Below are 288358 nucleotides of genomic sequence, written 5' to 3' on the forward strand. Positions count from 1 at the left end.
TTGGTTTTGCAATTTTTTTTTCCAAATAGAAATGGAGGGAATTTAATGGTTAAGAATATGTATGTTTTTTTATAAGAAGTTACAAGTTTAAATTTAGAAGGGTTTTTGATGTATAAATAATATAGAAAATATTAACAAATATAGGTTCACACCTCTCAACAATATGAAGGAACAAATTTACAATTTTTTTTTTCTAACCACATGAACACAAAATTATGCGGATGTGATGCATAACTCATGATCACACATGTCAACAACTCCATGGAACAAATTCATGTGGATTTCATTCATAGCTCTCATGCTCATACCTCAATTATTCCATGGAACAAACCCACAAAAACTAAAAATATGAACACAGAGTTATGCGGATTTAATTCATAGTTCTCATTCCTAACCATAATAAGAAAATAGAGTTTTATAGACACCCATAGAGCTATTAAAACATTCTTTTCAAGAATGTCTACACACAACCTTACTTTCTCTAATATATTATCCTTATATTAGTTTACATTGTCAAAGCTCTAATATATAGGCTTTCTCTTAAGAAAAAATAAAAAAAATCTCAAAAAACCCGTAAGTAAAACAGTAATTCTAAAGAAAAAGGAACAGAAACCATATCTTCTCCTCAAAGCTAGCCAAGAATTGTAATAATTGAATTCATTCAGTGATATAATTTGTTCATAATGTCATGTTTTTTTAGTTTTATAGTTGAAAAAATTTCAATTTCTTTTGTATCTAGCATGTTGTGGTTGAAAACATGTTAAATTTATACTTAGGAAAGAAAAATGATATTCTACCAGAAACATTAATGTGTTTTTTCCTTAAAATTTAACTTTGTTTGAGACATAAAAAATTGGTTTTATTAGCATTTTTTAAAAAGTATGAAAATTGACCCTAAAAAAATAAATCATTATTCCAGTATCAACACTTTTGTTCTGAAGCTATATTTTGCAAGAAAATTTCGTAGAAAATTTCGTAGTCACTGCCATTTTTAAAACAGCCGCAAAATTGACACCTAAAAAAAAAAACATCGTTCCGGTATACACACTTTTCGTTTTGAGCACTGTTTTTGTGGTTTTTTTGGGGTTTTTGGGCCAGAGTTCCCGTTTTGAGTTTATAGTTCCCGTTTCAAAGTTTACATTGTTATTGAGAGGAGTCTGTAAAGCTGGTACCTGTGGACCCTCTGTCTGCAGTGGAGGGGCTTGCCCTTGACTCTGTTCCTTTGAAGTAGTTGGTTGTTCTGTCATTGTTTCTTGCTCTGCATCAACTACCTCCTTGCCTTTAGCTGTAGCTGCTGCTGGTGTAGACCTTTCTTGGGCAGCTTGTGGAGCAGCAACAGTTGATGTGCCTTCTCCAACTTGCTGCGGCAGTTTGAATGACACCTGCTCAAAAGAATCCAAGTCAAGAGTCTTTTTCAAATCTTTCACATTTTGCTCCATTATTTCTTCTTGGGTGAATTCTTCAACTAGTGTCCCTTCCACCCACTCATCTTGGTTGGAAAATTGTTCTATCTGTGGGATTTTGCAATGTTCATAGGATGACAGCCTATATTTTATTTTTCTGGCATTGATAAAACCATTTGGGTCATAAGGTACCCACCAAAAACTTCTTTTTAACCTGAGTTTCTCCCCCAATATTTGATTAGCATCTTGCCATCCTTCTTTTTTGTTCATGACAAAGGGGCCTAGTTGGTCTTTGAATTTCAACTGAGCCTTTTTTTTGGTGCTATGAAAATGAGTTAAATCTGAGTTGATGAATTGCTTGTAATATTCCAAGGCAAACAATCTCATTGGCACATATCTTGGCACATATCTTGGCATCCTGTAGGGACAGAGCTCACAGCCATATATCCCGATGACAGTGTGATTCTGGTAAAAGTACCAGTCACCTATTTTGTAGTTTTCCGAGAGCTGCAATATTTTTTGCATGTCATAGGATAGCCTAGTAGGAGGAGTTCTCATTAGGAGAGAAGAGACTGGATAGACAAACAGGTCAATGAACTCACAGTAAGAGTAGGGAGAGCTGTGGACTTCATGAAAGACTGAGGTCCAAAAAATCACAGACCTCTTTTCTCCTTTGGAGTCCAATCTTTTGATGGGGCATTGGAAACAGTCTGGCTGATAATACAGGAATAGATGATAGATGTAAGATGAGTATTTGAATACTCCCTCCCTATCCAGTTTCAGTAGTTGGTCATGTACCTTATTAGCAATGAATTTGGCATAATTGTATTTGACAACAGGGGGTTGTCCTGGGCTGAATGCAGACAGCAAGACCAATATAGTTTGATCAATATGTTCACTTGTCTTGAAACCCAGAACATAAGATATCATATCTACTAGTAATTTACCCACTTCATTGAAATGTACATAGAGAAAAGGGGGTGGCCCTGTAGGCTGGCGATCTGCTCTCATGAATACTTGGGCAATTCGGGCTATCTCTGAGCTGGAGAGTTTGGGACCTTCATCAAGCAGGAATTTCATAGAAAGAGGGACCAGAAGCTGAGTTTGCTTGAAGTTTAGCATTTGATTGATGGAGTCAGGAGTTATATGAAAGAGGATGCTCCCAGATGGAGACTTGACTGCCCTTTGAGTTGGCTCATAGTTTTCACAGCAGAGGCGAATTATTTCAGGGAAGATATTGACAGAAGGGAGGAAGTATATGGGAAAATTTGATTCCCATATGCCATAAATGTCACTGTTGTTCAAATAACTGTTCCTCAGCTCACAGAATGTCTGCAGGTGGTTTCTGTCACCAACCAAGTCTTGGATTAAGTAGTCCCTATCAGCCAAAGGTAATGCTTCCAGTTCCTTGTGGGGTGCATTGAGAGGAGTAATGTTCAAGGCTGCTGGAGTCTCCATGGCTCAATTCTATGAGTATGAATTTTGAAACTGGGGTCTGTGTGGATGAAATGAGTGGAACAGCAGTTTTGGGCCTGTTTCTGTGGACTTTTACAGATTAAATTGGGCTGAATGAACTGATGAGGTGAAAATGACAGTGAGAAAGATAGTCAGCAGAGTTTTCTTTAGTGGAAACCGGATATGGGCAGCTCTGGGCTTTTTTCTTCAGCATTCACAGAATGGAGTGAACTCGAGTTCGAGTCCACGGGGAAACTTTGCAAAGGGAGACTGTTTTAACAGGGTTTCTTGGTGAAAGGTTGGAGAAAATTGCGGTTATGGTGCACTTTCTGCGGGCATTTTGATTGGTTTTAACTTATATTTTGGAGTTGATAAGCAATTTTAGCAGAGGAAAGTGAAAAACACAGGGTTTGGGCAAGACTGTGAGTAAATACCTGTTTTGATGGTGCGGCGAGCGATTAGCAGGGGCAACTCGAGCTGCAGGGTCGAGCTACGGAGCGAATTTGCAGGGTGATGGAATGTGCACCTTAGGTGGCGGATTGGTCGTAAAATCGCATGTAGATGCCTCCACTAGCGCACAAATAGAAATAAACAAAAAACCGTCGTTTTCACGATTTTTAACAAAATTTGTGCCTTTTTGGGCTTTTCGCGCTTTTTTATGATGACATCATCATGACGCATTTTTGTCGTGTAGCGGGTACAAAGGATGACGTGGCAGCTGATGTGTCGAATGATGTGGCGGATGACACGGTGGCGGGGTGGTGATGTCAACAGATGACATGGCATTGGTGCAGAGCAGTGGCGAGCGACGTGGACGCGACGTCATCATGTGACGTGGGGATGACGTCAGGGGGTAGGCGGCCGGGCGGTAAGCAGTATTCCCCGCACCACCTTTGGCCCATGGTGGTTTTGCAGGAGGGGGCTCCGATCACGCCGGGAAGCCGATGCGTGGCAGGGGTACGGCAGCAATACCACCCATCCCCCAGACGCTAACTCTCGGCAGATGAGGGGCTCCGATATTGCCGCCAACCGTTGGATCTACGGCGCGGGATCAGACGGTCGACGGGCGGTGATAGATGACGAAGAGTTTATGGTACGGGACCCGCCGTAATATTTTAATGTTTTAATATTTGCGGGGTATAAAACTTTGGGTTATGGGTTTTATGCGGGCGGCCACGATTATTCGTTTAACCAACTGTCAAAACAAATTCCAATATACATGCGCGCCAGGTTAATGCATGGTTCATGTGAGGGGTTCAACACGGTTGTTCATTTAACCAGATGTCAAATCAACCCCTAATGTGTTTTGAACGCGAAAGGGTTTATTATTAAAGTCGCAAATGGACTAATAATTCCCGAACTTGTATTATATGGCTATAGTTGCCAAGGGTAAGGATACTTAGGTATTTTTTGGGTTTTTTATATAGTTTTTTGTAAAATAGGGGAGGGAAAAATGATAAAGGAGCTATGCAATAGGGTTAAGGTTAATATGACTTTATGGATAGGTAACGCTAAGTTTATGAGGTAATAACTTAGGTTGTTTAGGGAAATGAAGTAAAATGGTAAGATATTTTACACAAGAAATGTGGCTTCTTTTAACTAAGTAAACTCAGAGTTCAACTTAGCATTTCTCATAAAATGAAGTGAAATTGGACTACTGGGCAGATCCCAAGGTCCTTGAGGGGATGTTAGTAAATGATTTCTAGGGGAATGAAAGGGGAAGTTAGTCATGCTTCCACTGTTCTACACCCAAACAACTGCCATGGTACTTGTGTTGTTGATGAGATGAGTCTTTCTTGACAAGACAAAAAAGTGATCACAAACTTGCTTCTGCAACCTCAAACTGCCTACCCAGCCTAATACACCTAACATTTTTTCTTCCTTTTGATTGGGTGCATTTGGACTAGCAAACCCTGATGTTCCTCTTTTCTTTTGAATGCCCTTCTATCTAAATCTACCCTTATCTCTTTCAAGGGCCCAGATTAAGCAGTTGGGCTCCTTATTTCTCTACCTATTTACTCATCTACCAAGCTTGAACTGTTTGGACAGACTTTATTCTCTATTCTAAAGACAAGTAAATTCAAAGATGATCTGACCAGGATTTGAACTGTCTGGCCATTCATCAACTATATCGAGAATCAAACACCTCAACACAATGAAATTCTGCAACAATGGAACAGTAGTGGCATTTAAACTAGCACACTTTCTTGGTCTTTTGGTTTGGGGTTCATTTTCATCATTTTTTCTGACCAATTTACTCTTTTTGCCCTTCGATTTCTCTTTTAGGGCATACCCTCTTTTCATGTTTTAATTTTCTTGATTTGTTTACAACATATGGAACCTTTGCAGCATGCAAGGATGAACATATTTGGCTCTTCTACAGTCAATCATGAAAAATGAAACCTATTGGTATAGGAACCTAACAGTGGCTCCACTTGGGGATGGCTTTTCCTGGTGAAAAGCCAAGAACAGCAGGTCAGATGGCCTTATTTTCACCTCTTGATGTAATCTGAAATTCCTCCTTTGTTGTACACTAAATGGTGCTTCTGCAAAATTTGAGTGTTTCTCATGAATTCATTCACTTAGTTGCAGCTCTGTTTGGCTTACTTTGTCTGAACATTAGCCATCATTTTTACAGTTCCCAAGTCTCCTTGTGACTTCTTGTGATATACTCAAAGTTCCATACCATTAGGTGTCACAATTCCTCACCTTTCCTCAAAATTTTCTGCATGTCATTCCCTATCATATTGTTGTAATAAATTTGCAGAAAGAAAACACTATTATGTACAAACTACAGTGCTGATTTTTTCAACAAACAGGGTCAAAATAATGTTTCAGCATTCGACCATTTACTGGTCCATCATCTGCCTCTATACCATCCAAGCTTTTCAGAAAATAGGTGTTGTTTCCTTGTACAGTCTGAATAACAAATGGTCCTTTCCAAAGAAAATCAAATTTCCCATGTTTCCCTTTATCCTCTCTTCTAGAATCCCACTTTAAAACTTTATCCCCAATGAAGAAATCCTCTGCTTTGGTTCTTTTATCAAACATCTTTTTCAGTTTTTCTTGTAGAACCTGACTTCTTTGATATACTTCCTCTCTAGTCTGTTGCAAGTGAATAGTTTGATTGATCCTTCTCTGAATATCATTAAATTCTGCTTGTATTTCTTGCAGAAACTTTATCACTGGGATTCCCAAAGATGAAGGGAATCTTGCCTCCATGCCATAAACCAATTCATATGGGCTTGTTCCAATAGATCTTTTGGTGGTCAATCTGTCTGCCCATAGTGCATTTACCAGTTTTTATGCCAATTTTTCTTGTTTTCCTCCAAAACTTTCTTAATAATGTTGATTAAGCTTTTGTTGGATGACTCAGCTAGACCATTACCTTGAGGGTAATAGGTTGTGGAGTGGCCCAAGGTAATGTGGTACTTGTGGCAAAAATTGATCATTCTTTTGGATTTAAAGGCAGCTGCATTGTCTGTAATAATCTTTTCCGGACAGCCAAATCTAGACAAGATGTTGGTTTCTAAGAATTGCATGATGATTGAGTCATTGGCTTGCCTACAAGGGGCAACTTCTATCCACTTGGTAAAATAGTATGTGGCAGTCAAAATCCACTTGTGTTGGCCAGAGGAGGAAGGGTGGATTTCTCCAATGAAGTCTAAACCCCATTGTTGAAATGGCCTTTCAGTTGAAATGGGTTTGAGGGGCAAAGGCAGCAGCTTTTTCTTGCCTTCAAAGATCTGGCATTTATGACAAGAAACTACAAATTTTTTCACATCAGCAAACAGGGAGGGCCAATAAAAACCAGCTCTTAGAATTTTATCATCTGTTGACTTCCAATACAAGTGTCCTCCGCGGTCTCCTGCATGAAATTCCTTGAGTATTTTGTTAGTTTCATCCCGTATTAGGCAATTTAGCAAAATACCTTCATGATTTTTCCAAAATAAAGCATTGTCTAGAATACAAAACTTTGATGCCTTCATTTTCAAGAATCTCTTTTTAGTCTTAGATAACCCTAGAGGAGCTTGCAGGTTTAACAATACAAAACATATGTCAGCGTACGAAGGTGATTGTAAAAAGGCTTGATTGATCTATGGAGTCGCCATCTCCTGTTCGTTATCCAGTTCATTGATGTCAAGGGCTTGGAAATTGGTTTCAGTCATTAATTTAGCTAACCCTTGTCCTTTTATGAGTTTTGTAGGCTTGATCTCAATGTCATACTCTAAAATGTTGGCTATCCATTTGCCCCTTTTACCCTCAATTCCTTCTTGAGTCAGAATGTCTTTGACCACAACATTTGGAACATAGGCTATTACATGAGAGTACAAGATATAAACTCTGAAATCCTTGATGGCTTTTACAAGGGCATATGCTTGTTTTTCCATGATCTGATATTTTAAAGGTGCATCTCTAAGTGCTTTGCTAAAAAAAGCAATGGGCTTCTCACACCCTTGGTCATCTTTTTGCAATAGGACAGCAGCAATAGTATGCTCAGATGCAAAGGAAAAGATCATGAAATCTCTATCAAACTTGGGGTTGGTGAGGACTGGTGTTTTTGTTAAAGCTGTTTTGATGTCCTCAAAGGCTTGTTTAGCTTCCATTGTCCATTTGACTTTATAATCTTTCTTCAGCATATTATTCAACAGCCTTATTAGCTCGGCCAAATTGGGAATGAATCTTCTTAGGAAATTTATCTTCCCTAGAAAGGCTTGTAGTTCCTTGATGTTCCTTGGGTGGGGCACTTGGAGAATAGCTTGAATTTTGTCGGGGTCAATTCTAATGCCATCTTTTGAAATTATATGACCTAGGAGTTTGCCTTCTTCTAGGCCAAACAATGATTTCTTTGGGTTCAATGATATGCCATATTTTCTGCAAATTAGGAACACTTGTCTTAAATGCTCTAAATGTTCTTGGTCTGATTTTGAGAAAGCAGTGAGATCATCAAGGTATATAACTAAGAAATCATGGATCTCTTTGGCAAAGGCTATGTCCATTGCTCTTTGAAATGTGGCCCCTGCATTTTTTAGTCCAAAAGGCATTTTCACATATTTGAAGGTTCCCCAAGGCGTTGTAAAGGCAGTTTTAACTTGATCATCCAGGTGGACTAAAATCTAATTGAATCCTGAGAATCCATATAGCAATGAGATCATAGAAGCCCCCACTACCCTTTGTAGGATATGATCCATTTTTGGTAAGGGTAGTGGTCTTTGAGAGAGACTTTGTTCAAATTTCTTAAGTCAACACACAGTTTTATCTCTCCCGTTTTCTTCCTAGTAGGCACTAGATTTGAAATCCACTCTGAGAACCTGATAGGTGCAATGATTCCAGCTTCATACATTCGTTTAACTTCCTTTTCAATCAGAGGAAGGAGGACAGGATTCACCCTTATAAGCTTTTGTTTAAAAGGTTTTTGATTCTCTTTCAAAGGTATAGTATGTTGGATGACAGAAGTATCATAGGATTTGAGGTCCTCATAGCTCCAGGCAAAGACATCTTGGAACTCCTTAAACAACTCAATGTATTTCAGCTTTTGATCAGCAGGTAATGCTTTGGAGAGTTTTACCATTTTGGGATTTTTTGTGGTTCCAATGTTGCAGTCCTCAATTTCTGCATTCAGTGGTTGCATTTTTGGCTTTCTTGGAATATCATTTGAATCAAATATATCCTCCAAAGGAGTTAAGCCCGCGGGCAGCAAATTATCCTTTAGTTCAATTATTTCAGATTCTCCCTCAGCCATTTCATCAAGGTCTATTTGCTTCAGCTCTTGTAAATTCTTGTCATCAAAAGTTCTTGGATGCAAAATCAGATTTGTTGTTTCAGCTGATATACTTTGCTCACTTTTGTCTATTTGTTATTGATCATCCATGGTGCTTGTGTCAATGTTTATACTTGAGAATTCCTCTTTCAAAGTCAGGAAATTATTTATTTGTGTATCATTTTCAAAGACCTGCCAATTTTTTATATTATCTGGGACAGCAGGTCTGTGTTTGAAGTGGTGGTTGGGCTCAAATGGTAGCTTGCAAGTGCTGGCAAAGGTTGCCAAGCTATGTGCATGTAAATTGTGCTTTCTTGGAATTTTGGTGAGCTGAGATTCTGAGAAGGTGTTAAGTATTTTGATGACTGCCCCTCTGTAAGCTCTCAACCTAAGATCATTTGTAACAAAATTTCCCTTCATCTGTTGGATAATCAAATCTCAGTCCCCTAGAATTGAAATCCCAGCTGCCCCAAGACTTTTAATGAGTTTGAGACCCAGTAAAAGGGCTTCATACTCGGGCATATTTTTTGTACATTTGAAATTTAGCCTATATGCATGACCTTGAGCATGGTCATTTTTCATGTTGTGTATCCAAACCCCTGCCCCTGCTCCTAATTTGTTCATTGAGCCATCAAATTCTAAGTACCATAAGGTTTCTTGGTTATGACTAGCCTTAGGAGTTTTGAAACCTTGTTCAGTGGGCAAATTTGGATTTTGCAACTCATATGATATGTCATGTTCATTTGTTGCATCAATCACATCAAGATTTTTTTGATCTTGGGCACTAGATTGTTCATTTATGCTTTTTGTTTGTGCTGTTTCTAGGAGTTTGGCATCAGTTTTGGGACACATCTCAGCATTATATAAAATTAATGAATCCATGTCAGAATGCATCCAATATATGGGGAAGTTTTGGGGTTTCTCTTGACTGCTAACCACATATTTCATTAATGTTTCCCGGTATAATCTCTTTGGCTGGCCAAAGACTGAAATAATGGCATAGGACATGTCTAATTGCAAAGACCCTTGGAGTTTTGCACCCCAAGATCTGGATAAAAGCATACCATACTTAGGTGGAATATCAGCTACCACCACATCCATCAAAATTGTTTTGGCTGGATATTGGACCAAAGATACACAAAGGTCTTTAATTAGGCCTAGGCACCTGACCTAGCTAGAATCAAATGAGAACAAGTCTTTGTATGGCCTTGTAATATCTAGGTCTAGTCTTTCCATCACTGACTTAGGCATTAGGTTATGGGAAGCTCCCGAATCAAACATTGCATTATGCAGCACTTTGTCATGAATATTTAAGATTACATAGAATGGAGGAACCCCTCCATCTACTATTTTACCATTGACTTCAAGACCAAAAATCAGTTCTGGTTGGTCATCTAAAACATTGACTGCATCCCTATTCCCTGATATTTGAAGTGACCTGTTGATCTGTTCCCTATAAACTTCATGTCTAGCCAATTAAGATAAAGGAATGGCTATTTTCAGTTTTCCTATTTCTGTCTCTAGACTAAAAGGTTTTTCCACTTGAATTCTTGTGTTATGGACAACAAACTTTTCCTTTTTTGCTATTTTTTCAGTGACCATCTCTTCATTATGAGTGTTGTTTTGAACTAAATCTGTTTTAAAATTATTTTCAGGAGGGGAGTTTAGATTTTATTTTGAGGAATGGGATGTGGATGGCTGATTCTTTGAGGGCTGTACATCTGATATGTCCTCAACAGTGGCTTCCTTTGGGTTTGGGTCTGTTTTAGCAGGGAGTTCTGTCAGGACAGCTTTGTCTTTTGTTTTCTTTGGCTGCTTAGTATCTTTCAGCTTGGCAGGTTCAAGCACATCTATAGTTCTGCTTCTTAACTTATACTGTTTATGAACCTCATAGACTACTGCATCATAGCCTTCTCTGAAATCAAATGACTCTCCGGATTTGGTTTGAAATTGATTAAAATTATGAGCTTCTTGGTCATCTTGGGTTAGAAAGATTTGTTGCTCATTGTTTAACCCCATTAGATTGATTTGGGTGTCCTCTATTGGTTCACTAGATGTTGAGGCTTCGGCATAGTTCTCTTGAAATGGAGGTCTAATGTTCTGGTCAGGGCCAGCCCTTCCAACATTTGGATTTTGATTTTTTCTAAAGTTTGGGTTTCTTGCGGTGTTACTTGGTTGACCTTCCCAAGATGATTTCCTTTCAATAGTTTCCACCCTATCTCCAAGTCTGTCCATACCTTTGATGATTGCATCCAGTTTTTGTTCAAATGCTGAAGGCTCTTCTTTGAAAGTTGTTCTTCTTTCAGCTCTTGCACGATTTCGTTTAGCAATCAGGTTTGCCTCTACACTAACAGCTATATTCTACATGTCTGCTAAGCTTGGAGGGGCTCTTTCCCTCAGTTGATATGCCATGTCAGAATCAAATCCATCAGGGAATTTGATCAAGGCCAAATTAGGTGGAGGTCTAAGGTTCTGAGGAATAGCATTATAGACATTGTTGAACCTAGCACAATAGTCTTGGACGGTTTCTTGTGGGCCTCTTTTCAAATTGTCATATTCTGTTAAAATGTGTAAAGGGTCTTTCTTCTTTTCCCATCTGTTTAAAAAAGATTGATAAAGAGCTTCTGAATTGGCTATAGAATTTACAGCAAGTTCTCTAAACCAAATCCTTACATCACCAGTTAGACTTTGGACAAAGATCTTCATTCTCACATCATCATCATCAATTTCATAATTCTCAAAATAATCTTGCATTTTCTTAGTGTGTTGCTGGGTTGTATAGGAGCCAATACCATCAAAATATGTGATTTTGCTCTGATAATCCTGAGGCATAGCCCCTGGATTTCCAGGTAACTGCAGAGGAGCATAACGGTTTGCCATATTTACAGGGATAAATGGGACAACAGGAAGAAATAAGACAACTGGAACAGCAGGGACAGCAGTGGAAATATGTGCAGTGGATGGGGGAGTGGAGAGGATACTTTGAGGTGTGGATGAGGAACTAGGAGAGGATGTTGAAAGGATTGCTGCTCTCCCCGGGGTGAACTTAGATTTAGTAGGGTTTTGCTGAAGTATATCAAGGTCTAAATCAACAGATTTTCCTAGTTTTTCTTGTTTTCTAAGGGTCTTAGGGATCAAGTTGGGATTTTCAAAAATAGATGGAGGGTCTGGATTAGGATTTGACCTGGTGTAACGAGTTTTCTTCTTTGGAGCCAGCTTCTAAATTTGTTTTGGTATTTCCTGGAAATGTTTAAAGATCACAGTTTTTAAGAATTTACTGAAGGAAATTCTTTGAAATATAGGAGGCCTTGGGCTTTCCTTTGAATATGTTGGAACAGGGAAACTGATCAAATCTTTGGAACAATTGTTTAAAGCCTAAAACTAGACTGGAGATTGACTGAAGCAGTGTTTATTTACTCCTGTAAATGCACAGCAAGAACAGTTTCAAAGGCTACCTGGCTAAATTCAGGCTCCATCTGTAGCTTTACAAAATAAACAGCAGTAACAAATAGTCATTCAGGTCCCCAGCGGAGTCGCCAATGATGTTATCACTCAAGTTGTTCCCCAGGAAAGCTCTATTGGGGGAATACAGCCGAGGTAACCACTAACCAGTCTTTTAGCTACAGATTCTAGCCAATCTGCAACCAGAGAGGGCTCTCTCTATGTAATTTAACTTTGTTTTGAAGTATTTTAGGCTAGTTATGATGCACAGAGTTTGGGTTTTAGTTTGTTGGATAGTGATCTTAAATAGAGTTGGGATACAAGTCTAAAACAGTTTATAGCATTGGGCAAATGGGGTTAATGATGATGTATTGCTGAAAGTGTTTTCTTTGGTAAAGGGTAATGCTACAGAGCAAGATAATCAGTCTTGGAACAATTTTGAGATCTGGAAGTTAATGGAATGTAAGCCAGTGGATGAAGGGCAGTGAAGAATCCTTCATCATGCTGGCAGAGGGAAGGTGCATGAATATGATCAAGGAGCAGTAAAGAATTCCTAGGCAATATTCAAAGTGAAAGGACCAGTGGAAACAGGAGCAGCTAAGAATTCCTATTTATGACTAATCCTGAAGAAAACATAATTAATACCAGAGATTGAACACATAGTGTATTTAAACAAATTCTGGGCTATTATTTTTCTCTGTTACTAAGACTATGAAACATATATGAAATATACAAACATAGAAAACATAAACGCAGATTATAGAAACTTATTGATCCATAGAAAGACACAGGAATTCTATAGCAGTTCCCAGAACATCAAATTCACATTCAGACGGTCCAGCAACAGTGATCTTCAAACAGCCTTTGTATTAGAGAGTCTCAGAATTACAGCGCAGTCCAGAGAGAAAATCACCAACCCCAAATACATCTTATGGGGAGGTATATATACAAAAAGGAGATCCAAAATATCATGTAGATAAGCTATTTGAGCAATAACTTCCTTCATCAACTCTTCAGAAGAAGTAAATGAGAGAAATGAATGCCGCAGTAAATGTTGGTGTGCTGGTTATTTAATTTGTCAGAGATATTTGACTTTTGGACTGAGTGAGTCAGCTGGTAGCTGCATCTTTACTCTGCGTTACTGCGTTTGTTGCCTTGCTATTTTGCTGTGTTGTTGTCCTGGCCTTGTCATCGGTGCTTGGTCTTGCATTAATGAGCTGCAGTCACAATTTGACTTCTTCTTTCTGCTGTTTTCACTCTTTGACAGGTGGCCCGTGTATTTGAATTTGCTGACCTGTAGCTAACCAAAAAAGGAAACAGAAACAAAATTACCTCGGTAAAACCTCCAGCATTCCTTGCCACCAGTCTTCTGTAGGTGATTGATGTCTTTTTATTTTTATGAGTGTTTCATCAGCTTCAGTATATCTATAGAAGTTGGGTTGAACCTCAAAAAGGTGATTTATCTCATGTTCAATGTAGAACAAATTTTCTAATTTATCATAAAGACTTTGTCTAGAGGGAGGCCCTATTTCTTCTGAGTTGCTTGAGGATGTTGTAATTTGATTGGAAACATAATTATTTACCCTGTTGGCATATTGTTCATGTGTTGGCAGTCTTCCACTGTTGGTTAACAAGTTGGGTAAGCCTTTGCTCTGTAATGTTGCAAACTTTAGTTTGAAGGCATTTATTTCTGCCTGCATTTCTTGGCACTTTCTTTCTAAAGTTTGTACAAAATTCCTCAGGGTCAGCACCTTTTTTACTATCAAAATGGTGTCTGTCTTGTTCCTGATATCTAGAGCTGCCAGCTTCTCTTTGGTATGAGTGTTCAAAAATTGAATCATTCTATTGGTTTCCTCAGGCATATTTCCCAATGATGCTCTAGCCTTTTGAGTCTCAAATTGAGCTAAGCCTATCAATTCTATTTGCTCGTGTATAGTCTGAATTGATTGCCATTGGTCAGTGATAGATTGGCCAATTTTGGCCCACAAAATTTTCTTGATTTCAGCTATAGTTTTATCTAGAGTAAGCTCTTTTTCTAAGGCCTTTATTTCCCTTGTTTTCTCAACCACTGTTATCTTGGAATTGTCATAGCTTACTTCTAGCTTGGCCAACTTCTCTTTGGCCTCTTTCAGCTCTGTCATTTGAACTTCTAGCTCTTTGACTGCTTTCATCATTTCTTCCATACTCATGCTAGATCCTGGTGATGTTGTTGCTACTACTACTGAAGCATCTGTAGTTGATGTACCTGTTGTTGATGCTAGAATGATAGGAGGAATTGCTGCTGCTACTGTGGGAAGGGCAGTGGGGACTATTGGAGCTGTACAGGTGGCTGGGAGGTCGACTCTCCCTGCTTGCCTTGCAATGCTTTCTCTAGTTCTTGCTCCATTTGAATTATTCTTTGGTTCATCCTCATCAGTAAATCCATTGTATCTCCTTCTGCCTTCTCTTCCGCAAGTTCTGTAGTTTGTGGGTGCATGGTTGCAAGAAGCCTTAGCTGCTTTCTAAGTGCAGCAATATCTTCTTCCTTTTTTCTTAGTACATATAATCACATTCGTTGTCCTCTACTAGAGATATTTTCCTTTTTGAAGTCACTATGTGGATAACTTATCTATCCTCTATAGTGAACCTTGTGAACATTGCATGGTGTGATGGACTGCAATTGTGTGTTTCTCCTTTCATTGAGAATGTGAAGGAGAGATTATTGTCAACCTTTCATGGCTATCATTACTTCCTTTTAGTACATATATATTGTTTGGAGTCTTGATTCCTTTTTCCACTATGTTTCCTGAGTCTTCCTTCCTTATTCTACATCCTTTAGAGTTGAATGTGACTTTATGTCCTCTATCAACCATTTGACTTACACTCAAGATATTGTGCATTAAGCCTTTAACAAGTAGGACATTGTTAGCATTAGTCCTTTTATTATCAATGCTAACTTTTCCTTTTTCCATTACTTTGATTGATGTACCATTTCCAAGAGTAACATTGCCATCCTTGATCTCCTTTAGAGAGACAAATACGTTTTTATCTCATGTCATATGATGAGAGCATCCTCTATCTATATGCCATTGATCATCTGCATCTTGAGCACATAAAACTAAGTTGTATTTCTTTTATTATTCTCACTTTCTTTTCCATATCTTTGTATTCTAATTTTTGTTAATAACATTTGTTTCTAATTTCTTCTCCGTGACCTAAGTAAGTTATTTCTGTTTGGTTTGGTTTAAAGGCTCTAACCACTTACTTCTACAATCTTTTTCCTTGTGTCCAAAGTAGTTACATATGTAGCATTCAACATGATCTAAGAAGGGAGCAAAAAAATGTAATCTATAATGGTATTCTTATCATAACCTCTTGATTTTTTGCTTTCATATTCATTCTTTGAGACGTTACATGATCTCTTGTTGTTATTATCCATCATATTCTGATTTCTTGCATAATAACTACATTTTATTACCTTATGTCCAAAAATATCATAAGAAAAAAACATCCATGGAAAAGCCTTTGATTCCTAGGAGCATTTTCCTTTTGAGAATAAAATATTTTGATTCTTAGATGCCTTTGTCTTTGAGGACGATAAGGACTCTACTAGTTTTTCACTTGATCTTTTGGTTGTTTGAATTATTGTTATGAAATTCCTAGCTTTCCTACTACTGAGTTGTATTGTTGTCATTTTCCTTTCTTTGTTGCTATTAATTTTTATCATTTCCTTTAAGTCATGTTGTTGTTAGGTCCTTTGACTACTTCAACATAGTTGATTGACTCCTTGTCTTCAACTTTCTTGGTGCTTGATTCTCCTTCATAGCCAGATCAATCTTTATGAGAGGAGATGTTTGAGTATCAAGAATATCATCTAATATTTCGGTACTCTTATCAAACTTTAGATAATGTTTCAATTGGTCATTGGCTTTCTCTAGATTATTACTCAAGGAAACAACCTTGGCTTCTAGTTTCTCACAATGATATTCTCTCTCTTTTTGTTAGCTTTTTGTCACTTCTTCCACTCTTTTGGATTCTCCCAGTTAGGTCTTCAAAATAGCAAATATTTTTCTTAATTCATCAATATAAAATTTCTTGTTTTCATATTCTTGCAACAATTCCTTCTATTTTCGGTTTGTCATTGTAAACCTATTAATCTCTTCTAAGCCAAAGATAAGGTTTATTCTGGAATGTATCTTGTCATTAATACCTTCTTCTTTTGAATCTAATCTTTCTAATTTAGCGTATTGAGCCTCCATTGTGATGAGTGGAGATTCCTTTACAATGTTATCATATGCATAGCTACTATTATCTTCTATTAAGATATTTCTTTATTTTTCATTCTCATAAGTTTTTCTCTCAACTTCATGTTCTTCTCTATCACTACCATTTTTTGAACTTCGATATGAACATTTAAGAGCAAGATCACATATTCTTCCAATACAATTGAATAGTAGCTTATCTGTGGGTTGTACTTCTTCTGCATCTTCTTCACCTTTAGATTCATCCTCTAAATATGAATTTTTCTCTTGACGATTAACAACTTGAACATTCATAACTAGGGGATATTCTTAATCATTTGGTTCTTTACTTGAGCAATCATGGTATTGAATATTTTTTTATTCTTTGTGTTTTTCTTCCTCATAGATACATTACAACTTATCCAACATTTCTTTTATATTCTCACAACAAATTACCCTTTTAGAATATGATTTAGACAACCCACTCAAGATTTCTTTCATGGCTTTTGTATTATACTTGTTGTTCTTATGTTCATCCACTACATATCGCCATACGTCCCAACCAAGATCCATTATATAAACCTTCATTCTTACCTTCTGGACTTTATACTCTAATACATTCATAACAATGCTTCTTGTGGGAAATTTCCATCCTCGCTAACCATGGTCCCTTAAGATCTACCTTCCAATGGTTAAATTATTCCTGAAGGAACTAGCTCTGATAGGAATTTTTAGGAAAAAGGACAATCCTGAGGGGGGTTGTGGATTAGTATTAAACAATTGTTAACAATATTTAAGATTATTTACGTTATTGTTGATCAATCACACAACAACAACATAAATAAAGCATCACACATAGAGCAGGAGACACAAATATTTGTGTCGAAACCCATGCGGGAGAAAACCACAAAACTTATGTATGAATATTGTTGTAGGCTCCAACCTACTGTTACATCAAATTTACTTACACCAACTAGAATGAGACACCCATCCCATGATTTGCAAGCACCAACTTGCAAGAGGCACCAACCCTCATTCTCTTCTTAAGCACCCACTTTCTAAAAGTACCAACTCCCAATGTTTGTAGGCACCAAATTGTTAGAGGAACCAACCCCCTGATATTTCATTCCCCTAATCTAAACACCCACTTTCTCCAGCCAGTTGGATCCCTCTTTCATCTCATTTTCAAATTCAAATCCACATGGTCTTTGATTAAATTTTTACATAGGTAACAATATTTAGTCTCCAATCTATTTTCTCTCTTCCTCTAACTCAAATTTGATCTCAGCCATTCAGATCTTCTCTTATCTTTCTACATCTATTCAGATCAACCATTTCTCTTTTCACAACAACTCTAGATTTTATCCACATTGCACACTTAGCTTCTACTTAACAATCCTCTATAACTCTGTATCATATCTCCTCTTCCTTTCAGTGTGGCAGCTTCATACCTCAATAGATATGAATTACTCATATTTTCCCATGATCTCTTATTCTCGGGATAACTACATCTCAAGTATATATTCGGATATGATCTATGATCTCTTTACTAGCACAGATTGCACATATGTTATTTTCTCATTACTCTTTCATGATTTTGGAGGTTATGGACTCACTACTCTTCTATTGTGCCACTCTGATAATATTTTAAATATTTTGTTGCTTAAGCACATCCTCATCTACACAAACCACTAACTTTTGAGTGCATTGTTAATTAACTTTATAATGTTGGTTCTTCCTTTACCGTGGGTGCAGATCCATGGTAATGACCCATAGTATTTCAGTATGACTAGATGTCTTCTTAACCTATTCAAGAAAACCATGCTCCCTTCTATCCAACCATGCTCTTATTATAATTTTAAATCACTTCAACCATTAGCTAAATTTGGCGCCTGAAACACCAAATTTCCAATCTCAACACTCAAAGTCTAAGCCCCTTGATTCATGTGATTGAGGGGCATGATGGTTCGAATATTGGATTCCCATATACAACATTATTGGTATTCATTTATCATTTAATTGTCAACCTAGGGTCTACTGACTTGTGAGGTTCCTAGTGTTGTATGCACAAGCATCAGGGTTCCTACCCTTTCTATATGCATGAAGTTGGATCAATGAAACCTATGGGTGATACGTATCCTAAGTCTTATCAAGGCCTAACTCTATACTTTGGTTTAGCTACATGGCACCTCACATATCGAGATCACAGCTAAGTGTCACTATTCCTATTGAGGTTAAGTAGTTCTACAGGGCTACGGTTTCGTTGCAACTACAACTAATTTCATAGCAACTAGATTTTGCATCACAACTATGAAATCTTCACCTTACACACTCAAAATCATAACATGGCCCAAATAAATGCATAAAGGAAATTAAACAAGATGTTTGATGAGTTATGAAATTGTGCTTTATGCTGCGAAATTCCTACGCTTTTTATTACTAATCCACTTCTTTTTGCCTCAAAATTATCATTAACCTTGTACATATACCATGGGCAACTTAAGAAATGAAATACATGTTTATTAGTTTTCTTATCATGTTTCTGGATTAGAAGTGAAGAAGGTTAAAAGAGTAGTTTATATATATATATATATATATATATATATATATATATATATATATATATATATATATATATTAAGTGTGTGTGAGGCGCTAACTCAAGTAAGTGAAGGTGTGCAACCGATATCATATGATTAGCAGGAATATTGGTAGCCACAAAAGAGGAACAAACCGCATCCACGAGTTTAACCACATGTCATATAAAGGAAAACGACTTCAATTTTGACATATACGAAGAATTCAAAGTATACAAGTGTAGTCACTTGTATATCATTACGTGGATGTTGTGCATAGGACCAATCACAAGATGGTATTTTTTAAGGATTCCATCGAAGTCAAGAAAGGTGTTTTGTTGTCCAATAATTTGTTCCACTAATAATTGAAGATTTTCCGAGATGCTTGAGTGTGTAGCAGTCATTACAATGTCGAGGATCAAATCAGTTTTTACTTGAAGAATTTCTTTGTTGTCTCTAATCCTTATTTATAGAGTTAATGTATCATGTGATAAATTGTTTTGGTTAAAGTGACCTCTAATTGCATACGATCTGTTGGGAGTTAGATGTTCTTCATCGTATAAATATATGTACTCTTAAATAGATGAGAAAGGAGTGTGTGAACTATACTATAATTTTGATTGCTTTTAATACAAAATCATGAATGTGGATATGTTAGCTTGTTTATTGAACTTACGTTAGTAAATTCATGAGTTCTTAGGCACAGGTCAAACCTCGAGTTGGTGATCCAGGTGTGGGGAGGAGAGAGCTAAAAACATCAAGAGAGGAGAAAAAAACACAGAAAGAACACAAAGAAACATTTAAAGAAAATTGTCTCAACTAGATTGTGTGGACGAATGTGTCCTTTTACTAAATGAGGCTTGCTACCTATATCCTTTTTTTAGTTACAATACCATGGGTGGATGCCACTTTCCATTCGGGTCATTCATTTTTTTTAGTTACAATATCATGGGTAAATTCCATGGGTGGATAAATACCATGGGTGGATGAATACCATGGGTGTATATTCGGGTCATTCCTCTCCTATTAAGAAGCAGTGGTCCCCATTCTGTGAAGTTCCCTCCTGAGAAGCCTTTGTTGTATATGAAGAGCCACTAAAGAGAAGAGCTTTGTGTGGTTGATCAATAACCGTGATGGACAAAGTTTCGAGGATAGAGATATCATGTAATTCTTGTGACCAACTGTGATACTGAGAGTGTGTGCCTAGAAAATGGACCTCAATGAACCATGGGTTTATGAATGACCCAAAATTATAAGGAAAGAAGATCCGAGGATAGAGATGCCATGTAATGCTCATCACCAACTATGATCCTTATAGTGTGTAGCCTAGAAAATGGACTCCGTTGACAAGGGTTTTGTGCATTTGACCCATAACCATGATGAACGAGGATATGAGGATAAAGATATCATGTAATGCTTATATGCCCACTATGAGGGTGATAGTGCATGGCCTAGCAAATGGACCTCGACATTGTTTTCTTACTGGTTTGCCTGGTAGAAATCTGACAACTTATCTGGTGGCTTATATTTGTAAATTCTCACCATCCAATGAGATGTTGTAAAGGCTTGAAAATTCCTTGATGGTGAAATGCTTGTAAAAAACATTTCTCTAAAAATAGGTATTACTCCTTTGTTGTAAGTATTTTCTCTTGTATCATGTTGATATCTGAAATTTTAAATTGTATTGATCAAATAAAGATGAATTGTTGAAAGTCCACCAATAAACTAAACTGAAAATAATGTGTACAATAAGAGCACAATTGATGCAGGCCTTTTTGACATAGCTTTCCAGACTATAACACCATCTGCTACCATAAACATAAAGCAAAAATAGTAGTTGCACAGTTCAATCAATTTCCCTACCCATGGGAAATGATGATTCAAATGCTTCATACAATTATCACATAAAGAGTAGTGGGAACACCGTGCTAGATGATACCGCATATATGTATTAAAAATATATATATATGAAACATATTGACCATTCCAAAGTCTCCCAAGCTTGAAGATACCCGATCAGTTTAAGTGAATCCGATAATATTTTATAGTGAATATGTCTGCAGAACTTTTGTTTAACCAGTTTACCTAAAACACAAGCCTTCGATTGTATGCTAAATACAAGATCCAATGGAATGTCCCCATTTTCATTAGAACTGCTCAAGTTCCCACCTGCCCCATATAGAGGAACAATATTCAACAGCTTGTTTTACATGAGATTCACACGAGTGGAAACCACATGAATTCCCAAAAACTTAGCAAGATTGTAGATGTTGAGCTTTAGAGTGGAATTCACTGAAATCGTCATCGTGGGAAAATCAGTCTTATCAGCTCCCTCGTCAACATGGAAGTCACTGAAGAAAATACTCTTCAAGGTAATTTGGTGCATGTAGGGGTAGCTAGTGCCACATAGTGCCAAACAAAATATGGCAAAAAGTAGATCAAAACATGATACAAAGAGGAGGACATGACAACAAGGCGACCAAACCTTTCTCCCACCAAAAGAATACTCAAGAAACACTTTTTATGGGATGGCATCGGTATGATTCCATTTATTTCTACTGTGTTTTGCATCGGGGATGGCCTTGCCCCAACAATGGGTTCCCGAGGAATTCTTGGAGTGGTGCCCCAACAACGATGCAGACATTGACTAGTGTGAGCTAGCGGAGTGAAAGGAGAAGGGCATCTTGTCATCATCGAGCAACGAGTCCCTCGAAGTTGGGCTCTGCATAAAGTAGAGATGCCCCTATAGCGTTGATGATGACGATGCCCCCATGCTTGTCACCATTGAATCTGATTTCATCTCTTGATCTTTTGCATTGCTTGTTGTAACTGACAGGTCATCGAATCGATCCATGTCTCGGGAAGAATTGGACGATGTTTTTGCCTTCGTAGTCATGCTTGACAGATTGGGTGTCACCACGAAACTACTATTGTGGTGTTCCATGGAGTCCACGAAGAATAACCCATGCTCACGCCCACCATGAATAAGTGGTAGAAGTTCCAAAGAATCCACTCATCATGCAATAGTGGGACTGTCTTAGGTTGATTCCTTTGCAAATATCTCTTCTTCGAAAGTTCTTATAGGAAGACAGAGAGCTTGGCAGTTGAACCTCTAGAAGTTGTAGAGCTCCATGACCTTATTGTAGTTTTATGTACACCAACATTATGCTTGCCAATTGTTGAACATTTCCCGACTAAAACAAATGTGTTTGAGGCCTTTTTCGCCTTGTGGCAAGGATAGGAAAGTGATCAAAAACCCCAAATCCACCTACGTAAACCACTCCTTGGATTCATCTTCTTCCTCTACAAAGACGACGTCGTGACTGCTACCTAGAACTTGGATTCTTCTTCTTCTTTTGTGAATGCATCCCTTAAGATGCCTTGTCTAGCTCCAGTGAACTTTGTGGTTTGCCTTTCCGATACACACTCGACGTCGCGAATGGCCTACAATGATTGTACGAATTTTCAATTCCATATATTTAATTTGAGTAGTGAGATGCTTGATAGCCTCTTTTGAGGCCAGAGACCTAGCCATAGTTGCACCAACAATCTCACTTCCACAAAGAGACTCATCTAGTCATTTTTTACATAATTCAGGTCAACATTACTACTAAATCTTCCTTAAACTAATCAATGATGACCAAATCTATAAATCTATAGAATGTTTTCTTCCCCTTCTAGTACTACCCTACTCTCCTAACTTTTGTCGATTTCATGCACATAAACTGCTACATAAATTGGTGACATTCAATGATGCAACCAAATAAAGAACTTCTCACCTCCAAAGGCATGGATTTGTCACCCACTCTGATACCACCGATCTAGATGTGGGGAGAAAATAGTTGAAAACATCAAGAGAGGAGATAAAAACACAGAAAGGACACAAAGGAACATTTAAAGAAAATTGTCCCAACTACATTGTGTGGATGAATGTATTCTTTCACAAAACGAGGCTTGTTACTTATAGCCTTTTTTGATTTACAATACCATGGGTAAATTCCATCGGTCGGTTAATACCATGGGTGATGCCACTTTCCATTCAGCTCATTAGTTTTCTTTTAGTTACAATACCATGGGTAAATTTCATGGGTGGATAAATACCATGGGTGGATATTTGAATCAGTTGGACCCACTTGAGGTAAGGTCTTATGCTATGTCTATTTCTTGTAAGTTGTGTTTTTAATTTAATTGCAGAATAGATAGAATCGATCGAGTTAATTTATGCGACGTGTGTGTGTCTGTGTGTATGTGTGTTGATTTCATTTTTTGCATTCTGTTGAATTTCAATGAATTTACTTTCCAGTATTTCTTTGAGCCATGTTTTAATTTTAAGTGTGAAGGGTGATGATCAAATTATTGTGAAACCAACAATAGTTGTTTTGTAACCTACAACAGTGTTGTGAAATCATTAGTGGTTTCTATGAAAGCATAGCCTTGTAGATTCACTTAACCCTAATTGGAATGATGAGACTGAGATAGGTGTCAAAATAATATTTTGATACCTAAGGAACCATGCAGTTGGACTAAAGGACATTCCTAAGAAAAATGTTTTTTCCCACAAATGTTACATGTCTCGACATTGTTTAAAGAGAATTCCCTAGGAGTGTGCTTTTTTTGACATTTGGAGCAAAATATCCCTAAGGCTAAATCAACCCCCTCCTTCTTCTTTTTAGCTTGTAAGGTATCTAATTGAGAGCTAAGGGTGTTGAGAATATTAGTTTTAAAGTTTTCTAACAGGTTCCCTAAATCATCTTTAGTTACCCCTGTCCCACTAGACCTATTAATCCTAGAGAGCACATCCCAAGAACCTTTACCATTTTTTGAAATCCCTCTGGAATATCATTTGAACAAATCACAAATATTTTAATATGATAATAAAGAAACATCCCCCACACCCATGAGGTTTAATGTTTCAAGATAGTCTTCTTTTCTCCCCTCAAGAAAAAGGATTCGCAAGGTTTCTAGGCCCAAAGTATTTTTTTTGTTCTTTGTAAATTATATTGAAATATTTCCAAATAATCTTCTAAACTCTAGTCATAGGCTTGGGACATCTTGAATATTTATTCTTTAATATACCAAACCTTACAATAGTCCTAGTATTTTTTCAAAAACATTTTCTTCATATCATCCTAAGTCTGGATAGAATTTCCACCAAGTCCCGTGAACCAACACAGAGTGGAATCTTTCAATGTTGCAGGATATAGCTTTAGTTTTTTAGCATTTGTAGAATAATCATAACTTCAACAAGCCAAAATCAAATAGAACTGTGTTCGGATCTTCCTTATACAGGCCATGAAAATTCACAAGGGTAGATAGAGGGATGTTCGTCATTTGCATTGTTGTATTAGGGTCTTGGATGGGAAATTCAAAGGTAACAGGTCTCTTTCCCCTAGGCCCCTTTCCTCTTTTGGAGTTCCGGGGTTTTGAATTTTATTAGAACCTGGAGAACTTTCCAATTCCTCATCCAAGATAGTTTCTTCCCTTCTCAATATCTCTCCTTTTGGTGTTTGTCATACCATACTATTTTGAACAAACATGGCCTTTAAAGAATTCCCCTTTTCATTTTCCAAAATGTTTGTATGTGTGGCTCCTATTGCACCATGTGTTGGGGTATTAGTAGACATTTTCTTTTTCTTACCTATAGTGTTCTAATTGCAACTAACTTGCTCTAAATGTAGGAAATTTAGGATGTAGGTTACTGAAATGGATTAATAGGCAATCTCCCTCTGGTCGCTTCTACTCCCAGTGTCATTCCTATTTGGACCTAAGGCATGAATATTAATACTTTTAAGCACCTACTTGATAACGATGCGAAAAATTGTGGCATGAATACTTTAATCTCTAATCAAAGTGATGTTTTGCATTCAATTATCATTTGATTTATCAATCAAAGGTCTATTTGAATTACAAGGGTCTCAATACTATATACACAAGCATCAAAGTTCCTATCGAGGTCTATCACCAACCCCCATTGTCCTTTAACTAGTTGATAGGTCTACTGCAAAACCATAAGGAATGATGGAGGATATCATCATTTCCATAGATTCATGGGAATATCCAGTTGAATTCGTGATTCTTAAGCCTAAAGCTAATCTTGGAGGCTACCTGTTAATTCTAGGTAGACCTTGGTTGGCCAAAACAAATGTGTATATTAGTTGTAAGTATGGGGATATGACTATTTCCCATGGAAATTCCATGAAGAAGCTTACACTTTATCCTCCCTCTACGCTTTCCCTAGACCTTGAAAATTATCTTTGGTTTGAAGATAGTGATGAAGAATCTACTAAACCTCTCTTGACCCTTGATGGAGCCTCAACTTTTAAATAAAATATTGAGGATGATCTAATTTGTACCTTTATAAAACATCCACACATCACTTGAAATTCACCACTCAATCAAGTTTTAAGGAAACAATCTTAGGAAACATGTTCACCCACTAAACTATCACAAAAACTAGATGCAATAGCCCCACCTATTGTGCACCTATTATTGTTATTGAGAATCAAACTCAGGTTTTTGAAATTCATCCTTGAAAATATTTGAATATTAATGCCCATATGGAACCCTCGCAACAAAAGCAACTTATAGAAATGCTTAAGAAAAATAATAGTGCTTTTGCCTGGGATATTATTGACATGAAGAGAAATCCTCCCAATCTATGTACTTGTCATATTTATATAAAGAAAGATGCTTGACCTATTAGGAAACCCGAGAGGAGGATGAATCCAACATTGAAGGACATCATCAAGGAGGAGTTACAAAAATTGTTGAATGCAAACTTTATTTGCCCAATCTTTGATAGCACGTGGCTCTTTCCCCTAGTTATAGTCCCTAAAAAGAATGTCAAATGGAGAGTGTGTGTAGATTATCGGTAACTATATAAGGCTACTTTAGAACATTATTTCCCCTTTCCTTTCATTGATCAAGTCTTAGATACCTGAGTAGGAAATAAATTATTTTATTTTCTTTATGGGTATAACAGTTATAACCAGATATAAGTAGCCCCTAAAGATCCAGAAAAAACAACCTTTACCTTTCCATGGGGAACTTATGCATGCAAAGTACTCCCACTTGGGTTATGTAATGCTTCAACAATTGTCCAACAAGTTGTTCTCGAGATATTTTTTGACTTGGCCAATGATTGCATTGAAATATATATGGATGACTTTACCGTACACTGAGAAACTTTTGAAGAAGCTTTGAATAACCTTGAAAAGGTATTGATCTGATGTCAAGACACAAACCTTACTCTTAGTGACATGAAATGTCAAATACTTCCCACTGAGGTAATTGATCTACGACACCATATTTTTCTTAAAGGGATTAGCGAGGATCCTACTAAAATATAATTAATTATCAAGATAGCAACCCCAGCTACACAAAAATATGTTCACAAATTTCTATGATATGCGGGATACTATCATAGATTTACAAACAAAAAAAATACTAAGATATCCTCCCCACTCTTCCATCGCTTAACGAAAGTTGTAGACTTTTGTTGGACTAGTCAATATTAGCTAGTGTGTGATACCCTTAAAGAGAAGTTATCCATTGCTCCTATTTTGTGAGGTCCTAATTGATCCTAGCCTTTTCACATTCATACTAATGCTTCAGATATATCCATTGGGGTTGTATTAGGATAGAAGGAGGAACAAAAACCATATGCCATTTATTATGTCAGTAAGAACTTAACCCTGACCGAACTAAACTACATTGTCACTAAAAAGAATTGCTTGTCATGCTTCACACTATAAAATCAATTTTGTAATTATATTACTAGGTATCCTATGTTTGTACACACTGATCACTCTTCCATTTGATATCTTATGAACAAACCCATTACTCATGGTAGAGTGACTAGGTGGTTTCTTCTTAAGCAAGAATTTGACATTATTATTATTGATAAGTCATGAGAATAAAATGTTATCGCTAATTTCTTATTGCAATTCAATAACAAGGATGAATCTAATTTTATAAAATATGCCTTTCCACATGAACATTTGTTTTCTTTATCTATTCATGCAACTTGGTTTGCAGATATTGCTACTTATTTGGTTGCACGGAAACTCCCACAACATTTGTTGCCTAGAGAGGGGGGGAAAGGTTGTTGGACATATTGTTATATACTCTGGGAATCATGGGTACTTATTCCAAACTAGGCCTAATCATTGGATTAGGTGATGTATTTGGGAAGATGAAATTTATGATATTTGAAGGCTTGTAATGACGAGCCTTATGGGGGACACTTTACTGACAAAAGAACTGCAAACAAAGTTTTGCGACAAGGATATTATTGACCAAGTATCTTTAGTGATGCTAAGAAATACGTCAAAAGTTGTGACAAATGTCAAAGAATGGGAAGAACAACAAAATCTGATGAAATGCCACTACAGACGTAAATTATGCAAGAGCCTTTTGAAAAGTGCGCTCTCAACTATGTAGGGTAGATTAACCCTCCATAAAAATATAAAGCATACATTTTGGTATGTACCAACTACGTAACTAAGTGAGTTGAGGCCAAGTCTCTACCTAAGGTGATAAAACAAGCAACAATTGATTTTCTGTATGAAGAAATCTTTGTTTGTTTTGGCATCCCATGGGAAATTTTTACAGATCAAGGGACTCAGTTTACTTCCAATCTCATCCAATCTATTATCGATAAGTTCAAAATTAAGCACCAAATGTCCACTCTTTATCACCCTTAGGAAAATAGAAGAGTAAACGTTACTAATAAGGTGTTGGAGACTATCTTGACCAAGATGATACAACAACATGATAAGGATTGTACTGAGAATCATTCATAGGCCTTCTGGGATTATAGAGTCACTTGGAAAAATGGCATTGGTTTCACTTCTTACGAACTCATGTATGGGAAGTAGGTTGTCATCCCTATCAAGTTCAAAATAAAAAAACTAAGGACAACTTTGCAAGTGGGAATGGACCTCTCTAAGGCTCAACAATATCAATTGGATCAACTCAATGAACTTGATGAAATTCATCAGGATTCCATACAAAAGACAAGTGTTATCCAACAACAACAAGCAAATTAGCATGACAAATTCATCTAGAAAAAAGAAAATTAAAGAGGGAGATTGAGATCTCTTATTCAATTTGAGATACAAGGACTTCAAAGGGAAATTGTATACTTGATGGTCAAAGCCATATAAAATTGAAATAATATTCAATAATGGGTCTGTATGGCTTCACACTATTGATGAAGCTCAGACACCATTAATGGCTAATGGGAACCGACTAAGGTTATATAAAAAACTTAAGTCCAGTTTATCAAGGAGCTAGTAAAGTAGTCAGAGTTAGAAGTCATAGAAAGGGTGGATGATTCGCCCCCTCGCTAAGAAAAAAAAATCCAGCTATGGAAACCTTTCGAGGAACAAATGGATGAGCTTATGTTGGAAAAATGGGGATCTGACTTGAAGAGTTTGGAACGAAAAGAAAAGAAAAAAATATATATTTTTTTCTTCGCTTTCTCAGCATGACATTTATAATTCCATGTGATTTAGACACATTACTAGTCTCTTAGGTTATGATTTTGCAGGGAAGTTGAAGATAAATGTCATGTGATTTAGACACATTACTAGTCTCTTAGATTATGATTTTGCAGGGATCTTGAAGATAATGATAACACCTTTAGGCGAGAAACGGGGGAAAAATGGCGCTATTATGCATTAGGGTTTCATCGAGTGGAAATGCGGGAAGAGGTTTGGAAACCAGGAACTGCCTCTCGGTGGATGAGAAGGGAAAACATGGGACCGAGACTACATGCCTTTGGTGGATGCTCAAATTTGGGTGGGAGCTTGCAGCTTCTCCAAAGAGGTGAGGTCATCTTGGTTGGTGGAGTGTAGGGGATCGAGAACATTCAGATGGAGGAAAACATGGCCAAGCGGTGAGTCTCACACTCGGGGCTACAATGGCGATTTTGCTCCGGTGAAAAGCGTTTCGCAACCCTACTCTATATTGTTGGAGTTGAAACATCCTTATTGGTTGGCTGAACAGGGTTACTTGGACGGAGGTGACAACAAAATATATTGTGGCCTTTGTCTTTGAGTATCTCTGATTCCACTCTCCAGGACTCCACTGTGGTCTCATCTTATTTATTGTCATTTACCTATTTGGACAAACTACATTTTTCCCAGATAAGATGAAACTCCTACATATCGATATTGTTGTGGTGACCGGGCACTCAAAACTACCATACCTGCACACTTCCTCTGCGCTGGAGGGGAGAATAATTGCTTTGGGCGCCCAAGGTTCTGCGATAAACGAGGACAAATACCCACGGATACAGGATGGCCACACTATTTCACGCTCTACTTAGACAGAACCTGATCAACATTTGTGATTTGGCTCAGAAGGGGAGTCCCCTATTTCATCATCAAAGGCAAGAGATATTATCCTACATGAAGGACCATGGTTCTGGGGATTGTCGGGCCTCTTCATCACACCTTGGTTTCCAAATTTGGATGCAAATACCATGGTCGTTTCTAGGATGTCGGTTTGGGTTCGGCTGCACAATCTCCCCCTTCATTTTTAGGACAACCAGGTCCTAGCAGGCATAGGGAACAACATTGGGACGTACATCAAGACAGACACCCAAAGAATGAAGGAAAGGGTCTTCACATTCACATGAATATGTGTGGAAGTAGATATCTACAAAGGATTAACGGATTGCATTCAACTAACCCACAAATAGTGGAAGTGGACACAGACTATAGATTATGAGAACACAACTTTCAAGTTTAGAAATTGTAGGCAGACATGGCATGTTCATAATATGTGTCCTAAAGCCAAGAAAGATACCCGAAGAAATAAGAAGATTGGGAAACACTCCAAAGGTTGGCAATTTCCCCCGCCTGAGTTGGAAGAGGAGGAGGATGAAGCTGAGGATGAACCCTCACCCAATGGGAACAACCAGACACCAAATGAACTAGAAACACAGGGGGAAACCCCACAAGACCCAATTGAACCTCAGAACCAGCCGATGCAATCAGACATGATACCAGAAGCAAGAGATAACAATGGGAACAAGTGTATACACTCATCAGGCAATTAAGACAAGGGCAATGCAAGACTTGAAGTTGGGAATTAGCTCGCACTTATCTCTTCAGTGCCGTCTCAAGGGGAATGGCGCAAGGTCGAGAAAAAGAAAGGGAGAAAATCCTATCTTTTCTCTTCATATGTATATTAGTTTTCTTTTTGTAGGTTTCTGATTATCATCAGTCATGGACTTGATGATGCTATGTTTCTTAGTAAGATGAAACATGTAATTTTGTTTTCATTAATAAAGTTACGCTTTTTTCCTGGGATCACCTTTAAGGCTATCTCTCAAACAAGACCACAAGAGGTGAACAAATGAATGTTGCAACTATGTATTACATGTTGCTTAACAAAGATTAGGTAATCTTTAAAGATTTCTTTAGTTTATTTTCTAAAAAAAAATTAGGAAACAAGTGATATGTCAAAAATATCATGAGCTTAATTATCTCACTTAACCTCTATATCTCACTTAAACCTCTATGTCTCACTTAACCTCTTTAGTCCCTCTTCAAAAACATATCCTCCTTACCCTTTATGATCGAACCAAAGACCATTGGATGGTTTATAATGTTATACCTTATATCGTGGCCATTATGTGTTGATTATTTTATGCCTTGTTACAATAACAATAACCACATAATGAAATAATGACCCATTACTTGTTTCATAGCAAATATATTGTTTTTTAGCTCGTGCCACATTTTGCAGCACAATATGACATTTTGTAGCACCTCTCCACGTGAATGGGACGACAATTGGTTAAGGAATAATGATGGCATGAACAACAACAGGCATCAACTCACAATCGTTTTGTAGCCAACTGTCTAGGCCATAATTTCATAGAATTTATGGAAATGACTTAACATGGCTTCCATACTGGTTGGATCAAGGAGCAGTGTGGTCATAAAGAACCACTATTGGAATGAGTAGCACAAAGTATAGGGAGGAGAACAAAGGAAACTATCTAAGCTAAAGCAGCAATTAATTTTCAATAGAGGGTGGATAGACTCACATATATCCATAGGAGGAATATGGTTTGGGTCGAACCATCTAATGTAGAGGTTATTCATGAAAATCCGCTAGTTTAGGATGTCTTTGTGAGAGGAGAGTGGATTGTATTTCTCTAGAAGTTCCAGGGATAAGACACCCAGATAGCTTTGGAATTTGTCAACACCTTTAACAGAGCCAGGGCCTTGGTACACCAACTCATAATCGTCGTAAATGAAGAAACCCTTATGATGAAAATCGAGCTTCCACGGGATCGTGAAATGTGGTATAAAAAGCACAAGATCTCTAGTAAAAGTTGGTGCTCTTTACTTGAAGAGCACTCGCCACTTCCTGACTTGAAGCAAGGGATTGAGTGAGATGCATTACAACCACTATGGAGGGATGCCATCTATTTCATTCAAAATTTGATCACATGTGAGGGTCACTTTAGCAAATTATATCACTACCACATACAAATCCTCATGCACCTGGGTGGGATAAAGGCTATGAATATTCCCCACTATCTCCTGGAGAGTCTGACAAAAATGGACATGGAAGTTTGTAAGCGGAGGAACCCCGAGACTACACTATTTCATTAGGGCCTTATCAAGATTATTGTTCTGTATGAGTTAAAGTGAAGTGGCATTCCTTGGGGTCCATTTTCATAGAGGATAAGGACTAAGCCACATGCAACAATCTTGTTGGTAACTAAGAAATTTTATAATAATCTTGCAAATCCATCACATAATAAAGATTAAGTGTCGACACATTTCGAGCCACCTAATGTGGTTCATCATCAGGACAAAAGATGAAGAGATTCTGATCTGAGAAGGGTTTAGAAAGAGCTAGGCTTAGGAGACAAACAAAAAATGAGATAATAATGGCTAGAAAAAATAAAAATAAAATAAAATAAATAAATAAGAGTAATAGTAATAATAAAATATTATCAAAAGTCAAATAATAGAAAGCCAAATTAATAAGAATAAAGAAAATTAGCTACTAAGGGAGGAGAGGGGTCTACCACACTAGACAAGCCCTTACGCCAATACCCTGTAAGAGCTTTGTCGTAGGACAAAGGGAAGAAAATTGTCGAGGAATGTGTAGATATTACCGGTGATGACGGGCTTGAACCAATGGAAGAAGATCATGTTGATACCCTAGAAGTTGACCCTCCATTTTCATATGAAGATACAAAATTCCATATCGAAAAGTTGGATGGAAAGCCTGGAAAGAGAAAGATTTGAGGTAAGCCTTTTATGCCTCAACCTTTTTGTTTATGTAGCTCGCCATATCAAACCTTGTTAAAAAACAAATGACTTTTGTTGCAAAACCAAAAGTTGAAGTCCTAGTTGTGAATGACCAAACCTTGGCTTCATAATTTAAATGCCCTTATCGATGCCACAAACCAGGTTGAAGGCCAAGGGCTCAAACAATACTCTTAAGAGTGCATTGTAGAAGCACAACATATTATCAATAAAATTTGAATGACATTATTTTAAATACATGTGCTTTTCTTCAACTCAAGTCAGACCTTCCCCAATGGAAAATAAAATATGAATTGTTTGATTTTGTAATTATTGAGAAAGAGACACATCACAAGGTAATTGGGAAAATGAGGAAGCGATGGTTCACAAAGTACTTAGCTTAGGAGGAAAACTAGGGAGCAAAGATTAGAAAATGGAAAGAAAAGTCTACATAGGAGGAAAATCTTAAGAAGGCTGCATGTGAACTAGGTTTGCAAGTTGTTACCTGCAAGGTACCCTCTAGAGTATACCCAATATTTCTATGTGAGCCGTGGTTGATTTTTCAACTCAAGCAAATTTTGGAAAGTCAACCTTATTTAGTAAATTCGCTGCATGAATTTATGGATCTTTACTTTACCTATGAGAATGCAAATCAAAATCTTTTATGTGAACTCTATATTTTTAATTTGCTCTTGAAATAAAACTCACGGTGGAACCCTAACCCTTATGTGCAGCTTTGAACCCTAACATCCTACATAACCAACCTGATACAGTGGAATAAATGTACAAACTTCTATGAGAAAATAGAAATTGCGACGAAATTGGTAGTGAGGGAGGAATACCCATTGACTGGGTCCATCCAAGAAGATATACATAGGCTTAGGACAAACCCAGGATATGCCTTCACTATTCAACACAACCAAAGATATGTAATCACGGAATTTCAATAAATAGTGAGGACCGAGTCGTTTAAGGCCCTCATAGTTGCACATGATATCTGGAAAGGATTGGGTAAATTTCTCTAGCAAAGGCACCCACTTGGGTACCCCTACTTTATCTTGGCTCTTAATCAAGCCTCCTTCTACACTAGACCTCTATTGAGGTATGGGGCAAGATGGATCGATCAATGAATCAATTTTCTCCTAATTGAGTGTCCCACCATATTTTACCAGGAACCGACTCAGTGGGATGAACAGGAGGAGACAATGTGCTGACAAGAGTTGCAACGATGCCTAGGTTATTATTATGTAGGAGAGTTGGTCATCCATCATATGTTTGGAGCAATGTACATGTTGGTCTTCCTAAGCAGGAAGATGATGTGGCATGAGGAGATGCAATAGGCTTAGCAGGGGGGAGATGATGGGCTACAAAATTGTGTTTTTTTCAATGAAATTACCTTGCTTTATTTTTTATCAAACTATCCTTTTCCCAACTTAAATTACCATAAAACCTTGTACATGACTTCTGAGCAACTCAAGGTATGAATTGCTTATTAAATATTTATCTTACTATCATTTTAGAATATAATTAAAGATGTTTTAAAGAGTCATTTTAATAAACTATATATGTATGAAATAAGATGGGCACTAACTCGAATGATTATAGACGTACAACCATTTATCACTAGATATCATGTGATCAACAATATGTTGGAAACTTAAGGAAGGAATGGGTTGCATCTAAAAAATTCACATGCATGCCACAAAAGGGGGAAATAGTCCCGAATTTAGCATTTGCAAGGAACATGGTACATATGGTCACTCCCACTTGCATGTTGTTATATGAATGTTGTGCACAAAGATATTTCCAGTTGGTTGGTTATGGTAGATTCAGTCCAATTATGAGGAAGGTGTTCCATTGTTCGATGATTTATTGCGCTATGGACTGAAGTCTATCTGAGATACGTTGACGTGCAACAATCATTATGGCACCAAGGGAAGAATAATTATTTCCATTGGAATCAATTTGTTATGCCTCCTCTTTATTTAGGCATTTGATGTTTCGCATGCCAAAGTGTTTTAGTTAGTGTCCTCAGATTGTGAACAGTCTCTCGAACCATTATTGAGACTCAAATTCCCTTTTGCTTCTATGAATATGTACTCTAAAATATGATATGGATAGTACATATTGTGTGAACTTGTGTTGTAATTTTTATTTCTCTTAATATAAATCTCCCTCCTATGGATGTTTTGGGTTTCTCGTTAAAGTCGTGTTGGTGAATTTATAAGTCTTCAGGTGCGGGTCGAACCCCGATTTGGGTTTTCTTAAGGTAAAGCCTTGCGTTGTGTTCATTTTTTGTTCTTTTAATATATTATAATTTGTATTTCATTTAATTGCAAAACAGATAGAAATGGTCATATTCAATTTACGCAGTTGTGTGTGTATGTTAATGTCATTTCTTATGGTGTGTCAAATTTTATTCTGAATAGTGACAACGTGAATACTTGTTCTCTAATTAAAGTGATGTTAATCATTCACTGGTCATTTAATTTATTAACCTAGGGTCTACTTAAATTACAAGGCTCTCAATGTTGTATACACAAGCATCAGAGTTCCTACAAATTTTATATGTAGAAAACTTGATTCAAAAGGAAACCTACCAGCGATGCAGAACCTAAGTCCAATTAGAGCGTAACTTTTCTACCTTGGTCTATCTATGTGGCACCTTGTGTATCGAAATATTAGTTCAAAAACTAGCTCAGAGTCACTATTCAATTTAGGATTAAGGGAATCTGCAGGGCTACGGTTTTGTAGCAACCATTGCTAATTTGATAGCATTGTTGCTAGTTTCACAACAACTATTGTTGGTTTCACAATAGTTGGATTATTTCCCCTCACACTTAAAATTAAAGCATGGCCCAAATAAATATATGAAAGGAAATTTAATAAATTTCAACACACTACAAAAACTAAAATTAACACACACATACACACACACCTCACATAAATTTACTAAGTCGATTCTATATATTCTGCAATTAAATAAAACACACAACTTACAAGAAATAAACACAGTGCAAGACCTTACCTCAAGTGAGACCAACTTGGGGTTTGGCATGTGACTAAGAACTCATGAATTTACCTACGCAACTTTAATAAACAAGCCAACACATCCATGGGAAAGATTTTATCTTAAAATAAATCAAAAATACAGTATAGTTCACGCACTCCTCTCTCATTTGTTTAAGAGTACATATATTTATATAGTGGAGGGGAATCTAAGTCCCAACATACCGTCTACAATTAGAGGTTGATTTAACCAAAATAGTTTATCACATGACACATTGACTATCTAAATAAGGAGTAGACATAACAAACAGATCACACAAGTAATAACCCATTTGGTCCTCCACTTTGTAATGACTATTACATGGCAATGCATCTCATACAGTGTTCAATTATTAGTGCAGCAAATTGTTGGACAAAAAATTGCATCTCCCGTACTTGGATGGAATCATCATAATAGACCAGCTTATGATTGGTCCTATGCACAACATCCACGTAACAATATACAAGTGACTACACACATATACTTTGAATTGCTCATAGATGTCGAATCTGAAGTCGTTTTCCTTTTTATGACATGTAGTTAAACTTGTAGATTCCATCTATTCCTCTTTTGCAGTTGCTAATATGCATGTTAAGCATATGATATCAATTACACACCTTCACTTAGTTGAGTTAGTGCCTTGTCATTTATTCCATGCACACACACACAATATATATATATATAATATTAAATTGCTCTTTTAACATTCTTCAATTCTAAACTAGAAACATGATAAGGAAACTAGTAAGCATGTATTTCATACCTTAAGCTGCCCATGGTATATGTACAAGGTTTTAATGATAATTTTGAGGAAAGAAGAGGTTGATTAGTAAAAAACAAAGTAGCCAATTTCGTAGCAAAAAGAACAATTTCATAGCTCGTCATCTCCCGCTTTCTAGTCCTGTCCATGACCTCTCGCATCATCATCTTCTTGTTTTGGAAGGCTTGCATGTATATCACTCCATGAATATGAAGGATGGACAAACTCTCTAGTATAATAATATCCCAAGCAATGTTCCAATTCGTGCCATCGTGTCCTTTCCTCTTGCTCATGTCAATGAATGGGTGCCTAATAAAACCTAGTGGGACCCTGGATGATTGGGAAATGGAATCGTAATGCAATCCATTTAGCCCCAAATATCAATATAGAACTAGTATATAAAGAGGCTCGATTGAGAGCTAGGATAAAATAGGGATAACCCAAAGGGTTCCTATACTAGAGGCATTTGGGAAGCCCATCCCAGATATCCTGAGCAACAATAAGAGCTTTGAGGAATTCGATTCTAACCAATTCCCTATACTTTGCGATTTTGAATCTTTGATTGTGTTATATTGTAACAACATCTGCAAGGTACATTCTAAGCCTATTTAGATCGTCCCTAATGGGTCCTGTCAAAGTGTATTCTTCTCTGACGACTAACCTTGCTATAGTTTGTGTATCCCTGTAAAAAAATTGGGACTTCTTCTATTGAATGAGATTAGTTATATAGGACATCAAGGCCCTAAGTTTTACGTCTCCAACAATCTGATCTAAGTTCCACCTTTAGTTATCTTCCATTATAAAATTGAAAATATATAATTCACACAAGAGATTTTGATCAATGTTCTCAACATTAATATATAAATCTATGAATTCATGTGGTTGTGTTATCACATGAGGTTGGCCCGTCGAGATCTATCAAAGTTGAAAATTTACCCAATGTTCATGTAGAAATATTAGGTATACCCTTGAAGGTATTCAATAGATAATGACCTATAACCCTAGATCACTTGCAATGTTTTTACGTTTTTCTTCTTGTCTAGCCTTGTCCCTCCATTTCCTAATCTCTACCCCCAACTTTGCCTCTTGAGCCAAGTACATGGTAAATCAGTGTTTTCTCATATTTTCAACAACTTGTCGATGTGTTTCCTTGTCTAGAATCCCAAGGTTGAATAATGTGTCCTTCGTCTGCCATTGGGGAAGGTCATGCTTAAGTTGGTGAAGAGAATACATATATGTAACAAAATCATTTAGAATGTTGTTAATAAGGTGTTGGGATTTTGTGGTACATTCATGGGAATAATGTTTAGCTCTCACCTCTGGGATTTTGGCATGGTTGATGGCCTCAAGAAGAGTGTCCAAATTATGAAACCTCATCCAAGTTTTCCGCAGTCGAGCTCTTAACTTGTGATTTTACAACAAGAGCCTCTTATTTGTTTTCAAAAGGGTCTGATACATTGGACTACAAAACTAGAAGGAGTGGTGCATTATAGCCTTACCTTTTGTCCCATGCTTATTGGATTGTAATTTTTTGTCCCAACACTAAATTGTATTGCTTCATCCAGAGATGGAAAGTCACCTTTATTCTAAAACAGAAAATTTCTTTCATTCTAAAACTGGAGTAAACCTTGAGGGTATCATCCATGTCAGTTTCCATTGGTTTAGAATTATAATCACAGATAATATCCACATGTTCTTTTGTAATTTCCTTACTCTTCTCCTATTGTGAGGCTCTTATAGGGTATTGACGTCGGGCTTTGTCTATCATGATCGACTCCCTTCTATCCCTAGCTGCTAATTTGTTGGTGATTGGAAGGACTGTTTCCCATCATTTGGTCTTCACCCTTTGTGAAAATGGTCCCCATGGGATACCAATTTGTTTAAGCTCATCTTTGACAATAATATTAACAATATTTTATTGGAAAAGCATAGTTTCGGGGTTCTTTTGCTTCTGAACTACCACAACCATGCTCCTCAATCTCTGGATAAGGTAGTTTTGTACTGTTCAACAACCCCCCCATTTATTATATTAATAGTTAGCATTGTTTTAATAAATGGGGCCCCTAAAAAAAAATTCAAAAAACTCAGCAAAAAAGAGCTTGCCTTTTGAAACCATTCGGAATAAAACTTTGGATAAACTTAAGATATCAAACCAAGTCACTTTGTGATTAGGCATTCCTGCTTTATTTCAAATCGTAGGATCAGAAGTAAGAAAGGTTAGTTATGAGTCGGAATCCGCAAAATGCGATAAAAGAAACCCCCTAAAAAATCCAAAGAAAACATTAAAATTTATGTAAAGCTTAAGGCTTAAGATATTCTTTAAATTATTTATCGCAATTGCATCGTGGCTTTTATAAGGGCGCAAAATATACAAACCACAAGAAAATGTGAAATGCGATCTGGTTCGGACCCGACAGAGTATTAAAACTATTATAAAACTTCAATTGGGTCCAACATATCGTAAATATCTATTTTAATGAAATAAGCCTCTGCATAAAAGGAAACGCGCTCTAAAAGGTAAAAGATATGCCACTCATCGCAAATCGTAAAACACTAAAGCAACTTTGAATTGCTATATTCATAATCTTCGATATTGTGATTTGTGATCTTTCCAATATTGCGATTTGCGATCTTTCCGATATTGCAATTTTCGATCTTACCGATATTCACGATTTGCGATATTGCGATTCATCGCAATCACAAGATCGGTATCGCACATAACACAAACCAATTTGAAACATCATTTTCAAACTTGCGATGCGATATTTTGACAAGACATAAATAAAATCTTATATAAATCCTTAATGCATAGTTAATGAGGTTTAAATGCATTTATTCGTTTAACGGCTCGAGATGATAGATGTTTTTTTCCCGTGTTTGAAATAAAAGCTCCATCCTTATGTTCTATCAGAATTTACTATGCTAATTGTGTTTCCACTTGCATTTACCACTCTGTGTTTTTATCCTGTTTTCTCCATTTGCCCGAATTTCAGGAAGTTTTCGAAGAAGACAGCGCTCACAAAAATGGTTAAGAAAGGAAAAAAGACCGCAGAGGCTACTGTGTCTAAGGAGTCAGACATGCAACCACTCTTCTTTGATACCACCTGTAACAAGGATGACAGGACTACATCTTGGGAGGCAATGTATAATTTACTAGAGGAAGAAAACCCAAGGCCCCTGGAAACTAAAGCAACAATAGATGCCATGGATTCATCTGACGCTTCTTACTTCGAAGCAGCATGTTCTTTCCTACATAAGATAGCTACAAGACCGAAAATATTACCATACACAGATATGGTAAGATGGATTATTGATAATGTGGATATTTTGGATAGAACGTTCAGAAACTCCAGGCAAGAAGTCATGGGGTCATTCAAACCAGACAATTTGAGCCAAATGTACCACCTACCATAGCCACAGAAGATCTATGATAAAGCCTTTATTGAGCATTTTGCCAAAGAAAATGAAGACCCGATGGACATTATGCAGAATTGGAGGTCTGGCTCAAACAAGTTTAGGCAGGAGAAAATCGGTATATACCCTATTGCACCTCTGTCAGCCCCACACAATTTTGCAACTGCAATGTTGTGTAGGTTATTCGAAAAAGTTGATACCACCAAGTTTTATATTGAATGGGTTCCCTTGATTGATGCAATTGTAAATGCTATGATTATGAACTGGAGTACTATTTTGTTGGACAATTTAGCCATGGCCATTAGAGAATACAGGCGCAATAGAATTGTCTCCACTTGGGTTATCCCTCCCTTTTACATGAGTGCTTATGTCATGGATGCTATATGTTTTTGCTCACATTTTCCAAACATGGGCTGGAAATGGACTTTAAAGGATCTTGCACCCATCCATGTTTATCATAAAATTTTGTGGGAATCACAGTTTGGCTCCCATTTTTATAAAATTTGTCATGGCATCATGTTGCCAATTTATCAGACCATTTTTAATAAGAAAGCCCCTAGGCTTTCAGAGGAAGCAAAGATAGACATCTTACCGGTGGCAAGATGGTTTTGTGAGGAATCATTTACTTATATAAGATTTTTCGGGAGTATCACAACTCCCCATGTCCTTCCATATTTTGTTCCAGATAAATTACTGGCAAGAGAGACTACTTATCACACAATGGGTGATGGTATAACCAAAACCCTCAAAGAGCAGAAGCTCTCCCAGACATTAAACAGTTAGAAGAACAATGGAAAGAAACTTCCCAAACAAATGCAGAGGCAATCAAGCAACTGTCTAAGCTTAACTGGGAAACCTACTGGCAGTTTCTCGTAAAACCACACAGTCATTGGATGAATCTACATTGTTTAACCAATTCTGCTCAAAAGATGGTGCCACTTCTCACTGATGTTGTATTCATGGGACAATTGAGATCTAGAATTGGCCAACCTCCCCAGGTTAAGCCAATGATAGACATCTACGAGCTTAAGGACCAAATTGTTGAATATGACCATTCAATTTGAAGAAGATTGTCATCATTTTATTTTTAGTTTTAGTTTTTATTTCACTTATTATGAGGAAGATTGTTTGAAACCTCCACATATTTTTATGTAATAATATATTTCTAATACATATGTGTATTATTTAAACCCCTCTCATGCATTTTGGGAGAGGTCCATAATTTTATCAAAAACACTTTGCAAGAGCTTGCACTTTTGTACTTTTGTGATTGTTTTGATGAGATAATTGGAACAACATCTAATTTTCTTAGAGATTGAAGCATACTCTACTGAATTTTCATTTATGTACTCTTAGAGTATATTTGATTGAAGAGAAGCATATCAATATTGTTTACCTCATGAGTAGGACCTTTCATATCTGGTACTTCTATCTTATGATTGTGTTTTGTTTATGAATTAGCAGTAAACTTTCTTATATTGTGTTGCGTATGAAATCCGAGTTATAGTTTGGCATCAAAGCACTTTTGTATAAATGTTTCAGCTGTAATTCCTTATTGAATACATGATCAAGTGATATATGCGATATATATTCCACAATTATTTTGCCTAACTATTTAGTCAAAATAATTATCATTAACAATTTGTTATCTTATAGTAATTGAATGATCTTTATTATCTTTTGCTTTAAGATATCTTTCTAGATTGCATGATTTGAGTTATTCCCGTGTATATAGTAAGATAATGTTTATAATGTGTATATTTTAGTTAAATCATTACCCATCATATCTTATATCAAACCAACACCATCATCATATAAATTCTTGCTGGGAAACTGGTCCCATTATCCCCAATAGGAGCCACCACACCAAACGGAAAAGGAGTTACTTTCAAGGTCCAAACCGGGTGATTATCCCCCATGTTGTTGCAACGAAATTCCGAGGCTTCAACAAGTAGAAAGGCATATTCATGGCCTTAATTCTAGCTAAATGCATCAAAATGTGTATATGGTAATGGTAGACCTTATTGAAATGAACTTCACAAGCAATAATTTTTTGGATGAAATAGACAACGTCCTGCAACATTGGCTATAATAGTTCTATTTTGGTAGCAGTGAGGGTTCCTCTAGGAATGGGCACCAATTCTCTCTAGAAATTTTAAGATTTTTGTATCATTTTTCACTGGTTTGTGGAATCTCCATGGTTATTGCAAGGGTTTCCTCATTCACCATGATAATGAGTTGGTGGACTAAATCCATAGCTCCATTGAAAGTGCTGGAAAATTCCAAGGCAAACTGAGTATCGTGCCCTTGAAACTTTTCGAGAAACACAATCCATTTGGCACAAAAAAAAGGTATCCAAAACTATTGGATTTGCTCGGACGACTTCCATATCTATTAAATCATTGTGAATCATTATTCCTCCCATAATGCTTTGTATGCCTATACCTTCCCCTTGTTAAAATTCCCACTGCATGAACTTGTATGCTAACCATGTTCTTCCAATTTTGCACTATTTGTGATGAGGGTAATTCCTTTCACCGATGGCTTTTCAAACCAATCGATGTGATGATTATGCTAGTTATTTCCATTGATTATATGAGTTTATTACCTGACTGGCTAGTTGAGGTTTGATGCTCGCTCTGCTCGTTCCATTATAGTTTTTTCAGCTCAAAAGTACACCCAAACCATGTGAAGGGAGGTGTTGCAAAACAACACCTTGTGCTATGAAACATGGCATGGGCTACAAAATGGATAATATGTTGCAAAATGGTTGTGGGGCATCATTGCGCTAGGTGGATCTTGCTCATTTATTAATTGAGAACAAGGTGTAGAGTAATGGTTATAACATAACAAGGTTGATACATAGTAATAGGGTTATAAGATATGTGAAATATGATGATCATGTGATTAATTGGTCTGTATTGTAAGTGGAGCTAGAAGGAGAATTCCAATCGAAACCTCAGTGCATTTTGCAACAGAAACAACTCATGCTCTAGAATTGAGCAAGTTAAAGTGCAGTGGAAGCACTTTGGGTCCGATGAAGCTACAAGGGAGATGGTTGATCCAATGCAGGTTGTGTATCCATCATTGTTTGCCGGTTGAGGCAAAGGAGTTTTGTTATTGGTATATGTATTTATGTATGTTTGTCATTGTAAATACCACAATGAGTTGTGTTATAAAGTTCCAATAAGCGGTATGGTTGTCATGTTGGCATGTTGGTTTGTTTTTCAACAGGTTGTTCATTGTAAATATTGCATCGAGCTAAGTTATAAAGCTCCATAAGCAATATGTTTTGGTTTTCAACGGTTTTTTCTAGTTGTAGGTGTCAAAGAACACCGAAGACGGTGTTCCTGTAAGGGGGAGGGATCTATAACAACCCCATGTTAAAAGTTCTTGTAATAATGTTAATAAAGGCAAAATAAGACCAAGGTCATGGGACATGTATTCCAAGCTGAATGTTGGGAAAACCATCCTAGTGGGTATTCATTTTGTTTATTATATGGTTAAGGAATTTGGCAAAGGCAATCACAAAGGCATTGAAAAGGAAAAGAGGCATTAATTGGCATTTTATTTATGAAAATGATGGAAAATGGGAGAAAAGGAAGGTGAAAGGTCACAGGTTGCATGTGAGGATGAAATTAAAGGAAAATTAGTGGAAATTGAAGAAAATAGAGGCCTCATTGATAAAAAGTATTTTGAGGATCAGTTCACAACTTTTTATCGGTACAACCTTTTGTCAGTTCAGTTTTGGAGCTATCTCTATTCTCTCATACTCTTGCACACTTAGAGCATTCTTGGAGCACTCTAGCACTGGAGAAAGGAAGGAAAAGGAAGGACAAGAAAGAAAAGGGAAGCAAAGATCAAGAAAGGGAGAGTTAGATCAAGCGGCTACAACATGATTACTTATAGGTATCAAGTTGCATCTATGATTTTCTTACTAGTTTTGGCATGCATGGTACATGCATGTGTGTATTTGGTTCTGTTGCTATCATTGGCATGAGTTTTGCCAGGTGTGACAATGGTTTCAACTTTTCCTTTCCATTTTAGGATAGCCATGGTGTGATGGGGTTCTTTCACTTGGTTGAGCTTTGGATTGCTTGATGGTTTTGGAACTGGTTGAGGTGGTCTCAAGAAAATTCTTAGGCGCCTAGGAATCCCTTAACCGGTAATAGCGTGATACACAGTAAAGCCTGAGGGTGGAGACGGGAAAATTCCTCAAGGTATTGGTGAAGAAATCCAGAGGCATACATGCTTATTTAGGGCTTAGTGACATGTTGATCGATTTTGGCGAGATTGAAGTAAAGCCTGGTAATGTATGTTTCTTTGTTTGGGCCTAGGAATCCCTTGACTGGTAATGACGAGATTGTGGTAAAGCCTGGTTGTATAGATGAGGGTTTCGGGCCTAGAAATCCCTTGACCGGTAATGGTGGGATATGTGGTAAAGCCTGAGGAAGCCCTAGTTGTTTTGTTGTGAGTCCCACATTCATGCTTGGAATATGGCACAGGGGTGATTGGCTAAAAGAAAGATTTGGTTCAGCCCAATCTATGGTCGAGTGGTCCGTGGAAGTCCTAACTTGGTTGGAATTTTCATATGTTAATAAGAGATCTTTTCCCCTTGTATTTCATGAGTATTTATACTTGTTATTAGGTGGATTTAATGGATGTTCTATCATTATTATTATTCTAGTTATATGTTGGTTATAAGCATGGTTTTATGATAGACTTTAGTTATGACTCTCATCATATTTTGATTGGTAAATGAATGGTTATTGAATGCATGACCTAATATATGTTAATGCAACTATTGATAGAAGGCATCAAACTTTCTTGACGATTCTCATATAAGTATGAGACCCCTATGTTCAGATTTGCATTTATAACCTATAGATTACATGTTCTCAATGTGTTTGACGAAATCAATGGCATGGTTGGGCCTGGTTAGGTCAATTGCTTGACTAATTTTTCTATATCTATCTTTGTCTTGATGCATTTTATCATTCTGGAAAGTTCTTTCAAGTTTTGGGCAGTGGTATGGGGACTAACCCTGAAAAACTGGCTTAGATGTCGTGGTCCCGGGCACAAAACTCATAGAAATAATTCATGTATGTTTGATTTAAGCTCACATTAATGATTATGGGAATTCTTAGTTTAGTGCATGATAATATAGCTTTTACAAATTTCACCGCCTACCTTTTGTCTTGCCCTCCTTTTTTCTCTTAGGAAATCATTAGATAATATAAATTTATATTCATACATGTGCTTAATTCATGGTGATTTTAATTTCATACTTTTTTGTAAAAAATGCCAAAATCTTTAAATGAAAATATTCTCTAGCAGGACCTTCACCTTGGGCTCCCACTAGGAACCTTTAGAATTATATGTACAAATTTATATCTCATGTATTTTTGTACATAGCCCATATGGCTTGTCTACATACATTTAGACATAATTTCCAACTATGCACAACATATGGGTAGAAAAACGGGCATTATGAATTAATACTTTCTTCTCTACTTTTCTAAAAATAAAATGTTTTAAAGCAACAAATAAGCTTCCAATTGATATTAATATCCCATTTATATAAACAATATCAAGAATAAAATCACAATGCTAGATAGAACAACATTAATATCAAAAGGGAAAAAAATAAAAATAAAAAATATCACTAATGTTTGTACAAATAAAATAAGCTTCCAATTGATACTAATATCTCATTTATAGAAACAATATCAAGAATAAAATCACAATGCTAGATAGAACAACTTTAATATCAAAATATATATATATATATATATATATATATATATATATCACTAATGTTTGTACAAATAGGCATGACAAAAATTTTATTTGAATAAATATATTTTATCATCATAATATTTCTATATATATTTTTTCACATTGTGATAGTGAAAATTAAATTAAGGGGAAATATTACAATATTATTCACTTTATAATTACAAAATTAATTCACATAAAGATAACATTACAACCAACTCACAATCCATGGTCAAAAGAGTCAAACTATCAACTTAACACTAGCTAACACTTTTAAGCAAATTAACAAATCAATCCCTCTCTCTCTATGATATCTTCATAACAAAATGATATTTATCAATGTAGGCATTACTATAATATTTATAACTACTCACAAATATACTATTAAAATTATTTGTAATTATATATTTAGATTAGTAATACTAACCATGATTTTTTTTGTAAGCTTGGTAGTACCTTCCTTTTCATTACTTTAAAAGAAAATTATAGCAACATAACAGTTAGTTAAGTGGTCGGAACTTGCCCATAGGGAAACCAAGTTAACCGACCACCTAACAGCATTATAGGCCAACCAATAGCAAAAAATAAGGAGTCTGTCACACCAGGCTAGATATGCCTGCAAGTCTAGACTGTATCTAAAAACTACAATGCCTTCAACGATAATTACAACATATTGAAATGTAAAAGCTATCCATATACTGCTATTCAAAAAACTAGAGAGAGATCAACAAGAAAACTAGTCAGCACCCTCAGCTGAAACTGACTCGACTGGAGCCGAATCCTTCACATTTGAGTCAAGGAGTTCTGTCAGAGTACGGATGCACGGGATATGGTCTTCAATTCTTCTGAGATGACCATCCTGTTGGAAATAATACTGAGAGGGGGGGTGAATCAGTATTATCAAATTCTTTTCAATATATCTTCCAGAATTATACTTTAATTTATTCTTCAGATATTGATCATTAGTTTGTATGTCAGTACCATATAATAATGAGTAAGAACAGGAAAAACAGATAATCACACCAAAGAACACCAGATATAAGGTGGAAACCCAATGTGGGTGAAAACTACCTGCTGCAATATGTCTCTATCTTCTTTCAATTAGAAACTTCTTTTACAATGATTTTGTACTGGTGCAGTCCTTTACCAGTACGCAGGTTGCAACCTGCTGAGAGCTACAACCCTCTCTCGTTTTCCAGTCTCTCCTGGAAGGGAGCTACAACCCCCCTAGCTCTTGTACTAGCTGATCTACTAGTACGTAGGTGCTGACCTACTTCTTTTCTTCCAAGGACCTCATTTCATTAATTTTCAGACTGGATCCATGAACATCAAATAATCATCAAGTACATGTGAATCAACCAATCTCCTTTTAAAATCACACAATGAATCAACCAATAACTTCTCAGAATGCAATAACCAGAACAGCAATACCAGTAATCTAAACCCAGAACTCTTCAGCAATAGATAAAAGGTAGCCAACAAATATTTCAAGAAAAGTCCGCAACTTCACCAATAGAAACCTGCGAATATCCGCAGCTCTTCTGTGTCTAAACTACGCAGATCCACACCTGGTCCTTCTTCTGCTCTGCGTACCTCCGCATTGTGCCTTCTGCTGCGCTGCGTACCTCCACACCAGCGCCTTCTACTTCGCTGCGGACCCCCACACCTGCGCCTTCTGCTGCGCTGCGGACCCCCGCACCTGCGCTGTGGATCGCCTGCAAACCTCTAAATAGAGCCAAATTAACAGTCCTCCAATGTGCCACAAACAGTCAGATCCACAAATATAATCATGCACCCGAGAGATCACGACCTATCAATAGATTCACCTTAAATTTCACCTTGCTTTAGATCTAGCTTTTCAAACCGATCACCCAAAATTTTTAGATCTTAAGATATTCAAATTTCACAAGTGACTAGCCAAGTGATCTCCTTTCCTTTTTATAGGCAAGCCCTTATTCAAACCATGGGACAAAACCATCGAAAACCAATACAAGGGATCCAAACCGGGGTTCAATAATTTAGATCCTATACCACGGATCAAAACCATGGGATCATGAACGTCGGGCTAAATACCATGGACCAAACATAAGAATTCCCACGTGTGCGCGCTTCTCTGCATTGGAGTGAGTGAACTCGGGTCCGCACCTTCTGTTTGAATAACCTGCAGACATGACCGCACTTTGTGAACGGCGTGCCTGCGGGCCCGCACCTTTTGAACGGTGTACCTGGGAACCCCTTATTTTCCATCATTTTGAGAGCCTGAACAGAGATTTGCCACTTGAGTGAGTTGCCATCAAGTACAACACCTGTGCCATAGTGCCAAACCTGAATCATAATGCCAACAATCTCCCCCTTTGGACTTGATGGCAACCCCAAGATCCTCAAAGTAAACCTGAATCATAATGCCAACAATCTCCCCCTTTGGACTTGATGGCAACCCCAAGATCCTCAAAGCCATTCTCCCCCTTTGACATCAAGGGCAAAGGGTTATGCTCCCCCTGAGAACATGTTGAAGTCTCTGCTCTGTTAATCACGCTCCCCCTGACTATAGGCCAGATCTACAAAAGAAAAATTCTTCAAAAAGAACCATAATCTACCATACACCATACATGACCTTGACAAAAGACATAGAGACATATTAGCAACAATATTCAGATCAGCATCCATGTTCTCCTTCTGTACTTTCTCCTCCAAGATCTTCTACCATAATGCCAACAATGCATTATTAGAAGAATATATGCTCCCCCTGAACCTGTGCCATTCGATCTTCGACCAATCCATAACCCAGCAAATGTACGCGTATACCCCATATGAAACTTGCGTACAACCAACAATCTATGAAATAGATGAGATTCAACAACAAGATGATGCATCAACTACCCCCAGCTTTTGCCTGAGGTATTCAAAGGTCTCCCTGGACAGTGGTTTGGTGAGTATATCAACAACTTGTTCCTTAGAAGGAACATACTCTAACTTGACCTTTTGTTCAAGCACTTGTTCCCGAACAAAATGATATTTGATAGGTATATGCTTGGTCTTTGAATGCATGACTGGGTTCTTTGACATGCTGATAGCACTTGTATTACCACATAAGATGGAGATAGGTGGTGTACAAGTGATTTGAAAATACTGCAAGGTCTGCATCATCCAAAGGAGTTGAGTGCAGCAAGATGCAGCAGCCACATATTCCGCTTCAGCTGTAGAAGCAATCGAACTCTGTTTCTTGCTGAACCAAGATACTAATCTGGAACCCATAAAGAATGCACCACCACTTGTGCTCTTCCTGTCATCCACGCTTCTGGACCAATCTGCATCTGTATAAGCATGAAGTTTGAGATCTGTATCTCTAGGATACCATTAGCCATAGTTTTGAGTTCCTTGAAGGTACTTGAAGATTCTCTTAACTGCCTGAAGATGAGTTTCCTTGGGATTTGCTTGAAATCTTCCAACTATTCCCACTGCATGCATGATGTCTGGTTGGGTACCTGTCAAATAAAGTAGACTTCCAATCATGGATCTATAGGTGGGTTGATGCACTACTGCTGATTCATCATTTGCACTGAGGCTGCATCCTGTAACCATAGCGGTACATACTGGTTTTGAATCTTCCATGCCATACTTCTTCAAAATCTGCTTGAGGTACTTGGTTTGAGACAAAAAGATACCGCCTTCATTTTGTTGGATTTGTAGACCAAGAAAATATGTCAGCTCTCCAAGTAATGACATTTCGAATTCTTTCTGCATCACCAAGGCAAAGCTTTGACTCATAGTTTCTTCATTGCTGCCAAAGATAATATCATCTACATACACAACAAGTATTAGCAATTTGTCATTTTCAATTTTTATATAGATATTTCTATCTGCTGATCCCTTTGAAAAGCCTTGTTGATGAAGGTATTTGTCCAAACGATAGTACCAAGCCCTTGGAGCTTGTTTAAGACCATAAAGAGCCTTTTTTAGTTTGCATACAAGATTTGGATCATTCCCAAGAACGAAACCATCTGGTTGCTCAATGTACACCTCTTCTTCTAAGTCTCCATTCAGAAAGGCTAATTTCACGTCCATTTGAAATACTTTGAATTTCTGAAAGCTTGAGAGAGCAAGGAACATTCGGATGGCCTCAAGTCTAGCAATGGGAGCAAAAGTTTCTTCAAAGTCTATTCCTTCTTGTTGAGCATACCCTTTACAAACAAGTCTGGCCTTGTTTCTAATTACTTCCCCATTTTCATTCAACTTATTTTTGAAGATCCATTTTGTCCCTATGACATTCTTATCTTTTGGTCTAGGAACCAACTCCCAAGTGTTGTTCTTTTTGATCTGCTCAAGTTCTTCATCCATTGCCTTGACCCAGCATTCATCTTTGCATGCCTCTCTTACATTTTGTGGTTCAGTGGAGGAGAGTAATGCCAAATAGCTTGAAGCTTCTGCAATTGTTCTTCTTGTTTGTACGCCTGCCTCCTTTTGCCCCAAGATTTGAGATTCTGGATGATTCTTTTGAACATACCTGGATGGAGTCTTCTCTTTTATCCTTATCTGTTCCTCTGGTGCCTCTTGAGGTTCTTCTTCATCATCAGTCGGATTTGAAGGATGATCTTCATCCTCTTCGATATTTTCATAATTTACTTGCCTAGGAATGTTTCTTTCTTCATCAACCACTACATCAATGTTGTCAACTATTCTTCCAAGTCTTTTGTTGTAACACTTATATGCTTTGCTGTGAGGAGAATAACCAAGGAGAATCCCTTCATCTGCTCTAGGTTCAAACTTGCTAAGATGTTCATCATTATTCTTAATATAACATTTGCTTCCAAAGATTTTGAAATGTTTTACCGAAGGAGTCTCACCATACCAGAGCTCATGAGGAGTTTGAGTGCTGTTCACCTGGACATTTGTTTTGTTGAGAATAATGACCGCAGCAAATGCAGCTTCACCCCAGAAGGTTGCGGGAGTTTGAGATTCATCAAGCATTGCACGAGCCATTTGTTGAACCGTTCTGTTCATCCTTTCCACTACTCCATTTTGCTGAGGAGTCCTAGCTGTAGAGAATTCCCTTCTTATTCCATGTTCTTCACAAAAATCGAAAAATTCATTTGAGGTAAACTCCCCACCTCTATCAGACCTGAGGCACTTAATTTTGTGATCTGATTCGTTTTCAACCAAGGCTTTGAAAGATTTGAATTTTTCGAAGGCTTTGTCTTTGTGCTTCATAAGTCCTATCCAAACCATCCTGGAGAAGTCGTCAATGAATAATATAAAGTATTCTTCTCCTCGAGGTGACCTTTTCCTAGATGGTCCACATACATCTGTATGGACTAGTTCAAGGGACCTGCTAGCTGATCCTTCCTTCTCAGGGAAGTTAGTTCTGGTTTGCTTACCAAACTGACATGATTTGAATATTGTATTGTCTGGAATTCTGATGTCTGGAAGACCACGAACTGCCTGGTATTTGCATGCTTTCCTTATCTGTGAAAAGCTTAGATGCCCCAACCTCCGGTGCCATAACCAGTGTTCATCATTCTTGCTCAAATAGCATTGTTGTTGTCCTTCTTCAAATATGTATAAATTATTTGGAGTTCTTATGCCTTTGATCACTATTTTTCCTGTATCAAGATCACGAACACTACATCCATTTGATTGAAATATTACCTCAGTTTCTTGATCGCACATCTGACTGACACTCAGTAGATTATGCTTCAAGCCATCAACATACAGAACATTTCTAGCCTTGACTTTCTCTTTCAACTGAACAGTGCCTTTTCCTTTTATGACTGCAGGGGTATCATTTCCAAAAGAAACTTTCTTTCCTTTTTCTAAAGCACTATATGATTGAAGTTTTTCTTTATCACCTGTCATATGCTTCAAACATCCACTGTCGATGTACCATTGATTTTCCTGTCCTTCTGCATATAAGGCTATCCCACAACTTTCTGGTTGCGGTTCCTTCATTCTCCATGTTCTGGCATTTGAGGTTTGTTCCTTCTGAGTTGTCTTCCGAAACCTGCTCTTGCATTCAGACTCTTCATGACCGAAGTTATTACAAATAGAACATTCAATTTCATTTTCAAGGGCGGAAAAGTTGTTATAGGTCCTTTTCGTGATTCTAGTCATACTTCTTTGTTTTTGAGCTTCTCTAGTCATGATTGTCTTATAGGCAACACATTGAGCTGCTTTGTGACCAAAGTTATGGCAAGAGAAACATTGGCGATTGAAGAAACTCCTACGATTATCAAATCTATCATCCAACCGATTGTAGTTTCTACTGACATCCATTCTTGAGGCAAATTGGGAAGATTTTACCCGTGGCTGGTTGTAGCTTCTGTTTGTCCTTAAGGTAGCTTGCCCCTGATTTTCTTGATAGCCTTTGTTCGTTCTTGAGGTAAACTGTCCCTGATTTACCTGATGATTTCTATTAGGCCTTTGCTCGCTCCTCCTTGCTGCATCAAGATAACTTTTGGAGGTGGATGCTTGAGATGCTTCTCCATTATATGCCAGACCTGTCTTGATTAGTGGAGAACGCTGCACATTGATGATCTCATCCAGAGTTTCAGACCCTTTAACAAATTTAAGATTAAGAGCTTTTGTTTTCTCAATCTCTTTTCTAAGACTAACAATTTCACATTCCAATTTTTCGTGATGTTTTTCCCTTTCAGCCAATTGACATTGCAGAGAATCAATAATCACATTTTTCTCTTCTAAACAAATTTTGAGATTAGAAATCTCTTCATAAAGACCTTCTTCATCTACAACATCCATATAATCATCATCTTCAAAAGCCATTAAAAGTTTATAATTATTACCTCGTTCATCTTCGTCACTATTTGAAAGTCCATCACTATCTTCATGAGTGTAATAGCTTTTCTTATTTGCATTCTGTTTCTTGTTCCATCTAACAGGTTCCTTCCCCTTGTCAATCTTATCCTTATGAGGAAATTTGGCAGCATAGTGACCGACTCTTCCACAAGCAAAGCATTTGAAAGGTAACTTACCTCGGAATCGTCCAGCACCCCATTGAAGGTTTTTGACAAAATTTGATTCTTCTTCTTCTTCTGACACGTGTCCTGACTCATAGTAATCTCCTTTGCTAGAAGCCTTGAAGGCAGCTTCTCTCCTGTCTGATGGTCCTCCTTTCCTCATTTCATAAGCAGTCAAAATTCGTGCAGCTGTGACATGGTAAGGTTTCGTAGATTCTCCTTTTCTTCTATTGCAGAAACTTTAGATTCAAACCTAGGGGACAAAGATCTTAGAACCTTTTCAACCACAACAGCCTCTTTTATTTCTTGACCCAAATTTTTCATACAATTAACAATCTCATCTACACGAAGGAAATAGTTAGCCACACTTTCATCGTTGTGCATTCTGAGATTTTCATACTGAATTCTGAGGGTTTCAAGTTTTGCTCGTTTTACCTGATCATCTCCTTCATAGCTCAGAACAATCTTGTCCCATATTTCTTTTGCGGATTTATACTGCATAACCTTCATGAATTCTGATTGAGATAGACATCCTAGTAGAGTATTGACAGCCTTTGCATTTGTTTCATATTTCTTCTTCTCATCTGGATTTGTAGGAGTTGCTGATGGAAAAGTGTACCCTGTATCTATGATATCCCAGACTTTTGTACCAAGAGATTGAAGATAGGCAGTAACTCTTACCTTCCAATATACGAAGTTTGTCCCGTCAAAAATTGGTGGCGTGATAGATGCTTCTCTCTCGTAGTTGCTCATGATGATGGATCTTCCTTCAAGTGATCAAGCTTCTTCAGAAGGACCTGCTCTGATACCAATTGTTGGAAATAATATTGAGAGGGGGGGTGAATCAGTATTATCAAATTATTTTCAATATATCTTCCAGAATTATACTTTAATTTATTCTTCAGATATTGATCATTAGTTTGTATGTCAGTACCATATAGTAATGAGCAAGAACAGGAAAAACAGATAATCACACCAAAGAACACCAGATATAAGGTGGAAACCCAATGTGGGTGAAAACCACCTGCTGCAATATGTCTCTATCTTCTTTCAATTAGAAACTTCTTTTACAATGATTTTGTACTGGTGCAGTCCTTTACCAGTACGCAGGCTGCAACCCTTTCTCGTTTTCCAGTCTCTCCTGGAAGAGAGCTACAACCCCCCTAGCTCTTGTACTAGCTGATCTACTAGTACGTAGGTGCTAACCTACTTCTTTTCTTCCAAGGACCTCGTTTCATTAATTTTCAGACTAGATCCATGAACATCAAATAATCATCAAGTACATGTGAATCAACCAATCTCCTTTTACAATCACACAATGAATCAACCAATAACTTCTCAGAATGCAGTAACCAGAACAACAATACCAGTAATCTAAACCTAGAACTGTTTAGCAATAGATAAAAGGCAGCCAACAAATATTTCAAGAAAAGTCCGCAACTTCACCAATAGAAACCTGCGAATATCCGCAGCACTTCTGTATCTGAACTGCACAGATCCGCACCTGGTCCTTCTTCTGCTCTGCGTACCTCCGCACTGTGCCTTTTGCTGCACTGTGTACCTCCGCACCAGCGCCTTCTGCTTCGCTGCGGACCCCCGCACCTGCGCCTTCTGCTGCGCTGCGGACCCCCGCACCTGCGTTGTGGATCGCCTGCGGACCTCTGAATAGAGCCAAATTAACAGTCCTCCAATGTGCCACAGACAGTCAGATCCACAGATCTGATCATGCGCCCGAGAGATCACGACCTATCAATAGATTCGCCTTAAATTTCACCTTGATTTAGATCTATCTTTTCAAACCAATCACCCAAAATTTCATATCTTAAGATATTCAAATTTCACAAGTGACTAGCCAAGTGATCTCCTTTCCTTTTTATATGCAAGCCCTTATTCAAACCATGGGACAAAACCATCGAAAACCAATACAAGGGATCCAAACTGGGGTTCAATAATTTAGATCCTATACCACGGACCAAAACCATAGGATCATGAATGTCGGGCTAAATACCATGGGCCAAACATAAGAATTCCCACGTATGCGCACTTCTCTGCATTGGAGTGAGTGCGCTGGGGTCCGCACCTTCTGTTCGGATAACCTGCGGACATGACCACACTTTGTGAATAGCGTGCCTGCGGGCCCGCACCTTTTGAACGGTGTACCTGCGAACCCCTTATTTTCCATCATTTTGAGAGCCTGAACAGAGATTTGCCACTTGAGTGAGTTGCCATCAAGTACAACACCTGTGCCATAGCGCCAAACCTGAATCATAATGCCAACACATCCTACTTCTGTAATTGGAAGTGTAGTTTCTAAAACGCCTTGTGGTAGTCCGGGAAGCTTTGGACTGTCGTTGCCATGTTTATCACAACCTGCTCCAGTGCCTTGCCCAAAAGGCTCTTCATCGACCAGTATAAAAACAAAGTTTGTTTGTACTGAGTCACTCTGTCGCGAATGTGCCTGGGATCTGGCACCATTGCTTGTGCTTCTTCGACATCAATTTCCATGTTTCCAGCTTGTTTATTTAATTATGCTTCCCATTCTTCAATGAGATTGTGAATTTCCTCCGCAGTACCCTCATGATACGCAAAGGTTGCGTCATTGATAATACTATTGACGGGCTTTCGTCCTCTTGTCCTCCCCCCCGAGGTGCTGGGTTGGTTTGACTGAGTATCCCCTCTGTTTCATTTTCCTCACCCTCGAGAGGTAGAGCCATGACCAAACATTGTCAACGAGCGAGCGATTCCCTTACAGAACCAATGAACCTGATAAACAAAGGGCCATGTAACTGTAATCTTAAAAGAGGGATCATTCTAGGAGGTGAACCACTTCCAGGTGGTCTTATTATCCAGAACCCCCAAAGAAATGAGATAAGAGGAGTTGAGCTCGCCTCCGTGCCGAGAGCTTTTCGGTAGTGCACCCTTCCTCCTTTAACTTCCCATGGAGTAGACTTCGAGCATGATCATAATTGTTTATCAAGACGGTTAACCACAAGCTGCGTTGAAGGCCTCTACCACCTTCGATATATGTCTTAAACGCCTACATGTGCTCACCCTCCTCACCACTTGCCTCAAGCATATGAGGTGGGGGGGTGTGCTTCCCAATGTCATCACCATAACGAGCACGTTGGTAATATGTACTGCAAGTCGCACCCCAATTTGGGATATTGGTTGGTAGAGTGGGATTGCCGATGATTCTCATCCCAGTCCTGCTAAAGAATCTCTGACAACTAGTTGAACCTTTGGTCCTGAGTGTGAGGGGGCCAAGTCAACTCCACATGATCATTTGGATGCGCACTACCCCAATTTGCTAAAAAAATCAGCTACTCTATTCCCTTCTCTCAGGACATGAGTAGTGACTATGTAGTCAATGTGGCAAAGCATATTCCCCACCTCTTGAACCAGCCTCACTGTTCTCCAACTGTGGCTAAGCTTATCCCAGCTAGCTCCCTGACTGAGCTTTTTAACAATATTTATCAATACAAGTTTTTTTTATCCTAGTTTGGATGCCATGAGGAGCCTATGTCTAATTACTGTAAATTCTCCTTCGTTGTTACTTGCATACCCACAGTGTTCCGCATAAATGAATCGGGTTTTAGCTTGTGAGTCTCGAAAGATACCTCCAAAGCCAGTTGAGCCTAGGTTTCCCTTCGAAGCTCCGTCAAAACTTAACTTAATGAAGCCCTCAGGAGGCACTAAGAAATGTTTTAGGGAAAGCACCTGGCTGGGAGGAGGTTTCCATGAACCCGGAGCTATCATTGATGGAGAAAGATTCAGTTGACTAAGAATTATGGCTTCTTGGGGAGCGACTTACCAATCCTCTGGATTCCATTTCTCTGCCAAGATGGTCTCCCTAATGTTTCAAATAATTCCTTCCCATACAATAGCCTAGGGATGCGATTTGTCCTTGAAAAGCTTGTTATTCCTTTCCTTCCAGATGGCCTAGAGCATGAAACCAAGGGTCAAACCCCATGCCCTATTCAACACAGGGCTCAAGAATAGGTTTTTGCGCCAAAGTAAAATGGTTTCTTTAATGTTATTCTGGTCTCTATCCATTCTTCCAAAGAGGTCTTCCACTTGGCTCCATTTCTGGTCTGCAAAGGGGCATGAGTTGAGGAGATGTTCCAAATCTTCTTTATTATTTCTACATAAGATAGAGTAGGATGGCCCCTCAATGCCTTTCTTTTGTATTTGATCCCATGTTAGAATCCAACCTCTGCCCACCAGCCAAAGGAAACTGGCAATTTTCGGCCACCATCCCCCCTTCCAAATATTTTTCCAGATTAAGCTTGGTTTTCCTTGTCCCCATTCAGCCTTGAGGGTATATGCCTCCTTGATGGTAAAAGTGCCCTTTGGTGTGTACCCCCATCGTAGAATGTTAGCTCCTTCCTAAGGAAAAATCCTCCTGGATGATAACTCCCTTTCCATCTGTTGCCACTGGTTCGAGTCTGGAGCTTGAGCCCAATCCTTGTGGTCCTTCCATTTCCTCCATCCTTCCATCTGTGGTGTCTCTTTCCAATATCAATCCATAGTGAGGAAGTTCCTATTAGTCCCTATAATACTAGTGTATTCCCCAGTTATTATTGTCATTGTATCCCCTTATTTTTATTCTTGTGCCAATTTTGTCCCCATATTGTTATTATTGTGCCGCATAGAAGCCCACTATTGTTATTGTTGTGCCCTTATATTATTATTGTTATGTCGGCTCTGACTATATTGTAACCCCTTAGGCTCTTATATATAGAAAAGAGGTTTTGTCATTTTTATCATTGAAGAATTATTCATTTGTGTAATGTAAAGGAAGTTTCCCCCTTGAAGAGGCTTATTTTGAAGTCATTTATCTATCTCTTCTTCTATTTTGTGAGTTGGTTGCATAACATTTGGAATCAGAGCTTTGGATTCTAGGGTTTCGCTGCTTCAAACAGGCCATTGTGGCATTTTCACTTTTTTTTTTTTTTCTACGAAGCTTCACAAGCTGAAAAACCCATTTGCGATGAAATTGTGATGAATGTTGTGTCCAAATTTCAGACTGTTTCCTGCTATGTTTTTGGAGATATGAACCGAGGAAGTTAGGCTTTTTGTAGGCTCCCAAATTCCATATCAAACAGGTGACCTTGGGAAAATCGTCATAAATTTCTCTCTGAGCATCGGATTCTAATTTTGTAAAAAGTGGCAGAAAGAGGACGGATTGTAGTTTTTTTGCTATCATTTTTAGGGCATAAGGTTGAAACAGTGACACGTGGCACTTCGTACAAGTTCGCTCTACTGAACTAGTATGTAATCAGGACATTGTGGGAGATTAGGCATAACTCTGCCTTGGAAAATCCACTCTTGATCATACTTGTGGGGCTGGAAAGAGGACTCAGAGGGCTACCACAGGACGAAATTTTAGACCTTGGAGATATGAAAGTACAGATATACAACAGATTCAATATTGAGCTCCTACAAAGTAAAAAAAATATGTGTAGTATTTTTAAAAAATTTCATAAGTTTTGTTTGAAAAATTAGTTTGAAGTGATTAAAAGGGCATAGTGAATAAAATTATCATTAGTTGATGCCCCGAAGAAAAAAATGGCAACACCTAGTAAGCAAACCGAAAGCTCTATTATGACACATGAAGAAGAGGAAGAAATGCAACATGATATATCAAAATTACGAGACCAAGTGCAACAAATTCCGGTCTCACAAAAAGCAACTAAAGCTAAGATGTATGGTTTAAAGAATGGAATGGAAGTTAAGATGGATGGTATAGAAGAAAAACTTAAAGGTAACATGGAAAATTTGCATATAGATTTGACAAAGTTGCTACAAGAAATGCTTACTAATGGCGAAAGGGTAGTAAAGGAAACTCATGATGAGAACAAAATAAATGTTAATCATGATTTCATAAACTCTAACGTTGGATCGAAGAGCCACCATGCTCCAACGATCAATATGAGGAAGTTTGATGGCAAGGATCCTGTAACTTGGATACTATAGATGGAGCAATATTTCAATCTCCATAATGTGTAAGACACACAAAAGGTATAGATTGCAACTTTATATTTGGAACCCAATCAGTTTGTATGGTATCGATGGCTTTGCTCTCATAAGCAAATTGTCACGTGGTCAATTTTTACGGGGGCAATGATAGCACAATATGAGGATACACAGAACAACACCTTGTTTAGCCAATTGATAAATCTCGAACAAAAGGGTTCAATGGTGGAGCACATTTAGGACTTCCAAAAATTGAATATAAGCGTAAAAGATATTCCAGAGGAGCATTGGATTGATGTGTTCATATGGAATTTAAAGGAAAACATCCAACCTAGGGTTCTCCTTTGGGAACTTGATTCATTGGAGGAAGCATTCAGGTTGGCAAGAAAAATTGAAAGCAAAATTATGGAAATAAGGAAGCCTACCACTCACAACTATAAAGATGGAAGTGTTGTTGCCCCTAGCCTTCCACAACCTACAAGGTTGACACCACAACAATTGGAAGAAAAAAGATAAAAAGGGCTTTATTACAGTTGCGATAGCAAATACACTAAAGGTCGTAAGTGTGCTGAGAAGAAATTATTTTACATAGATTGTGAAGAGGAGGAAGAAAAGGAACAAGAAATGTCAAAAGAAGAGGATATACACCTAGAACAAACCCTATAGAAAGAAGAAATGAATCCGACCATATCTTGTAATGCATTGGCAATAATTACCACTCCTCAAACTCTCAAGATAGAAGGACAAATCAAGAAGAAAAAGGTAATAATGTTGATTGATTCGGGTAGTACCCATAATTTTATTCATTGTAAGATAACTAATGAATTGAATTGCTTCTTATATGTAGCACTAGAGTGTCAAGTGATGGTTGCAAATGGAGGAACCATAAATTGATTTGTGCCATAATATCAAGCTTTCCATGGGAGAATATGTATTCAATAGTCCAATGCTTTCCATTCCAATGGGTGGTGTTGATGTTGTACTAGGAGTCCAATGGCTACAATCTTTGGGTATGATAGCTTTTAATTTTCAAGAACTTTTCTTGCAATTTTTTTTGGAAGGAAAGGAAGTTGAATTAAGGGGTATCATAGGGAAATTAGAAAAGATAATCAGTTGTAGCGACATGACAAAGCTTCTAAAGAAAGAACAATGAGGCGTAATTGCACAATTATGTTCACTGGAGGTTCCCACATCGAAACAATCTATTTCTCCGGATCTTAAAAAAGTCTTGGACAATCATTTCAAAGGTATTTGAGACTCCCAAAGGCCTCCCACCTATTCGTGATCATGATCATGCTATTCATTTGATTCCAAGAAGTGTTCCTCCAAACATAAGGCCTTACAGATATCCCTATGCCCAAAAGAGTGAAATTGAACGTATGGTTACAGAAATGCTAGAGGCTGGTATAATTCAACCTAGTTAAAGTTCTTTCTTTGCTCCAGTAATATTGGTGCACAAGAAGGATGGATCATGGCACATGTGTCCAGATTGTAGGGAACTCAATAAGCTCACTATTAAAAATAAATTTCCCATTCTTGTCATTGATGAATTATTGGATGAATTACATGGAGCAATTTACTTCACCAAGTTGATCTTCATTAAGGATATCATCAAATCGGAATGAAGACTGAAGACATTCAAAAAACAACCTTTAGAACTCATGAGGGTCATTATGAATTTTTGGTCATGCCTTTTGGCCTGACCAATGCACTTTCTACATTTCAAGGCTTGATGAATTCCATTTTCAAACCCTTCCTTAGAAAATTTGTTTTAGTATTTTTTGATGATATACTAATCTACAACAAGTCTTGAAAGGATCATGTTCAACACGATGACAAGGTGCTCAAACTATTGGAGGAGAAAACATTATATGCAAAAACCTCCAAATGTTTCTTTGGAGTATAGGAGGTGGAATATCTAGGTCATATTTTATCTCATTAAGGTGTTAAGGTAGACCCTAGAAAAATTAAAGCCATTAAGGGATGGAAAATTCCCACATCCTTAAAGAATTGAGGATTTCTTAGGTTGACATAGTATTATCGCAAGTTTGTTAAGAATTATGGGAGAATAGCAGCACCTCTAACAACATTACTGAAGAAAGATACATTTTGTTGGACTCCAGAAGCAACAAAGGCCTTCGAACATCTTAAAGAGGCAATGTGCCAAGCACCGGTCTTAGCTACGCCAGATTTCAAAAAACCTTTATTGCAGGATGTGATGCCTTAGGAAATGGAAATGGTGCGATTTTAATGCAAGAAGGAAGACCCATTGATTTTGAAAGTCGTCCAATCAAAGGAAAGTATTAACACAAAGCTATTTATGAGAAGGACATGTTGGAAATACTACATGCACTTAAGAAATGGAGACCTTACCTAATGGGAAGACACTTCAAGGTAAAAACAGATCATGATAGTATTAAATACTTTTTAGAACAAAGATTATATTTAGAAGAGCAACAAAAATGGGTCACAAAGATGTCAGGTTATGACTTTGAAATCATCTACAAAAAAAGGAAGAAAAATGTTGTTGCAAATGCACTCTCAAGAAAGGATAGGATGTGGAAGCATTGCTTTGTGCCATTTCTATTATCCAACCAGATCGGATAAATGAAGCAAGGGATGAATGGAATAATGACGAAGAAGTGTGGGAACTCATTCAAAAGTTGCAGCAATATCCCAATACATCTGATACATTTAGCTGGAAAAATGATTCGTTATGGTACAAAGATCGCTTATACCTTTGTAAGAATTCCCAACTCAAACAAAAGATTCTTCTAGAATTGCACACCTCTCCCTTGGGAGGGCACTTAGGATTTTTAAAAGCTTACCACAGGGTTAGGAAGGATTTTTTTTGGGATGGCCTTAAATCTAATATTCAAAAGTTTGTGGTGGAATGTTTTGTTTGCCAACAAAATAAAGTTGAGACAATTAATACCTCAGGTTTGTTACAACCTTTATCCATTCCAAATCAATGTTGGGAGGAGGTTTCAATGGATTTTATCATAGGTTTACCCAAGTCCGAAGGAAAGAGTGTCATCACGGTGGTAGTTGATAGACTTGCCAAGTATGCACACTTTTGTACATTATCTCATCCATTTAAAGCCAGTACAGTTGCTACTGCATTTATGGAAACAATTCAAAAGCTACATGGAAACCCAAAGATTATTGTAAGCGACAGAGATCCCATTTTCACTGGAAATTTTTGGATGGAATTATTTTCTTGTCTGGGCACTTAGTTAGCTCATGGCTCATCTTATCGTCCTCAATCTGATGGGCAAACTATGATAGTGAACAAATGTTTGGAAGGATATCTTCATTGCTTTGTATCTGATAAACAAACAAAATGGGTTAAGTGGTTGCGTCTGGCTGAATGGTGGTATAACATCGAGCATCAACAACGATTTCTCCAACTCTTAAAGGATAACCTCACTTTGGCACAAAATATAATGAAACAATAGGGAGATCAACATCATAGTGAAAGAAGTTTTGATGTAGGTGACTGGGTATTTCTACGGCTACAACCATACAAAAAATATCCCTCGAGCAAGCTAAGAAGGACAATAAATTATCACCAAAATATTATGGTCCATACAAGGTGTTGCAAAATATTGGTACTATGGCATGCAAATTGGAGCTTCCTGCATCTTCTTGAGTGCACCTAGTTTTCCATGTTTCATGATTAAAGAAGGTTACAGGTGGCAATCTCCCAGTTCAAACAATATTACTAGAACTTGACGAGGAAGGAAAAAGCATATTGGAACCTGAAGCAGTCATAAAAACAAGAACTTGACAGCTACGAAATTGATCAATTTCAGAGTATCTCATCAAGTGGAAGAACTCACCCGCTAAAGATTTCACATAGGAGGATGATAATTTTATACATAAGCATCCAAAACTACTGAAGTGTTGAGGACAACACTTTTTTGAAGGAGAGGGGCATGTTAGGTCCCTATAATATTAGTGTATTCCCCCGTTATTATTGTCATTGTAGCCCCTTATTGTTATTGTTGTGCCAATGTTGTCCCCATATTGTTATTATTGTGCCCCATAGAAGACCACTATTGTTACAGTTGTGCACTTAAATTGTTATTGTTATGTCGATTCTGACTATATTGTGACCCCTTAGACTCCTATTTATAGAAAGGAGCTTTTGTCATTTGTATCATCGAAGAATTATTCATTTGTGTAATGTAAAGGAGGTTTCCCCCTCAAAGAGGCTTATTTTGAAGTCGTTGATCTATCTCTTCTTCTATTTTGCGAACTGGTTGCATAACAGTTCATGTTAGTGGTGTAGAGTAATATTTCATGCAAGTCCTATCTCCCTAATAGTTTACTTTGTTGTTGCCAGGAGTCATGCCAGAACAGGGAAGATTTCCCATTCCTAATTTCCCAAAAGAAATGGTTGTTGATAAGATCCATGTTTTGGGCAGCTAGGTTCCATATTGCTGATCCTTTTGGAGGATCATGATATCAGAGGATATCTTTAGTTTGGGTAGGCATATCATATTTTTGGGTCCATATCTACTTCCATAGGTCTGCTCCACCTCTCATCCATCACCACCATAGTTTAGCTCCCATGACCTGGTTCAGAATGAATGGGTTTGAAGGCCCAACCCCCCTTCCTTCCTGGACTTCGTGAGGTTGGGCCAGGACACCAAGGCCCATTTCCTCAGTTGATGCGCTCCACCCCATAAGAATTTTTTAAAGATCTCAACCATCTTGACACAAGAGGATTTGGGGGCAGCGAGGCCTAAGAGATGGTAAATCGGGATGGACTAGAGAACAACTTTCAAGAGAACAGTCCTACTAGAGAGATTAAGAGCTCTAAAGGTCTAGTTGTTAAGCTTGGCTTGAATTTTTTGAAGCAATGATTGCCAGCAGGACGTCCTCAAGGAATTGATAGATAAAGGCATGCCCAAATATTTGGTGGGGAGAGGTTTGATGTTGAAACCCAAAACCTGAGCCAAGTAGGATTGGACATTAACCAGAGTATTGAAGAAAAAAATACAGGATTTGTCATTGTTTATCAGGGTGTTTGAAGCCTCCATAAAGGATTGAAGGATGGCTTCTATACGTCGGGCTTCTCACAGAGAGACATGGTAGAAGAGCATGATATCATCGACAAACTGTTGGTGGGTGATGGGTAGATCATTGCCCCAAAGTCTCAGACCCCAGATGTGGGAGGCCCTTGCTTCCTCCTTCAAGTATCTTCCTAGGCCCTCAACCGCTAGAATAAACAAAAAGGGGGAGATAGGGTCGCCTTGGTGTAATCTGCGTGAGACATTGAAAGTTTTGGTGGGGGAGCCGTTGAGCAGAATAGAGAGCACATGAGAAGAAACCATTGCAGAGATCCAATTAATCCAACGTTGATCAAAACCATAGGCTTCAAGAATGCTAGAGAGATACTTCCAACTGAGCTGATCATAGGCTTTAGAGAGGTCCAATTTGATCATCATGCCAGGGGTTTTGTGAATCTTCAGAGAGTGGAAAATTTCCTGAGAGGTAACAAATCCATCGAGGATCTGTCAACCTTCAACAAACCCCGTTTTCTCAGGGGAGATAAGACCAGGTAATAAAGGTTTGAGACGTTTGACTATAACAGTCACAATAATTTTGTATATGACATTGTAAAGAGCGATAGGACGAAATCCTTGTGGGTCATCCAATTTGGCTGTTTTAGGGATTAAAGCTATGAAAGTGGCATTAAGATCAGGGCATACCTTTTGATTGCGTCATGATTCCTCCACCACTTCCCGAATGTTTGGGCCTATAAAATGCCAAGCCGCTTGGAAGAACTCCACCGTGAATCCATCTGGGCCTGGAGCCTTGTTCTTGGCCATTCCTTTTACCACTTCCTCAACTTCCTCCATAGACATTGCTCTCATAAGGGCCAGGTTCTGTTCCCTCGAAATAAGACGTGGAATTTGCTGGGTAATTCTCTGGATTGCTTCATATCTGTCCTACAAGGGTTCCGAGAGGAGGGATTGGAAGTGATCCACCACCAGATCCTCTAGATCCTCGTGCTGCACCTGTATGTTCCCTATTGCATCTTTCAAGGAGAAAATCCTATTATGTTGTCGGTGTTGATTCATTTCCTTGTGGAAGAATCGAGTATTCCTTTCCCCTTCCTGCAACCACGTAACCTGAGACTTTTGTTTCGAAAGGATTTCTTCTTGCTTCCTTATTTCTTCCAACTAGTTGATAATCCGACCTTCTGCTTCCGCCATTTCATCCGATCTTCCGTAGTTAATGATTCTTTGCTAGATTTCCTGCATTTTGTTGTTGAGTTGGATCTGGTCTTTCATGATGTGGCCAAACTCCTCTTTGTTCCATTGTCTGATTTTTTGTTTGAGCTCTCTCAGCTTTAGTTGGAATGTATGCATCCTATTTCACCCCTGCACTTCACTGCCCCTCCACCAACCTTCAATTTTTTCCATGAGTTTGGGGTCTCTCAACTAGAAGGACTCAAACCGGAAGGGTCAGTTATTAGGCCTTGTTTTAAGGTCGATCTCTAGCCGAATCGGCCAATGGTCCAATCCTGAGCATGGGATAATAGAGGCTTCTATGTAGATGTATTTGTTGATCACCACTTCTGAGACTAGAAATCGATCCAGGTGGGAGGCAATATGATGAGTACGCCCCCTCTGGCTGTTCTAGGTGAAAATCCCATTAGTGGTTGGCACATCTACGAGATGTAAGTCAGTTATTTGGTCCCAAAATTTTTCCATATCCAAATCTGGTCTACGGAGCCCACCTTTTTTCTCGTCTAAGGAGGTGATCATGTTGAAATCCCCTGCTACTATCCAATGTTCCTCAGGGTAGACACTTCTCAGGTTGGCTAGGTTTTGAAGAAAAACCCCTCTTTCTCCTAGAAGGTGTGGCCCATAGACCCCTGACAGTAGAACCCACTCCCAAGATCCAATGTGGAGAAATTTTCTAAATAAGATTCAGGGAAGGCTAAGTTAGTCTTCAAACCATACCTCTACTAGATTCCATAAGATATCCAGCCCACCCATACTTCTCCGGCATCCTAGGCAATTACCTTGTACTAGCGTTTAAAGCTCTTCATTAACTCCTGAAGTTTGGCCTCTAAAATCTTTGTTTCTTAAATCAGCATAATACTTGGTCTATCCTTCAAAACCCTCTGCTTACCTCTACTGTTGAGGCCTCGTATATTATAGGATGTAATAATCATTTAGAATATTTATTGAGTTGATTGAATATAGTTGACAACGATATTACCCTTCTTGAGTTTACCAACATTTCACCTACCATCTGTAGTGACTCATTCAGATTCTTTCGTCCCCTCTTCTTGCCTCCTTTGCCCATTAGGCCTTGCTCTGGCCCTTGGGTTGATTGGGAACCCAGTTGATCTAGTTGTTTAGAGGCATGCGAGCCTTGTTTGGCTTTATACTGTTGGAAGGTTTCTTTGTAGAGTTTCTTTTAATCTTCTGGGATGAACCTTTCATCCAGGTGCTTCCACTCATTCAATAATCATTGCATGATATGTTCCTCAGTGCTTATATCCTCCTTGTGCCCATCGATTTCCATATTGGTCTGATTTGGCTCTTGGGTAGGGGATTCCTTAACCAGATCCATGTCATGGGTCGATGCGTCTTCTGCCTTTATTTTGGAATGAGAGCCTCCTTTCTGAAGGATTGGCTGGGGATCGGGATTGGGGGTTGCAATCTTAATCCCTTCCTCTTCCTCTTCCTGCAATATCTCGTATCTATTACTGTTCTGCATGCTTTTTCCTGGTGTTGACTGGGAATGATTGGGTTGGTTCTTTTGGTTCCTCTTTCTTCTTTGGACCTCCTGGAAGCCCTCTGAATCTTCTTGTTGCTTGGATTGGTTGTTAGAGGGGGCATGTTATTCGCTCTCGTTCTGATTCAGTGGGCAATTGCGAAACAAGTGCCCATATTCATGGCAACGACAACAATGGAAAGGGATATGCTCGTAATCAAGGGGTTGCAACCATACCTCATCATGGTATTCAAGCTCAATGGATTCAGGTAGGGGTTATGTGATATTCATATATACACAGATTCGGGCAAATGAAGTATACCTTCCCCGTCGAGTGGTATCTGCTACCTTGACGAAGCTGCCAATCGAGTTTCTGATGCCTTCCAAAATCTCTGGATCCCAAAAATCAATGGGCAAACTGAATAGCTGGACCCATACAGGAGTTGCAAGAAATTTCTCCCGATCAGGGTTGTAGCACTCCTCCCAATGCTGAATGAAGAGGCCACCATTGTTGTAGAAATAAGGGCCATTATCAAAAACCCATTCCTTGTCTTCGAGGTTAGCGAAAATGAATGTAAAGAAACCTCGGGCTCCTAGTTTTAATTCAATGTGGCCCTTTGGCTGCCATTTATTCTGTATCCACCTCACCAGATCTTTCTCTAGAGTTCGATAAATTTGCATATAAGGGCATGATCTTTCATATATTTCCTGTAAGTCTCCAGCTTGTTGTTTGGGATCACAAATCTGGGTTTCTTTTTTGCTCTCGGCAGGCATTGCCCTCGCATGTGAGCCTGCCATTGAGTGCCCAAAACTAGAGGTCCTTTCCCATTTCCTCCTAGGTTATCACTCGTTACAGCTTGGCTACTCGACTCTCCAGCTGCAATGTTTCGATAGGAGGGGATCTCTCCCCTCCCCTCTAGCGTACTCATGCCTTTTGTCAATGCCACAGTTTGTATTTGGTCTGAACTCGACAAGGTAGCATTTACGTCACGGTTTGATTACTGTGGAATCAGGGTTTAAGTCAGAAACCCTAGTAGAGTGATTCAGTACTCCCAACTGAGCATACTATGGGAAATTTGTTTTAATACTAACCATGAATTTTAACATTAAAGATATTTTTGACTTTCTATATAGAAAACTAAAATATCTTACCAACTTGAATATTTATTTTATATATATAAACATTAACAAATGCTTTAAGATTTTCATAACACTTATCTCAAAATGCTTCCCCTTGCTTTACATGGTAAAAGATAAACTACTTTTAGTAAGAATCTTAACTATTTAAACCACAAACACTGTAATAATTTTTAACATATTTACTCACTGCCATTTAATGATTTAAATTACATTGACCATATCTATTGGTATACTTTTTAATAGATTTACTCATTTATATATATACTAGCACAACCATATTAATAAATGTGGTTTATACACACTGTAGGCATATAGGTAAATATTTCATCAACAAATATAAACTCAAATCCTAAAAATGTTATGCAACCAAAACCCTAACCATAGAAGCTAATTATTAAAGCCAATATCTCTTATATATTAACTGATAAACTACCTCCAAAGAATGTTGTAGTTTCTATATAATTTAACCTTAATCTCATAAATGAGAAACGATACAACAATTACAATGTAACCTCTTCCCATTTATAAAGCATTATACATCATTATAAATTTAATATAATTTTACATTTTAGTCAATTCAAAGAATTACTAAATTGGAAGAGCTTTAGACTTCCTTTATTCATTAATAACATTTAGAGTTAGCAGCGAGAAAACCCCGCAAATTTAGATGTACATGTCCACCATATCATATATTCTATTAGAATCTAATGAACTAGAGATGCGCTTGAATATAGCCAACATAAGGATTCCATCAACATAGTTAATATTAGAAATGATGATGATAAAGAGCGATGTGTATAGAGGAACAAGAGGTTTGATGCGCAGAGAGAAGACACTGCCCTCATACATCTACAAGTAATTCTCCAATTGAATAAATGAAGAAGAGAGATGGGATATATAAAGACAGTGTCATCTCCCCTGCGCACCAAACACATAATGCCCACATCTCCGCCATGATCAGATCTGGTTTTTCCCTCTGATTTACTCTCACTTATTTGTATGTACAAATTCATGGAATGAAATTGGAATCTCTATCTATGTGGATACCACAAACACACAAATAGATACATACACATGGGATGCACAAACACCTCCCTATATTTTTAAAACCTAGATGCGAAGAGTTCATCTGTCGAGCTAAGAATTCCTGGCCAAGGACGATTACTCAATAAACGGGAGAATAATTCAAAATGAATTCATTTCATTTTGTATAGACTAATCCACACTTTTCTTCTCTTATCTTCGGATTCAAAATGAATTGGTAGTCAAGCGTTGGTGCAGAGAAAGTCGAATTGAATTCCATTCAAACCAAGTTCACTAGTGGAGGAGGTACTACTGATGTAATTGATTATTTCACTATCATATAAATATGAAAGGGTGGATAAATAAAATCAAACGATCATGGTCACATTGAAACAAAATCAAACGATCTGATTCCAATCATGTTAATGGTTTCTTAACAGGTGGATATTTAAATTTAATACGTTATTCTTGGGTTTGAAACTAAAAACTTGTTCAAATACTTTTCATATCATTCGTTGGATGATGTATTAAACGAATATTATTCTCTTTAAATCAAATCTTGTCCTTTCATTCATCTAAAAATCAAAATTCCTCAAGCCCAATTCTAATATAGGCCATGCCCACAACATAATAAATATAAATATTTTTGTGCTATTAAAAAAATTAATATTTTTTAATCATTAAGAATTTGAGTGAATTTAATGAATAAGAATATATGCTTTCTCTTAAGAGATTACATATTTAAATTTATAGGAAGTAGAGTATGCATGCCTTCAAAGTCTCAAGTAGTCAAATTATAAGTTGAGACTCTTGTTTCACAAATAAGGAGGTCCCATACACTAATTTAGTGTGTAGTTTGGTTGTGACCTTAAAATTAGATGATTATTAGTAAGAAAACTTGTTTTTTATCATGTTTTTCGAATTTTCTTTTATTACTACAATTTTTGTTTAATCAATAAAAAATGGATGAGTCTAAATATCTTATTTTTGTGACCTTTTTTGGTAATTGTATTCAGATATCTATATATATATATATATATATATATATACAAAGTGACCAAAGTCATTACACTGCTCTGATAGGAGGCAGAATTTCCAGGACAAAATAGGTAAGAAAAACCAGAACATAACCCATGCAGGGGATCTTCATAGTGAACAAAACTACAAAAAAACATAGGAAATCCACAGTAGAGTTAACATGGTAAACTTGCCCAATGATAACCATGGCATAACCCAAAAAGCAGTCGCCAGCAACAACGTGCTAATCATCTTGTGGTTCTTCCACAACTCAGCACCATTCGAATTCTGGCTCACCCATAATTGGAGCAACGATCTGTTCAGAGGGTCCAGGATCGACAGGCAACATCTCCGCATCCTGAGAGCTGCAACCTGGAGCGTTCTGAACATGCTGCGACGCCATACCAATTCCAAGCTGAATCGAAGGAGTAGGAACAGAGACTGCCCCAAATCCCCCCGAATGAGAGTCTGAGTCCTCCATTTGAGTGGTCTCATAGAAAACCACAGTTATGTGAGCCATTATCCGAGGCCGATGCAGGGAACTGTTGAAGGAGAAAATTGCAGAGCCGGTCGAGGAAGGAGGCCCACGGTAGTGACTGGAGGCATGACGCCACCCTCTCCCGCTTCAAGTGCCTAGGTAACGACCAGTAAACAATTCACTGGAGGGGGCAGGCGAATCCGAAGACGAGCCTGTCGGAGCGTGCTAGGGTTGGCCTCTACGGCACCCCATACGTTGACGAAGTCGAGCCATCTTTGAGGGAGAAATAGAACAGATGCAGACAAGCTAAGCAATTGACCCGAGACAAATTGTATTCAAATATTACGAATTAATTGTTAACGAAATTGTTATTTTCCGTTGCTCATCTCATAATGTTTTTCCAATTTTCTCTTATTATTACAATTCTCGACTGGTGAATAAAAAATGGATGAGTCTAAATATTCTACTTTTTTTACTCTGACCAATAATCATATCTGACATTGTAATTGTTGACAAAATTGTTATTTTACATTGCTCAAACCACGTTTTTTAATACATAAATTGATCTAGTATCCTCAAATACCTCTAGGGCACTCAAATTATGTAGTCTCAACATTGGCGAAACTGGTTGCACACCATAAACTTACACTACATTAGATTAATCACAACTATAAATACATCAAACATTGGTTGAAGATAGTAATTATATCTTAACCATACAATCACTTAGTTGAGAAAATCTCTCAACCAAACACTAATCTAGGAACTATTTTAGTTGGACTAAATATCTGAGATCCAACTAATTAACAATTACATTTATGATGAGGAATCTCATTCAATGTGCACAAGACAAGTAGGAGTTAAATCTCCAAGTCCCTCCCTTAACGAGTACTTGTCTTTGATCTTCTTGTCTGCAAATTCTTCATTAGCTTCTTTAAACATCTTCGAAATCACATAGAGCTAACTCCATCAAGTTATCTCATAACCCTCATAAAGGTGTAGTCGACGAACTGGATTCCTGAGTTCCACTCTCGAACTCCCGAATCATAGATCTCTCAAAGTCATTTACTGAACAACACCCCAAGTTGTCGCATAACCTCACCAAAAGACCACTCTCACTTCAAATGATGGATCCTTCCCTAGATCCACAACTTCCAAACTAACTCGACAACCATCCATATTGAGTTTTACATGACTCAATCTCTTAAATGGTAGCTTCAGACACAACCAATTTCCTCTTTGCAATCAAAATTGAACTACTAGTCATTCTATGGACGAGCTCCCATCTACCAAAATACATGGATGCCAACCGTTGTACTCGCTAGTTGTATAGAAGAGTTGTCTAGATACATAATGTATATAGAGCTAGTCTTACAAAATGACCTCCTTATCTGATTTGAAATTCATTATAACTTAATTTTTACAAACAAACTTCTAAACTTCTAATGGTTTATAGAAAATATATTACTAATTAATATCACTCCTCCCTTTCAAAACATAATAACAACGACATCATGTAGAATATAACATCTATGTTATCCGACAAGTGTTGTTATGAGCTCATGCTCTTCTCATTCGGCCTACCATCCACCTTTGTAGCAAAACCACTCTTTAATGGCAGTCATCCAACAATAATTTCCCACTTGAATCCTTTTGAGTGGGTCATCCCAATAGCGATCCTAATTTGCATAAGTTTGGTTGAATATTAGATTGGGAAGAATAAGAAATTCCACTTGGAGAACCTTTCAAGTAATGGTGATAACATATTCATAAGACAAAGTGTTTCGTTTTAGCTGGTCTTATTGAAACTTTTGTTATAAACTCACCACTTCCTTGTTGGTCATCCCAAATTGCAAATTCTGCACCACTGGTTCCATTGTTTATAATTATGGATCACCTTCAAGGAGATCTTTGTGTCCAACAACCTGGGGTAGGAAATTTGTAACAATAACATACAAGTATTTGACATTAGGCCAGAGGCAAGTGATGATTCCTTGCCATGTATCTTTAGAGATCTCGGTGTGGATAAAGTCTGTCGATTGAGTATTCAGGCATAATATCTTCATAACACTTTCTATGAGGCAAGAATCCATCACTATCATTGTTTATTGAGCCATTGTGAATATCTTGGCACAACGACTTCTCTAAAAAGCCTCGACACGAACATGACTCCCGTTATATGCAAGACCGTTGAAAAACAAGCATTACATGCTTTGATCAGCTTCCTCCGCCACAAGAAATACCTCATGCAATGTTCACAACTCTTACTAGTCAGTTGGCTCACTCCTTTACGTTGCCCTAGAATATTTCAGACCGTGCACTCTAACAAAAATGTTTAAACAACACGGTGCCACACTAGTCAGATATTTCGTTGGACAACGCACACCATAATATGCTCTCTCTAAACACATAAGAGACACCAATTTACTTTACATCTACATCATATTATATCCCGGGCCCTCCCTTAAGGGAATTACCCACAAAACCATTGGCTCTAATACCAATTTGTGAAACTAATTGCACACCATAAACTTACACTACATTAGATTAATCACAGATATAAATACATTAAACATTGGTTGAAGATAGTAATTCTATCTTAACCATACAACCACTTAGTTGAGTAAATCTCTCAACTAAACACTAATCTAGGAACTATTTTAGTTGGACTAAATATTTGAGATCCAACTAATTAACAATTACATTTGTGATGAGGAATTTCATTCAATGTGCATAAGACAAGTAGAAGTTAAATCTCCAAGTCCCTCCCTTAATGAATACTTGTATTTGGTCTTCTTGTCTGCAAAATATTCATTAATTTCTTTAAACATCTTCGAAATCACATAGAGCTAACTCCATCAAGTTGTCTCATAACCCTTGTAAAGGTGTAATTGACAAACTGGATTCCCGAGTTCCACTCTTGAACTACCAAATCACATATCTCCTGAAGTCAATTACTAAACAACACCCAACTTGTCACATAACCTCACCAGAAGACCACTCTCACGTCTTCAACAAATGAGGGATCCTTCCCTAGATCCACAACTGCCAAACTAACTCGACAACCATCCATATTGAGTTTTACACCACTCGATCTCTTAAATAGTAGCTTCAGACACAACCAATTTACTCTTTGCAATAAAAACTGAACTACTAGTCATTCTATGGACGAGCTTCCATCTACTGAGATGCATGGGTGCCAACCGCTGTACTCGCTAGTTGTATAGAAGAACTGTCTAAATACAAAATGTATCTAGAGTCAGTCTTACAAAATGACCTACTTATTTGATTTGAAATTCATCGTCACTTAATTTTTACAAACAAACTTCTAAACTTCTAATAGTTTATAGAAAATCTATTACTAATTAATATCATTGCTCCCTTTCAAAACACACTAACAATGAAATCATGTAGAATAGAACATCTATGTTATCCGACTAGTGTTTTTATGAGCTCATGCTCTTCTCATTCGACCTACCATCCACCTTTGTAGCAAAACCACTCTTTAATGGTAGCTATCCAACAATAATTTCCCACTCGAATTCTTTTAAGTGGGTCATCCCAACAACGATCCTTATTTGCATAAGTTTGGTTGAATATTAGATTGGGAAGAATAAGAAATTACACTTGGAGAACCTTTCAAGTAATGACGATAACAGATTCAGAAGACAAAGCGATTCATTTCAGTTGGTCTTATTCAAACTTCTGTTGTAAACTCATTGCTTCCTTGCTGGTCATCCCAAATTGCAAATTTTACACCACTAGTTCCATTGTTTATAATTATGGATCACCTTCAAGGAGTTCTTTATGTCCAACAACCTGGAGTAGCAAATTTGTAACAATAACGTACAAGTATATGACATTGGGCCAGAGGTGAGTGATGAATCCTTGCCACAAATCTTTGGAGATCTCGATGTGGATCAAGTCTGTCAGTTGAGTATTCATGCAAAGTATCTTCATAACACTTTCTATGAGTCAAGGATCTGTCACCATCATTGTTTATTGAGCCAGTGTGAATATCTTGGCACAACAACTTCTCTAAAGAGCCCTGACACAAACACGGTTCCCGTTTTGTGCAAGACCACTGAAAATTAGAAGTGCATACTTTGATCAACTTCCTCTGCCATAAGCAATACCTCATGCAATGTTCACAAATCTTATGAGTCAACTAGCCCACTCATTTATGCTGCCACAAAATATTTCAGACCATGCGCTCTAACAAAAATGCTGAAAAACACGGTGCCACCCCAATCAGATCTTTCGCTGGACAACGCAAACCACAATACGCTCTCTCTAAACAGACAAGAGACACCAATTTACTCTATATCTACAACAAATTATATCCTGGGCCCTCCCTTAAGGGATTTACCCACAAAGCTACTGGCTCTGATACCAATTTGTGGAACTAATTGCACACCATAAACTTACACTACATTGGATTAATCACAGATATAAATACATCAAACATTGGTTGAATATAGTAATTCTATCTTACTCATACAATCACTTAGTTGAGAAAATCTCTCAACCAAACACTAATCTAGGAACTCTTTTAGTTGGACTAAATACCTGAGATCCAACTAATTAACGATTACATTTATGACGAGGAATCTCATTCAATGTGCACAAGACAAGTAGGAGTTGAATCTCGAAGTTCAACAACTAAATTATGCAATTTCAAAATTTTCAATTGGATTTGAAGTGAAACTCATATGAAAACCATACTCGAAAAAGATGAAAAATGTAGAACATTTAAAGTACATTATAAAAATTCAAGATTTCCTTTTGTTGTTGTTGTTGGAAATTTAGAAGTTCTATTGCATATCAAAGAGAGATTACATCAATTATTTTTGACATATTCAGGCCACAATTCACCATTGGGGAAACCAATCCAACAGTGAAATAGTAGACTTTTAGTCCAAAATTTTACAAAAGCATTATAAAAACTGTCTCAGTGTTAAAACTCAACATGATATATTGGATTTTTAGATAAGTCCAGGTGTACCATGAATTAATTGTAATGGTGGGGTCGTGGTGGGGGTGTCAACACCACCACCACCACTCACTTCCCTCGTGTGCACCTCAAATGAGGTAATTTTTAGGATTTCTAAATATAAATTAAAAAATGAATTTAATTATATAAATAAATACCTATTTTAACTACTATATTTAACTATTATTGAGTAAGTCAATTATTAAGCTAAAATTCCTCAATCTTACTGGGCTAGAAAGGCAACATCTCTCGCCTCTCGCCAACGTCTAAGAAATATAACATAACAAATAAGATAAAAAAGTCACAAGCCTTGTGCAATTAGGGATCGAGCCGAAAACACATCCATGTGATGAAGAAATTATGATAGTTCATCTCAAGATAATACTACAACACGTGTTTCCTCTATTTACCATCAAACTAAATACAAATAATTTGCTAAGGTATGAGCCATGGCACAACTGTGAAAGAATTAAATCCCACAATATTATAAAGAGGATAAATGTTGTTTAAGATTAAAGTATCATCATACAAATAAGCAACCTGCAACATGTCATAACCGTGCAAAATAACATTAAGGATTTATACGATTAAAATCTATGCGTGACGTCAAAAGATGACAAGGGGTACTTGTGAAACAATGCTATATATCCATGTACAACATTAGGAAACCCACTTCAATATGTATAGCTTTGAGGTTACCTTGAATGATTGTTCTCCTCATAATGGTGAATAACCTTAAATTTCTCATATCTTTTACATTCAAAGGCTTTTGATAATTTTTCACCATTGTGCATGTCCCTCTTATTGCACTTCAATGTGCAATCTCTATTCGGAAATGTGTAATTTTTCTTCCTTTTTTGCTTTGTAGAACGTGTTGTGTGGGTGAACTAATTATAAGAAATTTTGTATTATGACATCTTGAAATAATATATACAAGAGAGATGTAATCTTATAGCAGATAAAGTGACATTTTAATTACAAATATAATAAAAATGTGATAAAAACTATATGGCTAAATTTCCACCATAATAAAAAGTTCATACATGCAAGAATGTTGTTTCTAGAAATCTTCCAATTTTAGTAAAAAGTTCATACATGCAAGAATGTTGTTTCTAGAAATCTTCCAATTTTAATTGACAAATATTATGAAAAACTAAACTAGCATAGCCACATAAATAAATAGTTGAAAAACATTAATAGTCATCAAAACACTTATGTTCCATTTAATTTATTAACCACTTAATTTATGTAATACTTAAAATGAATGGAAATGACCAACACAGGACATCAGTTTTAAAATGAAAAAATAATTTAAAAACCTTAATTTCATCCATCAAATTATGTATACCACAAAAAAAAATATTCTCATATTCTTAAATCGAGACCATTTATACATTCTTATTTTTAAATAATAAAAATTATAAAATCACGATTCCCAAATAAATGAATCTAAACCGCCCTGAAAATGTAATAAAAGGTTTCTTTAATAAAAGGTAAGAACTCTCATTCACTCACTTGCAAAATTTCACAACTAAAGAAATAATTTGCATCACTTTAAAACCTGCCTCTTTAACGAAAAATGGTTTTAGGGATAGCGAAGGCAAAATCAAAAGCTCAAGAGATGCCCGTGGGGGAGGTAGCGACCGAATGTAATCCATAGCGTCACGGGAACGCAAGTATAGCAAATATATTCACATCACTTTTCGCTGGAGTGCAAACCACTTCTATATAGGTGTTTATAACAATACCTCTTGAAGCTCTATGTAGCCCTGCCCTGTTCTCGGCGAGCTGTACGAGTTTAGCCGTGGTCTCCAAGCAATCCAGTCTGTCCGTTCCTCCCTTCATTCCGCCAGAGGAGGAGGGGAATCAAGAAAGAGCCGGGGTTTGATCTTTGCATATCTCTCTCCCCTCTTGCACTCACCAGCGATGGCCAACGCCAATCTACCTCGCAGAATCATCAAGGTTTACCGTCTCCTCTAACTTCTGCCTTTACTTGGATTTTGCGTCGGAAAATATCAGCTTTTTGTGTTCTTAGGGTTCCTTGTTTGATGCATTAAAGCCCTCGCCTTGTAAGAAGTTTGATCTGCTCCCTCGGGTGGCGTATCGCCTCGCCGGCGGTCATGGTTCAAACCCCGCCCCGCCCTGTGAACCCTTAAATTTCTTTTTCTTTCAATGCATTTTCAAACAAACTGAGGTCTGTGCCCTTTTTTGTGCCTAACAGGAAACTCAGCGCTTACTCAGCGAGCCGGGTATGCATTCTACTTCTCTTATTTTATAATAAAAAACCTTTCATTTTCATGTAATTCACGCCACCTGTTGAGATTCCGAAATTTGTAGACAGCGTTGAGAAAACATTTAAATTATGATTTCACAGCCAGGAAAAGTTTGAATTTTGGATCTGTGGAAGCTGGAAGATATCGGGAGGGTTTGGGTCACGATAACATGCATGATTATGCTGACCGGGAATCTATTTACAGCAAATTTGTTAAAATTGAACTCATGTAATGATCTGGAAGAGTCGAATTATTTGAATAGTCTTAGATAAATCAGTGTTTTCTGTCAAAATAAATTAAAATAAAGGTTTGGAACGGTTGAGAGAAGAGGTAGGGCTTGATCGGGTTGTGCATGCTTCTTGTGCCCCATTACTGCCTGTTCTGCCAGCCTAATTTGCGTCTGTCTGTTTGCCCTCACTGGTTTGGCTTCCCTCGCCATGAGTCGTGGGGAGCCTTACAATGGCTTCCATTGGTTCTCGGGATGGCTCATTTGACCTGTCGTTGGCTGTAGCCTGTGATTGTTTGCCACTGTACTGTTGTTGATAATTGCAAGCGTGATATTAGTATCACTGCCAAAGGCTCCTTGGAAGTTCGTTCCGAAGGTTTATCACAAGGTTACGATAATTTGCCTAAGGAAACTCTCGTTGACAATTTTTTTTTGTTGGAGTATAAAGAAGTTCATAACACTTAAAAAGCATACACTACCTGTGTACTGTGTTGGCTGAGTACTCCTGGATGTTGTGATTTAAGACTCCGGTTAAGGAGCCACATGGTTGGCAGTCCTTGACACATGGATATTGACTAAAGGCATTTTTCTGTTTTGCTTATATCTTTTTTTCTGTAAGCTTGGTGGGACTATGTCTTCGTCATGTCCAATATATCACTCCGATCGGGGTGGGAAATTGAACCGGTGACTTCACATCAAGGAGTGCCTTAATTGAGCATGCGATCACCGTCTATCCAAAACCTTGTGGACTTCTGTTTTGCTTATATCATTGTTTGTAGACCAATGTTTTAAAAATACTTTGGTTGCAGTTTTGTACATGGTTGAGGGTCTTTTAATAGACCAAAATACCCAACTTGGATGTTTGGTGTCAGTTGAATTCTTAGACTACTTGTGCATTTTTCGTCTTTTCTTGAGCAAGTTTCAATGTCAATTATAGGGTTTTTTTGTTCATGATCTCCCCTTTATTCTTTAGCCCCTTACATGTGAGAAAAGTGTTTTTCTAAGAGTTAACCTCTTTAAAGATATTAAAGAGTTTACCTACTTATGGGTCAACCCTGTTCCCTCTCTTATTTACCCAATAAAATGAACATTTTGGAGAAACCCACTCGGCACTTTCCTCCATTTCAAAGAGCTACCAAGGGTAAACTGGTTGATGTTAGTTTCGGCAGCATAACTTGGGAGGGACATCAAGTGAGGTCCATAATATTCACATAGGTAGCCATCTTGAAGCCTTCTCCCCACCACCCCTTGCACGCGATTCAAAACACTCAACCACTCAACCTAACCCACCAGGCTTAGGCAATCCCTATCCTCCAGCTATTTATGCTAGGTTAGCCACTTAATCTCTTGTTTAAGTTGCCGCTCAGGCTACTATTGACATCGAGGGAGGTCATGCTTAAGTAATTTGCAATAATTATAGGAATAACAAAATGGGAACACAGCCTAAAAGGTGTAATGTCCCAAGTTGACAACCTTTAGTCTGTTGATGCTCAATAATCTCATTGCCTCGACTATTGGGAGGGAGGTGGTGTGCCACTCCGAAGCTTCCCCTTGGGAGTCATGAGGGTGTGTTCTTGTATCCTCGGCAATCCTTGATGCCAAGATATCTTAGAAAAATCCGGAAGTTCATACATTGGAGGATTGGATCCATGTCTCAATCTTCATGGGCCTAATGACATTGAATTCTCACTGCTTTAAAACTATGGTCCATAGAATAAGGACTTTGAATCCAAGCCTTTAATGAATTTCTTTTGTTTTGTTATAATAATAATTATTTATTCATTTTATTTTTATTTTTATTTTTTATTTGCATTAAAGCGTTAAGTTCTTTTAAGGGTCGAGCCCTTTTCGAAGACGAATAGTCAATAAGCTTTGAGAAGTCCATTAGTTGGTAATTGAGGATTTCAATATTGGAAATACTTAGGAGGAAAAGGAAGGCATGCTCACAATTAGAGTTTTTCTTGGGGAAAGAAATATTAGAATGATCTTAGAGATAAGTTAGGTCTCTATGATTCTAGCAAGTTTAGGGAAACAAATCATTTGATTTATGGGTTATTTTATCCTGCTTCTAGATGGGTAATCAAACAAATTTGAAAAGGTTGGAACGAGGCATGCTTTTTAATTAAAGTACTTTTTATTTTCATTGTAAGGGGGCGAGACTGTTGAAATTTGGTACCGGAGGACAGGTGGTTCCCTAAGGCTTTGATCTTTGGCCTAGGGAAAAGTGTCCAAAAAGAATTTAATTTTTCTCCTAAAGTGACTTTATAATTTTTATAAAGTTAAATCTAATTTAAAAGTGACTTTAAGTGATAAAGTTATTAAAGTCTAATTTTAAAGTGACTTTATTAAAGTCAATGTAAAGTTAGAAAGGAAAAGTGACTTTGGAAATAAATGACTAAGTGGGTCTTTATTAAAGTGGGGTGAATTAAAAAATAGAAAGTGAGATTTAAATGAGCATTTAATCTCAGCCATAGATCTAAATCTATTTCAGCCATTGGATTTAGGGATCACCCAAAAGTCACTTAGGGTTAGATTAAAAGAGGAAAATGAGGAAAAGGTCATTCATTCTTTCATGAGCAGATTGAGAGAGAGAGAGCAAGAGAGCAAGAGAGATTTCTGAGCAGGGAGGAGAAGGAGACAGCAGCTTGGCACACATTCCAAGGCAACAGTTGAGCAGATTTGTACAGTTGATTCAGCACACAGTGAAAGGCAGATTTTGGCACGATTTTCTAGAAATCCGTACAGTTGGTTTGCACAGAAATCGAGGAGCAGTTTGCTGTTTTTTTGCACGCAAATCGAGGTCCGTACAGTGCATTTATTGCAGTTTGTACAACGCATTTAATGCAAGCCGTACAACAACATTTAATGCTGAAAGTGGGCACGAAATTCGAGGAGGACGTACAACATTTATTGTTGTCCTGTTTGCTGTAATTTCCAGTTTGCTGTGAGGCACGGGAAAAGAGATAAGTTGTAAATTTGCTTGTTGATTTTTTGTTGAATATTTCTCACTGTAAAAAATGCATTTTCAGAAATAAAGAAGAGCTCTCGAACTGGTTTTCCCCAAGAGTTGTAGGGGGTTTTTCCAGGGTCACATTGACAAAAAATCACTGTGTTCAAATGTGTTAAATGACTGTTTGTACCTGCTGATTTTTTATTTTCTGCATTTTCCAGCATTCTGTAAAATTTCCAGAATTTGTGTTTTTAGCAAAATTTATTTTTTTCAGTGTTGAATGTATGGATATGGGAATGGGCATTTAACTATATGGGAGAAATAAGGTGAAACTGAAAATCTGGGGTGGGAAAATAGAAATTTTTACATGGTATCAGAGCTTGAGTGCTGAAGTGCAGTTTGGGACAACAAGGAGGAAAATTACAGCCTGTTGATTTTTCACTCAGAAAATTCCAGCAAGTTGATTTTTCACAAACAACAGTTTTATCTTTACTACAACAGTGCTATTTTTCAGTTTTAGGACAGCAAGATGTCATTGGGATTGAGGGTGGAGGATAGGTTGGATGGGCATACAAATTACAGCGTTTGGAAGGAGAGAATGCATAGTATCTTTGAGGAGGTAGAAGTCTGGGACATCATGGTGCATACCACATAGAACCCTGTTGTTGTGCCTACTGATGCTACTCAGTTGGCTGAGTATAATAAAAAGAACAACAAGGGTAAGAGACTGATTCTAGACGGAGTCAAAGACCATTGTATTCCTCATGTGAGAGGAAAGAGAAATGCCCATGAGATGTGGACAGCATTGTCCAATCTCTACCAGAGTACCAATGAGAACCGGAAAATGGTCCTGAAGGAGAAGCTAAAGACTATTAAGATGGGTAATGATTGTGCAACTGGATATCTCACAAAGATTACTAATGTGAGAGATGAGTTGGCAGCAATTGGAGAGGCCATTCAACCCACTGAGTTGGTGCGGATTGCAGTGAATGGCCTCCCCCGTTCATGATGAACTTTGCTGATGGGGTTTGTGCACGTGAGACCCTTCCCACATGGGAGAGGTTTTGGGATGATTGCATTCAGATAGAGATTAGGAAAGGTCAGCTTGGGGCAGCCAAGCCAGTTGAGTAGGATGAGGATGTAGCACTATCGACAGGAGGCAAGAAAGGCAAAGGGAAGAAGCAGGCTTCCACAAGCAATGGTGGGGGCAAAGGCAAAGGTAAAGGTAAACAGGGTGATACACAGAAGGACTATTTCAAGGTGAAGTGTTGGAATTGTCAAAAGATGGGACACTATGCAGTTGTGTGTCCGGAGAAGAAGAAGAAGAAGGGGAAGAACCAGAACGTGGTAGCTTCAGCAGAGGTTGAGGACTTTGCAGTTCGTTTTGACCGGGAGTTTGGGTTCATTGCGTATGAGTCTTCTAGTGCAGGATCACCTGCCACACAGGTTCAGAGGGAGCATGCTTTTCCCTCGATTAGCGGAGCATCTTCGGGTATCTGGTATGTGGACAGTGCGGCTTCACGTCACATGACAGGAGTCCGTGAGTACTTCTCAGAGCTCTCACAGAGTGGCACTGATATAGAGGTAGTACTCGGTGATGACAGAGTTGTTAGAGAAGTTGGGGTGGGGACACTGACATTTCGAGGGAGTCCAAACCTCCCTTGAAGGTGACAGATGTTCTTTATGTGCTACGGATGAGGAAGAACCTCATATCCATATCAGCTTTGGAGGACAGAGGATATGAGGATACTGTTCAGGGGAGGACAGGTGTTGATGTATCCCAGGGGCACTCCAGCTGATTCAGCTAGAGTGATAGGTGTATGCCATGCAAAGGTGTACAAGTTTGCATTTCAGTCCCTTGTGGCATTGAGCAGTAGTACCGACAGCAGAGCTAGCAGTTCTGAGTTGTGTGAGATTTGGCATCGCAGGATGGGACATATGTATCATGGAGCCTTGAGGACATTGCGGGAGATCACTACAGGTGTGCCAGATTTCAGCACTGATCACTTTGATACTTGCAGAGGATGTGCGATGAGCAAGTTTGCCAAATCCCCTTTTCCCAGCAGTGACAGCAAAGCGACTGGGATACTTGATTTGATTCATTCCGATGTGAGCGGTCGGATGTCTCATGTTTCCTTGAGTGGATATGAGTACTATGTTTTATTCATTGATGATCACTCCAGGAGGACCTGGATTTATTTCTTGAAGACCAAGAGTGAGGTCTTCAAGCGGTTTCAGGAGTTCAGAGCGCTCTTGTGGAGACACAGACAGGTCGGAAGATCAAGTCCCTGAGGTCGGACAATGGGGGAGAGTACACCCTTGGAGAGTTTGTTGACTATTGTGCGGAGGCAGGCATTAGGAGGGAGTTCACTGTTCCTTACAACCCCCAGCAGAACGGGGTTGCGGAGAGGAAGAACAGATCCATCGTAAGGGCTGCCAAAGCCATGTTACATGATCAGGGGTTGCCATTGTTCTTGTGGGCAAAGGCCTGCAACACAGCTGTTTATTTGCAGAACAGGAGTCCGCATCATGCCTTGGGGCACATGACTCCAGAGGAGGCTTTTTCTAGGAAGAAGCCTGATATTGGTCATCTTCGTATCTTTGGATGCATTACATACTCCTACATACCCAAGGAGAAGAGGACCAAACTAGAGCCCACCGCAGAGAAGGGTATCTTTGTGGGCTACAGTGAGACCTCAAAGGCCTTTCGGATTTACATTCCTGCACAGAGGAAAGTTGTTGTCAGACGGGATGTGAAGTTCGAGGAGGACAGGGCCTTTAGGAGATCACGGGAGTTACAGTATCTGGATCAGCCAGATCCTCAGCAGCAGTTGAGTCAGTCGCAGGGATCAGTGGGCAGGGATCAGGAGCATTCGGAGGTACATCTATGAGGATGTCAGGTCCGTCAGTGAGCAGTGGCTCACCGAGCCAGAGGGGTGGTGCTCCAGGCAGCATGCAGAGCAGTTCACAGAGCAATTCACTAGGGAGTCCACTGATGGACAGTTCACACGGTACCTCAGCTTCTACAGGTTCAGGTGCAAGCAAGAGGACAACAGACAGACAGTCAGGAGTTCAGGCTCCTGATGATGATGATGAGGAGGAGTTTCATTCTCCTATGGGAGAAGTACGCTCAGGGAAGAGGAAGCCCAAGTGGCTTCAGGACACCTTGAGAGTTGCCACATCTGTTGCTGAGCCTAAGAGGTCGGTCAGAGAGAGTAGACCACCTGAGAGGTTTTGTAGCTATATGGTAATGGTTACCAGCATTCTTGACTCTGAGCCTTCTAGCTATGAGGAGGCAGCTAGCTAGCAGGTCTGGAGAGAGGCCATGCAGGAGGAGTATTCTTCTATCATGAAGAATGATGTTTGGGAGGTGGTACCGAGGCTTGAGGGCAAATCCGTGGTTACTTCCAGATAGCTTTACAAGGTAAAGCATGCTGCAGATGGCAGCATTGAGAAATTCAAAGCGAGGTTTGTGGCTAGAGGGTTCTCCCAGGTAGAGGGAGTTGATTATGAGGAGACCTTCGCTCTCGTGGCTCGATATACTTCGATCCGCTCCATTATATCGATAGCAACAGAGATGGGTTAGAAGATCCACCAGATGGATGTGAACACTGCATTTCTCAATGGCTTTATACAGGAGGAGGTGTACATTGAGCAACCACAGGGCTTTGAGGTGCATGGGAAGGAGTCCCATGTGTGCAGACTGAAGTAGGCCCTTTATGGCTTGAAGCAAGCTTCCAGAGCTTGGTACTCCAAGATAGATATATACTTGCAGGGGATGGGTTTCACAAAGAGTGAGGCAGATCCGAACCTTTACTTTATTGTGATAGGTGAGGAGCCTCTCATTTTGGTGCTGTATGTGGATGACTTGGTCATTACAGGTGCAGAGAGACTCATAGAGCACTGCAAGAGAGATTTTGCGACGGAGTTTGAGATGAAGGACATCGACTTGATGCATTACTTTTTGGGTTTGGAGGTGTGGCAGGAGGAGGGGCATTTCTTCCTACGGCAGGGGAAGTATATTGTGGATATCCTTAGCAGATTCCACATGGAGGATTGTAGACCCATGTCGACACTGATGATAACCAACTGGAAGAAGCTTCATGCTTCGGATTCCGAGTTGGTGGATTCCACATTGTACAGGCAGCTGATTGGTTCCTTGATGTATTTGGTCAACACTGGACCAGATATTTGTTTTGCAGTCAACACGATGAGTCAGTTTATGTGTGAGCTTAGGAAGGTTCACTGGGTGGCTGCAAAACACATTTTGCGGTACTTGCAGGGGACAATGGATTATGGTCTGGACTCTGGACTACAGGCAGGGGGATGGAGTGAGATTGGCAGGATACACTGATTCTGATTGGGCAGGTTGTGCTTCTGATAGGAAGAGCACTTCAGGGTGCTGTTTTGGGTTGGGTTCAGCAGTAGTGTCATGGTTCAGCCGGAAGCAGCAGTCAGTAGCATTGAGTTCAGCGGAAGCAGAGTATATGGCAGCCAGTCTAGCTAGTTGTGAGGCCATCTGGCTTCGCAAGATGTTGTTTGGCTTATTTGGTCAGTGTTGAGACCTTCAGTGATTTACTGTGATAATCAGAGTTGCATTAAACTCATGGAGAATCCAGTATTTCATGACAGGTCAAAGCATATCGGGATCAAATATCATTTCATCAGAGACTATGTTCAGAAGGGAGCTGTGAAGCTTGAGTATATTCCCACTGATGAGCAGGTTGTAGATATTCTTACCAAAGCCTTACCACGGGGCAAGCATGACTACTTCAGAGACAAGATGGGTGTTGTGAGGAACGCCTTCCTCGGTAAGAGGGAGTGTTGAAATTTGGTACCGGAGGACAGGTGGTTCCCTAAGGCTTTGATCTTTGGCTTAGGGAAAAGTGTCTAAAAAGAATTTAATTTTTTTCCTAAAGTGACTTTATAATTTTTATAAAGTTAAATCTAATTTAAAAGTGACTTTAAGTGATAAAGTTACTAAAGTTACTAAAGTCTAATTTTAAAGTGACTTTATTAAAGTCAATGTAAAATTAGAAAAGAAAAGTGACTTTGGAAATAAATGACTAAGTGGGTCTTTATTAAAGTGGGGTGAATTAAAAAATAGAAAGTGAGATTTAAATGAGCATTTAATCTCAGCCATAGATCTAAATCTATTTCAGCCATTGGATTTAGGGATCACCCAAAAGTCACTTAGGGTTAGATTAAAGGAGGAAAAGGAGGAAAATGTCATTCATTCTTTCATGAGCAGATTGAGAGAGAGAAAGAGAGCAAGAGAGCAAGAGAGATTTCTGAGCAGGGAGGAGAAGGAGACAGCAGCTTGACACACATTCCAAGGCAGCAGTTGAGCAGATTTGTATAGCTGATTCAGCACACAGTGAAAGGCAGATTTTGGCACGATTTTCTAGAAATCCGTACAGCTGGTTTGCATAGAAATCGAGGAGCAGTTTGCTGTTTTTTTGCACGCAAATCGAGGTCCGTACATCGCATTTATTGCAGTCCTTACATTGCATTTAATGCAGGCTGTACATTAGCATTTAATGCTGAAAGTGGGCACAAAAATCGAGGAGGCCGTACAACATTTATTGCTGTCCTGTTTGTTGTAATTTCTCAGTTTGCTGTGAGGCACGGGAAAAGAGATAAGTTGTAAATTTGCTTGCTGATTTTTTGTTGAATATTTCTCATTGTAAAAAGGCATTTTCAGAAATAAAGAAGAGCTTTCGAACTGGTTTTCCCCAAGAGTTGTAGGGGGTTTTTCCAGGGTCACATTGACCAAAAATCACTGTGTTCAAATGTGTTAAATGACTGTTTGTACCTGCTGATTTTTTATTTTTTGCATTTTCCAGCATTCTGTAAAATTTCCAGAATTTGTGTTTTCAGCAAAATTTATTTTTTCAGTGTTGAATGTATGGATATGGGAATGAACATTTAACTATATGGGAGAAATAAGGTGAAACTGAAAACTGGGGTGGGAAAACAGAAATTTTTACAGAGACTTGTGGAAGTTTTGGACGAGGCCACTCTTTTTGATCACCAACTTATCTACTTCTCTATCTAATGGGAGATGAATAGATGCAAATGCATAAAAGTTTTCTTATCGATTTGTCTTGCTTGAAAAGCTAGAGTAATATTAGTTGTATTAAAAGTACTTGGGATTTTTAATGGGCCAAAAAGTGATGAAGGTTGCATCATCTCATGGGAAAATGCCATTGCATGAACCACTTCCTTTTTAAGGGGTATGGGTGACAAATTTCTTTGATATGTAGGAAGTGAGGCAAAGTTGTAAAGTGAGTCAAAATAAGTCAATCAAAAGTTGCAGTCTAATCCATTTGATGAAGGAACACAAGTCGGGGTTTCCAACATTTGTTTCTTTCTCAAAGTGGATGAAGTGCGTAGGACGAGGCTAATTCCTTTTCCATTGGCACAAATTAGGTGATAGGTCCACCAAAGTTTTCTTCGAGCACTTAGCTACAAAGGAAGCCCCATAACAAATTTCAGGGCTTAGATTGATTGTTGACTAGCTCGCCAAGAATATATTGAAAGGAAGTTTGTCAACCATTATAAGTTGGTTTTCTAATTACAGGGCTTCAAAAGATAAAAGAGAGGACCATGCTATATTGTCTTCTCAATGTGGTTCCTTATCCCCTCTTTCAGCAGCAAGTGAGAACATGTGAACAATCACAAACGTTAGTTGAGTTGATGGTTGCTTTGATGGAGATGGATGATGATATCATTGAGATTGGATGGTTTTGCAAGTTTTACAAGGCCATGTGGGAATTTCTTGATCAAGATCTAACCCAGGCTATGTTGCATAAGCTTTCAAAATGCCAAAAATGGGGGAACACGTGTTTAGGATGGCTAGAATCTCCCCTCAAATTTCCAAGGTATGATGAGCTAGGAGAAAAGAATATATATATATATATATATATATATATATATATATATATAACAAATGTTTATTTTTAGAAGTGTCCAAAAATATTGGAAAATAGGAAATGATTAAGAAATACATAGAAAGTTTATTCGAACATGATATATACATCAAAATATTACACAGTCCATAATAATACCATTCATGCTTCTATAAATGTTTCACATGATAACTTGGTTATACTCAAATGTTAACATCCTTTATCTATTTTATTATGAAGTTCAGTTGATGCATAAATCAAAAAGCTAAAATGGCCCAAACAATATTGAAATAGGGACATATAGTTTGCAATGGAAAAAGGGCCAAAATTAAGCCATTAGTTATGCTTTGTTTGAATGTGAATTTGCCACATTTTGTGTTGTTTGTTGGAACATTAACATGCCTTAAATACAAGGTCTTTCCATCCTTAATAGATGGGCAACCACCCTATTGTAGTTTGCATATATTGTATGAGTAACTTGACATGGAATTGTTGTCCATTTTAGTGGTAGATTGCAACAATTATTTGTTGCTTCTCTCCCTTGATCCATTTGATCTAAGGCCAACAAAGGAATTAGAGAACAAAAAAATGATAAATGAATGCCAAATTTTGACACAATGTACAAGAACATACATGATAAAATTAATGATTCAATGTATCATGTATTAATTTGTAGTAAATCATTGAACATTGAGCAATGTTAAAAATCCATATGGAACATATGTCAATTTGGAATGAATCATTAAGTAAGAAACATAAACTAATACATGCTATATATGTAATATCCCCTATGAATCAATTGCCCAAGGAAGGACATAATAGCCTATCCAACCTTGTAGGCTATACTCTTTGATAAAGGGGCGAACACAATTATCCAATGTTTTGGGGCAACATTCGATAAATTTTGGCGTAGCAGGGACAAAAAACAAATTGGGGGTTGCTCATGAACCCCTCACGTTTGATTAAGGAGGAGAAGGCCCCATGAAGAAATCTATAAATAAAGGGGGATTAGCAATCATTTATCATCATCAAATTGAATTGAATTGTCTTTGTTTATTTGAGCTTGAGGTTTTGAGGGTTTTAAGACCCCTTCTTCTTGAATAGTTTCGTTGGAGGTGATCCCATCCTAGCTAATCCCTGTCTAGTTTCGGTGGAGCTGATCCCACCCTACCTCGACACCTTTTTTCTTTGTTCTGGCACAACATCTTTCCTTGGAAACCTCTAAAATCTATTTGGCTAGCAGGATCAAAGTTCTTTGTGGACATTTATAGGTCTATTAGTTCTGTCCAAATTAGTGGAAGTTTTCTTCCTAAGAGGACCTTTTTGCAGTTCTCCTTGGAGTGGATCGAACAGATTTTGAAGCTAAATCAATGAAGACAATGGAAGATAGCATGGCACACATGCAGCCAGTTCTTTGTCTAAGGTCGATATAGGGTTTGCGACATAGTCAGTTGGGGTATTGCCTATGGTCAACATACCCTCATTAAGATTGTTTGAATTTGAATGACTAATAACTTAATGAACTTACCAGAAGTTGCTCCAAGCGGCGATATGAGCTGAAGTCTCTAATATAGCCAGGAAGGTTGACTGAAGGATAGGCACGCCTAATTATCCTTTGTGTGATCTTGTAAAGCCCTTGTCTTAGACAACGAGGCAAATTAGAGGGAAGCCAAAATCATTGACAATCTCTGTTCAGAACAACGAATTTCATTATAGACATTGTTCTAGCCTAGTGAGGCTTGTTCAGGGCTTTGCCTGGTTCAATTTTAGTAGCAGAGAGACACTTTTAGTCTTTTGGGATTTGTTGGGTCGCAAAAGGGGGACTTAAGGTTTGTAGTATAGCCAGGGGGGATAATATGGGGTACAGAGGGAGGTACCCAAGGGAATAATGTGAGGATGATAAGTAAATGGGCCATAATTAATAAATAAAGTGGTTAACTTGCATAATTCAAGGGACCACAAGTACTTAGGAAATAATGTGATAAACTCATAGTATTTGATGCATGGTATTGAGAGACCCATGGTAATTCCCCATGGCATTGTATGTATGAAGCCTATATAGAGGCTAGAGACTCTTTATTGAGGGATGTCAAGTATTGTTATATTAACAAACATATGGTTTGTGGAGTGATCTCCTTCCTTAAGAAGTAGTTGTATGGTGTTGCCCTTCCTCAAGGGTTTTGATATTAATAAAGATTGGAAAATTTTATATTTTGTTCTTGTATTTCTCTTGAGATTATTTGCAATTATTAGGCATATTTGAAATTTTAATATATTTGCAGGTCAAATCTATTACAAGTGGTATCAGAGCACTGCCTTGGGCAAAGTGGAGAGGTTTTTTTGTTTTTTGTTTTTTCTTTTTTTTGTAGGAATCTTTTGGACGACGAGTTTCCAGATTAGATCTGAAAATTTTGGTGCAAAATTTGCAAAAACAAATATCAGATATGAATTTCTTGCAAAAAATACCGAATTCAAAAAAATTGGTCAAATTAGAGTCTAGATGAGGGAGATATCGCTGATTTAAAATCCGTTGTTTTGCAGAAATTTTTTCCGAACGATGATTCGTGGATGACGACTCAGTAATAATTTTTTGCAGTTTTTTGTATGGAATTTCAGAAAACTAATTGTAGATTTGAGATCCTTTTGAAAAATCACCCAAATTCAGCAAAAAATCGGTTGAATCAGAGTCCAAATGAGGGAGATATCACTGATTTAAAATCAACTATTTTCTTAGAAATTTTTCTGACGACCAAACAATTGCAGTGCATATTTGAGTTATAAAGTGCCCAAATTGTGATTTCAATCATATGGAAAGATGCAGAAGGGCCGTTCCATTTATGAAAACAGACTATAATAAGGATTATGAGCCATATTAACCGAGTTTTGGCTATTTTAAAATTTCTGCACAAAGTAGGTAAATTTTTACAAAACCCTCATTCTATTTTAAGGGTTATAGCAAGATGTTTTTTACAGGAAAAGATGATGGTCCTACTATTGAAGAATTTATATAATATCATAAGTCTCAATGTCCACTACTTTGGAGCATCTACATAGGGAATCATTTGGAAGATGAGGCGGCTATATGGTGGAAGTCACTTGACAATGATTTTCTGAAGATACTTCCTCCTAAAGAAATTGAAAAACTCTTTTTGGACAAATAGTCTCATACTAGAAAGAAGGAAAATAAGAAACATAAAGGGTTATTTTCTACTGATATCCCCATATTACAAGTTCATGGAAGTATTCAAAAAGAGAAGATCATTGTTGCTATTTGCCCTAGTTGCAAGCATAATCTAATCAATCTCAAATTGGCCAAACACTTGCAAGTTCCAGCACAACATATTGCAAGCACAGAGGTTGATGGGGCGCCTATTCAAATATTTAAGGACTTGAAGGTGACCATGGATAAATATGTATTACATGCTGACTTTTATGCTTTAGACATGGATAAGGCAGATGTTGTTTTGGGTTATCCTTGGATGGACTCAGTGGGCACCATCAATATTAATGTACAAAAGAAATTCCTAAAGCTATGGTATAAAAGGAAGAAAATTACCTTGCAGGATATTTCCATTAGGAACTAGGCAGATACTGTGGAGGCAAAAGCAAAAAGCTCTAATGACACTGACACATCAGATGATGAACCTTTGATGGTAGACAACTAAACACAAACATCAAACCAGGTACCAGAAAAAGAACCAAACACCACTCAGGCACCAATAGTGGAGGAATTAACGAAATATATACCATCAGTTAAAGCTTTAGCATATCACCACCTGCATCGCCTAGCAAGATAACAACCAATAAGGTGGCAACGAATTAGCGACAAGGACAACAACCCCTGGACGACACACAAAGAGGTGTGACGATCCACCCACAACACATCAACATAGAGGAACAACCAGAACTAGTTTCCATCTCAAGCGAGTGAGGCATCTACTAGATCGGATGTTCACTTTTCTCTGGAATGGCTAGATGCACGTGCATGGTACCAATGGACTACTCTTTTGATTAGATCTTATTATTTGTGTTCTTCTCATGTTTTGGGGACGAAACATGTTTAATGGGGGTGGAATGTAGTATACCTAGGGGGGATAATATGGGGTACAGAGAGAGGTATCCAATGGAATAATGTAATGTAATAATATGAGGATGACAAGTAAATGGGCCATAATTAATAAATAAAGTGGTTAACCTGCATAATGTGAGGGACCACAAGTAGCTAGGGAATTATGTGATAAGCCCATAGTATTTGATGTTTGGTATTGAGAGACCCATGGTATTGTATGTATGAAGCCTATATAGAGGCTAGAGACTCTCCATTGAGGGATGTCAAGTATTGTTGTATTGATAATCATATGGCTTGTGGAGTGATCTCCTTCCTTAAGGAGTGATTGTATGGTGTTACCCTACCTCAAGGATTTGATATTGATAAAAAATTGAAGCTTTTATTATCTATTATATTATTTCTTGGGCATATTTTGCATTGTTATATGTTTTCAGGTCAGATCTATTACAAGGTTATAGAACACGGGTTAGGGCAGCAAGAGGTCTCAAGTACTAACATGAAAGGTGAAGGAACCACAATGGAAAGAATTGTATTAGAATATGGATTTTGATTACTTCTGAGAACAATTGGTGAGTGGATATTAGAGATAGTGGTACTAAATAGGGTTAATAATTGTTGCAATTACATTCTAGTATCTTAATTGAAGGAAACTGATACTGTCAGGGGGTAATAGCCCTAGCAAACTATTGTGGAATCTACTGTTGAATTTTAAGTTCTTCCCCAACTGATAATTGTTTCTTAGATGATCTTACCTTACATTCATTATTCATCATAAAACAATTACACAAAGAACTTCAACAAAAAAAAAATATGCCAGTAAGATCATAAAGAGATAGTCACACAAGAACACATTATTTTACCCTAGGAAATCCATCAGTGGGTAAGGCCCAACAACCTTTTCAATAGAGAAATCTTTAATTCAACAGAGATACATCTTAGTGATTAACTAGATCAAACTTCGTCCATCCTCTTAGTCAAGTCATTTGGCCCAAGAAACATGTTTCGTTCTGCCCAAGGACATAATTTTGTCCTTCAACTTCAATCCTTAGGTCATCCCTGCACCTCAAAAATTTCTACGCCTTAGATGCCTTAGAATTTCGTTGCCTCAGAATGTGCCCTTTGCAGGGCTCAAAAAGTGCTTTCCTTGCTGCTTTAGAATAGGACAAATCACAGAAGAAGAGATTTTAATTTTCTCTTTTGAATAGAAGCTACACGAATTGCCCTTTGGGGAGGTTGAGTCATTCTTTATTTATAATGATCCAATAGGTCGAATAGGTATCTCTTGGAGGCTGGGCGGACTTGATTAGGAGGAGGTTGACTTCAACTTTTGGAGCCAAAAAATTTACCTCTAAAAAATTTGAATTTTTCTCTTTTAAATGCCTAAATGGACATGACTCAAATATTTCTTTTGTTTCTAACTTGAAGAACATGCTTACAAATATGTTAATGACTCAAATATACATTATGAAGATCAACCATAATTAAAAAAATCAACACTCCCTCTTAACTAGGGAGGTATTCATAATGACTATCTGGATGTTCCCATGTTGACATATTTTCTCTATGAAAAGGTTATAAAAAATGATCATCAACCTTGTCAGCATCTTTGACATAAGGTATGCCAACATCTCTGACATTATCTCGTCAGCATCTCTGACATGAATCATCAACATCATCTAGTTAGCATCTACTTAGTTGGAATCTCTGACACACTGTTAGCATCTAGTAGGCATTTCTTCAATCATATACATCAATATCAACATCGACTAGTTGGACAACCAATACAACCACTATGAATATGCACAAAAATTAAATCCGAAAGGGAAGAACTCATTATTCATGCTGCAAGTTAAGTAGATGTTTAGTAAGTACATTAAAGCCTAGTAATGGAACATGGGTTGCTCTTACCACCCTCTAAAGCAAAACCGTAGCTTCACCACAACTCAACCTACTAGCTGCCAAGAGCTGAGTGTCTCCAACTCCTTAAGCGCAAAACAACTATTTAAAGCTAGCCTAGCTCAAGTGCTAAAGTCCCCCACAAATGAGGCATGGGGATATATTTATAGAAATGAGGTGACTGTTCACCTACCCTCATGACTCTTGAACTTTCTCACAACTCTCTCATGTCTAATGACTATTACATGCCTTTAAAATTTTACCTTTTATAATTATGATAAGATATTTACAACAAGATAAAAACAAAAGAGGTGCTGTTAGAAATCTTGAATTAATTGTTGTTGGTGATGTTGAAAAACTTTTCAGAGTGCTTGAAATAGAAGGCATACAATGTGATTCTTCCGCTGAGGCAATCATGCATACATGCTGAATATCTAACCATCTCATGGTTGTAGAGTGTGAAATTTTTAGTGGTACTCTGGTTTCTATCATGGCATATAATACTTGAATCTCATGTGAAAAGCTACCCTCAATCTTCTCTTCAGTTCTTGGATTTAAATTCATTGGTTGGAAAGTTCAAGTTTCTCTCATCCACAATAGTCAAGTTCACCATACAACTTGTGAGGGCTTCCATAAGAGATATTTGTCATATATTTACCAGCTTCATTGTGACACCATAAAATCCACCTGCGAGGTATTAAATAGAAAGAGTTAAGGCACATTATGCTGCACTACGAAAGGTTGCAACACACCTATGGAGGAAATGTCCATAATTCACGTCCTTCCTTAATTAGGATCTGTTCACTTTGAGCTTCATAGAGTGTTTAAAAATATAGAAAGTCAATATCGGAAATCAAGGAGACAAAAAGATGCATGCATTCTCAAGATGAAGATGAGTTGGTTATTGTTGATTTGAGATTGCCTATGACCCTTTTATTTGAAGTAGTCCACTCTAGATTTGGTCGTAAGGCATTTAGCTTCTTCATATGACTATTATGCTGGAATCTCTGTCTATATTCTCCAATAGGTGAACCGTATTGATGAATAGGTTTCATTGAATTTTATGATCCAATACTTGTCTACTTCCTTCACTACATCCTCGGCTTGCCTCCACACCTCCCTTGAATCATTATTTATGATATTTAATGCTTGAGAAAACTTTAATTACATTGCTTAGAATGATGTGCAATCATCTTGAATCTTTTTCAATAGTGAGGCACCACAACGGAAATGGCATTGGGGAAATTCGCAAATGAGAATGCGACTAGTGGACAAGAGGTAGTAGGAAATGCGATTTAAGGAAGGGAAATTGCAAATGAGGATGCAATTGGTGCATAGGTCGCAATTTTAGAAAACAAAGCAGGGCACAGGTTCAAGAAGTTGGGCAGGTTGCATTTCATATTTGCAGTACAATTGAAGGTTGTCAATGCGACTTACGAGTGACGGAGGAGAGGGATGATCTAATCACAATTTTGGTTCATAGAGCAAGCCGTAGCCTTGGATGAATACGAAAATTGCGAATTGTGACGAAAAGTTTGCTGAGATGTAATGCAAGTCACAATTTGAAGCGGTAGTTTCACTGAGGATTAGGTATGCGACTAGCGACCTATTCGTACACTTGATATTCTACCTGAAAGCTGGTCGCGGACCCAAATCCTAGCAATATTTCATCAATCGAAATATACAAGGGAACCTTGTAACCTCTGACTAGAAATGCGATGAAGGAAACATGGTTTTCGTACCACAAGATAACAAGTAAAGCATAGGGTTTATGTGGTCATTTTGTGGGTGCATTGAGTGGTGTATGCCATAAAACACATAAGGGGAATTAACACAGTTCACAACATGAACCCAAGGTGGCATCTATTGACACAAAACAAGTTTTACTCCCAAAACAATCGCTATCCCTTTAATGTTGAGCCATAATTCAAACACTCTCGTTGTTGATGCATTTACACAAATAAGTTGGGGTTTAAATTAATGGTTTGATTTGGGTGATTTGATATGGTAACCATGGGTAAATTAACGAGATTCAGAGCATATTTGGAGTAAAGGTCGAAGGCAACAACATGGTGATTGAACGCATGGGTAACAAGAAAGGATGCATGTAGGGTTGGGGAACATTCAACGTTGGAGGAAGAGTGAAATGGACTGAGGAACGAGTTCAAATATATAAGGAGTGGCGTGTGCATGGGAGGTCGCAACTTGGAGATTCACACTAGCTTTATCACATGCACTAGAGTTCGCAGGTCACATCTTTAAAGAGTAGTGCCAAATCACGCGAATTAAAATTGCAACTTGCGACCAAAATGAATCCCAAAAGTTCTAAATCATGCTTGTTGTCGTTTGAGTTTCTTCCGGGCCGGAGTTCCTGGTGGATGTTTGAATCCCTTACTTCGTGGCCATGTTATTGCTGGATGTCTATGTCTTGAGGGCGTCACAACACTTGGTCTTCATGGTTTGCTCTCAATGTTTATTTCATGCTTTGAAGCACCATGGAGCTTCTCCTTCATATCCTGAAAACACAATTGCTGATCATCGAGATTGATATTTGGCATTGCACTTCAAATAATGGCTTCTCACATATCTCAAATGCTACCAACATTTTGATCTGCACATATGAGCAACGTTTCTCAATAACAAAAAATATACACTAATCTAGTGATCAGAATCCTTGTAAGGTCAAATTGTGCTCGAATGTCATCTATCTCATTCTTATCCATTTTAGGATCTTGCATGCATATCTCCCCAAATTCTATACTTCTCTTGAACAAATAAATGTTGAGATAATTGAAACGAGCTTTAGTGACTCAACATCATTTCCTTCTGCTCAAATTTTTCGAAGCTATACGATGAGAGGAACCAACATTTTTTTTCATAATTGAAGGCATAGAGGAACACTCTGTAAAATGAAACTTGCAACCATAGTTTAGTTGACTATGGTTATAAATGGCTTTTGTGTCTCATGAATTTAAACAATCTAAAAATGATCCAGCATAACTTAATCATTTTCGTAGAAACAAATCTACTTCTGTATGTTCAAGCTTTTATGTTTTTTGCTTGCAAGTGTCTCATGTACTTGAGTCTTCACACCATATGTCTTCAGCTGAAAGTTCTCAAAGGCTTCAAAATCAACACTAACCAGTGCTGGTTTCTCTGGGTACACTCGCACAAATCTGTCTTGACAAGATGCGGGTAGTAACTGACTAATTCGATCTTTAGCAATGGAAAATTTTGATGTACTATCATAGTCTTGGAAGAAGTGTAACTGTACACTCTTTACAGAGTTTTCTTCACCCCGAGTAAGATCAATTTTAATATTACTGTCTACAATATCTTCTTCCTTTTGGATCATTCCAATTTTTTTGTGGGCCAGCATGAGTTCCAAAGCCTTCACTTTTGGATGAGTGTAGATCATCTTGTAAAGATCTACACGAGTAACGAATAATTTGTGGACAACCCAATATTCCTTAGCCCTATAACATATTTCATGTTATATTTGAATTCAGGGTTCTATGATCCATGCTATGAATGTTGGAAAATCTTTTGGTAATAATCACATCAAGACCATTTCGTCGACGCATTTCGAACCGTCTAGTGTGGTCCATCATTAGGACAAGATGGAGAATCAGATCGTGGAATCAGATTAAATAGGGATAGCGACGTGGAGAATATAACAGTTAGTTTTGACTAAATATTAATAAATAATATTTTAATGTAATGAATTTAATTGTTAGAAAATAATTCTTAATTTGAATCAAGAATTGATATTTAATCAAGAAAAATTCTAATAAATTATAGATCCATAATAAAATAAAAATGTCTAAAAATAAATAAATAAATATTTTTTTATTCTAATTAATCTAAAACATTAAGGTCCAAAAATGAATAGACCAAGGTCAAATTAACAAAAATGAATAAATTAGTAAATTAATAAGTAAATAACTAGTTTTTGAGTAAATAAATAAATATTTTTACTTATTTAATTATTTAAGTTTTGACTAAATAAATAAATAAATATGTTTGGACTAAATAAATAATTAAATATTAAAATTGATTGACTAAATAAATAAATAAATATTTAGATTTGACTAAATAAATACAAAAATATTTTATTTAGCTTGGACAAAATAAACATTTTATTTAATCTTGGACTAAATAAAAATAAATATTAAGAGATTAAAAAAAAGGCAGATAAGGTTTTTTAAGGAAGATAAGGCAGGGACCCAACAACTGCTAATTTTCCAACCATCATCTCTATTTAGATTGCTTGGCCTCCTTTCAATTTCTATAGCCTCCCTAAATTTACGGTGACGGAAATGATTAACCTTTGCAATGACCCGAGCCTCTTCAATGCAGATGTGATGTTTTGCCAAAGCTGAGGAGTGGGTCCTCCCATGTTTTATGTCGGCCGTGTGCTCATGAATCCTCTGATCTATTGAGTGACCAGTTTCTCAAGGAAGCAAAGTGCACAGAACACCCAGTTGATTAAAGGAGATATCTACTACAATATTTTTCATCTCCTTTTCTAAATGTGCCCACTTAATTCCAACAACGTCCATTGCAATTAGTTCTATAACATTCGTGGTGATGGGCTGGAATTCTAAACCGACTTGTTTCCTTGCATTCAGAAGGATATCTTGTAGAGTATCATTAACTTCACCAGCGTAACTTTATAAGTTTAGCTAGAGTCATTCTCATCAAAATGTCAATAATTTTACTAGGTGAAGTCCACACGATCTTCTTTGGCTTTGGTAGAACATATGGAGCCTCAAATGCTGCTTGGTATGCTTTTCCTTTTCTTTGCTTTGTTGTTTTTTAGAGTCTTCATATAATGTGATCTTTGGACATTTCACTTTGCTCACATTGCAGAGTTAATGTGAAAGCATTCCTTGAGAGTTGCTTCTAACAGTGCTTGTAACCTCGCCTTGGACCTCGACATACAAAGGCATACATGAGCATACAAAGAAAAGTACTCTTTGCCTATGGAATCATGATTAGAGAAGCAGTGCTAAGAGACCTTTTGCGAAATTAATTAGATGCAAATGATGCAAACCCTAATGATGAGGATGAAGTGGGACCGATAAGTTTAGGCCTCATATGTTAAGAGTCAAGACCTTGAAAAGCGTAGGGGGACCCGAAATTTAGATATATAAGTTAAAATTTTTGGGTGTCCTTGTAGCAGCCAACAAAGCAATACTGCTTCCGTACCATGTCGTGTTACTAGATTTCAAGGTGCCTTGACTTGTCATCAAGTTGTCACTTGCACCTGATCAACCAATCCTGCGAGCTAGAGCCATACTGCTTCGCAACTCGCCTTTCAAGCTGCAACATACTTTGCCTCTTAGTTCAACAAATGTGTGCTTCCTGCTCATCCACGAGATTGCAGTCCAAACTAAGGCGATAACAGTGAATTCCTATAACTGTACTTCTCTATCTAAGACATCTCTCAAACCATTACTGACTGTGTCATGACCAACTGTACCATGATGGTACTTCGACACATATTGAGCTACATGCCTTGGCTCAACGATACACTGATCTTGATCCATCATCTTGGTTACATCGATTACCATCATCTTGGTTACGTCGATTACCCTAACTGGGTATTCTTTCTTAAACAGATCCTGCCACGACAATCCTGATTTGCTCCCTTTGCCACTGATGCTATCAACTATCTAGTCAAGGTCTTTCATCTTGATTTTTGTGGTCAACTCCCTTTGAAGCCAAAAAATGGGTTCTTGGAGAAAACATGAGCTCTTCTACTTTTGTCAGAAAACAAATCATATATAGGATCAACCTTGATCCATTAATCTAAGATTCTGTACAAAGCCTTCCTAAGCATAAGACTTCTTCATGTATCTCACCAGCCTGGGGTAGCTCATATGCACACTTCTTTCATCGAGAAAGATGATCTCTATATCCATCTGATTTAGTTTTCAACCAAAAATCATAAATAAATTTTAATAAAGTGTACCTAACAAGATGTCTCTTCATAGTCTTCTTTCCTCTTACTGAGGTAATCCTTTACCTTGTACTTCTGAGTCCATATCTCATCTCTCATCACAAATCCCTATTTTTGGGAGAGTCCTCTTGTCATATCTTTGCTTTGTTCTTCCACCTACTACTAAATCTTTCATTATTGTTAAATTTTGGTATGTTCTATGCTGTAGAGCAATTCACTTCAATTTTCTTGTTAGCTCAATATTAATGTCCAGTTTAGCAATCATATTAGCATGATAGGAAAATGCAGATAGAACATAAACATAAACAGTAAAAGACAAGCCAAGACAAGAGGACACAAGATGTGGCACTAGCCAGGGACAAACCCCAATGTGGGGAAACCCTTAGAACATAAACATAAACAGTAGAAGACAAGCCAAGACAAGAGGACACAAGATGTGGCACTAGCTAGGGACAAACCCTAATGTGGGGAAACCCTTGATCAATTCTTCTTATATTCTTCAATAGTTCAGCAGAGAGATAGAGATAGTACAAAGATTTAAAGTCAACATTGACTTGCCAAATAGGAGATTTGACATCAAAGATCTACACGATGAAAATGACACAATGAGGTTGCAATTCTGACATCAAGGACTGCAGTTTTGAATAATGGTTAGGGCATATTTATCAACCCTCAAAATCTGCCCACATTGCCTTCAATTAATGCAGTTTGTCTTCCAAGGGAAAGTTGCCCCTTTGCTGTAATGCAGAGCAACCTACTAGCCCTTAACAATAGCTCTGCCTTCCTCTCATTACAGTGGCATCCTACAACCCTTAGAACAGGCCTGGGACAGTCTTTCAAGAGGACTGTTCCATCCTCTATGAGCCCTTAGACAACTCCCTTTCTCCTCGTCCTTCAAGCAAGATACTCGGCCTCCTTTCAAGCCTTTAGTCTTCCTGGAATGGCTACAAAACAACCCTATTTCACCCACGTTGAATGCCTCTTCTTGCTGTGATCTTAAGCTTCAAACTTCGACCTTTCTCCCTACAAGAGCACCCAAGAACAACACTCAAAACAACCTCTCTTTCACACGTTGTACCTACAGTAAAACATAAGACTTTCATGTTGCTTCTAGGGCTTCTTTCTTGTTGTCTTATGGCTCCTTGTAGTGGCTAGGGCCTCCCTTTGACTGCGGCTAGGGCCTCTCTCACTGCAGCTTTAGACCTATCTTGATTGCAACTATAGGCTTCTTGATGGAAAATAAGAGCTTCCTTTGCTGTGGATAGGAGCCTTCCTTTTGCTGCGTATTAGGCCTCTCTTGACTGCGTCTTTAGGCCTCTCTTGACTATGTCTTAGGCCTCTCTCTAGACTACGTTTTAGGCCTCTCTCTTGCTGTGGCTAAGCCTCCTTTTGACTGCGGTTAGGGATGCTTTTTACTGTGGCTAGGGCTTCCTTTTCGACTGTGGCTAGAGCTCCTTCAAGACTGCGGCTAGGTCTCCCTTCATGACTGCAGCTAGGGCTCCTTTGTGACTGCGGCTATGTCTCCTTCAAGACCTCTCTTTCCACCAAACCCAAACGAGTGGAGAGAGATCATGTGATATGTGTGTAACAAATGACTTGAGGCCTCCTCTATTTAAATGCAACGTTGAGGTTGAGTTAGGGGTAATTTGGTAATTGTCAAATAATATAAATAAATTCATATCTCCATAAATACATGTCAGAATCGGATGATCTTTAGATCAATCCTACACTTGTCGAAGAGAGGAATCCAAGAAAAATATCAGCTGCCATAAATAAGATGACCCACATGGAGTTTGGCCCTAGTTGCCAATTTTAACAATTATGTACATATAGTCCTCACTAGGAGGCCAAGGAAGAAAAATCACAATCAAGCAAACAATTTAAAGACGAGATTTTCAATAATAATAATCAAATAGGAGAGATATAAAATACTTATCTTTTTGAGAAGAATATTAGCTCCCTCGTGACCTTGAGTCTTCTTGCATTCATCTTTCACTTTCATCAGCTACATCCTTATCATCATCATGATGTCATCCTTTGCAAATGCTAGAGTTTCTACTTTCAGTGGAAACGTTTAATCCTAGGGTTTTGTCCCTAAACCCTAGGGTTTTTCTTATCCAAGGCTTGTTGCTTGCTAGGGTTTACAAACCCTAGATATTTAATTGGTCAAAGACCCTAGATTCGGTATGTCATTCTTGTCATTAATCAATCAATGATCATTCTAAGCCAAGAAGTTTGGTTTCTTCAAAATATCAATGTGCAAGGAGTAAGCTTCATCATTTAGAGCTGAACATTATCTTCAGTCTTCTAATGCCCACTGTCCCATCATACTTGATTAGTTCTTCAATATTGCCAATTAAAATATTAAACTTGAGCCTTTCAACCCAGGAGGCCAAAGCACATACATCTCCCTTGAGATAACTTCAGACTTTAATTTCAAAGAGGAGCTCGGCCTCTTTTCTACTGTAAACAGGCTTTCTACAAAGGCATCCTCTTCCCTTGATGTGCAACAGAGTCCATGGCAACAAATGTTGATGCCTTTTAATCTTTGTAGCCTCAACATCCAAACTTTGCATTTTCAGAACTTTATACACAACTCATATCATATCAATAATCAATAGATGTATGCATGACTGTCCTATATAGTGCATCTCATAATTCAGAGGTTCTAGAAGGCATTAATGTTCACACTTAGTCTCTCGAACTAAAAATTTCTTTTCTGAGATTAAAAAGTCTGGTGCCTTTTCTAATGTGAAAACAAACGTCAGAAAAATTTAATCGCAAAAAATACATTTCAGACTCCTTGTCTGATGTTAAAGTTTTCTTATTAATACAATGAGTTCCTTCAATATTCAAGAGATAAGAATCCTACACGAGTCATGACAGTACATACCTCAAGATTGTATTGCAACCTAGGTCTCCGGCCAAATCAATCCTTTCTTTAGTACAAAGGTCTCTTTAATTTTCTTTCGGGTTGCTTACTTCAAAGAGATATCAGGTTATCTCCTTGCAATGCATTTCGTCTAGGTCACATGACCTTTTATGTATATAAGAAAGATCTCTTCAAGCTAACATGAGATTGACTTCTAAATGAATTTTAGGATTCGACTTCTATAGAGAAGACTAGCTTTCTGAGACTTAGTCGATGACCAATTCTGAGAGTAGTATTGAAAATAGCAGCACTAGAAGTCATTCTCCATTGAGATGTCTTAAATGGCCACCCTGAGGCTAGCCAGGGAAGATTTGGAGAATCAATAAATCCTGTGAGTCACTGCAAAAGTCAAGGCGAAGGTAGAAGCCTTGTGAGCTTTGACAAGAGCTAGTATGAAGGCGCTGCTAGTGGGGATGCCTGGTGAGCCATGTGCAAAATCCAAGGCCATGTCTTGTGAGCTCTTTAAGCAACAGTCAAGACTCAGTCTAGCAAGAGTCAGGGCAAATGAATAAGTCTTGTGAGCTAGTACTGGCATGTGTGATGGACTCCTTGGCTTGTTGTGATGTGACTACCTAGGACCTGGCCCTTCATAGGCTACTCCAACAAGTGTCCAAGTTGTAGTACTAAATGATCACATGGAAAAGACCACCTTCTTATTGTCGTCTTGAATATAATTACTTAAATGTAATTGCAAGTGAATGGACCATGCTGGTTGAAAGAGTGATAAAATGTCTATGTAAAAGCCTTGAGTCATGTAAAAGTATTTGTCATGTAAACTCCTAGTTCTAGTGACTAGTTGAGATGTGATAATGTAATGTTATGATGTAAAGGCTAAAAGCCCAAGTTTGCCTAAGTTTATAAAGGCATTATTATATTAAAGATGTCAATGTAAAATTAGAAGGTGGGGGGGGCGCACTTGTCTAGGGAGAACAACTTAAGTTGTTAACCCCTCTCTCATGGAGTCTTCTAGAAGGATCATGAAGCTTATCCAATGCCAATCCAAGATTAGTTATGGGCGCTCCATTCTAGCTATAAGAGAAATGATAAAAAGGACCAAGAGAAAGCAATTCACTACAAAAGTTCATTTTCTGCAGCTTTTCATCAGCACAGGTTTTCTGGGGTGAGTTGCAAAAGTGAGCATAACTTGAACTACAAAGGTTTAATCAAGGTGATTCCAGTTGGATCTGGAAGCTAAGACAGGGGTGTTCCTAGATCCATAGAATGCTCAGTCAAATTCAGGCTTTAAGGCAGGCATCTACACTGCTAAAGTGACATGACCTTATTCTGTCAAATTTTTGCAGAATTTTTGAAACAGGATGTGTGGAAAAGGGTTTGATTTACAGGGTTTCTGCTCTAGATCTTGGTGAGCGCTAAGTGGATCTTGGATCTACTCTCCAAGGCGCACCTAACCCTCTTGAGCGCCTAGGGTTTCAAGTTCTCAACTGTTAGATATTATCATTCAAAGTTTAGCAATCATTTTGCCCAAATCTGCTCTATTTTTCTGGGGTGTGCCCAAGTAATCTTCAGATCTACTTCATACAAGCTCAGATCTGGTCGTGGTTGCTACAGATCTGACATCTTTGGCTCAAGGCGAAGTTGATCTAAGTCATTTGCACCTGCATGCAAGAAGTTTCACGTCAGTTAAGGCTTCATTTGTCTCTAGTTGTCCTCTCTCCTAGCGAACTGTACTGTAGCACCCTCAAGAAGGGTTTTGTACCTGCAAATTTCTTCAAGAGCAATAAAGTAAGGTGGTCTTTGCTGGGGTTTTCTCCCTTATTGAGTTTCCCCAGGGTAAATCTTGTGTACTGGTGTGTTTGAGTACTTTTACAGTTTATTTCAGTTACTTATGCATGTTGATATTCAGATCTAAATGTTGAATTTTTTTTTAAAGTACTCACAGTCATATCTGCATTAAAAAATTAACAATTAGGACTTTAAAAAACAAGGTATTTGAGAACATTTCAGACTCCTATGAAGTTAATCGACTTCTTGAGACTTATTTGTAATTCTCTGAGATAACTTATGACCTTTGACTGCAATATTTCAATTTTTTTATCAAATTCTGATAATGGTAGTCTTTAGACTCTCGATTTCGAAATAGAGGCATTTCTCAGTTTGGAGATTTTGATGGACTACGAATTGCAGCCTTGTAAACAACATAAACTGATCCTTCTAAAAACATAACTTGGATAGTCTGAGGTTTTTCGGATAGAGACTTTGGCTCATTGAGGATATTTCGACTTCTGTGACTTTGCCCTACTGTAGAAAACACACACACACACACACACACATATATATGAGGAGATCAGAGACTAGGGCAATATACTCCTTTTAGACCTACAGAGATTCAGATCTGATGAACCTTTAATCTTTCATAGGTAGGGCATAGACTTTGGAAGTCCAATAACTAGGATTTTTGGCCTTCTTCAATACTTTTGAGGTCAATTTTGGACCTTTCTGAGGATTTGCAGCCTATGTAACAGACCCTATACTGAGCCTTGGTCCGAGATTAGATTTAGATCTCTTATCAAATTGTGACAATAATAATCCTTTGGCCTACTGAGTCTCTTTCTGAGAGACTTAACCTATCTTTGACCCACTGAAATGCTATCAGATAGTAAGCTAACTTGTCTTCATATCAATTAGGGCTGGATTGAAACAAAAGATGACTTCATTCCAGGGTTGCTCTTCCATCATGGCTTTGATACCATGTTGAATGTTAAGGATTTCTCCAACCCATAATTGTTTCTTATGATTATTTCTTAGATGATTTTATCTTACATTCATTGTTCGTCATAAAACAATTACACAAAGAACTTCAACAAGAAAAACTTTATCTTAGTAAGATCATAAAGAGACACCCACACAAGAACATATTATTTTACCCTGCGAAAACCCTCACGGGGAAAAACTCAACAACCTTTTCAATAAAGAAATCTTCGATTCAACAGAGATACATCTTAGTCAATAACGAGGTCAAACTTGGTCCATCCTCCTAGTCAAGTCATTTGGCCCAAGAAACATACTTTGTTCTGCCCAAGGACAACATTTTGTCCTTCTTCCTCATTCATTAGGTCATCCCTGCACCTTAGGAATTTCGCTGCCTTAGAACTGCAGAGTTTAGCTGCCTCAGAATGTGCCCTTCGCTAGCCTTAGGAAGTGCTTTACGTGCTGCCTTTGAATAGGACAAATCACAAAAGAAAAGATCCAAATTTGCTCTAAGCTACACGAGTTGCCCTTGATTAGGTCGAGTCATTCTTCAATTATAGTGATCCAGTAGGCCAAATGGGCGCTTCTTGGAGGTTGGGTTAACATGACTAGGAGGATGCCGACTTCAACTTTTGGAGAAAAAATTTTGCCTTTTAAAAATTCAAAATTTTCTCTTTTAAATGTCCAAATAGACATGACTCGAACATTTTGTTTCGAGCATGAAGAATATGCTTACAAATACATTAATGACTCAAATATACATTATGAAAATCGACTGTAGATACAAAAATCGACATCTACATCAGTCAGGTACTGTTTATCTTAGCTTGGTTCAACTGATGTTTTATGATGATGTTGTTTATTTATGCACTACTATAGTTTAATGATCATTGTGGGAAAGTTGTGAAGACTACTATAATATTAATGCAATATATCCCATGTTTTGAAACACTAAAAGCAAAGAAAGTTACCTTGGATAGTACAGTGGTATCAGAGTTGTGCATCTTGCTAGCTTTTGAGCGTATGAGCCTTGAAGATACAAGTTACGTTGCAATCAGAATAAAAGGATTGTCCATAATACAACCATGGTGGATAGGGGAGGTCAAAGAGAACAAGATCCTAGTGAGTTGTGGAAAGTACTAATCTATGGACAATAAGAAATGACCAATTCACTATTGCAAAGGCAGCAACATATAGCCCAAGGAAAATAATGAATGATGCAGCTCATCCAAGCCATAAACAATCTAGGTAACAATGTTGTTGGTAACAGGAATGAGGCTGAAGGGAGCAACATCCTCAATCCTGGCTCTGCACAATCTAATGCTAGGGCAAGGCCTCAAATATCTATTGGTTTAAGAGGGGAGTTGTCGCCTTCTCTCCAATATGGAGTATCTAGTTTGGTTGTTAATAAAAGACCTGCACAAGTAAGGGAAACAAGTGGAGAATGATATTTTAAAAGGCCAAATAGGCTGTGCATGCAATTATAAAAAAAGCAGAACCTGACATGGCTGAGGAAATTGTTGATATTGCAATCAGTTTTGAAGGCAATAATATGTTCACTAATTTGGAAATAGAAATGGCTTCAATCAATTTTGAGGAAATAGATGAATATGAAGCGACCTTGGGACAATATGTTCTTTCTAGCAAAGAAGTCAACATTGGTACGAAACAACCATCTATGGATTTTAAAGCTTTCTAACGATGAAGTATCAATTGTTCAAAAGAGTCCCTAGTACAAAATTCAATGATGGCAACGCTACTATCAAAATTGAGAGTCCTAGTGAAGTAGAGCCACTCAAGCAGATGAATGAGAAGTGTATTAAGGATAAATCTGATGATGATGCAATCAAAGAGAGCAACACAAAAATTTAAAGGGACAGTTTTGCTAACCCCGCAAATTTGACGCTTTATAAAGAATTTGAAGGACAATGTGACAACAATTTTGAGAATTATTTAACACCAATTGTGTATTTAGAAGTAAAAATTGAGAGACGCCCTCCTCTCATAGTTGAGGCACAAGACAATTGGGACAATGAGAGCAACAACCATGGCACACAATGCAATTTTAATTTGTTTCTTGGACAAAAATATGAACTAATTGAACAGTTTGCCAAGAGTGAAGCTCAAGATGTTGTATCACCAAGAACCACAATGATAAAGCTCAAGAGGGGATAAAGCTCATGAAGTTACATTCAACTCTTCGGACATTAGCAGAGAATGTTTTGGCCTCGATGACTTGAATGGCCTTCAAATAGAGGAAGATGGCAACCAACATAGTCATGAGAATGAAGATAAGGAAGGTGGAGAATCCAGAGTCTTGGAAAAGAGTTTGAGCTCGTTGGTTGTGGATAATAACGTTGACATTTATTTCCTAACAAATGATCAAGCCCTTAGTTCTTCCTGCCCTGAGGAGTTTGAGAAGTCATCATCATACAACTTAATGACAACTTCTCTTTAGGGCTCCAGTGTCCTAGTGGGATCTAGTCTATTCATTCTACCCCTTATATTCGTGCATCATCTGTCAATTCAACATGTTGTACTGAGTGGCCACTTCCAACATTTGTATTGGCAACACCTATGCTTTACACAAAATCCTCATCAATTTTCATTGAATATGGGAGTTGGTCATTTGGACATAGGATTTTCAGAAGGCAATGGTCAAGAAATTGATGTCTAATAGATTTGGATTTGTTGGGTCAACCACCAATATCGATGACCACAAATGTTAGTCTGAAATACATGATCCAATTGCAGGCCAATCTAATATGGCACATGAGAAAAAGAGTGGAGTCTCCAAGGGTAGTGGACGTATAACACAGTTGAAATCACATAGGCCTGGTTCAATTGTGCTTGGTAAAAATGAATGCTCTCAAATACCGAAGTTGAGGTCATTTCATCCAAGTAATTCTGTCAAAGGGATTAAAAGGGTTGCACCAAGAGGTAACATTGACTTGAGTCCATATGGAAATATGGGAGAAAGGTTTCCATTGGAACGTATGTCAGCCATAGTTTCAACTATAGGAAGTTCAGTTCTCTGGCCAACAAAAAGTGGAACTGCAAGGTTGAAGTATACGATTCCACAACCATTTGCTCTGGCCATTGACAAAAGGGCTTTTGCAAGGGTGCACCCTGTTGAGGTAGTAGCTAGTGGCATAAACCAATGTATTGGTGCAAGAGGTATCCCACCCTTTTTAGTTCCTAAAAGGGACAATATGTTAGTAAAAATGGATACACAAGGTGTTTGCGATCCCTTGCTTTCTGAAAATCTACATCTACATGACCAGAAGGTGCATCCACCCAAGCATACAAAGCTAGGAGAAGATGCCCATTACACTTTTTCGTCAACTGCAAGTGCGAAATCATTTAGAGATTCTAAGAGCAAGTTTGGTAGTGCTCCTTCTGAGGTTGTTTTCAGTTCTAGATACAATGAGATCGCTGAGAAGTGTAAAGAGCTTTATTCAAAATTAGACGCAAAATTGAATGCAAGGGAAGCAGAGCAAAACCAATTGCAAGTAAAAAACAAAGGAGCTGCAAGAAGCTGAGATAAAAATGCTTAGGGGAAGTTTGGCATTCAAAGTGTTTCCCATTCCCTCATTCTATCATGAAGCAACACCACCAAAGGTTGAGTTGAAGAAGATACCTCTTTCCCGCCCAAAATCCCCCAAGTTAGGGTGGAGAAGGAGCTATGCTGGTGTAGAAATTGAAAATGACCAAAAGGAAGGATGCAAGGCAAGTGAGCAATCTTCATTCTTGAACCTAAGGGGACAAATTTTGTAGCAACTAGACACGCAATTGCTTGAGGACAAGCAATGTGAGGAAGGGGGGACTGTAATATCCACAATGAATTAATTGCCCAAGGAAGGATGGAAGAGTCTATCCAAACCTGTAGGCTATAGTCTTTGATAAAGGGGGAAACCCAATTATCCACCAATGTTTTGGGGTTGCACATGAACCCCTCACATTTGATTAAGGAGGGGAGAACCCCATGAGGAAATCTATAAATAAAGGGGAGTTGGAATCATTTTACTATCATCGAATTGAATTGAATTGTATCTGTTTCTTTGAGCCTGAGGCTTTGAAGGTTTTAAGACCCCTTCTTGATTAATTTCAGTGGAGGTGGTGCCACCCTGGCTAATCCCCATCTAGTTTGGTGGCACTGATCCCACCCTACCTAGACACACCTCTTTTCTTGTTTTGGCACATCATCTTTCCTTGGAAACCTCTCGAATCTAGTTTGGATAGCAGGATCAAAGTTCTCAACAGACATTTTTAGGTCAATCAACTTTGTCTAGATCAACGTAAGTTTTCTTCTCGAGAGGACCTTTCCACATTTCTCCCTAAAGTGGATCGAAAATATTGTGAAGCTAAATCAATAAAGACAACGGAAGATAACAATGTACACTTATGGCCAGTTCTCTGTCTAAGGTCAATTGCTCTTATTTTCTTCCCATAAACTAATTTGGATTTTGCACATGATGTTCGCTCAACACTGACAACACTAATGGTTGCATGCACCTCAAGATAGGATAATTTTATTAATTTCCAATGAATGATCACAAAAGTAGGTCAACGAGACTAAATGACTATAATGTGGGAGTGCAAAAGCAACTCCTAGTCAATGTTGACAGCAAGAATGAAATTTATGACACTTATAAATTGGTAAAGAGACATGATGGGTGCTAATGCACATTTTTTCCCCTTGCATGTTTGTCGTCTAAGGTATTTTTGTAATGTCTTTGAAGACATTCTAAAAGGCATGCACATAACAAAGAAGTTAAAAGATATGATTAGTTTTTCTTTTTGAACCATCAAGCCTACTACGCAAATTGGTGCTACATCCATGAGCTTGGGGGCCGAGGGGAGGATTTAGGAGAACACTATTTAGTATTCTCCCAATTTCGCTCCCCATACTATGTAATAAGAAGGGCCGCCCCCTTCGATTGCATCCATACCTCAAATTGGAAAGTTGTATCTATTTAGTATTATCCCAATTTCACTTCCTTGTATCGTATTAGAAGGACCACCTTCTTTGATTGCAATCACACCTTAATGTGGAATGTTGCATTCTTCATTCTTCCTAGTTTTTACAAATATCATTAGCATCACAATTCTCTCAGCTTAAAGTAAAGGTTAGGGTCTGCTTCACTCCTAGTGAATCCCAACTTCATCAGGTAGCTATCGATCCTCTCATACCACGCTTGGGGTGCTTGCTTCAGTCGATAGAGGGCTTGCTTCAAACTGCACACATGAGATTCCCGATCATGAATCTCAAATCCTTTGTGTTGTTCCACATAGATTGCCTCTTTGATCGAACCATGCAAGAATGCGGTCTTGACATCCATCTGATGTAGGTTCCATCCTTACGAAGCAGCAAGGGCTATGATCGAGCGGATGGTGGTATATCGGGCAACAGGTGCAAATATCTCGTCATAGTCTATACCTTCGTTTTGAGAGAAGCCACGAGCGGCAAAACGAGCCTTATACTTTTCAACACTTCCATCAGCTCCATGCTTTATCTTGTAAATCCATTTCGAAGTGACAACTACTTTGTCCTGGGGTCTGGGGACCACATCCCAGACATCATTCTTCATGATGGACTCATATTTCTCAGTCATAGCATCTTTCCATACTTGATGCTTGACAGCTTCTGCGAACGACGAAGGCTCATTTTGTTTGATCGTGCTCATGATGGTCAAGTATCCCTGATACCTGGTGGGCTTTTTACTTTCACGGAAAGTCCCTCTGGGTGTAATGTGTCCTTCGGCATCATCAAGTGTCCCCCCTGAGCCATGAAGGCCTCTTCCTAGAAGAGGAAGGCTCTTGCGGAGGGGGATCAATAGGATCCATAGGTTCTTCCACATCGGGCATTGTCTCATCTTCCTTTTCCTTCAGTTTCTTGGTGTCAGCTTCTTTAGGTTCCCTTAGAGTAGGAAGATTGTCAACTTTGCTAAGAGCCATATCTTCGTCAAAGGTGAAATCATGGTTAATCTCGACTCCCTTTGACCGGCCACATAGATTCTATAGCCCTTAGTATTTTCGCTATAGCCCACGAAGATTCCTTTCTTTCCAGATGCACCTAGTTTATTCCAAATATACGGGACTTCCAAAAATTCTAAAATGAGATATGCCATGTTTCTTACCAGTGAACATTTCTTCGGGAGTCTTAGAACCCAATGCTTGATGAGGGCATCGGTTTTGCACACATACGACGATATTCGCAGCTTCGGCCCATAGAAACTGCAGAAGCCTTTGATCATGGAGCATAGCACGGACAACTTCCACAATGGTACGATTCTTCCTTTCTGCCACACCATTTTGCTCAGGAGTATATGGTGTTGTAGTCTCCCTCTTAATGCTAGCTTCCTTACAAAAGTCGTGGAACTCATTGGATTCATACTCGGTCCCATTATCATTCCTTAAGATCTTGATCTTCTTCTCAGTTTGATTCTCGATCATGGCTTTGAAGTGACGGAACCAGGAGAACACTTCATCCTTCTTTTTCAAGAAGTATATCCAAGTCTTGTGAGAAAATCATCTGTAAAAGTGAGGTAATATAAATATCCTCCCAAGGAGTTCACATGCATCATACCAGATATGTCATAGTGAACCAACTGTGATATACCAGAGGTCTTGCTATGGCTCGAGGCGAATGGTCCCCTTTTGATCTTTCCTTCGGCACATCTCAGACATACACCTTCTTGCTCTACTTTGAACTCAGGCATCCCTGTCACCATTTGTCTCACATTGGGTAGAGCTTTATAATGAAGGTGAGCAAACCATCGATGCCATAGTTCTGACTGAAGTGATGTGTCACAAGACATGACACCCAACGGACTTCCTCCATCCTGATATAATGAATCAACTCAAAACCCAAGAGTGAAAGCATCTTTAAAACTCTTTTTCCATACACGTACCTTGCCATCGATGAAGGCCACCTTGTAGCCTTTGTCTTCCATTGCCGAAATGGACACCAGGTTCTTTTTGAGATCAGGTACATATAGGACTTCTTGGAAATGAATTGTATTACCCTGATTCAATTGAAGAGCGACATTCCCTACGCCTTTCACGGGGATATTTTGAGTTGTCCCCAAGAACAATTCCCGGTTGGTCTCCTTCTCTATCAAATTAGAGAGAGCTTCTATGTAACTAGTGAAGTGCCTTGAGCCACCACTATCAATAAGCCAATTTCCTAGCAAGTCCGGGGGAGCAGTAGTAGAGAGGGCCGCTGGTAGATAATATTCATCTTGCTTATTGTTAACAACGTTAGATTCATACCCGGAGTTTCTTGCCTTCTTGGAGGGTTGACCACTTCCTTGGTTTCCGACATTCCTCTTTCCTTTGCCATTGAACCTGCCATTCCTTTGATTGCCTCGAGAGTGATTTTGATCATCGTGATGATGTGAGTCCTTTTTATCAGGGCACTCCCTTGCATAGTGGCCCATTTTGTTGCAATTGTAACATCTTCCTTTTCTTCCACCCTTTGGTCTGACCTTTCCTTTAGATTTAGCCCTGGAATTGTTTCTTCTTTTAGCATGAGAGGAGAATGCAGCGGGATTGCCTCTAAGTGTAGGCATTTCCTGCTCTTCCATCCTTGTTTCTTCTTGAATGCATCTTGCCATCAATTCCTCAAATCCAAGAATTACATTATTGTTGAGAAGAGTGGTTCTGAATATATACCATTCAGATGGGAGCCCTCCAAGAGTTGTGATGGTCAGTTCGCTGTCAGGAATGACTTCCCCAATTGATAGGAGATCATTCTTGATCTCGGTGATCCTCAAGAAGTGGACTTGCATATTCTCATCTTTGCCCTTCTTAATTTCCTTCGGCTTATTCTTAAGGAACAAAACTTGATTTGCATCATTAACTTTAAATAAACTGACCAGTCTATCGTAGATTTCCTTGGAGGTGGTCAACTCGGAAACATAGGCCACCAAGCGCTTGTCGATAGAGTCCCGGATGATCTTCTTTGCTTTGACTTCTCGCCTGGTCCACTCGTTCCTAGCAACAGCGGATGAATTTGATGGAGGCTCAATGATTCTGCCTCTCACATGGTCCAACACTTCCTGCTCTTCTAATATCAAATCGAGAGACATCTTCCATCTGTGATAGTTAGACTTCTCACGGAGCTTGTCTTCAATGGGAAAGTGTGATGAGGACCTCATGAAGTCTTTGAGATTGCTTCAACAGCCTTCAGTGATTGCTCTTGCTCTTGCTTGTGCTTTGTCTTCACCTCAGCTTTGAAACCATGTTAATTTATGGTATGTTTTATGCTTAGAGCGGTTTACTTCAATTTCTTCTTATTAGCCACTGTTTAGCAATCACATTAACATTAAGTAAAATGCTGATAGAACATTAATAGATCGACAGAAAACAAGCCAAGACAAGAGACACCAGATGTGGCAGCTAGCCAGGGACAAACCCCAATGTGGGGAAATCCTTTGATCAATTCTTCTATAATCTTCAATAGTTCAGCAGAGAGAGAAATAGTACAAATTTAGAAATCTGTAATTTTATGACAGCAACAACAAACCCTAAATCAGCAAAGTCAAATTTAGTCAAACAACGCCGGATTGACTTCTAGTCAACCTTGAAGAACTCGGTCTTCAACAGAAAACTTTGTCAGCCCAAAACAGCCTTTGGGCAACAGTCAAAACAACAGTCAAAGATCAGTAGTCCACGGTCAACCCTAACTAGTCAACGCTGGTCAATGTAGCACCCAAACACCATGCGCAGATGAGCTCTGGGTCAACGCTTCACAAAATAGCCCAGCACTTGGTCAACGCAGCCCTAGAAAAGTCAATGTTGCCCTAAACAGAAAATGCATCCTCCTTCTTGCACGTGTGAGAGAAGCTGCTCCTTTGCTGGCCCAATGAGATGAGGAGAGAGAAGATGAGTGAATAATGACTCAACCTCACTTGTACTCATATGATGTGCTGGGCATGTGTACCACACATTTAGTTGTTGGCTGACCTTGACAATTTGTCAAGTAAATACAAATAAATTCATATCTCTATAAATACTTGTCGGAATCAGATGATCGTTAGATCAATCCTACACCTCTCACCCTAAGTTACCAGGATACGGATCCGGATCCGGATACGGATACGAATCCGTTGGATTTTTGAAAAGCTAGGATCCGGATACGGCGAGGATACGACAAGTACAAAAATATATAATAATATTTTTTAAAATTTTAAAAAATACATTTGATGTTTAAAATCAAAACCATTCATGAATCACAACATTAGAACTAAAATAATTAGACAATTTATGAATCTGAACACTAAAATGATGCATCTTGCCTCATACAAAGATGATAGTAGTAAAAACAAAATGAATGTTTCATCAATGATCACTTTATTAATATGATAATATAGAGTAGGTGTGTCTACATATCATGAAATGGGTCTACATCATCATCATCTACATATTGCAACTCTACATCATGAATAGACGATCGTGCGCCAGGAATGTTAGAAGTTGTTGCAGAAGTAGGAAGTGGTTGTGTAGCATCCTCAAGTAGATTAAGGTGAGTCATGGCATTCAATGTCATGTTCAAGTCAGATATTTCAGGTTCCACATCCCACATCCTATTTGGACCTTTCTTATGCTCTGAAGTAGAATGTGATAGAAGACGAAGGTTGGAATGGACATATACAAGATCCTCAGCCTTCGCTGCTCCCAATCTGTTTCTCTTTACCGAATGGATGAAGCCATATGTACTCCAGTTCCTCGCAGCTGATGAGGAACTAACAATCTGCGATAACAACCTCGTGGCTAGAGTTGAGTGATAAGTGCTATCTCCACCATGAAAGCCCCACCAAGGAATAGGATCCATATGCCCCGATCATCCATGGCTATTGGATCTGAAAAGATCCCAGTGGATTGTACAAATGCTCCAAATTCCTCACGTACATCCTTTGCAATTCCAACTTCCCTATAGATTTTCCTCAAAGCTGTCTTATATCCCTGTACCACTTCAGAATCTCTGTTTGGTGCTGCTCTACCAGGTAAAGACAATATTTTGGAATGGTAATATTTGGGGTGTAGAGCATACGCCAAAAGGTGTAATGGTGTGGTCATTTTGTTCCACCTTTTTGTAACTATGTCTTTCACTTCATTGTAATATACTTCAAAGGGCTCATGCTCACTTGCCTTGATAATTTCCCGTATATTCTCCAACATACTATCTATATTTTCATAGACTTCCCCCAAGCAAGGCATATCTGTGTCAAATGCCCTAATCATGGTTAGAATTGGTTTTGTGAACTGCAAAAGGTATTGGACCTTGTCCCACCATGCATCATCAAGAATGGTATACTTTATTCTTTGTCCTCTATCAGAAGTTGAAGTCCTCCATGATTCCCAAAGAGGGTCAATGACCATTGCCTGTAATGCTTGTTTGACCTCCAAAAGCCTTTTTATGACTAAAGTGTGGGAAGCAAAACGAGTTTCAACAACCTACATAAACATATTGAAAAGTAAAATCTTAAATCAGACATAAAATAAATTGAACATTAAAATTGAGAACTCATAATGCATAACATTGATTAAAATTGGAGTACCTTTAGTAGCTCCAACTTTGCAAAACTCCGATATATGGCTTGGGACATTGAATGATTGGTGATAAACATTTGGATCTCCTTTGATACTACATATATTTCATTGATCCACTCAATTTCACCAATCTTGGCTAGCATAAGGTTCAATGAATGCACTGCACATGGAGTCCAAAATATGTGATTGTATTGACCCTCCACAATCAGGCCTGTTGCGCTACAAACCTTTGCATTGTCTGTGATAACTTGGACAACATTTTGTGACCCCACACTTTCTATTGCATCAATAAGAATTGTCGAGATGAACGTTGCATCTTTTTCCACTCCACTGTAATCAATGGCCTTCAAAAACATTGCTCCTTGGGGACAAATTGCAATAACATTAATTAAAGGGCGATTTCTTTGGTCTCTCCATCCATCAGAAACGATTGACACCCCTGTTTCTGCCCATGTATCACGGATTGATTGTAATTGTCTATCCACAAATTTTCTTTCTGATGTTAACAAAGTGGTGTGTACCTTTTCATACCCGGGGCTCTTGTATCCTTTTGGTGGTTCATTAACTGCTTTAATCATTTGTTGCCAATAAGGAGAGCGCACCAAATTGAATGCTAGTCCATTTGCATAGATGCAGCAAGCAACATGCTCATCTGCAACTTCTCTACCCTAGTTATTGAATGCTGCTTCAAGAGGTCCTAGAGTAGGCCTTTTATTACTTGTGAGAGCTGGTGTAGATGGCAATGAAGACTTGGTTGTAGAGGCTTGCACAGGGAGTTTTCCCTTGCTGAATTTCCTATCAGCAACATCTTGCAAAGATACATAAAACTTAACTTTTGCAGCACTCAAACCTATCCCAGGTTGGCCATTTGGACTATTGCATACTAACACACCTGTGTTAGTTTTCCCAGTGAGATGGGCCTTCACCCTAGTGTATGAGCCATTTCGAATGCTATTGCATTCACTACATCTCCATTTGTACGAACCACCACCAGAGTTTTTGCCAAGAATTTCCACATACTGCCATAAAGGAGATCTTGGATCTTTATTGACATTTATTCCTTCACTAGATTCATGCTGTAATGGTTCCATGTTTATCACACCTGCGTTGATAACCAAATATAAATTAATAAAATTGTCATTCTCAAAACAAAATTCTAAATTGGAATACCTAATATATTATTATATATATGCATGTGTAGGGCGAAATAAAATTACAAAAAAATATAAAATTCTAAATTATTATTTTATAATAAATAATTTAAAATTTGAATAAATAACTAATTATACATATACATAATTTAAAATTTTCAAAACTTATAAACATATAAAATTTAAATATTAATAAAAAAAACAAATACACATATTGAATAATTGCTATAAATTATAATTATTAAAATAAAATTATAAACATAAACATAAAATATTTTTTAATTTTTATTTATAACTTACAACTACAAGTTACATCTTTTAATTTTTATTTATAACTTACACACTATATTAAATTCTTAATATAGCTTACGGCCCACGGGCCTACTACTTTTAATTAATTTTTAACCATATTTAATTTTTATTTATAAAAAAATATTTTAAATTTTAACCATATTTAATTTTTATTTAATTTTTTTTTTAACCATATCATATTGTCAATTTATATAGGTTATAACGTATATCATATATGTTATAAAAATAAAAAAAATAAAAATAAAACACAAAAATTAAAATCGAACCTACCGCGCAGCGCTCGACTCACGATGCCCACGCCTGGTCCTCTGCCCGACCCACAACGCCCACGCCTGGTCCTCTGCCCGACCCACAACGCCCACGGGAACTGAGACACACGACTCACGATGCCCACGCATGCAACCCGCACCTGGTCCTCTGCCCGACCCATGACGCCCACAGAACTGAGGCACACGATGCCCACGCCTGGTCCTCTGCCCAACCCACGACGCCCACGCCTGCTCCTCTGCCCGAATCACGGAGAACTGGAGGACGGCTCGCCTGCTGTGGGCAAAGAATGCCGCACAGCTCGACCCATGACGCCGCACAGATGCCTGCTCTCCCACGACGCTGCCAACCAAACTCGCCCATGCTAAAATCGATTTCACTATCGCCCTTTTATAGAATTCCTTGCAGCTAAACTAGGAGTTAAACTAGAAGTTAAACGAGAATAAAATTTCAATTAACTGAGTTGGATCAACTGTTAACTGAGGATCCAAACCCACCTGAACTGCGACATCAACATTTTGTTAACTGATCGTACGGATCCCACCGTATCCGTATCCGTACCCGTTTCGGATTCGGGGATCCGAGGTTTCACCGCTTGACCCCCGCGGATCCGGTAACGTAGCTCTCAACGAGAGGAATCAAGGAAAAATATCAGCTGCCATAAATAAGATGACCCACATAGAGTTTGGCCCTAGTTGCCAATTTAACAATAATGTACTGTATGTTCATTACACAATGACTGTGCATACAAGACAGTTGAGCTGGATGTCTCACACCTGTGCACTCTGGGAGTACTGGGGGTGCTCTGTGGTGGGGTGGCTGTCATCTAGTTCTCCAACTTATTTGGCCTGTTACATAAATTCCAAGTGTTCTGAGGGAGGGCCTTGGCACATGGTTGGTTGGGTAGTTGAAGAAATGAATGAATGCTGCCACAATTTCCCTCCACTCACACACCTAATGATAATTTTCTAATGCTTTCCCATGCAATATCCAAGACTGAGAAGCGTTCAAAACATGGCGTGGGCAATGATGGATGGGGTCCTTCCATTCTAGACCCAGAGCCAACTAATGATGTGTAGGGGCCCACCCCTAATGATCATGATGACCTTCCACCTAATTTCGGGACTCGGGGCTATTCAAGAAACAGCTTGGGCCACTAATGATGTGTAGGGGCCCACCTCTAATGATCATGATGACCTTCCACCTAATGTTGGGACTCGGGGCTATTCAAGAAACAGCTTGATTTATGGATCTTGATGTGTGGGGCTCTTTTTTTTTCAAAGTAAAAACCTCGTGGGATCCCTCTCTCTTCCTCTAAATATCTTGATGGAGGGAAACTTAACTGCTAGCCACAATAGCAGCTGGTAACACCAAGGGACAACTGGATTTGAATTTGTGGTCTATTGCCTCCCTGTAGGGAACATGGCTTGGGCAGATGGTTAAACTGATTGAGCTATTTCTTGGGGTCTTCTGCGTCTCTTTTCCTGTGCCTGAATGACAGGCATTATGTTTATTTTTATTATAGGCTGGGTGGACTTCTAAAGTTCTATGAGCTCTTTTGTATTCCTAAGTGGCAACTTTTTTTTAAATATTTTGGCAATTTTGTTAGTGTGGCCCCCCAGTTTTGGACTAGCTAGTGTGTCTACTTAGCAGCTGGCTTTTTTTATTATTATATAAAACTGCCTACCATGCACTATTTATTTCATAATATACATCAATAGTTAAAGGATTTCACAGAAACTCAATTAAATTAAATTCCAGAATTTTGTTAAGAGGTCTTAATCTGTTGTGCTATTCTTGTAGTCATTGGAAATCATTTGCAGATTGCAGAGCAGATGGTTATTCTCCTAAGTTTACTTAAGTTTTAATCACAGTGCTGCAAAGGAACACTGATAATAGCATTGGAATTAATACCATTAATTTTTATTTTTTCTAACATGACATTTATGTGACCCCAGCCCCTGGAATCAGTGCATCTCCCTCAGAGGACAACATGCGATACTTCAATGTTATGATTCTTGGACCTACTCAGTCTCCATATGAAGGTAACTCGATTTTCTCTCTTTATTCAATTATGTGAAAGAGATTCATGTCAAAGTATGTTCTAGACATGGTTTTGATGAGATGTAATGATGCTTATGCTTTTTAATCTCTAGTATGGCTCAGGGTATAAACAGTGTTTGCCTCAAAGCTCTTTTTGAGGCATAATAGAAAGTTTGGAGGGTTTCAGTTGTGATATATAATTGTTTCAATAATTTTACTTTCATTTGTTATTATACAGAAATAACTTTAACATCTTCTTTCCCCTTGTAAATTCAAATTTCATTAGTTATAACAAAACCCTTTGATATTTTTTTCCCCTGTAAAATTGGTCGTGAAGTTGAGTCATTGAGAAAATACTAGAATCTTCTAGCTATAAAAATAATTCTTTCCTTCAAGCCAAGTCAAAGAAAAATTTAGTGACCAAAATCTGCTGTTTGAATGGTTTCCAAAGTGTGTTCAAAAGATTTTGCCAGTATATTCTCTTAGGCTCCATTAGAATCATATTATTCCAAAAACCAAAATAGTCTGTAAAATACATGAAAAATATAAGAAATCTGGACACCTGTAATAGTTTTTTTCATGAAATTTCAAATTTCTATAATTCATATTTTGTATGAACTACACTTCCCAAAAAATATGGTTCCTTAAAATTATCCATAGGTGGATAGATATCGGCAATTTCAAAGACTTATGCATGGCAGAAATGTTGCTTATTGACAATAATGATATTAATATCTGTTTTCCAATTAAACAAGTATGATCAAATCTGCTATTGGTTGAAAATGAATCTCATTTCAAATAGCTTGTTGGATTTTTCTGACCTTGTCTAATTTTGAAAAACGATAATTTCATTCTTTTGTCAGGTTTTAGTAATATTAGTTATATTGATAGAATGGAGAACTAACCAGGGTTGCGTGGGAGCAGTGCCCCCCCCCCCCCCCCCCCACAAGCGACCCTGGGAGCACACTCCCAAATTTCGTGAATTTCATGGTATTGATAAGCAATTCATGGTAATTTTAAATTCATAATCTTTAACATTAAGAATTTTACTTAAATTTTTAACATTACCATGAAATGACTCTAGATGTTTGAGATTGGTTCTGACCTCTTTGGATTTCATATGGAGAAAGTAGAATTTTAGATCTCTCTCAAAATCCAGCATACTTATCAGTTTTTCAGAATTTCAGGATTGGGGGGATTGCAATGTTTCCATTGGATTTTGTCATGTACTAGGGTATGAAATTCGTATTTAATCAAGAGCACCAATCCCTCTATGTACCTTGATGTTATTGACATTAGTTGTTGAACTCCTCTATCAGAACCCTACTAAAAATGTACCCATCACTCAAACAAAATCTTGTCTTGACATGCTACGTTTATTCTATCTTATGTTAATGCTTAAAGGTTGATATTAATGATAAAGATCCCAAGATATGATTTTGATGATATGTAGGTATTTGTTGTAGCATGATTTTTTTGGATGCTAGAGGCGATCTAGAGTCTATTTGTTGATGTATTTTCGGTTCAGAGATGGATTGCACTTGAGGCTATTTTGGTTCTGTGCACCCTTACATGTTATATAAATCGAAACCTGTAACTTGTGGACCTGTGGTTGACAAAGATTGTAATTACTAGATGATTGATGTTATATGGTTTAATCCATGTTTTTATGCTTTTTATAACTAATTCATCATTCTACATGCTTTCTCCGAAATTAGACATTTCTCGTGGCGGCAAGAGGCCCAAGCATTAGCAATAGATAATAGATCTACTTGTCTTTTCTAGTTTCTAGTAGTTTTTATAACTGTCGAGTCTTTCATATTTATTATGATATTTTTTGTAAACGATATATGACAATTTAAGTTCGGAGTTTGAAGTTGACAATTATAACTCATTGGTAATGAATTATGAATATGATGCTTTGTGAAAGTTGAAAGTTGAAACATTTCATTTCATGTTAGATATTCTTTGTTATTGTTTGGTTACTTGGTAATGGTAATGGTCACAAGTACAAGTTACAACTTTAGTGACCAATGATGATAAATGTTTTATATCGAATTTTGAAAGTTTGAAACTTTAAGATTGATGAATCATGAGACTTGATATGTTGTATGTTACTAACTTGTGGACGTGGTTCAATCCATGTTTTTATGCTTTTTATATCTAATTCATCATTCTACATGCTTTTGTTGACAGATATGCATCAAAATATATAAAAATACATATTATATAAAAATTGTCCCCCCATTCGCTCCCAAACTGGGAGCTTTTGAAAATGTCGCTCCCCACTCCTGCTTCCACTCCCACTCCCAAGCCACCTTGGAATTAACAGATGTTGGGAAAATCTCACTTGTAGTTCATTAATGATTATGATAACATCTCTATTCCAACGGATACAAAAAAGACATCTGTATTCCAAGTTCCAACAACCTATGTAAATTAATTCTTAATGATTTCCTTTGTGAAAAAGTAATTTGGATCGAATTCTTCAGCTTATAGAATAAATACACTTGTTGGAAATTTAACTAGAAATAAAAAATCAGCGGAAGATTTTGGAAACCAGTTTCCAAAATATACACAGAAATTTCAGCCTTTCAAATATTAGCTTTTCATTAAAATTACTCCAAGCTTGCATAGGCTCCCAATTTGGGAAAATAACCAATTGAGAAAACAAGAAGAAATTAGAGCAAAACCTGGTTGCTCTGTGTTGAAAATTGGGAGCTATGGTCCGAATTTCATCATTAAAATTGACGGAGAAAATTTAATTTTGACCCTTGACCAAATCAGCTCAAAGAAGTCAAGTCAGCCTTAACCACATATAAATAGACATTCGTTGACCATCATTTGGAGCATCATCATCATACATCACATCAACAAGTTCGGTCTGAAATTACAGGGCTATTCCACACGTGCGAAGGAGCAAGGAGTTATCTTTTCTGTTCTGCATTCTCTCTCTCTTTTGACCAGTGTTGACTTGCGTTGACTGAGCTATTTCTTTGCTGCTTTGATTGAGTTCTTGGAAGGAGACTTTCGCTGAATTCGTGACTTCCTTTGAAGGTCAAATTGTAGGAGACTTTGACTGAATTTCTGGGGACACTTTCTGAGGTTGACTGCACTGTTTGACTAGGGTTTGATCATAGGTTGGCTGAGGCATTTGACCTAGAACTTGCGGACTGTTTTGACCAAATTTTGACTGTTGAAGGAGGCTGAAATTGCAGATTGACTTTGACTTGGGTTGACTGAAGTTCTGTCATCATTTTTGATTGCGTTGACTGCAGGGTTTGACTGTAACAGTTTACCGAGAGTTGCAGGAGGTTGCCCAAACTCACACAAGCCGAAAATTGCAGACTGTTAGCTTTGATCAGATTTCACTTTCTCTCTCATTATTGACTGGTTTCGGATTGGTTGACTTGGGAAAGTCAAAGTTTGACTTTGCCTGTTTTATGGATGTACAATTAGAGTACGTATCTCATGCTGAACATTGATTGACTAATAAAAGAAAAAGAATTGATTCTGGGTTTTCCCCCTTGTGGGGTTTTTCCCTGGTCTTTGACCAAAATCTGTGTGTCACATTGTGCTTGGCTATCTTCTATTGTGTATTTACCATTTACTGTTCTATTTATAATTGCTTAACTATTACTGGGGTGATTGAAATGGGGAAAAATTGTTTTGAGTTATTATAACAGCATAAAACACTGGAAAATTAACACTCTGGTGCACTATACAACTTGTACAACCCTGCCAAAACCTGCTGTAAAATCCCTTCTGCTGTTGAAACCTGAAATTTGTCCCAAAAATTTGTATGGCTGCCCTTTTCCTTTGCTGGGTTGTATGGCCTCCTGAAGTTGCCTCTGCACCTGATTTGTATGACCCCTTCAATTTTTGAGAGATGGGTTAATCTCCTTTTGCTGTTCCCGTTGTTTCCTTTTTTCTCCTTTAGACTTGCACACTGAGTGAAAATCTTTTATCATTCTCTTACTTTCATTTTTATAACAGTGTGTATCACACTCTTTTTCTTTCACTTTGTCTTTCCTTTATAGCTTTGAGTTGATGACCAAGTTTCCATAACCCTAATCTCTCAATGAGATTGACGGTTGAGATTTACTCCCAATCAATGGTGGAGATTACATCTAAATCACTAATGTAAATATGTTGTTACATTTTATTAGACATTAATCAAATCACTAATAAAAGACATTTTAAATTAGTAATTATCTTTAGTTAAAGTGAATTACAAAATAGAAAGGACTTTTTTGGACAACTTCCACATGTCCTACACTAGACTTGTGCGGAAATCTCTATTTAATGCTGTATATGGGCTATATATCATAGGAAAAGAAGTTACGTTTGTCCCTTTCAATATGTTATGGTGCTTAATGAAGCTCGTAATTGGATAAGGTCCTAAATACAGTGTAAAGTTTGAGTTCTATTGTTGGAATTTTGGGTTCTCGTCAGTTGTTCTTTGGTTGTATTCTTTGATTAAGACAAGAAAATAAAAATTTATATTATGTTGGATGAGAGTTTGTACCCTCACATCTCAAAGTATAGATATATTAGAATGCCACATTCACAAATCCCTTGTCTATAAAACCCACTATATATAGTAATTACCACAAAAAAGTCTTCATTTAGAAGTACCTTGAAGAGATGTATAGTTCTCGTTGTCCCCTTGTTGTGTGTTTGATTGTCTTCATCTTGTTCCATCTACTTGGATGCCTTGAAGTAATTATTTCTTGACTATGTAGGGACAATAGAAACTCAAATCTTGTAATGATGTCCTGATGAATAAATTTGGTAGTAGTGTATGTTGTGTAATTCATAGTAGCTCTATCCTTCAACCTTTCTTGCAATGAACTTTGTTGCAATGTTTTCATATTTGTTCGTTGTTCCTTAACTTCTCTTTAGAAGTAGAGCCTTTGAGGGACCCGTTACCCACCAAAAGTGGGTGATCCCATAGGAGATATTTTCTCCTAGTCATCTCTTTAGCTGGTAGCAACAACCCTTGACAACCACTACTGTAGTTGATACATTTTGCCACCTGATCTCCGCTCCCTGCATTAGTCATATATCCCCTTGCCCCTCTGTTGAGAGCATATGTTAGAAGGTGGGAAATCCAACCTAAAAGGTATGCTTTTCATGGTGCAGTCAGGTGCTTATGCTTGTTTTTAGCGGGCATCTTGGGCATAGATTATTTGGTGACTTGGAAGAAGGAAGGGCTTTGACCATGGTTTTGTTCCCTCACCTTAAATGGGGGATTTACCTGTATCCTAGTCCTGTGGGATCTCCTCTATTGACCCGTGGTTCTAGGAAGGGCATTACTTGGGAAACCCCATTTTTGGTAGTGTGGTCCTGTTTTCCTATTCCACATTTTCACTGCCCTCCACAAATTACAAGCCCTATTTTATCATTTTCCCTCTCTGGGTCCACAAGGCACTGACGCATCTCCTCCCCTAGGCCACATGTCTGGGTCGGGCCTCGAAATGTTGCCTCGGAGGTTGATGCAGCTAAAAGGAATTTAAAAGCATATCATGGCATGAGCAAGAAACAAAATATTATAAAATTCAAAAAATGGTCAGCACATTTAATATAGCATTTAATGGTGGGGAAAAACCAAACATGAGCTCTACCCTTTGTCATGGCCATCACCCTGGTTCCTAGGGCCCCATGAGTGCCCCCACATCATTAAAGAACCCATGCACGTCCCAACCCCTGGTGGGCGATGAACTGCTCCACCTTGAGGGGGTAATAACTTCACATATACACAACATGCTCTAATTTCTCGGATCCCCGAGCAGTAATACAAAGAAAAATCAAGAAAAGACAAAAGGCGAATAAAGATGGGTGGGCCGAGGTATCTAATGTATCCATGATTGCTCCTTGCTACATCTATACAACCAATGTGTCCCTCATTATTGCTATCCTTGTGCCTATGACATTTGGCCTTGAGATCTCGTGACCCCATCCATCCCATCATCATTCATATGCCACCTATTGATTGAAGGATGCACTAAGGACCTGTCTATCCCCTTAAGGGTCTGGGAACACCTAATAGGGTTGTTTATTAACCACTCCTACCAAGGGAGGTAACACTATTACGAGATTAATGATCCAAATTTGGAATGGAAGGCCAATATGAAGTCTCAATGTGCCCTGGATTAACAAGCTTGGTTCACTTAGATGCATTAATGAATTATTGTACTTGATGGTGATGATGCAACATTGGACATAAATGTAATTGGCAGGTGGTTTAATCATGAGTTGGGCAACTTAATTGGATCCAATGTCCTCCAGAGGATCATATTGACACCCACAGGGGAAGCGTTGAGAGCCATGGGACTTCCATCATGTGTAGAGAATCATTTCATGCCATGGGCACCTTTAGCACCTTCAACAATCTGCTCATTGTCCCATTATATTCACGAGATGATGCACTTGGACTAGTGTGCCCTAGTCGGCTCAACAATGATCGCATGGTTTGACAGCTGATCCGAGGCCCAAAGGAGGTTTGTCTCACCCCTTGAGACATGGGAGGGTAAGCATGGTCATTAAAACCCTCAGAATTGGAGCATTATAGGCTATTCTATCATCGGGAGACACATGAGACCAGTTTCTGTGCTGTAAATTCACTTTGGGTCCCCACATGATGACTTGCATGGAGAATTAGGGGCCATCCCCTGGTTCATGTTTTATGCGGCCCTCTCGTACATTTGGGAACCAAGAGGACTCAATGTGGTCCTCCAATGTCCCTACATTAGCATGATGTCATCAATTCGTCTAGCATTTGGATGGTTAATTCATAATTTGTAAAAGCTACTTGGTTGGCTTGTGACCAATGGGTGTATCATGCCCATTTTTATAATGTTTGGGCCTTGGGGGCTTATAGACTAAATTCGGCCTAGTAGGACTCATATAAATAAAACTCAACTTCATTTGTATTGGATCATCATCACACTTGGGAATTTCGGCCTTCTTGGCAAATTCACACTTTTTCTTTGATTGGCTATTGGATGTTCTTTGATGCATTTTGATATTTGGAGCTGAAATTCAATCTTCTTTGGAGCTATCTCTTGATTTGTGGATGGATATATCATATTGTCATTTTGTAAGTGCTTTTTGTTGAAGTTCTACTCTTGGAATATGTCTAATGTATATAATTTCTGCAACTAGGTTGTTATGTGCCCTAATTTATTGAAGATAATTTTGAAAGCTATTTGGTTGACAATTGCATAAGTTATTCATTGTATGGCAAATGATGAATGTTGCTAATGGATGAAATAATTTTTTCCTCCATAAAACTTCATAATTCTTGAGTAGGTAAATGTTGAGGGTTGATACCTAGGGCATCAATTCTTGACCTCCTTAAGGACAAATTTGGCCGATCTTAAGCATCTAAGACTCCGTATGCCTAAAGGATAAGGCACTGGTCCAGGCCTTTGGAAATCAAACTCCTCTCTCCTCCATATTTTTTTCTTCTAAATTTTCGATCCCCTCTTCTTAGACGGCTAGGCTAGGGCATAGAGCGAAATTATTTAGTGTGGATTGGTGGATTCTGGGAGCATAGGCTTCAAACCTGGGGTCTTATCTACAAGACCTCAAGGTTTGACAAGCATCCCATTGGTTTTCATCCATAAAATCTCTTGCCCTAGGTGTGCCCTAGAAGGGAAACCCTAGCTTGCATTTCCTTGACTTGGGGACTTCTTTGAGGGTTGTATGAGCTCAGTACTTGGTGGCGTAAATTATAAGAAGCCCTTTCTCCTCCTTGCCTTGGTCTTGGGGGTGCCTTTTCCACGAGAATTCATGAAACCTTAGATCTTGTGCAAGTTTTCTGTAGATCTCTTAGAGGGAACGAAGTACCTTTGAATTACATATAGTTTCCCTTGAGAGGTCTTGCCTCATCACCTAGCACCATAAACCCTAGAATATATTTCAAAGGTGATTATCGGTCTTACCGAGACTCCTCCCATCGGTGAAAATCCGTAAAGAGTAGGGGACATTGACTATGGTGGCAGTGGGGCATTGGCCCGTTGTTATCCCTTGGTCTAGCTTCTTGTCCTATAGGCTTTTCCTCCTTAGGACCTGTTAGATTGTGTGGTAACAAGACCTATAATTCTCTCCTTTGCTAAGTGTGCCTTTGATTGTCCTAATGGTTAATTGTGGTTCCTTTTCCCTCTTGGTACTTCATTAGTTACTTTTCATTTCTTCTTCCTCGTTCTTGGATTATTGTAGTCATTCCTTCTTCACTGTTTACGGACAATGGGATCTTAACCCTTGTTTAGAAGAAGTTCGTTGGATGGACTTATAGATCTCTCCTTCATGAATTGTGTCTTTGATTGGCCTCATTGTTAATTATGCTTTCTTTTCCCTTTTCTTGGTCTGTTAGTTCCTTTTGCTTAGATTCCTTAATGTGGTTCTTTCTTCACTCTTGAGAGACAACGGGAACTCAAAATTTGCAATGATGTTCTTATACTTGAATTTGGTAATAGTTTAAACCATATAATTTATAAGTAATTTTCCTTCAATCAATTTGGTGATGAGCTTTATTTCAATGATTATTGTTAGGATATTCCGACACATAGGAAATAGTTAAGTTCAACTTGGTCTAGTATAGAGTTAGGTAAAGTGTGTTTCTTTACCATTGTACATTTTGTAACTTACAATCCGACGGTCACGATATGTAGTGATCCGACGGTTCACTCTCTCCTCGGTATTACCGACACTTGATCTGTGGCTTGACACCCGATTGGTCCATGAGTTCTATTTAAAGCGCATGGAGGGTCATTGTTCGGGTAATCCGTCTATGAGAGAAAGCTTATGTAAATTTTCATTCTTTGATTAATAAATTGCCTGAAGTGGCCACGTTGGCTCAGGCCGTGGACTGTTTCCCTCTTTGAGGGTTTTAACCACGTCAAAAATACTGGTGTATTGATTTGAGATCTGGTTGTGAGCGGTGTCCTTTTGGTGTTCTTTCTGAGGAACTTACCCTGTATATTCCTACATGGTATCAGAGCTATTTGAGGGCCGCGTCCGTTGGTGATCCAAATCTGAAGCCAGTAGAACTGCATCCGACTACTGTTTCCTAGATCTGCTGTTTCTGACTGCTTTCGGGCCGAGAGGACTGCTCTGTTGTGTTCGGAGCATCTGTTCCAGTGAGGAACCCCTTTCGTTTCACGCGAAAAGGTTTCCGGTAGCCCTAGCTGCGTCATTTTTTAGATCTGGAGGTATACAGTGTTTATTTGCAGTTTACTGTTATTTTCTCTCTGCTTATTTCGGTTTCGGTTTATTTAGCTTTTTTTTAACCGGATCTATACCTTTCATTTCTGCGTATGCTCTTTGCCCTGCGACTCTGTGCGATCTGGGCAAATCAGAAACAGAAAGGAAGGATTTTTCTCATGCGTATGCTCTTTTCCTTGCACCTTAGTGTGATCTCGGAAAATCAGAAACATTGAGAAAAATATTTAGTTTTTCGGCTAAAGCTAACTTTGAGCCGCAAGGTTCAATTTTTTGAAAATATTTAGTTTTTTGGGTAAAGCTAACTTCGAGCCGTAAGGTTCGTTTTTCTTTGCATATTCGTGTTGGGTTTTGTGTTTTTGTTTTGTAGGAAAAAAAGAGCTTTCTCAAGGCAAGCACGCAGCCCAAGGCCCCCCCCCCCCCCTCTCTCTCTCTCAAATTTTTTGTATAGCTCAATTGGTTCAAAGCTATTTTAAGAGAGTAGAGGTCTTGGGTTCAAATCTCCATTTTGTGGGGGCGTTTTTTTTCATTCCCACACATTCACGCACTTTGCCGGCAACTTCAACAATTTTTTTTCAAAAAGCCATAACTTCTTCATCCGGAAGCCTTTTTCAGAGCCGTTTTTTTTAAAACAGCCTAATTTTTCGAGATCTATCCATTGGAACACTTACTTTCAGCATCTTCAACTTCAGTTTTTAAAAAAAATGGAAAGTCCATGCCAAGTCATTCTTGACAGCACTAACTACTTCCAATGGATATCCTACATGGAAGATTTACTTAGAAGTAAAGGTCTCTACAGAATAGCCACAGGCCAAGAGAAGAAACCAAAAGATGAAGACAAGGCTGCAAAATGGGAAAATAGACAAGATCAAGCACGTGGTTTGATAGGGGTGTCTATTTCTCGTGATCTTAGATTCCATATTGCAGAACTTGATACTCCTCATGAAGCATTGGAACAAATCACTAAAGTTTTTGGGATTAAAAATGAAATTAGAGCCCATCAACTTGAAAATGAGTTAATTACATTGGATCCTAATAATTTTTCTTGCATTGAAGATTTCTTGTCCAAATTCAAGACCCTTAGATATCTCTTGGAAGGTGTTAAGGTTAAGAAAGAAGATAGTAACCTTATTTATTCCATCCTTACTAAGTTGGGACCAACCTACTCTGTATTTGTTTCCACCTTCCATTCTACAAGGGAAGCTTTCATTTGTCAAGGAAAAGACTACAAGGCCCCTTCCTTTGACTCTTTTTGTGATTCTTTAATAAGAGAACAAGAAAACCTCTTACACCTTGGTCTTCTTAATCTTGGAAACTCTTCCAAGAAAGCGTTAGCCGCCCAGCAGCAACCAAATTCAAAGAATCCTAAGAAGTCATATCCTAAAAAGAATGGTCCTAAACCAAACAAGGGTCCTAAGCAAACTCACCCTCAAAATGAAAGATCATTTCAGCAAAATGATAAGACCAATAAAAACAAATGGAAGAAGACTGATAGACATTGTAACTTTTGTAATCGAGATGGCCACTTAGAATCTAAATGCTTTAAGAAGATGGAAGCCTTGGAAGCCGCAATGAAGAAACATAACATCCATGTGGAGCATTCTTCAACTTCAACTTCAACTTCATCTTCAGGAATGGCACTTTCTGCATGTCGTTGTCAATCATCTCAGTCTGGTTATGCATTAAATGTATCTTCTTCTTCTCATTCTCATGACTGGCTCATTGATTCTGGAGCCTCTTATCACATGGCCAAAAACAAAGCCATGTTTTCTTCTTTAAATGATTGTAACACCAAAAATATATATGTTGGTGATGATAGATCTCTTAATGTTGTAGGGACTGGAACTGTTCATCTAGACAATGGTCAGTTTAATGATGTCTTATGTGTTCCAACCTTATCCTGCAACCTTCTATCTGTATATCAGATAACTCATTCAGGTGAAGGTAAAATTGTTGAATTTTCACCTCATGATGTTGTAATCAAGGATCTAAGAGATCCTAAACAGATTCTAGCTACTGGTATTGCTGATGATTCCACAAGGTTGTATAAGTTTCACAACTTTGGGTCAACAAATCTTCCCTCAGTATTTGTTGCTCATAATGATGAAGTGAGCAAACTTTGGCATGAGCGATTTGGTCACTTAAACTATCGCTCCCTTCAACATCTATGTAAAGAAAATATGGTGACAGGCCTTCCTATGGTATCTTGCAGAGATGGTGTTTGTTCCGGATGTGTACTCGGAAAACATCATCGGGATAGTTTTGAAAAACGTGCCTCTTGGCAAGCCTCAGCCCCTTTACAGCTTGTGCACAGTGATTTATGTGGTCCACTTCCTGTTGCTTCATTCTCTGGCTGCAAGTATTTCTTAACTTTCATTGATGATTTCTCCAGACGCACTTGGGTATACTTCTTAAAACTCAAGAGCGAAGTATTTAACACTTTTTTGGCCTTCAAAGCCTTCGTTGAAAAACAATCTGGACATCAAATTCTTAAGCTAAGAACTGATAATGGTGGAGAATATGTTAAAAACATATTCATCAACTTTTGCACCGAAAATGGAATTCAAATGCAACATACTGTTCCATACACTCCACAACAAAATGGTGTAGCTGAAAGGAAAAATCGCACCTTAAAGGAAATGGCTAATTGTATGCTGCAATCTAAAGGACTCAGTCTTAGTTTTTGGGCCGGAGCAATTAATTGTGCAAATTATATAATAAATTGCACTCCTACTAAGGTTCTAAAGAATATCACTCCAGAAGAAGCTTGGAGTTCCATTAAACCAGATGTAAGTCACTTTCGTGTTTTTGGAAGTGAAGCATGGGCCCATATTCCAGATGAAAAGCATAAAGCTTTAGAACCTAAGAGTGAGAAATGTACTTTTGTTGGATATTCTGAAGATGTAAAAGGTTATAGACTTATTCCATTTAAGTCCAAAAATGTTATCATTAGAAGAGATGTAAAATTTGATGAAAATAAATCGGCCTGCGAGCCTAGTCCGGTGGATGTGCCACCTCTTCCTATCTCTTCTACTTTTGAAAACATTTCTTCTTCAGATGATGAAAGTGAGGATGACAATCCTCTCCCACCTTCTCAGGATCCTCAACTTCCAAAATGGGTCCGTGCTACTCGGGATGCAGCAGGTGATCTTGCCGGTGATCCTACAGATCAGCGACGTACACGTTCTCAGTTTGAAAGAGCCTCTTCTTTACTGGCTCAAGCTCCAGTAAATCATGATCCTGACACTTTTGCAGAAGCTTCAGGCCATCCACATTGGGAAGCAGCTATGAATGAAGAATATCATTAATTGTTGGCAAATGATACATGGGATCTTGTTCCTCTACCAAAGGGACGCAAACTTGTTAGATGTAAATGGGTTTACAGAACCAAGTATGGACCAGATGGGAAAGTTGATAAACATAAAGCTCGTCTTGTTGCTAAGGGCTTTTCACAGGTTGAAGGCATTGACTACACTGAAACCTTCTCCCCTGTTGCCAAAATGAACTCTATCCGCCTTGTTCTTTCCCTTGCTGCCTCTTTAAAATGGGAAGTCCATCAGATGGATGTTAAATCTGCCTTCTTGCATGGGGACTTGCATGAAGAAATCTATATGGAACAACCCATTGGCTTCATCCAAACAGACTCCAGCCTTGTATGTCGACTTAAGTAATCTCTTTATGGTTTCAAGCAAGCTCCTCGGGCTTGGTATGCTAAAATGGATAGCTTTCTTTTAGAATCTGGCTTTCCTAGGTGTTATTCTGACAATACTGTCTACACCAAGAAAGTGGGCAACTCTCTTATCATCCTTGTTCTTTATGTTGATGATCTTATTTTTACTGGTAGTGATCCCAACCTTATAAACCATGTGAAGTCCAGCCTTAAAAAGAAATTTGAAATGACAGACTTAGGACACTTACACTATTTTCTCGGTCTTCAAGTCTTGCAGTCCAAGGAGGGTATTTCCCTTTCCCAATCCAAGTATGCTTGTGATATTCTTCGTCATTTTCACATGGAAGACTGTAAGCCAGCCCCTTCTCCCTTTCAGTCTGGAGTCAAACTTTCAGTCTCTTGTACTTCTCCTGAAGTTGATGCTACATTATACCGTCAACTTGTAGGAAAACTCTTGTATTTAACCCATACTCGTCCTGACCTTTCCTTTGCTGTTGGCCTTGTTGCTCGTTTTATGCAAAACCCCCGTGAAAGTCATTGGAAAGCAGCTAAAAGAATACTTCGTTATGTTCGAGGTACAGTACAGTTTGGGATTCATTACAGTGCCAAAGCAGCTCCTCTATTAGTTGGTTTCACTGATTCTGATTGGGCTGGTGACCCTGATGATCGGAAGTCTACTGCCGGTTATGTCTTCACTCTTGGTTCAGGACCTATTACATGGGCTTGTAAGAAACAGGCTGCCATTTCTCTTTCGTCAGCAGAAGCAGAGTATCGTGGTGCCGTGGAAGCTAGTAAGGAAGCCTTGTGGCTTCGTCAGATCCTATCAGAGTTTGGCTTTGAGCAGCAGCATCCAACCACACTTTGGTGTGATAATCAAAGTGCCATTCAGCTATGCAAAGATCCAGTCCAGCATCAGCGCAACAAACACATTGAACTACACATGCACTTCATCAGAAAGCTCATTCATGACCATGTTCTTGAAGTGCAATATTGTTCAACAGATGATCAGGTTGCAGACATCTTCACAAAGGCTCTCACAGAGGCGAAGTTCACTAAACTTCGATATATGCTTGGAGTTCAGGAAGTTGTCACTAAGGGGGGATAGGCTCTAGTGCCTCCTTCCTTCTCCTATTGTGTCATATTTGTAAATCCTTCAATCCTATCCCAAGTTGTTCTTAAGGGGGGATGTTAGGATATTCCGACACATAGGAAATAGTTAAGTTCAACTTGGTCTAGTATAGAGTTAGGTAAAGTGTGTTTCTTTACCATTGTACATTTTGTAACTTACAATCCGACGGTCACGATATGTAGTGATCCGACGGTTCACTCTCTCCTCGGTATTACCGACACTTGATCCGTGGCTTGACACCCGATTGGTCCATGAGTTCTATTTAAAGCGCATGGAGGGTCATTGTTCGGGTAATCCGTCTATGAGAGAAAGCTTATGTAAATTTTCATTCTTTGATTAATAAATTGCCTGAAGTGGCCACGTTGGCTCGGGCCGTGGACTGTTTCCCTCTTTGAGGGTTTTAACCACGTCAAAAATACTGGTGTATTGATTTGAGATTTGGTTGTGAGCGGTGTCCTTTTGGTGTTCTTTCTGAGGAACTTACCCTGTATATTCCTACAATTATATATTTGGCCTTGGTTTTTTAGCACCTTGTTTAGAAGAAGTTCTATAGAGGGATTCATAAATCTCTCCTTCATGTCTTGTGTCTTTGATTGGCCTCATTGTTAATCACACTTTCTTTTCCTTTTCATAGTTTGTTAGTCCCTTTGTATCTCTTGTTCCTCTTGCTTGAACTCCTTTGAAGTGGTTCTTTCTTCACTTTTTAGAGATACAAAGGGCACTCAAACTTTGAATGATGATTTGATACCTAAATTTAGTAGTAGTCTAAGTTGTGTAATTTATGACCATTTCTTTGTTAACCTATTTTGTACTAGACTTTGTCATAATGATTATATATATGGTCATGGTTCTTTTAGTTTGTTTAGAAAAGTGCTTTGGAGGGACTTACAAAATTCGTTAAATCTTCACCAATTATGTCTTTGACTGCCCTCAATAACTTTGACAAGTTGTGTTAGGGCATTACAGTACATTGCAACAACTCCACAACTCCATAAGCATCTTCTGGTCATCAATACAAAATACTTGACCACATGCAACCAATCTCTACTAAGCAAACAAAGTAGATTACAGATGGGTTGGAGCTATTGGAGATGTTGGTGTGTAGCAAGAAGGAAGAGCACTAGTGAAAAGTGCCCCTATTTCAATGCTGTGGAGTGAGTAGTTGGTGGAAGAAAGCAAGGATAGAAAACATAACAATATATAACAAAAAATGTGATATCAAACATTTAATAGCACACAATCAATTTACTTATATTTTTGGGAGAATATTCCTCCTATGCATTTAGCAAGTCCACAACTCCATAGGCACCCTCTGGTTGTCAATACAAAATAATCAAGCACATGCACCCAATCTCTACTAAGAAAATGGAGTGGATTATAGATGATTTTGAGGTGTTAGAGTTAATGGTGTGTATCAAGGAGAAGTGTTGGTGGAAGGTGCCCCTAGCTCGATGTCATGGAGTGAGTAGTTGGTGGATGAAAGTAAGGATAGGAGAAAATAACAATATAGAACAAATGACTTAATATCAAGCATTTAGTAGCACACAAATAATTTACTTATCTTTTTGGGAGAATATGACTTCTATTGGCTATAATGAAGGATGTTCCACCCAACCTTATGCTCATTGTCACACTTAATATTTCCATGATAAGGCCACCCCTTGAGTTGAGTCTATGAGTTCACAAGGGTGATGTCTTAAGGTGCTTCTCAATTGTAAATGTACACTTGGCCATAACACTGACTCTACTTTCCACTTGGTGGTCTCTCTAGTTGCAATATATCATTTCTGCTTGTCCTTGTTGCCTTGCATGTTATGGAATATTTAGCACTTGCCTTGCAATATAAAGTGAGGTTATGAAAGAAACAACATAGAACATTGATCCTTGAATGACGTCCAACAATGATTGTGAACTGACACTCTCAAAAGATATGCTTGATGGTTTCCAGTCACTGAAACACTAGGTAGAGACCATTTCAAAGGCCACCCTTAACCACTCTAGCTCTATGTAGAATCCTTTGCAAAATTTGATCTTTTAAACTTGTCCATAGGTATTGAAGCTTTCACGAACTTTGGTATTTTTAATAGGCTCGAAAGCCATTGTGGCCTTCACATTTCTTTTTTTCAGCAAACTGTTTAATAGATAAATATTTTAGCATGAAGCTTTGATCAAGGGACTCGAAAAAGCTTATGTGATTGTAACCCCTCCTTATGCTGTCTCTTTGTTGGAAATTGTTAGGTTGTACAACCTCCTCCTCAATCCCCACATAATTTTATTTTCGCATGCCTTTAGCTTAAAGTTGCACCCCCTATATATATAATTTGGGAATTTATCCAATGTTGACTTCATAAAGTCAAGTTTTTAATATAAATTAAACTTTAGATATACCATGTATAAAGCAAAATTATAGTAAATAAAGAATTTTGCTAAAAAACCTAATGCCAAAATGGGTAATAATATGAGATCATGATTAGATGATCATTATTCTTAAGATATATTTTAAATTTTTAGCAACATGACGCTTATGGATAAGATAAGGAAATCTGGAAAATTAGGCGACATCATTATTGGATCAATAGAGGACTATGAAAGACATTGGATTGAACTAATAATAAAGAAGGGAAACATTTGTTGTAGATGTGGTCTGAAATGGATTTGTGGCATCCATGCGATTCAAAATCTAACAAGGACAAAGCATCAAGGATATTTAATGAGCATAGCAGTGTTACTTGGGAGTGGGAGCGGGAGCGAAAATGGGTGTGGGAGCGACATTTTCAAAAGCTCCTGGTTTGGGAGCGAATCCCGAAGCGTTTTTTATATAATATATATATTTTTATATTTTGATACATATATGTCAACAAATACATGTAGAATGATGAATTAGATATAAAAAACATAAAAAAAACATAGATTGAACCATATAACAACAATCATCTAGAAGTTATAATCTTCATCAACCACGTCCGTAAGTTAGTAACATAGTAATATACAACATATTGAGTCTCGTGATTCATCAATCTTAAAGTTTCAAGTTTTCAAAATTCAATATATAACATCTATGATCATTGATCACCAAAGTTGTACTTGTAAGTTAAGTGTAACCATTACAACAAATAATATCTAACATGAAATGAAATGTTATAAAATGAAATGAAACAACTTTCAACTTTCATGAAGCATCATATTCATAATTCATTACTAATGAGTTATAATTGCCAACTTCAAACTTAAATTGTGATATATTGTTTAAAAAAATATCATAATAAATATGAAAGAGTCAATAGTTATAAAAACTACTAGAAACTAGAAAAGACAAGTAAATCTATTATCTATTGCTTATGCTTGAGCTTCTTGCCACCACGAGAAATGTCTAATTTTTAGTCTTGTTGGAAAATTAGGGTCTTTGTCATTGATATCACCCTCTAAGCATTAATATCTGTAGGTATCTTTGTCATTACCTCTGTATCCGTATAGGGATCTTTGTCATTAATATCACCCTCTAAGCATTAACATAAGATAGAAACATCATATCATGTCAACTTGAGTGATGCGTACATTTTAGGAGGGTCATGATAGAGGAGTTCGACAACCAATGTCACTAACATCAAGGTACATAGAGGGATTGGTGCTCTTGATTAAATACGAGTTCCATACCCTATTACATGACAAAATTCAATGGAAACATTGCAATCCTGAAATCTTGAAAAATTGATAAGTCTGTTGGATTTTGAATGGAATCTAAAATTCTACTTTCTCGATATGGAATCCAATGAGGTCGGAACCACTCTCAAACATCTTGAGTCATTTCATGGTAATGTTAAAAATTTAAGTAAAATGATGAAAATGAAGATTAAAAAGAATGCCACTTTTACTTTAAGAATTTAACATTACCATGAATCACATATCAATACTAGGGCCATAGGCTTGATCATTAAGCTGCCCCACTCAAAACTTATTTGTTTCTTCGAAAAAAATTGCATTTGGAACATTATTGCAACAAAAAAAATTGCAAAAAAGGCTAAACGCTCCCGAAAAGGCAAGGAGCGTTTTTTTTAGGGAGCGTGCTCCCGACCCGCTCTCGAGTCGCTCCTGCTGGGAGCGTGGATTGGGAGCGGGATTGGGGGGGGGGGTGCTCCCCCGCACCACTGGAGCATAGAGAACATATTTTGATCAACCAATTGGAAGACAATATGAGTTAACAAGAGTAATTGTAACTTGTGAAAATATTTCGTGCCAACCACTTAATTTATGAAAAAGTTAGGGTAGAACAAGTTAGCCTAACAAGGTCAAAATTGGATATCGATGTTTTATAACAAAGCAATGCCAAAAGTGTCACTAGCATTTATTGTACATAGTGTTGTCATTGATGTCAAACTGAATGCCTAAGGAAGCAACAATAACATCTCTGAGATAGTATGACAACCTGATTTCTTGTATGTTCTCATCAAGTGAAGTCAAAGAGGTTTGAAGTTATTGAGTTTTTGATGAAGTTATGATGTCCTAATGAGCCTATGGATAGTATGGTTGGATAGTCCTCGTCGAGACCTTTCCAGTGGTATATCATAATATCACACTCTGAAAAACTCCTTTCGGATGAGACGCTGTGACCATTTGAAAAACAATAGTTGTAGAGGACACAAACTATGGAGGAAAAAATCCAAATTACCAAATTCATTAAAAAATGTGCATCTTAAGGGTAGATTTATGGGTCAATGATTTGATCAATGGTGAATAGTGGTAAAAGGTGCACAAACTTTAACAACATTAAATTTCTAGCATGTCTGCTCAAATCAGACGAATTTGACAGTCGGATGAGAAATTGAACAACTTGTTTGAAGGTTATCTAGGGGTACTAGCTTGCCCCATAGTGACACGTGGATCCTCTCATGGGCAACCACGCGTGATGATGACATGATGTTGACATCAGCATGCTAAGGACCACTGAGCCCTTGGGATCATGGTCACATGGACTCTTAATGTTAGGCCCAAAAATATAGGGTGGAAGTTAGGGGCAAGGTCACGGTTTCGATGGTCATATGGTTGGCTTATGGTTGAAACTCCAGATTTTATTGCACGTCCACCAACACATTGTTGGCTCCCATGAGTTTTGGTCCACCATATACAAATATAAATACACATGCCATAGAAGAGAATGTCATGAACTTGTGCATGAGTAATGGTTAGCATTCCAAGTTCTATGATCGCTGGTTCTGAGTTTTCTATTAGTTTGAGTCCATTGATGTGAAGTTTGGTTGTGGATAGCAGGGAGGTCGCGCTTTAATTATTGTGTGTTTGGAAAGTTAACGAAGACTGACGACCGAACTTCACCGTTTTGTTTGTTCCTAGATAAAGGTTTGTGGTTGAGTCTCAGTGTTGTCCTCAAATCCGTATGTCTGTAAAAAATTTGTATGACGGTATGGAATCATACGAACAAATGTTCGACCTGCCCTGTTGGGTTGTACGATCACTCTTTTCATTGTTATTGATTGGCTGCCTATCCTAGCTAAACATTGGTTGCCTTCTCCTTGCTGAAGCTACTAAAATCCTCGCCAATGGCTAAAAATCAAATCTTTGATTTTCTCCTTCACTCATGTGACTTGTGAAATGAATGCTTTATGTGTCATTGTCCTTTTCCCTCTCTTTCTTTTATAACTTTGACATGAGCCAGAAACCCAATTTTCAATGGTTGAGATCTAATTGTGAGATCAATGGCTCACTTTTAATTAGGTTATTAAGTGACCCACTTTAGTCACTTTATTAATTAAAAATTACTTTAATAAAAGAATGTTCACTTTATTAATTAATTAACAAAGTGAACTTCTGAAAAAGCATATGATACTTTTAATGACAATTCCCATAAGCAAACACCCTCATGGGAATCCCTGTTTGAGTTACAAACACCAACGAAAACATAGATAAACATACAACAATTGAAAAATGAAAGTATGTTACCCACAAGCATTATGGTTTTACATTAAACAACGAAGTCTAAAGACATTAAGGTATGATGCACCCAATACAAAGGAACTTATTAGCACTCAAAGCATGACCCAAGTCAAATGCCTACAACCCAAGAACGATTATGCCACCATGGAAACATGCTCAACTATAGAGAATGTCATAATAATAATGATAAAATAAATACTAAGTTGGTTGATGAAAGGTCAAATGGCATGCACCATTTTGCCTCGTGGCTAATCAATCCATATAAGTATATTATCATGAGGCTCATTGTTAATTTTATCTTTTCAATCATTTATTACTCCACATATCATATATACTTGCCTAAATACTCTTGCAATATTGTGATAAACATGATGGTTATCCCAAGGGGGTTACTTTGTTGCTCAAGGGGAATGACCTTTGGGGGATTGTAGAGAAGGAGATCTGATCACCAACAGATCTAGCATAGTTTGTGGTCTATGAAAGGGAGGACATTAGAGCTCAACGCGTCGAGGATGCTGTGAAGGATCAAATGATTGTTGACTTGGTAGAAAATAAGATAGCTAGGGATATATTATGATGAAAATTTGGGTAGTTCGGAAGGTCTTTCCGAATGAAGAAAACCCGCTAAAAGGGAGTTGGTTGCGCTGGTTACCCAAGTGGTTGGGCTTTTGACCCAAAGTTGTGGGCTTGAGGCCCATGTTAATTAATTGTTTATTCTAATTATTGTGTAGGACACTTTTAATGGATCAAAAGGGGTCCTAGGACAACTAATTAGAGAGTATAAATAAAAGGCTAATGGAATGGCCTAGATGCACTTGAGAAGGACTTCAAGTGTGGAGAATGAGAGTTCTAGAGGAGGTTGAGTTAGTCTAAGAAGGCTATAGTCAGAGAGGATACCCACAACAAGGATATGTCTTGGAAAATGAGGCATAGTAGAGTTTTGTAATGGAAGGTTGAGGATGATTGAAGTCTATTCAGGTCAGGATCTAAAGGGGATTGAGCCCTAATCAAGGGTTGGTATAACATATCTACTTATCTGTGCAAGAGATTTGGGGAACAGAAGAAGGCCGAGGTCTAGCGGAGGGCCATGGAGGCTTGATTTGAGCTGAACAAAGATTTCTAGCAAGGCCGTGGGTTGTAGGGGCTTCAAGAAGAGATTGAACAAAGGCTTGTGAGAGCTGGCCATGAGGTTGGAGACCTCTTGAAGTGATCCAGAGTCATAACAGTGGAAGTTGAGGTCTATTAGGGCTTCCAGAACTTGTTAAGAAGGCTACCCAGACGAAAATACAAGAAGTCCAAGGGCCTATGAAGCTATTAAGAGGTTGGGCGTGGGGTTGCAAGAGTTCTTGAAGGAAAGCTCCAATGAGATCTAAAGTGTTGTAGTTGTATCCTGTAGAAAGGTAGGCAATCAAGTGGTTTCGCTGTAGGCTGGATCAACCCAAGGCACTGGGCTTAGACCCTAAGGGTTAGGATTAAGACCAGCCAAGGGTAGGACAAAAGTAGTTGTGGCCTGGTCAAGGGCTGGATAGTGAGTTAAGGGCTACTACTAGGTTGGCTGTGTGTTTAGGATCCTACAACAGAGGATAGATCGAGGGCTTCAGGGTTGCTGGAGAAGCCAATAAGATATGCACTGGTGAAGTGAGGCAGGCCAATTTGGATAGGAAGGGTAGTTAAGTTGTGGAGACTGGCTGAAGCAGTTAAGTGTGAACTTTGTTAGGTGGAGGAAGACCTAACAACAAGATATCTAGTGCTAATAGTGTATAGAAGGCTGAAGGATAAGTCCTTATGTGAGCAGATCTGATAGTGATCTATGGGCACTGATCACTATGTAATATTGGAGGCAAAGTATAACCAAGAGCAGTGGACAAGAGGACTGAAAGCGCTGACTACAAAGGATTGCGTTCAAGTGAGCCAAGATTTGTCTCTGTATTTAATGGGCAGATTGAGGGTTTGAAGGATTATACCCCATGCACTAGTTGTACTTTATTATATACTAGTTTGTATCAGGGTTTATGAAGGGCCATGATCCTTGGTATGGGAGCCCTACTGTTTTCTTATTGATGGGCTAATGAGAAACGAGATTTTGGGCCAATATTCTTGTGTTGTTGATTTCACTATTGTTATATTTGCGCTGTGTAAAGTGCTTTTGTGTTTAGCTTCTCTAGTGTGTTGTGTTACTACCTAGGGCACATACCAGACCTAAAGGGCATGGAAATTTCAACATGGTACTTGAGCTACTTTGAAGTGCACGTGGATTATAGTGTGCACATGAAGCGACTGAAGGAGGAGTTGTGAAATTGATAGACATGGAGTAGAAGGTTCAACAGACAAGGCTCTTTGGCATGGACAAGATAACTTTGTGTGGATGGTAGGTTGATTGTGAGTTAGTATCTTCATTGGGTTGTGGAGTTGCCCATATCGCTGTTGGACCATGTGCACATGATGTATTTCACCCAGGATGATGAGCACATTTACAAAGTTGAGTTGCGGTGGCCTAGAGTGAATTAGACCCAATGTTCAACCACAACTCGAGACTGACTTTGGAAGGACACAAGTTCGGTAGCGAAACTTTCTGAAAGGGAGAGCAAAATAAGACAATGGTGGTTGTTGTTAGAAAATTATATATTACAGAGCAATGGAACACATAAAATATTGTAGAAATATAAACACAGAAGACACATAAAACAAGAGAGACACAGATATATGTGGTTCACCCAATTTAGGTTACGTCCATGGAGAAACAACCAGTGCTTCCTTTTATATTATCCAGCAAACTGAAGAGATACAACCAACCGCAGATCCATTGTAATTCCATCTTCGCTCTCACAATATCTTCTCTCTTTCTCACTTAGAATACAGATCTACATAAACGCAATACAATTCCCTCGTATATAGCGAGGGGTTGCCTTCTAGGGAAAAAAACCCTAAATTAAACATAACTTCTACCGTCAAATCTCCGCATAATGAACGGCCCAGATTGACTACGAAATTACAACATTTTACAAGGTAATTTTACATCTATTTTTAGCTTCGGGGGCGCTGCCCTCGATCCCCGGCCAGGGGGGGCTCAACCCCCCTGACGGCGGGCATAAATGGGTGGTGTTGCCGCCACATTACGAAATGGGGTCCAATGTGGCGATACCTCTGAATAAAGAAGATAATCAGGCTCCACACCCAACAATATTCCACTTGGAGACTGATTATATCAACTCCACCGTTGCTTCATTTGTTGGACAATGGCTCCACTTTGGACCTGGTTGTTTCTCATCTTCATCATCATACTTGAAGACCAATTGAAACCGAGTAGAATCTCAGTTTCTCCCTAGTTACAACTTTTGTTAACATATCTGCAGGATTCTGGCTAGTGTGTATCTTTTCTAGCTTCAACTGTCCATCTTCCAACATTGACCGTATGAAATGGTACTTGAGATGTATATGTTTAGTCTTGGAATGAAATGCAGAGTTCTTTGCAAGATGTATGGCACTCTGGCTGTCACTGTATAACCTGCCCAACCCTTGCTTCTTACCCAATTCATCCAGAAACCTTTGTAACCAAATCATTTCTTTACTAGCCTACAGTAGCAGCAACATACTCTACTGGCCTATGTAGCTGCCCCCGTGGACCCCCCTTGTAGCATACATTTTACGGGCGGCGTTGCCACCACATTACGAACTGGGGTCCAATGTGGTGATACCTCTAGATAAAGAAGATAATTAGACACCACACCCAACAATATCCCACTTGGAGATTGATTATAGCAACTCCATCGCTGCTTCATTTGCTGGACAATGACTCCACTTTGGACCGCGCTGTTTCTCATCTTCTTCATCATACTTGAAGACCAATTGAAACTGAGCAGACTCTTAGTTTCTCCCTGGTTACAAATTTTGTTAACATATCTACAAGATTCTGGCTAGTGTGTATCTTTTCTAGCTTCAACTGTCCATCTTCCAAAACTGACCGTATGAAATGGTACTTGAGCTATATATGTTTAGTCTTGGAATGAAATGCAGAGTGTTTTGCAAGATGTATGACACTCTGGTTGTCATTGTATAACTTGCCCAACTCTTGCTTCTTACCTAATTCATTTAGAAACCTTTGTAACCAAATCATTTCTTTACTAGCCTCTGTAGCAACATCATACTAATGCTTCTGTTGTTGAGAGTGCAACAACACTTTGCAGTTTTGAGACCCAACTGACAGTTGTTCCACCTACAGTGAACACATACCCTGTGGTGCTCCTCCTGTTATCTCTATCACTCGCCATATCTGCATCAACATATCCCTGTAGAGCAATGTTTGAACCACCAAAGCATAATGTTTGATTTGTGGTACCTCTCAAATACCCGAGAATCCACTTCATCGCCATCCAATGTTCTTTTCCTGGATTGTTCATGTACTTGCTTACAACTCCAATTGCATGTGCAATATCAGGCCTTGTGCAGACCATTGCATACATTAAGCTTCCAACTGCTGATGCATATGGAACTTTAGACATACAAACCAGAGTCTTGGGACACACCTCCTTACTTAGTTTGAAATGGCTAGCCAAAGGTATACTAATTGGTTTTGCATTCTGCATATTAAAGCTTTTCAACACCATTTCTATGTATTCACTCTGAGACAATGTTAATTTTCGATTCTTCCTGTCTCTAGTTATTCTCATACCAAGGATTTGTTTTGCAACACCCAAATCTTTCATTGCAAATGAGTTCGCCAATTTTCTTTTGAGCACATTTATTTCTTGCATGTTAGAACCTGCAACAAGCATGTCATCTACATATAATAACAATATAATATAGCTGCCATCATTTTGCCTTTTGAGATAAACACAATGATCAGAGTGACATCTAGTATAACCTTGTTTAGACATAAACCTGTCAAATTTTAGATACAACTGCTTTGGAGCATGTTTTAAGCTATACAAGCTCTTCTTCAACCTGCACACTAGTTTCTCCTTCCCTTTTACCTCACATCCTTGTGGCTGATGCAGATATATCTCTTTCTCCAAATCCCCATGGAGAAAGGTTGTCTTTACATCTAACTGCTCAAGATGCAAATCTTCAGCTGTTACTAAACTTAAAATAGTTCTGATTGAAGTTATTTTAACAACAGGAGAAAATATCTTATCAAAGTCTATACCCTTTTTCTGTGTAAACCCCTTCACCACAAGTCTAGCTTTATACCTTTTTCTACCTCCATCTTCTTCTTTCAACCTGCAAACCCATTTATTCTGTAGTGCTGTTTTACCTGCAGACAACCTGACTAAGTCCCAAGTTTGGTTATGTGCTAAGGAGTCCATCTCTTCTTTCATGGCTTGCTCCCACTTTTTCCTAGTTTCTACCTGCACTGCTTCTTCATGACATTCTGGTTCACTAGAATTAGTCAACAATACATAATATAATGAAGGAGAATATCGTTCAAGGGGTCTACTTATATTGGTAGATCTTCTAACACCACGTTCAGGGGTTTGAGGTGCTTGTTGCTATTGTGGTTGTTGTTGTTGTTTTGGCTGTTGATCATTATGATTTTCAAGCACCTTCACTTTTTGTGATCTCATCAAGCACTGTGTATTCTCTGTTTTCTTTTTCCTATTTCTTTCCCTGCCGCTGATCCTTATACAAAACCTTTTCATTGAATATGACATCTCTACACCTAATGATTTTGTGTTTTCATAATCATAAAAGCGATAACCAAAATCATTAACACCATATCCAATAAAGGTACATTTATTTGATTTTGCCTCAAGCTTTGTTTCATTTTCTTTATTAATGTGGACAAAAGCTTCACAACCAAAAGTTTTTAAAAATGAGTAGTTTACCTTTTTACCTGTCCATGCCTCCTCTGAAATACCACCATCCAAGGAATTTGAAGGCCCTCTGTTTATTAGATAAACAACAATTTCTACAACATCTGCCCAAAATTGTAAAGGCAATCCTGCATGCAATCATGCAATCTCATGCACCTTGCATGCTCCATGATTGTCTTGTTCATCCTTTCTGACACATTATTTTCTTGTGGTGTTCCTGGAACTGTCTTCTCTCTGCGAATTCCATTCTCTGAACAGTACCTATCAAACTCTTTTCTGCAATATTCACCTCCATTGTCTGATCTGAGACACTTCAACCTTTTTTCTATTTCATTTTCAACTAAAGCTCTCCATTTCTTGAAAGTATCAAATACATCAGATTTATTTCGAATACAATAAATCCAGTTTTTTCTGGTTGCATTATCAATAAAAGTAACATAATAACGAGAACCATCGAGAGATGATACTTGAGCAGACCCCCATACATCTGTATCCACTAGCTCTAATTTTTTGCTCTTCTTTTCTTTCCCAACTCTGAGGAATCTGACTCTCTTTTGTTTTCCATAAACACAATTCTCACAGAATTTTAAATCAACATGCTTCAAACCCGACAACAAATTTCCCGAGTCAAGAATCTGCATCCCCTTCTCACTCCTGTGCCCGAGCCTATGATGTCACAGTGTCGTATCTTCTCCTGTAGAAGTTAAAGCATTAACATAATTAAAAATACCATTGCATAAATACAATGTACCAATCTTTTCTCCTTTTTCTATTACCAAGGCTCCTTTAGTGACCTTCCAAGTTTTATCTGTAAAAGTAGTTACACAGCCTTCACCTCCCAACTGCCTTGTTGAAATCAGATTTTTCTTCGGATCTGGAACATGCCTTACCTCTTTTAATAGCCATTGATTTCCATTCTGTTGTTTTATGAACACTGTACCCATTCCAATGATTTTACATGCTATATTATCACCTAATCGACCCTGTTCAAAATCTCCTTGAACATAATCAAGAAAATGTTTCCTATCAGGTGTGGCATGGAATGAGGCCCCTGAATCTACCACCAAGGCATCAATAATATTTTCTTAAGAAAGAATCAAAGCATCTTGCAACACATGACCTGTAACATTCGCTTCATGATTGTTTTCTTGTTGCGTGTCTCCATCTTTTCCCTTCCGATACTTGTAGTCTTTCTTCAGGTGTCCTTTCTTCCCGCATTTCGAGCACACTATCCCCGATCTGGACTTGGATATGCCTTTTCTTGATTTACTGCGATACCCTGGGCTCTTTCCTCTTTCCATTTTTCTTCCCCTAGTCTCTGCAGTCAAAGCATTATCTGATGTCTCACTGGAGCTTTTTCGTGTTAAGGATTGCACCGACAACATCATCAAACTTTAAAGTACCAGATCCAGAGACAGAGTTATTAATGGCCATAACTAAACCATTCCAATTTTCTGGCAATGAGCATATAAATAACAAAGCCCTAACTTCATCATTAAAAGTTACCCCTACAAAACTTAACCGACTGGTAACTGTATTAAATTCATTTAAATGATCAGCAACAGATCCACTTTTTGACATCTTAATATTAAATAAATGCTTCATAAGAAATAACTTATTTGAGGCTGAGGGTTTTTCATATAGTTTGGCCAATGCCTTCTTCATTAAACGCTCTGTTGTTGTTTCCTTTGAAATATTAAAGGCTACCGACGCCGCTAGGCACAACGTATTATTCCAAGTGACTTTCTGTCGAGAATATCCCTTTCCGTGTTTGTCATACTCATCGATTTCATTGTCTTTCCGCTCAATGGTAGCTACAAATCTCTTTGGTACAAATAATCTTCCATTTGCATCTTCCACATCTGGTAGTTTGGCCGTTAAATTTTTCGACCCTAAACTGACTTTCTTTCGCCATTGCTCCCAATCGAACCAGGAACCCTCCTCTCCTGTGAGTTTATCAGCCAAGTAGACCTTCGGCTCTGATACCAGTTGTTAGAAAATTATATATTACAGAGCAATGGAACACATAAAATATTGCAGAAATATAAACACAGATTACACATAAAACAAGAGAGACATAGATATAAGTGGTTCACCCAATTTGGGCTATGTCCATGTAGAAATAGTCAGTCCTTCCTTTTATATTATCCATCAAACTGAAGAGTTACAACCTACAACAGATCCGCTGTAATTCCCTCTTCGCTCTCACACAATCTCCTTTCTCTTTCTCCCTCATAATACAGATCTACATAGATGCAATACAATTCCCTCATATATAGCAATGGGTTGCCTTTTAGGGCAAAAAACCCTAAATTAAACATAACTTCTACCGTCAAATCTCTGCCTAATGAACGATCTTGTAGTGTACATTTTACGAGTGGCATTGCCGCCACATTACAAACTGGGGTCCAATGTGGCGATACATCTAAATAAAGAAGATAAGCAAGCTCCACACCCAACAGTTGTTTAGACTTATAGAGGAAGTATATCTTTAGAGGGAGACTACGAAGGAATGTTAGCCACCTAGTGGAATTTAAACCTTCAGGCTCAAGGGAGAGAGTGGAGTTTTCAGCCCATGCAAGGACAATCCTGTACCATGTGAGAACACTCATGGTGTTGCAAGGAAAGTCATAGCCCATGTGAGGACAGTTATGGAGCACACAAGGAAAAGTCATGTTGCATGCGAGGATAGTCATGCACCATGCAAGATAAAGCTAGGCCTAGTACAAAAGAAGGTGTGGTACATGCAAGGACAAATATGGCCATGCAAGGAAAGTCACGACTCATGCAAGAACAATCATGGGTATGTAAGGAAAGTCATGGAGTTGGAGGTTTCAAGGTGTGATGGAAATACCTTCCGCACTAAGAGGGAGTGTTGAAAACTTGGGTAGTTCCGAAGGTCTTTCTGAGTGCAGAAAACCTACCAAAAGGGAGTTGGTTGGACAAGTTACCCAAGTGGTTGGGTTTTGACCCAAAGTTGTGGGCTTGAGACCCAAGTTAATTAATTGCCTATTCTAATAATTGTTGTGGACACTTTTAATGGATCAAAAGGGGTTCTAAGGCAACTTATTAGAGTATAAATAAGAGGCCAATGGAGTGGCCTAGATGTTGGAAATAATACTGAGGGGGGTGAATCAGTGTTATCAGATCAATAATTTTTCATCTCCCAAAAGGATTTATATACGCAACTTTTGTGAAGTGAACTAGCGTGTACACGCTACTGTAAGTAGTGAAACCAGCGTATACCCAAAGAACTTGTGATTTAGTTAATTTATTATGTGTTGATCTATTACCAGTGCATCAGTAACATATTAAACACTGCAGTAAAAACGTAATAAACCATCACACATAAGCAACACACATGAACACCAAGATTTAAGGTGGAAACCCAATGTGGGTGAAAACCACCTGCTGCTGTCGTCTCTGCCTTCTTTTTAATAATAAGAAAATCTGTTTACAATCTTGTACTGGTGTAGAATCATACCAGTATGCAGGCACCCACCTGCAGAAGGCTACAACCTTCTCTTTTTTCCAGCTTCTACTAGAAGGGAGCTGCAACCCCCTAGCTCTTGTACTGGCCAATGTGTTTACTAGTACGTAGGCGCCGACCCACAAAAGGCTACAACCTTCTGTAGACTGGATGCTCTTGACACACAACGATATATATGAAGGCTTCGTTTCATCAAATTTTCATACTGGACCCATCAGAAACTTTGAAACTCAAACCGCATCAACCAACAATCAATTAATCTGAACAATCAGATCACTGTCACCAGAACACTGTGCTGAACCCAGAAACCTGCATCATCATTCAGAACCAGTTGCAACCTAAAAAATCATGCATCAGAATGTATATGCTACTTTACTGAACCCAACCTGCGTGTATACACTACTTTCTTTAATCAAACCTGCGTATACCTTCAAAATTACTAAAACATAAAACTTCTGAATCAAGTTTGTACCAACCTGTAATATGCTAAACATCTACTGTCAATTATAGAGCTTTACACAGGCAGTAGCAGAGATCACCCTTCTCACTTATACAATCAATCAATCAGATATCAAACTCCTTATGTATTTAGTTTTATATTCAGATCTAATAAGACTTCATTGACAGACAATAGTAAAACATCAGAACTGATCAGATAGATTGGTCAAATATGAAGAATAGACTTTTCTTCTGTATACGCTACTTGGAAGAGTAGACCCTGCGTGTACACGCGCTTTTACTGAGACGAACCAGCGTATAGATCTGTAAATATTAACTCATAACTTCACTGCTATTCCAGACTTTATACAAATTGAGATCATGACATTTAGAGAATAAAACAGGTGTACACAATCAGATCTGGCCCAACCAATATCAGATCATTCAATGATAAGTCATTTCAAGTCTCATGATCATGATTCAACATTGAATTCAAGGTGCACACAATATTTCAGATCAAATCACAAAGATAGCCCCTGCAACATAAAATATACTTCAGATAGAAGTATTCCTTAGAAACCCTTTTCACTTGCACGCTCTGGCCTAATGATCTTCTCCTCCTTATATAGTTTTTGGCCTTTCTTAATACCTCGGACTAAAACCACTTAGGACCCATGGTATTCTTGGGCGGGTTCAAATAGTCATTACTGCGCTCAATATTGTGGGCTAATACCATTGTATTGACCCCTGGTATTCTCTACTCTAGAAATTCCTTGTTTTTCCAACCTGTACGCGCTTTTCCTCTTGTGGGAGTGCGTTTATACATATACACGCTTTTTGTTCTGTGGACTTGCGTGTATGCGTTGTTTTGACTTGCGTGTATGCGTTGTTTTGACTTGCGTGTATGCGTTGTTTTGACTAAGTGGACCTTCGTATACATCTTAAATTGCTTTTCACCATCCTTCACTTTCAGCTTTTTCATTCTGATTAGTAGACTTTAGTTCCATCTTCCTGTTCTTCTGTACCAATGCCCTGTTACATTTGAATGGATTTGTTACACTGTGGGTTGCCTTTAATCAAAACTGAATTAACCTGTGAGTGAGTTGCCATCAAGGACAACACTTGTATCATAATGCCAACACTAGATGTACTTGAGAAGGAATTCAAGTGTTGAGAATGAGAGTTCTAGAGGAGGTTGAGTTTTTTCTAAGAACAATGCAGTCTTAGAGAGGATACTCGTAGCAAGGATATGTCTTGGCAAAAGAAGCATAACATAGTTCTATAACGGAACGCTGAAGCGTAGTCTAGAGGCCAAGGCTGATTGAAGTCTGTTTAGGTTAGGATCTAAAGGGGACCGAGCCTTAGTTAAGGGTTGGTATAATCGATTTGCCTATTTGTGCATTAGATCTGAGGAACAAAAGAAGGTTGATGCCTTGTTGAGGGCCAGGAAGGCCTGATTTGAGCTAAATAGAGACTTTTAGCAAGGCAGAGGCTGTAGGGGCATCAAAAGAGATTGAATGAAGGCTTTGGGAGTGGCCATGAGGTTGGAGACCTCCTAAAGTGATGCATAATCATAATAGTGGACGCCGAGGTCTGTTAGGGCTTTTAGAACTTGTTAAGAAGGCTGTCCAAATAAAAACAAAAGAAGGCTGAGGGCTTATGAAGCTACTAGGAGTCTGGATGTGGGGTTGCAAGAACTCTCGAGGGAGAGCCACAGTGAGATCTGAAGTGTTGTAGTTGTCTGCCTGTGGAAAGGTAGGTAGCTGAGTGGTTTGGATCTAGGCTAGAACAACCTAAGGAGATGGACCTAGACCCTAAGGGATATGGTTAAGACTAGCCAAGGGTAGGACAAAAGTAGTCTTGGCCTGGTCAAGGGCTACACAATAAGTTACAAACTACTACTTGGATGGATATGTGCTTAGGAGCCTAGAAAAGAGGACAAATCAGCGGTTTAAGGGTTGCTGGAGTAGCCATCAAGGCAACAAGATATCCACTAGTGAAGAAAGGTACACCGAGTTGGATAGGAAGGCTAGTTTAGTTGTGAACGCTGGCTAAAGCATCTAAGTGTGAACTCTGTTAGGTGAATGAAGACCTAACAACAAGATATCTATTGCTAATAATTTATCAAAGGCTAAAGTAAGTCCTTCTACGAGCAGATATGAGGGTGATCTAAAGGGGGTTGATCACTATGTATTATTGGAGGCAAAGGACAACCAAGAGCGGTGGACACGAGGATTGAAAGGGCTAACTGCAAAAGATTGCCATCAATAAGTAGGTCAAGATTTGTCTCTGTATCTAATCGGAAGGTTGAGGGTCTGAAGGATTAGACCCCAAGTCCTAGTTGTACTTTATTGTATATCGGTTTGTATTAGGGTTTATGAAGGGCCATGAAGAGAGATGTGACTTCACTTGTGCAAGGGGTGCCCTAGTGGAGGGTTCAGTTTTGCTCGTGGAGGCCAAGATATGCCCTTGAAAGAAGACCGTAGCTAGGTTATCTTCATTTCTACGAGTCTGAGTAAAAGATTAGATGAGTAGCAAGAGGGCCGAAGTCATGGAGGGCTGGAGATCATACCAATTTTTGTTTAGGGCCTAGTCTAAGGTCAATGTGGAATATTCGTGCCATGTTGCTATAGCCTTTGAAGGAGGCTGAGTGCCTCATCCATTGTGAACTGGAGTGTTGTGGAAGGGTCGAGGGAAAGTTAGAGGGTTTTGATGAATGAGGACAAAGCTAAATCATGGCAATCAATCTTGGTGTGAACAATCAAGCCAAGAACGGAGAGTAGCAAACCTTTAAAGAGGGACAAGTTACATCTGGTTTGAGATTTCTGAATTAGAGAAAGAAGCCAAGTTGCTTGTCTACGTGCTGGGGATAAAAGGAAGGTTGTCGAGTTAATGTTGTTTGTTGGTTGATTAAAGGGAGGACTACCATGAGGATTTTTCCTAGAAAAAAATTGTTAAGAAGGCCAAGTTTTGTTCATTGGCCAAGATAGGTCGAAGTCCTAGCATAGTGCCGAAAAGTTACAAGAGTCAAGGAGCAGGGACGAAGGGCTTAGGTCTCTGGTAGGGTAGGGCGAGGCCTGTATAAGGAGGTTGCAGACAAAGGAAGGGGGCCCGAAAGAATTAGGTGGCTTGCAAGAGTAGACCGTGTTGCAACAGGGCCTATGTAGAGGCCAACAAGGCATAATGGCACTGCTTTTCCAAGAAGGAAGAGGAGGTTGACTCTGTTTTTTGAAGTCTATTCATCAAGGAGGATTGAACAACGGAGTTTAAGGGCTAATATGCAGTGAGTTTGAAGGGAAAAATTTACTATGTGTAGTTGAAGTATTTGGAGTTGATATATGCAATGACTTTGAAGGACAAAATCCATTGTGAGTAGTTGATTGGACAAAGATTAGAAAGGATCCTAATCACTGTGTAATGGAGGCAAAGGATAACTAAGTACATCAAGGACAAGTGGACAAAATGGGCTGGAAGCAAAGGAGGGCTACAACAAGTAAGTCATGTATTTTTTTTCTTGTTGTGTTGGGAAGATTGCAAATTTGATGGATTACATCACAAGCCCTGATTGTATACTATGTATACTAGCTGTACTAGTAATTTGAAGGACCATGATCCCTAGTACAAGAGCCATAATGTTTTTTCTTATTGAAGGACTAATAGAAAATGAGACTGTTGGATCAAACAAATTTGTGTACTTAATTGATTTCACTGCATTATATTTTCGTCGTTCAAAGCACTGTGTTTTGGGGTTCCTAGTGTGTCTATGTTCTTGGTTAGCCATAGACTTGATCTAGGGCCTAAAGAAAATCCAACAAAAGCCTCTCAGCGAGGGAAGAAGAATGACTAGAGCAAGCTCAAGTGCTTCATCTGCCACAAGAGTGAAGGTTGCAATAGACAAAAACATCAATAGAGGTTCAACTTGATGAGTTTATAATGAAGTTTGAGAAGGACTTCTCATTTGTCTCCTATCTATCTACTAGCACCATCACAAGGAGTGCTTGGTACGTAGATGGTGGTGCATTACGTCATATGATATAGAGTCATGGAAACTATTTAACAGTTTGACAAAGAGTTACTAAGATTTGTTTGTGGAGCTTGATAATGATGGCAGGTATGCAGTGAAGGGGGTTGGAACCATTAATTTCTAGCTAAAGTCAGGAGGGATATTGGAAGCCAAGGATGTGTTATTTATACCGAGATTGAAGAATAATTTGGTCTTAGTATCAATCGTGGAGGACAAAGGATATGGAGCCATGTTTAGGACTGGGGAGATGCTCATTCGTCTTGAGGAGTATAACACAAACACAATAGTTTCCATTGGGGTTAGAGAGAGAAACTTATATAGGTTGATGGGCAAACCTGCTTGGACATTGAGGGATGCTCAAGAGCATGTGGAGGCGCCTAGGAGCACATTCAGGGAGAGCAGGCCTTCGAAGAAAGATATTGTGCCAGGTTCAGAGGAACAACCAGTTCTAGGTGGCTCTTTAAGAACTCTATGTCTTGCTAAGAGGGAGTGTTGATGTTTGTTAGCTCAGGTAGGTACTTTAACACAGGGCCAAGTGTCTAGGTGTGTGGAAGTCGCCTAACAGACAGTTAACCTTAGCAATTGCTTTAGTGATTAAAGTAATTTATTTTTATAAGATAAAGTGAGTTAATTTAATGAAATGCAAAGGTTTTTGCATTAGTGAATTAGATGAATCTCAACAATTGATCTCAAGCGCTGTTGATATCTAATCTCAATCGTCAATCACTTTGGAGATTGGGCTTGAGGCAAGGTGAGAGCTAGGTGTTGCATGTGGCAATTTCTTGAAAATTGAAATATATGGTGTAGGTGCTCCAAAACACATTATAATTTATTATAATATGGATATACATTACTGCATATAAATTAGAGAAATAATTTGGCAAAAAAGTGACACAATTATATCATAAAATTTTCAAGAATCGTTTGCCAGATGTGGGGTGGACAATTGGTGGGTATTTTAGTATGGTAGAATTGGAGGTTGATTGGGTTGTTGGCATGGGACTAATTATTAGTGGTTCGAAACGACATGCTTGGGCAAGATGTAAGGTTGTTCCTCAACACTTTGATTTTAAATGGGGGGAAGAAAGGGCTTGACCATGGAGGTTGGTTTACCTTACCCAATTTTAGGGAGGGGATGGATACTGTTGGGTGTATGATTCTTGGATGCCCTTTGATGTGTTGGTTGAGGCTTTTGGGTTAGAACATTTGCCAATCCAAACTTCCCTTTTTGTTCGAAATGTGGTGGACTCAAAGGCCTCACTTTTACTTGCGTGTTTCTCTTTCAGAGTCCCCCAACGTTTTTGCACTTTGTTCACAAGGTTTGGAACCCTGTGCTTGGATATGTTGGTTGTTGTGGTGGGAGGCCATTATTTAGAGATCTGCCAAGTTCATGGGAGGTTGGGGCACATGATAGTATGCAAGTGTAGATGAGGGCTTCGAGAGCCAAACAAAAGTTGGAAGAGTTTTTTACCTTCATGTAGGAGGATTTATATAAGACTATTCTTAAGGATGATGCAACTTTGTTGGAGTTGATGTAATTAGAACCGGGCCAGTTTTGGCAAGACTGGTTCGTTCAATTGGTTCTGGGGTGGTATTGGTCATGTTAAAGGATTCAAATTGGAAATGGCCAGTTTTGTACTGAATTGATCGGTTCCATATTAGACTTGGCCATAAATGCCAAAACAAGTCAATTCCATACGTAACTATACAATCAACGATAGGGACCACTTAAAACTCAAATAAAAAAGAAAATCAATTAAATTAATCCCTTGCCAAAGTGGATTGTGGAGACACAGCTAATAGTATTTGACAATGAAGACCCATCTTGGATGGAATTAGACCTACTTCATAGTTAGAGGATCTAAACGTTGTTGTTGGATGGCATACCGTCAAGGCCATGGGAATCAAGTTGGAATTTTGTTTATGAGTTTAGTCATGTTGAGGATATATATAATGAGAATTGAGATGATTCTCTCATGTGATTAGATTTTAGAGCCTAGATTCTAGACTATAGTTATTAATTAGTAATGTGCTTATTTTTGGACTCCAGAGCTCATTTAAAGGCCTTTTTGTGATGTATTTTGGTTCAGATATGGATTACACTTGACACATATTTTGGTTATATGCACTTGCACCCTTGCTATTTACATGAGAAACTTTGCAAATTTGTTTATAATTTTTTGGATTCATATATGTGTGTTGTGTGTGTGTGTAGACATATTCTATGTATTTTTTGGTTGATTGGTTTTTTGGTCCTCTTTTGTGTGATTTCAATATGTGGTTGACAATGAAATGTTCAATTTTGCTAACATTAGTTGAATTTGGTGGTGCATAGAGAGGAGTACATATCTAGAGGAGCATGAGTGCATGCTTTGCTTGTAGTAGTGGATTCATGAGGGGTAGGGGGTTTCAAATTCTTTGCTGACTTTCTAAAGAAGAAAGTGGTAGTTGAATGGGTTCTTGGTCTTCACAGAGTTGATGGCTCACTTGAGGAGGATGTTGATTTTTCAAGTGCAATAGATATAAGCACAATATTTCTGAAAACGAATAATTACTTCTAATGATGTTCTTTTAATTTTTCTAGTATATCATTAAGAAATTATATTTCAGAAATTCAACCATATGATTACAGTAGGACAATAGAGATCACAATGGACAAAGAGAACACAAGATTTACCCTAGGAAAACCCACTTGGGGGAAATCTAACAACCTTTTAAGTAGAGAAATTCTTCTTTTCAACAAGAGACACACCTAGACTTTGTTGAAAAATGCAGCGAGAAAGTCTCAATTTGATTTTGCCTTGGTCAAATTGAGAAAATTCGAATTTCCACATCAACAAACAACTTGGATGTAGTTAACTTGTGTGACATGGCTTGTGTCACTCAGTTTACTCAGTGAATTCGAGTTAGAGGGCTTGGAGTAAAGTTAAGCATGTGTGATTGCTAATTTGTAGCAATAAGGTCAGTTAAACTTGTTCTAACTGTTGGAGGAACTAGTGGAAGGTCAATTGTGTAGTGGGACTTCAGTCTAACTCAATGATCATCCAGTAACTGATCAATCAACCCAAAATATCTAGTGCATGCAGAGAATTTGAGTTCCGCAACTGTGGTGGAGATTCCAAGGCAATGGAACATCAATTATAGACTAGTCTTGGGTGTATAGGTGTTGCATGCAGTCAGATGGTCATCCTTTGGAATTGCACAATCATTTTGGAGGAAATTCCTAAATAATAGGGGCCTAATTTCCTTAGGAATTGTGCAAAGAAATAGGGGCTCAAGCAGAGGCAAAAATTGACTAAGTCTGGGTCAGAGCTTCTTAGTGAGTAGAGAGATAGGTTATTCACTTGCAGGTTGAGCTTAGATTGAGCTAACAATTGTAATACATCTCTATTCATCAGATTAATGCAAGCAGGCAAAGGGGTTTTTAACAGATTGCTTTCCCCTAGAAAAAATATTATGTGCACGTGTGTTATTTCTCATTGCATGATTGTGATTGATGTTATAAATTGTGAATTGAATTCTGTAGAGAAGTAGAGTAGGTTTTTGTCTTGTGATTTTGATTAAACTTTCATGAGCAATTGCAAATTTGCACCATATTTTCTACATGGTATTAGAGCATGATTCACATTAGAACACGAATGTCAAAGCTGTTTCTTGGAAGGCTTGAATTTGCAGTTCTGTGTAGTAGGATCTCTACAGAGTTGGGGGTATTTGTAGGTTACACAGAAACTCCTCACAACTATTGTGTGTGCTTACCTTCCCTCAAAATCACAGTTGTGCGCAGGGATGTAAATTTTGATGAGGAGAAAGCGATGCAGTGCTCTCTTGAGAGGGAGCTTCAGATTCCACTAGAAGAGGAGCTTTTAGCTCGAAAGGAGTTGCCTCAGGAAGTTGTGGAGCAACCACAAGTAGAGGAGAAGAGAGTGGAGACATCCACTCAAGCAGAAACATTCAGAGAAGGCAATAAAAGAACCAGGGAAGCTGATAGAATAGTGCAGGATACGAGGGAGAATGTGGGAGCTCCTTCAAATTTCCACAGGCAAAGGAAGTCACCTGATTGCTACACTGACTACGTGGCTCTAATCATTGAGCTAGTAGAGACTGAGCCATCCTCTTTTGAGGAAGCAGTAGAGCAACCTGTATGGGTTGATGCAATGGTGGAGGAATACAAATCCATTGTAAAGAACAATGTTTGGGAAGTGGTCCCAAGACCGATAGATAAATCAGTTGTGGGTTTGAGATGGAAGCATAGAGAAGTATAAGGCCAAATTTGTGGCCAAGGGGTGCTCTCAAGTTGAGGGAATTGACTATGAGCAGACCTTTGCTCTCATAGCAAGGTACTCGCATCCATTAGATCAATTCTTGGATTGGTTGTGTAGATGGGGTGAAAGATCCACCAGATGGATGTAAAAACATTTCTCAATGAAGGTATTGACAAGGAGGTGTACATCGAGCAACCAAAAGGTTTTGAGACATTTGATCGAGAGTCTCATGTGTGCAGACTCAAGCGAGCATTGTACGGTCTCAAACAAGCACCCCATGCTTGGTACAACAGGATTGACAACTATCTCACTGGTTTGGGCCACACAAAAGTGAAGTGAATGCAAACCTTTATCATATCTTGGTAGAAGGTAAATTGCTTATTATTGTTTTATATGTTGATGATTTGATTTTAACTGGTGATGAACAATTGATCAAATCCTGAAAGGAGGACCTTGCAAGGGAATTTGAAATGAGGACGTGGGTCTCATGCACTACTTCCTTGGGTTGGAAGTATGGCAAGGCGATGGGGAACTATTTGTGTCTCAAGGAAAGTATGCAAATGAGATACTACAGAGATTCCACATGGAGAGTTGTAAACCCATGGAGACACCTCTAGCGACCAACTGGAGGAAGGAGGATGCCACTTTAGGTGAGGAAGTTGATGCTACCATTTATCGGCAGCTAGTGGGTTCACTTATGTATTTTGTAAACACATGACTAGATATGTGCTACGTAGTCAACTAGTTGAGCCAAGTTATGGTTAGGTCGACCAAATTGTTTTGGAAGGCAACGAAGCATGTTTTACTGTACCTCAGAGGCACCACCCAGTTTGGACTATGGTACAAACGGACAAAGGGAGTGAAGCTGTGTGGCTTCATAGATGTAGATTGGGTAAGGAGTCCATCCGACCGAATTAGTACATCAAGTGGAATTTTTAGTGTTGGGTCCGCAACGGTTTCTTAGTATAGTAGGAAGCAAAGATCTGTGGCGCTCAGCTCGACAGAAGCAAAATACATGGCTGCAAGTCAAGCAACATGTGAGGCGATCTAGATGAGAAAGATACTTGTGGGACTGTTTGGTCAAATGATGGATCCAACTGTGATCTATTGTGATAATAAAAGTTGCATTAAGATCTCTGAGAATCTTGTATTTTACGATCGATCCAAGCATATAGATATCCGGTATCATCATTTACGAGACTGTGTGTAGAGGCAGATAATGTTGCTACAATACATTCTGACAGAGGAACAAGATGTTGACATTTTGACGAAGGCTTTGTCAAGAGGGAAATTCGAGTTCCACAGGTGGAGGATAGCGGTGGTTGATAATCCCCTTCTTGCTGAGAGGGAGTGTTGAAAAATGCAGCAAGAAACTCTCAATTTGATTTTGCCTTGGTCAAATTGAGAAAATTCGAATTTCCACGTCAACAGACAATTTGGATGCAGTTAACTTGTGAGACATGGCTTGTGTCACTCAGTTTACTTAGTAAATTCGAGTTAGAGGGTTTGGAGTTCAGTTATGCATTGGTGGTTGCTAATTTGTAGCAATCAAGGTCAATTATTTCAAGTTGTTTTCAGTTAAACTAGTTCTAATTGTTGGAGGAACTAGTGGAAGGTCAGTGGTGCAATGGGACTTCACTTTGACTCTGTGATCATCTAGTTAACTGATCAATCAGACCAAAATAGCTATTGCATGCAGAGAATTCGAGTTCCCCAGCTGTGGTGGAGATTCCAAGGTAGTGTAACATTAGTTGTAGACTAGTCTTGAGTGTACAGGTGTTGCATGCAGTCAAATGATCAACCTTGGGAATTGTGCAATCATTTTGGAGGAAATTCCTAAATAATAGGGGCCTAATTTCCTCAGGAATTGCGCAAGGAAATAGGGGCTCAAGCAAAGGCAAAAATTGACTAAGTTTGGGTCAGAGCTTCTCAGTGAGCAGAGAGATACGTTATTCACTTGCATGTTGAGCTCAAATTGAGCTGGCAATTGTAATACATTACTATTCATCAGATTAATGCAAGCAGGCAAAGGGGTTTTTGGCAGATTGCTTTCCCCTGGAAAAAGAACTGTGCACATGTGTGTTATTTCTCATTGCATGTTTGTGATTGATGTTCTAAATTGTGAATTGAATTCTATAGAGCAGTAGAGTAATTTTGTGTCATGTGATTTTGATTAAAATTTCATGAGCAGTTGCAAATCTACACCATAATTTTCACAGACTTCTAGTCAACAACTAGGTCAAACTGACCTTCAACAAATCTATGTTCAAACTTGGTCAACACCCTCCAAGTCAAGCCTCCAATTTGATACAGCAACTCGACCCTCTTGATCTTCCCTAGGCCGTTTTGACCTCCCAAAAACTGTCCAGGATTCAGAATTTCGGCCGTGCAATATGCCCAAAATTTTTTGGCCATGCAACTACAACTTCCGTGAAAAGGATGCTAACTGGAGAGAGAGAACTTCCACATGTGCGAGCTAGATAGAGAGAGAAAGAGATGAATTCATCCTTCTTTTTCATCCTCCTTGTCCTTCTTGTCCTTTGCTTGGATGCCTAGAATATTTTTGCTTTAGAGAGATCGAATTACTACCTTGTGAAGGAGGTCGAACTGTCTTTATATAGTGATTTGTTGGGTCAACTTGACTTGGAAGGAGGCCGACTTTACTCGTTTTGGAGCCAAAAGTTCAATTTAAAAAATTCAATTTTTTTCTTTCTTTTAAAGGTCCATAAAGACATGACTAAAAAACAAGTTTTTCTTTTGACTCTAGATTGAGTTTTCTTTTATATTGGAGGGTTTTTGGGTTGCTAGTTCTCGCTTGTGGAAAGAATTGTACCATAGCTTGTGAGTATGCCCTGATCAACATGCCTTCTTCTAATTGACCTTTTGTGATGGAGATTGTTGTTCTTGTCCCACAGAATTGGGTGACAAAAAGAAACTCATTTCTAATTCTCTTCATAGAGGATATGTTAGGATGGTAGCTGGACATGGATTTTTCTTGTATCAATGGATTTAGTGATTATGATAACTTGGCAAGTTTTAAATGAATGGTGAGTTGAAGACAATGCTCTGACATAATGGGGCAAGCATGTTGATAGAATTGGGTTGGAATCGGCGGCTTGCCCTGAACGGGACCTTTGAGTTTGAATCAAAGGCTTGCCTGCACCCATGATTGTATCTCCTTGTCTTCTATATGACTTGAAACTTTGTTGAGCTGGTGAGATTCTTCTCATCAGTACACAATCAAGCACCCAAAAACTTGCATTTTTTTGAACTTTACATCTACATATGAGTTTAATATTATGAAACAAACTGAGTAATCAGTCTGCATGTACCCATTTTTCAGTGCATACATTAAACGTAATTATGCTTATGCTTATGTTTTATGCTCTGTGGATATAAAATACTTTATCTTCTAGCCACTCTTAATAATTTTTAATTGTATCATGGTAGGGAAATATCCTTTTGCTCCATTTAGAGAAGATTTGATGTCTTGGATTTTATTGTATGTGTAGGTGGTGTTTTCAAGTTGGAGTTATTCTTACCTGAAGAATATCCAATGGCTGCTCCAAAGGTGCGTTACCTTTTTCTTAATGTATTATTTTATTGTGTTGTAACTTGTAATGTTAGATTTCCACAGTATAAGAGATTTGTTCTAATATTTTTTATGGTCTTTTAACCTTGCACATTGTATATGGTTCATGTTTATGGCATTTGCATTTCTATCCCTTTATGAAGTCATCCGAGGAAGAGTAAACTGCTTTAATTCTATACCATTCTGTCGGCAAGAGATTCTATGCTTTAATTGTAAAATTCCTATGAGTAATGCTATTGTTTAATTTTAAATGTTTTGAGAGTATAGGTTTCTGCAGTTGATCATATTGTTACAAGGGTTTTGGGTGAGGTTGTGTATTAGATTCTGATGTTTTGGGTGTAGCTTATCAGCATCATCAGAGAAACCTAATATTAGAGCCATGCATTTGCCATGCCTTTTTTTGGTTTCTTGATGCCACAGGCTTAAAGAAATAAATTTGTGTAGACATTTTAATACTTTATTAAGTATTTTGGAATTTTATGTCAACAATAAGCCTATTGCATTGGTTTAAAATATATTGACATACGGTTAAATTGATTGATGAGAATTTATCCTATCCTTGAAGGTATCACTCTGCATTTCGGGATGCATGATCTTAGATTTTGATTCATCAAATAGGGAGTGGTCTTGCATGTAAATTGTTGGGAGTTATCCACGCAGCTGGAATCATGAGTTATACTTGCCAAATAACTGTTCTATGTTGGATCAGCATCAACATAATTTTTTCCAGGTTCGGGTGAGTCAAACTCGGGTCAACCAATTATATTCGCTATTAATTACAAGTATAACTTGGATTGACAGAGTTTGACTCAGTTTGTACCAGGTCAAAGTTGCCAAGGTGTCCCGTATAAGCCCCAGATTGCGCTATTTTGCCCTTTTTTTATACCTGCCAAGGTTTTGCTGAATTTTCCTCTAGTTTTTGCTAATCTGAATTAAACTCTAGACTCTACTGCCTCACCAAGTTTTTCACTGAGCCAAGTAAGGTAACTATGGAGTTGTATGAATTTTTTTCTAAATCATATAACATGGGGAGATGTAGACATGAGCGGCAGACACATGAATTGTAGCTCCCTGAAATGTGACACAGTGGAACATTCCTCTCTCTATATATAACATTAAGAAATTTCAATTATGGAAATAGACATAAAGATGCAAATTTTTAGATCAGTAGAAAACATTGATACAACTTTTACGACATCAAAGTTTCAAACAGACATGGAATTGGAATACATATGGAAGCTTAGAATTAGAAGTAGAATAAAAAACTGCAGTTGTCTCATTGAGTTATTTGATGTGATCAAAATCAAAATCTATTACATGGAGTATATATATAATTGCAATTTGTAGATGACCACAATACTAAATACAAAAAGGGGTAAAACTGTAGTTGGAAGAATCTCATAGGCTGTCAGTTGCCTAGGTCCTCCATGCCATAATCATCAAGATCATCACCACTGCTACTACCTTGTCCTCTCTCATATTTCTCTATATCCAATCCATTATGCATCTACTGCTGAGGATGACTTAAGAGTATCACAATCATCAAAATTGACCAGAACTAGTACTGGTTCATTAAGATCCAAGTTGGTCTTCTAGTTACATTTTTCCACACGGTATTTTTCTTCTTGTGTGTGCTTTCTTTCTGTTGCAGTTTTATGTGCAGAAATGACGTCGACACATCCAGCAGATACAGCACTAACAGTGGCCAATGAAGTTTGAGGGGAGCAACCAACATGAACATTATTCCCTTTCCTTTGACTGTCAGCAGAATCCCTTGATGATTGAGCCATGATTTCTTTGGTATGAATGAAGAATGCTGCCATTGTAGAATGGTGCACTCTAGGAAAAATTTGCGCACTTTAGATGCACCAATATCATACTAATCTAACCAAAAGACTGTTCTCCTTACCTGCAGTCTCTCGGAGGGAAAATGGCAATGAAATAATAAAGGGACCGAAAACATTTTTAGAGTTTTTTAAACATCAGAATCCACTTTTCCTTTTTTTTTGCACCATGTTTGATGTGTTGGGACATGAAATGGCCACATGTTGGACATGCTTTGACACATGCCATCACAGTGTAACCTACATGTGTCACAGTGCATCTGACACCTGGGAACCGGGTGTCTCTTGTCTACATGTTCTTCGGCCCTAGGTGGATGTGTCCAGTACCTCTAAAGACTGCATGAGAGAGTATGTTCATTGTTGGCTGCATGCTTCAGATAATCTTTGATGAACACTTCCAGTTATATATTTTTTTGATAGCTCACAAAGAAGTGGTTTAGTTATTGATAGCTGCTTCACCAGATTTTTAGAGTTTTTTAAACATCAGAATCCACATTTTCCTTTTTTTTCCACCATGTTTGATGTGTTGGGACATGAAATGGCCACATGTTGGACATGCTTTGACACATGCCATCACAGTGTAACCTACGCGTGTCACAGTGCATCTGACACATGGGAACAGGGTGTCTCTTGTCTACATGTTCTTCGGCCCTAGGTGGATGTGTCCAGTACCTTTAAAGACTGCATGAGAGAGAATGTTCATTGTTGGCTGCATGCTTCAGATAATCTTTGATGAACACTTCCAGTTAATATTTTTTTGATAGCTCACAAAGAAGTGGTTTAGTTATTGATAGCTGCTTCACCAGATTTTTAGAGTTTTTTAAACATCAGAATCCCCTTTTTCCTTTTTCTTGCCCCATGTTTGATGTGTTGGGAGCTCCTCCAAAGAGCACGGTGTAAATCTGGAAACGCAGCAGAGGGATGAAAATGCCCAAAAAGACATAGCCATGGGTACACAAAACCCCATAGAAACCTACATTCTGGGGCAAAATAGCAAAGAAGTAGCACACAAGGAGCAGGGAGGGCGAGCAACTCTCCGTATACCCCATACTCAATGATGAAGGTCCTATCCTGGAATAGCAGGGGACTAGGGCACCCCTCTAAAATTGCTGCCCTGAAAGACCTGATAGCTCATGAGAAACCAGGAATCTTAATGCTTCAAGAAACAAAACAAGGACATCAAGAAATGAAAGGAATCATTGATCAGCTCAAGCAGTATGAAGGTTACATTTGTGAATCAAGGGGCGCCTCTGGCGGAATCACCACCATCTGGAACCAAAGTACTTGGACATGCATATCCAATACAATCAGTCAGTATTGGATTAAAGTCACTCTAGAGAATCAATCAGATAACAAACAGATAGTCATCTACAATATCTATGCACCAAATCACTTCAGAGATAAAGAGCAATGTTGGGCTTCTCTCAAAACAGACATAGATGATGAAGATAATAGTAATATTATTCTTGGTGGAGATCTCAATCTCATACTTCACTCCAATGAGAAGAGAGGAGGTATTTTTACCCATGATCCCCACAGAACAAAGCTGGAAATTATCATGCAGGAACACGATTTAGTTGACGTTGTTCCAAAAAACCACAGATTCACTTGGAACAACTGCAGATTGGGCAAAGATAACATTATGGAGCGGCTAGACAGGATTATGATAAATGTCTCTCTTCTTTCCGCTTACCCCACTGCTTACGCTGCTGTCATTCCCTATTCGGCATCTGATCATTATCCTACAGTCCTAGTCCTTGAGGCCCACTACCCCTTGGGGCCCATTCCGTTTAAATTCAGCTCACTTTGGAGCAACATTCCCACCGCAGATCAGATTGTCAAACTCACATGGAGTCAGCACATAGAAGGATCGCCGGGATTCATTTGGGAAAGCAAGTTGAAGAGGACCAAATGTGCCTTAAAGGATTGGGCAGATAATTATTACAAAGAACCGGAGAAGGCCAAAAATGAAATAAAATCCGAATTAGAAAGGGTCCACAACAAGATAGAGGAACAAGGACTCTCCCAAGAATACAGAGCATTAGAAGGTGATCTCTATTTCCAGCTTTATCGTGCCAATAGAGATGAAGAACAAAAATGGAGAATAAAATCGAGACAACTTTGGTTGCAAGGAGGGGATAAAAATTCTGCCTTCTTCCACAAGCAGGCCACAGTCAGGAAAATTAGGAATAATGTCACCTCCATCACTGACGAGGAAGGCCATCTCCAAACTGCTCAAGACGCTATTAAGAAGACTGCCTCAGACTATTACAATGTCCTCCTAACTGAGACAAAAGCAGCAGAAGAATACTCATATCTTCTTCAGCACTTGCCCACGGGAATCAGTGAGGAAATCAATTCAAGCTTAATCAATGAAATTGAAGAGGATGAAATTCAAAATGCCATCTGGACGCTCCAACCAGACAAAGCCCCTGGGCCAGGTGGTATCCCCATTTGTTTTTACAAAACTTATTGGGGAACTATCAAAAAAGACCTTGTCAAAATGATAAGATGGGCTCAACGCAAGTGCAAAATCGGAGGATACACTAATGCCACTCATCTTGCCCTTATTCCCAAAGAGAATAGACCCTCATCCTTCTCTCGTTTCTGGTCCATTTCTTTGTGCAACTCTTCTTATAAAATCTTGACCAAAATCCTTGCTTCGCGCCTCAAACCTCTCCTTCCCTCTCTCATTTCTGAAAACCAAGGAGGTTTCTTGGCCAACAGACAAATATTGGACTCCATCCTTCTAGTCCAAGAGGCCATTCATTCCAGCCAAACTAGAAATGAAAAAGGCTTCATCCTAAAACTTGACTTATCCAATGCCTTTGATCGAGTTAGGCACTCCTTTTTATTTGCTGTTTTGGACAAATTGGGATTTGCCACGCCCTTCATTGACCTTGTCAAAGCATGCATTACTGGCCCTTGGATCGCCCCTCTCATTAATGGTAGACCAGGGCCTTCCTTCCAATCTTCGCGAGGTCTAAGACAAGGTTGCCCCCTCTCTCCTTACCTTTTCATCTTGATGGCTGAATCCTTCAGCAAGGCCTTGGACTACAATCGTCGCATGGGACTTATTACTGGGATCAAATTTGGAAATGGAGTCAAGAACATAAACCATTCCCAATTTGCTGACGATACACTGTCAATGGGAGGAGCCTCCAACATCATAGCTCGTCGATTCAAATCCCTCCTAGATAAATATATGAGCTACTCCGGAGGTTTGGTCAACTACCTCAAGAGCTGCATCTATGGCTGGAACACTTTTGCTCAAACTTTGCACAGCATTGCCAACACTTTTGGAGTCCCTTGCAAGTTGGATTGGGGGCACTTTTCCTACCTGGGCATGCCACTGAGTGCTGGCAATCTGAAAGCTACAGTCTGGGACACTATTATTGACAAAATGAAAAGGAAAGTGCAACAATGGGGCACCTCTTGGCTTAACCCAGCAGGGTGCCTAATTCTTCTAAAATTAAGTCTCTCTTCCTTACCCTTATATCAATTCTCGCTCCTGCAAGTCCTAGCTAGTTTTCATCACAAAGTGGAGGCCATCCTCCGTCACTTACTTTGGCAAGGGGGGAAAAATGAAAGAAAGAAATATAACCTTATAAACTGGAAACAGGTTATTCAATCGCAGGAGCAAGGAGGGCTTATAATTAGATCACCAAAACTCCTAAATCTGGCCTTTGGTGGCAAGATTGTGTGGAGGCTCATTAATGGCAAGCCTGCTTGGTGGAAGAAAGTGTTAGAAACCAAATATCTCAATTCCCCAAGGCAACAACTCTTGGATCATGAGATCCCTAGCAGATCTTGCTCTAAAATCTGGGGGCTGTGTAAGAAAGAAATCCCCCTCCTTGCACAAAACATTTCCAAGGTTCCTAAGGGTGGCAGTGATATTAGAATTGGAGTAGACAATATAATGGGCCAGCAAACCATTAGCAGCAGACCTGCTACTCAACAGATCTTATCCTTTCTTAATAGTATGGGGATTCATAATTTGGATCAAATCTTAGTGGGACGCCCAGTCTCAGATTTGGAAAGGATGGACCTTCCCAAATATACCCATTGAAATGGAAGCAAGCCTCACCAATCTTCAAACCCATCTTCATGGCATTGCCCCCACCAAATGCAACAATGATGATGGCTTTCGTTGGGACCCCTCAGGCTCCAACTACACAGTCAAAGCCGCTTACCAACAAATCTGTAGCAATGAGCACCCCATGCCAATTTGGATGCAGTGGAAAATAGCTTGGAAAACGGAGACCCTCCCAAAAATAAAATTCTTTATTTGGGTCCTCCTAAAAGGGAAAGTCCTCACCTCTGAGAATCTAAAAAAACGTGGGGTGATTGGCCCATCCCATTGTCCAAATTGTCAAGTAGCTGAAGAAACCATTCAACCTCTGTTCATAGATTGCCCCTTTGCCATAGCCTGTTGGAGAGAAGCTTTCCAGAACATCAACCTACCTTGGGGTACCAACAACTCTGTTGCTGAAGCCCTGCAACTATGGAAAAGAAACTACCCTTGGCAACATAAGAAAAACAATGTTGCACATAGAGTATGGAATCCTTTACCATGCTCTCTCTTGTGGAACATATGGCTAGCTCGAAATCGCATGGTCTTCAAGGACAAAGAAACCAGCGTCATGAAGTTAGACAATAAGGCATGGAGTCTCACATTGGAAGCAATGTCTGCTAAAAGTCAAGGGAAACTTGACACATTCGATCTCTATGTGGAATAATGGAACTTCATAGGGTATTTGCTGGACAAAAACAACGCCCACAGCAGGAGTAACACCAACAACGTCAACAACTCTAGCTACAGTTGGAAAATTAGAATGAAAGATGAGGAGTTTTCTTTATGGCTCAGAAACTGCAACACCCATTATCTTTTCTTTGATGGTGCCTCTAAATCTAACCCAGGAATGGCCGGGGCTGGAGGAATCATCTGTAATGCCAATGGAGACATCATAACTGCCTATGAATGGGGACTAGGCAATCTATCCAATAACAGGGCCGAAGTTCTTGCCCTCTACCAAGGTCTCCTCCAGCTTCAAAAACTTGGCATACACACAGCAACGATCATTGGAGACTCGACTATTATCATTAGCCTGATGGTACACAATCGAAGCGCCTCCAATGTGATCCTACAACAATCAATCAATAGATGCCAAGCACTTGCCCATCAGATGAAAGAAGCCCGATTCTATCATGTACTCTACACTCTCAACAAGGACGCAGATACGCGTGCAAACAGAGCCTGTTTCCACCCCATTGGCATTCTTCGTTGTAACGCCTCTGAGTCACAATGTTTTCTGCCATAATCAGAAATAAATCACCTCATAGATTATCTGCAGAGGTGTCCAGTTCCATCGGATCCCTCCTCGGTGACATTTGTATTATTCTCATGATTAATTTAGCTCACGGGTCACCTAAAATCTCCTCCGAATCTATTGCAGATGATATCAATGTCATAAAATCTTTGAATTCAACCCAAATACTCAGCCTCCGTCTTTTCTCACAAGCGCTCCTGCTGTCTTCATACCATTCCTGTGAACTATCTCTCAATTTTCATGTGAATCCATTTCCATACCTCCTCGATTCTCTGGCCAAGCACTTGTATTTAATCATGGTCCCCCTCGATCTGAATCACTCCTCCCTCTTCCCTCTTTCGCTCTTGCATTCCCCTTCTATGCGTTCGCATCTCCCTCATCATTCTTCATCCCGATCTTCCGTCCCTTTGCTTTTCAAAACCCTCTGCTACATTTCTATCCCAAATCTCTGCCCATTGGAGCTGCGCTTTTACAGGCTTGTGCTACACTCAAGTTCAACAAATTGCTCTCAAAGCATGGCAAAAAGCTAAGATTGCTTCCACTGTGCTGATCTCTAGGCAAAGCTGGAGCAAATCCGCGCACAACAGAAGATCTTCGATACCAAAATTGACACTCAGGTTCAAATTAATAAGGAGAAACATGAGGCCGACCTCAATTTCTTCCATCATAGAGTGTCTTCACTCCAGGGACAGTTCAATGACCTCTCAAACAGGTGCAACCATGTCAAAGAATCCGTGGATATTCTAAAGTATATTTTGGAAAAAAATAATGCTCCAAGTACCAGCTCAGCAAATGCAACCTTGAAGAATCCACAACATGTCAAATCCACCACATAAGCATTGATTAAGCATGAATTGCAAATACTGTCTTTTGTTATTTCAGTTTGTTTGAGTCTATACTAGCTCAGTTTTTCATATAGTTAAGAATGACGGAAGCAAAAGGGATTTTGTTCTCAATGTTGTCCTCCCCTGCTCTGCTTCTCATCTACACTGCCCTGTAACAATGGAGCTTAGTCTCCCCTATCTTTTTTGTATATAAACAACAACCGACTTTGTAAAAAAACATTACGAAACACACTAGCCCCCAGGGGATGTCTAAAAGATGTTACATTATAAAGTTAAATCACCTAGGATAATCACACAAAGGCAACATGAATCATCCCACCATAGCAACATTAGAGAAAGGGTCATAACAAAATTACATTGCAAGGGAGCCAACCTGATTGATTTGGAATATATTCTTTTTGTTATAAGTTATTGCGCTTATGAGAAGAATAGAAGTTGTATTAGAACGAAGTTTGTCTAAAGTGATGGATGGAAAGTTGCAAGTCTGTAAATGATGTCAGAACATTGCCTTGGAATCTCAAGTATTGAACAAGACCTAGAAGCTTTTACTAAGATGTCTCTTCAAGCCTGAAAGACCAAAGGGATAAGAACTTACATGAATATTTGTAACACTGGAATGATATTTTGAGAAAAAATACTGCTCATTGCAAGCGTATAGCTTTGGTCATTTGAAGTATATGCAAAGTTGTTGAGACATAGTAAGAGGTCGAATCTCGTCGTCAAATCCTGGAGGCTGATCAAATGATGAGCATAATACATCTTCTGATATCTTGTTGAAAGTTTGAGACTTAATAGGATTGCAAAAACTAGGATTTGGGAGAATGGATGTCTTGACCAGATTCTTGGAATGTTTTGGGTTTGTAAACCCCAGTAAGGGTTTGAATAGGAATGTCGAAGGGTTTATGGACAAAACCTTAGGTCTGATCACTCATAAAGCTGATACTGAAATCAAGAATGATGAAGTTGGAAAAGAATGCAAAGATGAGTGGGTTTGCAAACCCTAGACTAAATTTGAAGAATGATTAGGGTTTGTAGTCAAAACCCTAGCTAAACAATTGATAGCCCTATCTAGTGTTGGAGATGAAAGCCTAGGGCTTATGGGTTAATTGCTTCCACTCAATGTTACACGAAGTGGGGATGTTTTTTGGAAGCAGGGACGCGGAAGCGTCATTTTCCAAAAATTTAGGAAGCGAAGCGTTTGCTATATATATATATATTTATATTTATTTGCATTTATACTCAAAACAAACATCCCAAATACCCATCCCTAGTTCCTAGAAGAAATGACATCTTTGATGACGAGGTTGATTTGCAAGTTGGAGACAAGAAGGCTAAGATTAAGAGGGAGTTGAAAAATACTTATCTATCTTTCTTTATTATTACTATTGTTGTTATTCTTCTTGTCCTTTATCTTGCTTGGTCTTTTTTGTTTTGCCTGGCCTCTTACTGAGGATTGCAGGTACATATTGAAGCTTGCCAAGGCTGTTGCAATAAAAGAAAAGATTGGAAGAACAAAGCTTGTGACAAGAAGACTCATATTGAATGAAGCTCTGGACCTAGAGGGAGCAAACAAGATCAACCCGATTAAGGCATGTTTTAATCTATGACGAAAATAAGTCAATTGTGACTTCCAAGATGAAGATGGCTCGAAGTTTTGAAGAGAAATGCTGATTTGAATTTGTTGAAGATAAGCTTGTGATTTTTGTTTTGCTATGTGTTGATGATATGTTTCTGACAAGCGCTGAGGACTTTTATGTCTAGTGTAAGAGGGAGCTATTTTCATAAAGGCATGAGTTTGGTGAAATCTTTGTTGTGATTTGGCATAATGGACTACGAGTCCATGGACATCTCCATCATGAAAAAATTGAAGAAGCTGGAACACTCTGTTGCTGACATGGTTGATTCTCTGATTAGCTCATCGAAACTATCTGCTGCACATTCTGATGTTCGCTTCTATTAGAAGCTGTGACTGAAGCTGAATAAATCTAATTGTTCAACGACCAACTTATTGTTGTCTGCTAGACTCAATCGTGGTATACTTTTTTGTTGTGGAGCAGGGTGTTGATGTTTGTTTCTGTGAGAAGCCTGGAATGGTTGAGAATCTCTCTTAGAGAGGGAGCATTGATTCTATAGCATCATGAATCTTCCTTGGGTTGTAGATGAGATGCCATAGAATGTTCGGGAAGATCGTCACTCCCTTAGGTCAGTTGACCGAGAGGCCAATGAGTTTGGTCGGCGAGCTTGGTTCTGAGGCATGAAGTGATCCCTTAGGTCAGTTGACTGAGAGACCGACGAGTTTGGTCGGGGACTCTGATTTTGTGATCTCTCTCTTAGGCAGTTGCTGAGAGACCTATGGATTGGTTAAGGAGATTCATCTTGAGTTCCCTTCCTTGGGTTGTTGATTGAGAGGCTAATGAGTTTGGTCGGGAAGGATGAGTTCTCTCCCTTGGGTTGTGGACCGAGAGACTATATAGTCAGGGATTCTTCCCATAGGTTGTGGACCAAGAGATCTTGTTTATGGTCGGGGAGATGGACCTTGTGTAACCATTGCATATGGTTGGAAATTTTGGCCTTATGAACAATATTGATTGGTGGTATGTAGTTGATGCTATGTATCTTTCCTTATAGTGAGACTTGTGATCTCTCCCTTGGGTAGTTGTTGAGAGACCTATGAATTGGTTAGGGAGATTGAACTTGAGAAAGAATGAAAAGTACCTCCCTGGCTAAGAGGGAGTGTTGGAAATTGAGTAGCGATGGTTGATATTTTCATTATTAAAAGAAAAGGAAAATTTAAATTTACATTATGACCCCACAAGTGTCAAGTCGGCCTTCTCCTTGATCAAGTCAGCTTGACCCTTGGAGGCACCCTTTTGACCCCCCTTCATTTGGACATCACATGATCTCTTGTATGTATTTGTTCTAGCGAAGATAAAAGGAAGAAGAGGAGGTCTGAATTGCGAAAGAGGTGATGACTTGATGACTTGGGACTTGTGGGAGGTCTTGTATTGGTTAACTATTATTTTTGATGTTTTGTTTCTAGATGAATTGATGAAAATTGACTCTCTCTCATAAGGAATGATTTTTGGGTTTTCCACTTGTGGGTTTTGCCATGGCCTCGGGCCTAATTTTTTGTCTCTTGTCTCATTGTTATTTTCTACTGCTCTATTGTGATTATTGGTTGAAATTTTCTTATGAATAACTGCTTGATGATATTGAATATTATATGTAATTGATGCTAATAAATCATTGGAAGCAGTTATCGTTGAAGAAAATTGTTCCAGTCTGTTACTACTAGAGATATCAACACTAGATGAAGATTCTTCCAAAATTTGTGAAATAACAATGTTTTTTTCTATTCAATTAGAAATGAATAAGATTCAAGTATTATTGTTGGACGCATTCAAATGTTATGTATTTTTTAACATTCTTGTAGTAGTTATCAATTGCAAAGAATTTTGTGAAATTAGTCAATGCCATGGAAAGTTAGTTCAAATATTTTGAAATCTGTAAGTATCTGTACCCAAACCCATCTCCATATAATGTTATCATGCTAATTCATAAGGTACAAGGGAGAGTGTTACCTATATTCAAGGTAAAATACATATTATATTCTCATTGTAACACTTACCTTCATTTCAAACAATATTGATAGAATATCTTGGTTATTGATTAGATGAAGATATTTTGAATTGAAATTGTTTGTCTAGGATACAAAAGAAGATAAAACATGAAAAGACATGCAAATTTTAAAAAGATTCCCAAATCAGGGTTCCATAATAATTCATCGCAAGGATGGAAATTACACAGAAATGTGTTGTGAAATTTACAATGTGTAGCTTATAAAATATGTGTAAAGGGGTTCTACAATGATTGACTACACTGATGGAAATTACATAAAGTTTTGTGAAATCTAGAAGATGAAGAGGCACAATAAGTCAATGCTATCCATGAAGCTTGCCAATAGTGGATGACATTTAGGTAGATATTATTGTAGCTCCACATACCTTGGCATTGATAGGTATTCTCACACATGCCATTGGTGTTAGGCATGTGAGAATAAATTTGAGACACTCAGCTAGTGTTTTTTCCTTGAAAATCCATTGTGGACATTGTGTTATGATAACCCATGGTATTTTGATTTATGATGACCCATGGTATTCTCTTTGGAAAAATGCAAATACAAGGCAATGAGAGAGGTTCATTACAAGATTGAGTGGTTCATTCTTGTGGCAAGAGAGCAAGATAGGATGCCTTGTGGAGGAAAGAAGGTCGAGTGGGCCTCATATCTATTTGTGAAGGCCAAGTAGGCCTCAACCTTAGGTTGACCTATGAGGAGGTAGTTTTGTGTGAGGGCTGAGTAGGGAAAGGAGAGGGATGAGTCTGCTTCTAACAACAAGAGGAAGGAGGAGGGCCGTAAAATTGTTTGTGTGGCAACATACAAAGAAAGGGGAGGCTGAGCCTTGTGGGAGGGGTGGCAGAGAAGGCTGCAACAAAGGAAAAGAGGGCTGCATCCTTGAAAAAGATAGAATGATGTCTGTGGAAACTAGTCGCAGACCTAAAGAACAAGGCTGTAGCTTGTGGAAGGTCGCAACAAAGGGAAGCGAGGCCAAAACAAGGGTTTAGATAGACCGCATGCAAAAGAAGGATAGCCGAGGCTTGTAGGGTGATAGCAACCATAGTTTTTAAAACCGTTTTTGAAAACAGGTTACCGGTCAAACCGGCCGGTTAGCAAGGCTGCCGGTCTGAACCGGCCAAAAAACCCGGTTTGACTGGGCCTTTCGCCATTTTTCAGCCCTAACCGGTGAAAACCGGCCGGTTTAGGACAAAACCGGCCGGTTTTAGGCATGCCCACCAAAACATGGAAAAAGGTGGATTTTTTACTGTGGTTTAGGGAAATTTGACTGTGGTTTAGGGGTTTTTGACTGTGGTTGAGGCTGATTTTGATATCGACACCACAGGTTTGGATTTGTCATAGCCTATAGGTTAAGATTTCTCATGTATACTCCTTGTCTTTGCCATATAAAACTCCTCCCAATCCTTAGATGCTTCATTATATTAGACTTTGATGCTTCCATGTCTACTTTAAACTTCAGGAAATTCAGATGCCAAAGATAGCTCAGATCTTGGACAAGTATTATTGTTTCTAGTTGTCATAAAAAATGCCTTAAATCTGTCAATAAGTTAGGTTACAGAATTCCACGTTTTTGTACTTTAGATGTCACTGTCCAAAGAAACTCGGATGTCAGAGTTCTGATTTTTCATAGAGGTGTTATTTTGGATGTTCGCAGGGTAATGTAATTCAAAGAGTTTCTGATGTCCATAGGAACTTTCACATTAACATGTACAGTCATCAGAATTCCAGTGTAACTTCTCCTTAATTTATAGTGAGGAAGTTCGACCTTTATATCTGATATAACATAAGCTTTTTGGTTCTCTTTCAAAGTCTTGGCTCACCTTGCTATAGTACATAGAACTTGCCTTGAAATACAGAGAGAGAAAATGCAAATGCCTTACAGGTCTTGAACAGACTATTTAAACCTTCTTATATTCTTATTCCTTTGGAGCACTCCTTGACCTCAGCACTTTTATGATCTTTGACTTCTCTGAAAATCAGACTTTTTGCTCTGAGTCGGCATCAGAACCAGGATTAGTAGCGACATCAAGGAAAGGCAAAGAAGCAATGGAAGGCACTAGTCGTGCAGGTCGACAAACTCGTGCTTCCATTAGGTCCACTTCTATTATCATTGGTGGCATTGATACTGAGGTTGCAGATCAGGCTGAGGCATCCTCAGACTCTGAACCAGATGATGTCTATGTAGCTCCTGATGATGATCCTATGTCTAGCAGTGGTGATGAACTTGATGATTGATCATGTGTACAGTGTAGACTTGTAGTAGGCCAATGGCCTCATAGCTTGCAGCATTGTTTTTGGACTTTATAGGCCATTTAGAGCCTCATTTCTTATGTATTTTGCTATTTTGTCGATGATATGTATTGTACTCGGTGCCATTTTGATATATTCACCTTTACATGGTATATAAATGAGCAAACTTTGCATATTTTGTCTCTATTGGCTTGGAATCATGGTTTTACATCTTAAAATAGTTTTGTTTCATTAAAAATTAATTATTTAATGTATTTTTGTAAAACCGGTTCGTTTAGACCAAACCAGTCCCGGTTAGACCGGTTCCGGTCGGTAAACCGGTTCATTAGGTGGACCGGTCCGGTCACCGGTTCCGGTTTTAAAAACATTGATAGCAACACCATGTTTATGGGTTGATCATAGGTCTGTGAAGAAGACAACAACAAAAGAGGAACAAGTCGAGGCCTGGAAGGTGTCTTTTTTTGTAGCCTAGAAAGGAGGCCATGGGGTCTAGTTTATTGCTGAGTAGTAGCACAATTTGGAGGACTAAGCTTGCCCTTGACTTCTAGTGATTGGATAGCTACATGGGAAACCAACAAGTAGACTATGGCACTGAAATTGAGGAGGGTTTCGAGGGTTTTTTGTGTAAGTTTTGCCTTGTATTGGGATTTTATTGAGCATTGTAAAAGGGTCATTTTCCATGGTATGGGAGCCCTATATTCTTGTTGAAGGAGTAATAAGAATTTGTTTTGGTGCTTAATTTTCATGTTACTTTGCATGATTTGATTGCTAGTTTTATAAGTTTCATTGTGCAAAATTTGTTTTTACTTAGGCACATCAGTGTGTTTTCATTAATTAGTTCATTTGAGACTGTTACTAGATTTGGTGTATGTGTGCATTGTGCATAGTGCCCACCTGCCTAAAATCTAACAATAATCTCGTCCTAAATACAAATATAAGGAAAGGGCACTATACAACTATTATATATCATGTCTCTAATGCAATCACTATTCAAAAAAGCATCCAAACAAAGACAACCACTAGTTTCGTTGTAATGATTAATAAAGTGGCTACCATAAATATAGGGATTTTCTAAATTGGAAGGGTGGTTTTATGGGAGTACTTCAAAAGACTATGGTTTGCATTTAGTCATGGAAAGTGGCACAATGGATACATTGTCAAAATGTTAGTTTGGTTCTCAACGATAGTGTCAAAGGACCAATTTCTAATTGTTACAATCAACATTAAAACATGTCAAGAAATCCAAGAGAGATGAGCAAGGGGTGGAGTACAAGCCGAAAAAGGTAGAGAGGGATTTTACTACAATGAAAATTTGTTACTTTTAATAGCTTGTATCATCTGTTATCACTAGTTGTGATATTTTGAGGTGAGAAGGTTATGCATAACATGATAATGTAACCATTTGTGTTTGAAGTAACCTAATTGTTTGCAATTATGTTTACATAAGTACAAAGTGTAGTAAATAGTTCATATATATTCTTGAATATAGAATTATTTTTGCATATACATAATTATATTGCTTGATAAAAGATGTTGATGTTGCAATGAGCCTTGTGATGGTCTGCTTATAACATTGATTGGTCATGAGGTGAAGGGGTGTGTGCCCTTTGACTTTCATTAAATTAGTTAATACTATTTATTATTATAATTATTATATTTATGACATTGCTACCCTCTTAAAGAATTCTTTGTCTTCAAAGCATAGTAAATAGGATCCTCTCTACTTGAGCACATTTCTCTAGTGGAATGAAGTTTAATTGCTTGTAGGGATTTGTCTTTGTTCATGCTTGGAGCGTTGGGAGTTTACTTTGTATTATTTGCATCATAGTTTGAAGTCTTTTAACTTTATTATTTATGATAAACGTTTTATGCTCCTTGGCAACATATTTCCCTTGGTTCCATTGTATGCTTGATTGTGCTTCTTGCCCCTCTTTTTTTAATTGTACTTGATTCTTCTTGAGAGCGGAATCTTCAATACCATATAATTTATAGTGTTGAGCTTGCCAATTGAAATCCATGAATTGTTCTTCAAGGTTTGTGGTATAATTTCCCAATTGCATCAACCAATTTACGCCTAACACCACATCCATTTCTTTGAGTGGTGGAGTGTAAAATCTTGCTTGTAGTTCTAGTTCTTGCATTTAAATTGAGACTTTATGACATCTTCCTCCTTCTTTGACCTTTGTCCATTGGCAATCATAATTGTGAGATCCTTGGTGGGATATACGAAAAGGTTTAGCTGCTTAACATTGTTGAAATTGGAAACTAGGGCCAAATTCCACTTTAGACAACTCGTTTGATGAAGATGGTGATTGCATTAAATTCAACTTTTTGAGAGGACCAAAATTGATATAAAGGTCATCTAATTTGGATAAGCAGAAGTGTGTTTTTGAATTTATGCCCACATGTGTAAATTGTTTAGGTTGGCCACATCATCGTGTAGGCTCATGAAGCCCAAGAGACATGTCACTTTACCCATAATGACTTTGTATAAATACAAGTGACCTCTCACCTCATTTGGCATCATCATCACTCACACATTCTTCTCTCTCCTTCTCTCATTGGTTCGTACAACTATTGGGCAGATCTTCTCTCACACGTGTGGCAAGGAGAACGAATTTTCTGGGCAAACTATAGGGCCAAATTTCAAAACTATTAGAGGGGTTTGACCAACATTGACTAGGGACTGTTTGACCAAGTTTGACTGTGATTTTGGAGGGTTTGACTTTGTTTTGCCAAGCCGCATTGATTGGCATAGAAATCGATAAATTTTGGGCTGTTTGTTATGCGTTGACCGTGGGTTGACTTTATGTTGACCAAGTTTGACCACATATTTTATGACTGTTTTGGGTTGACTTTGACCACTATTGGAGGTTGAGTTTGATTACCTTTGACCGAGCTTCAAAGGAGAAGTTTGACTGTTGCGTGGACCATATTTGACTTTCTGGTTAGGGCTGAGTTTGAATGCAGATTCGACAGGGCTATTTTGACTTTGATTTGGCAATTCAATTTTGACTTTTTGTACTCTCTCTCTACTGAACATTTGATATAATAATAAGAAGAATTGATCAAAGGGTTTTCCCCACATTGGGTTTTTTCCCTAGCATCCGCCAAATCTAGTGTTCTCTTGTCTTGGATTGCCGCCTTCATTTTGTTTCATGTTCTATCTACTTTCACTGTTAATGTGATTAGTGGTTAATGTGATTGCTATTGGAAACTAAATTGGAAATTGTCATTGGGCTGCTAAAGTGCATTGAAGTAATTGTGCTAAGCATAGATCATACCATTGTTAACTAAATGTAACATGGTATCAGAGCTCAAGTGAAGACAAAGCCCAAGCAAGAGAGAGAAAAGCAATCACCAAGAAAGATTTATTGGACAAGTTTCATTGGCTTCTTCATCTTACTTCAAGACAGAGGATAAGCTCAATGAAAAATTTGGCTATCATGCATGGAAGATGATGTTGGAATTGACTTTAGAGGAGCATGGAGCATTGGACTATGTGCAAGGAAAAGTGGCGGAGCCTCCTTCAAATGCATCAATTGCTACTAAGTCAAAGTATAGAAAACATGAGGTCAAAGCAAATAAAATTTTGGTTGACTCTATTCGAAAGCATGTGGTTGCCTATATTTTTTATTTGGGAACTTCTAAGGAGATAGATGATAAGCTGGTTGGGATGTTCAAAGTGAACAATGCAAATCAATTCCTTTTTCTCAAAAACAAGTTGAAGGACATCAAGATGGATAAAGGGGAGTCTATCTAATCATACTTCATGAGGATCACACAGACCAAGAAGGATCTTCTATCTACTGGAGAAGTTATTGCTGACAGGGAGCTCACTCTCATTGCATTTGGGGGTCTTTCAAGAGCATGGGATGTGTTTCACACCACCATTCTCAACAATGACAAGATTCCTAGTTTCGATGAATTATTTCCTAGATGCACTCAAGAGGAGAGAAATACAAGCCTTCAAATGGAAATGAACCTACTCCTTTCTCTGCTCATGCTAAGAGGAAAAATAATGCCGGTCCAAGGAGACAGGGTGAAGGATTCAAGCAAGGATTCAAAGAAGGAATAAAATGAAGGTGCTATAATTGTAACAGGTTCGACCACTATGTTAGAGCGTGTCCTCACAAGAAGAATTCTCCAAAGGATGACGACAACAACAACAACAATTTCAAAGGCAGTGGCAATCAAAGGAACAACATGTTCAACAATAAAGGAAAGAGGAACGCTTCCTCTGCTCAATATGGAAATGAATGACCTCCCAAAAGATCAAGAAATTCCAAGTATATGAGGAAAGTAATGTTGTAGAAAAACAAAAGAAGTTTTATCTTATTTCCGCTCTATCTACTGCCTCTCCTCTAGATACTTTGGATCATTGGTTGATTGTTAGTGGAGCCTTAAGGCACTTCACTGGATACAAAGAGGCCCTCTCAAATTTGATTGAAAAGAAGACTAATTTGGAGATCTTTCTTGGAGATAATGCCACCTACCCCGTGAAAGGGATAGGCACTGTTCCCCTTCACTTGAATCGAGGTCAAACCATTCATTTACAAGAAGTGTTGTATGCACCCAATTTAAAGAAGAAATTGGTGCCTATTTCTGCGATGGAAGATAAGGGCTTCAAGGTAGCATTCACTAATGGAAAGGTACGTATTTGGCAAAGAAACCCTAAAGATGCATTCACACTTGGATTTAGAAGAGTTGATGGTCTCTATTAAGTTGGAGGAAGTCCTTTGGGAGCCTTGAATTGTGATGATTCACTTCAATTTGAGCTATGGCATCGAAGGTTTAGCCACTTACATTATGAAGCCTTACTTGCGGTAAGGAAGATGGTCTCGAGTATGCCCAATTTCAACATGAATGAAGGAGTTTGTCAGGGTGGAAAATCAAACAGGGAAGAAGATCAAAATATTGAGGACCGACAATGGAATCGAATATGAATCCAAACGACTTCAATGAATTTTGTAGAGAGGCTGGCATTAAGAGGGAGACAACCATTCCATACACTCCTAAGAAAAATGGAGCTGCTGAAAGGAAGAATCTAACAATTATGGAAGCCACCTGTGCCATGCTCCATGATCAAGGTCTACCAAAGTTCTTATGGGGATAAGCTGCCAAAACTGTCATGAAGTTGCTCGAGAGATGTGGGATGGTGGATTGCATCTCTGTGCTTACTCCAATGGAACTCAGTTTCAAGAAGCTATGTGGTAGTGGTGCTGGGCCCGAATTGGCAAACCCTTTTGAATATAGACAACTTGTGGGGGCCTTGATGTACTTGGTAAACTCCCGTCCAAACATATGGTTCACTGTGAATACGTTGAGTCAATTTATGGTTGAGCCTCATCACATACATTGGATTATTGCTAAGAATCTCTTGAGATGCATTGCCGGGAATTTGAGGCTACATGGATCTACTGATGTTGACTGGGCTGGCAGTGTGGTGGATCGAAAGAGCACATTAGGATGTTGCTTCTCATTGGGGTTTGCTTCGATTTCATGGATGAGCAAGAAGCATAAATCGGTTGCTTTAAGCACCGCCGAGGCCGAATACATTGCCCGCTAGTATGGCCTGTTGTAACACTGTTTGGTTGAGGAAGCTCTTCAGTGAGCTATTTGAGCACGTGCTGGATACCATTGTAATCTTCCTCCAAACACATTGATATCAGGTACCATTTTATCCGGGATATGGTACAACGGGGAGCAATAAGGCTCCAACACATCAGGATTGATGAGCAGGTCACAAACATCCTCACGAAGCCCTTAGGGAAGGTCAAATTCTTAGCCTTCCGAGAGAGACTTGGAGTCGTGGAAAGACCCTCCCATGAGGGTCCTGCTTGAGTTGGACATTGAGCTCTGGGAGCTCCTAGGGGCTTGGGGTACTTCTTGGAGCTATGAGCGACCATAGGGTGAGTGGTTCACCTTCCCCTATTTGTGCGCTGTGTACATGGTTAGTGGTCGAACTTCCCCTGTGATACCCCATGATGGTTGACATGTGTGTAGGGTGAGTGGTTCACCTTCCCTTACGATTGATGACACTTGTGTAGGGTGAGTGGTTCACCTTCCCCCACAGTTGACATATGCATAAAATGAGTGGTTCACCTTTTCCTATGGCATATGAGCAGGATGAGTGGTTCACCTTCTCTTGCTGATGCTCCAACATACATCCTACCCATGTAGGCCGAGACTCATGGGAAGGACCTGTCATCTGGCCATTGAGTTGGGATAACTGGATAGGGACTGTAACACTATAGATGGACGCATCGTGTACTGTTGTACTCCCTATGTCTAGGATGCATGGTGTTCAACAACTTGATCTGGGTTCAAGTCTGATTGAGGTTCTACCTCTGGATTGACTTTTGTTAGTGGAGAGTGGTAAGGTCTTGTGACTCTCTCTCGATCAATTCTTATTCATTATTCATATCATTGTTCAACAGAGCAGAGATGAGATGAGATACAAAGATGGTACATGACATCAAGATGGCATGATGATGGGTGGATTGGTAGGTGGAATTATCCCTAGTGGAGAGGGAGTATTAAAATTGGCAACTAGGGCCAAATTCCACTTTACACAACTCATTTGATGGAGATGATGATTGCATTAAATTCCTCTTTTTGAGAGGACCAAAATTGATATAAAGATCATTTAATTTGGACAAGCGGAAGTGTGTTTTTGAATTTATGCCCACACATGTAAATTGTTCAAGTCAACCACATCATTATGTAGGCTCATGAAGCCCAAGAGACATGTCACTTTATCCTCAATGACTTGTGTAAATACAAGTGACCTCTCACTCATTTGGTATCATCATCACTCACACATTCTTCTCTCTCCTTCTCTCATTGGTTTGTACCAGTGTTGAAAATTTCGGTATTGGCAAAATATCAGCGAGGGTCTAGAAAACATCTTATCGGCAATATCGGCAAGCATAAAAAATGCATAATATATTTATTTATTTATTTATTTATTTTTCAGTTTTTTAAACATATAAAGCAATAACAACATGAAATAAACACATTGGCACATAAATATGAAGAAAGCACTGATATATATGATGTCAAATAGAAATGATACATTAAAGGCGATACCAAATCTTGTTGATCCCTGGTAATTGTCCAATCAAGGACTCAAATGTGGAGAACCGGTACAAAATAACATCACATATATAGAAGTATCTCATCATCATGAGTTATATGTAGCAAAACAAATAAAACTAGCAGCGATCTATCTGAAATCACTGCCCTCTCCCCCTTTTAAACGAAAACATGATGGGTTGTTTACCAGACCTACCCCTAGTAGTAGAAGGCCCTGGCCCTGCCTCTGCACCTAATGTCAAATAATGAGTGCTAGGTATGGAGCTGTGCTCTCCTATATCTATAGCAGATGGTGTTGATGCTGATGCTCCCATAGTGTCCTCCTCCTCCTCTTGCTCCTCCTTCGAGTGCTGCTCCTCCTCCGAGTCCTCCTCCTTTTGCTACCCCTGTTCTAATGGATCTTTTGGCTCTAACCATGAAGGTGACTCCTCCAAGATGGGTTCCTCAGACTCGACCCTCCACTAAGACAATACATCAATTTTGTCTAAGGAAATGGCATCTGGATCCATTGGTGCTTCTAGTTGCCTCACTTGAAGTCGGATGTTGTAATGCACATACACTAAATCATTGAGGTGTGCGAACTCGAACCTTTAAGAGTGTCAAAAAAACTAATGAGTCTTGACTCTTGACACTTGAAGGTCATAAATAAAAAATAAAAAATTACAATAAGTGTAATTGCTCAACTGAAGGCTAGAGCTCAAAGTTATACCTGTTGCGCTTTTTTGCATGTATTTTCTCAAATACACTCCAATTGCGCTCACACCTTGAAGAGCTACATGTTTGACTCAAGATTCTTATGGCCAATTTCTGCAAATTTGGTGCCCTTGCACCATAGCTTCACCACCAAATATCTACAACAAAATAAAGAAATAAAAAATTCAAAAACTTAAAACATAATCAAACTTTCAAATAAAAGTTACATAATTGAATTAAAAAAAAATAGAATTATAAGTAAGGAAATTCTAAATTGAAAATTCTAATTTCTAATGAGTGATGACTTGTCACTTACGTGGCATGAAGAGGGTCCTTTCCCTAATAGCATCATCAAAGCCAAATAGGCCAACACAATCCTGATAAAACTGTATCTCGCGATTGATTTTGCTACGAAGCTCAGGATCAGGTACCATCCTATGAATACAAGAATGGAGCCCTTCCATCACCTCGCCATCAAAATCAAAGCCGCATTTGTATGAAAATGCGGGGTTGAGGAAGAGTGCTGCTGCATGAATGGGTTGATGAAGCATCCTTGTCCACCGACTATCAATCACATCCCATAACATTATATGCCTATCAAGGCCAACATAACCCTTGTCTGCATAATAAGAACGAATGGCCTCCTTGGCCCTATCCATGGCCTCATACAAATAAGCCATTGCAGGCTTCTCCCCATCTACCAATCTGAGAACCTTTACTATAGGTTCACTAACTAAGCATGCTTCTTCTACTCCACGCTAAAACGTGTTAGAGTACACCATTTTTGCAATGGATTTTCCGTCCTGTCTCCTGTTGTATCTACATTTATGCTAGTCATCAGACACAAACTTTTGCTCAACTCGAATTGACATCGAAGCAAACACTGAAGAGTAATAAAGTGTGTGGCAAAACCCGTGATCGCAGGATGCCGCAACTCCTTGTTTCTAGTGAACTTCCTCATGAGGGTAAGAACAAAAGCATGGTTATAAATAAACTTGGGGACGCTCCTACCCATATCAACCACCTCCTTGATGAAGGAGAGTTTCCCCATATGCTCAAGCAACAAATCGAGACAATGTGCTACACACGGAGTCCAGAACAATGTGCGATGCCTCTCCATAAGCATCTTGCCGATAGACACATAATTAGCTGCATTGTCTGTTATGACTTGCACCACATTCTGCACACCTTTCTCCCGAATGAACCCATACAACAACTCACATATCATCGCTGCATCTTTGATATGTTCTGATGCATCCACTGATTTAATAAACATGGTATCTTTAGGACAATGTACCAAGAAATCTAGAAGGGTCCTACCCTTCCTATCTGTCCAACCATTAGATATCACTGTGCATCCAATAACTTCCCATGTTTTTTTCAACTTCGCCAATCTAGAGTTGATGTCCTGTTTTTCTGCTTGAAGAATTGGCCCCCGCAACTCCTCATATGTAGCATTTTTGTACCCTGGGCCCACAATAGCAATAACATCACACATTGGCTGCCAAAATGGATTGGTTTTTGTGATGCTAAGAGGTAAGTCGCTCTAGAAAAGACACCTCCCCATGACTCTATCTGCTTCTTGCTTCTCCTTTTTTTTAACAAGTGATTTTATGCCAGGTTGTGATCCATGTCCTGTTCCTGTTACAAAAATGATGACCTCGCACTAGCAGTAGTAGGTGATGCTGTGGAGCCCCTCCCACTACCCTCAGCATCAAAATCAGGAGAAGATAACCCGAAAGATCTACTTGCACATTCAACGTTGTTTCTTTCTGTCTCTTCCTTCTTTCTGTATTTTTCATCAGTTGCCTCGAAAGCTTTTTGTATAAGATCCGGACTAGAAACTGTACAAATCCCAACATCATGTCCAGTGAGTCTAGCCAAATGGTTTTTCAATTGTGTAACCCCTTCTGTCATCCTAGTCCCACACAATTTGCATGTAAGATATGCCCGATTTGTCCCACTATCAGGCTCCCCATACTTCCAAAATGGGTCCAAGGCTTTTGGCATATTTGAATTTTGTAGTGAGCTAACTCAAACCTAGGGCACCAAAAAAATTTGGAATTAATAAGTAATAACCACCTCATTTTACAAAATAATATTTTTGCTACATTATTTGCAATGTGAATTCAATGAAAAACCATAAATGACAATAAGAGGGTGCATTTGAAAGTAAAAAAAAAATGGAGTTTGCTGTCCAAATATGGAGAAAACCCTTGCATTTGCTCATGGGCATGAAAATCATAGCAAATGGAAAAAAAAACAAGCAAAATGTTTGTAGGAAAATAGGCAAGCAAGAATAATCCTAAAACTATAAAAAAATTCACTAACATAGGGGTTTATTTGAACATACCTGTTAATGGAAGAAATGAAATTGTCTCACTGTTCCGCAATCTTAGATCAACAAAATCTTTGTTGATGATGGCGATAATGGCTATTCAACACTCAAATCCTCCTTGGCAGCGAGCACACCACATAGCTCTCCCCTTCCTTCTCTGGCCTTTTCTAGTTGCGACGTCAATTTTTTTCCACTGATATCGTCGATATTTCGAAAATATTGTGATATTTTCGGGGAGACAAAATATCGTGATATTTTCTCGACGATATCTTGTCTCCTCGAAAATATCACGATATTTGCGAATATCGGTGATATTGTCAACACTGGTTCATACAACTATTGGGTAGATCCTTTCTCACACGTGTGGCAAGGAGAACAAATTTTGGTAGATTGTAGAGCCGAATTACATGACTATTGTAGTGGTTTGACCAACGTTGACTAGGGATTGTTTGACCAAGTTTGATTGTGATTTTGGAGGGTTTGACTCTGTTTGACCAGGCCACATTGATTGGCACACAAATTGAGAAATTTTGGGTTGTTTGACCTGTGCTGACCACAGGCTTGTTTGACCGTAAAGTTGACTTCAGGTTGACTAATTTTGACTGCAAATTTTATGATTGTTTTGGGTTGACTTTGACTATTGCTGGAGGTCGAGTTTGATTGCCTTTGATTGAGCTTCAAAGGAGAAGTTTGACTGCTGCGTTGACCATCTTTGGCTTTGCAGTTAGGGCTGAGTTTGACTGTAGATTTGACAGGGATATTTTGACTTTGATTTGGAAAGTCAATTTCGAATTTTTGTAATCTTTGTCTACTGAACATTTGATATAATAATAAAAAGAATTGATCAAAGGGTTTTCCCCACATTGGGGTTTTTCCCCGGCATCTGCCAAATCTGGTGTTCTCTTGTCTTGGTTTGTCTTATGCATTTTGTTTCATGTTCTATCTACTTTTACTATCAATGTGATTAATTGTTGATTTGATTGCTATTGGAAACTAAATTGGAAATTGTCGTTGGGTTGCTAAAGTACATTGAGGTAACTGTGCTAAGCATAGAACATACCATTGTTGACTAAATTTAACAAACATAAACAATGTGTATACAATTATGAGTACTACCTTAGAATCTACAAGTATTGTGGCATTTCTATCTTTTATGACCGCTTTAAGCTTCAAGGTTTTAGGTTGTGGTTTCCCTGTCATGGTTGCCGACATAACTATAGGTTTGTTTTCTTTTTTTCTTGGATATTTGACCCTCTCCTCTTTGAGATGTGGTGGGATGCATTTTTCAATCGATGGATGTAGTTGGTATTTTGGAGTAATTATCATTCTTTGAAGTTTGTTCTCTTCATTTTTATTTTGCTTGCACATGATATTAAAACCATTCATGTTTTTTTATGTTGTTTCAACATAGTCAGAATTTTCGTTGTATGCTATAGTGATTTCATTACTTGGTTTCTAGACTTTACTTGCTTTGCATTCACTATTATATAGTAGCATAATGAAGTGCCCTCACAACTAATTCCCTCACTTATGACAACTGTTTTCCTTCTTTTTCTATGTTTAACAATGTTATTGGATCTAGATTGGAATTGGCGGAACCGACTGGTTTGACTAGTTTGGGCCCAAAACTGGTTCGGTTCAGGCTTTGGAACCATAATACGCTGATTTAGTATCAAATTGGCCTATTTCACTGCACTGGCCGTTTCGAAATTGTTTTCGTGCGGTTTGTCCCTATGTGGGGGCCAATTTTTTTTTTTTTGTTTAATTAATTTTATTGTTTTGTTCGTTTGGTTGACCAACTTCTAATTTTCCCCTAGGCTAGCCTAACATTCAAGCCTATGGTGTTGGTATTGCTATGCAATTCATGGTAATTTTAAATTATTAAAGTAAAAGTGACATTCTCCTTTATCTTTCATTTTTAACCTTTTAGTTAATTTTTTAACATTACCATGAAATGACTTAGGATGTTTGAGAGTGGTACTAACCTCATTGATCTAACAATCATCTGATTCCGACAAGTATTTATGAAGATATGAATTTATTTGTAATTACTTGACAAATTGTCAAGGTCGGCCAGCAACTAAGCGTGTGGCAAACATGCCAAGCGTTTCATATAAATATAAGTGAGGTTGTGTCATTATCTCATCTCATCTCATCTTGTCTTCTTCTCTCTCACTCTCCTTACTTGATTGGGTTAACAAGGAGCGGCTAACGTGGGAGAAGAAGGACGTGGCAAGGAGGCAAGGAAAACGCAACAAGGAGGAGGACACAGGTCTGTTTTGCGTAGACTTTCGTTGACCTGGGCGCAGCAAACAAGAGAGGACTGCATTGACCACCGATGGAGCCATTTTCACTGCGGTCTAGTGTGGGGGGTCCCCCTCAAGCAAGCCACAATCTTGATCTGTTGCCCGTGGACTTGATTTGACTTATGAAGTGACCAACACTGGCTGGTTAGGGTTGACCGCACGGCTGCCTAGATGTTGACCAGTTTTGACCATTTCTTTTGGGCTGTCCTTCATTGCTGTTGAAGGCTGAGTTGACTAAGGTTGACTTTAGGCTATTTGTGAACCTTTTGATCCACTTTGCAAGTGTTGGTTAGGGCTTCTATTATTGCTGTCATAAAAATTACAGATCTGTACTTGTAAAGTTTTGTAGATGTTCTATGCTAAGAGCAATTTCACTTTTCTCACAACAATCATACAAGTAGATAAGCAAAATGCAGATAGAACATATAAGCAGATCTTATAGAAGACAAATCAGAAACAAGAAAAATGTATGTGTTCGTTTCGGCGGTCAGCAGGATGCTTCAACCAGCAAAGTCTCCTTTGGTCAGCTAGCCTAGCATGTGTCACAACAACCCTCTAACCAGCATGTGTCACAACAACCCTCAACGCTGGTCAAACTTCTGCGAAACCCTAGCAGCAGAAACCCTAGCATGTGAGTTGTGTTATCATCAAATTCTCTCCAACTTTACCTGTATATATATCCATCAATGAGGGTGTGTGACACATCTGTTGGGCATGTGAGCCTACATTACAAAACTGGCTGACCTAGCACATATAATTTATTAAGAATAATAAATTCAAAATATAAGTTCCGCTCATCGGATTAAGACTATTTTTATATGGATTTTACACCTCTCAGAAAGAGGAATCCAACAAAAATATTAGCCTCTTAATCTGAGCATCAGAACATGGAGTTTGGACCTAGTTGTCCAAATTTAACACTCCCTCTCAACTAGGGAGAACTCCATCTATTAGTGCAATTAACATCGTGATTCATCCCGCCGAAACTTGCTTTGCTGGCTTCTTTATTTCAGAACAGAAGTGGGTCATTCACAAAGACATCATTCCCCGACTGACATAATCAGTCCAGAGGTCCCAGACCTCACAAATCTTGATCCCAGATCAAGTGGTTGGACCATGCCATCCTAGATAGAGAGTACGGCAATCTCTGATGCGTCCATCAGTCTTTGCTAATAGTCTCTAGCTTTTCCACACCTTATTGGCCAAATGAGAGGTACTTCCCATGAGCCCTGAACTCAATGGGTAGGATGCATACGGGGCATAGATTAAATGAGTGGCGAACCAACTCAATAATCACAAGGGTGGGGCAGAAGCATTATGAGTGCTTATAGCTCCGAGAAGCTATCCCCAAAGCCCCCCAGAGCTCCCAGAGCTCATCGTCCAACATGACCCACATCATAGGGTCTTTCCATGACACCAAGACTCTCACGGAAGGTTAGGAACTTGACCTTCCCCAGGGGCTTAGTGAGAATATCCGCGACCTGCTCATCAGTTCCTATATGATCGAGCCTTACGGCGCCTCGCTGTACCATATCCTGGATAAAGTGGTACCTGATATCAATATGCTTGGATCGGTCGTGGAACACAGGATTCTCAGTCATACGAATCCCACTCTGATTATCACAGAGTATTACAGTGGTATCTAGCACATGTTGGAACAGCTCACTAAAGAGCTTCCTCAACCAAACTGCTTCACAACAGGCCATACTAGCAGCAATGTATTCGGCCTCCGCGGTGCTCAAAGCCACCGACTTCTGCTTCCTGCTCATCCATGAGATCGAAGCAGAACCAAGATTGAAACAGCATCCAGATGTGCTCTTACGATCCACCACACTGCCAGCCCAATCGGCATCAGTATATCCCTGGAGTATTACACTCCCGGCAGTGTATCTCAGCCCATGGTTTATCGTGCCCCGAAGATATCTCAAAAGATTCTTGGCACCAACCCAGTGAGAATGATGAGGCTCAACCAACTGTTGACTCAAAGTATTCACTGCAAAACATATGTCCGGACGGGTGTTCACTAAGAACATCAAAGCTCCTATGAGTTGACGATACTCAGTAGGATTGGCCAAGATAGGCCCTGCAGCACTGCCACTCAACTTCTTAAAGTTGAGTTCCATTGGTGTCGACACGGACTTACAGTCCACCATCCCAAATCTTTCCAGAAGCTTCACAATATACTTTCCTTGAGAAAGGAAAATCTCTCCAGGTCTCTGCCAGACCTCCAGGCCTAGGAAATAGTGCATCAGTCCTAGGTCTTTCATCTCAAACTCAGCAGCAAGCTCCCTCTTACATTGATGAATGAGAGGGTCATCATCTGTCAGGAAGAGGTCGTCCACGTACAGCACTAGAATGAGAGGCTTTCCTTCCTCAACCTTAAAGTAAAGGTTTGGATCAGCATTGCTTCGAGTGAAGCCCAGCTTCATCAAGTAACTATCCATCCTCTCATACCAAGCTCGGGTGCTTGCTTTAACCCATAGAGGGCTTTCTTCAACCTGCAGACATGAGTGTCTTCGATCTTGAACTTCAAATCCCAGAGGTTGTTCTACATACACCTCTTCCTTTATTGCACCATGCAGAAAAGCGGTCTTGACATCCATCTGATGAAGACTCCATCCTTGCGTAGCAGCAAGGGCTATGATGGATCGGATGGTGGTATATCGAGCCACAGGTGCAAATATATCGTCATAGTCAATTCCTTCCTTTTGAGAGAAGCTACGGGCAACAAATCTTGCCTTAAACTTTTCAGCACTCCCATCAGATCCATGTTTAATCTTGTAGAGCCATTTAGCGGTGACAACAGATTTGTCCTTCGGTCTCGGGACCACATCCCAGACATCATTCTTCATAATAGCCTCATATTCTTCATGCATAGCATCCTTCCAGACTTCCAGGTCTTTCTTCATGGTTTTCTTCAGATCTAGGAAGATCTACTACTTTCTTCAGGGAAGCATCTTCGTCAAAAGTGACATCATGGCTTATCTCTACTTCCCTTTGACCAGGTACATAGACTCTATATGCCTTAGAAGTCTCACTGTAGCCCACAAACATTCCTTTCTTCCCAGTAGCATCCAGCTTACTTCTCTTTTCTTTCGGCACATGAAAATAGACAGGACATCCAAAAATTCTAAAATGTGAGACATCAGGTTTCTTACCAGAGAAAACCTCTTCGGGAGTTTTGGAGTCCAAAGCGGAATGAGGGCATCGGATTTGAATGTACACAACAGCATTTCTTTCATTATCAAATTCCTTCATCCTTGTTTCATGTGTGGGGAAACCCTTGATCAATTCTTCTTTTATCTTCAAGGTTCAGCAGAGAAAGAGAGAGAGAGTACATTTACAACATAAGTCAACACTTTGACTTGTCTAGATCTGAGCATAGATGATCTTCTATAACGATGAGATCAGTTGAAGACATTCTGCTTCAACTGATTCTCCAAAGTGACGGCTTCACCTATCATAGTACTACATCTAGGTCCACTTGCTGCATCACTGCATATGACGCCATGCTGCAATAGTTGTGATTATCATCATGCTGCCCTATATATCATTGTCATGTCACAACCATATAAATCACTGTCATACAAGAATCACTTCCTTACATCAAGAAACATTGTCCGAATATCACTAAAGTCGCTGCCCAAACATTATTGTCATAGGAACAAATATCTCTTCCATATATCATCTCTATTCTTCACTTGTCAAGAGAACAATATCACTGCTATGCATAACTGTCATAAGAGTAAGTGACACTACAATAAGTGCAGAAGATCACTGTCAGAAAACTATGTCATATTGTCATATTTCACTACAGAAGATAGGGTCTGATAATAAGCTCACTTGACTACCCTTAAGCTTTTCCATATATCCATTTTTAAGACTCCAAAGCATCTGCCTTCTAACAACCCTTGTTGTCCTTCTCAAGGGACTATACTTGGAGCTTTACCAAGCATCTTCTTACAGCCCATTATACCGGAATTGCAAACTGTCTAATTTGGACCATAATATCTGGCAAATTCATCATTATAAAAGACAAGCACATACCTGTGATAGACGTCATATTTCTGTCCACAAATACATTTCGACCAATGCACAGGACCCTGAAATTTCGGCCTTGGTTAGGGCTTTCTGTGGCTGCTACGACAGCCCTACTATACAGCCTTCAAACTTCTTTTCAATAATACATGTACATGAGTATGCCGGCTAACACACGGCCATACTCATAACCAATACAACAAGGCACGAGAGGCCTTAATAATAATACATCAAAACTGCAGCTTTCTATGTAAGCGGGTACCCACCGAGACGCTTACATAAACCTGCACCAAACTGTGTATAAGACTGTCATAAACCAGTCTACAACCAAGGCTATAATTTGTCCACAACCGAGGCTATAACCTGTCCACGTGTTATCTCAGCAAACCCGCGTTATCTCCTACGCTATTTGCTCCAAACGTCTCAGCGTATATATATAAACCTACGTATATATATAACTGTCCACGTGTGTGTCAACGATTCTGTTCTTGTCCACATGTCTACCGGCAACCATTCAACTGTCTGTCAACCAATAACCCGTGGACTTATAAAATCCCGTGTGGTTGTCCGAACACACCAGCATTTAAACGTCTTCGCGCTATGTTGTAACTCCGTCCACGCGATGGTTTTCTGTATTGTGATACAGACCCCGTCCGCGTGGCAGTTTCCCAACAACCCTCTGCATAAACCACGTGCTATCTGTTCAGGCGTTCCACGTTCCAGCCGTCCACATATCAATCCCGGGTTTATCTACGCACCAGCGTATATAACCTGCATATGTGATTTACTGTCCACGCGTCACCTTTTCAACTAACCGAATCAGTCTTCGGCAACCTGCTCCACTGATAAGGTAATCCGATGATCTGCGCCCTGTATACCACAATCTTGTGTCTCTGCGCAGTATTATAGACTTCGTCCACGTGTCTACCTCCCGGTAGACCCGCTACTTACATCGCTGGTTGCTTCCGAACGTTCTGCCGCATATATATATAACCCTGCGCATATACATATGTCACAGTCAACGTGCCCGTCTACCAACGACTGCGAATGTTACAGGCCCTCGTCCACGCGGCCCTCCGGTAACTTCCGTGTGATTATAATGAATCTTCGCCCACGTGTCTACCTATCGTAGACCTGCGTAGCTTTACGGGATCAGTCCTCCGTTGATCACAACAACCCGACAATCCACATATAGGTAAGTTTCTGTGCAGCGGATTTCTGTCCACGTGACAGTCTACGAATCTCTGTCCACGTGACAGACTACCAACAGTCCGTGAATATCACCGACCCTTGTCCACGCGTCGTTGTCAGAACCCGACTGCTTACAAGATGTCTGCGCAACCCTTTACGCTATGCCGCAGCCTATACTTATAAACAGTCTTTCAACCAGATCTTCGACAACTTCGATAGTTTGCGGGTCAGATGTTTATTTCTGCGCTGTCATTTGAGTGAACCCGCACACTCGTCTGATCTGCGCAATTATCTATCCGCTCACCGTCCCATCAATCTCAGTTGGAGACTTTATGCGACCACCGCATAGATTAAGCGCATTAGAACTGCGCCCTTCCTTGGAAGTGATGACTGGAAGTCATCACTTCCAGTCAGCTTGTCATTCTCCCTGAATTCAAGCTTAGAGGAATCCATTTCTTTCGATGATGATTGCTATAGATAGAGTTTGTCTTCACCTCAGCTCTGATACCATGTAAAGTTTTGTAGATGTTCTATGCTAAGAGCAATTTCACTTTTCTCACAGCAATCATACAAGTAGATAAGCAAAATGCAGATAGAACATATAAGCAGATCTTATAGAAGACAAATCAGAAACAAGAAAAATGTATGTGTTCGTTTCGGCGGTCAGCAGGATGCTTCAACCAGCAAAGTCTCCTTTGGTCAGCTAGCCCAGCATGTGTCACAACAACCCTCTAACCAGCATGTGTCACAACAACCCTCAACGCTGGTCAAACTTCTGCGAAACCCTAGCAGCAGAAACCCTAGCATGTGAGTTGTGTTATCATCAAATTCTCTCCAACTTTACCTGTATATATATCCATCAATGAGGGTGTGTGACACATCTGTTGGGCATGTGAGCCTACATTACAAAACTGGCTGACCTAGCACATATAATTTATTAAGAATAATAAATTCAAAATATAAGTTCCGCTCATCGGATTAAGACTATTTTTATATGGATTTTACACCTCTCAGAAAGAGGAATCCAACAAAAATATTAGCCTCTTAATCTGAGCATCAGAACATGGAGTTTGGACCTAGTTGTCCAAATTTAACAGTACTATTGTACTATTTTTCTCTCTGCTGAACTATTGAAGATTAAAGAAGAATTGATCAAAGGGTTTCCCCACATTGGGGTTTGTCCTTGGCTAGCCTCCACATCTGGTGTCTCTTGTCTTGGCTTGTTTTCTGTCGATCTATTAATGTTCTATCTGCACTTTACTTTATGTTTATGTGATTGCTAAACAATGGCTAATAAGAAGAATTGAAGTAAACTGCTATAAGCATAGAACATACCATAAATTAACACATTGGTTGTTGAACTCCTCTATCATGACTCTACTAAAAATGTACCCATCACCCAACAAAATCTTTACTTGATGTGCTATGTTTTTTCTATCTTATTTGAATGCTTAAAGGGTTATATCGATTACTAAGATCCCAATATAGGCAATGATTTTGATGATATGTAGGTGTTTATTGTAGCAAGATTTTTTTTGGATGCTTGAGGCCATTTAGAGCCATTTTGTTAATGAATTTTCGGTTCAGAGATGGATTGCACTTGATGCTATTTTGGTTATAAGTACCCTTACATGCTTTATAAATGAGAACTTTTGCTTATTTGTGTATAAATGGTTTGGATTCATATGGATGCACATGAATATATATGTTTTTATTTAAAATTTGAATATTTTATGTGTTTTTGGTCAATCGTTTTTTTGGTCTGGTGTTTTTGCTGGTTTCGGTCTAGTTTCAACTAGTTCCCTGTCCATAAGGTTTTTCGGTTTGGTTCAGATAGCATTGATCTCTAATTCAATGTTATATGAATCGAACCGAATCCCCCCACCAACCAATGCCCATGGAGTCTTGGGCATTGGTTGGTGGGGGGATTCGATGGAAATAGTGGGCTTGGTTTGTACTCTTGTCTCCTTTGCCCAATTTGATGGTTAACCTTGTATCCTAGTCCTGTGGGATAGTGGTGGCACTCCATGGGAAAACTTGATTTTGGTTGTGTGGTCCTGCTTACCGACACCATATACATCACTCCCCTCCACTCATTATAACCCTATTCACCATATTTTCCCATTCGGGTCCACAAGGAGTTAGCCTCCTCCTCCCCTTGTCCACATCTTTGGTCAGGCCTAGAACGTTGCCCCGGTGGTTGATGCAGCGAAAAAGAAAGATAAAAGCATAATTTGGCCACTTATAATAAGAAATGTACCATAAAATGCAAAATATGGTCGAGACATAAAAATTTAGCACGTGGGCAAAACCCAAACATGAGCTCTACCCCTTATCATGGCCATCACCCTAGTTCCTAGGGCCCCTATGAGAGCACCCCGTGTCATTAAGGAACCCATGATTGTCCTAACCCCTGGTGCCTATGAACTGCCCAACCTTAAGGGGGTATTCATTGTTATATCATTCACATCATGCTCTCATTCCGTGGAGCCCCAAGAAGTTATACAAGAAAAATCAATAAAAGGCAAAGGGCATATGAAGAAGGGTGGAAAAACAAAGGTCGCGGTAAGTCATGTACCACAATTGCTCCCTCCTACTTCTATACACCTATGTGTTGGCTTACCTTGTTATAGCTACCCTTGTACCATGGCATGTGGCTTGGAGCCTTGTTGCCCCACTCCATTCTATCATTATTTCATGTGGCACCTGCCATCTAATGAGCATATCATGGACCTGTCATTCCCTTAGAGGTTGAAGTCACCTAATAGGGTCCTTGATTAACCTCCCTCTTGAACCTAGGGACACCTGTACATTCTAAAGCCCATTATGGAAGGGCATGCCACTATGAAGTGCCCTCTTGGTTCCATGATTTGTAAGCTCATTTGGTCAATTGCACTAATGATTGTTGTATTGGAAGGCGAGGAGAAGCATTGCATGTTATACAAGATTACAGTTGGGTCTTCATCTTGGGGTTTGGTCTCCCTATACAGGATCCAAGCCCTCAAAAGGGTCTTAATGACATTTATAGGGTGAGTGTTGAGAGCGATGAGCCTCTACAATAACAGAGAGCAAATAGCCACACAATGGGGTCCCTCAAGACTACTTATTTCTTGCTTGTGTATCATTTGTTTGATGATATGATGATGTATCTGGACCACCTAGCCCAACTGGCTACACACTTGCACCACACACTTGGCAGTTGATCCAGGGTCCAGATGGGGTTTTGTCTCTCATAAGGAGACAAGGGAAGGCTTGCATCATTATTCCAGCCCTTACAGATGGAGCACATGCTTGATCAATTAAGTTGGAGACCCGTGAGGATGTTCTCTGTGCCCCCACAACCACTTGAGAGCACCATAGGTCATTTGCTTGGAGGTCAAGGGGCCACCCTTCATCACTGTTATTGGAGCCCTCCTACTGATTTTGGTACATGAGGGGACTTCATTTGGCCTTCTAGTGGCCCTTCTAGCTATATTTATATCATTGCAGCCTTCTTTAGAGGCTAATTATTCTTATTATGGAGCTATTTGGTGGGCTTGTCACCTAAAATATTGTTATTTTGCACATTATTTTATTATGGGCATCATTAGGCTAAATTTGGCTTTTTGAACCCCTTAGAGGATTGTATAAATATAAGAGAGTTGTTCTCTCTCATTCATCAACACTTGGATTTGGATCATTGTTTCTTTTGGAGTTTCGCTATAGCTATTGGAGGACAAATTGGATAATCTTTGATGCATTTTGATATTTGAAAATTTTGCCTTGTTCTTGGAGCTTCAATTTTCTCTCTTTGATGATTAGATGTATTCGCTATACTTGTAAGTGCTCTTTCATGGTAGATTTCTCTATTTCGTGTTACATGTATAATGTATGGAATTTTCGCTCATGGAATCTATGTTTTTGCCCTAATTGAAGTGCGAATTTGATTTTGTGAGGGTTTTGCATATGTTACATGTCTATTATGGTGAATGGGTGCTCCTAGGGGTTTATTATCTATTTAATTGCCTTAGTAAGTCATCAAATTGCAGAGATAAGAAGTATGCATTTTCTTGGTAACCTAGTTGTTGCACTTAGGGCCATGTGAAGTTGTTGGGGAACTCCTTGATTGGGCAAAAGATGCTCTAAAGGTTGAAATCTCATTGACTCCATTCTCCCAATAGACTAGGCATTGGTCTAATCCTTGGTGATCACATTAACTTAACGAAATATCATTCTTTCACGTCTTTTTCCTTTTTTTTTCGTCCCCAAGGATAAGGAGATTTTCTTGGGCTTGGTGCGAAATTTTAGGGAGGAGGAATTTTAGGATTCCGTTTGGACAAGTTTCTTCATTCATGTCTCCTCCAGGCATCCTCTTGTTTTGAACAAATTCTGATAGTGGAATTTCAAATAAATTAATGCCCTAGCTATCACACCAAGAGGGAACCCTTGACGCTGCTTTGACTTGAGGATTTATTGAAGGTTTGCACTTTGTAGTTCACCATTCAAAACCTTTTCTCTTAACTATAGGTTATCATTGGATGAGCCTTGCCACAATATATCGCTCGACCCTTGGTCTCTTATAGTATTTCTCTCAAGGGGTTTTTCGTGGAAAGTCACCCTAGCTTCTCCCAGAGCTCACACTTTAATTGAATCTTTCCATTGAATGAGCCATCCTTGCCTCAATTTGAACCCTAGTACAAATACATCAATCACAAGTGAGGGATTTTGGAAGTTTTGATATTAGGCATTCATCATTTTTGAATATTCCTAAGCCTGAGGTCATCCTTCACATGCCCTTAATTGGGGATCCTTTTGGTTTTTCTTCAAGTATTTAAACCATTAATTGAGCCTCTCCTTTGAATGGGCCTAGGAAATCATGTTATACCTTACCATTGATCCTATCATTCAAGTGATTTCCTCCATATCGAGATTCCTCCCATTGGTGAAAGTTCGTAAAGAGAAGGGGACATTGACTAAGGTGACAATGGGTACTTGTCCCATTGTTTTCACTTGGTCTAGTAGTAGTCACTTTGGAACCCCTCTTAAGACCCCTTCTAGATTGAGCGGTAACATTTTTGGCACCGTTACTGAGGACAAGAGACTCGTGCCTTGTTCCCCTTTTGACATCATTGTATATCATTCTTGGCAAATCCATTGGGAGAGTGAAACCCTAGTTCTTCATTGAACTTCGAGGTCAATGCTTGTAGGGTGAAGCAAGCATTTGTAAAGGCAATTTCAATCACCCTGGCGACTCCACATATGATCTCCATAGAATACTCAACACCATGTGGGATTGGGCAACAAAGCATCCAACATTGGATATTAAATGGATTTCGGGATACCCAAATGCCATTGATTATAATGGTAGGGAGCCCTTGCCATACTTCGATGGTGACCCATCTACTACAGTTAACCATGTGATTAATTTCAAGGAATATATCTCAAAGGTCAACGTGGTTCATGAAGATGTTGTTATTCACATATTCCTCACCTTTGTTAAGACCAAGTCTAGGGGCTTGCTTGAATAATGTGAACCTAAAAGTTTCTCTTCTTTAGTTACCGTAGTTGACCATTGTCAAGGACATGAGGAGCTTAAGATACAAATGGTTAAAGATGCCATCTAAATCCTAAATTTATTTAAATCATTGAACTTAGGGTCTTTCCCCATTATGGGTGGTTGCCCAAGTTTGATGGAAGCAATGTTGATGCCAAAAAGCATATGATTGACTTTATATGGGAAGTTAATCTTTGGATGCCTAATCTAGATGATGAGGATATCCTTATGATGCTCTTTGCATTGTCACTTGAGGGTGAGGCCATGGATCAGTTTTCCAACCTCCTTTTAAGAAGTATTGAAGATTTTGATCAATTTGAGGATGTCTTCATGAAGAGATGGACTAATCAAGGTTATCTTAGCCGTACTTAAGAGAGAAAAGAAAGCTAAGCTCATTTGGACCTTGATGAATCCATGAATGAGGTAAATGAAGAAGAAGAGAGTCAAGAAGCCCGCTTTCTAGAGAGCCAAGTGAATCCTGTCTTGAGAAACCAACAAGAATCAAGTAATTTTGAAGGGGATCTTGATAACAATATCAATGAGGAATTCACCTTAAAAGATAAAGCTACTAGTATCCTCTTGATTCCTCAGGATTGTTCCCCTCTCATTGCATATAGTAAAGCCCTTGAAAGTGATCCCCGAATTACCCCTTTGGATATTTGTGACCATTCTTCTACTAAATGGGAAATGTGGGGGATGAGGGACCATTCTTGAAATAACAACCTTGCCTTTGATACAAATGATATCATTGAGGCCCCTATCTTTCTCTATGACCCTTGGGGGTTGTCTAACTCATCAATCGTTCCTTCTATCACTTAGCAAGTTAGCACACAACCATCAGTGATATTGATCCTTCCTTCACTCCTGAGCTTGATTGTTTGGGAAAGCACCTCGTTGAGTCTAATCCCTCCCGCCACCTTCTTCCTACCCATCATAACCTTAAAACAACTATAAATCATAACACCCTAAGAAATGATCATGAAGATGATAAGCCTAAAGTTGCCATTCATCAAAGATTTATGAGCCTGATTGTTGATATATCCATCTTTTGGTTGCGGGAAAGGTGCACATTCCATTCCTCTTTTCCTTCCTCGTGTAAGGTCCTTAGCACCTTATCGTTTCATTTACTGACCTCCCACCCTAGTAGCTTTGTCCCTTCTTATTTTTGTCATCACAAGGCTAACTATAAGGGAAATTATTCTCACATTGACTGGATGATATACTGGTTGCATTGGCTTTTTGATTATGCTTAGGATTCTGGAATGTAGCCATGCATGATAGGGTAGGATGCATTGCATGCTGATTTTTCTCATTAGAACTAACATCATATGATATTATCATGCTAGAATAACTACTTTTAGATTAAATTGCATTTAGAGTAACAATTTATTTCTTGTTGATTTTATGGCCTAATATTATGCATGGGTGATTATAAGACACCACAAAAACATGTTGCCCTTGTGTGCTTGGTCTTTGATATGTGCAGGTAACAGGTCTACAGTCCCAAGAGATTGCTGGTGTTCTCATGACCTCCCCGTTCAAGTATGTTAGTTCACTCTTTTAAGAGATCATGTCCCAATTGGAGTAAGATGTTACCCATCACCCGTGGGTAGTATACATATGAGAAATTTTTTCTCCTAGATGGTACTCAGCCGACAACGAGCAACCCCTTGCAACCACCAGATAGCTCGATGTGCCACTATCTCCGCCACCTAAGCCAACCATATGATCCCTCGCCTATCTGCTATGATCTAATGTTTGAAGGTGGGCCTACAAAAACACTCAAAAGATTCATATCTCCACAGAGAAATTACAAGACTTTGAAGAACACAATCCCCACTGAGATAGACTGTTGTGGCATTAAACAGATGAATATCCTTGCATCGCAAGTGAAATCTGTAGGCTACCTGGCTCACAAAGTAGATTCAGTCTAAAGATCAACCCCAACCCTAAAAGATCCGTCACTTTAGGTTCTTCCCTATGCTCGCACATAGAGACGCAGGCTTCTCAGATCCTTACTCTAGACTTGACTCCAATGCCTTCACCTTGGCCTTTGCCCTCTTTAAATCGCTAATTCTATGGAAAAACCCCGTGAAATTCATGACTCAAAAGTAAAGATACCTTCAGATTGATTATCCGTGCAAGGAAATCAAATCTTTTATGAAGTAAATCGTCCTAAAAAGGAAGGATTTGATGGTCCCGTGCAAGGGTATCACAATCCTTATAGTTATTATGTGACATAAAAAAAGTAAAATGTCAGGAATCATTGCTTTCGGGTAACATTGAAATGACATCCACGCAGAGATTCACAGACATACCTAGTACTAAGTGCAGGTGTGTACAAAATGGAGATTCTTTTACGAAGAACCCATGAAAGAAACGTCTAACACCATTGTCGGTTAGAAAGACTTTACAGTACAAAAAATGACACTTGTGGATGAGTATAATAACTATGTCAGATGTGTGGAAAAGAATTGAATTGTCACTTCCTTTTCAGATTCCCAAATCTTATTTTCATGATCTTCTGTTGGTAGGAGAAAGTTAATTTCTTCGAAAGGATTATTGTCCGGATCTGATTGTTGGTGAAAGTCATTGTATTCCATTCTGGTTCCATCAGTACTTGAGACAAGTTGTCTTGCACAAATCCTTTGGGCTACAAACCAATAAGTATGACCGCATCTTCTTATTGCATTTAGAAAAGCAATATCTTCTATTTCAATGAGATCTTTAAGACTATTATACCAAGCTCTAGTATGGAGTGTGCCGGGTGCAGAGAATCCATCAATCTTTAATCGGGTGAATTGATAGGGCATTGTAAGAATAGCACTGAGACCGTAGATTTTCCACCAACCTCCAAACCAATTAGGAAAAGGATCTTCTTGATTCATTCTTTCTGTTGGCCAATCTTCATAACTGAAGTCAAATTGTAGATGATAGAAGAAGTTAGATGAGATATTTTCTAAATTCATCATTTGGAAGAAGGCATACTTTTGTCTCTCTGGATCAAAATCAGTTCTTCTAAAAGGATTGTTGAACTGTCTAATTGTGAGTCTGCAATTTCCAATTCTGTTATCTTCTTCATAATAAATTTCATAAGAAATGTTTCCAATATGAACCAAATAATCAAGTTCTTGATCATCCCAAGTCCAGAGATTGGGAATACCTTCTCTCCACCTTATTTCTTTTACTGGGTACCAATCATCATCATGATCAGATAGACTGGTATTACTAATATTGTTATATCTGACCCATCCATGAGTGGTTTCTATCTCAACATAATCTCCGATTCTTCTTATGAAATTGCAGGATAAAGAATGAACAGAATGCTTCTCCAAGAATTCCCTAGATAGCATGTCAGCAAAAGAATTCTTATGACCAGGTATGAATTCAATTTCAAAATTGTATTGACTGAGTGTCATCATCCATCTTACCATTGCAGCATCTTCAAAATCACATTTCTGGATGGCGAACTTTAATGCCTGACAGTCAGTTTTTACTAAAAACATTGTATAGATCACAAAGTCTTTGAACTTCTCAATTCCCAAACAGACCGCTCTGAGTTCTTTTTTGAGGCTTGCTCAGTGTGTCTGAGTTGTAGACCATAATCCAGAGGCATATTGGCAGATTTCTAGTGGTTCTTTCTTTTTCTCTGGATTTTCTTGGCAAAGAATAGCCCCCCCATCCAATATTACTGGCGTCTATCATGATTACCTTTTTCCAGTTTTTCCTGTCATGATTACCTTTCCTTTTTCCAGTTTTTTCAATACAAGAAAACTGGAAAAAGGTAATTATGACAGACGCCAGTAATATTGGATGGGGGGCTATTCTTTGCCAAGAAAATCCAGAGAAAAAGAAAGAACCACTAGAAATCTGCCAATATGCCTCTGGATTATGGTCTACAACTCAGACAAACTGGGCAAGCCTCAAAAAAGAACTCAGAGCGGTCTGTTTGGGAATTGAAAAGTTTAAAGACTTTGTGATCTATACAAAGTTTTTAGTAAAAACTGACTGTTAGGCATTAAAGTTTGCCATCCAGAAATGTGATTTTGAAGATGCTGCAATGGTAAGATGGATGATGACACTCAGTCAATACTATTTTGAAATTGAATTCATCCCTGGTCATAAGAATTCTTTCGCTGACATGCTATCTAGGGAATTCTTGGAGAAGAATTTTGTTCATTCTTTATCCTGTGATTTCATAAGAAGAATCAGAGATTATGTTGAGATAGAAACCACTCATGGATGGGTCAGATATAACAAAATTAGTAATACCAGTCTATCTGATCATGATGATGATTGGTACCCAGTAAAAGAAATAAGGTGGAGAGAAGGTATTCCCAATCTCTGGACTTGGGATGATCAAGAACTTGATTATTTGGTTCATATTGGAAATATTTCTTATGAAATTTATTATGAAGATGATAACAGAATTGGAAATTGCAGGCTCACAATTAACAGTTCAACAATCCCTTTAGAAGAACTGATTTTGATCCAGAAAGACAAAAGTCTACCTTCTTCCAAATGATGAATTTAGAAAATATCTCATCTAACTTCTTCTATCATCTACAATTTGACTTCGGTTATGAAGATTGGCCAACAAAAAGAATGAATCAAGAGGATCCTTTTCCTAATTGGTTTGGAGGTTGGTGGAAACTCTACGGTCTCAATGCTATTCTTACAATGCCCTATCAATTCACCCGATTAAAGATTGATGGATTCTCTGCACTTGGCACACTCCATACTAGAGTTTTGTATAAAAGTCTTAAAGATCTCATTGAAATAGAAGATATTGCTTTTCTAAATGCAATAAGAAGATGCGGTCATACTCATTGGTTTGTAGCCCAAAGGATTTGTGCAAGACAACTTGTCTCAAGTACTGATGGAACCAGAATGGAATACAATGACTTTCACCAACAATCAGATCCGGACAATAATCCTTTTGAAGAAGTTAACTTTCTCCTACCACCAGAAGATCATGAAAATAAGATTTGGGAATCTGAAAAGGAAGTGACAGTTCAATTCTTTTCCACACATCTCATAGATCATTTCCGACATAGTTATTATACTCATCCACAAGTGTCATTTTTTGTACTGTAAAGTCTTTCTAACCGACAATGGTGTTAGACGTTTCTTTCATGGGTTCTTCGTAAAAGAATCTCCATTTTGTACACACCTGCACTTAGTACTAGGTATGTCTGTGAATCTCTGCGCGGATGTCATTCGGATGTTACCCGAAAGCAATGATTTATGACATTTTACTTTCTTTATGTCACATAATAACTATAAGGATTGTGATACCCTTGCATGGGACCATCAAATCCTTCCTTTTTAAGGCAAAGGCCAAGGTGAAGGCATTGGAGTCAAGTCTAGAGTAAGGATTTGAGAACCCTGCGTCTCTATGTGCGAGCATAGGGAAGAGCCTAAAGTGGCCGGATCTTTTAGCGTGGGGGTTGATCTTTAGACTGAGTTTGCTTTGTGAGCAAGGTAGCCTACAGATTTCACTTGCGATGCAAGGATATTCATCTGTTTAATGCCACAACAGTCTATCTCAGTGGGGATCGTGTTCTTCAAAGTCTTGTAATTTCTCTGTGGAAATATGAATCTTTTGAGTGTTTTTGTAATTACCAGTTTCTATCACTAATAAAATGAATTTTTAGGGGTAGAAAGATGCCATTGTTTGCATATTTGTTGATAGCCATGCGCCGTTCTCGGATTTGTGGCTGCTCTAGCAATCTTCATTTGTGAGCAGAGTTCAACAATTATTGCCTTTACTGCTTGCCTTATTATTCCGAATTTGTAGTCACCGATTTTTCCAGGCAATTTGGTGACTATTGCTTGTGAAACCCATAATGGTAAAGAAGAGATGAATATTTCTTTCCATTTTGGTTCAAGAATGAGTTCAGGAGATCGAGTGTGCAACCTATGTAGGAACTCATTAAAATATTCATCAAAATGCTGCATATTATGGAGTTTCATAGCAACCAAAGTAATAGCAGTTAAATCATTGTTAATCTGTGGAAACCCAGTGAAATTTACAGTGATGCCATAAAGTAAGCAACCAATCAGATTGTTTACAGGGAGTGATGTTGTAGGGTCCATGTACACACTTCCATCTGCATTCAGAACTTGTGAATTTTCCCATGTATTTAACATAGCAGGATCTTTCAATGTTTAAGCTTTTAACCACGAGTCTAAAGATCCTTCAAACCCCCAATAATTCTTCTGGTAGAATTTACGGGTCCAATACCATCAGGCAAATAGGTTCTATAACAAACAAGTATAGAATACATGACTAACAAAACTTCTGCCTCAGTGCAATTATCTATATTCCACGAATATGTGGAGGATGCAGACCAGTGTTTATGATATCCAGATTTCATCAAGTCTCTTCTATTTGGGGCAGGAGTCCAAGTAGAATTCCAGGTAGATCTGGATGTGGTTGCATGGACCGTATTGTCTTCAGGATGTTAAATTGAACCTTGTATTGAGGAGAAAAATTCTGTACATAATCCTCAAGTTTTTCTAAGGAAGGTTCTTCATCATCTATCTCTATCTTATGCAAACCTGTATCTTCTTTCTCTTCTTCATCGTACCACTGCTTTTTTGCTGTTTCTTCTTCTTTTACACTTTCTTCTTCTGCTTTCTTCATCTTAATCCATTCTGTGAGGGAAGAGCTAGTTGATGTACTAGGATGTGAGGAAGTTATGGGGTTTGATTTTAGATGTCCAAAATAACTTGGGGCAGCAAAAAGACTGTAAGGATAAGAGGTTCCTGGTTTGGGAAACTCGATTTCTACAGGCTGCTTTATAAGACTTGATACTGAACCAGAGATAGTGTATGGCATCTGTGAAGAAGGCTCACTAAACAAAGTAGTGGATTTGTAAGAGTCTGATGAAGGCTTCTTTTTCAATAAGTCAATGGAATTGGAAACATTCAAAACTTGTTTTTTAATAACATCAAGACTGGAATTCACTTTAACAATTTCTTTTCCATGAACTATAGTTGCATCAACTATCTTTCTTTCTGTAGATATTCTGAGCTTATCCAGGCTTTCAGCTATATGTTTATCATTTTCTGCTAAGGTCTTGACATTATCATTCAAACAAACCAAAGCATAATCCTGCTTTTGCAACATTCTATTCATTAAGTCTTTCAGAACGTTATTCATCTCTTCTATGGATTTATGCCGGTTTCTCAGATATTTTTCCAAACTGGAAAGAGCAAGATTAGTCCAGTTTGTGGCAAGGACAAAGTCTTTTACCAAGTCCTCTGTCTGGATTGGGAAAAGTTTGAAGATTTTCCCATCATTTTTTCTGATAACAAAATTTTTCCATGGTGGAAAATCATTGTCAGTTTCATAGATCTGTCCGTCAAAAAGTTCCCATTTATGTTTTGCAGGGGAACCAGATCTAATCATGTTTACCTGCAGGCAACTGCAGATATCTCTTATTAATTTTTCTCCTTTTGTCCTTATGGCCTGCAAATCTCTGGGCAGGTTAGGTTTGGATAACATGCTTTGTATTTTTGGAGAAAATTCTAGAGTCACAAGAGGAGATGGAATAGTAACAGGATTGGATTCCATCTTTTCTGCTACAAAATTATCAACATTTAGAATCCTCTTTTGTCTAGCCTGGTTTAAGAAATTTTTTCTCAAGGATTCCTCTATCTGATTAGAGGAAGGATAATACCACTCATAAAAGGAAATCCATTGATTGTTGGATTTCATCCATTTTTTCCATTCCTCATTTTTCTGACTGTTGAAATTTTTCCTTTCTTCTTTAGGCAGCAGTCTGAGTTCTTCAACATATCTATTTTCAGATTTATGAGTGAAAATGTCCCAGTTAAACATTTTCTTCTTCCATTGATTGTTAGGATCATATGGACTAATTCCTTTGTAGATTTTCAGAAACGCAGTAATTTCATTGTCTGAAGGAATTTCCACATGCCTTGGAATTTTATTTTTGGGATTTTTTCTGTATGATGGAATTTCTGATCCATCCGTGAATCCTAAACCCTGATGGCTGTTTTTCTATGTTGACTGAATAATTATTTCTTCATGAATGTTGAAGAAATTTGTCCTAGTATATCCTTCTTCAGATTTACTTTTGTCTGGTATAAAAGTAATTATATTTATCCTCCTTCTGTCTTCTTCAATATTGCCATGTGGATTTGGTGGTTGTGAAGAGAATTGACAGAAGGTTTTAGAGCAGTGAGGATGGTCACAGACAGCAGCTAGGGAGTTACTGGAGGAAGCAATTTCACTCAGAACTAACTTTTTTACAGTGTTTAGAAATGTAGGATCAATTGAGAATGTGGGAGTAGTATTTACAGATGTAAAAATGTTAACAGAAGGTCCACCACACTCAGTTCGTGACTCTGGAAAGTTGGTATGGACATTACCATCTCTGGTGGTAAAGATTGTGGAGGAATTTACAGGAGATGGTCGAGTAGGTTTTCTGATGGATTCCCATTTAGTAACCCATTCTGAAGGAGGTTTTAATTCAGATCGAGGAATCATCTGGGGGGCAATAAGATTCATGCCATAATCATGGGTAATCAAAGTGGTGAATTCAGATTGTGATGAGGAGGATTTAACCATAGGAGTAGTCTTTTTGTAGAATTTAACTACTGAGGACCACCAAATGGCTATGTTTTTACTATCATCATCAAAATCATCATAGCCATGTGTTTGCAATCCTAACATCAAGGCATTTATAGCATTTGGATCTGTTAACACTATGGAGAAGTCGGGAAAGCATGACCATGAGGCTAGGCCATAGGCAAGGGTCCCTTGACATCCACCAATGAGGGCCTTAGGAAAAGTTCTACATCTCCGATCAAAAACACAAGAGAAAAAGGCAACATCTTGACCTTTCCTGTGTAGAGGTTGAATACCTATTTGGACATGGCCAAAATGGGCAAAATTATAACTTGCTTTTCTGGCAGCATGAAACTCAGGTTGATTTATAATATTCAGAGAATGAAGGATATTATTATTAGAAGTTGTTTGCAAGACTTCCTCTTTGACCTTATATCTCCAGAACTGGATGGAGTCCAGTAATCCTAAATTCTTGTAAACATTTTTCGGGTCTACTTTTGGAAGAGTCCAAGAATCAGATGCAACAGGTTCTGAGAATAGATTAACAGACTTATCAAGAACCATAGATTCTGTAACATTTGAGTTTCTTTTCTTGATATTTTCTTCTTGTTCTTTTAGAATTTCTTCAAATGACTTATCACCAAATTCATGACGAGAACTAGATGCAGATAAAGAATCCATAACAGCGTGAAGAAATACAAGTATAGCGGAAGATAATTAACTTATGCAGCTTCAGAGTAAAAGACAGAAATCTTCAAAATGCTGTGTACCAGATTTATCAGTATTACGATTGCAAACAGGGCAGGTTTCGCGGCTCCTCTTGGGAAGAAGTTCTAATCTCCTAGTCTTCAAATGCCATAGATGCCATTCTTGGCTTGACAGGCAACAGACATTATCGAGACTCAAACAAACTCAGATGTTCCCAAGAGTATCTTTTTCTGGCAAGCACTTTGTTCCCTCCCCTCTGAATTTTTAGGGGCAGAAAGATGCCATTGTTTGCATAATTGTTGATAGCCATGTGGCTTTCTCGGATTTGTGGCTGCTCTAGCAATCTTCATTTGTGAGCAGAGTTCAACAATTATTGCCTTTACTGCTTGTTTTATTACTCCGAATTTGTAGTTTTTCAACCTTTAAGGTATAGATTTTCATTGTGTAGTTGGGTATTTTTGTTTACTTATAATGGACACTTTTGGGTATGGATTGGTGGGGGAACTTAGTGGAAAGCGTGGGATTGGCTTGTACTCTTGTCTTCTTTTTCCATTTTGATGGTTAACTTTGTATCCTAGTCCTGTGGGATCTCATTTATTGGCTACTAGCTTTAGGGGTGTCACTACATGGGAAACCTTGATTTTGGTTGCGTGGTCTTGCTTCCCGACACCATATACATCACTCCCATCCGCTGCTCATTATAACCTTTGTTTTCAAAATCGGCCGGCTCGGAATTGACTCGACCAAGTTGATCCGAGCCAGGACTAAAAACTTTGACTCGGCCTTGGATTCCGTTCGGCCGGCCGAGCCCGCATTAACCCCGTCGGGTTAGAGACAGCGGCCCAGAAACCCGTAACTCAATCATTTTTTTTAATTTTGTTTTTTTGGGGGACTCCAAACCTGAATGTGTTTTCTCTAATTTGTATTTGGTGTCCATTCCCCTCTCCTAAACCCTATTTAACCCACCCAACCCCTCTCATTTTCTCACAACCATCTCATGCATTTGAGTGAGAATTTCAGTGAGAGTTTGTTGAGTTTGTTTTTGGAGCAGTAGTGAGGAGTCTTGGGCAAGCATTGTAGCTGGAGTGAGGAGCTTCTTGGGCAGCCATTTGGAGCAGCATTTGCCATTAAGGAGTTGGTTTCTTGGAACAAGCTTGAGGAGGCAGTTTGTGCCTGGAGGTATTTTTTTTCATTTGTTGAAACAACACTGGGCGGGGATTAGAGGCCAAATTACTCCATGTACCTCACCAAAAATTGGGGAGATTAGGAAGGATTTGTTAGCCAACTTTGAGAAGTTTAAAGAGGATAAGGCTAGGCAAAAAGAGTAGGCTGAAATTGGGAGGAAGAGGAATATACAAAAAATGCTGGCTATCAACCCCCATTTTGATTTTGTGGGTTCTTCCTCTATCCCTTGTACTGATGCATCCAACCCCTTCCGTTGTGTTCCTCCCTCTTTGAAGTCTATTCAAGAAAAGGGAAAGGGTAAAATGAAAAAAGGTGATATGAATATTAAAAGTTATTTCACTCCCTCCTCTCCACTAGATGCACATGGTCCTCAACCTAGTAGAAGTCATTTGCAGCCCACTTTAGATGACCATTGGAAGAAATAATTGAGGGAGACTGCTTGTGACTACATAGCTAGATGGTGGTATGATGCTGATATCCACTTCAATGCTTCCCGTTCACCATATTATCAGCCTATGTTTGATGCCACATGCTGCTGGAAAAGGCTTCAAAGGCCCTACTATGCATGAGCTAAGTGGGTATCGTTTGCAGAAAGAAATTGCCTCCATTAATGAGTATTTGAAAGATTTCAAGGACTCATGGGCAAGAACAGGATGTACCATCATGTCAGATGGATGGATTGATCAAAGAAACCATAACATCATAAACTTTCTTATCTTCTGCCCACGGGGAACCATGTTTCTAAAATCAGTTGATGCATCTGATAAGGTAAATATGGAAAATTGTTGTTTTAGCTATTGGATGAGGTTGTTGAGGAGGTGGGGGTCGTTAATGTTGTTCAAGTCATCACAGATAATGCCTCTAACTATGTTCTTGCTGGTAAACTGTTAGAGGAAAAGCATAAAACCATCTTTTGGACCCCATGTGCTGCACATTGCATGGACCTCATGCTTGAGGATATTGGCAAATTAGGTTGGGTCAAAAATATTGTAGATCATGGCAAAAGCATAACAAAATTTATCTACAATCATTCATGGATTTTGACCGTGATGAGGAAACACACAGTGCAGGGATATTATTAGGCTGCCATCACTAGATTTGCTACTCATTTTTTGACATTGCAATCTATGCTTTCACAACATAGAAACTTGCAAAAGATTTTTTCCAGTGAAGAATGGAATCAAAGTCGATGGTCTCACAAATTGGAAGGCAAAGAATTGAAAAAGAAAGTTAATGAAGAAATATTTTGGAGAAAGGCGACAAATATTGTGAAGCTTGCTGAGCCACTGGTTAAGGTGTTGTGGTTGGTGGATGGGGAAAGATTGGCTATGGGCTTTATTTATGAGGCTATGGATCAAGCAAAGGAGCAAATAAAGAGGGCATACAAGGATAAAGTGGCTAAGTATGGGCCCATTTGGGCAATCATTGATGAAAGATGGAACAATCAACTCCATCGCCCTATACATGCAGCTGGGTATTTTTTGAACCCATGGTATCATTATAAAGCTAAGGCGACAGGAGCTTTGAAGGGGGAGGTTAGAGATGGTTTGATTGACTGCATTGATCGTATGATCCCATTGGAGTGTGATTAGCGGGAGATACACCGACAGGCCACAACCTTCAGCAATGCCTCAAGTACCTTTGGGAAGAAGCTAGCAAAGATTGCAAGGGAAGTAGATGAGCCAGGTAAACAAAGATTTCAATTTTCAAATTCTTAATACTTATTTCGTTAAATTGTTTATAATTTGTAATTTTGTTGAGCTAAATTATTACAGTCCTATGATTTTTGCAGCACAATGGTGGGAGGCTTTTGGTAGCCATTGTCCTAAATTGCAGAGGTTTGCAATTCGTATTTTGAGTCAAACTTGCAGTGCTACTGGGTGTGAGCGCAATTGGTCTGTCTTTGAGAGGATTCACACAAAGAAGAGAAACTGTTTGGATAAAAAACGGTTAAATGATCTAGTCTATGTCCAGTACAACCTTTGGCTTAGACGCAACTAATTGTTGAACAAAAGACCTGATTCAGATCCCATTGTGTTGGAAGACATTGATCCAACATTAGATTGGGTAGTGGAGAGTCATTCAACAGAGTTTGATTTTGATGAGGATCTTGATTTGGATTTACAGGTGGAGGCAACACTCGAACATAATGTTCAGTTGAATGCAGATCCTGATCCACTTTTACCAGCCTCAGGGCCAGCCCCCAGTTCTCCAATTGCAGGCGCTTCTTCTGTAGAGCCATGACAGAGCACATATCTCGTCTATCTCAGCTTGCAGCTGCTGCACAGCCTGCTAGTGCTACCACTTCTACGATTGCAGTTGGAGATGATGATGAGGAGCCATGGGGCCCCCTATCTGACTCTTATCCAGAGGTTGATCCAGATGATCTTGGCTCCTCTAGCAGTAGCCAGTGATGCCACTAGCCAGTAGTACTGGTCACAATTTACTTTTGTTGTAGAGGCCATTTCTAGCCTCCTTGGTTATGTGTTTTTGTTTTGATTTCTATATCATCATCATGTATGTATTGGACAATGCACTGGGTGCCATTTTGATATAATGGATATATACATGAGCCTGCGTTGATCATATGTTGTCTTCTATCTATATTCTAATGTTGTGTGTTTGGAAACATGAATGAAAATCTTTAAAATTATGTTTTTTTTATAAAAATAAATAAATATTTGAAAGATGAAATCGAGCCGGCTGAGTCGATATTGAGTCGGACTCGGAGTTGGAGTCGACCTTCGGCCGAGTTGGTGTCGGAGTCGGAGTCTACCTTCGGCCGAGTCGGTGTCGAAGTCGGAGTCGACCTTCGGCCGAGTCGGTGTCGAAGTCGGAGTTTTAAAACATTGATTATAACCCCATTCAATATATTTTTCCATCCAGGTCCACATTTGTCCATTGGGTCCACAAGGAGATAGCCTCCCCCTTCCCTTGTCCACATCTTTGGTCAGGCCTGGAAAATAAATAAATATTTTAAAGATGAAATCGAGCCGGCCGAGTTGATATCGAGTTGGAGTCGACCCTCGGCCGAGTCGGTGTCAGAGTCGGAGTTTTAAAACATTGATTATAACGCCATTCACTATATTTTCCCATCCAGGTCCACATTTGTCCATTGGGTCCACAAGGAGATAGCCTCCCCCTTCCTTTGTCCACATCTTTGGTCAGGCTTGGAACATTGCTTCGGAGGTTGATGTAGCTAGAAAGAAAGTTAAAAGCATGATTTGGCCACTTACAATAGGAAATGTATCATAAAATGCAAAAGATGGTTGAGACATAATATTTTAGCACGTGGGAAAAGCGAAACATGAGCTCTACTCCTTATCATGGCCATCACCTTGGTTCCTAGGGCTCCTTTGTGAGCCCCCTGCATCATTAAGGAACCCATGATTGTCCTAACTCCTGGTGGGCAATGAACTACCCAACCTTAAGGGGGTATTCATTGCTATATCATTCAGATCATGCTCCTATTCCATGGAGCCCTGAGTAGTTATACAAGAAAAATCAATAAAAAGCAAAGGGCATATGAAGAAGGGTGGAAAAACAAAGGTCAGGGTAACTCATGTACCACGATTGCTCCCTCCTACATCTATACACCCATGTCTGTGTTTCCCTTGCTATAACTACCTTGTACCATGGCATGTGGCTTGTAGCCTTCCCTGTTGCCCCATTCCATTCCATTCCATCATTATTTCATGTGACACCTTCCATCTAACGGGTGTACCATGGAGCTGTCATTTCCTTAGAGGTTGAAGCCACCTAATAGGGTCCTTGATTAACCTCTCTCTTGAACCTAGGGACACCTGTACAATCTAAAGCCCATTATGGAAGGGCATGCCACTATGAAGTGCCCACTTGGTTCTATGATTTGTAAGCTCATTTGCTCAATTGCACTAATGAAGTTGTACTGGAAGGGGAGGAGATGCATTCGGTCTTATACAAGATTGTAGATGGGTCTTCATATTGGGGCTTGGTTTCCCTATACAGGATCCAAGCCCTGAAGAGGGTCTTAATGGCATTTATAGGGTGAGCATTGAGAGCCATGAGCGTGCACTATAGCAGAGAGAGAGAGAGAGAGAAAATATCCACACGATGGGATCACTCAACACTACTTATTGCTTGCTCGTGTATCACTTGTTCGATGAATATGATGCACCTAGACCACCTAGCCCAACCAACTACACACTTGCACCACACACTTGGTAGTTGATCCAGGGCCCAGATGGGGTTTTGACTCTCATAAGGAGGCAAGGGAAGGCTTGCATCATTATTCCAACCCTTACAGATGGAGCACATGCTTGATCGATTCAGTTGGAGACCCAAGAGGATGTTCTTTGTGGCCCCACAACCACTTGAGAGCACCATAGGTCATTTGCTTGGAGATCAAGGGGCCACCTCTTTCATCACTGTTACTGGAGCCCTTCTACTCATTTTGGCACATGAGGGACTTCATTTGGCGTTCCAATGGCCCTTCTAACTATCTTTCTATCATTTAAGCCCTCTTGAGAGGCTAATTATTCTTATTATGGAGCTATTTGGCTGGCTTGTCATGCAGAGTATTGTTATTTTGCACATTATTTTATTATAGGGGCATCATTAGGCTAAATTAGGCGATATTCAAACCCCTTAGAGGATTGTATAAATATAAGAGAGGTGTTCTCTCATTCATCATCACTTGGATTTGGATCATTGTTTCTTTTGGAATTTCGCTATAGCTATTGGAGGACGAATTGGATAATCTTTGATGCTTTTTGATATTTGGAAATTTTGTCTTGGTCTTGGAGCTTCGATTTTCTCTCTCTTTGATGATTAGATATATTCGCTATACTTGTAAGTGCTCTTTCATGGTAGATTTCTCTATTTCGTGTCACACGTATAATGTATGGAATTTTTGCTCATGGAATCTATGTTTTTGCCCTAATTGAAGTGTGAATTTGAATTTGTGAGGATTTTGCATATGTTACATGTCTATTATGGTGAATGGGTGCTCCTAGGGGTTTGTTATTTATGTAATTGCCTTAGTAAGTCATCAAATTGTAGAGATAAGAAGTATACATTTTCTTGGCAACCTAGTTGCTGCACTTAGGGCCATGCAAAGTTGTTGGGGAACTCCTTGATTGGGCAAAAGATACTCTACAGGTTGAAATCTCATTGATTCCATTCTCCTAGTAGACTAGGCATTGGTCTAATCCTTGGTGATCACATTAACTTAACTAAATATCATTCTTTCACCTCTCTTTCCTTTTATTTTTTGTCCCCAAGGATAAGGAGATTTTGTAGGTCTTGGTGCTAAATTTTAGGGAGGAGGAATTTTACGATTCTGTTTGACAAGTTTCTTCATTTATGTCTCTTTCAAGCATCCTCTTGTTTTGAACAAATTCTGATAGTGGAATTTCAAATAAATTGATGCCCTAGCTATCACACCAAGTGGGAACCCTTGAAGCTGCTTTGACTTGGGGATTTCTTGAAGGTTTGCACTTTGTAGTTCATCATTCAAAACCTTTTCTCTTAACTATAGGTTATCATTGGATGAGTCTTTACCACGATATATCTCTCGATCCTTGGTCTCTTATATTTATCTCAAGGGGTTTTCCGTGGAAAGTCACCCTAGCTTCTCCCAAAGCTCGCACTTTAATTGAATCTTTCCATTGAATGAGCTATCCTTGACTCACTTTGAACCCTAGTACAAACACATCAATCACAAGTGAGGGATTTTGGAAGTTTTGATCTTAGGCATTCATCATTTTTGAATATTCTTAAGCTCGAGGTCATCCTTCACAGGCCCTTTGTTGGGGAGCCTTTCGACTTTTCTTTAAGTATTTAAACCATTAATTGATTCTCTCCTTTGAATAGGCCTAGGAAATCACGTTATACCTTTCCATTGATTCTATCGTTCAAGTGATTCCTCCATACTTGGACTCCTCCCATCGGTGAAAGTGTGTAAAGAGAAGGGGACATCGACTGAGGTGATAGTGGGTCCTTGTCCCATTGTTGTCACTTGGTCTACTAGTAGTTCCTTTGGAACCCCTCCTAGGACCCTTGCTAGATTGAGCGGTAACAGGACTCCAGGATGAAAACTTGGCACTCAGGAAAATAAAACTCAGCGGTGGTCTTGGGATCCTAAAATGACAACTCTTATGACCAAAGGGAGGCTCCAAAATCAGTGCGGGCAAAATTTTGGAGGGCGGCTGTAGCAACTACCACACTTGGCAACACACTGGAAGAACTCCAACTTCTCTGTTTGGGTCTAAATTTGCGCACCAAGTCTAGCTTTCGATAAATATTGTTTCAACCCATAGATCATCGTAGTTTCTCTACTTAGCTTGATTACAGATGTAGTCTCTTCCATTCCTTTTATTGACTTAACACTTTCAATGAACTAGTCAAACATCAATTTTTTCAATTAGGGGTTAGGAGTATGTAAAAACATGCGTATAAGATGTTGGAGTTTTAATATCATCTCTAGTGTTGCTCCATTGCCAACAGGTCTGTTCAGTACGCTGACAAAGTCACTTCAAGGAATCAAAAGATTTGTTTCGCTGCTAGCGAGCTTGTTTAGTACCCTGACCAAGTTGCTTGCTTCACCTTTTTGCGTAGGAATCCTTTCTCTTCTTTCATCTGTTGGTTTTTTTATAACTTTATGCTCATTGGCTTTTTATCAACATTTATATCACCACAGTCAGAAGAGGTATCTCGACCTATTTAATGAGCAAGAAAGGTTGCTCCTTGTTTTACAGAGACTCTCAAGTATATACCTATGAAGTAAGGTAGCTCGCTTAGGATTCCTCCTTTTCCTTCTCTACTTGACAAAGTTGAAATGTTAAAACCAACCAAATGTGAAAGGCCGACCCAAGAAGACGCTGTTATAGATACGAGCATTGCAGATCTATTAAGGCTTTCTTTGGGAAAGAAACCTATTTTCTGTCTAAGTGTAATGGACTCTTAAAGATATAAGGCCTCTACAAAGCAGGGGATTGACAATTTATCAAGCGTTGATAGTTTGAGAGTTTCCTCTTGAACTTCGCCACACCTCTTCAAAGCCAAACAAAACAACTTTTACCTGTGTTGCACGGATACCCGCACCCGGGGGTGGGGTTCTCGAACCCGTCCCGAGTTCCTGCACCCAAGTACCGGATTCGGGTACGGGTTCTTCCCAGACGAACCCAGAAGAACCGGGTTCTTCAAAAAAAAAAATTGGGTTCTTTTCCTTTAACAGGTTCTTGGGTTCTTGGGTTCTTCGTGTGCTTGGGTTCTTGGGTTCTTCGGGTTGGGTTCTTCATAAAAAAACTATATTAAAAATTTAATTTTCAAATAATTTTTTTTATTGAAATTTAAAAAATGATATGCCATAAACGAATGATATGCCATAGAATATAGAATATATGCCATAAACGAATGATATCATTTTTGGAGTCATTGATGGTCATTGGTCTGGATTGTCCTTCAGAGATGGTTGTAAGGTCTTCTGAATGTTTCTCAAGGAAATTTTCTGCCATCATTTTCAAAGATTACAGTTTCCAAAGACTGTCTTTGTTCACATGCCTTAGCATTGCTCTGTGGGCATGACGTGCTGCTCAAGGGTAATGAATCATTGTAAAAATTTATCAACAGTGATAAGTTTTTCAAAACTTATGAGCGACACAGTATTCTGAAATCATATATGATTATGATATCTCAATATTATAAAAGGAACATTATGGGTGTACAGTCCCACAAGTAGAATATCATATCATATTGGTTGTAGCTTTGTGGAAATATTTGATAAGGTGATGACCATAGTTGGAAAAAAAAAAGGGTAGCTGTTTGCACATTCATGAGTCCCTTTCTACCGCAGGAGACTCTTATGATCAGTGTCTCCATTAGTCTTATGCTATAAATTTATAAAAACAATTTCAAAACTTATGCCCAAGGTTTGTTAGAGTCTCAATGTAAATTATGAATCTCCTATATTTGTGGATCTTCAATGCCTTTAATATTATATGGCATCGAAACCAGAACTGGAAAAGAGACCTCTTACTCTGTAATTTGAGCCTGCAGATTCTTGTAAATCAATTTGGAATGAATTTATGAAACATTCATTCGCTAGCCAAATAAGTTAATAACCATCAAATTATAAACTGTAAATTCACACATACAGGTTCAGACATTTTCGGTCAAATAGAAAGTAGGATTGAGACCAGCCATAAGCTGTAATCAGCTGATGCTGTTAAATGGCGAAGGGCTATTTTGGAAAATGGCTAAATTAAGTATCAAAATCTGCCAATTTCTCACAGCATTCTGATAACATCATGTTAAGATTAAAACTAGGAAAATATGCCTAAAATAATAAGCGTGTTTTGTGGAAGGGTAAGGCTGCCACTATTTTAACTTTTTGGGATTGCTTTACCACAGAGCACACCATGCATGGGGCAGGTGGATGATTAGACATCAAGAAAAGTCTAAACCACTATCAAGTTGAGAAGAGTCTCCTATGAAAAAATTGTGTTTTTATATGGGAGAGACTAAACATGTTTAAATGATTATCATTAAAGTTTTCTTGTTTAAAGTTGAAAAAATATACAAATTCAAATTTAATATACATTATTAATTATAAATTTATAATTTATAAAATATAATTATTAAAATTTAATATTATTATATTACCCGACGAACCCACGCACCTTGTTTCCAAAAATGCCGTCCCGTCCCCGTCCCCGTCCCCGCACCCACGTTTCCTGGCAACATAGACTTTTACACAACTTATTATAAACAAACTCAAAAGAAAAGTGCAAAAGAAAAAGGCGAATAAAAGAAATGATGATCAAAACAAAGTAGTGCTAAACCCTACTCCTAAACTAACAAAAGGAGGTTAGGATTATGTAAAGTGAAATTTCCAATGTAACCATAGAAGTGGTTCTTGACCTGCAAGGACGAGGGTAGGAGTGGTAAGAAACATTGTCAAGCCAAGTGTAAAAGGAAAAAGATAAATTGATACTCACTCCAAAGGCTAAAAGTCTAGATACATTAGTAGAGAAATATGACAAGAAAGCTTGAGCTAAACAATCTACCATTGTGTCTTGATGGTCGCATGAATTTTGACGACTTCTCGTGGAAGTACATTTGTTCATACCTTCAATCTTGGCAAACATCAAGAAATATTGAAGCTTATTACTAGCGAAAGAGCTTGCCAGGTAAGATTCTTTTAACCATTCGACAATCAAATCATGATATGAAAAGCAACTGAGTGAAGAATCTTGAAATTGAAAGAGAGATACATTTTCACCATGTTCAGTGGAATCATGAAGATTATGCCACGAGGGGATTTTGATCTGACCTTGTTTGGAAATCCTGCCAAGATCGCGAGATCTTGACATAACCATCAACAAGGGCCAAGTCCCTTGACTTCTTGGCAAATTTCCAAACTATTAAATGATGAATCATCAAATACTGGTGGCTTGGAAAGATCAACAGATGAAGATGCAAAATCATCACTAGATGTATCAATGAACACATTAAGAATGGCACTAGATAGATCATATTTCACATTCATGTCCAGGGACTCTTCATGGTTGGATGAATCAAATGAAGGATTTGCTTGTGCACAGGGAGTTATAAACTCTTCTTCTTCACATACCAAAGATGAGGAATGAAATAGATTATGAACAATGGATTCCACCCTTTCTTCTTTTAATTGAAAATCGACACCACACCATTCCTGATTGTGATTAAGACCAACAATATGAGGATCAAAATCATTTATAGGAAAAACTGGCATAGTAGATTGATTAAACATATAAGGAAACAATGAATAGTGTGTTAATGGCAAAGAGAGGAAAGAATAATATTATTAAAGATCATCTATAGTGACAGATTCTTGTTCACTATCTGATGCCCACACATAATGATCATAAAAAATATCATGAGCCTCTTGTACCTCTACTTGAACAACATCATCATCTTGTACTTGATCGTTGTAAGAATCCAGAGAAGTTGGTAGAACAGGTTGATCGGTGGATCAAGACAAAGATGGTCATAAGAGAGAGATGAGGGAGAATAAGAGGTGTATCTTGAAGATGCAATGTCATCAATCAAATCTGATGGTTCATTCTCTCGTAGTGATCCGATGGTTCATTCTCTCCTCGGTATTACCGACACTTGATCTGTGGCTTAACACCTGATTAGTCCATGATCTCTATTTAAAGAGCATACCATTATCATACCTATTATCCTAACTATTCTTGAGGGACAAAACATCCTTTAAATGGAAGGAATCAGATGATCTTTAGATCAATCCTACACCTCTTGACGAGAGGAATCCAAGAAAAATATCAGCTGCCATAAATAAAAAGACCCACATGGAGTTTGGCCCTAGTTGCCAATTTTAACGGGGATTTATAATGAAGCCTTGCTTTCATGGACCAAAAGAAGTTAATTTAATGAGAAGAAAACACAAAAGATCAAGCAACAATTTGTTGACAAAGAAAGAGTAATAGATTTAGTTGAATCACATGCAATAATCAGCATAATCATATCATCCAAAACAAAACTCATTCCACAATTCCGAATATCGGATGCTAATTTGACTTGTTTCCAATGGCATATTGACAAGTGCAATTAAAGAAGTTTTAATCAAATGCTTGATTGTACCAAAGATCATTGTACTGCTCCAAAGATCAACTTGGGGGGATTGACTTTGAAGATCTATCTTGTTTCCTAAACCAGCTCAACGGTAGTAAAGAAGGTTCAATCTGGTACAAAGACATACCATTATCCTAACTATTCTTGAAGGACAAAACATCCTTTAAATGGAAGGACATATAATGTACATAAACATGCATTACATGCTAATACTTTACATAACAATAACAATAATAATTAACAATAATTAATCACTAAAGGTCATGACTTTTCACCCTCGTAATGAGTGAATGATATTTATACCGTCATGAAAGGTCTTGTGAATCATTAATCATATTATTCATGCTATATATATATAATCTTATATACATTTCTTTACCGTTTTCCTATTTGGATTGGGTGTTTTATTGGTGATGAGTTCTTTCCCCATTTCCTATTTGAATTGGATGTTTTATTGGTAATGGGAACAGTATATATAACATTGACTTAGGAAAAAACGGTTTGAAATATACTGAGGCTTAATAGGTTTGATTAAATAGGAAGCCTGATTCTCGTGCTAGTCCACTGTTGAATGATTCCCTGCTACTTGCATTGTGGCCTTTACATTTGTAAGCCTTCTTTGCTACTGACCTTGTGGACACATACTCTGATATTTGTAGTAGTTGCGGGTTGAATTTTGATGTTGACTTTATTTGGTTCTAAAAAATTGGAGCTTTTTTAATTATTATTATTATTATTTAAAATTCATTATCATAAAGTAGCGTTAAAGCGGACAGTTTTGTCTAAACTGTAATGTGAACTTGGAGTAGTATTAAGTCGTCTCATTGCTGAAATTTGATCTGATGGACAGGTCCGATTTTTGACAAAGATATACCATCCAAATATTGATAAGGTTAGCTAGTGTTTGTTGCTTTCAATCATTTTTTTTTACCTAAATTGATTTTCAGCTCCTGAAGGCATTATAATTGGCAATTACAAACAGCTAGGTCGGATATGTCTAGACATTCTAAAGGATAAATGGAGCCCTGCTCTTCAAATTCGAACAGTTTTGCTGAGGTTTGTATATTTTATAATATGTTAATTATTCTGGTCTGTATGATGTTTATTCTCCTTCCTGGAGTGAAGAATTATATGATTTATTTCTCAAACCATTTTTATTCTTCTTGTGTTCAGCATCCAAGCATTGTTGAGTGCTCCCAATCCTGATGATCCACTTTCGGAAAACATTGCCAAACACTGGAAAGCAAACGAAGTCGAGGCTGTGGAAACAGGTAGATCGTAACCTTCTTGTTTATATGCTGTTGCTTTTTGTTGGGAATTAGCAAGTTTATCTTGTAACCCATGCATCCAACATTCATTATGTGGTTTTGGGTATCTCTCCATAGTCTCTTCCATTTTCTCTCTCTCTCTCTCTCTCTCACTCTGGTTTTATTTTGCAGCAGATACCGATTTTTATTTATTAATTTATTTAATGTCTTTGTTTTATTTTTTTTCTAATTTATTTAATTTATTAATATTAATTAATTAAATTATCTTTTCGGGGTTTTGGTTTTAAAATGATTATTGGGTATTGTAATCTTTGCAGCCAAGGAATGGACAAGGCTTTATGCAAGTGGTGCCTGACCGTGTTTTGAGGCTTGTTTCTTTGAATAACACGTTTGTAATGTGCAAGCTGTCATCCCATTGGTATCAGACATGGACTTTTCTTAAATTGTTAGCGAATATTCATGTATCATGTTCTTTGGTAACAGAGAATATGGTCTGACAAGACCATGTTGATTGGTATGTCAGTCAAAGAATGACATAGCAACTGGCACTAGCAACATTATGATATTTGTAGAATTTGTTTATGTAAAGTTCCTACGGTATGCGATTAAGGAAAGAAATCTGGTATAACAATAGTGTGGAAGTTTTCACCTAGCAGTACGTGGAACCATGGAACTTTTCTTGTCACAGTTTTCTAAAGTTGGAAGTCCCCTCAAAAAATTCCTTTACTCTTGTTTAGGGTGATTTCTTGTGAAAGCGTCAGTCCTAAATTTGATGTTAATTTGTTTTGCTATAAAGATGAATTTCCATGTTAAAAGGCATTCTGGGTATTTGGGAAAGATGTTAGTGTGCTTTCTGAATCGAGTATCTTCCCAACCTCATTGAGCGAAGAGATTATAAAAGAAATATATCAAGTTTAGAACATGACTATAATATAGAGAAAACTTTCGATTATTCGAGGAAAAGAAAGACTTAGTAACGGGGGCACAACAAATCTAAGATAAACTACAGCAGATATTTGGAAATTGTGGGTTGAAGAAGCTAAAAGAGCTTTTGGTAAAATGAAATTCATTTCAGGTTTCACTGTATATAACATAGCACGTAAGCTGATTAGCCAACTTACACCTTTATCAAGCAGCACCAAAATATGTAGTGTTCTTTTGTTCCTTTAGCGTTTAATATGACCAGAATTGAAGGTTATTATGCAGAAGTCAGGAGTCAGGTCAGGTTATCATCAAAGGATTCTTTTCAGTTCAATTTCATCCATTTTAACCATAATAGAAAAGAGAGAACAATTGGGAATAAGAATGATGTTCAATCATGTTCTTCAAATATTTTGAATGTGAATTTATCCTCACTACTATCATAGCATTCTTGTATGCTTATGAGTACAGTCTGTTGCATCTAGCCAACGCATATCGACTCCAAATCCGTGAAGGTACATTGCGGTCCAGTGACTTTAGTAACTACATCTGGTATGTACCATTGACCAAGAACCACTTTTAAACATGTTATTAATGATCGCACGGCCAATGATATATCTATGCAAGAAATTCAAATCATTAACGTATTCTACCTTGCAATCAACATGATGGTGGATTATTTTTCGGTCATTCTAGTAGATATTCTAGGTTAGCTTTGTTTTCCATCGATTTGATCATTCTAGTAGATATTCTAGGTTGGCTCAACATTGCAATAGATATTCAACTTAGATATAATGGTTGTTATGGTTATTTTTTAATTTAGTGTGTTATTAAATGTGTTATTTCATTTTAAACATAAAATCAGCAGGTTTTATTATTAAATCAAATTATACGGCTTTAGTGCTTTTTATTCTCAATTTCATGAAATGATTTATATAAAGTGAATTTAAAGGTTTTGATAGGATTCTTTTCCAATTCTATAAAGTTTTTAATGTGTTTTTTCATTCTTTAACTTCAAATTGCTATCAAATGAAATTAATTGTAAGCTTTTATTATCGAATGAAATTAAATTATTCATGACATTGTATGTATTTTACACTATTTTATAAAAAATCTGTTAAATGATTCTTGAAGACATGACCGAGGTTCTACATCAACATAATATTCACTTGCTTTGGCTTAGATATCAGTTTTATGCATGACAACATAATATTCACTTGCTTTGGCTTATATATCAGTTTTATGCACGACATTGTATGTTTTTTTACACTCTATTTTATAAAAGAATTATTAAATGATTCTTGAAGACATGACTGAGGTTCTACGTTACATAATATTCAATTGCTTTGGCTTAGGCTTAGATATCAGTTTTGAAGGAATTTATTATTAAATTATACATGACATTGTATGTGTTTTTAGTGATTATTTTATGACATTGTATGTGTTTTCAGTATTTATTTTATGAATTTTTTTATCATGTTTGTCAAACAATTTAAAAAAGATCTATTATGTTTGTTAAATGATTGTTGAAGATATGACTGAGGTTCTACATCACATAATATTCACTTGCTTTGGCTTAGATATCAGTTTATGCATGACATTGTATGTGTTTTTACACTATTTTATAAAAAAATTAATAATGATTCTTGAAGACATGACTGAGGTAGAAACATCACATAATGTTCACTTGCTTTGGCTTAGATATCAGTTTTGAAGGAATTTATTATTAGATTATACATGACATTGTCTGTGTTTTTACTCTCTATTTGATGAAAAATTCTATTATGTTTGTCAAATGATTTAAAAAAATCTATTATGTTTGTTAAATGATTCTTAAAAACATGACTGAGGATTGCCATCACATAATATTCACTTGCTTTGCTGAGATATCAGTTTTGAAATAATCTATTTTTGCACCTCACAAAATATTCACTTGCTTTGCTTAGATATCAGTTTTGAAGGAATCTATTTGCCAAAATTGTCACTTGTTTTTTATCATACCCACTATGCACCCTATCAAATCCAAATCATAGGGCACAAAAATGGTGGTTTAATAGAATTTTTAATTGTTTAAATTTGAAAGTAAACTATGTAAGTGACACACATTTTAAATTTTAAATTTATATTTTAAAATAATGAATGATAAAATATAATGGTTATCTATCACATTACACTATGTTTTATTTGTTTTGAAAATAACCTATCTACATGATTTGTATTTAGGAAAAATTGATGACAAATTATTATTACTTTCTCACATAACATTATATATTATTTTAAAAATAAACTATATACATAATTCACATTTTAAAAAAGCGGATGAAAAATTACTATGGCCATCCATAACATTACACTTCATTTATAATATTATTTTTTATAAACTAGAGCAATTATGTATGGCTAGTAAATGTTGATAGGCATCAATCCATGATAGGCATCAAAACATAGACTCCACGTTGCTAAAATTAAAAAAAATTTGAAAGTTAATTGGGTTCAGAGGTGCTCTCCATCTCAATAGGGAAGAGATGTTGTAGGGTAATTTATGTAATGTAAACATTTTGACTCTGCCAATTCACATCAAAATAAAATAAAATAAAATAAAATAAAAAATTAATAATTTTAATTAATAATTATCAATAATTAATAATAATTAATAATTATAATTAATAATTTTAACTATGGATCCATTAAATGTCTCATGGTGCAAATTGCTGAAAAGAATGCTAATTCAACCTCCAAAAATCAAATTAAAATTTGGCTCAAAAATTTGAATTTAAAATTCAAATTTATAGGTCGGCTCGCTCTCACTGTTAGGTTGGCTTGCCCCCTCTTGATGCCCCTTTGACTAATATAAATAGGGCATGTATGAGCCATCCCTAACATGCACATCCTCTGTGGTTATGAGGCCTTGTGATGGCACGTCTATCTGAAGATACATACTAAGTTTTGGGAGTTGGTAGAATGGAGTTCATAATACGTAGAAATTATCTATATGTCTAGCAATTGCTCAAGCCTAAGCCTAGCGTGGGGAAAGAAGGATAGGACGAAACGCTGGAAGAGAAATGAAGTGCTTTTGGCGTAATGTAGAGCCTGGATGAAGAAAAGAGTACATAGGTTGAACAAACAAGAAAAGACCCAATAGTAGTTCGTATCAACAACTCAAACCTAGTGATCCGCCTTGCCTTAAGGGGTGGTCCTTCCTTCTTGCTTGTTTAGGTATTCACTGTTTTATTTTTCTTGGGTCTTTCGCTGGGTTTATATAGGGCCTTTTGATGCACTTAGGCCTTAAAAATTCAGACCTCATTGTAGCTAATTTCAGACATACTGTAGACTATCTAAGGCAAATTTCGCAATGTTGAAGTAGACTTTGAGGCTTTGACCTAGTGCATCTCTGTGGCATATACTGCGACCTACCTTTGTGTCATCTGAGGCTACCTCAGAGGCTTTATTTTAACCCGCTCTAAGGTAACGTTCTACCATAGACCTGCAAGTACTTAGACAAAATAAATTTAACCATTAGGTAGGAGATCATTCATATTTTGTTTAAGGTCATCTGAGGGGGCAATTTTTGGTTGTTGTGGCATTTTGAAGTTAATTTTGGTGGTTGGAAGGTTTGCTTTCAGAGCTTAGTAAACATATTTGAAGGTCGCCTAGGCACCACCAAAATTTGGATATCGTATATACACTTTTTTGAAGCCTTTTCTTGACATTCTTGACACCATCCATTGGAGGATTCTTAATGACGAACTGTAGCAGATCTATGGGACAATTTTGCTCACGCTGTTTGTAATAAGATAAGCAGACCTAGTTCGAGTTGAATAAGTCTTCCACTAAATTACAAAGGCAATCTTTAAGGCCCAAATTTGAGGCATACTATTGCAGTCATTTAAAGATCTGAACTGAACACCTTAAATTAGTTTCTTGAGCCTATCCGTGACAAATTTTGAGGTCATCTCGGGGCTTGGTTGAGGGTTAATCTCAACACTTCATTTTTTATACATCTCTTCTTGCTGCCATAAATTAGAGCCATTTTGATGTTTATTTCTGAGATGTGGACTGGAATAAATGAGGATTGTTGGTGAAGTTTTGGCCGAGTAAAATATTGTCACACACTCTAGTGCAACCTAACATAGTCCTTGTGGTATGATCGTGGTAATAAACATGCATGGAACTTCTTTTCAATGGCAAAAATTTGACACAAGCTTGACCAAGGTAACTCAATATTCTTGGTAAGTTTGATGGCCTATTTTGTGGTAATTCTGAATAGATTGCTAGGGCATACATTCTTGTATTGTATTCAGATTTTCTGAGAGTCCCCACTGTGCATTTAGTTTATGTTTTTTTTAACGTATTTGGACTCATGAAAAATGCTTTGTGATAAAGTTGTGGTGAAACCTTGGGTGTTTGGGACAATGTCCTGTGGAGCATTTGAAGTAATTTTCTGTGCCTACTGTACAAACTCCTAAATAGTCACCTCTTGGTTCATTCTGTATCCATCCTATAACATGTTGAGACAAGTGTTGTAGGTGCTATTACTGTTGTTAGAAACTAATATATGATATTTTGAAAAACATAGAGTTGTGGTGTACTCAAATTGGTGATGCTGCTTAACGTGAAAGGGCACAAAAAATTGACAATGCATACTAGATGTTGCAGATAGTCCGCTAGGACCACTAGCAGTTAGAATTGACGCTGCTTGGTCTATTTGACTTATTAATTTTGCTAGGGGCTTTGGCTCTCGTATTGAAATGCAACATTTAAGCCACTTGATTTAGAAGGCTAAAGTCGTACACTAGTACTGGACAAAGTTTATGTTGAACATAATTGTGCACTCTAAATTATTGTAGGATGAGAATGCATTAATGTAATGGCTTGAAGTGCTTGCTAATCTAGGGTTCAAACCTAGGTTGCTAATATAGATTCATATGTATGATACCTATAGAACATTAATTCTCAAGAATATATATTTGGGTTTTGATCTCCTTCATATATTCTTGTTGAAGTAGCTTCAATGTACAATTCATGGATCAAATTGTTGCTAAGCTATTGCTATCACTAAAGATCAAATTGTTGACTACTAGGGTTTGTGAGCAAAGAAGCAATCACTGCCTTTTGAGTTGTTAAAGTATTGTTGAGGTCTGCTAGTGATAATGTTGAGTAGAGAACTTGGGTGCTATTAAATTGTTCAACTAGGACAAAGTTTGGTTGATTAGAGATATGTTGCCTCAAGTATGTGTTGCTTATGATGTTGGCTAATGAGAGCATGATGTTGATATTAAATTGATGAGCTAGGGTTTCATTGGAGCAAAGATATTGTATATGCTTTTGAACTAGAGGATGCTAATGTGAGTTGACAGAGTGATGTTGCAGACTTGACATAAATTATGCTACTAGTATTTGATCTTTTGAACAAAGAAGTTGTTACCACTGTTGATGACTTTGTGCTAGCATTGCAGATCGACAAAGTCAACAAATTGCTTTGATATGATTTATTTTGATTCGAGCATAGGTAGATCCAATTTGAAAATTGTGAAACATGGTCTACGGTGATAAACTGAAGGTTGAAACCTTAAGGGCAAGTGGCATCTTGCTTAACAGAGCGAAAGGGTGGTGCTAGGGTAGGTTGGAGCCTATGCAGGGTGTTGGAGCATCCTTTTAGTCGTAGCTGATAAAACCAGGGTGTTGCAGTGCCCTTCCATTTGGAGTTGGTAAACTAGGGTATGGGAGTGTCCTTCCAGCTGGAGCTAGTAAACTAGGGCCTTGGAGCGTCCTTTAGGTTGGAGCTTGTAAACTAGGGGGTTGGAGCCTCCTTCAATTGTTGCTGAAAACAATGGAAGTTGGAGCTTCTTATTGTTGAGACAAGTGTTGTAGGTGATATCACTGTTGTTAGAAACTAGTACATGATTTTATATATGCTTGTGAATTAGAGGATGCTAATGTGAGTTGACAGAGTGATGTTGTAGACTTGGCATATGTTATGCTACTAGGATTTAATCTTTTAAGCAAAGAAGTTGTTATTGCTATTGATGACTTTGTGCTAGCATCGCAGATCGACAAAGTCAATAAATTGCTTTGATATTATTTATTTTGATTCGAGCTAATATGAAAATTGTGAAACGTGGTCTGCCTTGATAAATTGAAGGTTGAAACCTTAAAGGAAAGTGGCATCTTGCTTAACAGAGCGAAAGGGTGGTGCTAGGGCAGGTTGGAGCCTATGTAGGGTGTTGGAGCATCCTTTTAGTCGTAGATGATAAAACTAGGGTGTTGGAGTATCCTTCCAGCGAGAGCTAGTAAACCAGGTCCTTGGAGTGTTGGAGCTTGTGTAAACCAGGGGGTTGGAGCCTCCTTCAGTTGTTGCTGAAAACAATGGAAGTTGGAACTTCTTATTGTTGAGACACGTGTTGTAGGTGATATTATTGCTATTAGAAGCTAGTACATGATATTTGGAAAAGCTTAGAGCTGTTGTGTACTCGAATTGGTGATGCTGCTTAATGTGAAAGGCCATGACAAATTTACAATGCATACTAGATGTTGTAGATAGTCTGCTAGGACCACCAACAGTTAGAATTGACACTGCTTGATCTATTTGACTAATTAATTTTGCTAGGGGTTTTGGCTCTCGTATTGAAATACAACATTTGAGCCACTTGATTTGGAAGGCTAAAGTCGAACACTAATACTGGACAGAGTTTATGTTGAACATAATTGTGCACTTTAAATTATTGTAGGATGAGAATGCATTAATGTAATGGGATTGAAACTCTTTCTAATCCAAGGTTCAAATCTAGGTTGCTAATATAGATTCATATGTATGATACCTATAGAACATTAATTCTCGATAGTATATATTGGGGTTATGATCTCCTTTATATATTCTTGTTGAAGTAGCTTTAATGTATCATTCATGGATCAAATTGTTGCTGACCTATTGCTATCACTAAAGATCAAATTGTTGACTACTAGGGTTTGTGAGCAAAGAAGCAATCACTGCCTTTGGAGTTGTTAAAGTATTGTTGCGGTCTGCTAGTGATAATGTTGAGTAAAGAATTTGGGCGCTATTACATTGTTCAACTAGGACAAAGTTTGGTTGATCAGAGATATGTTGCCTCAAGTATGTGTTGCTTATGATGTTGGCCAATGAGGGTGTGATGTTGATATTAAATTGATGAGCTAGGGTTTCATTGGAGAAAAGATATTGTATATACTCGTGAATTAGAGGATGCTAATGTGAGTTGACAGGGTGATGTTGTAGACTTGACATACGTTATGCTACCAGGGTTTGATCTTTTGAACAAAGAAGTTGTTACTGCTGTTGATGAATTTGTGCTAGCATTGCTGTTAAAATTGGCAACTAAGGCCAAACTCCATGTGGGTCATCTTATTCATGGCTGATAATATTTTTATCAGATTCCTCTCATCGAGAGGTGTAGGATTGATCTAAAGATCATCCGATTCCGATAAGTATTTATGGAGATATGAATTTATTTTGATTATGGAATAATTATCAAGCCGACTAGCAACTCATGTAGGCTTAGAAGCCCAACAGACGCATCTATTCATCATCAACATTTGTATATAAATACAAGATGTATTTTCCTCATTTTGACACACACATCTCATCACATCTCTCTCTCTCTTGCGTAGAAAAGAGGCTCTTCTCCTACTGTGCAGAAAGGGACTTTTATCTCACACGTGTGGAAGGAAGGACGCAGAATTTACGGCTACAACTGTAGATCGGAAGTTTGACCAGCATTGACCATCAGACTCTCTCTCAGAACTGCGCTGTAGGTGGAACTGACTCTCCTCAAAAGGCCGTACATTTTGGTGAAGGAATCAAGGCAATTCGACGGTCGGCTTGCAAGATATTGTCTGCCCTAGTTTAGGGCTGATCTAGGGTTTGCTGCTGCTAATGCAAATCAGGTTTTTGTATTATTTCTCTCTGTTGAATTATTGAAGATAAAAGAAGATTTGATCAAGGGGTTTCCCCATATTGGGGTTTGTCCCTGGCTAGCCGCCACATCTTGTGTCTCTTGTCTTGGCTTGTTTTTCTGTCGATTGTTTAATGTTCTATTTGCACTTTACTTAATGTACATGTGATTGCTAATCTGTGGATAATAATAAGAAAAAGAAGTAAACTGCTTTAAGTATAGAACATACCATAACTTAACATGGTATCGGAGTTGAGGTGAAGACAAAGTCCGAGAAAGAGCAAGGGCAATCACCGAAGAGAAGATTGGCAAGGCTATCCTAAAAGAACTATGGGGTCCTCAACACTCTTCCTTGTCGAAGACAAGCTCCATGAGAAGTCTGACTATCATGGATGGAAGATGTCTCTTGATCTAACCTTAGAAGATCAAGGAGTGTTGGACCATGTGAGAGACAATATTGTTGAGCCTCCATCAAATGCACCCGCTACTGCCAGGGGCAAATGGAAAACCGGTGAAGTCAAAACAAAGAAAAAGATGATGTAACAATTCCCGATGTGGATGAACCCATGGATCCTGTTGATCCACTTGAGCCTTCCTCTTCTAGGAAGAGGCCTTTTTGGCTTAGGGGACTACTCGATGATGCTGAAGGACACACTACACCCTGAGGAACCTTCCGTGAAAGTAAGAAACCTAACAGGTATCAAGGATACCTGACCATCCTGAGCACGATCATACAAAATGAGCCTTCACCATTCTCAGATGCCGCCAAGCATCAAGTATGGAAGGATGCTATGACTGAAGAATATGAGTCTATTATGAAGAATGGTGTCTGGGAAGTAGTTCCTAGACCCCAGGACAAGACAATGTCACTTCTAAATGGCAAGATAAAGCATCCAACAAATGGAAGTACGAAAAAAATATAAGGCTCATTTTGTCGCTCGTGGCTTCTCCCAGAAAGAAGGTATAGACTATGACGAGATATTTGCACCTGTTGCCAAATATACCACCATCCGCTTGATCATAGCCCTTGCAGCTTCACAAGGATGGAACCTACATCAGATGGATGTCAAGACCACGTTCTTGCATGGTTCGATCAAAGAAGAGGTCTACGTGGAGCAACTTGAAGGATTTGAGATTTATGATCGAAAATTTCATGTGTGCAGGTTGATCAAGGCCCTCTATGGGCTAAAGCAAGCACCCCGAGCATGGTATGAGAGGATCAATAGCTACTTGATGAAGCTAGGATTCACTAGGAGTGAAGCTGATCCTAACCTTTACTTTAAGGTTGAAGATGACAAACCTCTCATACTGGTGCTGTATGTTGACGACCTCTTCCTAACAGGTGTAGACCCTCTCATTCACAAATGTAAGAGGGAGTTGGCTTCTGAATTTGAAATGAAGGACCTAGGATTGATGCACTATTTCCTAGGACTTGAAGTTTGGCAGAAGCTAGGGGAAATTTTCTTATCTCAAGGAAAATATGTGGTGAAGATTCTGGAAAGATTCGGTATGGTGGACTGTAAGCCTGTTACTACCTCGATGGAGCTTGACTTTAATAAGTTAAGCGGTAGCACTGCTGGACCTGTTTTACGAAATGCCACCGAGTATCGTCAACTCGTCGTAGCATTAATGTTCTTAGTGAACTCCCGTCTAGATATATGCTTCGCAGTCAACACGTTGAGTCAACATATGGTTGAACCTCACCACATACATTGGATTGGTGCTAAGAATTTGTTGAGATATCTTCATGGCACAATTACTTATGGGTTAAGATACACTGTCGGAGATGTGAGACTACTTGGATACGCTGATGCTGATTGGACAGGCAATGTGGTGGATCGTAAGAGCACTTCCAGGTGCTGTTTCTCCTTAGGATTTGCTTCGATATCTTGGATGAGTAGGAAGAAGAAGTCGGTGGCTTTGAGCACCACCGAGGCAGAGTATATTGCTGCTAGCATGGCCACCTGTGAGGTATTCTGGTTACGAAAGCTCTTCAGTGAGCTGTTTGGATTTACATTGGTTACCACCGTGATCCTATGTGATAATTAGAGTGGGATTCATTTATCAGAAAATCCCGTATTTCATGATTGCTCCAAGCATATCGATATCAGGTACCACTATATTCGAGATATGGTGCAGCAGGGAGCTATAAGGCTCCAACATATCGGTACAGATGAACAGGTCACCGACATTCTAACAAAGCCCCTAGGAAAGGTCAAATTTTTGACTTTCCGAGACCGACTTGGTGTCGTTCAGAAACTCTCTGATGAGGGTCCTGTATGATGTATGGAGCTCTTGGAGCTCCGAGGGGGCGCGGGGTACTTCTTGGAGTGACATATGACCACAGGGTGACTCGCCATCCCTTGGGGGTGTACGTGTATAGGGTAAAAGAATCAAAACTTTCCCTGTGACACCCCGTGGCGACTATGTAGCTGGATGATTAGTTCTCCTGTGAGGTCTGGATGATGTGTTCTCCATGGCGACTATGTAGCAGGATGATTAGTTCCCCTGTGAGGTCTGGATGATGTGTTCTCCATGGCGACTATGTAGCAGGATGATTAGTTCTCCTGTGAGGTCTGGATGATGTGTTCTCCATGGCGACTATGTAGCAAGATGATTAGTTCTCCTGTGAGGTCTGGATGATGTGTTCTCCATGATGATTGTGTAGCAGGATGATTAGTTCTCCTGTGAGGCCTAGATGATGTGTTTTCCATGGCGATTGTGGACAAGATGATTCACTCTCTTGTGGGACTAGATGATTCGCTCTCCTGTGGAAAAGATTGATTAGTTCTCCTGTCAAGGCATCCTACCCATGCAGTCTGGGACTCATGGGAAGTACCTCTCATCTGATCAATGAGCAGGGAAATGAGGATAGGGACCATAGTAGTACCGATGGACGCATCGCTGTATCTACCGTACTCCCTATGCTAGGATGACCTTCATTGATCTGGGATCAATGATACTGGTCTGGGACCAGTGGTAGGAGTTGTACCCACTATGACACTGACTTCGGGTCAGTTGAGGATTGGTATGGGACCAATGGTACACACTCTGAGACTGACTTTGAGTCAGTGGAGGATGGTATGCTACATCCTCGATCATTTCTTCTTCTTCATAATTCAGACAAAGCAGAGTAGAGAAAAACAGAGCAGATTAGAACAAGGTAGAACAGAACAAAGCAAAGCAGGCAAATAGAGCAGAGCAGAGTAGAGCAGGGGTCAAGTTGTACAGGGTAGTGCATTTGATGGATGAATAGTAGCAACCGACAGACAAATTGCAGATGGAGTTCTCCCTAGTTGAGAGGGAGTGTTAAAATTGGCAACTAGGGCCAAACTCCATGTGGGTCATCTTATTCATGGCTGATAATATTTTTATTAGATTCCTCTCGTTGAGAGGTGTAGGATTGATCTAAATATCATCTGATTCCTATAAGTATTTATGGAGATATGAATTTATTTTGATTATGGAATAATTATCAAGCCGATCAGCAACTCATGTAGGCTCAGAAGCCCAACAGACGCATCTATTCATCATCAACATTTGTATATAAATACAAGAGGTCTTTTCCTCATTTTGACACACATCTCATCACATCTCTCTCTCTCCTACACAGAAAAGAGGCTCTTCTCCTACTGTGCAGAAAGGGACTCTTCTCTCACACGTGCGGAAGGAAGGACGCAAAATTTAGGGTTGCAACTGCAGATCGGAAGTTTGACCAGCGTTGACCATCAAACTCTCTCTTAGAACTGCGCCGTAGGTGGAACTGAATCTCCTCAAAAGGTCGTACATTTTGGTGAAGAAATCAAGGCAATGCGACGGTTGGTTTGCAAGATATTGTCTGCCCTAGTTTAGGGCTGATCTAGGGTTTGCTGTTGCTAATGCAAATCAGATTTTTGTACTATTTCTCTCTGCTGAATTATTGAAGATAAAAGAAGATTTGATCAAAGGGTTTCCTGATCTTGGGGTTTGTCCCTCGCTAGTCGCCACATCTTGTGTCTCTTGTCTTGGCTTGTTTTTCTATCGATCGTTTAATGTTCTATCTACACTTTACTGAATGTACATGTGATTGCTAACCTGTGGATAATAATATGAAAAAGAAGTAAACTGCTTTAAGCATAGAACATACCATAACTTAACAATTGTAGATCGTCAGAGTCAACAGATTGCTTTGATATTATTTATTTTGATTCAAGAATAGGTAGATCCTGTTAGTGTCAGTCTTTCCAGCCTTCCTCCAGTGATCAAATATGCTCTTACAAAGTGGTCTCAGAGTGTCAAGGTCAAATTTTGTCATTTCAGTGAGTCTTCAAGCAAAATTTGGTCACTAGGCATTAGGTCTAGGGTTTGCTTTCACTCCTTTCAAAATTGTCCAAATGCCAATCTATGTCACTATTCAGCTGATTCTATCATCATTCATATGGTTGTCCTCATCATGACAAGTTCCATTGGGTCATTTTACAGCTTATTCATGCTCCAGTTGTGCCTTGGTAAGGTCCATTTCCCTCTCTTAGGGTTTTGGAGGTAATTTCTCTTGGATGGTCAAATCATTAGCAAAATTTGTATCCTGATGTTCATACACCTTCCCCTATCATTAATGTACCTTATTAAACACTTCCCATCCCTTAGATCCGCCAAATTCCTCATTTTCGCGCAAACCCTAGTTTCTTGCTACAACTTGGCAATTTTCTAGGTTGGGCCTGTGTTTTGCCCTTTTGGACCCCTTCCACTCACTCGATCTCCGAGACTCCACTTTCCCCTGCTTCCTAACATCCCTCCCTACTCCCCAAAATTTCCCCAAGAATTTACAAGCCCCTCATCCCCTTCATTTCGCTTCATTTCCACAAAATTCCTAGTTTGACACATCGGGATAATTTTCATTCAAAAGATGTTTCAGAGCAATAAAAGATGAATTTTGGAAAATTGAGAGAGGTTTTTGTCCAAAACATGCCAAAGAAGAAAAACCTCCTTCACTTTTTACACAGGTGTCATGGTTTTAGAGAAATGTCAAAAATATCGTTGCCTCAGGAGAATCGAATGCACCTCTGGAGTGACCTTGGGAAAATCAAATTTTCTCCTAGCTTGGTTGGTCAAATGAATTTATTGATGAGTCAAATGATAACTAGACATAAATATCTTTCCAATGAGCTATCATGAGCTCAATTTGGAGTTGAGGAAGGCATTCAAAAGTTGACTGCAACAACACTCTGCCTTGAGGCAGCCTCATTTGGCACATTTTGACCAGTCTTGGGAGATTTGATTTTTGACAAGGCAAATGAACTCCAAATTGAAAAATTCCAGTTGTGTTGGAAAGTAGACTCCAAGAACTTTCCAACGAGCTATACTGCGCCCGATTTCGACACCGGGAAGGCCTCCAAAAGCCTCCTGTAAAATGCACTAGGTAGCTGGGTGCGCGCTACGCATCAGGGTGGGTGCGCTACGCACCCAGGGGGCGCTACGCACCCAGGGGGCGCTACGCATCAGCACAATTTTTCCAGTGCAAAATTACTCGTGCGCTACGCACCAGGGGTGCACTACGCGTTGGGAAAGGTGCGCTATGCGTTGGGTTTTTCGCCTAGTGACTTGCCAGCAAGCTCTCAAATTCTCTCTTAACTCAAGAAAAATACACGTAAGCTTCTTTTCCATGGCTAGTTTCAGTTTTCCAAGATGAATGTGAAAGAAATATGATAAAGATGCCATGAAAATTAGAAGTAAAAACCCTAAATTGCTGTGTGAAATTTAAAGGTCAAGTTTGCTAGGGTTTCAAAGTGATATGCTGCCCAAGGTTTTCCCATTTTGATCCTTTTGTTTTTGCCCCCATATTCACCAGCATTTCCCTTCAAATTTCCCATAAAATTCTATAATATCCCCCTACAAAATTCTAACCCCTCCCTTCTATTACAAGCATATAATCCCTACCTCATTCCAAAACCCTAAAACTTCAAGATTTCCATATCCCTTCCCTTCCCTAAATTCCTTGTTTTATTTCCATTATTCCCTAATTCCCTGATATTCTCCCCTTCCTAATATTCCCTTGTTACATTTGTTTTCCCCTTGGTCACAACATTGTTTAGATCAGAAGAGCAGTTCACATTCAGTTGTATACAACAGTTTCACATATTAGCATTCATCCAAGGCAGTCGTGCAACAACAGTTATGTCATCCGGTCATTCATCTGATTATGAAGTGGAAACGCAAAGTGACTCACCCTTGGAAAGACATGCACTCATGAGGCTTCATAGATGGTGGCAGAAATATCATTACTTGTCCCGGAACTTGGTGTACAAAGCGAGAATCGGAAGTTTGAAAGCAAAGGTAAAGAGAGCTTCAAAGAGGCAAAAAGTGGATGAAGGACTCTAGATATTGGCTGAGGCATCTGATGTGCCCCAATTTTGGTACAATTTGGGCTCATTTTTGGCCTATTTTGCTTGCTCAAACCATTCATTTTTATTGTTTATGCATACACTTCTTAGTTTATTCATGTTGTTTGTAGGAGAAAGGATAGGCACTTTATCCACGTAGCTAATGCATTGTGATTCCAGGTTTTTGGCATTAAAAGGGAGCAAAAGACAACGAAAAGGTGGCAAGGAGACAACGAGTTGGCATTGCTGACATAAGGAGAGGTTGTCCACGGTTTTGGGGGACATTCCTCGTGATCCTCACCAAGAACTCCGAGCCCACTTCAGCCTCCCTCCGAGCTTAATACACGGCCAGCTGTTCTACAGGAACAGCAGTTCAAAACTGCTCTACAGGAAACAGCATTTATGACCATCCTACAGGATCAGCAGTTAAACTATAGATTGAACAGCCGAGCTCCTAGAATCATGGATATCTGTTGGAACATCGTTTTGTATAAGTATAGAAGCCTTAGCCTTGGTTAGGTTGTTGAAACTCTCGTATTACTATTGTAATTTTGGAGCACAGCTCAAGTTTCGTTCTCTTTTGTAAGCCAATTTGGCATGATATCAGTTATGAATAAAGAAGACAGTTTGTGATCTAGTTCTGAGTTCCTTAAGGAGACTATAGCTCTCAGGTTAGGGCCCAACCTGAGAGCCATAGATCCCCTCTGTTGTAGTGTTATTTCCATTTCAGTGCAGCATTGTGAGCTTTCCATTTACACATGCAATTCGAATTACAAGTTGATGAGTTGGTCTTTTTCATGAGTAGATAGGATTTGCTTATGGTGAGTTTGTTTACAGTCATTTAGTGTAGCAGAGGATAGATAGAGTCCATTGGAGCTCCAACAAAAAGGCTGTTAGGACTCACTGCCATCTTTCGTGAAGATTGGGGTGCAGCCCAAAGCTAGCCACCAAAAACACGCATTTCTTCACTTGATGATTGCTGCGATACAGTCACTGTTACGTTAGATGCTTCCTTGTCATCCACTCATGCACTGCACTTCCTTACCACAGCTTCATGCACGTTCTCTTTCACATTTCGATTGCTGCTCATTGAATTTACAAGCACAAGTAGTTTAGGTTGATGCATTTTTGGTTAAGTAACAGTCATAATCATTTGTTTCACTTACACTGCTCTCTCTCTCTCTCGTTCCATCACTTTGTCCTCCATCTTGATCACGCATGCAGACATCTCTTTGACCCCTGCTCCGCTCTGTTACCTCATCAAGTCTTGCATTCCTCACGTGTCTCCATTCTCTCGCCTTTCGTTGACATAGCCCTTCACCTTCCATCCTCTTTCCTACACTCACCTCCCATCCTAATCTTTCGATTCTAAGGCCATCACCAACCTCATCCCTACCTTCCACATCTCCCCCTACCATTTCACCATCCCTCCATCACTCCAAACATTCACAGTAGGTCATCCTGTAGCCATTTCTCGACATCCTGTAGAAAACAGAGTATCCTGTAGGATTCTCCACAGCCATCCTGTAGGAGGCCACTCTCTCGGTTGCTGAGCATCTGAATGCGAGGAACCTCTGTGGATGGGTGCTAAGGATCGCTAGGGACCTCTCCTAGCCTCCCCAACCTATCCCACGCTTTCCTTCCTTCTCCATCCCATCTGCACAACCAAACCCTAGTTAGCTCAAGATCACCATCATTCCACACACTTAAAGGAAAAACACAAAAACACATTTCTCATGATGCCAGTAGCTTAGACCCATGCATTCATACTTGTTAGAGGCAATGACAGCATTCATAAGAGTTGCACCCACATTCTTTGCATTATAGAGGATAGACTAGTTAAATTAGGGTTTCATAGATTTACATGCTTTAAGTTGCTTTTGATTCAGTTTGTCAAGTAGAGTAGCCTTTCTTTGAAGTTAACTTTCGTCCATCATTGATAAAGCTTCTTCTGTGAGCCTATAGAAGTTGGCTTAAGCCCTAGCGGACTTGTGCCAGCTGACCAAGTGACAGCTGCGACAAGGGCTAGTACTTGTGCATACAGCACCGTCGCTTCCAAGTTTGTACGAACTACCGGGTTGATAAAATTAAGAGACAGGAAGCCCCAGGAGTTGTAGCATTATTGCTACAATACTGGAGCTCACCATCTTTTTGGCGCCGTTGCCGGGGAAGCGTCAGAGTATTAGCACCTATTGCTTTTCCTCTACTTTCCTACTCTTACCTTCTGCTAAGTAGTTTGCTTCATTTCCATTCTGCAAAAGTAGCATAGACTTTCCTGCTTTCTTAGACTAGTATTTCCTGCTTTCTTAGATTAGTATTTCCTGCTTTCCTAGATTAATATTTCCTGCTTTCCTAGATTAATATTTCCAATTCCGCAAATTTCATTTGAGCAATCTAGTTAGTTGTAGATCACTTCGTTTCAGTTTTGCAGGTACAAGAAAAAAGCAAAAGCACTAAAAACAGAGAAGTGTCCTTTCCCTTTCATGCCTCGTAGGAACCGAGATAGATCAGGCAAATTCCTACCAAACACCCCCACCACATCACTAAGTCACCCTTCTCTCTTCTTTGGTGACAGTGACCCAGAGGAACCTATAGGTGAACATCCCGAGATATACCAAGACCCTATAGACGAAGAAGAGTTAGAAACCACTCCATCTGAAGCCATGGCTGATAATGGGAGAGAAGATGAGAGAATAGAAGGAGCTTTCCCCATCCGAGAAACCAATGGGGATATGAAAATGAAAAACATTAGCCCCTCTGCCTTGCCTCACTTCCATGGACTGACCACTGAGGATCCGGATACCTTCTTGTTTGAGTTTGCTGTCCTTTGTCGAACCTATGACTATACTGAGGATGAGCAAAAGTTGAAGCTTTTCCCTTCCACTCTCAAGGATGCAGCACTACGTTGGTTCATGGGATTACCTGGGAATAGCATCACCACTTGGGCTCAGATGCAGCAAGCCTTCAATACCAAGTATAGGGATTATTGTAGGTCCAAGGAAACCAAGGGAGAAATCTTTCGAATGACCATGGGGAATGATGAGTCTTTAGAGGACTATGAGGAGAGGTTCCAACTTAGCTATAAACGGGCCAGGTGCACACTTGACCCTGAATCCCTCAAGTTGGTTCTACTCCGAGGAGTCCCTGAAGATCTCCTAGACACCCTTCACATGTTAGCTGGGGGGGACATTTACCAACTGCCTTATGAGGACATCAAAACTGTGTTTCGAAATCATTCCAGGGCAGCTAGAAAACGAGGTAGAGGAAACCTCCTCTCCACTGGTGTCCCTTTCTCCAAACATGAGCTTACAAACCAATTAGAAGATCTTAAGAGTGAGGTGAGACATACCATTGCCATGCAGCTGGACACATTCAGGATCCAGCAAAAGAAAGAGGAAGCTGAGAGAGCCTTGGCTGTCTTCTGCCCTAGGTGCACCAGAAGACACCCTAAGAACGAATTTCCATTGCATTCGGTTGAAGTGTGTTTCGTTTGTGAGGAGGACCACCCAACAAATCAGTGTCCAACCTTGCCTGGGTTTAAAGCTATGTACCAAGGGACTGAAGCCCCCACTGAACCTCTCTACTTCATCAACCAAAGGAGGCCTCAAGGATCTAGACCTTATCAGCAGGGGATGCAAGGGGCATCTCAAGCTTATTACAACCCCAACCACTTGACTCCCATGCCTTCCTGGGGTCCCCCTGCTCATCCTTCCTGGTCCATGCCTCCTCCATGGTCTTATCCACCTCAGTACCCTACTCAACCTACTTCTCATCCATATCACTCACATACCCAGTCGCAGCCTCAATGGAGTGCACCTCAGTCGGGGTGGAGGCCTCAATACAACAATCCTCCCGCCATTCTGCCTCCACCTCCAGTTCAGCCACAACCATTACCTCCTGCTCCTCCAAGGCAACCTCAAATGCCTGCTCAACCGAACCCGAACCCCAACAATAGACAGGCTCAGCAGGTATATACTGGGGAGACCTCATGTCCTACCTATGCTGTGGAGATCCAGGAGATCAATCTGAGATCTGGAAAGACTCTTCCAGATCGCCAACCTCCTCCCCCAGAGGAGGAGGAAGACCATCAGGAAAGTGAACCAAAGCCTATTCCACCCTTTCCTGAGAGACTTACAGCCACCACACAACCCAACCCGGAGGAAGATGAGCTTTTGGGTGAGCTCAAACAGTTGTGTGTTAAAATCCCACTTCTCCAAGCCATCAAGGATGTGCCAATATATAACAAGCTGATTAAGGAGAAGTGTTTCAAACACCCAGGCAGACGGAAGAAAGATGCCTCAACTATCAACGTCATAGGACAACTGTCTGACCTTATGCTAGGACAAGTCATCTGCCCAAAATACCTAGATCCTGGAAGTCCTGTAGTAGATGTACACATCAATGGCACCATTATCCCCCACACCTTGATTGATCTGGGGGCAGCCATCAATGTGATGACCAGGGATACCATGCTTAAACTCAATCTTCAGGGTTCCTTGAGAAAGACTTCGACAGTACTGCAGTTAGCAGATCGCTCCACCGTGACTCCCGAAGGGATTGTGGAGGATGTCTTGGTCTCTATTGACTCTTGGGAGTATCCTGCAGACTTCCTGGTTCTGCAACCAAAGGCAAAGCTTACTGGATATCCCCTCATTTTGGGAAGGCCTTGGTTAGCCACTGCAGATGCCTATATCAGTTGTCGTGCTGGAAATATGACCATCAAAAATGGTCCTATGTCCAAGCAACTTGTCCTATACCCTCCTGCCCAACCCTCTTTAGAGCATGACTTACCACTCTGGTTGGAAGAAGGAGAAGAAGACGAGGTGTATTCAGCACCTCTATGTACCATAGAAACCAATAGAAGAAATCCCCCAACCGAGGATGATTTGATCGAGAACTTGATCCAGAACCCACCTACCAGTGCACTACCTTTAGAAAAATTGGTGGAGGATGCCCAAGCCAGCACCTTAGTGGATCTTTGTACAACCAACCCTGTCACTCCCAGAGTTAAGAATGTGGAGTTCGGCCCTGAGAGAGCATTGAAGATCAGCTCCTCCCTATCTCCTTCCCAGGAGAAGGAGTTGTGTAGCCTATTGTCCAGCCACTTAGATGCCTTTGCTTGGAGCTATAAGGAGATGAAAGGAGTCCACCCCTCGGTCTGTACCCATCATATATACATCAAAGAGGATTGTAAACCAGTTAGGCAACCCCAGAGGAGAATGAATCCAGCCCTTAAGGACATTGTCAAGGAAGAATTGCAAAAACTGTTGGACGCCGGATTCATTTACCCCATCTCAGATAGTGAATGGGTGTCCCCTCTGGTGTTGGTTCCCAAGAAGAATGGGAAGTGGAGGATCTGTGTAGATTACCGGGAGCTGAACAAAGCTACCAAGAAGGACCATTTCCCTCTACCCTTCATAGATCAAGTGTTGGATGGACTGGCAGGAAAAAAGTTCTTCTCTTTCCTGGATGGGTTCAGCGGGTACAATCAAATCCAAATCAGCCCGGAAGACCAAGATAAGACCACCTTCACTTGTCCTTGGGGTACCTTTGCCTACCGAGTCCTTCCCTTTGGGCTATGCAATGCTCCTGCTACTTTTCAGAGAGCTGTCTTGAGCATCTTCTCGGAGTTGGTCCATGATGCAGTGGAAATCTACATGGATGACTTTACCCCTTATGGGGCCAACTTCCAGGAAGCATTGTCCAACTTGGGAAATGTCATAACCAAGTGCATCGAGATGAACTTGTCCCTTAGCCCTGAGAAATGTGAATTCCTAATGACTGAAGGGACAGTGCTAGGCCATACCATTTCTTCTCAAGGATTGCAGGTGGATCCTAACAAAATTGCTCTCATCAAGAGGGTTCCACCTCCTCAAAAAGTAAGGGATGTCCGGAGTTTCTTGGGATTAGCAGGATACTACCGGAGGTTCATTAAAGACTTCAGCAAGTTAGCCTCACCGTTGTTTGGTTTGTTGGAAAAAGATGTGGAGTTTAATTGGACTGACGATTGTCAGAAGAGTTTGAATGAATTAAAAGACAAGTTAGTGTCAGCTCCAATCCTAAGAGGTCCAAACTGGGCCCTACCTTTCCACATCCACACTGATGCCTCGAACGAAGCCATAGGTGCAGCCTTAGGACAAGTTGAGCAAAAACTTCCATATGCCATTTACTTCGTTAGCAAAAACTTGTCCAAAGCAGAGCTGAATTACACTGTAACCGAGAAGGAATTCTTAGCTGTGGTTCATGCACTGAACAAGTTCCGACATTACATTACTGGTTACCAGACTTTTGTACATACTGACCATGCTGCTATTAGATACTTGATGAATAAACCAGATGTGAATGCTCGTATTATTAGGTGGTTACTTTTATTGCAGCAGTTTGATCTAACCATTGTTGATAAACCAGGAAAAGAAAATGTTGTTGCTGACTTCTTGTCTAGATTGGATTTGTCTGCAGATGAAGATGGGACGGTGGATGACCAGATGCCTGATGAGCATCTGTTTGCTATCTCAGTACTCTCTCCATGGTTTGCTGACATAGCAAACTACCTTGTTTCAGCTCAGTTTCCTCCGCACCTCTCTTCAAAAGAGAAGAGCAAAATCATCAGAAAGAGTGCCTCATTTACATGGATTGGGGGCAACCTGTTCAAGCTTGGCCCCGATCAGATCTTAAGGCGTTGTGTAAGGGAGGAGGAAGTCTTTGACATTCTCCTCACCTGTCATGATGGGCCTTGTGGAGGACATTTTGCGGCAAAGAGAACTGCCTTCAAGATCCTGCAGGCAGGCTACTATTGGCCCACACTTCATCAAGATGTCAGAAGATATGTTAGCCAGTGTGACCAATGCCAAAGAATGGGGAAACCGACCCAAAGGGATGAGATGCCTCTCCAACCTCAAGTGACTCTCGAGCCATTTGAGAAGTGGGGCATGGACTTTGTGGGCCCAATCAATCCCTCTTCGAGGCAAAGATCCTACATCATAGTGTGTACTGACTACTTGACAAAGTGGGCAGAGACTAAAGCAATCAAAGCAGCAACTGAAGAAAAGGTGGTTGAGTTCTTAAGAGAGAACATCTTCTACAAGTTTGGCTACCCAAGAGAGCTGGTGACCGATCAAGGGAGCCAGTTCACCTCTAACTTGGTTGAAGATCTATTGGCTCATCACAAGATCAAGCATAGGACTTCCACCCCTTATCATCCTCAAGCCAATGGGCAGGTGGAAGTCACCAATAAAGCTCTAGAAGGGATCTTGACCAAAGTGGTAGACAGCAGCAGAAAAGACTGGGTAGATCGCCTAGTTGAAGCCACATGGGCTTACAACACCACTTGGAAGACCACCACCGGTTTCACACCTTATGAGCTGGTCTATGGGAAGAAAGCTTTGCTGTCCATTGAATTTGAGTATAACACTTTGAGGTTGGCAGCTCAGCTGGACCTAGATCTCAGCCATGCACAGCAAGAAAGGCTATTGCAGCTAAATGGACTGGATGAACACCACATGCAGGCCCTCCTTCACTCAGAGGTGGTTCAACTTCAGAGGAAGGTGTGGCATGACCAACATCTCCATGACAAGCAATTTCAGCCGGGAGATTGGGCTTTGTTGTATGATTCCAGATTCAAAGATTTCAAGGGGAAGTTGAGAACCAGATGGCTAGGACCATATGTGGTGGAACAGTGCCATGACAATGGATCTGTCCTCATTCGAACCATTGATGAGGAATCCATTCCCATGCTTGTAAATGGGCACCGATTGAAGATCTATAGAAGACCTCTCTCAAGACAAGAGTTTATCAGCACTATGGAGAAATCTGTTTTGGTCATAGAGAAGGGTTCTGCATCCACTTTGGGCATACCCTGAAGGATCTAAAACACAAAAAAAAAAAAGAAAAAAAAAGAAGGAAAAAATAAAGATCCTTGGGTGAAAACCTCTCTGAGGCGCCCAAGGCAGGCAGTAGGGGTGAAAACCTCATTGAGGCGCTCCTATTGTCTTTCAAGAAAAAAGAGGAAAATAAAGATCCGTGGGTGAAAACCCCTCTGAGGCACCCAAGGCAGGCAGTGGGGGTGAAAACCTCATCGAGGCGCTCCTATTGTCTTTCTAAAAGAAAAAAAAGAAAAAAGAAAAAGAGAAAAAAAACAATCAGCACAATAAAAAGGTTTGCATGCAGATGTTCTATGGAGGAGAAGAAGCCTCTCCACTCCAAGCCAGGGGCCTTCATCATGCTAGCAAAGGATGTCATCAGCACCTCCTCCAAGAACAACAATGTTTTTAAGGTATGTGCAGTTATTATCATGCTTTGGATCTTCTACAGGAGGATACAATTTTTCTACAGGAACAGACAGTCTTCCTACAGGAAGACGTGGATCTTCTACAGGAAAGTGCCAAATTTCTACAGGAAGCTCTGTGTTCTACAGGAAACTTCCTGTAGAAGGTTACGATGGCCGAAATGTGTTTCAAATGAAGATCTAGCGACTGAGGAGTGGATTGAATGCATGCATGTCAATGATGGCACCCCTGAACATTGCCATTATCGTCCTCCACCACCCTCGTCGCCATGCAACCCAGATCCCTGCAGCAGCACACCAAAGTAATCAGTTCTCGTGAGAAAGCACCTGTCAAAGAGAAACTAAGCACCGAGAACCATACCACATCCATGTTGATACATCAGAAGCGCTGGGATCATGATCGAGAATCCAGAACCGCCAGCATGCAGCATACACCCGAGAAGAACGAATGGTGACAAGACCCCTCGCGGGGATCCTGTAACAGTTCGACCTGCTCAAGTGAAGACCGTTCACAGCGCCGCCATCTGAGATCAAACACGGGCTCATGAACGCAGATCCATCCACTCCATCGCCAGCATCCTGTAACCACGAGCCTACAGGAATGTGCAGCCACATGCGGCAGAGGGATCCATCGCTAAAAAATCTGGAAATCATGTGCAGCCGCGCGCAGGTAAGTGTTCTAATCCTTCTCTCCATCAAACTGCATGATTATTACTTCGATTTGTTTTGCATGGCATAAAGGTGAATGGTTGAGCGGCCTAAAGGCCAGTGATGGGCCACGTCGGTTAGTAAAGGGATAGTCAGAGGACGAGGTGGCAGCCACGACGAGAGACACACGCAGCAAGCACGTGAAGATCAGTCCCGTCAACCGAGAAGTGAAGTTTAACCGAAAAGGGCGGCGGCATATCTGTGGGAATGAATGCGGCAACAAACGAATGTGCAGGCAGACGAGGGGTGACGTCACCCAACGGTCCGGCGGGGACAGCTCACCCCCGCGCCACGAGCTGCGCCGATTCAAAATCTAATCGGCTCGATTAAGCGTGTATCTCCATCAACCTCACTTCAAAACTCGAGTAGATCCTCTGCTTACCTCTGCATGTTGACACGCCGAGCTCTCGGCTACCTGAATGCTAATAAAGCACCTCTCGACCGCCAGCCAGCTAAAAGCTCTTCCTGAAGCCTGCACACTGCTCCTACAGGAACAGTTTCTACAGGAACGCCGTCCTACAGGAAGCAGTTTCTACAGGCACGCGGCTCTACAGGAAGGTGAAGTCTTCACGTAAAAAAAGATGGCAGAAAAGAGGTAACCCTGCAACTGCTTCCGCAATTGGTTTTTAAAAAAGGTGGCAAGGCAATTAGTCACAGTGTGGTCATAAATTTTTTTTTGGTTTGCCGTGCCTATACTATCGCTCCTACAGGATAGCTGTATAATCACACTGTGGTCTGAAAATTCATTGCATGTTCTGTCTTTAAGACCGAATTTCCTGTGTATCCACCACCTCTGGTACAAACACTGTGTTCATCATGCCTGGCGGGTTTATCAGGCGAGAGCCCACTAATTCAAATGCATTAAGGAGAAACCCGGCAGTGGTTGAGCTCTTCACTAGAGCACAATGGATGCCTTTCTGTGATAAACTACAGGGCTACGATGAGGAAGTAGCCGAGGAATTTTTGCAGGCTCTGCAGCCTAAATCACAGACGTTGGCCACGGTAACCTTCAGAGGTCTCAGCCTCAAACTCACCCCCGAGCATATCAGTCGGATTACAGAGTTGCCCATGGGTCTGCCGTGGGACAAAGAAGAGCGGAAGCAGAGCCAGCAAGCAAAGAAGGAATTCTTCCCACCAGAAGAGTCATTCACCGAAGACAAAAATGGAGTCAAAAGGGCAAGCCTGTTGCCGCCATGGAACGAAGTCAGTCTACAAATTATGAAATATATCACCTGTGAGGGCCGATATAGCATTGTATATGCGTATCACTTCAGGCTGCTTAACGAACTAAGACACCAGATTGACCTCCCTGCAGCACAGAGGTTGAGCATTCCTTACTTTCTACTACAATCCTTAATGGAGTGTTCCACCAAGCTCAAGGATGGAATTCCGGACCAGATAGCCCACCATGGGCTAGTCAAGCTCCTCGTGGAGGATGCTCTCCGCTCATATAAAGTTCCCCTCGCTTGGGAATCATTTAGGAACTTATCAAGAACGGGGAACATAAAAATGTTGCTTGAAGAAGCGGAATCCTCTAACGGAGAAGAAGACGAGCCGGCAGCCGGGAGTAAGAAAGGAAAAAGCCAAAAAGTTCCGGCTCCAGCACAGAAAAAGGAACGAAAGAAGAAGGAGGAGGGAGAAGATGACAAAGTCAAAGAGGACACCCTCATCCTATCAGCAAGAGAACAGAGGTTGAAGAGCAGGGCAGTCAAAGCTGAGGTGGCCCCTGCCAGCCCAAGCACCTCGTCAGCTTCTGTAGTCAAAGCCAAACGCAAAAGCCACGCAACAAGGCAAGAGAAGGTGGTGAGAATTGCATCTGCAGGAACGCAATCACAGGCTTCTACAGGAAGCCCGAAAACGCAAACTCAGGCTTCTACAGGAAACCCGAAAACAAAGGCAAAGGTTTCTACAGGAAGCCCGAAGATCAGTAAGGAGCAGGCTTCTACAGGAATCCCAAGAGCAACGACCAAGGCTTCTACAGGAAGCCCGGAAATTGCTGGGATAAAGGCTTCTACAGGAAGCCCGACAGTACAACCACAGGCTTCTACAGGAAGCCCGAGGACAGAGACAGGGGCTCCTACAAGAATCACTAGGATGGAAAGAGGGGTTTCTACAAGAGGCCTGAAGGTCATTGAAAAACAGCCTCCTCTAGAGAGCCCGAAGACAAAGAAGGAATCTTCTAGAGGAGGCCCGAAAGCGGGCAAAGCAGGGTCTTCCACAGGAAGCCTGAAATTTAAAAAGGAGGGACCCTCTACAAGGAGCTCCGAGAAAGCAAAACACAAGAAAGAGAAGGCTGACATCCTCGATAAGGAGACAGCAGCGGCACTGGCTGTCCTCAGCACTCCTCCAAAACCGAAAGAGAAAAGGGAGAGGGAGACCCCTCTGCCACCTGAAGCCACGAGAAGCAAGAGGATGTCCCCAAGCAAGCCACAGCCTTCACCCAGTGGCCATACCACTTCAGGGGATGTACCTGCTTCACCCATTGCAAGAACCCCCTCTAAACAATCAGCTACCCCCGAAAAAGGGAGCCCAAAAATAACTTCCTGGACATGAAAGATAGGCCAGTCGCCTTCTGAAGCCCGACTCAAGGAAATAGAAAAAGGGAAGGAAGCATCACCCTCATCACCATCAGGGGCAGAAAAGGCAGGACCATCAAAAGCAGAAAAGAAACAGCCTATTCCGGTCCCGAGTCCTCGGCCAAGGACAAGGAGCAGGGGCAAGGTTGCTCAAGGATGAGCAAATGGTTCAGCTGGGGGGTGATGATGAGCCCCAATTTTGGTACAATTTGGGCTCATTTTTGGCCTATTTTGCTTGCTCAAACCATTCATTTTTATTGTTTATGCATACACTTCTTAGTTTATTCATGTTGTTTGTAGGAGAAAGGATAGACACTTTATCCACGTAGCTAATGCATTGTGATTCCAGGTTTTTGGCATTAAAAGGGAGCAAAAGACAACGAAAAGGTGGCAAGGAGACAACGAGTTGGCATTGCTGACATAAGAAGAGGTTGTCCACGGTTTTGGGGGACATTCCTCGTGATCCTCACCAAGAACTCCGAGCCCACTTCAGCCTCCCTCCGAGCTTAATACACGGCCAGCTGTTCTACAGGAACAGCAGTTCAAAACTGCTCTACAGGAAACAACATTTATGACCATCCTACAGGATCAGCAGTTAAACTATAGATTGAACATCCGAGCTCCTAGAATCATGGATATCTGTTGGAACATCGTTTTGTATAAGTATAGAAGCCTTAGCCTTGGTTAGGTTGTTGAAACTCTCGTATTACTATTGTAATTTTGGAGCACAGCTCAAGTTTCGTTCTCTTTTGTAAGCCAATTTGGCATGATATCAGTTATGAATAAAGAAGACAGTTTGTGATCTAGTTCTGAGTTCCTTAAGGAGACTATAGCTCTCAGGTTAGGGCCCAACCTGAGAGCCATAGATCCCCTCTGTTGTAGTGTTATTTCCATTTCAGTGCAGCATTGTGAGCTTTCCATTTACACATGCAATTCGAATTACAAGTTGATGAGTTGGTCTTTTTCATGAGTAGATAGGATTTGCTTATGGTGAGTTTGTTTACAGTCATTTAGTGTAGCAGAGGATAGATAGAGTCCATTGGAGCTCCAACAAAAAGGCTGTTAGGACTCACTGCCATCTTTCGTGAAGATTGGGGTGCAGCCCAAAGCTAGCCACCAAAAACACGCATTTCTTCACTTGATGATTGCTGTGATACAGTCACTGTTACGTTAGATGCTTCCTTGTCATCCACTCATGCACTGCACTTCCTTACCACAGCTTCATGCACGTTCTCTTTCACATTTCGATTGCTGCTCATTGAATTTACAAGCACAAGTAGTTTAGGTTGATGCATTTTTGGTTAAGTAACAGTCATAATCATTTGTTTCACTTACACTGCTCTCTCTCTCTCTCGTTCCATCACTTTGTCCTCCATCTTGATCATGCATGCAGACATCTCTTTGACCCCTACTCCGCTCTGTTACCTCATCAAGTCTTGCATTCCTCACGTGTCTCCATTCTCTCGCCTTTCGTTGACATAGCCCTTCACCTTCCATCCTCTTTCCTACACTCACCTCCCATCCTAATCTTTCGATTCTAAGGCCATCACCAACCTCATCCCTACCTTCCACATCTCCCCCTACCATTTCACCATCCCTCCATCACTCCAAACATTCACAGTAGGTCATCCTGTAGCCATTTCTCGACATCCTGTAGAAAACAGAGTATCCTGTAGGATTCTCCACAGCCATCCTGTAGGAGGCCACTCTCTCGGTTGCTGAGCATCTGAATGCGAGGAACCTCTGTGGATGGGTGCTAAGGATCCCTAGGGACCTCTCCTAGCCTCCCCAACCTATCCCACGCTTTCCTTCCTTCTCCATCCCATCTGCACAACCAAACCCTAGTTAGCTCAAGATCACCATCATTCCACACACTTAAAGGAAAAACACAAAAACACATTTCTCATGATGCCAGTAGCTTAGACCCATGCATTCATACTTGTTAGAGGCAATGACAACATTCATAAGAGTTGCACCCACATTCTTTGCATTATAGAGGATAGACTAGTTAAATTAGGGTTTCATAGATTTACATGCTTTAAGTTGCTTTTGATTCAGTTTGTCAAGTAGAGTAGCCTTTCTTTGAAGTTAACTTTCGTCCATCATTGATAAAGCTTCTTCTGTGAGCCTATAGAAGTTGGCTTAAGCCCTAGCGGACTTGTGCCAGCTGACCAAGTGACAGCTGCGACAAGGGCTAGTACTTTTGCATACAGCACCGTCGCTTCCAAGTTTGTACGAACTACCGGGTTGATAAAATTAAGAGACAGGAAGCCCCAGGAGTTGTAGCATTATTGCTACAATACTGGAGCTCACCAGCATCCTTGGCTCATCATTGCCCTTGATGAAGAACCTACAGTCCAAATTTCAAGAAATTTGGAGGAATTTTTGACATTTTGGAATTTTTGCACTAAAAAACAGGTTTTTGGGCTCAACGCGTAGTGCACCGCGCGCTACCCTGAAGATGGGGAGGTCCATTTTACAAAAACTCTGCATTTTTGGATTTGTCATGAAAAATTACACTTGCTCAGCCACTGCCAAGACATTTCATGGAGATTTGGGCCCCCAAAAGGTAAAAAAAAAAGCAAAAAATGACGTTCTGCCACTTTTTGGACACACAGGAAGCAGTCTTGGGAGATTGCAGTTTTGGAGGGGCAAATGGCCACCAAATTGAGAAATTCCACTTGGGCTGGAGAGTAGACATCCAGACCTTTCCAACAAGCCCACTTGAGCTTCATTTGGATGCCGGTAAGTGCCCCAAAAGTGGGCTCAAAGGCGCGCTACGCGTTGAGAAATGGCGCGCTATGCATTAGGACATTTTCTCAATTTTTCATCTTCAGCTCAGGAAAACGCAGCATTTGACCAGTTTTGACTTTTGGTGGGATTTTTCACCCTCCTTGATGTAATTAATGTAATTTTAACTTGAAATGACACTTATTTACCTATTCTAGAAGATTCATTCATAAAATAGCAAAAAAATTAATGAATGAATTGGTTTCCTAACTTATAGAGGCAAGTTGTTTTGACTGCCTAGATTGTAGTGCTCAGTTTAGAATTGGTTGAAACAGCTTCTAGGATGATGAGCTCGACCCCTAGAGGTAAGGAAATGTCTTAGCTTGCCTATATTATGTACTTTCTTAGTCATTTTCATTGTTGGACTCTTGAGGGATAAGCTTAGACTGTATTACTCTTTGTATCTCTGCAATTTTGGCAAAGGAAAGACCAGGGTTTTGCAACACTATTTGGGATTCCTGTGGTTATTTGTGTTGATGGTGTGTTTCTCTCATGTACTTGTAAGTTTGTTATGTGTATCATTTTCCTACTCTTCTCTTCTGCAAATTAAGTAAATGAAGTGTTAAGGTAGAATTCATAATTTCGTATGCTCTGCCTTTAAGTTTGTTTAATATCTATGTTTTCATCTGTTTAAGGAGAACTCCTGAAAGTTTCTTCCTCTCCTTAGCTCCTCACCAGTCATACCTATCCATTCAAATCCTTTAAAAGCATCAGGATGATTACCTACCTTGCCCCAAAAAGACCTCTGCAAAAACTGTGTCACATCCCCGCACCCAAAATTGCCTTTCCCTGTTTTCCAACAAAACCCTAAAAATCTTAAATCAAACTATCTTTATCAATTTACTAGCCTAAAATCAGTATTCATATCGGTCATCTCAGCCCCTTTGAAGACCTTTTTCCGAGATAGACCCGGAGAGAGCCCTCTCCTGTCCTCGTAGGGCTAGCTACGAGGCTGAGCTTGGTTTGATGTTGCCTTGAGTTTCGCCTTCCTCAGCCTGAGGCAAATTCGAGCGCTAACATAGTGGCGACCATACTAGGGAAGAAAAAATGGTTTGCTGGTTGATGTCATTTGTTTTATAAGCTATAGACGGAGCCTGAAGTTATGCCAGGTAGCCTTCGAAACGATTTTGCTTTGCATTAGCGAAAGTAGATAAATGCTGCTTCAGTCAATCTCCGGTCTAGCTTGTAAACATGACATTTAACTTGTTGATTGCCCCAGTACATGTATTAAGTTTAGATCTGATGGTTGATGGTGAACAACGATCAGACATTGGCAAGGCTGAAATCATTCACCTGGCGACTCTAAATCATTTTCGAGATCAGATCCAAAGACTCCACTGGAGGATGATCCCGACCAACAAAAACATGAAAGGACAATATGGACATATCAGGTATTCAGGTTGGAATTTCATCCAAGACATTTTGTTCTTTGTCATAAATTATTTCTTCTCTTTTCCCAAGAATGTCAAGAAGGTTTTGCAAAGTATATTGTATTTGAGAAGAGAGCCTCGGCCTACATTTGATTCTTTCCCTTTGAATATCGTGAATACCAAAGATTTGCATGCCTTTGAGCTTGATCAAGATCATTTTTCCGAATTTTGTGATGACCATCTTCAAATTGATGAGCCCCAAGAAACCAAGACTAATTCTATACCTGCTGTACATACCCCTACACCTTGTAAAATTCCAGATCGGTATAAACCTCTTGTTTTACCTTCTGTTCTTCATGCTTTCCCCAAAAACTATGATCTATACTTGTCGAGGTTTGATGGTGAAAATAAGAATGTCAACGCTGAGCAACATGTGCAGAATTTTGAGTCTTTTCTGGACCTTTTTGAAGTTGATAGCGAAGATGTCAGTATAAGGCTTTTTGCTCTTTCTTTGCAAGCCAAAGTGAAGAGTTGGTTCAAAGCCCTGCCTGATGCAAGCATTTCAGATTTCCAGCAGTTTGTCAAAGTTTTTCTCGACAGATGGATGATCGGGCAGAACCTTTTCTTGATTGTAGAAGAGTATAACCAGCTTAAAAGATTGCCAGGGGAGACAGTACAACATTTTTCAAGCAGATTTAACCAAATTTATTATTCAATGCCAGTTGATATAAGGCCTACTCCTAGATCGGCTCTCTTGCACTATCCGGGTGCCTTTGATCCGGAAATGGAGTTTCAGCTGAGAGAAAGGAATATTGCAACCCTTCACGAGATGAAAAATAGTGCAGTAAATGTAGAGGCTCATCTGCTGATCCGAAGGGCAAGGTTGAAGGAAGAAGAGATGAAAAACATAGATCTAGAAAAATCAACATCTCTAGAGGTGAAACTTGACATTTTGGTAAGTGCAGTAGAAAAGATGATGGACAAAATCACCGCAAGAAATGCTTATGATATTCAAGCCCATGGCTCGCTGATTGAAGAAGAACAAGTTGCTGATCCAAAACATTTTGTTTCTGATCCCGGTTGTCATAGTGATTGTTTTATAGATCATTGTGAAGAAGAGAGAGCTGTTGATATGATGTGTATGTTTGATGATGATTTGCCTTAGTTTGATCAGTATGATGATGATTATGTTCTCCAAACAGAAGCTAATCTTGCAATCAAACCAGCAGCTAGTTTGTGGGAGGAAGAAGTTCATTTTCAGCAGCTTGAATACAATGTTCAGCCCTCACATACCAGCTATGACAGTGACGAGGAAAGTGCAGCAAATTTTGAAATAAGTGAAGGATCTTTGCCTTTTTGTTTTGATTCGTTTCAGTTCATCAGAGATAACTACCATGCAATCAGAAATCAAATGTCAACAAGTCTTGATTTGAATCATCTTGAGAGCAATGAAAATTTTGTTCAAGACTTCTCATATTCAGATTTGCAACCCCCGAAAGCCATTGATTGTCAAGTTGCAGCTGAAGACTTGGAAGTGGATACACATGATTTAATGATTCAAGGTGACTCCGTACCATTCTGTTTTGAATCATTTCAGTTTTTGAAGGGTAGATTGCATAATAAATCTTCAAATGAACAGCCTATCACAAATCAGCAATCTCTCAGTATTAATGTTGAGGATGAGACAGATAACAAATTTCTTGAGCAGCCTGTAGCATCATATTTGCAACCACCAAATGAAATTGAAGGGCAAATTACAGATGAAGCTGTGGAAGACGAAATACATGATTTGATGATGCAGGAAGATTCTATACCCTTTTGTTTCGAAGCATTTCAGTTTATAAGGCAAAATCTTCGTAAAATCTCTCAAGAAAAAGATGAACAGCTAGAAGGATGTCATACATTTTCAATGGATACATTACAACAGTCGTTTCAAGTTTTTCATGATCCAATAGCTGATGTTTTGGATGAGGTTTGCAGTCAAAGTCTTTCTCCATTGACTACATGTGAGCTTGAAACATGTGCTGATATGAATTTGATCCGGCAGTCGGTTTCTTTCTCATTTTCAGCAGAGGTCTCGTCACAAGGCTCAGATCAAAGTTTGCATTCATGGTATGAGGAAACGAGAAGTAATCCATTGGATGAGCTAAGTTCCAGTGTGCTTGAATTTCAAGATCCTTATGCAGTGTTTTTGGAGGTGGATAGAGAATTCATATCATTCTACAGATCTGTTTCTAAGTTGTCATGGGAGTTGCCTTTCAGTAGTTCTCTCTTGTTGGTCATAAGTGAGCACTTGCGGAGAATTCGAACAGCAGATGGGATACTTACTTGGTTGCACTGGTTGTTTCATTTCACTTGATCAGGTGATGAATGAAACTGTTAGAGTAGGTTTTGATGAATAAGCTCCACTTTGAGCATCATTTCCAGTTTGTCGGTTGTGTTTAAGTATTGAGTCAGTTTTTAGTTGAGTGAGAGTCAATTTGTGTCATCCGAGTCATCAGTTTTCAGTCATGCATTTTAGTTTGAGTTTTTGACTCCATTGCCCAATGGATAAGGCACTGGTTTGCTCTCCCAAAGATCTGTCGTTCTTGGCACCTCCAAGGAGCTACCATCCCCATTGGAGCCAATGTTAGTGTCAGTCTTTCCAGCCTTCCTCCAGTGATCAAATATGCTCTTACAAAGTGGTCTCAGAGTGTCAAGGTCAAATTTTGTCATTTCAGTGAGTCTTCAAGCAAAATTTGGTCACTAGGCATTAGGTCTAGGGTTTGCTTTCACTCCTTTCAAAATTGCCCAAATGCCAATCTATGTCACTATTCAGCTGATTCTATCATCATTCATATGGTTTTCCTCATCATGACAAGTTCCATTGGGTCATTTTACAGCTTATTCATGCTTCAGTTGTGCCTTGGTAAGGTCCATTTCCCTCTCTTAGGGTTTTGGAGGTAATTTCTCTTGGATGGTCAAATCATTAGCAAAATTTGTATCCTAATGTTCATAAACCTTCCCCTATCATTAATGTACCTTATTAAACACTTCCCATCCCTTAGATCCGCCAAATTCCTCATTTTCGCGCAAACCCTAGTTTCTTGCTACAACTTGGCAATTTTCTAGGTTGGGCCTGTGTTTTGCCCTTTTGGACCCCTTCCCCTCATTCGATCTCCGAGATTCCACTTTCCCCTGCTTCCTAACATCCCTCCCTACTCCCCAAAATCTCCCCAAGAATTTACAAGCCCCTCACCCCCTTCATTTCTCTTCATTTCCACAAAATTCCTAGTTTCACACATCAGGATAAGTTTCATTCAAAAGATGTTTCAGAGCAATAAAAGATGAATTTTGGAAAATTGAGAGAGGTTTTTTTCCACAACATTCCAAATAAGAAAAACCTCCTTCACTTTTTACAGAGGTGTCATGGTTTTAGAGAAATGTCAAAAATATCGTTGCCTCAGGAGAATCGAATGCACCTCTGGAGTGACCTTGGGAAAATCAAATTTTATCCTAGCTTGGTTGGTCAAATGAATTTGTTGATGAGTCAAATGATAACTAGACATAAATATATTTCCAATGAGCTATCATCAGCTCAATTTGGAGTTGAGGAAGGCATTCAAAAGTTGACTGCAACAACACTCTGCCTTGAGACAGCCTCATTTGGCACATTTTGACCAGTCTTGGGAGATTTGATTTTTGACAATGCAAATAAACTCAAAATTTCAAAATTCCAGTTGTGTTGGAAAGTAGACTGAAATACCTTTCCAACGAGCTATCCTGCGCCCGATTTCGATACCGGGAAGGCCTCCAAAAGCCTCCTGCAAAATGCACTAGGTAGCTGGGTGCGCGCTACACATCAGGGTGGGCGCGCTACACACCCAGGGGGCGCTATGCATCAGCACAGTTTTTCCAGTGCAAAATTACTCGTGCGCTACGCACCAGGGGCGCGCTACGCGTTTGGAAAGGTGCGCTACGCGTTGGGTTTTTCGCCCAGTGACTTGCCAACAAGCTCTCAAATTCTCTCTTAACTCAAGAAAAATACAAGTAAGCTTCTTTTCCATGGCTAGTTTCAGTTTTCCAAGATGAATGTGAAAGAAATATGATAAAGATGCCATGAAAATTAGAAGTAAAAACCCTAAATTGCTGTGTGAAATTTAAAGGTCAAGTTTGCTAGGGTTTCAAAGTGATATGTTGCCCAAGGTTTTCCCATTTTGATCCTTTTATTTTTTCCCCCATATTCACCAGCATTTCCCTTCAAATTTCCCATAAAATTCTATAATATCCCCCTAAAAAATTCTAACCCCTCCCTTCTATTACAAGCATATAATCCCTACCTCATTCCAAAACCCTAAAACTTCAAGATTTCCATATCCCTTCCCTTCCCTAAATTCCTTGTTTTATTTCCATTATTCCCTAATTCCCTGATATTCTCCCCTTCCTAATATTCCCTTATTACATTTGTTTTCCCCTTGGTCACAACATTGTTTAGATCAGAAGAGCAGTTCACATTCAATTGTATACAGCAGTTTCACATATCAGCATTCATCCAAGGCAGTCGTGCAACAACAGTTATGTCATCCGGTCATTCATCTGATTATGAAGTGGAAACCCAAAGTGACTCACCCTTGGAAAGACATGCACTCATGAGGCTTCATAGATGGTGGCAAAAATATCATTACTTGTCCCGGAACTTGGTGTACAAAGCGAGAATCGGAAGTTTGAAAGCAAAGGTAAAGAGAGCTTCAAAGAGGAAAAAAGTGGATGAAGGACTCTAGATATTGGCTGAGGCATCCTTGGCTCATCATTGCCCTTGATGAAGAACCTACCGTCCAAATTTCAAGAAATTTGGAGGAATTTTTGACATTTTGGAATTTTTGCACTAAAAAACAGGTTTTTGGGCTCAACGCGTAGCGCGCCGCGCGCTACCCTGAAGATGGGGAGGTCCATTTCACAAAAAACTCTGCATTTTTGGATTTTTCATGACAAATTACACTTTCTCAGACACTGCCAAGACATTTCATGGAGAATTGGGCCCCCAAAAGGTCAAAAAACAAGCAAAAAATGACCTTCTGCCACTCTTTGGACACACAGGAAGCAGTCTTGGGAGATTGCAATTTTGGAGGGGCAAATGGCCACCAAATTGAGAAATTCCACTTGGGCTGGAGCGTATACATCCAGACCTTTCCAACAAGCCCACTTGAGCTTCATTTGGATGCCGGGAAGTGCCCCAAAAGTGGCCTCAAAGGCGCGCTATGCATCATGACATTTTCTCAATTTTTCATCTTCAGCTCAGGAAAACGCAGCATTTGACCAGTTTTGACTTTTGGTGGGATTTTTCACCCTCCTTGATGCAATTAATGTAATTTTAACTTGACATGACACTTATTTACCTATTCTAGAAGATTCATTCATAAAATAGCAAAAAATTAATGAATGAATTGGTTTCCTAACTTATAGAGGCAAGTTGTTTTGACTGCCTAGATTGTAGTGCTCAGTTTAGAATTGGTTGAAACAGCTCCTAGGATGATGAGCTCGACCCCTAGAGGCAAGGAAATGTCTTAGCTTGCCTATATTATGTACTTTCTTAGTCATTTTCGTGGTTGGACTCTTGAGGGATAAGCTTAGACTGTATTACTCTTTGTATCTCTGCAATTTTGGCAAAGGAAAGACCAGGGTTTTGCAGCACTATTTGGGATTCCTGTGGTTATTTGTGTTGATGGTGTGTTTCTCTCATGTACTTGTAAGTTTGTTATGTGTATCATTTTCCTACTCTTCTCTTCTGCAAATTAAGTAAATGAAGTGTTAAGGTAGAATTCATAACTTCGTATGCTCTGCCTTAAGTTTGTTTAATATCTATGTTTTCATCTGTTTAAGGAGAACTCCTGAAAGTTTCTTGCTCTCCTTAGCTCCTCACTAGTCATACCTATCCATTCAAATCCTTTAAAAGCATCAGGACGATTGCCTACCTTGCCCCAAAAAGACCTCTGCAAAAACTGTGTCTCATCCCCGCACCCAAAATTTCCTTTCCCTGTTTTCCAACAAAACCCTAAAAATCTTAAATCAAACTATCTTTATCAATTTACTAGCCTAAAATTAGTATTCATATCGGTCATCTCAGCCCCTTTGAAGACCTTTTGCCGAGATAGACCCGGAGAGAGCCCTCTCCTTTCCTCATAGGGCTAGCTACGAGGCTGAGCTTGGTTTGATGTTGCCTTGAGTTTCGCCTTCCTCAGCCTGAGGCAAATTCGAGCGCTAACAGATCCAATCTGAAAATTGTGAAACGTGGTCCGCTGTGATAAATTGAAGGTTGAAACCTCAAGGGAAAGTGGCATCTTGCTTAACAGAGTGAAAGGGTGGTACTAGGGTAGGTTGGAGCCTGTGCAAGTTGTTGGAGCATCCTTTTAGTCGTAGCTGATAAAACTAGGGTGTTGGAGCGTCCTTCCATTTGGAGTTGGTAAACTAGGGTGTTGGAGTGTCCTTCGAGTTGGAGCTAGTAAACTAGGGCCTTGGAGCGTCCTTCAGGTTGGAGCCTATAAACCAAGGGGTTGGAGCCTCCTTCATTTGTTGTTGAAAAGAATGGAATTTGGAGGTTCCCAATTAATGTAAATTGAAGACCTATATTAAGAAGTGTTCAATGGTTTTTCTCTTAGAAGGGTTTCCACCTAAAAATATGTTGTGTATTGTTTTGATGTCATGCATTGTTGAATGGTTTTGTTTTCTATTCATTTGATGTGATGTTAAAATTTAATGTTAATTTGAATTTAATGCTTTGAATATTAAAAATATGATGCTTTAAAACATGGGGGATGATTCAACTTTTTTGGAGTAAAAAAGTATGAAGATAAAAAATAAAAAAATAACTTTTTCAACTCATATTTTCAACTCATATCTCTACGATTTTACTCAAATTTTGAGTGGAAGAACTTGTTGTATGCATACTTTATTTTTTCATCCAAAGAGTACAAATGTTGCATACTTTTGATGGAACCTACTACTCGAAAAATGTGAAAAACATGAAAAAATGTGATCGAAATCACGTTTTTTCTTGTATTTCACATTTTTCGTGTAGTAGGGTCCATCAAAAGTATGTAACATGGGTAATTCTTAAATGAAAAATTAAATTTTGCATCTAATGAGTGCTCCTGCTTGAAATTTGAGTAAATTCATAGGGAGATAAATTGAAAATACGAGTTGAAAAAGTATTTTTTTTCCCTCCAAAACTTGATGTGGTAATCAAATATTAATTTATCATTTCCACCATTATTTTATAATATTCCTTAGGAGGTCCATTTTATACCTCAATATTTATCTAATGATTGGAAGAAAACACTGATTCATCTCCCTCTCAGTATTTCCAACAATTGGTATCGGGGCAGGTTCCTTTAGTTGCAACCTAACAACTCGAAGGAAAATCCTATAAATGCAGAGATGGAAAAGTCAAAGAAGCACACATGCAAAAAATCAAAGGAAGTCTTTGGTACTGCAACAATCTCCAAATATGAAGTGAATCAAGTTCGTCTACCAAATCTTGAGTTTGATGAAGTCAAATATGAAATTTGGAAAATCTAGAATAAAATTTCATTTGCAAGCTCAAGGATACTATTGACACTATTGTTTCTAGAGACACTAAAATTTCATGACACTATTGTTTCTAGAGACACATCTACCAACGAATCTAGACGGTACAATAAAAAATCCATGAATGGCATTTTTAGTGCTCTTCCAGACGCTATAAAAGCCAAAGTTGATCAATGCTCATCAACCAAAAGTATTTGAAAAAAGATCCATGATCTCTACTTAAGGAAACATGTAAGTCAAGATGAAAATGACAATGTTGATTGTGTTTCAAATGAAGTGGATGAAGAAGAAGAAACAATATTAGACTTGGAAGTAGAATTGATCAACGCTTTATGTGATCTTAACAAAGCAGGGAAGCAAAGTCAGATACTTGAAGAAGAAGTTTCCCTTCTAAGACATCAAGTGTAGGAAGCTGAAAAGAAGGAGAAAAACTTGACAAGCTAGTTAGAGAAATCTGTAGTAGAAGTTGGTCAAAAGCAATAGGAAATTGATGCATAGATAGCTGAAATAAACAAGCTTAGTAAGGAAAGTGAAAGGACACTATTGTTTCTAGAGACACTAAAATTTCGTGCACATTATTGTTTCTAGAGACACATCTACCGACGAATCTAGATGGTACAATAAAAAATCCATGAATGCCATTTTTAGTGCTCTTCCAGACGCTATAAAAGCCAAAGTTGATCAATGCTCATCAACCAAAAGTATTTGGAAAAATATCCATGATCTCTACTTAAGGAAACATGCAAGTCAAGATGAAAATGACAATGCTGATTGTGTTTCAAATGAAGTGGATGATGAAGAAGAAACAATATTAGACTTGGAAGCAGAATTGATCAACGCTTTATGTAATCTTAACAAAGCAGGGAAGCAAAGTCAGATACTCGAAGAAGAAGTTTCCCTTCTAAGACATCAAGTGTAGGAAGCTGAAAAGAAGGAGAAAAACTTGACAAGCTAGTTAGAGAAATCTGTAGCAGAAGTTGGTCAAAATCAATAGGAAATTGATGCATAGATAGCTGAAATAAACAAGCTTAGTAAGGAAAGTGAAAGTAAAAAGGAACACATTGAACATTTTAACAAAGAAACATAAAAGGTCACCCTTCTAAAACTGCAAGTAGGGGAGGCAGAAGAAAGAAGAAAAGTATTGAACTCAAAAGAAAAGATAACTTGACGATGCCCTAATTGAAATAGAAAATCTCAAGGAGAAATAGCTGGATAATGACATTGTTCGACTAAATATGAAGGTTGAAAGAAGAAAATGTGACTCCATGTATTGAAGGCAAAAGCTCCAAGCCCCCGTAGAGCAAGATGGAAGAGAAGCAACGAAGAAAAATACTTTAAGGGAAAAATCAAAGTGAAGGAAAAAAGAAGGTTGAAAATGTTGCTGCTCCAATAAGTAATGCCTAATAAAGGGCTGTAACTCCTCCAAGAAAGAATGTTTACAGAAGATCGTCAAGGCAAGACATCTCATCCAGGTACCTTAGTTGCTTTTTGGTTATTGTTTCTCATGTTTTAGCTTCGGGCATATGTCTAGGGATTGCAAAATGTATGACTGGGATGATTATCAAGGTCATCATCAAAACCCTAGAAACAAGTTTGCAAGATCGCAGGAGAAATTTCAAAATGACTTTTCTAGTAGAAGGTAAATGTTATCTACTCCATCATTCAAGTTCAACATTGAATGTTACAAATGTCATAAATCTAGGCATATAACTCGATATTGAAAATACAAGATGAAATCTTTCATGAAGGACAACTCCAAAATAAGGTATGAGAAGGCTTGGAGAAGAAAACAAAAGCAAGAAGATTATGTGAATGAGGAAGTCTCTGCAGTCATGATTTCAGGTTTTGTAAGGTCAAAAGGACATGATAAATCAACAAGTACATTGGAATATATCAAGGTTTAGGATGATTCGGTTGCAGAGCTAGTTCATACATTATTATGAAGAACCTATCTTGTTGACTACTTGTTAACGTTGAAGAGGGGGAGTCTTGTTGGACACCATTGTAGCTTTTCCAAACTCATGTAAAACAAATTGCTTCAGAAGATGTAGAAGCCTCCTAGAGACAACCCTCGGGTTGAAGGAAAGAGTTAATTCCTACGACATCCGAGATGAGTTGTTTGAACATTTTCAGAGGGCTTTCTGCTACACTCCATATGTCACATAAATTTAAATGAGATAATTCAAAGATTTGGTACAACAACCCTTCACCAAGGTATATTTGAGCAAACACACAAACCTAAATAATTGGGTAGATATGGCTTATCTCAAATAGGAATGTCCTGATCCTGGTGGCTGACACACAACAATATGTAGATTAATATTGTTGTTGTAGTATAAATGAAGAGGAGGAAAGGAAGGAAAGAATTCAATGCAGAGGGTTGGATAAAACACAAAATCCTAGGGAACAAGTTCCAGCAGAAGTATGGAAGGGTGAGGAGGTGAACATGCAAAAAAAGTGGAGCATGAGTTAAGGTCTCAAGCTCTATGCCTCATGAAAACATTTGTCACCAAACAAAAATCAGTAAATATGAGTTTACATAGGCACTACAAGCTATAAACTAACACAAGTAAATCTGTCATTGACACAACTACTTTTTACTACTTGAAAACATACACACAACCATAAGTGAGAGTGAAACCAACAACTTCATTACACAATTTCAGAGGAGGAAAACACATATGAAATGATATACAGAGGGAAAACATACTACACATTACTCTACTTGGAATCAACATAATTGCTTAATTGATCTTTGAATATGGAGTCCAAATCACCAGTCCATCACATTTAACAATAGTACAAGTCCGAGCACCTCATGAACAAGAAAATTTTACCAAAAGTGGAACAAATTTCTCTTGCAAGAAAAGCTCAGAATTTGCCAAAAAAAATACAAAATATCTTGAAAATAGTTACAAAATATCTTAGCCGAGCTCCAATTGTCTGATCGACTAGCTGTCTCGTCGTGCGAAGGTTCTGCTGCCCAAATGATTACAACATATTTGATTCCTTCTTTAAAATGAAAAAATTACAAAAATAACAAAATGAAAAAACTGAATGATGGTTAAGAAAAATATCTCCATGCCATTTTTGTGATGGCCTCTGATAAGGCCACATCTCTTCCATGGTGTTCCTCTTCAGTTACTCGGCAAGTTCACCTTTCATTTTCGCCTTAACCACTTGAATTCCCACTTGTTGGAGCCAGAAACAATCAACGATGGTGGTCTTAGTGGTGCTATGTAATCATAATTGCTGACTCATCCATCCTTTATCACTTATGCGTTATACTATTAGAGCCCAATATACCTCATAACATTTCCATAGTTCCATTTCGGAGCCACAACTCATCATCATTTCATTTAAAGTAGCATTACGAAAACACAACCTTTCAATGTCTTCAACCCTCTTGTGCTTAGCTCCTTATTTCTTCTCAACCATGGGACCACTACCTGTGACCAAAGGCTTTAAAGCATAGGGGCTGAAATATCAGAGCCTCTTATCCTTGTAACTTCATTTGAAATGACCTTCCGAAATCGTAAAGTTCCAATGCTACAAGGCTCCTTTTCCATTGGCCCTCTTATCACAATTTTGCCACAGAACTAGGTGCCATGACCAGAGGCTTAGTACTAAGGGGCTACTATATCAAATATTTTGTCCATCATAACTCTTTTAAAATGAATGTTATGAAATTTGTAACATTTCGATGCCTCCCAACTCCTTTTGTTTAGCCCCTTTCTATTTTCCTCCATGGGACCAGGTGTGGTGACCAGAGGCTTGGTGCTTGGGTGCTTAAGGCTTCGGGCTTCTGTCAGGGGCCTATCTCCCTTTTTAATTCATGATTCACCCTCGGTCCTTTGTATGTTCATGGCCACGAGCCTCCACATATCGAAGCCCCCTTCACCATCAAAACTTTTCAAAGAGGAATTAACATGGGAGTTATGATATTTTGCATTTTCGATATCACCCATAGCTCTCGGTGCTCGGCCCCAGCGCTGTGCCCTTAGTCCTTTGAAGCCTTTGCGACCAACTACCACCTGATTTCGGAGCTCCTTCTATCGAAAGATTTCAAAAAAGGAATTAAAAGAGAGTTACGATGACCTCTTCCTACACAACACAAACCTACAAAGTGACATCATGCTGAAGTCATCACCCCCACATGTCACCTCATGAGTGTTGACACATTTCACCCCTATTTTTCCCCTTAGGCCCCTCAAAATTCCAAAATTGCTTGCCACGTGTCCTTGTCACACCATGCCATGCTGACGTAATCTACCTTTTAATCTCATCAGGATCAACCACCAGTTGTTGCATGCTTTCTTTAGAGGAGAAAGAAAAGGTTCCTGGGGTCTTTGGATTTTCAAAGGTTTCCTGTGTATTTCCCTTTCCTCCAATATTTTTATGCTTTCAAAAGAGGCATTTGTTTAGGAGTTATGAAACTCTGATGGTCTGATGGAAAATGCTCCGAGGTCCTATCTTGTTTCGCGCCCCTTGGTCCTTTGGAACTTTTGTGACCCAGTGCTGGCCCATATCGGAATCCCCCTTTTCATTAGAACTTTTCAAATCAGGATTTTCATTGAAGTTATGGTATTATCCGCCTTCGATAATCTCCTATCTCTCAGGCATTAATTCTTCCCTTGGCCCCAGGTCCTGTGGATCTTTCGTGACTAAGTGTCGACCTGTATCGGAAGCCCCCTTCATCATAGATTTTTGAAAGGGGAATTAAAATAGAGTTTACAATAATCTTTGATTCCAATGGGCTCCAAGCTCTCAATGCTCAACCCCTTTGCCTACGCCCTTGGTCATGTGAAGTTTTTGTAACCATGGGCCAACCTAATTTCGAAGCTCCTCTGTAAAACTCGACTTCCCCTTTGGCTTTGAAACTTAGGATTTTTTGGCTTGTGGCCTCCTCTTCCAACTTTCAGCCTTTGAGATTTGTTCTCCATTTGACTCTTTTGCACTCTTTTGACATCATTTGGTACCATTCAAAGAATTTTGCAGTAAGTGACAAAATTGGCTCCAATTGGGGACAATGCCTTGCTGGCAAGGCGATGAGAACCTGCATACTAGTAGCCTTCTATCCATTGGGCATGGAGTCATTTTGTTCAAGTATATAAAAACAAAAACATAAATAACTGAAAGTATTACTGATATTTTACACTGGCTCACTGGTATGTACAATGGGTAAGAAATGGACCTCTTAGTGTTGGAAGTAAAACTTGAGGAATTTTCCATTTACAGGTAGCTCAAGCATTTCACTCTCCAAGTTTTACAGTAAGAAATTATTTTTTTCCCTTTGCCTCAATAAATTTGAAGGGTCCAAACCATAAGGGATCAAATTTTCCATGTTTCCATTTGTATTCTATTCTTACATCCCACCTAAGCACCAAATCTCTAGGTTGTAGAAGTCTGTCCTTGGCCCTTTTGTCAAAAAGATCTTTCATCTTTTCTTGGTACTTGACCAAGTTCTGAGTTACTTATGCCCTAGTTTCTTGAAGTTCCACAAGTTGATTGATTCCCCTAGTTAGAGAATTAGGCTCCTCCTCAACATCTTGCAGCAGTTTAGCCAATGGCATTGCTAGTTGCATGGAAAACATAGCAGCCTTCCCATACACTAATTCAAATGGAGACTTACTAGTCGACCTCTTAGTCATGACTCTATTTTCCCATAAGGTAAACTTCAACTGTGAATCCAATTTTTTCTAATTCTCTAATATGGTCTTTTTTAGAATTCTCACAAGAGTTTTATTGGAAGATTCGACCAATCCATTCCCTTGTGGGTAATAGATAGTGGAGTGACCCACAAGGATGTTTTATTTCTAGAAGAAGCTCAAAAACTTGGTAGATTTGAACACTTGGGTATTATCTGTGATTATCTTCCTTGGGCACCCAAATCTGGCCGGAATGTTCTCTTCCATGAATTTTATGACCACTGCATCAATTGCATTCCTGACTGGGATAACCTCCACCGACTTAGTGAAATAGTTAGTTATAATGAGAATACATTTGTGTTGACCACTGGATGGTGGGTGCACTTCTCCAATAAATTCCAACCCCCACTGTCTAAAGGGATCTTCCACAAAGACAAGGATCAAGGGGAAAGGAGCCAATCTCTATTTTTTGACAAACCTTTGGCACTTTTCACAGGCTATGACATAAGAATTGTCAGACCAGGCAGTAACTCCATAAGGCAAAAATGATTCGACTGTGTTATTCCATCAGGTAGGTGTTTGTTATATACATGAGGGAGAGACTGTTCAGTTCATCTCCCGATGACTGTTCATATTTCTAATTTATTTATTTACATAAATTCACCCAATTACAAGGATTAGGTGTCAACATTCCCCCCCTTAATCTGAAGGGATGTTGGTGAGTCCAAGAATCATACTGAATCGTTCAAGCTTTTCTCTTCCAAGTGCTTTAGTGAAGATGTCTGCAATTTGCTCATTTGTGGAACAATGATGTAGATGGATTGTTTTGGCCTCAACATGATGTCAAATTAGATGATATTTAGTATTGATGTGCTTTGTTCGATCATGGAATTTTGGGTTCTTGGCCAACTTTATTGCAGAGGTATTGTCAATCATGAGTGGAGTTGATTGTACTTGTTTTACCTGCAAATCTTCAAGAATTTTTCTGAGCCACATAATTTCTTTTGTTGCTTCAACTACTGCCACGTATTCTGCTTCTGTTGTGGAATCTGCTGGAACTGATTGTTTGCGTGATCTCCAGGAGACAGCTCCTGATCCAAGACTCATAGCATATCCTGAAGTTGATACTCCAGTTTCTTTGTCTCCATCGAAGTTTGAATCAGAGTATCCAATCAAGCTGAAGTCGTCCACCTGTGTGTACTTGATTCCAAAGTCTTGAGTTCCCTTCAAGTACCTTAAAACTCTTTTTGCAGCAGACAAATGTCCCTCACAAGGCTTTTGCATAAACTTGGAGAGGATTCCAACAACAAACGAAATGTCTGGTCTGGTAGTAGTTAGGTAGTTGAGACTTCCTACAAGCTGTCTATAATTTGTTGCATCCTCAAATTCTTTTCCTTCAATAGATGTGAGCTTTAAGTTTTGTTCCATTGGAGTAGTAAGAGGATTGCACTCTGTCATGCCAAACCTATTCAATAGATCTCCAATATATTTCTTTTGAGAAAGAAATATGGACTTTGGATGTTGGGTTACTTCAATGCCAAGATAGTAATGAACATAGCCCAAATAAGTCATTTCAAAACTTTTCCCCAATTCCTTCTTTATGGATGCAATGCAACTTTCATTGTTCCCAGTCATCAAAAGATCATCTACATATACCACAAGATATACAACTATTTTTCCAACTTTCTTGACAAATAAAGTTGCATCATCAAGATCAAAATGTTTGAAATTGAGTTTCAGAAGATGCTCAGTTAGTTTTTCATACCAGGCTTGCGGTGCTTGTTTGAGGCCATACAGGGACTTCACAATTTTGCATACTTTATGTTCATGTCCTTTCACAGAAAGTCCTTCAGGCTGGGACATAAAAAAATTCTCTTTTAGATCTCCATTCAAGAAAGCAGTTTTTACATCCATTTGATGGACTTTCCAACCGTTTTGAGCTGCTAGTGCAAAGAGTCTCTGGATGGTAGCCCATTTTGTTGTGGGGGAAAAAGTCTCCTCATAATCGACCCATTCCTTCTATGCAAAACCTTTTGCCACAAGCCTAGCTTTGTGCTTGTCAAGTGAGCCATCAACTTTATACTTGTTCTTGTAGACCCACTTGCAGCCAATTGGTTTGGTTCCTAATGGAGGATCAAACAGCTTCCAAGTGGCGTTCTTTATGAGGGCATCATACTCCTCTTGCATTGCTTCTTTCCATTCATCATGAGAAGCAGCTTCTTTGAAGGAAGTTGGTTCAAAATCTGTAGACAAGTTCAATTCACAATCATAAGAAACATCCATATCAACAGGTGAACTAGAGTCGTCTACATCACCTCCATTTTGCCTGTTTGAATTTCGAGTTCCTGTATTTCCAACCTCATCAGGATGAACACTTTCAAGTGTCTTTGTCAGCCACTTTGGGGTACCTTTCTGAGATGGTCCAGGCTACTCCGTTGATTGAGTTGGGACTGAATCAAGATTGAGTCTCCTAATTCTATCAATTACATCACTTAAAGCATCATCCATTGTTGGAGTTTCATGCGGGAGAGAGAGTTCTTCAGAAGAAGATTCCACATGTTGATCTCGTATAGGAATCCCCCCTTCAAGATGTGGAATCTGATTATCAAATTCTTGAAATGATTTTGCTTTTTCGAATCTATCCAAGCGATCAAGTTGCCGCTCAACAACATTGTCAGTTTTGGATGATTCAAGAAAAATTACATCTCTAGATACAACAAACTTCTTATTTACTTCATCATAGAGGCAGTATGCTTTGGAGGTGTTTGAGTACCCCAGGAAGATACACTTATGACTTCTAGCACCAAGTTTGTTTCTATGTACCTTTGGTATCAAGGCATAACAGGTGGAACCAAAGACCCTGAGATGCTTTACCGAAGGAACATGTCCATACCACATTTCATATGGAGTCTTGTTTCTTATAGCATTAGATGGACATCTATTCTTTATATATGCAACACATAGAACAGCATCAGACCAAAACATTATCTTTACTTTTTTGAAGAAGAGCATGGATCGTACCATATTTAAGATTGTTCTATTCATTCTTTCAGCTACACCATTCTGTTGGGGATTATAAGGCACAGTTGTTTGATGTTTGATCCCATGTTGGTGAATATAGTTTTCAAATTCATTTGATGTGTATTATTTTCCATTATCAGTGCGAATAGACCCAATATGAGATTGTGCATCATTTTCAATCCATTTATGAAAATTCTTGAATGTTTGAAAAGCATCAGATTTGTTCTTCAATAAATAAACCCAACATATTCTGGTGTAGTCATCAATAAATGCCATGATATATTTATTTCCATTTGCAGAAGGAACAAGCATTGGACCACATAAATCTGAATGAATGAGTTCAAGTTTTCTATGTGCTCTTGAATGTGAATCATGAAAAGATTGTTTGCTATGCTTTCCTAGAATGTAAGCATCACATTGCTTAAGTTTCCTAGGAATTGTAGGCAAACCAGCAACACCATTTTTCTTCAACAAGCGAAGACTGTCATAGTTCAAATGTCCAAATCTAGCATGCCATAATAAACTGGATGGAAGTGTACCTTCTTCATGATGAGAATTGTATGAGAAATGTTGTGCATGAGCAGAGGTTCCTTGCAACTTGATAAGCCTTTCTTCTTCTATTCCCCTCATGACAAGTGAGTGGTCAGATGCTTTTCTTACCTCAATCTTTCCATCAAACATATGAATGGAGTGACCTTCCTGGCGGATGTGGACCAAGGATAGCAAGTTTCTCTTGAGCTGTGGGAGATATAGAACATGATGCAGAAGAAAGTCTGGAAGACCAAGCAGTTTAAGCCCGATTTTGCCAAGCCCTGATGGCTTGATTTTTGATTGATCTGCAAAGTATACTGCTCCATCAACATTGTCAATGAAACCTTCAAAAAAATCTTTTCTATGAGTCATGTGGCAGGTTGCTCCTGAATCAAGAAACCAATCATTTTTCCAAGAAGCAAGTGAAGCATTAAATAAATCTTCATTTACTCCAATGTTACGTTGTGCCACAACATAGTGAGCAGATTTAGGTGCTTTACCTTTGTCTGAATCATCAATTTTACCTTTCTGTTGGTTTCTTTTCTGCTCAATTTTGTCCCATGGTAGCTTGCATGTAGAGGCATCATGTGATCCATTTCTTTTGCAGTGAATACAGTGCAAATCTGCCTTTTCTCCTTGAGAATGTTTGCCCCCCTGCCTCTGAAATAACTTCCTCTTCCTCTTTGACCACCTCTTCCTCCTGTAGAATCTTGAGCAGGATGCTTTTCTTTATGAGAAAGGCACACAACCTCTTCAGAAGATTCAGGGGCTGTCTTCTTTCCAAAAGTTTTCTCTCTTTCAGCAAACTTTTTCACAAGAGAGTCAAAGGTTATATCTTTGAGATTTCCATTTGCTTGCAATGACTCAAGATAATTGGAGTAAGTAGGATAAAGTGCCTTGAGAAAAGAAATAAGAGGAATATCCAATTCAACCTTAGTGTATTTGATATCATGCATTATAGACTTTACTTCAGATGCAAGAGCAAGAGGATCATTATTTTGCAGTTCAAGAGTGAAGAGTTTAATCATGAGTTGAACAACTTCAAGTGCAGAATGTGAGTCATAGAGTTCTTTCAGCTTTTGTAAGGCTTCAAAGGCAGTTGAATATGACGAAATATGGTGACTCACCTCTTCATTTATAGATGCTGCAATTAATGCATAGGCTTTGTTGTTCTTATTTTCCCAAATGGCGAGCTCTTTGTCTGAGGTAGGTTGTTCTGGCTCTTTGTCTCCGTCTCCAACACACACTCCTTTCCACAACTCATTGAAAATGAGGGTGTGTTTTATCATGCGGGACCACTCAGGATAGTTCTCCTTGCCAGTGAGAACTATTCCCACAATGGATATGATTGAATGCATTGTAAAATCTGAGTGTTGTAAAAATACTTCTGCTAGCAAAAAAATGTGCTTTTGTGCAGAAAAAAACCTCTGCTACTAAAAAATTGATTATGATATATGATATATGATATATGGAGACAGAGGTATGCAAAATAATTTATCTTCAAATCTATCTCAGTCTAAATTCACAAAAAATATCAAAGATATATGTGAATAAATTATTTTCATCTTCATGGCATCTTCGCAATTATTGTCTATGTTGTCAAAGGAATCTACAGAAAACTACTGAGACTTGTATAAGCGATTCCACAAATGAATCAAATGTTATAGTAATGCACCAAAAACTTAACTTCTCTGAAATACCACAACGTTAACCAACAGTGTTAACCAACAACGTTAACCAACAACGTTAACCAACCAACAGCATGATATATCAAGCCGAGGTATGGAGACTTCAGACCTGTGAATTTCTTAACGAGGTTTGTTGCTTAGTCCAGAGATAAAGACAACCAAGCAAAAACTACCATCACGTTGATTCCGTCGAGTGAAAACAAAAAATAATCATCTATAAGTGGCACATAAGGCTTGTAATGCCATCATGTGACATGTACAGTCCTCGAGGCGGTGCACTTGGGATAGCAGCCACACCACGTTTCCGCTGCCACCACATTCACCGTGGAGTAGATACGATGGGAGTGCGGTATAAGGAGGGCTTCGATGGCCTTCTTCAAGCACACAGTTGTCCTTCACGCAGGAATTATACATGCTATGTGGCTGTGGGAAGTATGACTATGGGATTCGAGAAGCGTATGGAGGTTGAGGCCGAGGTGTAGCAGAATTCGGATACTGCAACAGATTCTGCAATAATAAGAAGCAACATCTAGGCCAATATTGAAGCTAGAGGTTTAAAAGAAAGGCATTATCCATTCCTCTGGAAAGGTGGAAGGGAAAGGCATCATCGCGGGCAGGCCCAAGCTCTTCCACTTCCACGAAAGCTCGTAACGCTAAGAGGCAACCTATGTTATATTCCTTTGAAATGCAATTTTATCCATCTATCCATCAAACAGAATTCGGTGTACTTAAAAGACTTCGATGAATTAAAAACGTACTAGCATAGAACTCAACGCATATTCTGCATACCAGTTAATGAAGTTTCAGTCTTCAACCATGGCTCGGATACCTCAGTCTCAAAACAGTTGCACACCGCCATTAACAGTCAGAGTAGCGTATGGACTATGTTAGAGGAGCGTGAGAGGTTACAAAAAATTGGAAGAAGAATGCAGGACAAACTGACAAATTTCTGAAGAAATAACAGAAGGGAGTTACAATGGCAGACTGCAATGCCAAAAATGGAGCTGGCTCTGATACCATGTCAGACCAGGCAGTAACTCCATAAGGCAAAAATGATTCGACTGTGTTATTCCATCAAGTAGGTGTTTGTTATATACATGAGGGAGAGATTGTTCAGTTCATCTCCCGATGACTGTTCATATTTCTAATTTATTTATTTACATAAATTCACCCAATCACAAGGATTAGGTGTCAACAAGAATAAACTTCACTAAACATTTTGGGCCAATAAAAACCCGCCTTGAGAATTTTATGTGTTGTATCTTTCACATCTGTAAAACACCCACAGGGTCCTTCCAGTACAATTGGCAACATGAAATGACAAATTTATGGGCCTGTAGCCTCAAGGCACAATATTTACCCTTGTGAAATTTACTGGGCATCTTAGTAACAAGTAATGAACTATGTGTTTGTACCAGTGCGATATGGTAAAATTCATTTTGATTTTTTGAGTTGGGCTCTCTACCCCTTATTGCTCCTCTTCACTTGTATTTTTCTTTTCTCCCTCTAATAATAGATTAATTTCCAATGCTTGGCAATTATATTCAAACATCATCTTGCCTAGCCCCTATCCCTTTATCAACTTAGTGGGCTTGATTTCCAAGTCGTATTCTTGGATCTTGGCAATCCATCTGCCCCTCTTGCCTTCACTGTCTCCTTGCACAAGAATATCTTTCACATAGGCCATGGGGACATAGGCTATTATTCTTGACTGCAACACATACACTCAAAAATCTTTCAAGGATTTGACAAGGGCATAAGATTTTTTCTCCAATATGTTATACTTCAGCTCAGCATCTCGTAGCACTTGACTGAAAAATGCCACATGCTGCTTAGGTCCCTCATTATTTTTCTGCAATAGAACAATTGGCACTATATCAGGGGAGGAAAAAGAAAATATAAAAAATGGTTTTAGATAGTCTAGAATAACTAACACCTGTGCTTCATCTAAGGCATTTTTGATCCGAGGAATGATTCTTAGGCTTCTGGGGTCCATTTTACCTCCTTGTTCTTCTTCAACATCTCAGTGATCTCCTTCACTATCTCAACATAGTTTGGCACTATCTTCTCAAGAAATTTATTCTTCCCAAGAACACTTGAATCTCTTTCCTATTCTGGGGTAATGAGATGTTGTGAATGACCTCCACTCTTTTAGGGTCAATCCTCACTCCCTCCTTTTCCACTATGTGTCCAAGCAACTTTCCCTCACTTAGAGAAAACTGAGACTTTTTGGGATTCAAAGATAGCCCATACTTTCTGCATTTCTCAAAGGTAAGCCTTAGGTGCTCAAGGTGTTCTTCATCTGTCTTTGAAAAAAATAGTGATATCATCTAAATATATGACCAAAAACTTATCTTGTTCTCCCACAAAAGAAATGTCCATGGCCCTCTCAAAAGTGGCTCCAACATTAATCAGACCAAAGGGCATTCTTGCATACATGAATGTCCCCTAGGGTGTGGTAAAGGAAGTCTTCTTTTGATCTTCTGGGTGTACAACAACTTGGTTGTACCCAGAGAAGCCATCCATCATAGACATCCTTGTTGACCCTACCACCTTCTGTAAAATGTGGTCCATCTTGGGTAGGGGGTAGTTATCTTTCAAGGAGGCCTTGTTTAGGTTCCTAAAATCAATACACAACCTTATTTCCCCATTCTTCTTTCTGACTGGGACCAAGTTTGCAACCCAATCTGAGTACCTCAGAGGTACAATGATTTTAGCTTGTAATAACTTCCTCACCTCTTTTCAATATATGGAAGTATTAAAGGATTAATATGTCTAAGCTTTTGTTTGTAAGGCTTCGCCCCTCCCTTTTAAGGTACCTTGTGCTGGATGATGGTGGTATCAAAAGTTTTCAAATCCTCATAAGACCAAGCAAATACATTCATCTGATTTTTAAACAGGTCCAGGTATTTCTGCTTGTACTCACTAGGGATTTTTTTTCCAACTTTATCACCCTTGGGTCTTGGTTTGTGACAATGTTGTGATCTTACACTTGCTCATCCAATTCTTGCTTGGTTGACTTAGTTGCCACATCATTCAGATTGAAAATCCTCTCTAGTGGGACCAGTCCCTTGGGGATAGTGTTTCCTTTTAGCTATAGGATTTTGTGCTCACCAATGGTTTCTTCCCATTTTTTATTTTAATTTTTTATTTTTTATTTTTTATTTTTTTATTTTATTTTATTTTTATTTTATTTTTTAATTTTTTTAATTTTATTTTTAATTTTTAAATTTTAATTTATTTTCGTTCCTCTATCATCTCTTCATCCTCTTGGTTGATCACAAAATTGGAGAACTCCTCTGCCACATCCATGAAGAGTTTGATTTGTTCTTCATCCTCAAACACTTTCCAATGTTTGATGTTGTCTGGTACGAAAGGTTTGTATAGACTTCAACTTCATACCTCAACAATGGATTTTGAGGAGGCTTGAAGATACTTGCAGCTACAACCAAGGAACCAAGCATCCTATTTCCCTCTCAGGGCAGAAATTGAATATTAAAAGCCAAGAAAAAGTTTTCAATTGGATCCCATACCTCATTTCAATAAGTCCTTAGCCATGGATGTTTAGCCTAGTATTGATTCTTGATCTGCCTGATCACCAACTCTGAGTCCCCAAATACATTTAGGCACCAAATATTCAGATTTCTAGCTGCTTGTAGTCTTAGCAGCAGAGCCTCATATTCAAAAAAATTATTTGTTGCTTCATAATCCAGTTTGAAAGAAATAGGGATTAGGCTACCTTCTAGAGACATCAACAATACTCCCACCCCATAACCTTCCTTGGAACAAGCCCCATCAAAATACAATTTCCAGACTTTATCACATTTTAGGGGTTCTTCTAGATTGACAAGTACATTGAAATATGTCAAGGTTTAGGATGATCCGGCTGCATAGCTGGTTCATACATTATTATGAAGAACCCAACTTGTTGACTACCTGTAAATGTTGAAGAGGGGGAGTCTTGTTGGAAACAATGTTTAATACTGAGAAGGGGGGTGAATCAATATTAAGGTTAATTTAGATTTTTACGCTGATTTACAATTTTTCATTCAAGCTTGGAATTCATTAATGTGAACAACAATCATCATATCTTATACCAACAATACAAATCAACACATGAACACACACACCATGAGAAGCATACACATAAGACACAGAGGTTTGATGTGGAAACCCTTTTGGGAGAAAAGCCACCAAGGCTTGCTTGTATTATGTTGTAAAATATGAGCTCCTACTCTATTTACATCAATCTTTGTGAGTCACCACTCACAAGAAGAACCAACTCCCTTAGATTTTTTGCCAACACCCACTAGTAGGAAGCAAATCCCTTCTTCCATAGACACCTGATTAGCTTACCAAAAGCACCAATTGAAGCACTAACTTTTTGGATTGTTGCAAGCACTAACTTGTAGCTTCTTCGATTTATGTAAGCACCAACTTATAGGAGGCACCAACCTCCAAGCTCTACTCAAATATCCACTAAGATGGAAGTTCCAACTCCTTTTTTTGTGGGCTCCAACCCACATTCAAAACGGAAATATCTACTCATTGTTATAGGCACTTACTCTACCTAGTTTCAACTTTGCATTCATCATCTTGGGCCTCTTTTCTCAGCAGCATACACTCAACATTCTCCTCGCTCTAACCATTCTATAGAAACACTATGTTCTCTTCTCTTGGCCCTGATTCACTCAACATGGTCTCTCTTGTCCTCTTAGCTGTTCCACATGAAATCTTACCTCTTCTCAGCAATTCAATTTCACAAAACACTCTGTTGCAATCCCCCCAATGTCAAACTCAACATTCCTGAGTTTTGTTCCTATGATACACAAGGAACGAAGCTAATCTGTCATCAAAATTTCCTAAGAGTGTATTCCTATATGGAATACCATTCTACCGACACAATCTTCTCTCAATCAATGCAACTGAATTAATGTAGAGATTGGGATTTAGAGTGTTTTCCCATGTAGAGAATTAAATCTCATCCCCCTGCACACTTTACAATTACCAGTGAATTTAATATTGCCTTCTAAACATCAAACATACCCTCCATTACTACCTTTTAAGGCTCACATGGCTCAAGATATAATTCAGCATGGCACTCTGAGCTTGGTTTGATCTCCATTGCACCCAAAGCAATTTTTCTCATTTATTTCTTCAAGGCGTGAGGAACTCTCAGGTATGGTTTGCCTTGTTTGAGCCAGGATCCACTATTTCACACTACTAAATCATGGTCCTCTTAGTCTCATTTCTTTGATCTATGAAATCACCCATTAAGGCCAATACTTTCATTGCCACAAGATCTTTCATACTTGGCTACCGACCTATTCAATCCTCTCAACTCTAATCATAGCGTAGGACCCCATATGGCACACCTTCCAAATATTACACAAACAACTAAACTCATTATCGACCCATTCATGTAGTTCACAATTGTGGCGCTTAACTTGTTGGCCCCCTTTGAGCTCTAGCCCCTAAGGGCATAAGCCACATGGTCCAACCTTTGCACTTGTGGTCATAAAACACACACAAGACCAAGTTCTGGGCTAGTAGTTAGCCCTAGGCTTTATTTGAATGCACCTCACCTCTGGAAGACCACGAACAAACCTACGGGGTTATGTGTCCCTGTGTGACCACCTGCTGTAGTCATCCTCCAATCAAAAAATTGACGTGATGATCTATAATTTCCATTGCGATGCCACCATGTCCCAATGCTTCTTCAGCCCAAGCCTTTTTATAAGCACTAAACCATAATCTCTCAGAGAGTAACTTCCAGGGTTACGTGTCCATTGCGGTTCACTAAACTTCCATTGCACAACTATGATTGGTCTGCCTCTAGCCAACATTCATGTTGTCATGTCCTGATTCCTAGTCAACCCAGTTAATATACAATGATGCAACTTTAGAAACTTATGGGGTTTATCCTCTAGGTATACGTGTCCTGGTGGTCCCTTTTCTCGAAGGTCATGCCAATCTAGAGCCTTCCAGTAATACATAGTCTTGCCATCTCACTTGATTGGGCCCTGCCTTGTTCGTGCCACCCTATCCCGATGCTGAGCACGAGGGCTTCATTATGGGAGCAATACCATACCATGTGAGTTCTAATTGGGGAAATATGTTGAGGAACAAATGACTTAATATATTGAGCATATAATAGGGGGTAAAGAGCTTTTATATTGGCAGGTATAAAAAATGGAGCTCAAAGTTAATGAAAAAATATAAAGGGTATAAAAATGTTAATGAAAAAATGAATACCTACAATATGTAGTAAAAGTAGGTGTTTTTGAAATTGGGAAGGTGTATTGGGTTCATAATGGCAGGGGGTTAAATAATGTGACTTTTAGAATTATTTTCTAATATGTATTCAAATTAAGGGTATTATTTAGTATGCCACGAATGCACATGTTATGCCAGAGGTTCATTGAGTGAAGCCCCCGTGGTGCTGAGTCAACCACGCTTCTAGTTAAGCGCCTTAGAAAATATCTATGGGGTAAGACCTCCAGGATTAAGTGTCCGAATGATGTCATGCTCCTGTCACACTTTCCATGTGGCCGCTCAGGATTGGTCCACGTGTCACCCATTTTGGGCCCACTTAGAAACTCAAAAGTGCCAAATATGCATGCCAGATGTCATTGTCCTAGATTTCCATCTCATCACATCTTATGTCATGCTAACATCATCCTTGGCCTATAAGCCACATATGTCATCTAACACTGTCAGCAAATTGGAATACACCATATGTCCTTTGTGCCAACTCACCTTTGTTGACACTGTTTTCCACATCTTCTCATATTGACGTCATCCCGACTCCTTGTTCCTTCAAAAACCCCCAAGGTGATGTGGAAAGTGGGCACCTATGCTGATGTCGTGCACCAATAAGGGTCTGTCTTGTCAGTTGCATGCTAGCTCACCCTGCTGCTTGGTCATCCTGTGACTTCACATTGCGTTGCCTTTGGTTTTTTTGGGGGCCATCCACTAGGGTGATGTGTCCCTTGTGGGATACTCATGCTAACTCTTCTAAGCTTTTCATTGGTTGGTTGCTCTAACACCTCTTCCAACTTGTCTTACTGAGTCATCTTGGCCCCGAATCCCTGGCTCTTTTGTCTTGCATGCTTTTACAAACATTAAGGGAAAAACTCCTGGGGTGACGTGTCCTCCATCTTCAACTGAACCGCCAAACATGCCGCCAATTTTAGAGACCCCCAAGACTAATGCCGGATTTGGCCTAAACCTTTGACCCTTTGGTTTGCAACTTTTGACTAGCGATAAATTTTGATCTAGAAGGCCTTTTTCGGACTTCAACATACCATTGTAAATCTATTTCTAAGCACAATCCAACTATGCTATTTCTAGAGCATTTGAGTTGACCTCCCGAGGCAAAAATTCCTTGAAATCCAGGGAACCACAACCACCATGGTTATGAGATTTATGTCTTCTTTTGTTAACCTCCTACTATGATGGTTCGCTACTAAATACTGTATAGTATTTGAAGACTCCCCTTGACCTTAACACTCCATGAACATCAATGCCAAACACATTATGCATCTGACACCAATGCTAGCACAATTGACATCGATGACAACACACTTGATGCTACTTGCCATCTTATTAATGCGAACTATCCAACAATATCCCCCTTTGGAACTGATGGAAACACCTCATCATTTATGACCAATCCTCATGCAACATACAAAAAACATAATTCCATTCAATGAATGAATATCATTGAGATTTTTCTTCATTGCCTTATCCACCAATAACTCTCTCTCCCCCTATGACATAAATGGTGAATGGCTACAAACTACCTTCTATCCCCTTTCAAATAAATTTTTCTAATGGTAAGGCTTCTAATGTGAATTATCCTTGATGAGGACAATTAAAGTCTACCTTCCAAAGTCAACTACATTGTCATGGGGAAAACACCTGCAAAACCAACCATTATCAAAATATGTCTTTGTGTCTTCTTGTAGCTGATGTTGCTTTAGGAATTGGAAATATGTGATATGATCCCCTTGAACATATACCATCTCTTCCTTGAATATTCATTTAGTTGTAAACACCTTATGGCTAATGGTTGAAAACTTTTCCCGCCAATGCATTTTTATACCAATTAAAAGAAACATATACCAATCAAAACTGCAAATGGTATTGCTAATATTACAAATACCATAGTTAATGATGCATTGATGATTACTCTTTAATGTTGCTGTTTATTGAGTGATTGTTTTCACTCCTCTTTAGCATGCTAATACCTTCTGCCCCTGAGATAATTCTTCTACAAATAGGGACTACTACTTAAACAACAGCAATTGTATCAAGAAATTGATACAAATCAGACACTATACTAGGAAATCTCTCATGAATTCATCTGAAAAAGAGGTCCATTTACACAAAATATTACTCAATATGAACCCCATATTACCAATTGACATAACAATACCAGTTGAAAACTAGGGAACATGCAAAGCTTGTACCAATTATGTTCACGAACTTAAAGTTTCTAGGCATAATCAAATTCACAACTTAAATGAAAGAAGGATATTTCACCCAAGATGCAAACCTTTCATTTCACGATAAATCAACTCTTCAAGAGAATAAAAAATTATGCATGATTATGCCAATATAAAAACTCCCCTTGCGCCAATGCTCTCTCTCCCTTTTTTGATCTCTTTGCATCTTCCTTCTTGCTTCTGCATGTGGATTGATCTGTGGACCTGATTTAACTTTGGTCCTCTTGTCATTCCAAACTTCTGCTGCAACTCCTATTCTTCTCACAACACAAAATGCTATTATGTAGTCCCCTTGAAACCATGTTGGATACACTTTCCTCTCTCTTGCAATAATGATATATTTGAAATAAACAATTTCATCATTGTAATCAACAAGGGGACTCAATATTACCTCCATCATTTAGATGCACCTCTGTATAAAATTTCTGATGCCTGCACTTGACTTCCTTTTGGATTCACTTGAAGCCATTATATTCTATTAACAAAGAGAAGTTGAGGATCTACTCCACCTCAGCATATTATCCTCCTTCTTCCACACTTTCATTTTCTAGGTCTTGGCAGGAGCATTACCTTTTAATTTCCTTTTCAACATGCTTTGGTTTTCATCTTGGCTGCAGAGGTCTGAAATGAACTTCTCCTTGCTTTCTTCTTTCTTCCTCCATATCTTCTTTCTACCCTTTTTATTTACATGCAATGGAGAAATAAAAGTGCTACTATTTCCTTTGTTTTTAGGACGCTTACACTTGATACGTCCAATGCTTATAGAGGGGTCTGCCACGAGGGTAAGAGGGTCATTCTTCTAGTTTTTCTTCTGGTTTCTTTCTCCTATTTTCAACATGTTGTCCCGAAACAAAGCCCTAAAGACAAAATCATGTTCGCCCACCTCTATATTTCTTTTCATCTTCATTTTCATATTATGAGAGGAACCCATTGTCTTCTCATATTTGCATCTTTCTACTTTGTGCTCAAAATTTCCATAGTTGTAGTATTTAATATGGGTTAGGAATGGTTAAAGAACTTCTGATTTCTCACAACACTTTCACTACTTCTTCTCATACTGTTATCATACCCGTTCTTGGGGATCTTATGGATTCTTTGGTTGCTTCTACCCCACACATTTTTCTTTCTTTCTTTCCATTTACAATCTATGGCTTTATGTCCATAATTGTTGGAAGAAAAACAAATAACCATGAAAAGGATTTTTATAGCTGAAAATACCTTTTCTTTGAGAGATTTTTCCTAGAGGGGGAAAGGACCTTTGTTGGTTCTTCATTTTCTCTCTATGGTCATTTGAATCGCTGATTTTATCTATTCTTCACTATTGTTTCCTCTTCTGGATATTACTCTCTTTTCCTCTCTTTTGCAGCTTCTCCTATTGTCCAACAATTACTTTTCCTTTATTGTTGTTGGAACCTTCAACTGTCTTTGTTTGGATAACTTCTTTTTCGAATTTTGCTTTCTTAGGAATAGATTCTTCTTTGAATACCAACCCAATAGTAATGAGAGGGGGCCTTTGAATTCTTAGTATATCATCCAATATTTTGGAGCCCCTTTTTATCTTTTGATATTGAGACAACTGATTATTTACATTTTATAAATCACGTTTCAATGAGTCTACTTCAGTTTGTAGTCTCTCACAATAGGATCTTTGCCATTGAGTTGATTGGTCAATATCTCATTTAATATGTTGACCTCTCCTCATTAAGCTTTCAAATTAATAATTGTTTTGCTAAACTCATAATTCTGAAGCTCATATTCTTGTAGATACTCCTTTTGTTTTTATTTTGCCTCTACAAGCTCCTCGATCTCTTTTAGAGTAGAGATGAGCTTATTTTTGAAATAAATCTTCTGAACTAAATCTTTTTCTTCTTTGTCAGAGGTACCAACAGACCCACGACCAAGATCTATTTCACTTTTAGCCTTTTGTTTATCACTAAATATTATTCTCATTTTATTCTATGGATGAACACTCATGAGATCTCTCTTCTTGAGAGATACCTTCATCTATTATTGCTATAAGTTGAGGTCTCTCTTCACTACTACTAGATACATTTATGTCATTTTATTTAGAAAATGCTTATGAACATTTAGAATATAAGTGACCTATTTATTTACAATCATCACAAAATAATAGCTTACCTTCCATGCAACCTGGCCTCTCATCCAAGTCTTCTTCTTCACCTTTGGAGTGAATATAAAAAACTTGCACATTTGGAAGAAGAATTTTAGACTTTAGAGCATCTTTCCTCAGGGATGTATTCTTCCTCTTTCTCCTTCTTTTCTTATCTCTAACAACAACATTCACAAGGTCTGGTTTACTGCTTGAACAAAAAGGTTCTTTGTCCTTCTCTTCAACCAAATTTCTATCACCTCCACATATACAGTGGATCCTATCCCACATTTCTCTACCAGACTTACAATGGCTCACTTTATTCTAATACGAATCTAATAGCTCCTTTAATATAGTCCTTCTTGCTTCACTATCATTCTCATATTTCATTCCGTTCATTATAGATCCCCATGCATCTAAATTGACAACCATTAAATATGCTTCTATTTTAAACTTCCGAACCACATAGTCTGCTCCATCAAAACATGGGACTCCTTTTGGTGTTAGCCAAACTTGATTAGCCATGTTTCCTTTTGATCTACCTTCAAGTGGTTAAGCTATTCTTGAAGGAACATTTCTCTGATACCAATTGTTGGAAACAATGTATAATACTTGGGGGGGGGGGGGGTTTGAATCAATATTAAGGCTAATTTAAACTTTTATGTTGATTTATAATTTTTCATTCAAGCTTAGAATTCATTCATGTGAGCAACAATCATCGTATCATATACCAACAATACAAATCAACACATGAACACATATACCATGAGAAACATACACATAAGACACAAATGTTTAATGTGGAAACCCTTCCAGGAGAAAAACCGCCAAAGCTTGTTTGTATTATGATGTAAAATATGATATCCTACTCTATTTACATCAATATTTGTGAGCCAGTACTCACAGGAAGCAACAACTCCCTTAGATTTTTTTCTAGCACCCATTAGTAGGAATCACCAACTCCCTTAGATTTTTTTCTAGCACACCCATTAGCAGGAAGCACCAACTTCGTTCTTCTATAGACACTTGATTATATTACCAAAAGAAGCTGTTGAAGCACCGAATTCTTGGATTTTTTGCAAGAATCAACTTGTATCTTTTTGGATTTATGCAAGCGCCACCCTGCAGGAGGCACCAATCTCCAATCTCTACTCAAATATATACTAAGATGGAAGCTCCAAATCCCTGTTTTGTAGGCTCCAACATATAATAAGGAAATATCTATTGATTTTTATTGGCACTAACTCTATCTGGTTTTAGCTTTGTATTCATTAACTTGGCCTTCCATTCTCAATAACATACACTCAACCTTCTCCTCACTATGACCATTTTGCAACAACACTTTGTTCTCCTCTCCTCCCATATTTGCTCAACATGATTGTTGATCTAAATTGGATCATTATATTTTTTGTCATTAATCTTGATGCATTCGGTGTGGAAAATGTGGAGGAATCAACTCACAGGACCGTTTTTACTGGCGGGATCCAGTTTGGAAAAAAAGGTTTGAAACCTTTCAGGAGCGTTTTGTGGCATCAAACAACATTTTTTAGGGGTAAAACTTGCTGCTTAGCTGAGAAAAGATATGCAAGAGGGATAATATGTAGAGCACAAAAAGAGGATTTGCGCACTATAGTAGCCCATGGGCCACATGCCTTACTTCTTTGTACTTGTACCCATATTTCCAGACAAAGAAAGAGAGCGAAGCAACCTCACCTTCCAACTGGGTTTTCTCCTGAAAGGGTTTCCTAGAGCATATTTTATTTCTTATGTGTGTGTGTGAGATTTATCTTGTCATTCTCTATTTTCTGCATAATTTCCATTCGCATGCATGCACTAATTAGAGTAAAATCTACAGATCTTGAAATTTAATAAAACTATAATAGTGTAGAATTTCGGGTTTTTAATATAATATTATCAGATATGTTGTGACGAAATATCTAGTGGAATATCGATGGTAGTGTATGGATCATATTGACTTCATAGCATGTTTCTTTCGGTATTTTGTGGATATTTAGGGGGATTTAGATTAGCAGGGCCGAATCTTAAGACCCTAATCATGGCCGACGAATCTGTAAACGACCCTTGTGATCTTGCAAAGGTGAGGTTTTCATGACTATAACAAAAAGTCATAGATATAAATCATAATGAAAACCTCCTCATGGAGGCCCTAAGTAATAAGCTTGGGATATTTGGAGAAGATTTGGGTTCAAATGTAGAGGACAAATCAGAAGGGGGATCGTGAGATCAGGAAGAAATGAAGAACCAACCAAAGAAAGAACCTGAAAAAGATCAACTCAGTTCGAGTGTCATGAACCAACCATAGTCCTTGTTTAAAATGGAAGAAATTTTTTATATCAAGCTGTAGCGTGACAGAATCAACGCTCTGAATCTGAACCACTTGTTGCAACAACTGGAATTTTATTTTAACGTCCAACATATCGAGGAACGAAAAAATATCTCATTTTGGCTGCTGGAATTAGAGGGCCATGCACTGACTTGGTGGGAGAGCCATACAAAGACCATGAGGTTGGAGGGATAACCTCCACTGACTAAGTGGGAGGACTTCAAAACCCTCATTAAGTCATAATTTTATCCCATTGGGTACATAGAGGACTAGTGGATCCGTTGGCACTACTTCAGGAAAAAGCCTGGCCAAAGCATGCAAGAGTACACCAATAAATTAAAAAAGATGGCTATAATGTTGGGTATCTCTCCAAATAATCCATATGTACTCCTCAGTATTTGGGGGGTTCGCATCACCATCTACATGAGCAGGTGATGTTGTTCAAGCCCAAATAGGTGGACGAGGCTTGTGTACATGCACAGTACTTGGAGAACATAGGCCTGAAGAGAGCACAATCAAGTGGATCAAAGCAAAAGGATAAATATGATGCTTATAAGGAAGGAAAGAAGAAGGAAAAAGGGGGAAAAGATAAAAATATGACAACCACAACACACCAATGCAAAGGTACTAGAAACTACTGCAACCACTACAACATTTATGGCCATACAAAGAAGAAGTGATAGTAGTTGCATCCAGAGCTAAACCTGAAGAATAGGAAGAAAGATAATAAGAAGAAGAATCTCATGTCCATTGATTCGATAAAGCAAGTTGAAAGAAGATTATATGTGGATGAGAAGATCATCTGTATGTTAGTGAATCTGAGTAGCCTTCAACAACGGGAAGAGAAAGAAATGACCAAACTCTTCCATATGAAGATATAGGTCAAGAAGACAAAGATTGATGTTCTGTTTGACTCAGGGTCATATGAGAATCTCATTGTGATAAACATGGTCAAGAATTTGGGGTGGAATTTAGTGATCATCCAAACCCATATCCATTGCGATGGGTAAATAAGGATGCAAAGTTGAAGGTAACAAAACAATGCAAAATTAGATTTTCTATCTGTGCTGATTTTATTGATGAAGTAGATCTAGATGTGGCTCCCCTTGATGTATGTGGAGTCATGTTTGGGAGTACATACATCTACATGCAATATGAAATATTCATGAGGAGAGATAACCAATACCAACTCTTCAAGGATGGAAAATAAAAAATCATCAATGCGCACAAAGGTTGTTGAGAAATCTAGGGGCAACTAAATTAGGTGATTTCTCTTACTTTGATAAGTACTTGTGATATGTTTTTACTTAACTTGATTAACTACTTCTTTCACTTGATCATAATTAGTGTTTTTATCATCAAACAACTAGCAAACAATAAAGAACAAGGAGACAACAGGACACAAGATATATGCTATCATCAAGGGCCAAAACCTCTCCTCTTGGGAGGAAAACCCACAAAAAATCTTCTCTTCTTATAGAACTCCAAATGATGAATTCCAAGGCCTATGATCCTTGACCAAGATCCCTCCAAGACCAATTCAAAATACTTCTTAATTAACTTCCTTAAACCCAAATCAAACTTGCCTCATAGTTTATACAATTTTTCCTTTGACCAATATTTCAAACTTGCAACTTCTTGACTGCAATTCGACCTCACTACAGAAACCTTAGGCCAGATGTGTGAGTTAGAAGATAGTGAATTATTCCTATTTTTACCTTCGTTGAGATAAGATCTATTTCATTGGAAATTTGTCTTGTTTACTAGACTAATGTGACACCAAAATTCAACTTCTTGTAAAGACTGCAATTCAACCTACCTGCAACAGCTTGATGCGCAAACCTTTCACACGTGTGGAAGGAGTTAAGATTAGAAACAATCCCTAGAAAATTCAGTTTCTTTCTCTTTTCCTTCTTGAATGCTCAACTTATAAATTAAGTCTTCTTGGAACCTTAATTTAACTTCTTGTGTCAACATAGAAGATTCCCTAATTTATGTTTAGCATGTGTGAGAGATTAGCCCAAAACTAGTTCCAAAACTTCAATATTTTATCCTTGGTTCTTCTCCTCCTTTTTCTCTCTTATTTTGATCATTTTCATTCTTGGATCAAAATTTTTGAGAGATACTTATATGGTCTCAAATTTGGTTGAATTCCCCTTATATATAGGCTTCTAAGATGCCCTTAATAGGCCGACATGTCATCTTTAAGAGGCTGACTTCACAACTTGATAGGCCGTCTTGTAACTTGCACATTGACAAGGTATTAGAGGGTCTTTGACTCAAATAAATTTTCTTCACTTGATAAAATAAGACTAGGATGGTCTTCCATACATGAAAATGACTCAATTCACGTGTTGACCCAATGACAAGCCCTAGAAGCACTCAACAGGTGCTTGACCTATAAAAATAAATTTTCCTTGAGCATGAAACCCATGCCTCAAGAATGACAATAATACATTTATTTTTTGTTTACATCAAATACATAAAATCATGATTACATATGTCATTATGAAGACCTACCCTAGTTACACTTTTAAACGCTCCCTCTTAACTAGGGAGGTATTCATAATCCATATATGGTACTTGGAAATTCTCAAACTGAATAATTATCATAAGAAGAGTCAGATTGGTAAGCCATCTCATAAGCTATCTTATCAGCTTATACTAGAGTATCTCATCATATCAACCAACATTATCAGACAACAAGGACTTAACTAACAACTCTATCTCTCCACAAGATCAGAGCACAATGCTGGAGAGGCCAATGAACGATAAACACCATCATCATTGTTTCTCAAGGCACATACCCCACCCGAGTGTTCCCAAGGTATGTCCTTTTAGGAAAATTCCTCTCTTGGAATAACACATCCTCAAGGAATTTCCTCTTTGACTACTCTTACCTATTGGACTCCCTACCACATCCTCAAGGAGTATCAGAATCAATCTCAAATGATTACCTAATCCTCCATTCTTTCTTCACAACATGAAGACAAGAATGATGTGTATATATCCCCCTCCCAACTAGGGAAGATATGCTCATTCCTATAAAAGGAATATACCCAAGCTCCCTCTTACCCGGGGACTTATCCAAGCTCCCTCTTAGTTAGGGACTTTTTACCAACAAAAACTATCTGCTCTTTAGTGGAGATCATGGTACTATCAGCTGGTTGTAAGGCTCCTCCTTTTGATGTCATGAAATTCATATTCTTCATTATGGGGCCTTTATATTTTAAATTTTCTTTGTAGGGAATCATGGCATCCATCACTTTCCTTTCAATGACCATAGTGTTGAAACGATATTCATGTCATCCTTCTTTGCATCGAAAAGTGATCTTCCTATTCACATCTGGATTTTCTACACATAGATACCTCTTCCAAGTCATGTTTCTTTTAGGACCTTCCATTCATTCCCATGTGTACTAGTTGTAGGTGACATCTATAACTCTCTTTCAGTAACCCTATTTCAACCCAATGAGTTGTTGTTCAAAAATAAAAAATGAACATCAAATCAAAGTTATCGTTTATGATGGCCTTTCATCACGACATCTGCTTCTTACAACATAAACATCCTACACATTTATAAACACATCTCCAAGACTTTCAATGTCAAGTGTCTCCTTCCTTACAAACTTTATCAAAGTCTTCATATCATCTCTATGGAGATGTCATAGCTAATTTTTATCACTTATCTTATTTTACATGACTATAGTTGCATATTTTACAAACTCTTATTTCTTTCTTCACATACTTTTCCCCAAAAACTTCTATACATAGTTCCTTCACATTTTTCAACCACCTCATATTCCATATGAGTTCATATTATGTTGATATAATCTTATCAATATGTGAATGAGTTCAAGGCATATTATATTCATACCTTCATGCATCTTCCTAAATGTAGAGATCCTTCTTTTTTGATCATGTTCATGAGATCGTAGACTATCATAGCGACACTTGGTTCTTTCAAGTAGAGGTAAACTTTCTAATGAATATTCCAATGGTAGATTTTGATTATCCTCATCCTGCAAATTCTCCTAAACAATGATGATGTATAATGACCTTTCTATCTTCTATCATGTTAGATGAATTTATTTCAACCATATATATTGCTAATATGGTTTTCCTTATATGTTTCTAATGGAGATGCTATGAATTAATTTCTTTCTATCATGATGACTGCTACAACCATGTAGACCTTTACTTTAGATATCCTTTCAAGATTTTATGATGAGTTCATCTCTATTTTAGTTCTTAATGCATCCTATCATTCTTGTGATGCTAACTATCATGATAACTATATTTTACAAAACTTGAAAAGAATTAAGTGAAGGATATGATCTCAGTCATAGTAGATATATTTCACTTCCTCCTTTGATTTCTTCATTTCAGGTTCTTCCACTTCTTTGATGAAACAAGATTCATTTATTTCCTTTATCTTCTTGTTGTCCTTGTTGAGTTTAGGACAATCTCTCTTGAAATTTCCATATTCTTGACATCCATAGAATTGGATCTTTGACATATCGATTTTTTTTTTTTTTTTTTTGAGGACCAAACTTCCCAAAATTTCCTTTTCTCCTAGCCATGGAAACAAATGCTTGAACTTGTTCATTTGATCCCACATTGCTTTTTTCCTTCAACCTAGTTTCTTCAATATTACATAATGACCAAAATTAATTGAATGGGGTGGATTCCTTCTTTCCATAGATGCTTGATACAAAGTTTACCCATTCCTCAGGTAGTCAATTGAACACAATGTTGGTCATTTCTTTGTCGAACATTATTTATCCTAACTCTTGTAGTTGGTATCTTATTTGTGACACCCTCATCCCCTCTTCCTTTGATGCCTTCATCTTATATAGCTCGATTATCAAAGATATAACTTCTCCTACAATGCTTACGGAGAAAAATCTACCAACTTCTCATAGATTTCTTTTGAATTATCCAACTTTGATACATAAGGGATTAGGGAATCCTTGATCAATTCTATAAGGATTCTTGGAGCCCTTATTTCCCCTTTCGTATATTTCAATAGAGATTAAGCTTATTCTTATGGTGGGTTGATGATATAACCCTTAACATGTCTAATGACTCCATTTTCTATGAGGATCGAATTTGTCCTCTTCTTCCATGCAAGGAAATTTGATGACCCAATCAATTTGTCACTCTCCTTGCAGAATGAAGTCATTTTAGTAGTAGATTCAAACATAGATATAAAGGTACTTACTTTTCAAAGGAATATGCTTCTTTGATGATGATTTCTTCAAATTTATTCCTTTATTGATTTTGATGATAGATGATGATGATAAATTCCTTGAAGATGACAATACTTCTTCTTCTAGTGATGTATTTATTCAAATATTGTTGAGATGTGATCGTTGATTCAAAGAGAGGGATAACGCCTTGATTCCTTTGATGATTATGGAAATTATTCTTCTTGATTCCTTGGATGACAATGTAGAATGTGGAGGCTTCTAGATGCTTCAAATGTGTAGTCCATATTTCTTTGAGTGGAGGTAGGGTTCTTCTTGAAAGTAGAGTCTTTGAGGTCTTCTTCTTGTTATTATTTCTAGATGGTGTGATGCTTGAGATGAGATGGATAGTCATTCTCGAAGCTACTTAGATCCTATTTGATATCTTAACTTTCTTGATGATCCTTCTTCAATTCGCCTTTCCTTGTGTTTTCACCTTAGCTCTGATACCATGTTGAGAAACCTAGAGGAAGCCAAGTTAGGTGATTTCTTTTACTTCGATAGCAACTTGTGATATGTTTTTACTTAACTTGGTTAGCTTCTTATTTCACTTGATCATAATTAGTGATTTTATCATCAAACAACTACCAAAAAATAAATAACAATGCGACAAGAGGACACAAGATATAGGCTATCATCTAGGGCAAAATCTCTCCTCTTGAGAGGAAAACCCACAAGAACTCCTCTTCTTATAGAACATCAAATGATGAATTCCAAGACCTAGGCCACACGTGTGAGTAAGAATATGGTGAATTCTTCCTCTTTTTACCTTATCGAGATAAGATCTCTTTCCTTAGCAATTCAACTTGTATACTAGACTAATGTGACACCAAAATTCAACTTTTGGTAAAGACTGCAATTCGACCTACCTACAATATATTGATGCCCTAACCTTTTCACACATGTGGAAGGAATTAATCTTAGAAGAAATCCCTAGGAAATTCAATTTC

At 38.8% G+C, this 288358-nt stretch overlaps 1 protein-coding gene and 1 pseudogene across 1 annotated transcript; one reads left to right on the forward strand and one right to left on the reverse strand.

Annotated features, from left to right (window-relative positions):
- Positions 1-20510: 20510 nt before the first annotated feature.
- LOC149192755 (uncharacterized) lies at positions 20511-21710 on the reverse strand (annotated as a pseudogene).
- A 54362-nt stretch (positions 21711-76072) lies between these two features.
- On the forward strand, positions 76073-220627 carry LOC149192756 (ubiquitin-conjugating enzyme E2 35). Its single transcript, XM_089404700.1, has 8 exons — positions 76073-76443; positions 76703-76730; positions 118658-118744; positions 160252-160310; positions 219391-219432; positions 219523-219596; positions 219714-219811; positions 220126-220627. The coding sequence occupies exons 1-8, from the start codon at positions 76408-76410 to the stop codon at positions 220161-220163; spliced, it is 462 nt and encodes a 153-aa protein (XP_089260826.1). The 5' UTR covers positions 76073-76407; the 3' UTR covers positions 220164-220627.
- The last annotated feature ends 67731 nt before the right edge of the window (positions 220628-288358 follow it).

Source organism: Pinus tabuliformis, chromosome 2_2 (genome assembly GCF_031772625.1).
Source record: "Pinus tabuliformis cultivar Carrire ecotype Pingquan chromosome 2_2, CPIR1, whole genome shotgun sequence".
Taxonomy (NCBI): Eukaryota; Viridiplantae; Streptophyta; class Pinopsida; order Pinales; family Pinaceae; genus Pinus; species Pinus tabuliformis.

Bases quoted from the DNA above. Each gene is read 5' to 3' on its own strand.
- LOC149192756 (XM_089404700.1), top strand. From the start codon at position 76,408: ATGGCCAACGCCAATCTACCTCGCAGAATCATCAAG. The intron at 76,444-76,702 runs GTTTACCGTCTC...TGTGCCTAACAG, and splicing joins TACCTCGCAGAATCATCAAG to GAAACTCAGCGCTTACTCAG. The intron at 219,597-219,713 runs GTTTGTATATTT...TCTTGTGTTCAG, and splicing joins ATTCGAACAGTTTTGCTGAG to CATCCAAGCATTGTTGAGTG.